Below are 288,358 nucleotides of genomic sequence, written 5' to 3'. Positions count from 1 at the left end.
CAATGCTTGAACGGCACAGTAATATTCTGTCAACACATGCAATATTGTGTCAAAGAAGTGCCAATATATAAAAGGATCAAATAATTCAATGTCAATTATTTCTGTTCGTTATCGAAGAAGGGCTGATAATAATTGGCAACCACAGCTTACTTAAGTAATTCAAGGAATATGCTTACATGTCGTTGCTTTAAGGAAGTTGTTAGGCATAATTTCACATTAACCAAAAGTCTATGGACCCAATATCATTTCTACTCAGGCTGCTGGTTATAGGAAAGAATTCTAAGACTTCTCAGCCAAACATTTACTGGAGTTGCTAATCATTCTCCAGGCCTTAACCCTAACTCTGACATTGTGACCTTCTGGCCTCATTAAGGCCTATTTTATCCATACAAGAACCACTGGAATGATTTTCAGAAAATAATCTGGAAGTTTTGTAAATATGGCTGCAATCCCTTCCTTCCTCCCTCCCTCCTTCCATCCCTCCGGCATGATGAAGATATTAATTATCCACCAAGTTATAAGTTATGACTGGCATTGGATGTAGAAAGCAATCCTTAAGTGTGGATCTGTTGTAGAGCTGAAGTGATTTATTTTGGCCTCTTTTGAGCTTTACCTCTAGCAATAACCCCTGTCAGTGTACATCTCTTCATTTGCATAGGTAATTGGCAGCTTCTTAATGACTCATTAAGATTACTCAGAACTGTGGAATAAAAGCAACCTGAGAAAGAGACAGGAAAAGAAACTAACGATGTGTGTGTGTCATCTTGTAATTTAGCTCAGTTTCAGCCTTGTGGACTGTAACAATACAACTGAACCAAAAAAAAGTTTTGGTTTTTGTTGTTTTCTTTTGTCTTTTAGGAAATGCAGGCCTTAGTTTTATGCTTAGAATAATTCACAATATCTATACTTTCCGCTTGCATGCATGACATTCTTCCTCTTAATTATTGCATAGTTTCTGCTGATTTTGTTATCTGTTTGGTTTATGGCCATTCAGCCACTTAATATATCTATCTATTATCTATCTGGATCAATGTTGTTTCCTAGTTGTATTGCATTTTCCTTAAACACAGAGCAACACACAATTTCTGCCTGAACTATTAATTTTTACCTCCTTCCTGAAATCTATGAGCTTGTGACATGTTATCATAAGTTTTAAATACACCCAGAGAGGAATTTTAGTTATTTAGTGATCCTGTGGCCAGATCTTGTTTTTCATTCTCCGCTCCTCTCTACAACAGCTTGCTTCTATTCATTTTACTCAAGCCAAATAAGACATCAAGAGAACTCCTCCTGTTGAGCTTTTTCAATAGGTGTGTAATAAGATGTGGATGCATAAATGTTCCCAATAATTAATTGGGGGAACTTATTTTTAGTTCACAAATTTGGCCAAGAATTTTAAAAGATGATTTGCACCTCCTGCTCATTTTAATACAGGCTAGCATCATTTTCAAAGAACTACTGACTTGATCTCCCACCCATGGTGCTTCTTGTACTTATATACCAGGGGTAAAATCTTCCTGGTTTGCCCAGGTTCGGTCAAACTGGCAGAGACGATTGGCATCAGTTCTCCAAACCAGTGGCAAAAATCCCCATGCCCGCTTGGTCGCCATGTCGCCACTCACCTCTTCCGACTGCTCAACCTGCCCACACAATCTGAACGTTTCTTCCTCTGTTCATAGCAGAGTTGATGCAGCCTGTCCCTTTAAGGTAGACCTAGGGAGGGAGGGGGCCGGGGAGGGGGGACCATAAAGGAACAGCAGGTCTGCTGTGGATGGACTCATATGCACAATTTTTCCTACCGGGTTCTGTGGGTGTGGCTTGGTGGTAGTGGGGGCATGTGACTGAGTGGGTGTGGCCATGAGTGACATCGAGTTGGCTACACCCACTCAGTCACAGGATCCCATCACCAAGCCACGGCCACAGAACTGGTAGTAAAAAGAAATTGAATTTCACCAGTTATATACCGCTTTATAGTGCTTTACAACCCTCCCTAAGCGGTTTACAGAGTCAGCCTATTGACCCTAACAATATGAATGACAGACCTGGCAGCTATCTTTTGCATTGGGCCTTCCGGCCTGCCACATTTACTGCTGTGGGAAAATGGGGTTATATGGAGTATGGGAGCTATATAGTCAAAATAACATTCCTTTCTCAGAGTGTCAAGGACGTCTTGCCCTGCACCTGGAAGGGTATGACTAGAAGGCATCTCCAGTTGGGATGGTGACTGATTGGGCCATGTGATGGACTTGGGGGTGCTGGGCAGAGACTTGGACTTTTATTGGGGTGGGGAAAACCTGGAAGCTTTCAGATTTGGATTTCCCCAGATGTGCCAATATGACACCTCTAATAAAATGGAACTTTGAGGAACTTCAAGCCTCAGAGTCTTCTTTCGTTGGGGGTGTTACTTGGAAGCCTGACATTGGGTCCTCATTTTACTGACTTCGGAATGATGGAAGGCTGAGTCAACCTGAGCCAGTCAGAATCAAAATGCTGGCAGTTGGCAGAGTTAGCCTGCAATATTGCATTCTAACCATTGTTGCACTATGGCTGTTAAATTACTAGTATCTTAGATGAAGAACAATTATCCAAGGAAATTCAAGGCCTAGTTTCTTTAGTTTAGTAGTTTACTTTATTTTCATTGCACCTTGTACAATGAAATTAAATGTCATCATTAAGGAAGGAAGTCAAGACAGAAGCGTCAGTAATGTCTTTCAACAAATTTCTGCTGCAAACGTACTTGGGGTACTTGCTGTGTTTTATGCTGAGAATATAGCTGCGCAATTGAGTATCAGTTTGTCAGATATGAGAGTAAAGAATCTCTTTGAAATGCTTCCTTGAAGTGAAGCTTTTGTCTATATCCAGCAGAATATATCATAGTTTAAGCAATGTGTCCCTTCAGAGTTCCCCCTAAAGGTGCATGGCATCTTGGCTTTAACAGGTAAGAGTGGCAACAGTCTTTCATTTTGCTCATCAAAAATGGCTCCAGAAAATGCACAGAAGCTGTTTCTATCCCCTTAACAAGTCGCTTCACTGCATGATGACTCCACATGCTTCTAAGTGGCAAAGCAATTGATTAAGAAGAATTGACCACGATCTGTGGAAGCTTATCTTTTAAAACCAGCAAATTTATCTTTAGTATAAAGTGGAACCATGATGGACCAGAACTAATATTCAACTTTGCATTCTCATTTTTATTCCTAGCTTATATCAGCCACTGCTACTGCAAGAACCTGAAATTCCTCCCTCCATCTACCTTTCCTTCCTTACTTTCCTTCTCTCTTTCTTTTTTTTTCTGTCTTTCTTTCTTTTTCTTTTCTCCTTTTTTCTTTTTCTTTCTTTCTGTCTTTTTTCTTCCTTCCTTCCTTCCTTCTTTTCTTTTTCTTCTTTCTCTTTCTTTTTCTTTCATCTTTTTCTTTCTCTTTCTTTCTTCTTTCTTTCTTTTTCTTTCTTCTTTCTGTCTTTCTTTTTCTTTCTTTCTTTTTCTTTTCTTCTTTCTTTCTTCTTTCTGTCTGTCTTTTTTCTTTCTTCTTCTTTCTTTCTTCTTTCTTTCTTTCTTTCTCTTTCTTTCTTCTTTCTTTCTCTCCCTCTAAAAAAGGCCTCTAGATTGATTGATTGACTTGTGCAAATGCTCAGCTTCCTTGTATCAGAAATACATAATGATTCTCTCCAGAGGCAAGGACATGAAATGTAAATTGGCTCTATAAAAGAGGGGAAAATAAAGGCAGTTCTTTTCCAAGACTTGCTTAACTCTGCAGTTTTCTTCCAAAGCCTTTGGCATACACATTTTCTCTGGTCACTGGAGATTGGTGCTCAGTGGGTTAGGCCATTTCTGCAAGGATGCTAGTGGACTGTGTGTGAATGAGCCCTGGGCAGGTGAATAAACCGGGCTTGATATGTCCACCTTTTGCAAGCCTTTTTGATTTTTGGTGGACTGGCCTCTCAATTTTTCAAACCTGAGATTCTATAGCAGAGCAGAGCAAAGATAAGGAAATTTAAATTTAACCATTGGCATGAACTTATGTGATGGATTTTGACTAATATTTTTTCTTGCATTCTCCCCCATCCACATTGTTTGAGATAATATACTTTTGTCCAACATCTTGAGGATGATCCTGGTTCCTCTTGGCTGATTGACAGTGGATGAGCTGCATAGGCTCATGGCATTGTTGCCAGTTTTCAGAAAGAAATATCTCTGAAAACAGTGTGGACAACACACACTGAATTTTTTTAAAAAAATGTGTCTAAGGTTTGATTCACTCACAATCATTCCCCAAGTCTCATTTTCCTCATCTGTGAAACACAAGGACAAGCCATTACAAAAGGCTCTCAACCTTCTTTTCTTTTTAACAATCAGACCCACTTTCTCCTCCGTCATGAGAATGGTTGAACCTTGCCTACAATATTTTATGCTGGGCAACAAATTGATATGCAATTTCTTTTTTTAATACCTGTTACAAAATGCATGATTGAGCAAATGAATGAATGAACAAATGAATGAATAGCTACTTTTTGTGTAGAAGGAATTATAACAATAGCACTTAGACTTATCTACAGCTTTACAGTGCTTTACAGCCTTCTCTAAGCAGTCTACAGAATCAGTCTATTTGCCCCCAACAATCTGGGTCCTCATTTTACCCACCTTGGAAGGAGGAAAGGCTGAGTCAACCTTGAGCCTGGACAGATTCGTACTGCCAAATTGCAGTCAGCCAGCAGTCAGCAGAAGTAGCCTGCAGTACTGCACTCTCACCACTGCGCCACCAAAGCTCAGTGAATTAAATCAGAATTAAACCCAAAACCTTTGACCATTTTATACTATTTTGTTGTTGTTGTTTCTCTGGCATTTGTTTAATTAATTTATATAGTTATTTGCTTCACAGCTGTGACTCTGGTACAAATATAGGATTTAATCTGGGTCAGTCACTGGGACCAAAGGTTTAGTCTTCTGAGTTTTAGACTCATACTGGAGACAATCTTCAGGGTACTTCCCTCTAATGGAATGTGTGCTTTGGGCTATTCTATGCTTAGATTGTTTCTTAATAGCAAGTTGTTTCTTTGTGCTGCAAAGTCCTTGGCTCCCAATTATCTAATAAGCTAGTGGTAAATTAGCTGTCCTGTTAACTGACAAGGGGGGCATTTCCATGCTTCAATCATTTCCCTGGCTGTTTTTGTACATGCTCGGCCAACAATGTTAGTAGCTGCGAAATTGGATGTCCGTCCTTATCCATTGTAATGTGAACAGCACAGATGGGGTTAAACCAAACAAGCATACACAATAAGAAAAATAAAAAAAAAATGTAACAGCATTCAAAAATAAACCCCATCAGAGAAAAAGGCAAACAGATAGTGAAGGTCTCACTTGTTTCCAATTATATGTTCATTTGTTTTCTCTTCTGAGGTTGGGAGCTTGCTTTTAGCATATTTTCTTTCTTCAGCCTTTCCAAAAGACTAAAGTTGTCCAGTTTATTTCTCGTTTAGTAACTAGATTTTAGGTTTTACATTGTTCCAGATGGATGTGCTTTACACTGCTTTTCAAATATGCTTTCTTCTAATATTTCTTTCTTTACTGGTTCTGGCACGCTATCTTATGCCTGACATTTACTACTCAGCTTTTTTGTCTTCTAGTGTTATATTAATATCATGAAAAGATTACAGGTTTCTGTTTTATCTGTCAGATTAGTTCTTCTCCTGTAATTCTACATTATTTAATTTAAATGTTCTCTGTGTGAATCTTTTTTTCCCCCTTTTAATGGTCTGTAAAGCAATAAACCGCAATAATCCTACATAAATCTAGGAGTAGGTCTCACTGATCTGTGTGGGACTGATATATGAATAAGGATATTGAAGTTAGGCTGTCATCTTATTACCTGAACCTGTTCTGGTTCTCCTCTATAGCCATGATGGCGAACCTACGGCAGCGTGCCAGAGGTGGCATGCAGAGCCTTCTCTGTGAACATGTGCGCTGTCGCCACCTGCTCTTCTGGTTTCCAGTGTGCACATGTGGTCCTAGCGGGCGCTGGAGCACTGTAAAACAGCCTGTAAACATCCCCAAAAACTATCATAAAAACAGGCAGTTTTCTGGACCTTTTTTCTGGGCCAAAAAGGCTGGAAAATGGCTTGAAAAATGGCAAGAAAAATGCCCCCAAAACAGGCATGCATGTGCTGGCTAGCTGGTCTTTGAGTTTCCGATTCTCCAGCGTGCACACATGCACACGTTTTCCAGTTTGGGCACCGCATCACTGCCCTATAGTATGTCACATTTCTTCCATACCTGGAAGTGAATCCTACTGAATTATATAGCAATTTCGTAGGCATGAATAGCATTGAAAGAAAATTGCAATCAGGAATAATTTTTTTGGGAGAGTAAGCTTCCTTAAGGTCAATTGGATTTTTAAAAACAACACTGATATAAATAGGACTTTTTTTTTTAGTAAATATCATTTCAGTCTCCCTGCTCATGCTATCCTTTCACCTACGTTTATACTGTATTGCACTGAAAGAAAATGAATTTGTCTCACTTCTAAATTGTAGTATCGCAGCATAGAGCATACTTTTTGATTAAGCTAGTGAAATACTCATTCTGTGAATTTCATAGAATAGAATAGAATAGAATAGAATAGAATAATAGAATAATAGAATAGAATAGAATAGAATAGAATAGAATAGAATAGAAGTCTTTATTGGCCAAGTGTGATTGGACACACAAGGAATGTGTCTTTGTTACCTATGCTCTCAGTGTACATACAAAGAAAAGATACATGAATCATAACGCACAACACTTAATGGTAGTCATAGGGTACAAATAAGCAATCAGGAAGCAATAAGTATCAATATAAATCATAAAGATTCAAGCAACAAAGCTGCAGTCATGCGGTCATAAGTTGGAGGAGATGGGTGATAGGAACGATGAGAAGACTAATAGTAATAGTAATGCAGCCTTAGTGAATGGTTTGACAGTGGTGAGGGAATTATTTGTTTAGAAGAGTGATGGCGTTCAGGAAACATTTTGATGGTAGGAGTTGAAACAATTTATGTCCAGGATGCGAGGGGGTCTGTAAATATTTTCACGGCCCTCTTTTTGACTCATGCATATACAAGTCCTCAATGGAAAGCAGGTTGGTAGTAATTGTTTTTTCTGCAGTTCTAACTATCCTCTGAATTCTGTGTCTGTCTTGTTGGGTTGCAGAACCAAACCAGACAGTTATAGAGGTGCAGGTGTTCAGATCTTACATTTAAGCTACATCTTACGTCTTACATGCCTTACCTTTAAGCTCTAATAAGGTCTACCTAATGATCTTATTAGGTAGTTTTATTTCATTTTCTCAAACGGGTTGTTTTGTAAGGATTTTTTTTTTTCAAAAGAAGAAAAAAACAGTGAAACATTGGCAGGATGTGGTGCTTTTTTCATTTATTTAATCACTAAGTGAGTAAGGAGTATTTATGGATGTGTCAGGTCTACCTTTTTCTACTTTTTATCTAACTTTTTCAACTCTCTGCGATACAGCCTCCATCTCGAATTCTGATGAGTTTCCTAATCTTTGACCTCCATTTATGTTTATGTTCATTGAACCATGTTAATCTTCATTAACCTCAAATGAGTTGAAGCAATACATTTACTGTAACACAACCAAAACCTGCCATCTCTGGATGGTCTGCGAAAGTGCCACTTTTTCCATCTATTCTAAGAAGTTGAATCAAGTTGATTTATAGACTGAAGACCAACTAGAGGGGCAAGAGGTCTCTGAATAAAAAGTTGATTGTGTTGGGCTAGAATTATTGAGCAAACATCTTCCTACTTTGACTTGACAGGTTTAATTATTTACTTATTTAGAAATTTATAAAGGTGCCAAATTCTACCATGACACAATAAAAAGATATAGACACACACACACACACACACACACACGTATGTATGTATGTATGTATGTATGTATACATACATATATACACATACATACATACATACATACATACATGTGTGTGTATATATATATATATATATATATATATATATATATATATATATATATATATATATATATATATATATATATATATATATATATATATATATATATATATATATATATATATATATATATATATATATATATATATATATATATATATATATATATATATATATAATTTGTGTTGTATTTGTGCTGATAAATAGGTGGTTCCTATTTTCTACTTGCATTTTTGCATGTTTTCGAACTGCTAGGTTGGCAAAAGCTGGGACAAGCAATGGGAGCTCACATCGTCCTGCGGCACTAGGGATTCGAACCACCGAACTGCCGACCTTTCTCATCGACAAGCCCAGTGTCTTAGCCATTGAGCCACTCTTCAATCAGCTATGTGTAAAATGCCTTTTCAAAAGCATGCTGTATACATCACTTTCCACCTGATGTTGGCTAGAAGCCCCGCTCAAAATTTGTGCCTAATCTAAAACTGTCTACCCGAGAGCTGCTCAAATGTTTCCTTCTTGTATACGCAGACAGTTCTTAATTAACCAATGCATCAGTTTGTTATAAAACCAGTGTAAAACGCCAAACTTCACCAGCAATGTTGTGTAGGCAGAAGCCAGCCAAGACAGTGAAAAACAGACCTCCTCCCTTAAAAAGAAAATTCCACTTAGCCAAGAAACATGAGCTCCTTCACTAAGCCCACGCTACTTTAGACATTTCTGTTTGATTCTGCAATATTCCTTTGAATTACTGCTTGAAATTCAGTAATCTTCCCCCCTTCTCCTTATCCCCACCCTTCAATATTTCTTGTCTAATGGATCCACCTGGTGCAGAGAAACAACCTAAAGAGCGAAAAACTAGTTGCAAAAAATGTTCCCCTTTTCCAAGCGTCCCCCAGGGTTAGGGATTGATGCAGATGTTTCAAGAGCTGTGTAAGCATTGATGCTTCTGAGGCATACATCAAATCTTTAATCTTGCTGGTTATACTGTCATCACTGCACTGCACATAAAAGCCAACACATTTTCTAAAGGCTGCAGCTGCAAGTCGCTCATCCTTTTGGCAAGAGAGCTTCAAATGAGTTGACCCTGCTTTACCCATTTTACTTTCAGAAAAAAATCTGCCTGAAAAGGGGAAAAAAAGGAAGAGTAAAAATCAAAATATCTTGGATAGAAATGGATTAGCTAATAGAAAAAAAAAATACTCTCTGGAGAAAGTTCTATCTATAGAACCTGCATCAAATGAGACCAACATGACTTAAAAACAATGTGCAACCTATCTTTCTATGTACAGCTAACACAATTTTCTCATTTGGTGGCACAATGGTTAGAATGTGGTACTGCAGACCAATTCTGCCGACTGCCAGGAGTTCTATTCTCCTTGATTCAGGGCTGATCCATCCTTCCGAGGTTGGTAAAATGGAGGCACAGATTGTTGGGGGCAAGATGCTGACTCTGTAAACTGGTTAGAGAGGGCTGTAAAGTGCTGTGAAGAGGTATATAAGTTTAAGTTTTACTGCTTTTGGTATTTGAGTTAGAGATCCCGGAAAGTTCAGAAAACTTTTTCTGGGTGTATTGGTTTTCTACGGGTGCTGGAGATCTCTGGATCAAAAATTCTACTACTGAAATTAGTACTGAAATTAGTAATCCTGGTGGCACAGTGGTTAGAGTGCAGTATTGCAGGCAAACTCTGCCCATTGCTTGGAGTTTGATCCTGATGGGACTCAAGATGGCGCAGTGGTTAGAATGCAGTATTACAGGCTATTTCTGCTGACTGATGGCTGCCAGCAGTTCGGCAGTTCAATTCTGACTGGCTCAAGGATGACTCACTCTTCCATCCTTCCACGGTTGGTGAAAATGAGGACCCAGATTATTGGGTGCAATCTGCTGACACTGTAAATCACCCTGAGAGTGTTGTCAAGCACTATGAAGTGGTATATAAGTCTAAATGCTATTACTATTGCTGGTTCCCTGTTTGTGATAAGTTAGCATTTCATGGTGGAAGTTCCTGGCTCATGCCAGGTTAACTGGAAGGTGCTGGGATTGTATGCACGTGGATTATTTTCTGGATCAACTAAATAGTTTTCCTTTATGTTTGCCAATGCAGGTTGGAGGACACACCATGTTACCAATCCGCTGGATGCCCCCTGAAAGCATTATGTACCGGAAGTTCACCACAGAGAGCGATGTCTGGAGCTTTGGAGTAATTCTCTGGGAGATCTTCACATATGGAAAACAGCCTTGGTTCCAGTTGTCAAATACAGAGGTATCGTGCATAAAGATTTTGACTGAAAGAAACATTAACATGACCAATCCATGCTGTTCCTTTTAGTTGGTCAGCAGTCAAAGGAAGTCTGCATTGCCCAATCTGGTTGCAAACGGTTCTTTGGGATTTAAGGGGAAGTTGCTTCCCCTATGAGCCATGGTGGTGTTGCAGTGGTTAGAATGCAGTAGTGCAAGCTAATTCTGCCGACTGCCAGCAATTCGATCCTAACAGGCTCAAGGTTGACTCAGCCTTCCATCTTTCCAAGGTGGGTAAAATGAGGATCCGGATTGTTGAGGGCAATCACCCGACTCTATCAACTGCTTAAATAGGGCTGTAAAGCACTGTGAAGCAGTATATAAGTCTAAGTGCTATTGCTATTGCTTCAATTCTCCCAAGTGACTAAATTGTTTTGGGAAAAAAAGAGAAATGGGCAATTTGTTGGAAGAATGTTCTCTATCCCTGGGCTCAATTTTTAATTATTTTTTTAGTTGTATTCTTTATTATTTTTACAAATAATTCAAGATGGTGATCAAATATACACACACATTCCTCCTACTATTTTCCCCAGGCTAAGAGAGGGTGACGGGCCCAAGGTCATCCCTCTGGTTTTAAATGACTAGGGTGGGCCGTGAACTCATAACTCTCTCGCTTTGTAGCTGGGTGCCTTACCCACTAGAACAAACTGGACTTCTTGCATTAAATGCATTGTATTTCATGTACTAAATGCATCAAATACATTGCATTAATACAATGCGTTAAATACATTGTATTGTATCTAATGGACGGTTCCCTCCAGTTTTTTGAGACAGCATCACCATTTAAAATACTACATACACACACAAATGTAGAGCATGGTAGAATGCTCATGAATGTGAGGGGAAACAGAATGCAGCCCAAAATTTAAGTATGCAGATTTCAAAGAGATTGTGGAAGTATGTCTTTTGATAGAAGTCGACATGTTGAGTTTGTGCTAATTTCTGAATGGCACAGGAAAGATACAAAAGATTTTAAACCCACAGACCAAGACAGATAAGGCACTTAGAATAAAATGCTTTTAAAACAAATAGAAATTCTAGACTTCTGAAGCAAATTAGTTCCTTGCTATGTTTTTGTTCTCCAACACTCCACAAGAGTAGAAGCGGATCAGCCTCTTGGATTGTGCCTAATTTGGGGGGGGGGGGGAGGCCAAGGGTTTTTAATGAGTGAAAAAAGGATTCAACATATAGGGTTGACATTGAGCATGTGGGAAGGGGCAGGATTCCTTGTTTTCTTTTCTCTATTTTTTATGTTTCAAAAGAGACTATTCTTGATTGAGTTAATAATTACGTCAAGACTATTTTATGTTTACATTAGCTGAGAACCCAGCACTGCCCGGGTATTTATTTATTCCAACTCTCCTTCCATGAAGGTCACCACAATTTCTAATGTTGGGTTTCCCTCCTTACCAGAGGGAGCCCCCTTGTGGAGTACTGTGAAACTGTTACCATGACAACTCCACAGCACTGTACAGTAGAAGCGATTTTATGGCAGTATGGTAGAAGCCATTTTAAGGCACAACAGGCTGTATCTTAACTGAACACACACCCTGAGGGGTATTAGGGGTGTCTTACCCACACAGTATTTGTTTCCGGAGAGTAAGTCATCTGTGTACTAAGTTTGGTTGAAATTGCTCGAGGCATTCCAGAGTTATGCTGGAATATACACATACACAGAGCCATTTTTATCTACTTAGATTGAAAATGGTAGGAAACTGAAGTTCATGGCTTGGTTTAAAGGTTCCAGAAAAGTAATGGTAGCTTTCGACTTATAGATCCCTGGGGCAACTTCTGGGTTTGGTCTGTTATGTGTCAACCCTGAAGCTGATCCAACCAAAGGCATTTCGACAACTTCTGTGTTGCCACGCTGGAGCTGAGGGATAGGGAGGGGGGATTTGAGATAGCTCAGATTCTGTAGCCAAAACAAAATACTTTCTCTTGGGTACCAAAGACATTCTCACACCTGGTCAGAGGAAGGTGGAGTGAGGTCACCAGGCAACCAGACCACACCATGATTGGACCATGTGTCTAATCGTTTTGAGAAAGTGACACACTTTTACTTTTAATTGAATGAAAACAGTGGGAATCTTCAGAGTCGGTTTTCACCACATACGTGCCAATATGCTATAACCAATAAAGCTATTCTTTGAGGAATCTATCTGCCTTGGAGCTTTGCTTCCTATGGGTCTATTACTTTCTATGGGACTTACACCCTGACATGGTGATTAACTTCAAATGTTGGGAGTTGCCATTCTTTGTTTTTAGATTGGAACCAAAAATGAAAACAAGAGAAAGACTGTGCTGCTAACGACATGGTTTGAGTTGTGATATTGTGATAGCTTTAATTAAGGTTTATGGGAGAAGGAACAGCTGGAGTGTAAGACATAAAATCTGGTAACACATACTGTACAGAGCCATAATGCTTATTGTTTTCTTTACCAGTGGTAATTGAGACTTAATGTGATACATGGGTTCTTTGAGGTGCCTTGGAATATTCTTGATTTGATAGTTATCCTAGGATGCTAACCAAGGCATGCATGGGTAAAGACAAGAACACAAGGGCAAATAAGCCAGAAATTAGCCCAGAAAGCCTTGATGATTGCTATCTTCTGCAAAAAAAACAAAAATATTTAAATAAACCATGGCTTCATGTAGAAGTGCTCAGCTTTTTGTCCAGAACCAAAAGGCATTGTGCAATTATGGATTTTCCAAGACTGTTCAAGGAATTGATGGTACAGATCATACTTGACAGAAACCTAGAAATGTATTATTTAGATCCGGGGTCTCCAAACTTGACAATTTTAAGGCTTGTGGACTTCAATTCTGGGAGTTGGAGTCCACAAGTCTTAAAGTGTTAGATCTGCCAACACTTAAACCCCTACATAGAAATAATCCTTGGCACCATTTGTTGAGAAAGATATAATTTTATTAGAAGACAAGTGTACCAAAGTTTATTACAAGACACATTACAAGACAATTGTATTTACAAGTATTAGAAGACAATAATTAATAATAATAATTTATTAAATTTCTAGACTGCCCCCTCTCCCCGGAGGGACTCGGGGCGGTGTACAGGAATAAATTTAAAACATACAGACAATCATACAAATAGATAAAAATCAAATTAAACAGCCCCTGTACAATTTATAAAAATTAAAAAACAGACCCTAAAACCAATCTTAAAAATTTAGAAATAGAACTGAGGTGGGATAGGTGGAATTAGGCCAAGCCGGCTAGCTGGAATAGGTGGGTTTTAAGTTTCTGGCGGAAGGAGCGGAGATCTGTAGTCATTCTAATGTCGGGGGGAAGGTCATTCCAGAGGGTCGGGCCCATCACAGAGAAGGCCCTTCCCATAGGCGTCACCCGCTGGCACAGCCTAGTGGACGGCACCCGGAGGAGTCCCTCTCTGTGTGAGCGAATCGGCCGGAGGGATGGAGCACCAAACCCCCTAAGTTCATCTTTTCACTCCCTTAACTGCCTCCCATCGCTGACCCCCCGCCCTCCCATGACCATTCAGGTTCAGCAAGTTATTTTCAAAATGGTCACTTCAAGCTTGGTTGGTCTGCATCTGCATACTTCTCCCAGCCAGGTGACCTTGAAGCATCATCTTGGGGAAATGCAGAAGTTACTTTCGCTTTCCCCCAAATGAAATTACCCTTCCCATCCACCATCCCTAGAGTTCATGGCAGACTGTCACTACATGGTAGTGAAGCACACAAGCAAGTATAAGGTGGTAGTTGACATTGAAAGTTGCCATGTTTGGACACCTCTGTTTAGCTCGTGCAGAGGGGGGAAGGAGTTTGGTTTTAAAAAGTAACAGATCAATAAATTTATAAATCAGGCAATGCATAAAATTAATCCTCTATGTTTCCTGTTGCAGGTCATTGAGTGCATCACCCAAGGCCGAGTCCTGGAGAGGCCCCGGGTTTGCCCCAAGGAAATGTATGATATCATGCTGGGATGCTGGCAGAGGGAACCTCAGCAGAGGCTGAACATTAAGGAAATCTACAAGCTCCTTCATGCGCTGGGCAAAGCCACTCCAATCTACTTAGACATCCTTGGCTAGCAGCGACCAAGCTTCGAAGTTGTTGCTGTGTCTTTTTTCTCCCCACCCTACCTCTCCCTTGACCTCAAGCCAACATATTCATACAAACTCAAGTGCCTGCTATACATACAACACTGAAACAAACAAAACCGAAAGAGACAAGTTAAAGGGGAAAGTGGAAAGCCTCAATCATATGTAAAGCAGTTGGGGCTATATACAGAGAGAGAAAGAGCGCGAGAGAAAGAGAGCTTTTGCTCCCGTAGCTGCTGCTATTAAAAATATAACATCCCAGAAGCAGAAGGGAAATGTGGGAGAGATTGAAAGATTTCTACAGTATTAAACATAACACAAGGGGTGAGGGGACAATATTTAACTTAAGATATGGAACTGCAAATCCTACAGTGTCCTTTAGATTCTGACTATTGGGTAGAGTTCAATTCATTTGGAAATATAGAATAACACCAACAAAAGAAAAGTTGACGAAAGCATGCCTAATCAGGCACCAAACTGGCAATGGTCCTGTTATTCCAGGGTGATTCTCCCCTGGAGTAGCTTCCTATTAAGAGATCTCATCTACCATCCTAATGCCACCAACTCTGTCTTGCCCTTCTGGCTTTAACCATTCTGGAACCTCTGTTGTCTCCAGCGTATCTCATTCTACTCCAAGGTTTCTGATTCCGTCCTATGTGTAAATGTTTCAGTTTTGGAATATATACCATTCAAGAAAGTTCATTTCGCCTCCTGGTCAAATGAAGCATCAGAGGAACATCCACCTGGCTGCAAAGAAAAAGCAAGAATGGATCGAGTATCGTTTATCTGATCGTTTTCATGTTTCCTTTCCTTGTCAAACGAGAGTCCTGGAAATGATCTCAAGGACCCAAACAAATGTCTGCAACAGCCATACGCAAAGGAAGTTTACAAAGTGGATATCTTGGAGACAAAAATCCCAGAGAATTCTTACTGGAATAATTCTAGATATGCAAAACACAGATACAGCTCTTACAACTGTTCCATTGACAACTATTGACCCAGCTGTCAATTCCAACAAAGTGGCTTGAAAGCCATCATCTCAGTGGAGGTGGTTCAATATATATATATATATATATATATATATATATATATATATATATATATATATATATATATATATATATATATATATATATATATATATATATATATATATATATATATATATAATCTTATAAAGAATATTTTACACTTCTGATCTAATCCAACTTCTCATCAATCCTGCGTCGGGTAGGTAATCTGTCCCCATTCTGGACATGCTGGTGGTATTAAAGGCAAGGAAAGAGAGAGGTATGTCTGAAGGCTCCATGGAGAATTTATGATGAAGCACAAAGTAGAATCCAAATATTCTCTATGTTTACTGCCTCTACTGTGACCTGGGTCAATCTGTATCTCTTAACACTTCAATGAGAAATGGATGTTGTTCTCCATGGTTGTAGCTTAGAATCCAGCTGAAATATTAACTGAAGGGGGCTGGGTCCCCTCTGATCAATCTATGATGATTCCTCCTACCCCACCCTCTCCATGTTTCTCTCCCCCCACCCATCCTTTCTGCCTTGGCTTGCCAACTGATTTTTACCCAATAAACTTACCAAAAAGGAAAAAAAAGAAAACCCAGGGTTGGAATCTGTTCAGCAGCTAAAAAGGCATCAAACAGCTGCATCTCCCCTCTACCTCTTCCTTTCTTGGTCAACATTCCTCTCACATTAGCAATCTCCTGAAAAGACTGGTGCATCTTCTCTCAAGACCCTGTGAAATGGAACTTCATAGTCAGCTTAGCAGGAAAGGTGGGGAAGAAGGTAAGGAAGGGGCTTTAGGAGATGGCAAGCTGTAATGGACCTTCTCGTAGCTCCACAAAAAAGCAAATTTGGGATGAAAGGAGAGAATAATAAAAAGGGCCTCCCTGAATCATGTTTTTGGGGGGGTTGGAAGCTAATGGAGAGTGGGTCAAGTCATTGGTTTATGCAGTTGGAGATACATGAAATATCTTTGGTTTATTTTGCTCATGTCAAATTAGGACGTGAGCATGTCTTCTCAATGCAATTTAGCTGTGGTCAAGCTAACTTCTTAAGACAAGTCCCCCACAAGGACTAAGTGAACAGTGGGAGGTTCAGGGTATCAAGGGGACTTTTTTTCCAGTCCACATTGCTAAGTGAAATGAATACACTTTGCACTTTCTGGATGATGGGGCAGAACAGAACACAATTAATTCTTCTGATTCTGCACTTCTCTGGAATTTGTGATGCTATTCTTAACCCAAAAGGTGCGTGCGAAAGAAAAGGAAAGAAAAAGCATGTGTTGGGGGAAAGTTGTGTACAAAAATATGTATATCAGGGAAATAAAGCATACAAAATGAATATACTAGGGAATTTGCGTATAAAAATGAATTGCCTTTGGGGGGGGGGGAGGTTTACCTGCAGAAATGACATGGACTTCCGATGGAATGGACTTTCAAGGGAGTATGTGAAAAACAGGAAAAAAAAACAATCTCATCTTTACATTCCTGAGTGAAAGATGTCCAAGAGAGAAAAGTACTGCCAGAAGAAACCTCTTCTCCAGCCTCTTGACAGAGTTATCTGGGTAGCTGACCCAATGTTTGTGCCTCAGTGGAGATTTAGATGTGGCCGAAGCTTGCACTCATAGTGATATTGAATGTTTTCTTGCGGAATGAGAGGGTTCAGGGCAAAGAGAGTGGGGGAGACCAATACTGAAGAGAGGTTTGTTGACTTAGAACCGAGGACTGCAAAAATTGCCTTTGGGTGGACTCACCACAAATTGCAGCACCCAATTCACTTGGCTGATCTCCAAAGCGTTAAGCACATTTGGATGAGAATAGTAATTGAATGGGAGATCACCAGGAAATGCTAGGTGTGTGTGTCCATGAAGTCACCAGGAACTGAGTTTGACCCCAGAGAGTCTTTATATCTGCACTGCAGACATACATACATATTTAACAATCTATCCCTTTCTCTAGGGACTCATAATCACTGCATATCTACGAAGTGGGTTGGGGAAGTGAGATTTCTTAATACGTTACTATTGCACTCTCACCAAAACACAGTTCTCAGGATTCTTTAGCAGGAGCTGAAACATTTTTTAAAAAAATTGTATTGAAATATCTGGGTTTGTAGCGAGTCAATGTCCTAAATACGTCTAATAGCTCTCACGGCAACATTGAAGGTTTAGTCTCTCCCATGTTGTGCCCATTGAGAATATATTTGGATATTAGTTGTTCCTGGACCAAAGGGGATCTAAATGATGAACCCCATTATGTAATTATTTTGGAAATGAAAGTTACAAAAGGGTTGTGCACATCTGGGAGGAGACCATGAAATCCTTGAGAGAAACAATGTGCAACCTTCATTTCTCTTCCTTGCAGCTTATTTTGTTTGCAATATCTGTATGTTTGACCAGATTTAATGAATGGAGTCATTGGCTGAATATGTGAAAAGTTTTTAGTTTAAGAAATATTGCAGGTCATCACCATTTTCTTCATTGTCATGATCCTCACCATCATCACCACTACAACCATACTACCAATTTCCATAATATTATGCAGAGCAAGAAATTTAAACAGGCACAAATACCTAAAAATCCTGCCGTCTCAAATTTGAGGAGAAGGAAGGAAGGAAGGAAGGAAGGAAGGAAGGAAGGAGGAGGAGAAGAAGAAGAGGAGGAAGAGGAGAAGGAGAAGAAGAGAAGAAGAAGAAGAAGAAGAAGAAGAAGAAGAAGAAGAAGAAGAAGAAGAAGAAGAAGAAGAAGAAGAAGAAGAAGAAACAACAATGGATAGATGGACGTTGCATTCATTTGGCATTGTTATCAAAAATGTATCAAATTGGGAAAAATCAAGAATATGTTTAGGCTTTACCCTTTGCTATGCTCTCATTTTGTGAATATCCAAAACAAAGATGTCCAATTTATGCAACCTGTTGGACCTCCTTTGTTGAGTCTTCTGTCTGACTTGTCTTGCTCTTTGGGAGATAGGAGGAAATGACACATGGGGAAAGGAACATCTTCATATCTGGGAGGTAATATAGTCTCGGTGTAAGTCATGTCTAGAGGAGTTAGCGGTGGACTGGTGGGAAAGAGAGTTGACAGGCAACACATTAGGACTGAATTCAGCTCTCCACCTTTAAACTAAGGTCTGCATTGGGGGGGGAGGACAACTTGGAGCTGTAAGCCATTCATTTTTCCCATGAACATATTTATACACCTATGAACAGGTGGTTTCTAAGGATCATCGTGGAATACGATGAAGTCGAAGTCCTTCCTTGCCTCTTAAGTTTCCTGATCACCATGTTCTTCCTTGGGTGCTACTAGTAGCGATGAAACTGTAAAATTGATACAAGAGTGACTGATACGAAGGATAAAGTTAGAGCATCTCCCCTGGCACAGCCAGTCATCTTGATTCAAGATTGCTCTTTCTTAGCAGCTAATCGCAGTGGAGAAAGAACAATCTTGATAAGGGTCATTGGGGAAAAGGACTGGGTTAAATGTCTCTTCTCTGCTTGCCTTTCACCAGTCATTTTTCCCAGAAAAGATCTTTCCTTGCCGTTGAACAGTTTTGAGGAAGTTTGCTTGATAGATGATTAGCTGCTTGGCAAGGAAAATGGGTGGGGCTCCCTAGGGTAGGGCTTGTGTGTACATGCGTAGGTGCATGTGCAAACTTCCCTGAAGTCACACCTCTCTCCAAAACTTCTAGACATTCCCCATCTGTTGTCCTCTTCTTTAAAAAAAAAAAACTCAATTCCACCATTACGCCATCTGTCATCACTTGTCTGGAGTTTCATTTCGAATTGGCAGAGTCCATCTTCAAATGCTGCTTGGGATGTAAAGGTTATAATATGTGCAGCGCGTGAAATGGAAATGACAGCAGCATCTTTGGGATGTGTGGGAGGCAAAAGGCAGTGTTTTAAAAGTTTTGTTATTAAAAGAAAGAAAAAAAGCAAAGCCAAATGGGAGGAAGGCCCATTCTGTCTTAGGAGAAAAGGAGCTCCCAAGGTGGACATTTACCTTATCTGGGGCTGATGTGACCACAAATAATAAACGGAAATATAAATCCCAGATGAAACCTTCTTTTAAAGAAAGAATTGTTAAGGATTCCATGACATTTCCCACTAGCCTATGCCTTATGTTTCACATAATTTATAAAATCATAGTTAGAAGACAACTTATGGAAGGTTTTTTTTTTTAGAACACTCCAAAGTGGCTTAATTTATTTTAATCACAGCAAAGTTTCTAACAATCTTCTCACTGCCAGCATCAACCCACAAGCAAGGTGTTTATGCACCGTTTGGTGAAGTTTAGAGCCGCAGTAAAACTTGTATAAATTTCTGGGAAAGCAAACAGTAGGGATCTCGGCAGGAGTATCAAAAGGTGGTCTCTGACTCTCAGAGCTTCCATGATGAGCCAAGTTCTGAGTAAGCAGAAAACTTGCCATCCCCTGAATGAGTTTTACTTGATATTCTGCCATTTGGCAGTGTCGGAAGGCTTGCAACTTTGACTAACCCACCTCTTTCAAGAATAAGTGGATTTCGGCAGATTTCTTGTTCTTGTTCTTAGACACAACCCATGTTTTTGTCATTTCCTCTGCCTTTCCCCTTCACTGTGTGTTGTTGGGAAAAAAACAAAGGAAGAAGAAGGCCAGTGGCTAAAAAATGACTCTTTAGAATTGATATGATTTTACATCATGTACAGAAGTTGTGAATGCTCCATCATTGGAGGCTTTCGAAAAGAGACCGGACACCATTTATCTGAAATGGTATAGGGTAGTGTTGGCGAACCTTCTTGGCACCAAGTGCCCAAACTGGAATGTGCATGCATGCGTGTGCATGCCAGACCACTGGAAACCTGAAGACCAGCTGGCTGTTGTGCGCATGCCTGTTTTTTGGCTATTTTGGGGGGCATTTGGGGGTGCGTTTTCAGGCCATTTTCTGGTGCTCTGGAGCCCACAAAGACCAGTTGGCTGGTATGCATGTGCATGCTGGAAACCAGAAGAGCAGCTGGCCATGGCACATGTGTCCATAGAGTGCCATCATCTCCTGTTTGATCAAGAAGTTGGATTAGAAGACCTTCAGGGTCCCTTACAACTCTATTATTCTATATTCTGTGTTTTAAGGGAGAAAATTGGGATGTAGTCTCAGAGCAAGAATGATCTATAGGTATCCGTTTGGAAACCTCAGTGCCAGCTCCCGTAGGTTCTTCAGGCGCTTCAGAATGATGCAGATTCCCACGGACCTCTTTGCCTATTGAGGGGCAAGCTTGTAAGCATCTCCATTCTTAACATCCCTGATCCAGATGTCTGTTTCCTTTGCAGAAGGGAAAGAATTAAGCATGGAGTTGAGACAAAATTAAATCTAGCTCCACTGGGATCTTGAATGGTTGGACCCTGGTGTACATAGATACATGTACGTATGATGTGCCCCTTCCTTCTTTCAGAGTAAATAAGGCACCAGCCAAAAATTTCATTCATACCAACTGAAGGCCACACTAGCCTTCTGTTCAGATCTACTGAGTCTGCAACTCCATATATTCCCAGCTAGCATTGGGAGAAGACGGGATGGGGATTTATTTTAAATAGGTTGCATGGATAGAGACTTTAACACAGTGCCTCTCAAACCTTTTGGCCACCAGGGACCGGCTCCGTGAAGAGAGTTTTTTTTCCCCCAGGCTGGAGGGGCTGTTGTTTTGCATGCTTCCTGCATCCTGTGGATGGGGCTTTGCTTGTTTGCGTGGCATGCAACTGGCATGCCCATGGCCCTATGCCAGTTCATGGATCAGGGGTTGGAGACCCCTGCTTTAACACATCTATTTTACTCTTTATGGGTTTGGTTTTTTAAAAAAAAACCTATGAAAATGTAATGCAGAAGTTTTGCAATTTTCAACGGTGTGCAACAAAGATCCCAGTTTGCTCCCCACGGCATTTTAGTATTGGTCATGGTGGAGCCACCTTTTGGATGTTCTGCTGGGATGGTGGAATTTCTGCGAAGTTCCATCCTCTCGCACCTGTTGTGTTGCAGCCCAAGGAAGCTTTGCAATGCCCACTTGCTCCATAACGCAGCATCAAGTCTCAGCAGGAAGGCGGAGGGGCAGGAGAGAACCCGTGAGAGCAAAACATGCCATTAGCCTCTGCACAGTGGCATTCAACGGAATTTCTCACAAATCCTGAGTTAACATGAAAGGGAAGAAAGGCTCGAAGTGGAGGCAGCAATCAAAGAGGAGGAGATTTCATTCTGGGAGGAAAACAGAAGAGGAAAGTCAGGGCACAAATGTCAGCTTTTCTGGCACAAAGTACAAACTGCAGTAATACACTCTGAGTGATTTGGATTGTTTAAAAGCGAGATTCTGGACAAGTGTCAGCAGAAAACAAACAAAGCTATTGACACACTCCAACCAATATTTATCCCTCCCTCCTTCCTTTCTTCTTTCCTCCTCCTTCTTTCCCTTCTTTCCTCCTCCTCCTCCTCCTCCTCCTCCTCCTCCTCCTCCTCCTCCTCCTCCTCCTCCTCCTCCTCCTCCTCCTCCTCCTCTTGATACATTTTGATAACAATGCCAAATGAATGCAACGTCCATCTATCCATTGTTGTTTCTTCTTCTTCTTCTTCTTCTTCTTCTTCTTCTTCTTCTTCTTCTTCTTCTTCTTCTTCTTCTTCTTCTTCTTCTTCTTCTTCTTCTTCTTCCTCCTTTCACTTCTTCCCCTTCTTCTTTCCTCCTCCTCCTCCTCTCTTTCTCTCTCTGGTTTCTCTCCCCTTCTCTGTGGTTGGTCTCATCCTATTGCCAGTTGCAGAAAGCAAAGCAAACAAACCACAACTCCTAAATCCCGGGCATGAGAAAAGAGCAGGAGAGGTCCTCAGTATTGAATGAGTGTACTTGCTATTTCTTTATGTTTAGTCTCATCTGCAGTTTAAGGGTAGATTTATTGCAGCTAGTTTTGTGTTTGTTTTGTCTTTAGTAAAAAGGCATTCTGCATCTTGTTCTCTTCTGGGCATGGGGGAGATCTCTTGTGTCTGAAGTAGATTGCCACCTTTGTGCTGATTATTAAAATCTGTTGAATCGGAGACACATTACATGCCACTGCATCCATGATCCTCTGAACCACCAACCAACCAGCCACATAGTTGTGTTTGTGCATGTGTCAGTTAACCTTTTCATTTGCTGTGCAAACCACATGGGATAATCCAGTAAACTAACCGTGGCAAACAAGTCATGCCAGCACAGGGACAAAGCATGAGTTGGTGGCTGAGAACGCCTTGAAGGTAGAGCTTCTGAAATGGGCTTTCCATGATTATTTGATTTCTTGTATCAGATGGACACTGCTCGAATCAGGAATTGCAGCTTATCCACAGGACTTCCCTTGTGGCGCTGCTTTCTGCATGCGTCAGGCAAATTGAAGCTATTCTTCTACAGCGCCCTTGAATTTGTAAATGTTCTTTCAATCTTCTCCACCCAACAGAGATCTGTTTTCCTGACACAAGAAGCAGCAGTCTTGCTGCCTCCTTATGTCTGTAACATCTGAGAAATGCAGGGGCTGGAAAACAACACAGCAGAGAACAATTTCGTGTTACCTCTGGGAGTCAGGCTGGGTTATCTAATAGATCATTCTCATCTCTGCCATCTTCGCCACCCTGTTGGCCCCAATTTCAAAGCCTTCTTTGTCCAATCAGACATTCATTCCACTGTTCTTGATTCATCTCACTTTTTGCCCCCAAGAACCTTTGCCTGGGGAAGGAGACTGAAGAAGCACAAATAGCACCTGGCTCAGAAAGGACCATCCCAGCCTGAGACAAATAAGATTTTCTGATAGAGTCCATTCTGCCAAGCGTAACCGAGCACATGACAGGTAGTCCTCGACTTACGACCACCATGGAACCCCATTTTTGTTGTTGTTAAGCGAGATGTTTGTTAAGTGAATTTTGTCCCGTTGTTAAGTGAATCCCTGCAGTTGATCAGTTAGTAACCCAGTTTGTTAAGCGAATCTGGCTTCCCCGTTGACTTTGCTGGTCAGAAGGTCACAAAAGTGGATCACATAACCCCGGGACACTGTCATAAATATAAATTTTGAATTTTGATCACAGGATTGTGAGGATAGTGCAAGAGCCGTACCTGGGTAAAACGGTAAAAAAATCACGTTTCTTTCAGGGCTGTTGTAACATTGAACCAGTCCCCAAATAAAGTGTTGTAAGTTGATGACTATCTGTCATCTGCGACCTGAGCAGAAAATCTGCTGAAGGATGGAGGTGTGGTTTTATGCGTTTTCACAAACTACTTTCAAGTGATGGAGCTTTGACTGGGCTGTGTGATTAAAGGAAAGTGTGCATGCGTGCATGTATTTAGGGGTGTACTTGAACCCGCACATCCTTTTTCCATTACAAAACTTCTTTTCAGGACATGTATAAAGCCAGGACATCAACGCTTGCGTGACACTACTCCTTCCGTTGCTTTTACTGGCATGTGTGTATATAACTTGCGTCCATGTTGAAGTCGTGAATGCAGCTGTTTGGAGGGTTCACACGATACATGGATGCGTCAACTGATCAGATAGGCTGATTTGCATAAAAAGGGAATGAAAAGAAATCAACAACTGAGGTTTTTGTTTTTTTTTTTAAAAAAAGAAAGAACTGTACTCTAGGCCTTACTGAACTGTGAAGTTGTATGTCATGGCCAAAGCATCTCCATCTGTAAACAGAATAACAGAGTTGGAAGGGACCTTGGACATCTTCTAGTCCAGTGTTCTCAACCTTGGCAACTTGAAGAAGTCCGGACTTCAACTGCCAGAATTCCCCAGCCAGCGAATGCTGGCTGGGGAATTCTGGGAGTTGAAGTCTGGACGTCTTCAAGTTGCCAAGGTTGAGAAACACTGTTCTACTCCAACCCTCTTTAATTAAAGTATGCATTTTGTCAGGGATCTTTGGATCCTAGTGAAATGACTGGGGGACTTGGCGGATTTCCCCTCCTTGTCTCAAGAAATCATGTAATTGGATTATTCTGCAAAAGGTCTGCTTGTTTCCCCTCCTCCCCACCAAATCTGGCATGGCTAAGAATTCAGATTTTCCTCTCTGTATCCATGTACTGTATGTAGGTGCAATCAGAGATATGCATATATAATTGGGATCTGAAAAACAGAAGGCTAGATAGAGCATGCATACAAACCCTTACATTGATGTCTCTATGTCAGAGGTGGCATTCAGCCGGTTTTGTCCATTTCAGGTGAACCGGTAATGGGGAAGCCATCCTGTAGCTTTGTTTTCAATACTGTGCAAGAGCGAAGCGCATGTGTGGAGGGCCGTGAACAAGGCATGGAAGGCCATGCACAGGTGCGGAAGGTGCGCGTACACACATGCTCACATTTGTAAACCGGTGGTACACTTCTGTGAATCCCACCACTGGTCTATGTTCTAACTAAGCAACCAAGGCTAAAGGTATAAGCATAGGACAAGATGCTTATACAGTTAATTTCATTGGTACATTCATGGATTTTGAGTTTTGTTATCATGTTGCAGACATTTTTGGAAAGTTAAGAACTTTTGTGAGTGGGAAGTGTCCATCTCTGCTGTTAATTAAGGCATTGCCCATCTATTGTCAAATAAGTTGCAATGAGTTTGGGATCCTACAGTGGTTCCATCCATGTCTCTATGTTGCATGACAGATTAGTTCCAAACAGATCTCTTCAGCATCCACATTCTTAAATCTAAATTGAATGATTTCTATTCCCTTTTGGGAACATCCCCTTCTGTCATGTTTTCCCCCTCATTGCATCCTAGATCAGTGTGTATTTTTCCATTGGTTTTTTTTTTTTTAATTCAGTGGACCAGTAAATGGAAGTATGTAGAAGATCAAAAAAATGCTGGAATAGTTTTTGACATTTCAGTTGTATTTCCTTGGGTGAAATCCTATCAGTCTACCTGATTATTCAAATACAAAATCATACTTTAGACAACCCACTCTACTTGATTAAGTGCCATCAAATTGATGTCACAATTATATAGACAATGAGCACACAAATAGATCTTCTTCAAGATGATCTGTCCCAAATTTGGCCCTCCAGATTCTTTAATATGAATCCATTATCACAACTGCTGATTGTCTTCTTCCCTTTCCTTCTACCTTCCACAGAATTGTAGAGTTATTGAGATGGCTAGATGTTAACATGATGCATAATTTGAGCTTGATCATTCCAAGTGAAAACTCTGGAATGACTTATTTTATCATTTATTTGTTTGTTTTCTTGGTTGTCTGTGGCCTTCTTAGGAATGTTCTCAAACAGGTCGATTATTTTGATCCTGCTTCCTTGATTTTAATTTAAATTTCTCCAAGTCTAATTTTCACTTCCCTGGAGTGTTATGGGCAACCTGTTGTGTGTAAAGTTTTGATCTTTGTAGGTGTGCACACATCTAAATAGCTTCACCAAGACCTTTGTTGCTATCCTATCATGGGCTAGTCTTTAGCACATTTCTTGTCTGATGATTCCTTTACTGTTGGTGATTGATCTTAAAAGATGGAAGCTATCCACCACTTTAGAATCTTAACTGACATTTCTAAGGCTGGTTTTTTTACCAGTTGTCATGGGTTTAGTCTTCCTTATACTTAAAGATAGTGACACGGTGGCTCAGTGCTAAGACGCTGAGCTTGTCGATCAGAAAGGTCGGCAGTTCGGCGGTTCAAATCCCCAGCGCTGCATAATGGAGTGAGTTCCTGTTACTTGTCTCAGCTTCTGCCAACCTAGCAGTTCGAAAGCATGTAAAAAATGCAAGTAGAAAAATAGAGACCACTTTGGTGGGAAGGGAACAGCGTTCCGTGCGCCTTTGGCATTTAGTCATGCCGGCCACATGACCACGGAGACGTCTTCAGGCAATGCTGGCTCTTTGGCTTTGAAACGGAGATGAGCACTGCCCTCTAGAGTCAGGAATAACTAGCACATATGTGCGAGGAGAATCTTTACCTTTTTATAATTGAAGATAGTCTCATTTTTTTCATGCATTCCGTTGCTAGGAGTTTGAGATCATTTATATTTTGACTTAGCATAGTAGAAGTTATCAGCATAGAACAGGCTATTGACATTCCTTCCTCCAATTTTAAAACCATGTTCATCTTCCAATTTAACCATCCTCAATTTATATTCAGCATATAGGTTAAATAAATACGATGATAATATACAATTTTATTTCATTTCTTTGGGCCAGTCTGTCTGTTGCTGGAAAGCACTGTGTACAGGGTTTCTCATAAGAGAATGCAATGACCTTCATCTCCATGCATATTCCTAATGCATGCATATTCGTCCATGCATACTCCTAAAATATACTGGGCCAGCCCTTCTCTCTCAGCCTAGCCTACCTCACAGGGTTGTTGTTGTGGGAAAAAGAGGAGGAGGAGGAGGAAGTGCTGGCTATGTTGACTGCCTTGACTTATTTGTAAAAATAATAAATGTGAAATACAAATAGATAATATAAAATAATAATAATATACCATAGCTTGACAAGGTTTGTTCAAGCGAAGGTTTTTTGTTTTGTTTTGTCAATTAAACACATAATCAATTTTTTTTTGTACCCACTTTCCTTTCTCATTTATCCACCATGCATCAGCAACAATGTCTCTGGTGTCAACATTCCTGAAAACTCTGACTGCAATGAAATTCCGAGACAGGCATTTTCTGAAAGCTCCTATTTATTAGAGTAGGTAGACAGGTACATCTGGGAAAACCCAAATTTGAGATTTCCGGGCTTTCCCTCAGTAAAAGTCCAAACCAATCCCTTGCACCCATCAGTCCATCACCCCATCCAAACCCCATCCATCCCAACTCAAGACATCACCTCAACCACTCCTTCTCCAGGTGCAGGAATACCATGACCTTGACCGAAAAGAAGAATGCTATTATGTTTAACTACATCCCCTCTACTAAATCCCCCCTCCTATTTTTCCCAGGCACAAGAATGTGGCAGTGTGGAAGCATCCGGTGTTATAAAAAGGCTCCATGGCCTTTTTATAATCCAGCTTGACTATCTGGTATCTCTATTGCATTATCTCAAAGATTGTTTGTTGATGTATGAAATTAAGGATATTGTTCAATAGTTTGGACACTCTGTTATGATTGCTTTATGTCTATGGAGATTCTCAATCATCCAGCTCATAGTTTGTCCCAAAAGGTGCTTTTTCCAAAAGGCAACTGGACTTTCTTGTTTGTTTGTTTGTTTGTTTGTTTGTTTGTTTCTTGGAAAACACAAGTGAAATGTTCTCAAAGAAAAGAAACCAAGAAAGTCCAGTTTCCTTTTTTGTGTCCTTTCTTTGGCTAACCAGAACCTACTTCTCACTCCTAAAAGTGGCAGCCAGCTATACCTTCCATACATACATATATAAACTAACAGGACATGAAATCAACTTTGAAGGAGCCAGGTTAATCTCCAAAACAGAACACCTCCACAAGAGAATAATTATGGAAGCCATCGAAATAGAGAAACACCCCCACAACATGAATAAACGTGATGATACCTCCCGCCTACCAAACATCTGGAAACCAGCCCTAGTCAACAAACGAACACCACCCACCACCCAAGCCGTTACAATACAAAACAACAATGCACACACAGCCAGCACCAATCAGCACCAATCTACCAATCATGATGCAACCACACAACCAATCATTCCACTTACTGAAACAAAGCCAGCACCCCATCCCCTCCCACCAAGATTTACAGAAAGACGGCAGCTCCGTTCCCATTTTAAGCCCAAGCCAGAAGATGGCAGGTGAGATCTTGCCGAAACGTTGCAAAAACAATCTCAATCCTACATGGGAAAAGACCCGAATACAAATATTGTGGGGGGTAAGACACCCCTAAAACTCCTTGGGGTGTATGTACAGCACAACAGGCTGCATCCTAACAGATACAGCCTGTTGTGCTGTAAAATGGCTTCTACTGTACTGCCGTAAAGTGGCTTCTATTGTACTGTCCTAAAACAACTTCTACTGTGCAGCGCAGTGGGGTTGCCTTGGTAACGGCTTTACAGTACTCCACAAGGAGGCTTCCTCTGGTAAGGGGGAAAAGCCAACATTAGAAATTACATTTGGTCGGGACAGTTTCCCCTATAAATAAATACCCGGGCAATGCCGGGTTACCAGCTAGTTTATAGATAAAGCTGTTGCTTGCTTCTTCTTATTCACTGTCTCTTCTTTCACATCTCCGTTTAGGACATCATTGCGCCCCACGATTAAACTTTTCAAACACAGCCCAAGGGCTTCCTAAGAGGTGACTCTTTAGACCACAAAGAGTTTGGATTTGAGAAAATTGCTGCTGAATGAATCCACACACGCAAAGCAGAACTACTTTTGTTTCCTGGAGTCTGGATGGAAGTGGCTGTTCTGTTAAGACTTCAGAAGGCGCACTAGCCTGGAGTAAAATCACAACTGTCAGGCAGCGTTGACATCTAGATTAACCCCTCTGCGCTCAACAATATAACAAAGCTCATGGAGATACTGGGAGAATGTGTGGGGAAATGATCACTTATAAATCCTACCTGGGGCAAGGGCAGCCCCCTCTTTCATCCTCTACAGGATGAAAGGCTGCTGTAAGTCAACTTCTGGACGTGCAGAATGGACCTTATCAACAGAGGTTTTGCTGAGCAAGGCTTTTTGCTTCACCAAAAGCAAGCCTTTCCTCCTCCTTTATTATGTATTTAATTCCCTCTCCTAATCCCCTTAAGGTGTTTTCATGTCGTGGAAATGAAATACTCTTTGCTGATGGCAAAGGCTTCTGCTTGTTTATGTATCGAGAATCCAAATGGCTTCTCCGAAAAAGAGCAAGTCAGCTACCGGATTGGCAATTTAGTCCACTCTCTTGAGTAGCTGTGGATGACTTAGTCTCCGAAACCTCTGAAGCTTGCATAAAACCTGCTAATTTAATTCTGGTGACCTGGTAGCCTACCTCATGTCACATTACATGCTACACACCTGTAGTTTTGGGATGGAGCTTTGTTTTATTTCGTGCATGCACGCTGTCGTACCGGAGTAATGGAACACACAATAGCCTTTCATTCAAAATAACTGTTTATGATTTCTCTCATTTGTTTATAATATAAAATACAAAAGCAAATAATAGGGAAAACAGAGGCGGGAAAGGGGAAGAGAAACCTGTCAAAAAGAAGGGGAAAAGAAAGAAAAGGCATTGACTTCCCATTCTCTTTGGTGCAGTAGAATCAAATAGTAACCTCAGACCTCAACTTTGTACTTTTACATAATAGTATAAACTAGCCATTTCTATAACACATCCATTTACTTAGTAAAATCCACAGTCAAAGTTTCACTCCCTCCCCGTCTCAAGCACAAAGTCCAGAAATGGTTTCCATGTGGAAACAAAAGCTATTTATGATTTGTCTAACCACCTTGATTTTTGAAATGTGTGCTTCCTAAGAGAAAGTTTTGAATTTTCACTCATTTTACCCTTGATACGAAAATGTATCAGCTTTAACCTTCTGAGGTGAAGGTTTCACACCATTTTTCAAAGGTGGGTGTTTTTTTCCTAACCGGAATGATTCCTGATTAATCAGGAACCACATGTTAAATATATTGATGGTACGATGTTGCATAATCAATCAGATGTATCTAGATGCTGTAGGATTTGCTTTCTCAGACAACCAACTGGGGAGCCTAAAAGTGAACAAAATTATTCAGCCCAGTCTCTCCTGAATAATATTGTTTGTCCCTTTTTAAATAGTCCTTGAAAATCTGTCAGCAAAGGAAATCTGTTTTTCTCCTAGTGAAAAGCACCTCTTTCCTTTTCACTTAGTCATCCTTGATACCGCCAGTTGTTAGAACTGGCCAGCATCTAGTGCTTATAGCCACTTCATTTCCTTACACATATAATGCTGATGTTCTCGAGGCTGCAGCTTGTTCAGAAAAATATCTTAAAAGATAATACTTGACGGCTGCATCAGAAATTAATCTTTACCTTGTCACTTGTCAGATTTCTTCCGCTAATCTTTTTTGAATGGCGTGTTTGAGATATTCTGTTAAAACAAGGCATATTATGCCTGCTTCTGTAAGCCATATGCCATGGTTCACCAATCACATATTGAGATCAAGGAGTTGGCCATGGCCAACTCACCACAGCCAACACAGAACAATTCAACACTGCATCAATCTTTCATGCACTTTTTATTATTAGTGACCACATTTTCATTGTAATTATTGTAACCCTTGTATTTCTGGATTAATTGTTATTGGCTACAGTTCCATGAAATTAATCTAACTTTTGTATTTGTTGAGTTGTCCCACAGCAACTTGTCTCATGGTGAGTTGGCCAAGGTGAGTTGTCCTATTTTGAACATATTGAGCTAAGCCATTAAAGCATAGTCTGAATGCAGAATTCTGTATGAACCTAGATGAGTACTCAATCCAAAGGTGATTTCTCAAAACCTTGAAATGTAGTAGGTTGACTCAGCCTTCCATCCGGTTGGTAAAATGCGGACCCAGATTGTTGGGAGCAATATGTTGAGTCTGTAAACCATTTAGAGAGGGCTGTAAAGCACTGCAAAGTGGTATATAAATCTAAGTGCTATTGCTAATAAATATCCACACACAAATATTGAAATCATACCCTTATTATTATACTTTTATACCATTTTTTTAATATGGTCTCCCATTTGTATGTGTGTGTGTGTGGGGGGGTTGGCTTTCCACCAAAGAGAACATTTTTAATCTGTGGTTTCTTTGGGGGAAGGGGGCCACTCATTTCCAGAGTGAGAACCATGGAGAAGTCTGGTAAAAAATATGAAGCTTAAAGTTAAAGAACATCAAGCTGACATGTTTATTAATAATGGATGCTGCTACCAAGCAGAATTCATCCCCTTCTGTCGTTGAAGGATGTGGCAAATTCTGGGTGATGTATAGCACTCTGTTATCTTACAGCTATGATGGGACAATGTGAAGGAATGACTGGTGTGGTGGGCTACCCTTGTTATCTTCTGCAGCATCTGATTCCTGAGATGGTTGCTTCAGCCTGATTTATCCTTTGTTGCAAAGTTGCAATTTTCAAAGTTGGATATGGCAGTTTCTCTTGTCTATGGAGATTCTCAGTCACTCAGATCATGGTTGTCCCAGAGGTGTTTTTCAAGAGGCAACTAGACTTTCTTGTTTTTGTTTGAAGGTATTTCGCTTCCCATCCAAGAAGCTTCTTCAGTTTAGACTGGGTGGCGGGGAATGGAAGGATTTATACTCCTTGCAGACAGCTGGTCATTTGCATTCTTTTAGAGAGTGGTTGAGGCCACTTGAAAGTTTATCTGTTCCTTCAGGGTCACCTGAATAGTTCAAATGGGTGAGGAGCCTTCTTGGAACTGTTGAAAGGACTGTGTTTTAGACTGGAGATAGATGATGCTGTATAGATGGCCTCTTTGACCCCTCTTTCAAACTAGCGGTCCTCTCTGACCAAAATGTGGACTTTGCTGTCTTCAAAAGCATGGCGTTTGTCTTTTAAATGAAGATGGACTGCTGAATCTTGTCCTGATGGGTTTGTTCTCCTATGTTGTGCCATGCGTTTATGAAGTTGTTGTTTTTCCAATGTATAGCTCTGCATATCTCTCACTGCCTTGTACTGCATATACCACATTGTTCAGTTTGTATCTGGGTGTTTTATCCTTGGGGTAGACAAGCTTCTGACTTAGTGTATCCCTGAGTTTAAAAGTTTGTCTTAAGTGCAGGTAATAGGACTTGAAATCATGCATGCTATTACTGAGCAGGGCAAGATGACCCAACTAGCTTAGAAAACTGTTTCCTGATAAAACAAGCCAGATATGTTACTTGATAAAGTCGGATACATGTATTTATTTTTTAATAATGAATACTTGGTTTTTTTCTGTAATCTTTTCCATGAAGTATTTCCCCTATTTCTATTTATTGGGTTTTTTTTTTTTTCATTTTCCATTATCAATGGGAAATTCTGTCAATTCTAGTTCATTTTATTTACTGTATTTTGTTTTGTTTATTGGAAGATATGTGGTATCTTTCCTCCTATATTGAGGTATAATCAGATTACATTGCTTTTATATTGTTTTCATTCCAACATCTGTTGTTGAGATCCAAGGGCTCTGTAATGTATTCTAATTCCTTTGCAGAGTTTTTGCTGCATTTTTAAATCCCCTCTGAATTTTCAGATGCTTGCTTGTACTGAAGTCGATCTAGTTCTCCATAAACTGAATGTTTCTCTCTATCTTCAGCTTTTCTTTCTTCTTAAATAATTCTTTCCCACTTAAGCTGCTGTTTTATTCATTCTTTCCCCTTGCCGTTCTTAGCAGTGACAAGTGTTGGATGTGGTATTTATACATTGGCTTTTCACCTTGTTTCAATGCTTGCCAAGAGCTCTCTCTCTCTCTCTCTCTCTCTCTCTCTCTCTCTGTGTGTGTGTGTGTGTGTGTGTGCTTTTTGTCTTACCCTTTCCATCCTGCTGTGTTACTTTGGTCTCATGCATCTTTCAGTTTCCTTGACATCTTTATATGAAGAATAGTTTAACATCTAAATAAACGAAAGACAGATGTTACAAATTATACGGATTCTTTTCTTGAACTGCTTTTATATAAAAAATTACATTGTATAATATACAAAAATCAACAATGGCATTTACATTTTTTTTTTAAAAAAATCCATATCTTTTTAGGGATTTGCAATTGATCCGAATCAACTACAACTGTCAAATTAATGTCAATATTTGATCTGATTTGACAGTTTCAGTTGATTTAGAAAACTGAATTGATTTGATTCAGTGCTTCAAATCAGAATGTCAACTTGTGTCAGTTTCATCCAACAATTCAATTTGAATCATCTATCAGGTTCTGAAAGTCAATTCAATTCAGAGAATCAAATCAAATTTCTTTTAAAACAAATCAAGTGTTTTCACTGCTCTACTAAATAGTGCAAGCAAACTTTCTAATCTACTCTCCATTGTGGATGCTTAATATCTCCCAGCCAATCTACTTGACAATATTTTTACTAGAGGGAAAACATGGAGTGATATATTGTTTTTCCTGGAGAAAGTTTGGGATATAAAACATAAAAAATAAAAATAAAAGGTAGATAGAAATACAGAAAAGCAAACATTTTCATGTGTTGGAAGTTAATTAGCATTAGAAGCTGAAGTTACTACATAAATGTCTGCATGTCCATTTTCAAGATATCTCCCCTTGATTTTGACAATGCAGCAAATTTAAGAAAATAAATAGAAAACTATTTATTCTAGATGTGAATACAAATGTGCAGGATGCCATGAGCAATGAACTGGAAGTAATCACATCACCTTTAAATAAAAGGAGTATCCAACCACTTCCCTATTTTAATAAAATAATACTACTTGCTTTTTACTCATCTGGATTATACAAACACAGCCATTAATGCCACATTGATGTATCCTTCAGAACACCCCATATTATCTGCCAAAGGTTAATGATGAAATAGCCAATATTTGGTAACACATATTAACTAATATGTTGATGTTTTTAGATGTCATACATGCATACCCATCCAGCTGAACAGTGTTTAAGATAGATATCACTGTAGCATATTCTTCCATGAAGGAAAACCAGCCATTTCTCTGAGATCAAGTAACTTCACTGGGAGTGTCCCTAGATTATTGCGAATCTCCCACATATCAACTCAACAGATGACTAAGGTCAATAAAGGCATTTGTAGGGAAATAAAAATGACAATTCTTGCTTGGATATCCTGTTTGTACCCACCTATACTCAACAAGTGTTGAGGATTTCTGTATTCATAGTGGGTAAATTTCCAGCACCAGAGAGATTTAATTCCAGGCAGCTTTATTTGGGGCATGGAAGTAGGGTAAGTGTCATTGCTTTTGGGGGGGGGGGAGGAAGATTAGTACAATTGAAATAAATACTAATAGAAACAGACTGTTATGCCCCTTCTTGGAGTAATGGTTGAGTCTTTTTGTGTCTATGTCAGATAAGTTCCAATCTAAGCTTCCAAGTAGAGCGTGCTCCTGGTGACATTTTAACTGGGTGTTGGCATTTTCAGCACCACGGAGAGTAGCAAATCTCTTTCAATGGGACTGCAATCCTTCCTTGTATCATGTCTGCCCAGACTTTACCCTTTGTGGTGATTAGCTGCCACATTTTGAAGTCCCTTAGATATGATGGACAACTTTCATTATCTGAGTCTGAATGAAATTGGAGTTCTGGTCTGACACATCTAGATTAGGGGAGTTCTTCAGTTGATTCAAGGTGGGAGACTATTTTGCTTGACATAAAGGAGGAAACACTTTTGACAAAAGAGGACAGTATACATGCTAGCCCCATCCTGCCTGAAAAAGATTATTAGGTTCTTTTCTATTCTCAGACCTAGCTGTCAAACAAGCAGACTTTTCAAGTAAATGCAATCAGATGGTGCTTTGGTTTTTTTTAATATGTGTGTGTGTGTGTGTGTGTGTGTGTGTTGTATTTGTGCTGATAAATAAATATATAAACACAAATATAAAAAAGGCAACATTAAAAATAAAAATATGGGTTTCTGCCTGCATGGTTTTCTGTGATGAGCCGAAGGACAGAAAGAGGGAGGAATGAGCTTCCTCCCATATTTGGGCATACCAGGGGTTGTAACACAAATACACACACACACACACACACACACACACACACACACACACACACACACACACACACACACACACACACACACACACACACACACACACACACACACACACACACACACACACACACACACATATATATATATATATATATATATATATATATATATATATATATATATAAATTTTAATTCAAACATCATCTTCCTTTAAGCAGTGTGTTGTCTGGGTTCATATATTTTGTGCAAATATTTTATGCAATAACAATTACAATTTACAGCCATATTTATTATTGTATCTATTCTTAACTTAATACGAATACCAATATATACCATACTTAATACTATAACAATCCTCTTCTTAACTTATTTAACTTTGTTAAAACATTTTCTCTATTTCACTCTTCTGCTTTTTTTCCCACTTTTCATATTTATTCTCTAGCCATTATAAAATAATTCCCATATATTATAATAATCAGTTTGTTTCTTCTCTTTAATTTCAAGTATTAACCTATTCATTTCTGCACATTCTAATATTTTCCTAATCACATTCTCATCCATAGGGATATCTTCATTTTCCCAATTTTGTGCAAATACAATCCTAGCTGCAGTTATTACGTGAATGATTAAGTATACATTTTCTTTACAATAAGTTTCTGGTAAAATCCCCAACAAAAATAATTCAGGTTTCAGATCAATATGCTGTTGTATCAACTCCTCCAACCATGTACATATTTTAAATCCAATATTGTTTGGCTTTTACGCATGTGGTGGTATTCATTTTGATCAAATAATTCTATTGACAGGATGCTGGGAACAATTTAAATTTAAATTTAGCAATAAAAACAAATTTTTAAAAAAACTACCATAGTTTAAAATCAATACAATGGTATTTTTTCAAGCTGTCTTTTAATCAGAGGTCCAAACAGTTCCGAAAGATTCTGGTGGCAATTGTCATTTATAAACAAAAAGCTAACAATATGTAAAGAGGTTGTTATTGTCGTAAGAATTTCCTGAGTCTAGGAAAAAGCAAAAGTGAAAAGTGATCCCCATTAGAATCCAGAGAGGACTACAGTTTTATTATAACAGTTCTGTATAACCTAATCCCTTCCAGATGTATCGTATGTTATCCAGGAATTCAGAGAGAGATTTCTCACATCTTGTTGAGGAATATCTTATAGTGCAATTGGGCAAGTGGCAATGTAGACATTAAGAATATTATTATGGTTGGTCTCACAGCCAGATGTTTAGAATGGTTTTGGGATTATTGTTCATCTACAAAGTATTTCCCAAGGAATAGGGGTACATCTTGGATACTATGCAGATGTTGTTTAATTATGGTAAAGTATCACTACAGGATGTAAGCTATTCTAAGTAAAGCTGCTTTTTGCAATTGACTAAGGGTGATTTTGCCAATGCTGATAGCGTTCAAGTGATGCTCCAGTTGTTTTGAAATTGCATCCAAGGCAGGAATAGTACCTATTTGTACTATCTTTGCTTTCTTCTGCTACAATTGTTCTGCTTCCATTTGCAGGTCTTTATATGTTCCTTCCCTCCCACCCCATTTTTTTTCTTTTTTATTCTGCTGTCTCTAGGTATTGCAATGTCCACTATTCAGACTGTTTCATGTTATCAGCAATTACAATTACAATAAAACACACATATGAGAGAGGGGGGAGGGAGAAAGAGGGGGAAAGAGAAGGGTGGGGAGAGAGAGGTGGCTTAAGGTGGCTTAAAGTGTCTTATAGTCATCCACAAGGGATAAATATAATGCCTGAAGAGTCTTGTGGGACAAATAAGTCTGGAGAGATTTTCTTGGTTTTCCCAATTTAGGTATTAAAATGTGCACTTGCATTTTAAAAAGTCTGTTTTTATAGTTTGGCCATAGTGCGTCTTTTAGAAAATAATCTGAATCCCAAGATTTAGTCCATTTTTTTGTTGCTGCTGCTGCTATTACTGCTTTGCTTTGTTTTCGTAGAACAAATGTTCTGCTGAGAGAAGTAAACAATGTTTGAGTTCATGAAGGTAAAGTTTCCACCATACATGTGTGCTAGTTGTTTCTGGCTCTAGGGGGAAGTGCTCATCTCTGTTTCTAAGTCAAAGAGCCAGCGCTGTCCGAAGACGTCTCCGTGGTCATGTGGCTGGCATGGCTAAATGCCGAAGATGCACAGAACAGTGTTATCTTCCCACCAAAGGTGGTTCTTATTTTTCTACTTGCATTTTTACATGTTTTCGAACTGCTAGGTTGGCAAAAGCTGGGACAAGTATTGGGAGCTCACTCTGTTATGTGGCGCTAGGGATTCGAACTGCTGAACTGCCAATCTTCTGATCGACAAGCTGAGCGTCTTAGCCTCTGAGCCACCGTGTCCCTTTGTTTGAGTTCATAAATTATACTAATCTTTATATTAGGCTTTCTGGCTTAGATAGTTCTCCCAATTTTTTTTACTGCAGCTGCTTGTAAGCCACGGCTTATAAATGGCTCAGTGGGGGTGTGTGTGTGTCATTTTGAGGGTCTCTGGTGACTTAAAATTAAGAAGGTCGCCTGTGATTTCAAACACTCTGGTTTAGGGTATTGTGTTAATCAAGCCTGTGAGTTGAAACCATGACTGGCCAGTGATCTGCTACATCTTTATAGAGCTCACGCCATCTCCAACCAAGTGAGATGGCGGTCCTCCATCTTTCTCCACATCCTCTTACTTTATTCCCACTTCTCTGACGGGGGCATATCTCTGTGTGATTTCATCCTGCAGTTTTTATTTCATGGCATCCAGAATGTAGGATTCTCATTCTTCCTTGAGAAAAGTCTCTTTGCGAAATTCTTGTTAAAGTGGAGGTAATTTCTTGCATGAGCAAGCCTCCCTCAAGTGCTGCTTTACATATCTTATTTCTCTAAGAGCAAAAAATTGAAGAATTTTCTAGCAGAGTAAATTATGCACATTGATTCTATGGCTTGTGGGCATTGATTGTTCTTCTCCCTGAGCTCAGAAGGAGGCAGCATTTGAAGGGCTGTTCATCCCCCCCCCCAGATAAAAGCACATTGGAAGAAAGTTTAGATAGGATATCTCTCCTTTGTCTTAGAATTTCTGCATTATTATTATATAAGAGAACGAGCATGTTCATAGGTTTTTGTTGTTGTTGTTGGTTTGATTTTAATTTGAGTGGCTATCAACTCACTTCTTTCCTGTGTTGGAAAGCACATAAGGAAGTTGTAAAGACAAAGGATAGCAAAGGGAAATAATCAAAGCCATTAAAAAGCTAAAGTTAGAATATTTTGGACTTGTGATGCGACACCCAGAAAAATATGGCATCCTTCACTTAATCCTCCAGGGAGAAATGAAAGGCCAAAGAGGTCCAGGCAGAAGAAGAACATCATGGCTTCAAAACCAAAGGGAGTGGTTTGGACAAAACTCAGCAGCACTTTTTCATGCACTGTTGACAAAAATAGGATTGCCAACATGATTGTCAACGTCTGATGACAGATGTGGAAGAGGAAGAGAAGGAGGAGGAGGACGAGGAGGAGGAGGAGGAGGAGGAGGAGGAGGAGAAGAAGAAGAAGAAGAAGAAGAAGAAGAAGAAGAAGAAGAAGAAGAAGAAGAAGAAGAAGAAGAAGAAGAAGAAGAAGAAGAAGAAGAAGAAGAAGAAGTAAGACAAAGGGATCTCAACTACTCATTTTAGCATCAGTTGAGAACGGAACAGATTTATCCATCAGAAAACACATATAGTAGATTATATTTTATCAGAAAAAATGGAATGGAAGTTAAATTTTATCCAGTTCTATCATGATGATGGGTGCTGTTTCCAGATAAAAGGTGCATACTGGAACTGTGCTCAGTTGTGTTTTGCTTGATAGCTCTATTGTCCCAGGAAAAACATTTCCGTTTTTTACATAGTCAGCATAACAAGGGACGTTTTGCAATCTTCTGTCATTTTTGGCAATGTCTTAAAACTTATCCCTGTTTTATCTTTTTTTTTTCTGTTCGTCTGGAGCTTTTCTGCATTTTTCTGCATTTTCCAATGTGGATAAATCTACTGGGAGAAATTCCCTTCTGATGCTTTCCCTTGGGATTGCATGGATAAATAAAGCAACAAAAGCTGTAAATTGAAAGATGATTAAAGCATAGAATATTCATACCCACACCTCATGTGCTTGCGCGCGCGCACACACACACACACTTTGGCCACCACATAACTAAGTACAGGAATACTTATGTTCTACTCAAGAGAGTTTCATACAATTCTTCTCCTTTTTTGGGGGGCGGGCGGGCAGGGGGAATCTTGAAAGCACTTTATTTTTTCATGAAATTGAATGAGAACTGATAGGAAAGAAATTTTAGACTCTAGGTTATGCCTGGCACAACAGTATCTTTGCATTTACTAATATTTAGCATATGATGAGAACATTAATCATGTATTAATCTATTAATCTATTCTTCTAATCTATTCTTCTATCCTATTCCATTATTCCCTTCCATGAAGTTAGGAGTGGATTTCTATGGATTCATATTCGCGATTGTATCCTATTCATGGTTGTGACTTTCTAGTTTTCTAGATGTGTTGAGCTTACTCTTTCTTTAGTCCTAGTCAAAATATCTTTCCATCCTCCTCCTACTATTAATCATCCTCATCCTCCTCATGTTATTGATAATATAACAGAAGAGAAGAAAATGTATATACATGGTCTACAGAATTATAAGTAAAACTTCTATGGGGGAATCATAGCGGCCTCATAACTGGATGACCAATTCAGCTATCCACGTGATCACCTCTGGTGTTGCTTTGTGCATTTCTTGTAGGAAACCAGAGCATGCATGTCATGGGCAATCTTGCACAATACATTTAATAGTTTGCATATCAGCATCACAATCACAACAAAGGGAATCTTTCCATCTCCACTGATACAGGGGAGAGGCGCTTCTTCCAGTATCACACATGTTCTTTGGATATCTTATATCTTTGAGTATAGAGACACATTACACATACCTATATGCGATCCAGGTCATTGCTCCATTGGTCAACCAGGAATAAGCATCAAATAGTGCTGTACTCAGCACTTGAATGCAAAATGATGCTGGCCAATTTTTATGCATAGAGCACTGAAGCTAAAAATAGTAAGAAGGTTATGCATTCTTTACTCGGAAAATTTCCAGATTTTGAAATCAAGACTGGCTGACTATTCTTATTTTCTTCTGCAGAGGTTGGTATACTTATGGATTTATTATAAGAAATAGGTTTGTTGCCCATATCAGAGACTGAGGCATTTTACTATCATGACTGTTATATGTCCAACTTCTGTTGTCACTTTGTTTAGGTATCAATAAAGAAAACAAAACAGGTCCTTGGTTGTTGGGGAAAACATCTTAAAATGTGCAGTAGCTGAAATATGTAATGATGATAGCATCTATTAAGGATTCAATGCTTTGCTCAGGGCATCTGTCTTCTTCTAATAAAGAATGACTTGGTGCCATGTTATCACCTGGGAAACAATAGGAACTTTAATTTAATAGATAAGTTTCTGTTTTCAACTATTCCCATTATTGCACTGCACTGCTGTTGTCAGAAATGTGAATCCCCAATAGGAAGAGACAGCCAAAACAATCACCCAATGTACAAACTATAAATTATCCTTTGGATAATAGATGAATTGGGGACCATGGTTTGGTTCAATTCTTATTTCAAAAGGGAGGACCTATGTGAAAATTACAGCCAATGTCTCCTGTTGAAGATTAATTTAGCAGTTGTCTGAATAATAACATTTCTGGGGGTTTTTTTTCTGGGGTTTTTTTTTTTAGACTTATGTTGGGTTCTGTTTCTTGGTTATGCCATAGTATGAAAGAAAGTCATGCTGGCTTTAAACAAAAGACCTGGGGAAGAACTGCTTAACTTTCAGGACAAGAAGATCAACTAAGTGGAATTCCAGCCTGAATGGAGACCATCCCAAGACTCCAATACAGAAAAGGGTTACTTAAACTAAAACCTTGGAGAAGTTAGTGAGACAAAATCATTGTCATTCAATAAAGGTTTTTTTCTAATAATTTCGATAGGATTTTCAGTAGACACAATGAACTCTGGAATGGGACTAGAATAAGCAGTTTTTTAACACTTTTGATACAATATTTTGGGAAGATAACGGAATGGCTTAAGTCTCTCTGATGAAAGAGGTTGCACATCTTTCTAAGACAACTGGTTTGCATACTGGGTTTGTTTGTTTTTTAGTATGGAAAAAATGTTCTGATTCCATCCTGGGGAGAGGGGGGAAACAGTCCAGGTTGCAACATATTTTTCTGCCTTTTATCAAATAAGAAGGATGACTTCAAGGAAAGAGTGTTATGTTAATCTATTTGGTACACCTTTGGGCCAAGCAAATAATCTTCATTTGGATTTTCTTTATGGTCCATGGAAATGCTCACTCTCCTCGGCAAAGCAACTTTTCTTCTAGATTGGGATCTTTTGCCTTTCTTGAACAATGCAAGCCATTGATCTGCGGCTTGAAAAATCTGACAAATGGCAATGACCAGACAGCAAATCCTTAAATGCAGCTAATCGGGAGAAACGGAATTGAAATGGTTGATTCAGTAATTGGATCTATTTTAATGATTCAAATGAATATGGAGAGTTAGTCAAATCTGCACATTCAAATCATGTAATCAAATAAATCCACATTTCTATATGAATTGTTGGGCTGGTGGAGGAGACCCTTCCTGCATGCCCACGGAAACATCTAAATCTAACTGGAGGCATCTTATTAGATTTGACTTTCAGATTTGATTTGGAAAGTCAGTTTGATTTAGAGAGTCAATCAAATTGCCTTTGAATCAAGTCTCTGCACAGCCTTAATATGTGTGTACATGTGTGTTTGTGTGTGGGTGTGTGTGTGTGTGTGAGAGAGAGAGAGAGAGAGAGATGCTGGTTATTCATACTGAGGGTGATGACAATCTTAACATTCCCAGGTGTTTGTCTAGACTTCAGATAAGTTGCGGACAAATTACCAGTTTTGGTGATGGGTTCAATGCCGGAATTTTCCAAGTATGAGAAGTTGCAATAGGTCTTAACAGGCAACAGTTGAGTTAGTCAACAATCCAACATTGTATAAGACAGATACTTAAGAGACAATATGGAGTAGTTAAGGAGATAGAGTAGAACCAGGGGATCTATAGTAGCTTCAGCCATGGAAGCTCTCTGAGCGATTTGGGCCCATTCGTTCTGTCTCCACCCAACCTACCCCACAGGATTGTGCTTGTTGTGGGGAAAATGGGAGGAGGGAGGACTATGTTTGCCACCCTGAGTTCCTTGAAAGATCCAAGAAATACAGAAATAAGAAAGTTTTTTTTAAATTATTAAACTTTCTCCCACCACTTAGCATGGCAATACAGGTGACTAGCTTACTTGGTATATTTACCACTTGTCCTCTGAGTAGACCAAGTCTCTGCTTTGCTGTCAGCTCTCTCCTCCTTGCTCTGCCCTGAGGTATTGGGTTGCCATGTGAGAGGAAAAGTTGTTTATATTGTTAGCCTGTCTCAGAGACGCTTCTTTCTCTTCTAAAGAAGGGGGAACATTATCCTTCAAGTGTTTTGAACGTAATTTTGAAAGCTGACTTTTATTGGTTTCTTTTAACCCTCTGCGCTCCCAACCCTTTCTCCTCCCTCGACAGCCCCTCCCTCGGAGCAAAAAGAGAGAAAAGTATTTTTTAAAACGAATAATAATTTATGTTTAGTATAAAGAACAATTTAATGGCATCACCAAAGGTCATTTCCCCCCACCATTAGCATCATCCCTGGTTTGTGCTCACAGATGACCTCCTTATCCACCTGCATACCTAAGTTCACTGCTAAGGAAAGGCACCACAAACAAGGGAGGATAAGACCTGACTTCAAAGGACAAAGATCTAAGGCTGTCATACTCACTGCTGCCAATACCAAACAAAGATCCCTCCCTCCTTTTAAAAAAAAAGTGACTGCTGCCCTTGTAAGGCAAACTCATTCCGGGACATTTTTTTTAAAGCCTTTTCTACATATATATGTATGTTTTGTACATGGGCCAAAATGTATGTCATTTGATCCTTGTGTTTACTGCCCACATCCACTGATGCACATATATCTCTCTCAAGTATAAATATATTGTATGTTAGCACTGTAAATAATTCTTGGTCATGTGTCTCACGTCTTCTCATGGTATCATATCCTTATTGTTATGTTTAACAGTGTCATCTATTGATTGATAAAGCCTATGTGTAAAACTGTAAGCTCCTGGTGTAGTTTATGTAGGTCCCTATTCTCAAATAAAGTTCAAAAATCGTTGAGTCTTTGTTGACTTTATTCTTGATGTTCATTTGCCAACCTCTGTCTGAAAGCAAATTCAAAAATGGCAAAAGAGCATCAGAGTTCCAAGCAACACCCCCAATGAAAGAAGACTCTGAGGCTTGAAGTTCCTCAAAGCTTCCATTTTATTAGAGATGTCCTATTGGCACACCTGGAAGCTTCCAAGTTTTCCCCACCCAAATGAAAGTCCAAGCCCATACCCAACACCCACATGTCCATTACATAGCCCAGTCAGGCACTGTTTCAACTGGAGATGTCTCTCAGTCATCCCACTCCAGGTCCAGAGCAAGATGTCCTTGACTTTCTCAGAAAGAAATGCTATTATCACTATATCTCTCCCATACTCCATATAATCCCACCTGCCATTTCGCCACAACATTGAAAGTGGCAGGCTGGAAAGCCCAATGCAAAAGATGGCTTCCAGGCTTGAGACATCATGCAAATCTTACAAGCGATGCTATCATGGTGGATTGATATGCCCCAAAAAGTGGCCTTCCCAGATCATTCTTCAAATTGTGTCTCTAATGTTAAAACATGCCCACTTTTGGTAAGCGAACAAAACATTTTGTTATTTTTCTTCGTACAAACACCACCAAGCAGTATTTCTCTTCTTTCTGTGGATTTGAATTGTTACTAATAATAGAGTCATCATCATTTATACTTGAAATAATTCCTCACATCTGAGATCACTTTTTTAAAAAAATTATGGAAGCTCCTTTCTCTCAATTGTGATATTTTAAAAATGTAAGTGTATACAAAATGCACCAAGTATAAATTACTGATGTAATAATCCATGCAAATATGCAGCTTTCTTTCATAGTGGCTAATACAATACATGCAAGGAGGAGAAATATTATAAATGAAACAGTCCAAACACATATGAATATATACCAGGACCCTCTATTTCTATCAAACCTTGTATCACAGATCCAATGACCTCTTCTCTACAACCTTATGATGTAAGAAGGAATACTAAATTGGTTGCCGTTAGTGACATTATGTTGTTCTATTTACAAACAGAGGGACACGGTGGCTCAGTGGCTAAGACACTGAGCTTGTCGATCGGAAAGGTTGACAGTTCGGCAGTTCGAATCCCTAGTGCCACGTAACGGAGTGAGCATGTCCCAGCTTCTGCCAAACTAGCAGTTCGAAAGCATGTTAAAATGCAAGTAGAAAAATAGGAACCACCTTGGGTGGGAAGGTAACAGTGTTCTGTGCGCCTTCGGCACTTAGTTATGCTGGCTACATGACCATGGAGACATTTTCGGACAGCGCTGGCTCTTCAGCTTTGAAACAGAGATGAGCACTGCCCCCTAGAGTCGGGAATGACTAGCACATATGTGCGAGGGGAACTTTTACCTTTACTTTATTTACAAACACTTGCCCAATAATGTAGAACAATTCTGGGATGCAATTATTCCATTAATGAATTAGATTTTATATTTATGGGATGGAGATACATTTCTATGCCCAGGTAAGATTCTTCCACTCAATGTTTCAATTCTGTAGAGAAGTCCATTGTCTCAAATGCTGTATCCTCAATGATGAATCACATTTCTTCAGCCCTTGAAGAACATTCTCAGAATATTTTAACCATCGTACCATTTTTTTTGCTATTTTGCTTTGTGCAAACACCATCAAGTAGTATTTCTCTTCCTTTTGCACAATTGAATTGCTACTAATAATAGAGCCATCCTAATTTGAAAGACAACAAGCCTTACAGAAGAATAAGAAAGCAGAAGAACAGTTCAAGGAGCAATGGACATGGTCTTAAGAGCTGATATATCACCAGAAACCTATTTCTTTTTTCTGCCACCTTGCTTTGGAACATCAGAACATCAAAGAGGTAGCTGTCCCCCTCTGGTGCTGAAATGAACTAATGAAGATAATTACCAAAAAGTCAATAAGAAGTCTGCTGTCTGCATTGTTCTATTCTACGGCATGCGTGGGGGGCACTTCTGATTCCATTCTGTAGAATGTCAAATTATTACTTCACACTGTCAGCTTTCCAAATAGCATCCAAAAGTAAATCAGAGTCCGAGGCAAAGAATTCCTCAAAGTTCTAATTTATTAAGAGAGCCATGTTGGCACATCTAGGAAAACCTGAATCGGAAAGCTTCCAGGTTTTCCCACCCAGTTGAAAGTTCAAGATCCTGCCCCAACACCCACAAGTCCATCACATGGTCCAATCCTCTCCTGCCATGCTGGCAGTTTCCACCCATCCAGTTCCGGCCAAGTGCAGAGACAAAGGATGACCTTGGCTTTCTAGAAAGAATTTTGTTATGGCTACATATCACCCAACTCCATATAATCCCCTCTCCCATTTTCCCACAATAGAAAATGCACAATAGAATAATAGAAAGTGTGGCAGGCCTACAGTCCAAAAAGGAAAAGATGGCTTTCAGGCCTGACACAAATGTTGCAAAGGTGGGAATGAATAAAATGGAAATGGTTCTCCATTCTGCATTGCCTTCCTATTGATTTTACCTTGTCTAATAATATAACAGTAGTGCTAACACTTGTAATAATATTAATTTTAATTGTTCATATCACCATTATATTTACATTCTCTATTTCCTGTTTTGGCTTCTGCTTTCTAGGGTTAAGGTTAGGGTTAGGGCCTAAGATGTAGATCTGAGATGTAAGATGGGAAGATCCACCACCACCCCTTGAAGTGTAACCCACAGATGAGTATTGAATCATTTCTTCTGGATCCTCGTTGTATGAGCCACGGTGGCACAATGGTTAGAGTGCAGTACTGCAGGCTACTTCTGCTGGCTGCCGGCTGCCTGCAATTTGTCAGTTCAAATCTCACCAGGCTCAAGGTTGACTCAGCCTTCCATCCTTCCAAGGTGGGTAAAATGAGGACCCAGATTGTTGGGGGCAATAGGCTGACTCTGTAAACCGCTTAGAGGGGGCTATAAAAGCTCTGTAAAGCAGTGTATAAGTCTAAGTGCTATTGCTATTGCGATTGTTGAAATGCATTGCATGCCTATATTCTAACCTGGGCCAGGAAGGAGGAAGAAGATCAAACTAAGAACTCATAAATAGATAGAAAGTTATAGAAGAGAAGGAAGTAGATTTCAAAGCCAGCTCATGTCAAGAGAGATGAAAAGCTTACTAAAGGCACAATATTGGAATGGTTAAAAAAATGTAAGAGGGGAAAGCTGTTCTGCTAAGTTGGTTCCAGTGACAAATTTCACATTGAGGGGCGGTAACTGAAAATAGTGACAAACCCCCCCTCTTTTTTCCATCTAGAAAGTGTACAGCTAAAAGAATGCTTCACAAGTGGAAATAAGGGTCTTTAGAAACCTTTGGAGATTTGGATAGTTATTTTAAGAGAAGGTTCATCATTTCCTGCAATATTTTCCAACTCTTGTCAGCTGCAGATTGTCACAGTGGAAATGAGAAGGAACAGTCAGTTTCGTTTCTTAGTCATGTTGCTTTTTTTAAAAAAAAAATAAGGCATGAAAAGAACACATGAAAAGGAATTCATTTCCACCAGCTCTTGAGCTGACCTAAATTTTATTTGTATTTTTATTGTGGCTCATCTCATATGACCCAACTATTGCTTTCTAATGGGCTTTTAAAGTCAGAGATAATTATTCCTCCTCCTCCTCCTCTCCACCTCCTCCTCCTCCTCCTCTCCACCTCCTCCTCTCCACCTCCTCCTCTTCCTCTCCACCTCCTCCTCTCCACCTCCTCCTCTCCACCTCCTCCTCTCCACCTCCTCCTCCTCCTCTCCACCTCCTCCTCCTCCTCTCCACCTCCTCCTCACCCAACAGGGACTTTAGAGGAATCTGAAATTATATTCATTTTTGCAATATGATGTAGGAGGAGGTAAATCTAAGATATTTTATGGTTTGACTCATAAAGGACTACACCTTTAAAAATGTTTTGTTTAAAACAAAACATTTTATGTGCTTTCAAGCTGCTAGGTTGGCAGAAGCTGGGACAAGTAACGGGAGCTCACTCTGCTACGTGGCACTGGATTTTTGAACCATAGAACTGCTGACCTTTCTGATCGACAAGCTCAGTGTCTTAGCCACTGAGCCACCATGTCCCCTTTTCAGTGAGCAACAAGGACTCCCCAATTCAACCTTGAGTTCCATATATTACCTCCTATATTTTTTCCCTAATAAAGCAGCTGGAAAAAAACAGTTTAAATCCACCAATCTATTGTTAAACTTTCAAGGGGAACCTTTTCAACTCCAGTCATCTAGATTTTTAAGGAGGAAATCCTTATTTTACAATAGTGGGTGGAAACCTCTCCCAATTTGGCATATCCTGGATTTTAGCAGCTGTTAAATGCGCCTATTCTTGCTGCTATTGAAAATAACGCCTGCTCCTCTTCTTCAAAGTAACAATTGTTCTACTAATCAATATCTATTGCCTAGCATAAATTGAGCAGTAGCACTCTCTTAAAATGGGTTCAGTGGGACCTATCATATTATTTGCCGTGAATTTCTACGGCAACCAGGCGCCATTTTACTTTCCACGCAAAGCTATAAAGGTGATTTGTGAAGTAACATGAATACATTACTCTCAGCGCCAGACTCCAGCTGCCAAGAATTTGACTGACAACCTCCTTCTTATTTATATCAGCCTAGATAAGAGCAGGCTTAATGGTATAAATTCTTTGGATTGGAATTTTACTGCTCCTGCTTGGATATTTATTGATCATAAAATAAGGAGGGCAAACCTCCAGAAGCCAAAAGAAAGAGAACTAGAACCCATGAATGTCCTTAACCGGCCCCTGGTGTGCCATGTTTTGAGTCTGCTGGACCTGAGTGGCCAAAGAGGACAAGTTGATTCTTTCCCCTGGTTAGAAAAGAAAATAGGTTGTATCAGTCAAGGTGTTGAGACCCAGGTTCAAGTCCCTTCTCAGCTCACAGTGACTTTGGACCAGTGTTTCTCATTCAGTCCAAAACTCACTTTGTTGTAGTGACGAAGGTCCTGGATTAGAACTGAAACCCAGGTTTTGGCCTTTGGATGTAATAAAGCATGCATCTGCACCACCAAGAGCTGTGGTGGCACAGTGGTTAGAGTGCAGTACTGCAGGCTGCTTCTGCTGACTGCCAGCTGCCTGCAATTGGGCAGTTCGAATCTCAAGCCTTCCAAGGTGGTTATATGACTTTACTTTACTTTAATTGAATTAAAGTAAAGAGGACCCAGATTGTTAGGGGCAATAGGTAAACTGCTTAGAGAGGGCTGTAAAGCACTGTAAAGTAGTATAAAGGTCTAAGTGCCCTTCCTTCCTTCCTTCCTTCCTTCCTTCCTTCCTTCCTTCCTTCCTTCCTTCCTTCCTTCCTTCTTGTTAGAAGGTAGTACTGCTAGCTAATTCTGCTGACTGCCAGCAGTTTGATTCTGACCATCTCAAGGTTGACTCAGCTTTTTATCCTTCAGTAAAATAGAGACCCAGATTGTTGGGGGCAAGATGCTGACTCTGTAAACCGCATAGCGAGGGCTGCAAAGCACTGCAATGCAGTATATAATTCTAAGTGCTATTGGTATTGCTATGTATACATGCATGCATGTATGTAGAGATGTCATTCCAGTCCTGAGAAGACTCTTGCCAGAAGACTCTTTCGGTGACTGGAAGTGCTGGATGAGGCCTCAGGGTAGTATGCAACGAAGCAATGTAGTCACTTTGCTTCACTTTCAGAAGGAAAGCGTGTTAGTTTGCAAGCCAACTTTGAAGAGACGCTTCAAATGAAACTTCAAAGAGCAGAGACTCTTTGAACGTTTTGCATCGTCTTCATCAGTTCCTCCCTTTGGTTCCTTCTCATTTTTGAATTGCACCGAGTATGGCTCCTCGGTTTAGAAATGAGGAATGATCTGTTTCATTTTTTGGAGGGGGGTGTGCCTGGGTGGGGAGAAAACCTGCATTTGTAAGTTAACCAATTTCCTCGCATTTACTTGCCTAGACCCATGATGGCAAACCTATGACACATGTGCCAGAGATGGCACACAGCCCCCTCTCTGATGGCACGTGAGCTTTCAGCCCAGTTCAGCTCTGCTGCGCATGCACAGATGCCTCTCCCCCGCCAGCTGGCCTTTGGGTCTCTGCCGCACACGTGGGAAGGCGTATGCAGGGGATGCGTGCTTGCGCAGGGGGCAGTGTGGCAGCACGCATGCATGCACCAGGGAAACATGCAGTGGCCATGCATTGGATTTTGTGGGTTCAGGCATGCACGCACACGCTTTGAGCACTTGGTCCAGAAAAGGTTAGCCATCTCTGGCCTAGGCTCATTTGATGATCGGAACACAATTATGCTGTAGACTGCACATTTCTATTGGGTTAAAATGTTCACTTCAAGCAGTGGTTCTCAACCTATGGGTTGGGACCCCTTTGGGGGTTGAATGACCCTTTCACAGGGGTCGCCTAAGACCATTGGAAAACACACATTTTTGAAAAAATACTGAAAACATAAAATAATTTTGTGGTTGGGGGGTCACCATAACATGAGGAACTGTATTAAAGGGTTGCGGCATTAGGAAGGTTGAGACCCACTGACTTAAAGGAACAAATCCTACAACCCCACCCCCACTCCCAAATGTTGCATTATGTGGAAAAATTACATTAAAAGATGCTTACATTAAGAAAAGCAACACCATGATCAATGTTTATTATTGGCAGTCTTACGCATGCACGCATCAGGGAAAGATGTGTAGATTATAGGTGAAAAAATAGCAAACAGTCATGTTTAGAAAAGGATGTTCAAAAATCAGTGGGGATGTTCTATTGTTTTCATGCAAGATCGTAGAAGCTGGGCAACAGGCTATTCTTTCGAACAAAACTTAGACATTACAGAATCCAAACATACTTCCATTCTTCCATGAAGGCATGTGAATTTCTATAAATGAGCACTGTCTCTACTTGTGTGTCAGCAAATGATCATGTGATGGAAAACTTAAAGGCATTTTGTGTACTTGATTGCCTTTGCAGATCAGCATTGGTAACAGGACACCGTTACACAATAAGGCGTAGTTGTTTTTTAAGACATCAGAATGATTAGTTTTATCTTGCGTGGCCTTAGAAATTGGGTAAAACATTGCAAACAATCATTTCCATCCTGGCTCTCTCCAGATATTTTAGACTGCAGCTCAAATCTGCTCCAATATGGCCCACAATGAAGGTTGGTCGGTCTTTCTGTCTATCATCTACCTACCTACCTACCTACCTACCTACCTACCTACCTACCTACCTATCATCCATCCATCCATCCATCCATCCATCCATCCATCCATCCATCCATCTATCATCTATCTATCTATCTATCTATCTATCTATCTATCTATCTATCTATCTATCTATCATCTATCTACCTACCTACCTACCTACCTACCTACCTACCTACCTACCTATCTATCTATCTATCTATCCATCCATCCATCCATCTATCATCTATCTATCTATCTATCTATCTATCTATCTATCTATCTATCTATCTATCTACCTATCATCTATCTATCTATCATCTATCTATCTATCTATCTATCTATCTATCTATCTATCTATCTATCTATCTATCTATCTATCTATCTATCTCTTGTCTTTAATAGTCTTACAAATAACTCAAAAGTGGCAAACATAGCCAACACACTTTCCTCCGTGTATTTTCCCCACAAAAACATACCCCTGTGAGGTGACTGGGTGAAAGTGACAGTGTCAACTCACAAAAGCATTTCTAGTCTGCTCTAGTACCTTGACAGAGAGTTCACTCAGTTGGTTTTCATACCCAAGGTGGAAATAGAACTCACCATCTCCTGGTGATTGGCCCAAAGTCACCCGGCTGGCTTTTGTTGCCTAAAATGGGAGTAGAACTGACAGTCTCCTGTTTTCTAGACTGGTGCCATAACCACTAGACCAACCTGACTTCCAATGTGGGAAGATCCAGCCCAAAATATCTAGACATCAAGAGGCTCCAAAAATCCAAGTAGAACCTGTGTGTAAGAAAATGATTTTATATACAAATGCAGGCGAAATCAACTGGAAGTTATTATATATTGATCTAAATACATAACATTTTTAATCCAATAGTCTAAAGATAGCTATTTTTAACTCCGCCAAAGGACTTTGTGAATAATGAACATTGAGATTGAGAAAAATACAGGCCTGTTACATCTTTTCAGACAAAACTTCTAAGTTTAACTTCAGACAAACATGCACGATGGCATATTTCAATTCTTTTCTATGATGATGATAATGATTATTATTAATGAGAGGTTTTATTTTGCTTCACTCTTTCTCTCTCTCTCTCTTAAAGAGATCATTTTCAATGCTGCGTTTCTTAAAATAATTGCTGTTTGGATCTTATAACCGCGTTGTAAACCCGAAAGCCTTGTTTCAAGTAAAAATAAACAAAGCCCTTTGGATGTGCAACACAGAAAGCACGGTTCTGTTGGACGACTTTCTCATCTGCCTTCAGGCTCGCTTTACATCGCCTTGATACTTCACTTTGCCAGTAACAGATGAGTCAGCAGCTGAAGGAGCATCTAATGAGGCTGGTCCTTGAAGTGCCAAGAAATAAACCACAGCCAGGAGGTTTAGGGGGAACAAAAATGGATCCTCTGAGCCTAAATGATCCAACCATAGCCTGTTAACTTCTGATTGATCCTTTCAAACATGGGTGCGTGCACCTGCATGACCTTATCTGAATTATGGCTTGAAAAATGACTGATATCAACTTCCTGTTGGTTTTTTTTTTTTTTTTTTGTACACTAAGCAAGAGTCCGACTGAATGTATTTTCAAGAAATGTCAACTGAGCATCAATGCAACAAACAGAGTCTGCCAATATAGTTTTGCTCGTTCATCTTTGAATGCAGAGGGATGTTTTTTTAAAAAAATATATACATATAATAGCCATAGCACTCAGACTTGTATACCGCTTCACAGTGCTTCACAGCCCTCTCTAAGTGGTTTTACAGCATCAGTATATTGTCCCCAACAATCTGGGTCCTCATTTTACCAACCTTGGAAGGATGGAAGGCTGAGTCAACTTTGAGCCTGCCAAGATTGAACTGCTGGCAGTCGGCAGAATTAGCCTGCAAGATTGCCTTCTAACCATTGAGCCACCAGGGCTCTATTAAATAAAACCACAATATGGTCGATACATTAGGGTGCAGCATATTATGAGAACCTTGAGCTAGTCAGCAATGAAACCCCTGGCAATGTGAGCAGAGTTAGCCTGCAATACTGCATTGTAACCACTGTGCAGGCAGGCAGGCAGGCAGGCAGGCAGGCAGGCAGGCAGGCAGGCAGGCAGGCAGGCAGGCAGGCAGGAAGGAAGGAAGGAAGGAAGGAAGGAAGGAAGGAAGGAAGGAAGGAATAGCACTTAGGCTTACATACCGCTTCACAAATACTTTACAGCCTTCTGTAAGTGGTTCACAGAGTCAGCCTCTTGCCCCCAACAACCTGGGTCCTCATTTTATCCCCTCGGAAGAATGGAAGGCTGAGTCAACCTTGAGCTGGTGAGATTCGAACTGCCAAATTGTTGGCAGATGGCAGTCAGCAGAAGTAGCCTGCAGTACCTCACTCTAACTACTGAGCCACCATGGCTCTTAATAAAAGAGGAACAGAAATTTAAACTGAAGCCAATGACATAGCTTAACAAAAATCAGCAACAAAGTTCATCTGTGTCATTGGCTATACAAGAACAACAGAGCTGATTACAGTACATCTTGAGTTGTGGAGGTTTCATTGGGAAGCATTATCCCAATTCAACCTACCTACCTCTGTTGTTGAGGAGATAAAATTGGAGGTTGCAGTTCTGTAAAGGTTGCCTTGAGTTCTGGGGGAAATTTTCAACTTAAATCCCCACGGTTAGTATCTGCTGAGAGATTCTGCTTCCACTGAATCAAGGGATCGTGAGTTGAGAGCCACAACTCAGTTTCCCTATTTCTGAAGAATCAGGAGGCCATCCTGGAATGGTGTGAAGAACAGCACAACTGGCTACTCCCAAATTTCCAAAATAGCGGCAAACTTTCAGATCGTAAAATCTGCTGGACCGGTAAACATCAGCCATAGAGAAAACAATGGAATGGAAGTCAGTGATTCCTTAATAAAAGCTTGATTAGAAAAGAGGGAGCCAAGAGAGTATTTTTTTAAATTGGGGCAGCCCAAAATGTCTACATTTGAATTCTATAGTCAAGGGCACTCTATGAATAGATTTGTATGTGAGTGATTATGTGATTATAGGTGTGTACTTTTTCACTTTGTTCATTCTCCGAGTCGAACCTGACTCCATGCAATATGGAAATGGTTTGTTATTCATTTCTGTTTTTTTTCTTCCACCTTCCACCTTGCTCCAACCCTGGGATTTCTTGGTGACGTCCGAATCAAGGACCAGCCAAGTCTGATTCCTCTGTTGTTGTTGTTTCCAAGACCAGTCATGGTCAACTAAGTGCTATAACCTGTGCTACATCGACATCTGTCTGCCATTTCTCTGACTTTTTCTTTCCTGAGAAAGTGGCTTTCTTATTTATAGTATTCCATAGGGTCTTATGAAAACAAGCTGAAACTTCAGCTACCGGAGAAATGGTTCAACCATGAAAGACGGTGCAGGCCTCACACGCAAGCAATACCTCTTGGCCATCAAAAGAGGAGAAAGTGGCATCAGTGAAGAGTTCTGCAAGGCCCCAAGAGGGTGCAAAGGATGACAGATCTTCTTTTCAAGAGATCACTGGAAAGAGAAGTCATCCCTTTAATATATTTCTGCAAATACACTGTACAAATGTTTCCGTCGTGATTCTTGCCATAGTAGGATGGATCGGCCCTTTATCACTGCTCCAAAATCAAGGGAGATGCTTTGGAATTCAATTAGCCAAACAGTTGCCACAGCAACAGGTGCAGCAAAAATGCCAACTTAAATGATTTATACTGGCAGAAACCACTTCAAATAGGAATAAATGTAATACAGCATCCAGGAATGGAAAGCTTGTGCCATACGAAAATTGTATTTCTACTCTCCCCAGTGGTAGACCTCAAGGCTGTAATGCAATATAAATGAAGGGAGAGCAGAACATAGATATTGGAGTAGAAAGACAATGCAATGTAGTAGGCATGAAGCCAGTTCAGATGTTGCAAGATCTAATGAACGTATGCCTCAGATGGGCTTCTTAGGCTTGGTCCATACATAGCTAAATGTCAAAGCCGACTGTAGGTGTCAGACAACTCCATGTTTTAGTTAAAATAACATTATTAAAGATATGGGAAAAGGAAACGAAAACCAAGGAAGCTGGGGTAGAATGAAATATTATGGAGGACCCATGACTTCCTGATGAAAAATGATCATAGATGGAAAGACAGAACACTTGAGATGAAATTAGATTTGATGTAACTCATACTCCATTACAGTGGCAAAATTCATTCCTTTTTACTACCGGTTCTGTGGACGTGGTTTGGTGGGCATGGCAGGGGAAGGATACTGCAAAATCTACATTCCCATCCCACTTCTGGGGGAAAGATACTGCAAAATCTACATTCCATCCCACTCCTGGGGGAAAGATACTGCAAAATCTACATTCCATCCCACTCCTGGGGGAAAGATACTGCAAAATCTACATTCCATCCCACTCCTGGGGGAAAGATACTGCAAAATCTACATTCCATCCCACTCCTGGGGGAAAGATACTGCAAAATCTACACTCCTTCCCTACTTCTGGGGGAAGGATGTTGCAAAATCTACATTCCATCCCACTCTGGGGCCAGCCGGAAGGGGTATTTGCCGGTTCTCCAAATTACTCAAACTTTCCACTACCGGTTCTCCAGAACTTGTCAGAACCTGCTGAATTTCACCCCTGCTCCATTAGAACAGAACAGAATAACAGAGTTGGAAGGCGCCTCTAGTCCAACCCCCTACACAAACAGGAGACTATATTATTCCAGACACGTGTTTGCCCAGTCTCTTCTTAAAAACCTTCATTGTTGGATCACCCACAATCTCTGAAGGCAACTTGTTCCACTGGTTAATTGTTCTAACAGTCAGGGAATTTCTCCTTAGTTCTAAGTTGCTTCTCTCCTTCATTATGTTCCACCTTGTCTTGCCTTCTAGTGCTTTGAAAAAAAGGTTGCCCCCTCTTTGTACAGAAGAGAACCTGTATCTCAGGGTTGAACTCTAAGTTTCTGGTGCTTGCTGAGTTACCCTTCAGATATCATTATCATGACATAGTTGTCATTTCCATTACTGGTTAAGAGACTAGGTCAGCGATGGCGAACCTATGGCACGCGTGCCAGAAGTGACACACACGCGAGCCATTTCCTGATGCTTTTTTGGGCTCCGGTGCACCAGCCGGCTGGTCGTCACATGCGTGGGAGTGCCAGAAACTGGAAGAGCAGCTGCCTGGTGTGCATGCACATGCCGGGAAGATAATCTTCCAGTTTCCAGTACGCGTATGTGCACCGGCCAGCTGTTCTTCGTGTGTGCATGCCTGCCAGAAACTGGAAGACCATGTGGCCGGTGCACATGCCCGCTGGACCAACCGGAAGATCAAACTCTTCTGGTTTCCGGCACGCATGCGCACACACAAACTCCTGTTTCGGCACGCAGTGCCAAACAGGCTCACCAATACTGGACTAGATGATCTTTCAGATGCTTCTAAAGCTTTCCATTCGTTAATTCCACATTGCCTTCTGAATTTCTCTCTCGCATCTAGCAGGCTTCAAACCACCCACAAATCAATCAAGTCCCTCCCAGCCAAGAATGAATTATCAGTGGAAATAGAAATGTAATGCTTTTCTGTGATCTTCATGTCATAATTAAAGTTTTCTTAATGAGACAAATAGTCATTGTCAATTATATTGTTTGGAGCCTTCACTCAGATGCAACACACACACACACACACACACACACAAATGACTTGTTCTCCAACAAATTCATCAGCAGAAGACCTGGGTGAACCATCCTTCCAGCGTACAACAAAACCCTTTAGTCATTTCTCAAAGGTATCGTTTTGCTAAAGGGGACCAGAGCCACCACTTCCAACAATGTCCCCTTGGAAAAGGCCTTTTTTGGAGGTTTCCCCTTGAGACGAGATGGAAACGTGAGAAGCCAGGGAGGCTACAGATTCTTCAGGGAACACAAGAAACACTGCTTGGCCATTTGGTCTTTCAAAAGGGGCAAGGTCTCGATGCACAGACTTTGGTCACCACACTATAAAAAAAGATGTTGAGACTCTAGAAAAAGTGCAGAGAAGAGCAACCAGGATGATGAGGGGACTGGAGACTAAAATATATGAAGAACGATTACAGGAACTGGGCATGGCTAGGCTAGTGAAGAGAAGGACCAGGGGAGACATGAGAGGGAGGGGCGAGTTGAGGTGGGAGGGGCATAGTGGGCAGGGCCAGCCAGTGGTGGGATTTGGAGGTTCTCCGAACTGGCCATAATGTTAGCTATGGGTTCTCCTGAACCCGGGCAAACTCATAGCAGCCCATCTCTGGCCCAGAATATAAATTCCAGGGATTTGCCTGCTGTTCCTCATTTCCAATTTTGAGTCAATAAATGCTGTTGTATCCATGCTGGTCTGTTCTTGCCTACTGAAGCCCACTACACAATATTTTTCACCTAGACCAGAAGCCAGCACCAATGCTTGCGGAGGACTAGAGTTGATGAGCATAAATATGTCCCCAAATACATGCACTTGACGTATTGCCAGTGTTGTGCAGCCAAAGATGCCACTTTAACACTGAAGTACCCCCACAGGAGGAGAAACAGGAAAATATCCAGAAAGGTCAATGGGCAAAACATGGAGCTCAATCAAACGATTATGCAAACAAGACTTGAGTTGTTGGACGTGAGCCAGGAATTTCGCCAGCTGGGAAGGATTGTTACTCCAACCTTGCAAGGGATTTTTTTTCCTGCAAGCTCTCTCACTTGTGTGCTTGCTGATGATCAAGAAGAGGGGGGAATCACTGAATCTGCCCGCTAATCTGGGGCTACTCATGCCAGAAATGTAAGCTCTGAAGATGTGCTATTTCTATTGATAATCCAAGAATATACAGGTAGTCCTCAAATTAACAACAGTCCATTTAGTGGTGGTTCAAAGTTACAATGGCATTAAAATAAGAATAGAATAGGATAGGATAGGATAGGATAGGATAGGATAGGATAGGAGAGGAGAGGAGAGGAGAGGAGAGGAGAGGAGAGGAGAGGAGAGGAGAGTTAGAAGGGACCTTGGAAGGGACTTGGAGAAGAGTTGGAAGGGACCTTGGAGTAAAGCTATTTTCCAAAGCACCTGAAGGCAGACCAAGAAGCAATGGGTTGAAACTAATCAAGGAGAGAAGCAACCTAGAACTAAGGAGAAATTTCCTGACAGTTCGAACAATTAATCATTGGAACGACTTGCCTCCAGAAGTTGTGAATGCTCCAACACTGGAAGTTTTTAAGAAGATGTTGTATGTCCATTTGTCTAAAGTGGTGTAGGGTCTTCTGCCTAAGCAGGGGGTTGGACTAGAAGACCACCAAGGACCCTTCCAACTCTGCTATTCTATTAGTATAGGTTTAGGAAATGAAGCCACCAAGGACATTTTGCTCCGAAACAAATAAGCAGATAAAAAAAATGATAATCTGTACATTTTATTTTACACTCCTGTTCACTCTGTCTAGACATTTCATGCCCAAGCCAGGAAGTCTTTATGCATGCATAACAATCGTTGCATAACAATCAAAACCTAACAACATTTCCCCTTTTTCTTTTTTTAAGGGAAGAATTTATGCAGGCATATAATGTTGCCAAAAATAATTGGGAAGGACAATGATTTGGGGGCAGGATCATCTTCTCTTTTGCAAACAGTGTGTGGTTCCCCCCCCCCCGCCTCCTCTCTCATCTACTCACTGTCCGGATGGTTACAATTCTCCAACACCAACAACTATCCTCTAGACAGAAAGACTTAGAAAGTTAAATGAGCTTGGGGACCTCAAGAGCAGCACTGCATTAATTTGGATGAAGTATGCTCGCTGGTGATCTGGCAGCCTCTGTTAACTGGATGCTGAAGCTTACAAAACTGCAAAGACCCATGAATAAATAAGAACTATGGTGTCTGAAGGAGAGAAAAAAATATGCCTCGTGAAACTTAGGACTTGCTGTATCCTTTTAACTTGAAACGATGCCATGGTTCCATTCACATGAATTCCCCTCTCTCCAGTTCAGAAGTGACTCAGCGTTGGAGCTTGGAAAAGAGGTGGCTTAGATTAAAGGATCCAATTCATTCCTTTCTCTCAGGGACGTCACCTTGGATGCCCTCTGAAGACTTAAGGCAGACTAGAAATCAAATGAATAAAATAAAAGAAACCAGGCTGATTCTTATATAAGCTTCTGACATCTCCTGAATGCTTTTCTGGTGGAGATCCAGCTTGGATCACTGTCTCCTCTGGTTTTCTGACTTTGGGAGAGGTGAATTCTCTCTCCTTTCTTTCCTTCCCCTTCCTTCCTTCCTTCCTTCCTTTCCTTCCTTCCTCCCTCCCTCCCTTTCCTTCCTTTCTTTCCTCCCTCTCTTCCTGTTCTTTTCTTTTTGCTATTTTGTATTAGTTTGTATTACTTTTTATCTTCCTTTTTTAAAAACTTGAAGAAAAAATATATATTAAAAATGAAAAATCATTGTTTGCATAAGTGATTCAAGATTGACCTCTAAATGTCAATGGGGCTATTCAAGTCACATGATTATATCCTCTTCCCCCCAACCCCCAGGATGTAATAGAATCCAGGGAAGCTTCAGACCATGTAGTTTTGACTCCACAATGAAAGATGGGCCACCATGTAAAGCAAGAAGAATATTTCACGCTGACAATTTCTCTGAATTCCTTTTCTCTTCTGCAATAATTTCTAAAACAAATATTCTTTAATCAAACAGAAAGAAAACTGACAGGGGGAAAAATCCAGATAATGTATTTGCTCCATAGCTATAAATGATAGATGATGATAGATGATAGATAGAAAGATAGAAAGATAGAAAGATAGAAAGATAGAAAGATAGAAAGATAGATGATAGATAGATAGATAGATAGATAGATAGATAGATAGATAGATAGATAGATAGACAGAAATAGAAGAGAGAAGATAGATAGGTAGGTAGGTAGAGATAGATGAGACAGAGAGATGATAGGCAGGCAGGCAGGCATGGATAAACAGATCTAGATATGGATAGATTATATATATATATATGTATGTATGTATGTATGTATGTATGTATGTATGTATGTGTGTGTGTTACAACCCCTGGTATGCCTAAATATGGGAGGAAGGTCACTACTCCCTCTTTCTGTCCTTCGGCTCATCACAGAAGACCATGCAGGCAGAAAACCATATTTTTATTTTTAATGTTGCCTTTTTATATTTGTGTTGTATTTGTACTGATAAATAAATAAAGGGAGACTAGTATAGATCTATTTCGAGCTAATTAGCTCTCATCAGCTAGCCATACCCTTACTGGGATTTGAACCTGGGCTGTATTATATATTAGGCAGGAGTCTTAGCCACTAAGCCACAGGCTCTCCTCCTTATCAGTTGAGCCAGGGAAATAGGTATGTATTTGTGTTACAACCCCTGGTATGCCTAAATATGGGAGGAAGGTCACTACTCAGTTTTCATCCATGCTTTCTCTCTCCTTCCTAATCCTGCTTCAAAGCATCTATGTACAGACATAGTTTTTGGATACAGCATCCTGGGGGTGGGAGAAGCAAAAAAAAAACCACACCCTCTTCCTTGTTTCAAGCTTACTATATATATACTCAGTAGTGACCTTCATATATATATATATATATATATATATATATATATATATATATATATATATATATATATATATATATATATATATATATATATATATATATATATATATATATATACATACATACATACATACATACATACATACATACATACATACATACATACATCCGTATCTATGTGTGTTTATGTGTAGATGTGTGTTTGGATGGAGAGAGAGAGAGAGAGAGAGGGAGGGAGGGAGGGAGGGAGTGAGGGATGATAGGCAGGCAGACAGGCATGGATAAACAAATATAGATATAGATAGATTATATATCTATATCTGTCTATCAATATCTGTGTGTGTTTATGTGTGAATGTGTGTGTGGATGGAGAGGGGGGGAGAGATATGATAGGCAGGCAGGCAGGCAGACAGACATGGATAAACAGATATAGATACAGATAGATTATATATATCCATATTTGTGTGTGTTTATGTGTGAATGTGTGTGGATGGAGAGAGACAGACAGACAGACAGACAGACAGACAGACAGACAGACAGACAGAAGACAGACAGACAGATGTTAGATAGAAGGACAGATAGCGATAGTAAGTTAATTATAGCACACCCCCATCTCAACCAGTAACCACGATTGATAAACCTGCTAGCCAAATCTAACTATTATAATTTCCTTTCCCGGCGCCCCCAACTTCCATCCTCTCTGCATTCATTTCCAAATCTGCTCTTGAAAGCCTAGCCATAAAAATGCATATGTAAATCTCCGTGCACATTTTCCCCAATGTATGAAAAAGTCCGGCTCAGTATAAACTTACATTACGTATTCATGTCAGCGAGGGAAGTATGATAAGACAAGGCACTTTTCTACACTACAAAGACCTATTGAAATAATAAAGAATTGCATGCCATAACATCTACGTCTTTAGTAACTCATTCTTAAATGAAGCCTTTGTTCTACTAAAACCTGGGGCACTTCTACCAGAACAGCTGAAACTGCCTTCTTCATAGCAAGGGTGAACCTTTGCAACAAAAGGATGTTAACCTTATTCTACTCTCTGCCCTTGGGCAGGCTTTGGTTTAATTTAAAATAAGTCTTTGGTTTCCAAATCTGCAGCAACACAAAATTGTTTCCCCTTAGCCATTTCACTCAGCTTTATTTATTTTGATTGAGTCTTTTTATGTTGGCCCTGAATTGTTTATGAGATGCTTTCTTCCTCCTTTCATTTACCACCACTTATAACCAGCCTGCGCAAAGCAAAATGAACGGTTCGCTTGGAAAGACATGTGCTGGCCTAGGTAATTAAAAGGGGTGATGTACAGGGATGGAGCAAGCATCTTTTTCTGTTCATCTGCTGCAGGGGTTGGCTTCAAAAATTTTAGCAAAGGCTTCTCTGCCCAGTTGCTTGCTAGGCGTGGCCTACTTGGCCTCCTGCACCATGACAGGGGGCATTTTTGCCCTCGCCAGATTCCAGAGCCTTTCCTTGAGCCTCTGGGAGGGTCAAAATGGCTTCCCCAGGCTCTGGATGCCAGAAATGTGCCTGTTTCTGGTCTTCCTGAACTTCTGGTAGGCCCGTTTCCCCCCCCCCTCCTCGACCCTCTGCGTGTACCTTGCACTTACCTGTCACATGGAGACTCCTGGGAGGGGCAGGGTGGGATGGGCATGGCCAGCCAGGAGCGGGATTTGGGGGTTCTCCAAACTGCACAGAATCTTAGCTAGAGGTTCTCCTGAACCCCTGTGAACCCCCAGCAGCCATGATCTGGTGGCTTGGAAAGAAAAGCAGATCTCCTCTTTGGAGAGCAGAGTCCTCCATTTTGAAATGAGCTGATAGAGGAATAAAGGACTCCTTTATTTATAGTGGACTGCACTATCCAGCTGATGGAGTTTCATTCTTCTTGGCAAATCACAAACTTGAGCTAATGAACATGCAAACAATACATCTTCTTTGAATGCCCCCATAATCCTTTGCAGGTTGGAGTCCGGGCAACTGAATGGAGCTTAATGTTTTACTGACTTGAATGCCCTTCCTGTCACCAATGCAGAGCTTTGTTCAGCAGATATATTGTCCTTGTGCCCAGAGAGAGAAATATCTGCCTGTACCTGGGATCGAAATCACAGCTTCTTGATTGTGAGACGCAAGCTCAATTTCTAGGCCATCGTACCAATGCAGGGCGAATATACATGTCCCAGGATAATGTTGCAGGATGCAATCTGGGTTGTCACTGGGACCAGAGGTTTAGTCTTTTGGTTATGCTGGAGCCCATCCTCAGGAAACTCCTCTCTAGCAGAGTCTGTGCTTTGGGCTGCTCTGTGCGTGGTATTTATATGGTGCCTGGTTTTGTGTGGCTTTTTAGTTGTCAGTTGGGGTGTTTTATATATAATCTATATAAATCTGGCTGCGTATGTACAATAGACCCTTGATTTACAACCACAACTGAACCTGGAATTTTGGTCATCAATCATTGCAGTCATTAAGCAAGGTGCCCATGTGACTGCCTTGCTCAATAACCGCTATCATGGAGCTTCCAACTGTAGTTGTTAAGCAGACTGCAGGATTCTTAAGGTGTGGGGAAGGTCCAGAGACATCTTCAGCTGGCCACAGGGCCTACAGGGTCCCACAGGCCTTGGGTCTCCTCCCCATCTGCCAGGTTCTTCAGAAGCCATTGTGCTCCACTTTGCAAGCAAAAACTGGGAGGAGGGATGGTATGTCCCAGAAAGGATGCTTTAATTTTGTATATGTATGTCTCTCTGTGTATATCCCTATATTGCGAAGACACATACACTTCCTTAAGAGGAACTGGGCATGGCTAATCTAGTGAAGAAAGGAGTAGGGGAGACATGGTAGCAGTCTTCCAATATTTGAGGGGCTGCCACAGAGAGGAGCTTGATTATTTTCCAAAGCATCTGAAGGCAGAAAAGGAATAATGGATGGAAACTGATCAAGGAGAGATTCAACCTGGAAATAAGGAGAAACTTTCTGACAGCAAGAAAAATCAACCAATGGAACAGAAGTTGCCTTCAGAAGTTGTGGGAGCTTCATCATTGGAGGCTTTCAAGGGGAGATTGGACTGCCATTTGTTCGGGATGGTGTAGGGTCTCCTGTGTGGGCAGGGGGGTTGGACTAGATGGCCTACAAGGTCCCTTCCAACTCTGTTAATCTATCTATCTAACATAACCCTAGTGAGAAATGTTAGGTTTCTGACGAAAGAAGAAAAGGCCCTTGAAAAACACGTATTCGGTCTGAAAAGAGAAAAAAAAATCCATGGAAATGTTCTCTAACACTCTTGCATCAATCTCTATCTAGAGCCAAGTTCACCCACAGTTTGTTGATTTGGGGAGATGAAATGAGGGAGAAATTAGATTAAGTTTGGTCTGTCGCTTGCATCTATCTCACAAAGGATGTCACGGCATTGAGAAAATTGCAGAAAAATGCCAAAAAAGAAAACCTATCAGGAGATCAGAGCAATGAAGAAAGGCTAAACATTTTGAGCAATTTTTACCTCAGGAAAGCACAAAGATGCACCCCGGAGAAGCCTATAGTCATAGATTTTTTTTAAAATGTGAGCGCAAACGCAGGATAAATTGCAGTGCCAGATGTTCTCAGGGTAGGGTGCAAGTTAATGTTTCATAAGAAAGAAAGGTCCTAAGTTTCTGTTTTCTAATTTTGAGCAAATCAGTCTAAACTTTACTGCTTTAAACTAGCATCGGCTGCCTGCATTCTCAAATTGCTGACGGAGAAAGATTCCCGCCACTCTCAAATCAAGACTGTAGAAATTATGTAATTTGGGATTGTACCAACTTTATAAACAGCTATATAAATCATGGAAACGGCTATGTAAAGTCAATAGACCCATGTGACACCTGCATATTACCATACAAAACCACAACCATTTGTCTTCTACTGGCAGGAAACACACAAAGATGCAAGCACTTCAGATATTCAAAAGACAACAAGAAAGTCCACTAAAGTCTTGTAACTTTTTAATCAAAAGGCAACTTTCAATTCACGTTTTTTACTTGCACAGCTTTTCTCACAATTAGTGAGCGACTGAGGAGAATATAAGTGGTTAAAAAATCTGCACAGCTCACTAAGAATTAATAAAAACAGTTGGAACAGAATAAGGACAGATAAGGCAAGAAGGAATCATTTATAGTAGTCTAAGCATTTATAGTAGTCTAATTTATTTAATTTATAGTAGTCTAAGCATTTAGTCTAAGTATTTATAAGGGATGCAGTGGCTCAGTGGCTAAGATGCTGAGCTTGTCGATCAGAAGATCGACAGTTCAGCAGTCTGAATCCCTAGTGCCATGTAACGGAGTGAGCTCCTGTTACTTGTCCCAGCTTCTGCCAACCTAGCAGTTGGAAAGCACGTAAAAAATGCAAGTAGAAAAATAAGAACCTTTGATGGGAAGGTAACAGCATTTCATACACCTTTGGCAATTAGTCATGCTGGCCACAAGACCACAGAGACATCTTCGGACAGCGCTGGCTCTTCAGCATACAAACGGAGATGAGCACCGCCCCTTAGAGTCGGGAACAGCTAGCAGATATGTGTGAGGGGAACCTTTACCTTTAAGCATTTCTAGTCCCCATACGATTCACACAATTATAATTGCTCTATAAATGGAGCATGTTTGTCCACAATATTTTGTTTCATTTTGTACTGTGGAGCTAAAATTGCATGTCTTCTACTTTGGGTCAGGCAAACAAATGTCATTATGATGTCAAAGCCAAATAATAGTGGCATTAGTTGAGAGATGTCTATAGAGATTCTCAGTCATGGTTGTCCCAAAGGTGCTTTTTTTCCAAAAGATAACTAGATTTTTGTTTTCTGTTGAAGATGTTTCGCCTCTCATCCGAAGAAGCTTCTTCGGTTTGGAACAATTAAAATCCTAAATAATAAAAGTACATAGAAAGTTGTATTTCTATTTGGCTGAAGGCTATTGGAAATGTCCCTGTGATTAAGAACTCTGATGTATCAATGCACATTTTTGTTTTTGGAGAAGCTTGGTAAGTAAGCTCGGGGTTTTAGGTGCCCTCACCCCATCCTACCCCAACAACCTTTTAATCCCTGGGTGTGCAGGCTGAGTATTAACAGAATATCTTTGAAGGTATCACATGTGGTCTCTGCGAGGATAAAATAGATTAAGTTCAGTGTACGGAACTTGCTACAGCTTTTCTCTGACTTATCAATCATCCAGAATGACTGGTTAACATTGCACAAGCAGGAACTATAGTTTTTAAGGAAACTGGTGGTGTCTCTCCTTGTTTGACTAAGATATCCACAATGCTAGAAAGAAAGCATTGTCTTGTATATCCCCTCCTCCCCCATCAGTTCTCCTTCAATCTGATAAAAGACATTTTGGGTTAAAAAGGTCTTTCACAGAAGGAAAGAATTTCAATGCATGTCTCAGGTTTTGTTCTTGTATGCATCATAGTTAAGAGGTGGCTGAGGTGTAGGTATAAATATCCTACCTTTCGCTTTATTAATCCAATGGCCAGCACTCTATGTTTTACAATCAATAGTTAGCTTTCTCGTTTTCCATTCAATCCTGACAACCTTAGGAGATAAGCCTTCCCAATGTAGTGTGTGTGTGTGCGTGTGTGTGTGTGTGTGTGTGCATTTTGAAGTAACTAAAATCAGTAAATGGAGTTTCATCCAATTTAATCCACGAAACACAACAATTGTTTTCTCAGAAGTGGAATGAAGAATGTCAACATTCATTTCTACCCAATATAAGATGCCAATCAAAACTTGCAAAGCAAGATCGGCTTTTAAAATTGCAATCCTTAGAAATTTGGCCCCAACAGTTTTCTCAACAGTTGTATTCACAAGTAGCCTTAACTTGGTTAGTGAATGAAGCCATGAATTCACATATAAAGCATATAGAGCACACAGTATAAACAAACTTATGGTAAATCGCTCCAAACTTGAGTCCAGAAAATATGACTTCAGTAACAGAGTTGACAATGCCTGGAATGCACTACCTGACTCTGTGGTTTCTTCCCCAAACTGCCAAAATTATAATCTTAGGCTGCCTACCGTCGACCTCAACCCATTCCTAATAGGTCTGTAAGGGGCATGCATAAGTGCACCAGCGTGCCTACCGTCCCTGTCCTATTATTCCCTTGTATTCGTATTCATTTCATGTATATGTTACGGTGAAAGACCGAAATCTGGTGAATGTCGACATTCACCAGATACGCTTGGTGAATGTCCGAAAATACACTTATCCTCTCGACACCCTTACCCTAATCCCCTTACCCTAATACCTCGGCAGATATGCTTCCTTTTCCCGTCTTCTATTCGCGGAGTTTTTTTTTTTTAATGTCGATCGCAGGATCGCAGGTTTTTTTAAAAAAACTCTGCGAACAGAAGACGCTTAAAAGGAAGCATATCTGCCGAGGTATTAGGGTAAGGGGATTAGGGTAAGGGTGTCGAGAGGATAAGGGTATTTTCGGACATACACCCTTACCCTAATCCCCTTACCCTAATACCTCGGCTCCTCGCTTCCTTTTAAGCGTCTTCTATTTGTGGAGTTTTTTTTTTATATCGATCGCAGGATCGCAGGTTTTTTTTAAAAAACTCCGCGAATAGAAGGGTGTCGAGAGGATAAGGGTATTTTCGGACATTCACCAAGCGCATCTGGTGAATGTCGACATTCACCGGTGAATGTTGACATTCACCAATTTCGGTCTTTCACCGTAACATATACATAATCATGTTTATACTTATACATTTAGGCAAGAAAAATGAAATGCACAGGTACAATATAGGTGGTACCTTGCGCAATAGTAGTAACTGTGAGAGGGATCTTGGAGTCCTAGTGGACAACCATTTAAGTATGAGCCAGCAGTGTGCAGTAGCTGCCAAAAAAAGCCAACACAGTTCTAGGCTGCATCAACAGAGATAGAATTAAGATCACGTGAAGTGTTAATACCACTTACAAGGCCTTGGTAAGGCCACACTTGGAATACTGCATCCAGTTTTGGTTGCCACAATGTAGAAAAGATGTGGAGACTCTAGAAAGAGTGCAGAGAAGAGCAACAAAGATGATTAGGGGACTGGGGGCCAAAACATATGAAGAATGGTTGCAGGAACTGGGTATGTCTAGTTTAACGAAAAGAAGGATTAGGGGAGACATGATAGCAATCTTCCAATATCTCAGGGGCTAACACAACAAAGAGGAAGTCAAGCTATTCTCCAAGGCACCTGAATGTAGAACAAGAAGCAATGGGTGGAAACTAATCAAGGAGAGAAGCAACTTAGAACTGAGGAGAAACTTCCTGACAGTGAGAACAATTAATCAGTGGAACAACTTGCCTTCAGAAGTTGTGAATGCCCCAACACTGGAAGTCTTTAAGAAGATGTTGGTTAGCCACTTGTCTGAAATGGTATAGGGTTTCCTGCCTAGGCAGGGGGTTGGACTAGAAGACCTCCAAGGTCCCTTCCAACTCTGCTATTGTATTGTATTGCATTATATCTGTTATCTAATTCATGCTTGATGAAATAGATAAAATAAAATAAAACTCAAGCAGCTTTGTAAAACATGTTACATCACAGGAAGAACACTGAATGCAGACTCAACATCAAGATTTGGAGAGGCATGTTGTATGAATTCAGCCCACCTGTAAATCACATATCTTGGTCTTTCCCCCCTCAATATATTGCATTAGAATGCATACCCCCACCCCAAAAGTGTGCGCACAAGGACACACTCACACATTTTAAAAACTCCACATTCTTTAGAGCTTGACCAATTGCCTGCTGGTATTAAGTAATTAAAAGTTTCCATTCCTTAAAGAAGGTTGTTGAATAGACTTTACTAATAAGCCCAACAAAATGGTTATGTTTAGATTAATAAAGGGTGGAGGTAAAAATTTGCTGTTCAGAAAACTGAACATATCCAAGGAGTTATGCAGTTCTTGGAACATCTGCCCATAAGAACTAGATAATGCCTTGCAGGAAAAAATATGTATCACATTTTCATGGCAATTTATTTCAAAGTAGAAGAAAACGTTGATGAACTTCTCACAATGGCATTCAGAGCGTCCATGTGCATTAGGAGCGCATGAATTGGCTTTGATCAGATTTCACATTGATGTGGTTCAGAAAATCAAATTGATTTGTTTTAGCCCTTCCGATTAGACAATAGACTCGGGTCAATTCCATTTGAAAAGTCATTTCAATTGATTCCTTTAAAAAAACCATCACATCGGTTCAGAAAAGTCAATTGAGTTACCTTCAGATCACCATTCCAAATTGAAGCTTTGCAACGTCATTGGGGGAAGCTCCCATCTTTCATTGCCCAGCCTTCTCTACAGAATCCTCCAGCCACCTTGGCTTTCAACACAGCAATTCAATCTCATGAGGCATCTGCTTCCGTGGGGGTTTTGTAGACTAAGACTTGAGGACAGAGAGGAATCGGGATCAGAAAGGCATGTCGTACAAAGCATCACTGTTGAGTTCGCCAGCAGCCAGTGGAACTGTCAGCCAATTCGGACAGTGAGGAGGTTGGGGAGGAACATGGGCCAGTTCTGGAGTCTGGGGAAGGCTCTGATGAGGTCTCTGTGTCGGAAGCAGAGAGGGAGTCAGGGCCGTCTGACAGTTATCAGCTGCCTTCAGAGTCAGACATCAGTGAGGCAGACAAACAGCTGGAGCCTGATCCCAGTGTGTGCATGTGCAGAGTTGTCAGACAAAGGAAACAGCTAAGGAACAAGGGTTGACTTGGGAGTGAATGGCCCCTCCCAGAGGGAATAAAGAGGAGCGAAAGGGGAGTGGAGTTTGCAGGAGACAATTCGTTCATTCCTGCATTCTTGCCAAGTATTGTGGCGTCTGAAAGATATCAGCCTGGGCACTCTCCAAGCCAGGTAATTGTGAACTATCTTGAAAGACTGTGGGCCGGGACATTGCTCAAGAGGAATTCACTGTAAATTAAATAAAAGGAGTTTATCGGGACGAGGACTAGGCTTCATGCTGCTGGGGAATCCATGCCCCAAGGAGACTTCCAGGCTGTTCCATTGGCTGACTTGGGAGCGGCAGCAGGCCTGACTGCCCAGGCTGCTGCTGCTGAAACAACTGAGATGCTCAGGTCAGGTTGCACCCACCAGCGCCCCGCCTACCTGCGTCTCTACATCATTTAAGTCTCTCTGATTGGATAGCATCTATACCAGAGGGGAGGGGTGTTACATATGTAAATAGAGAGTGAGGTCTTGGGCAGAGGCTTCACTCTGGTTTGGCTTTTAAATAGAAATTACCATACTATGAAACCCATTGGTCAAACTAATCAGCGGGAAAATAAAGAAATCTGAAGCACTGATTAATTGTTCTCATTGTCTGGAAATCCCTCCTTAGTTCTAAGTTGCTTCTTTCCTTGATTAGTTTCCACCCATTGCTTCTTGTTCTACCCTCAGGTGCTTTGGAGAATAGCTTGACTCCCTCTTCTTTGTGGCAACTCCTGAGATATTGGAACACTGCTATCCTGTCTCCCCTAGTCCTTCTTTCTCTTAAGCTAAACAAACCCAGTTCCTGCAACAGTTCTTCATATGTTTTAGTCTCCAGTCCCCTAATCATCTTTGTTGCTCTTCTCTGCACTCTTTCTAGAGTCTCAACATCTATTTTTTTTAACATCATGGCAACCAAAAGTGTTCTAGTTCACAGCATGAACTAAAATATAACTAAATAGTGGGGGGGGGGGTACCAAAGAAACCTGTTTTTAACCAAGTTCCTGTCTAAAGGAATCAGCCATCCTAACCCAAGCAATGGATTGGCTTTGAACAGATCCGTTTCCCTGTGCATTCTAACGACCTTCGAAGTACAAACAGCTTCAAATTAAATCACAACGTTGCTGATAATCAACAGACCGAGAGATTAAACTGGTTGGGGTTCCGCCAGGCCTGCTTGAGTTTTCATTACGTGCTTAACCACCACCTCGTCTTTCCCAAGGATGGAGTCCTTCTCGTCTTCCTCTTCCCCCCTCCCCCTTCCCGCCTTCCTTTCCTGCAACCATCCTCCCTTCCTCCCCCTCCACCCCGGTTAGTCAAAATCAAAGCCATGCATTTCAATGCCGTTCAAAAATGCCAAGGCTTTCAAGGTCCGGAAACACTCAGGGTGGCGTTCCAGCTCTGGCTCTCAAACATCTGCAGTTTTCAAAGGGGGTGGGGGAGGGGGGAGGGGGGGTGAAGAAAAGTGAGCCACTTTTCATGAGAGTTCAGCTTCATGAATGCAAGATTACGGGCTGCCGGAAAAGAGATCCTCCACCCTTCTGGAATGCAGCAAATAGCTTATTCTTCCATGGGCTTAAGAGTCCCCACCCCCATTCATTCATATTCTCTCTCTCTCTTTCTTTCTCTCTCTCTCTTCCTCCCTCCCTCTCTCTTCCCCCCTCTTTCCCTATCTCTCTCTCTGTGTCTTTCTCTAGCTCCCTCTCTTTCCCCCCTCTCTTCCCCCCTCTCCCCTATTTCTCTCTCTCTTTCCCTGCCTCACTTTTCCCCTCCCTCTGTCTCTATCTCCCTCTCTCTCTCTTCCCCGCTCTTTCCCTATCTCTCTTTCCCTCTCTCTCTCTCATTCCCACCCTCTTTCTTTCCCTGCCTCTCTTTCCCCCTCCCTCTGTCTCTATCTCCCTCTCTTTCCCTCTCTCTTTCCCTCTCTCTCCCCCTCTTTCCCTATCTATCTCTCTTCCCCCTCTATTTCGCTCTCTCTCTCTTTCCCTCTCTCTCTCTGTTTCTCTTTCCCTATCTCTCTGTCTCTCTTTCTCTATCCCCCTCTTTCCATTTCTCTTTCCGCATTTCTCTCTTTCCCTCTCTCACTCTCTCTGCCTCACTTTCCCTATCTCTCTCTCTGTGTTTCCCTATCTCTCGCTCTGTGTCTCTCTTTCTCTTTCTTCCTCTCTTTCCTCCCTCTCTCTTTCCCACTCCTCTCTTTTTCTCTCACACACACATAGAGAGAAAGGGAGAAGAAAAGAGAAAGAGGGGGGAGAAGATAAGAGAAAGAGAGTATAGAGAGAGAAAAGGGAGAAGAAAAGAGAAAGAGAGGGGGAGAAGAGAGGAGAGAGAGAGAAGGGGGAAAGAAAGAGAGGGGGAGAAGAGAGGAAAGAAAGAGAGAGAGAGAGAGAGAGAGAGAGAGAGAGAGAGAGAGAGAGAGAGAGAGGGAGGGAGAATGGAAGATTGGGAATGAGAGAGAATTTCCTAACTGCTGACCTAAATGAGCACTTAACACAATCAGATAGCCTAGGACAACAAACTAATCCTACTAATGGGATTAGAGGCCATGCTAAAGACAGCATGCCTTGATGCTCTGCATGGTAATGTCCTCCACTCCATCCTTCATCTTGAATATTATCCTCATGCTACATTTGTCTTTGAAGTACCACACAATTGGTTTCTGCACAAACCACAGAATCACCAGTTGGAAATGAACTGGGAGGACATCTAGTCTAACGTCCTGACCAAGGCACGATCTACAGACAGCTCCCTGACTTAGCTTAAACATCTCCAGCAAGGCAAGAAACTACTAGCTCCTGATCCAATCTGCCCTAGGTGTTGCCTTCCAGATTTTCTTCTTTCATTCCGATTTCATATGCTTGTTCCTCAAACCTGGAACATTTAGATGGAGGCCATGGAAACTTTAGGTTGTATGTCAATCTGTTATATTAAAAAATATGCTTATCACCATGGCATGGAAGTTCATAAACCTTGACCACTTCCTGCAGAGTAAAATGCTTGCTCTGAAGTTATTGTAGGTAAGTGATGGAGAGCCAAATTCCTCTACATTTTCTTTGAACTTGGATTGTTGGGAATGAAATTTTGCTACTTGTAATTTCTTTCAACAGAGAAAAGAATTTCAGGGACGCTTTTCTTGGGCACAGTAGAATGTCCTTGCACATATTTACAAATGAAGTATCTAATAAGAGGTGCTTGTGACTGTAGAGATGCCACGGTCTGCAGAGTCCTTAACTTCTTATGTTTCCATTCAGGACCCAAGAAAAAGCTCAGAAAACAACTTCTCCCACAGAGGTTGTCACGGAATAGGGGGATGACCTTGGAGGACGAGGGGAAGGGATGCTGCCTAGGAAACAATTAGACAAGAGAGGCAGGAAACCCCTCCCCCCATTGGCTTAATAGTTAGAGGAAAAAACTCAGGCAGGATGAGGCTAATGGATTAGATGGTTCAGGGATAAAAGGGACAACCCATCACAGTCAACTCGCCATGCTAACTTGCCACAGAACCATTCAACACGGGGCAATTCAACAATTCAATTATTTAATAGCAAGGGCATTTAGACTTATATACTGCTTTACGGTGCTTTAACCACCCCTCTCTAAGCGGTTTACAGAGTCAGCCTCTTGCCCCCAACAATCTGGGTCCTTATTTTACCCACCTCGGAAGGATGGAAGGCTGAATCAACCTTGTGCCGGGTGAGATTCGATCTGCCAAATTGCAGCCAGCCAGCAGTCAGCAGAAGTAGCCTTTAGTACTGCGCTCTAACCACTGCACCATTGCAGCTCCTTAAAATAATTAAAATCAAATATTAATTTTTATTTTTTCCACATTTTTCTTTGTCCTTCCTTTGGCATCCTTTTATCAATGATTCTGTTTCAAATTTTCTTCTATATTAGCCCAATTCTTGTCCTGGGGAGAGTCCTCCTAAACTCTTCATGCAGGTTTGTACCTTCAGACATGCAAGATTCTCTCAATGCAGCCTTATAATAAAGTACAATTAGCTCATCTGGTTTACCTGGGAAGGTGGACAAAGCTTTTTCAGACAGAGAAACATGAGCAGCCATGGAAGGTATTGAATGATAATAGGATAGGATAGGATAGAATGGGGCAGAATAGAATAGAATAACAGAGTTGGAAGGGACCTTGGGGGTCTTCTAGTCCAACCCCCTGCTTAGGCAGGAAACCCTACACCACTTCAGTCAAATGATTATCCAACATCTTCTTAAAAACTTCCAGTGTTGGAGCATTCACAACTTCTGGAGGCAACTTCTGTTCCACTGATTCATTGTTCTAACTGTCAGGAAATTTCTCCTTATTTCTAAGTTGCTTCTCTCCTTGATTAGTTTCCACCCATGGCTTCTTGTTCTACCCTCAGATGCTTTGGAGAATAGCTTGACTCCCCCTTTTGTGTGGCAACCCCTGAGATACCAAAACACTGCTTTCTTGTCTCTCCTAGTCCTTCTTTTCATTAAACTAGACATACCCAGTTCCTGCAACAGTTCTCATACGTTTGGGCCTCCAGTCCCCTAATCATCTTTGTTGCTCTTCTCTGCACTCTTTCTGATGATAAGAAGCACCCATACTCATCTCTAATTGCCAAGTAAACTCAAAATACCATCAAGGGAAATCCCCAACAATTTCAGAAGCCCAACCACCTCCTGAACATAAGGTAGAAAAACAGAAACCCCTTTCACAGGGAAGGAAATCTGTAGTGAAATTACAAGGCAGGTTTTGGTAAAGCCTTAATTCAAACACCTACGTAATGATGCTCTGAGGAGGTTAGACTGAAACATCCATTCAACCTTGTCTTTATTTAATCTAATGCTCCTGAGGGGAACCAATGTTTTACAAAGGAATGCCTTGCTAATTTTCTATCTGTGAAATTATATACAACACCACTCATTAATCACTGGTATGTTCAATCTCATCCATTTATTTAAGGTTTCTTTTTCCATTGGATCACAGAAATAAACCCGAGGGGCGAAGTGTGTGTGTATGTGTGGAAGGGGGAGAGGGGAAGGCATTTTGATGCAATCTTATAGATTCAACCTTCAACATCTCCAGTTAGGATCTTTGGGCTTTTTGTTTTGTTTGCAAAGTGCTCCCAGTCTGGTAGGGACGTGGTGGCTCAGTGGCTAAGACACCAAACTTGTCGATCAGAAAGGCCAGCAGTTCAGCGGTTCGAATCCCTAGCGCAGCGTAGCGGAGTGAGCTCCCGTTACTTGTCCCACCTTCTGCCAACCTAGCAGTTTGAAAGCATGTAAAAATGCAAGTAGAAAAATAGGAACCATCTTTGGTGGGAAGGTAACAGTGTTCTGTGTGCCTTTGGCATTTAGTCATGCTGGCCACATGAGCAAAGAGACATCTTTGGATAGCACTGACTCTTCAGCTTTGAAATGGAGATGAGCACTGTTAGGGATGTAACCCTAGGCTTGGTTTGACAATGTATATAAGCTATGATTGTAACAAATATATCTGTTACTTTAAATGCTAGAGAGATGTAATTGGCTTGTTACCTCAAGCAGCCATAAGAGGGAGCCAGAATGGCTGTTAGCTCTCTGTTTGTTAGACGCTGATCGGTGTATTGTGAGGTACTGTGGTTTGCTACTGTTAGCTGTTTTGTGTGCTAGACTGACTATTTGATAATAATCAATGACTGAACCGTGTATGACTTGGACTGTTAACTGGACTCTGAATACCTCTATATTTCCACATAGTAAACTATTATATTTTATACTATTCAGTGTCCCTGTATGCTGGTTTGTGCATGTTCTTGCATACCACTCTCATTACACTTCTCTGCACACTCGCTCTCCTAACGGGGACCTTATTTACTTAACAAGCACCACTCCCTAGAGTCGGAAATGACTAGCACATATGTGAGAGGAGAACCTTTAATTTTTACCAGTCTGGATAATAATATTAAACAAGATGAACTATCGGTCAGTCTTGCTGTAAAACAACTTTCTTTATCCTTCCGATAAAACAAATATGAGTGTGCCCACTCCAAATCAATTTTACACATCTTTAGCCTTAAATCCATCCCTTCCCATTTCCGAATTAGACTTTTTATTTGAAAAAAGAAAGAAAGAAATTTACATTTACCTGGGTTTCAAAATGTCCCTTAATATTCATACAGAACCCGCTTATATATTGCTTTTCTGGGCAAAAAACCTATGCAAAAATCCCAACGGCACTAAAAAGTTCTGAAGTCACAATCCAAAGGGTAACTCTGTTCTGATCAGCATATTAATTTGGGAAATACAAATTAGAAGAACTGATTTAAAAAATGAGGCTCGTTCAAGATGCTTGCCCTTTTCTGTGGCAAAGAACTGTTGGGATTTGTAGAACTATTAGCTTCATGGCTCAGTACCAATAAGATTTGAATTGTCCCTTCTTTCTTGGCTTTCCCTGGAGTAGAGGAACTATTCTTCATCATTATTTTCAAGATCAGGGCTCCCACCATCTTTTAACAGGCTGCCTGTGATGGGAAGACTTCTCCACAATGACTGAGACTAGAACAAGAAGATGATTAGGGGACTGGAGGCCCAAACATATGAAGAACGGTTGCAGGAACTGGGTATGTCTAGTTTGATGAAAAGAAGGACTAGGGGAGACATGATAGAAGTGTTCCACTATCTCAGGGGCTGCCCCAAAGAAGAGGGAGTCAAGTTATTCTCTAAAGCATCTGAAGGCAAGACAAGAAGCAATGGATGGAAACTAATCAAGGAGAGAAGCAACTTAGAACTAAGGAGACATTTCCTGACAGTTAGAACAATTAATCAGTGGAACAGTTTGCCTCCAGAAGTTGTGAATGCTCCAACACTGGACGTTTTAAAGAAGATGTTGGATAATCATTTGTCTGAAGTGGTGTAGGGTTTCCTGCCTAAACAGAGGGTCGGACTAGAAGACCTCCAAGGTCCCTTCCAACTCTGTTATTCTATTCTAAATAAAAAAAGAACTGCAACTAATTAGTTGTTAATTAGTTAGTTAGTTAGTTAGTTTAGTTTATTGTCATTCCACCTCGTACAACGAAATTAAATGCCATCTTCAGTGTACATTATACATAAGAAAACTATAAAAAATAAAACAAAAACACTCATCCTTCAAATTCTATACAACTGAATTGAAAACCCCTGATATTACATTAATATTACACTATATAGTAGAATTCAATATAGTTACTGCTCCGGGATAGAAGCTGTTTTTCAGCCTATTTGTCCTTCTTTTTATTGGCCTGTACCATCTGCCAGATGGTAATTGTTCAGAAAAATAAAGGATGCCTAGCAATGGGGGGATTCAAAAACTGTTACTACCTGTTCTGTGGGCGTGGCTTGGTGGGCGTTATCTTAAATGATATATGCAGTTTCCAATTTAGCAAAGTTCCATGTTTTGCTGCGTGTTGAATTCTGATTCATTAGTATGATTCCCCCTCATATTAGTATGATGTCACATTTTAAAACAAACAAGTATTCAAAAAAATATGCAAGAGAGAAATCTATGATCCAGGAGCATCAAATGAAAGAAGAAAAGGACGATCTTAAGAAAGGGTGAAGAGATTTTTAAAAAAGGCATGGCAAGTGAAGATTCAAAATCAACTGCAATAAAAAGAATGTATAGTTAATTTAAAACAAACTAATGGCTTGCTTAATTGGTCTGCTATTTAAGCCTATGTTAGAATAGGCTGGTTGATTGTTTAAAGAAGCCACATTCTGCACTGCACTACACACACCAATATGCTCAAATGCCTGTTGGGTTGTTTCTTTTTCATGAGCCCATCATGGCTTGTAAAATACTTTTACCAGCAATGCATCTAGTAGAAACAAATCCAATCTATTGTTTAACCCTGCTAACAAGAAAGGATAATTATATAGTTATCTCTCACTTAAAAAAAACAGATCTAACTGATCTAACAGATCTATCTCTAACTAACCACACGCTTTATAAAGTTCTCAGCACTTTGTTAGATCTCAAAAAGAAACACAAGCAGATGGGAACATAAAATAATGCATGCAAATAGCATTTTGACAAAAAAAATGTAGCTTTGAAATCAACCTCATGTCTCCACAAACAGTCAGGAACAATTCAAGGACAAAGGTATTGGAACATAAACATTTTCTTTGGATGTTTATGCAATAACACAGCGACAACTGAAAACATCTGTTAAAAGTGAATGGAAAAAAAAGCTCGTCACAAATAGGATGGAAATAATTTAAAATATAAAATATGTGAATCCTAAAGAACATGAGACTGGCAGCAACATTCTTCTATTGAATGAGATATTTCCTGGAAAGGTGAGATATAAATGTGGAACTCTGTTTGAATTGCATCTGTTTACCCTCATAGAATCATTAAATTTCCCTTGGGGAAAGAATGGACTTTGAAGAATGAAAAATCTATGTACTCAAACTAGCCACATTTCAAAAAGTCATCATTAGGATCTATTTCTTTCTCTTTCTTTCTCTCTTTCTTTCTTTCTTTCTTTCTTTCTTTCTTTCTTTCTTTCTTTCTTTCTTTCTTCTTTCCTTCCTTCCTTCCTTTCTTTTTCTTTCCTTCTTTCCTTTCCTTTCTTTTTCTTTCTTTTTCCTTCCTTTTACTCCCTCTCTTCTTCCTTCCTTCCTTCCCTCTGCATCCCCTATCTATCATCTATCTATCTATCTATCTATCTATCTATCTATCTATCTATCTATCTATCATCTATCTATCTATCTATCTATCTATCTATCTATCTATCTATCATCTATCTATCTATCTAATCTAATCTAATCTAATCTAATCTATTGTGTCTGATTCTCAGAGACTGCCTAGGCAAGTCCCTGAGTTTTCTTGGCAAAGTTTTTCAAAAATGGTTTGCCATTGCCTCCTTCCCAGGGCTGAGAGAAAGTGACTGGCCCAAGGTGACCCAGCTGGTTTTTTCCATAACCCTACACTGACTGTCATTCATCAGAAGTATCAAAGCTAAAACTGAAATATACAAGGAACATGGCCAAAAAGATCCTAAACTGCTAATAAAAGATAGTAGGAAATTATGTTTTCTTCATTTAGACTTAGGTCCTCCCTATCAGAAAAGAAATATTACACTACCTATCTTCAGCCAGGAAATAAACAATTTATAAGTATTGTATTAGTTAGGAGAAGAGCCTACAATTCCTAAATACATTGTAAAATGCTCTCTCGCCAGTCTTCTAGAGTATTGTACCAGTAAAGAAGATATCAGCAGGTTCTCTTGTCACAAGATGTCACCTGAATATAAAATTGCAAGTGGCAGATAGTAAACAAAAGTTAAGTTAGTGGAAAAATAGCAGTCCTTAAAAATGATTCATTTCATTTCTGGCATGGAGACATTGTTGACACCCTGCAATAAATCACAAGTCAGATACTGAGATAGCCATATTGTCCATGCTATTTCTTTGGAGGAAAGAAAAAAGAATCTAGAAAGCTTGATTTGGAAAGATAGCTCTCCAAATTATATGGATTATGCTAGTACTTTGAATGGGCTCCAGAAATCAAAACCATCTTGCTTGAACCTTTGGAATACAGTAAGAGATTCGAGCAATTTAAAGACAAACTAGCTTGCAGCTGGTTTCTGGGTCCAGTTCAATGTGCTTGTTTTAACCCTTCATGCCTTATATGATTTGGTTCCAGGTACCTTCAGAACCATCTCTTGCCAAAAGAATTGACCTATCCAGTTTCCTCATGGGAAAAGTGGATAGTTCCTTGGGGAAAGGAGTCCATAAGCATTGTTTCTCCATAATCCTAGGTTGCATTAATAGAGGACTAGGATCAAGGTCGCATGAAGCAGGGGTGAAATGCGAACCGGCCTGAACCAGTATTTAAAAAATGCTTAATTTTTTTTTTAAAAAAAGTTCAGACGATCAACTGTGCAACAATCAGCTATGCCGGGCAATTGTGGGAACTTTAAAAAAAAACTTTTTTTAGCATTTTTTTTACTAGGATCAGCTGTGCGACAATCGCCTGTGCCTGATTGTCTGTGAGGTTCCTGCTTGTTGTGTGAAGTCCAGCTGCTTTTGCATTGTGGGTGAGTCAATTGTGTAGATTTTGTGTTATTTTTGTGTAAAGTGTGATGTCAGTGTGACGTCAGGTTTTTGAGCTCTCTGTGACTCTGGGAGGTTCCTGCTTGTTGCAGGAAAATGGGAACATTTTCTGTGAAGTCCAGCTGTTTTTACACTGTGTGTGAGTCAGTTGTACAGCCATGGCTACCTGGTCACATGGCCACCAAGCCACTCCCACCTGGTCACATGGCCACCAAGCCACTCCCACCTGGTCACATGGCCACCAAGCCACTCCCACCTGGTCACATGGCCACCAAGCCACTCCCACCTGGTCACATGGCCACCAAGCCACTCCCACCTGGTCACATGACCACCAAGCCATGCCCACCCAGTCACATGACCACCAAGCCACACCCACCAAGCCATGTCCACAGAACCGGTAGAGAAAATTTTTGAATTTCACCACTGACATGAAGTATTAATACCACTTTAGTAAGATCACACTTGGAACATTGCATCCAGTTTTGGTTACCACAATATAAAAAAAAGGATGTTGAGATTCTGGGAAGAATGCAGAGAAGAGCAACAAAAACGATTAGGGGACTGGAGACTAAAACATATGAAGAACGATTGCAAGAATTGAGTATGTCTAGTCTACTGAAAAAGGACTACGGGAGACATGAGAGCAGTGTTTCAATATTTGAGGGGATGAGGGGCTGCCCCCAAAAAGAGAGGGTCAACCTAAATAGTATAGTCTTTATTGTCATTGTACAAAATAAATGCAACAAAATTGGTTATTTTTCAACCTATTTTTCAAAGCACCAGAAAGCAAAACAAGAAACAATGGATGGAAATTAAACCAAGAAAGAAGCAATCTAAAACTAAGGATAAATTTCCTAATGATGAGAACAAATAAGCAGGCTTGCCTTCAGAAGTCATAGATGCTCCATCACTGGAGGGTTAAAAATAAAAAGACTGGACAGGCATTCATCTGAAATGATACAGGGTGTCCTGCTCTAATAGGGGGTTGGACTAGAAGACCTCTGGGGTCCCTTCCGACTCTGCTATTCTGTTTTGTATTTATATTTTATGTTCATTGTTGTGCTTCTTTTTATTATTTTATTTTTACATTGACTTTGCTAACTGCCAGGCCTCCTTTCTGAACAAGGCAATATATAGGATGGGGAGATAATGTAGAGTATTACAAAATATTTCAGAAATCAATATGTAAGGACCTCCTCCAAAGAGGAATTCTTTACACCTTATTTCACAACACTCATATTTCAAGCTCTGAGTGTTTCCTTATCTCTTCTGGCAGCTCACTCTATGAATTACATCAGATTTCATTTTTTTCCCCCAGCTGCTACATATACCCAGGTTTCTAGAGCAGATCTGGTAGCGTGAGACCACATCCTTAAAACGGATGGGTGTCTTTATTCCCCCCTCCCCGTGCATCCCAACCCAGTATGTCATTTCCACCACAGATGGGCAATGAAAATCCCTACCTGAAGAGCAGCTCATGCCTAAGACTGATAAAATGTAAGGGGTGCAAGGAAGTGTATTCTGCAATTTATCACGGAGATATCCCTGTGTTTAAACACATGTACTGGCTCACAAGGAAGGGGGAAAAGAAAAATAAAAGGTCTCTTAGAAAATGATTACCCTGTCAACTAAGTCAACAGCAATGATACCGTGATAGAAGCAGCAGTTTTGTCACATTGTTTTATCACTATAATTACATCAGGAACACAGTAACTGTCTGGGAAAGATAAGATTAACCGAAGCTGTTCTTGTAAAGGTGGCTCTTGCTTCTGAAATTTCCTGTTCAGTGTTTTGGGATTTATAGAATGATTCCTTCTTTTGGCCCTCACATCCAGTTATTTTCCTTTCCTTCAGAAGATCTCTCATCCTCTGAAAGAGTCATCAAGAACGTTTTGGCTAGTCTTCTGATCTCAGCTAAGCGGGGACCCAAACGATCCAGAAAACAAAAGGGAGGACAAACACTGCCTTGACTCTTTAAGGGTCTTCAATCTATGGTCTGCATAGGAAAAAGTAAAGGTTCCCTTGCACATATATGCTAGTCGTTCCCGACTCTAGGGGGCAGTGCTCATCTCTGTTTCTAAGCTGAAGAGACAGCGCTGTCCAAAGACATCTCCATGGTCATGTGGCCAGCATGACTAAATGCCAAAGGCACACGGAACGCTGTTACCTTCCCACCAAAGGTGGTCCCTATTTTTCTACTTGCATTTTTTACGTGCTTTCAAACTGCTAGGTTGGCAGAAGCTGGGACAAGTAATGGGAGCTCACTCCGTTACGCAGCGCTAGGGATTCGAACCACTGAACTGCCGACCTTTCTGATCGACAAGCTCAGTGTCTTAGCCACTGAGCCACCGTGACCCTTTATGGCCTGCATATCAATGGGTAACTCAATTCTACTGAAGCAGAATTTCAAAAACATGTATTCTTCAAGCATTCCAGCAATTGGGTATAAATGAATGGGTGTGAAGAAGTCTGAAAACTCTGATGAGAAAAGACATTTGATTAAAGAATGTTGGAATGAATACACAGAAGAAATCCCTAGCTTCTCTGAAGGTGCCAGATAGGAAAATTTGCTCCAGAATACAATTAAAGTCCTTTTCAGAGTAGCTTTCTCAGCTGCCACCCCTGCTTTCCCCATCATCACAGGTCAAACAGCAGAGAGAACAAGACAAAAGTTAACTCAGAAGCAAGAGAACGATGCCCTGGGTTTTACAGACACTTGCAAATAATATTTTTGAAATGGTCAAATGCTCGGGTGAAAGCATTGTTTATTTTCTCCTTTTGGGGAAGTTCCTAGTGGGAAGAGCATAAGAAGTGGGGGCAAAGCAGAGGAAGCAATTAGTCTCTCCATTCCAGATTCTGTTTCTCTCTAAATTGCTCTAAAACTTATTGTGGGCATATTAAAGAGACCCTTAACAGTGGTGGGATTCAGCCAGTTTGCACCTATTCGGGAGAATGGATTGTTAAATTTCTAAGCAGTTCAGAGAACCGTTTTTTGGAAGAAATCTCCTTTTGGGTTTTTTTCCACTTTACAGAGCTAATCCTGTAAGGAAGGCAGGAAGGAAACATTCTGGTGTTGTTTTTAGCCTAATCTTGATTGCCCTGCTTACAGAAACTGCCTCTCCGGTTAACCCTTGTTACATTGTAACAGCTAAGGCAAAGCGCCCATCAACGTGAGTGATGTTGAGTTGGCCATGCCCACCCAGTCACATGACCGAGCCCCACCTACCCAACTGGTCATTAGGGCAGTTGTTAAATTATTTGAATCCCACCACTGCCCTACATGATATAATAGTTACTAGATAGACTCAAGCTCACATCTCTATTCAATCATATTGAATAACAGAATAACAGAGTTAGAAGGGATATTGGAGGTCTTCTAGTCCAACCTTTGCTCAGGTAAGAAACCCTATACAATTTCAGAAAAATAAAAACCTCCAGTGTTGGAGCACAGATAACTTCTGGAGGCAAGTTGGTCCACCAATTAATTGTTCTAACTGTCATGAAATATCTCCTTCGTTCTAGGTTGCTTTTCTCTTTGAATCATTCATATAGGACTCATTGTCCATTCAGATGCTACCACGGATTCAATCATCAGAATATCAGCACAGAGTCACCCAAAACACATTAGCATTCTCCCTTAAGGCCAGCCAGTCAGTATGCAAACCTTGTTATCATTATGCAGAAATGTTTTGTTCAATGCATCCATTCTTCTCTTCCTCCCCAGGTCTTCCTGCTCTCTGCCAAGGAGACTCAGCTGGAGATTAAAAATGGCAAAACCCTTGGAAAAAATATGGCCGCTTGGGAAATTACCAGCCAGGTTTCACAGAATGTCAAACCATTGGTAGAGAAAAAGGCTGCTTTGTATTTGTGCCTGGTCTAGACCCAGTTTCTTGCACAAAATCCTGCAGAATAATCACTCAGCCTATGCATTACACTAATCAGATCAGGAATCTGATTTGGGGAGGTAACAAATAGGGTTTTTTTTCAATTTAAGGGTTTTTTATTTTTTAATACAAATTATACATATTATAGGAACAAAGCATTGCCTGGGTCTTTTCTTTACATCCTCTCATTTACGTAGTCTAGTTTACATCATAGTTTTGTTTTCACTTTTAGCCAAATTCTTCTCTTCCATTTCTTTTCATCTGTATAGTTATTTTTCCTTAATACATAAACAATATCTTCAATTGCCCCTTCAAAGTTACATCAAATGTTCATGTCTTATTTTCTCCATTGGTATATTTTGCTATCAACAGCATATATCCTCTAATTCGATTTAGACATAGAGAGCGTTTCTTTGTGCCCTCTTTTACCCCCTTTTCTCCTATTTCTGGTAACAAATAGTTTTGGATGGATTGATGGAAAGCATTTCAGGCAGGAAAACACAAGTCAGCAGCTGACCTGGGCATTAGAGAAATGCAATTAGTCTTAGCAAAACTCTTTTTTTCTTTTTTCAAGATAAAGCATGTTTAAAATGGGAACTTTGGACCTAGAATTCAGATAAACCTTTGGACGTACTTCTACCAAATATTATGCTTGGATCTATTTGACTCTTAGATTTTATTGAAGAAATGGAAGTTTGTAAGGAGTCAGTGGGTAGGAGGGATTCAATCAATCTAGACCTTAGTATTTCAATCACTCGTTGACATTCAAAATTCCCTCTGAAATACACATTCTTTAATGAAAGAAAAGGGACATAACCTACAATCCCCAGGCTTTATACCAGGAAGGGGAGTCTTTACAGCCCCTCCCTAAACTATCACCATATTACGTATAGAATATAATATAATAATAGAATTGGAAGGGACCTGGGAGGTCTTCTAGTCCAACCCCCTGCTTAGGCAGGAAACCCTATACCATTTCAGACAAATGTTTATCCAATCTCTTCTTAAAATATACATTGCAATATGATCAGAACAAATATTAAATGTTGTAGTGAATAGCTTTTTTGAGTATAATCAGTTAGTTAAAGTAAAAGCTGTAACAAAGAGGCTGTTTGATGCACTGGTTAAGGCACTAGATATAAAACAGCATGCAGAGCCTGGGGGGTGGAGTCAAGCGAGTAATCAGTCTAGAGTTATTGCGTTCCCATAAATGAGCTAAATCCAACCCCTCTTCAATTTGGTTGACTCTTATCTAGCACCAGTTTAGTGCTAACCATCAGTTGACTAGATTCTTGTGAGTAGGCGTGATGAATAAACAATCTTGACTGGAACTTAATGTATGATCCTGATTCTTCACACCTGATACCAAACTAGAAACCAGGAGACTACGAGTTCTAGCCTCACTTTACGCATGAAGCCAATTGGGTGACTTTGGACTAGTCCTTCTCTCTCAGCCCTAGGAAGGAAGCAATAGAAAAACCAGTTCTGAAATATTGCCAAGAAAGCTGCAGGGACATACCCAGGCAGTCATCAGGACTGCAACATTGGACCCTCTCACACAAAAGTCATAAAGTCAAGAAGTGCTTATCTTCCTCTCTCCCTCTCCTCCTTTGATGTCCTGTCTCACACACTGTAGAGCAGCGGTCACCAACTGGTGGTCCGTGAGAAAATTGTGATGGTCTGCAAAAAAATTATTTGCATTTTTTTATATTGCATTAAATCAGGGGTCCTCAAATGATGCCCTCTGGGATGGATACGTGCAATGACCATTCGTGCTGCTGAGAGAGTCTCCCTCTTCACTGTCTTTTTGTGTGGGTCAGAGGGGGGCAGAAACTCTGACTTGGGGTCTGCTTCAACCTCTTGGTGCGGGGATTTGGGCAAAGGCTTAAGGGAAGCACCGTTGGTGGCAAAGAGCCAGAGGACCTCATTCCAGTGGGACTGTATCATGGCTTGGAACTCACTGACCATCTCAGCCCACTGAGCCTCCAGGCATTGGTACCTGGCCTTGCACTCCCACATGTCTTTCCTCTGCTTGGAAAGCCTATGCTCGTAGTCCTCAGTGATGTGCTTCTGCTGAGCCTCCTTCTCGGTCAGATCCAATTTGAACTGAGCTGTTTTGCCAACTCTTTCTCATGGTGGCTGCTTAGCTCCAACAGCTGCTTCCTGTTGGGGCCCTAGGGAGCCCAGGTGAGCAGGTGAGGAGTGGCTGGGAGGGGAGGGGCAAGTAGAGGCCAGTGAGGCACCCCACGATGTGAGTGACATTGAATTGGCCATGCCCACCCAGCCACATGACCACCTAGCCACGCCCACCCAGCCAGTCATTAGGCAGATGGTATTAGTGGTCCACGGGATTTAAAATTATGAATGTAGTGGTCCCTGAAGTCCAAAGGTTTAGGGACCTCTGCTGTACAGCACGGCCCTCTGGCGCATCACTTCAACGAGTCCCTGACTGGGACAAAGTGTGCTTTGCTATAAGGTAGGCGATCCCTGCCCTAAACCTGGATCCTGGATTATCAGTCCTAGAATGCTCAGAAGAACCTTTCTCTAGGAAAAAAGTGGGCTGACCAGCAAGCATAGAATTGGCTTTTGCAAGCCAAAGGGAGGTACAAAAGGAGAATTCATTCATTCATTGTCCCCCCCACCCTCCTCAAATTTTGTTTATTGCTGCCTCCCAGAGAGGCATCGCATGAAACATCCTCTTGTCTCCCATTCGTGGCAACCCGCACGGTTCAGGAAGATCTGTCATGCCATAGAGCTTTGTCATGGTAATTACATCAGGAACAACTTTACTATGTGCAAAAGATGTAGGATTAGGAGAAACAGTGCACTGCAACAGCAGCTGTGATGGTGCCAAGGGAGATGCAGCCAGGAAGATGCTGAATATGTTCTTTTTTTTTGAAGGGGGGGGGAGCACAATTGTAGGCTAGAAACATTTTACAATCTTAGCCAGACTGCAGAAGGAGATGGGGGGGGGGGAACCACTCCCCATTAGTTTCGTCCCGCCAGAGCTTCCGCAGAAGCTAGACATTGTAAGCCTGATTTCACAGAGATGGTTGCTTTCTAAAGGGCAAACTTAATTGAGTGATGACCTCCAGTTAGCCCTGATCCACATGGATTTTGAAAAGCTATCAACTGGAGCCTTCATGTTATTTCTATCACAGTATCTGAGACTCCTCGTAAAACCCTTCCCAGCTGTCTTCGTTCTTCTTGTTTTTTTTAAATAAATAAATAAATAAATAAATAAACAAACAAACAAACAAACAAACAAACAAATAATAAATAAATAAATAAATAAATAAATAAATAAATAAATAAATAAATAAATAAATAAATAAATAAATAAATAAATAAATAAATAAATAAATGCATTCATGGATGCTTGAGGAATTCAGCTTTGACCATTCGGATGCAAATGGAGTTCATCTTCTCTTTGATGAAAATAATGCCGAGAATGGAAATGAACCATTTGTTAACTTACGTGCTTCTCAGATGTTCTCTGATGGAGTACGGTTAGGGTTAAGATGCAGAAGAAGGGATGCGGTGGCTCAGTGGCTAAGATGCTGAGCTTGTCGATCAGAAAGGTCGACAGTTCAGCGGTTCGAATCCCTAGCGTTGCATAACAGAGTGAGCTCCCATTACTTGTCCCAGCTTCTGCCAACCTAGTAGTTCAAAAGCATGTAAAAATGCAAGTAGAAAAATAGGAACTATCTTTGGTGGGAAGGTAACAGCGTTCTATGCGCCTTTGGCATTGAATCATGCCGGCCACATGACCACAGAAATATCTTTGGACATCACTGGCTCTTCGGCTTTGAAACAGAGATTGAGTACTGCCTCCTAGAGTTGGGAACAACTAGCACATATGTGCGAGGGGAACCTCTACCTTTACTTAAGATACAGAAGACAGTGGGATGTGGGTCTTGCTAACCTATTTTCTAGGGTTGTTATGATGATATCAAATGATAACGGAAAAGAGAACTGAATGAATTGCTTCATTTACTGGAGATCAGGCTGTTTTATTCCTAGAGATGCGAATAAAAGATCCACCAGAGAAGCTCATCTCAATTCATTTCTGCAAAAGATGAATGATCATTTAGGACATTGTTCCATCCTACGTTTTGTAGTATAGCGTTTTGTAGTTCTGTATTTTAAAAAATCCATACGTGGAAAGCCAACATAATTGAATTTTATATTATCATTTCACACCTTGCTCTATAACTTACAAAATGCAGAGAATATTGTGGGTTTTTTTAAAAAGACAACAATGCAAAAGACATATAAATCAAGGGAATCCACCACCAACTTCTGTGTGGGAACTCAACTTTCTGAAACTTTACACAACTGTTCAGCAATTTAAGATACTAAGCACCCATTCCTTGGCTCAGTTCAAGATTTGTTTATCTTTTTAAAATGTAAAATCATTTCAGTGCCATTTATTGTACTTTGGACAAAGCTTTTAGCAGAGTGGTTTCCCCCCCCCCCCTAGAACAATCTTATACAAAAAGTGAGTAAATTTCATTTATTAAGCTTTATCTTCCACATGGAAGGGGGGTGGTAGGTTCATATAGCAAATTTGGCCTGGTTTCCTATGGAGAGGAGGGGAGTGAAAACTTTGCAGGATCTTTTCCTGAAAATGGATTTGTCAGGTGGGTTGCTCAGCTTTTTACAAAAACTATGATCAGAAATAATGGGGATAAAGTTGCAGTTCTATAGATTTCATTTAAATCTATTAAATGTGTGGCCTTGGTAAGGCCACACTTGGAATACTGCATTCAGTTCTGGTCGCCACGATGTAAAAAAGATGTGGAGACTCTAGAAAGAGTGCAGAGAAGAGCAACAAAGATGATTAGGGGACTGGAGACTAAAACATATGAAGAACAGTTGCAGGAACTGGGTATGTCTAGTTTGATGAAAAGAAGGACTAGGGGAGACATGATAGCAGTGTTCCAATATCTCAGGGGTTGCCACAAAGAAGAGGGAGTCAAACTATTCTCCAAGGCAACTGAGGGTAGAACAAGAAGCAATGGGTGGAAACTAATCAAGGAGAGAAGAAACTTAGAACTGAGGAGAAATTTCCTGACAGTTAGAACAATTAATCAGTGGAACAGCTTGCCTCCAGGAGTTGTGAATGCCCCAACACTGGAAGTCTTTAAGAAGATGTTGGATAACCATTTGTCTGAAACGGTATAGGGTTTCCTGCCTAGGCAGGGGGTTGGACTAGAAGACCTCCAAGGTCCCTTCCAACTCTACTATTGTATTGTATTGTATTGTATTGTATTGTATTGTAGTATTGTATTATTGTAAATCTATTCATTTGCTTATTTAGTATTCTGTGGATATCATTAAGTGCTCTATCCTATGATTCTTGGCAAATGTATTTTTATGTACACTAAGAGCATATGTACCAAAGACAAATTCTTGGGTGTCCAATCGCATTTGGCCAATAAAGAATTCTATTGTGTCCTGCCCTGCCCTGCCCTGCCCTACCCTACCCTACCCTACCCTACCCTACCCTACCTTACCTTATTCCTATTCCTTTCTATTCTATTCTAAATATCAAGAAAAAGTTTCTCATGGTAAGACCTGTTCAAAGTGAAATAGTCTGACAATAGAAGTTTTCCATCTCTGGAGATTTTGAAGAGGAGCCTAAATAGCCAATGTTCATGAATAGCTGAATTAGTTTTAGCGGTGCCTTGCAAAAGGTTGTGATATATTATCCTTATGGGCTCTCTCAAGTCCACAGTTCTATGGTTGTGGTTGTGCAATTGAGTTCTTTTTAGCATTTGTCTTACTTAATTCAATGGTTGTGGTTGCACAACGCACTTTTCTTATTAGCATGTGTTTACTTGCTTATTAATCTGATTATTCTGCCTTGTGTTTGTCTAATTCTTATAGCAAAAGTTAACCAATAAGACGATGCAAGGAAGATTTGTTTTTGAACCAGTTTGTTGCACAGCCTAATTCTGAGGTAAACTGAGAGGGAGTGATTGGTCCAATGTCATTGAGCTGGCTTATGTCCGTGTGGGAGGACCAGAGGTTGACTCCCTATTCCTCCAACACGTCAATCATTAGACCAAATTGGTTCTTGTTTAGCACAATGCGGTACAATACCATCAAGTAACCAAAGCATCTTAGCATCACAGATTCACACAGCACAATAAGCCAACAAAAAGCCAACAAAGAAACCAACCCTAACCAAGCCAAACATTTTGTGCAAACCCAGCCACTTGCTCATTTTAACCAATCTTGATGAAAACATGTTTTGTGAAGATAATCTCTTCCATTTGCAAGAGGGAACAACCACAATTCCTTCAAAAGCTCACAATCAGAACCGCATTGTGACAGATGAAGAGAAGAATAGAATTGTGATTCATTCAATTCTTCCAACTCAATAATAATAATAATAATAATAATAATAATAATAATAATAATAATAATAATAATAATAATAATAAATTTAAATTTATTAGCCGCTCCCTCTCCAGACAGGACTCGGGGCGGCGTACAATAAAACATATAAAACATAAAACATGTGCAAACACATAGACATCCAAATACACACATATACTAAGACATACATGCACGGACATACATGCACGGAGGAGGTAACAGATTACATCACATTTAGACAATTAAAAGTCACCATTAAAATACCCCATTAGAAATACCACAATTTAAAATTTAAAAGGACTGTCAGGAGGAATAAGAAAAAATTTACGGTTGAGCCAGGCCAGATAATTGAAAGAGGTGGGTCTTCAGCTGTACACGGAAGGAGCGGAGATCGGAAGTAATCCTGATGTCATGGGGGAGGTCATTCCACAGGGCTGGGCCCATCACAGAGAAGGCTCTGCTCCTGGGTGTCGCCCCCCGACACTGTTTAGCGGACGCACCCGAAGAAGTCCCTCTCTGTGTGAGCGGATTGGTCGTAGGGATGTATGGGGCAGGATGCAATCCTGCATGTAACTAGGTCCTGTGCCATGAAGCGCTTTAAAGATCATAATCAAAACCTTGAAACGCACTCGGTAGACTACAGGAAGCCAGTGCAGCTCGCGCAGGAGAGGTGTTACGGGGGAGTATCTAGTCCTCCCCATAATCACCCGCGCGGCCGCGTTCTGGACCAACTGCAGTCTCCGAGTGCATCTCAAGGGAAGCCCCATGTAGAGAGCATTGCAGTAGTCCAGGCGAGACGTCACCAGCGCATGGGTGACTGTGCGTAGGGCATCCCGGTCCAATAAGGGGCGCAATTGGCGCATCAGGCGAACCTGATGGAACGCCCCCCTTGCCACGGCTGTTACATGGTCATCCATGGACAGCCGGGCATCCAGGAGGACGCCCAAATTGTGCACCCGTTCTATGGGGGCCAGTTGCTCGCCCCCAATGGCCAGTGATGGAAGTAACTGGTTGAACCGGGAGGCCGGAAGCCACAGCCACTCCGTCTTGGAAGGGTTGAGTTTTAGTCGGTTGCCATCCATCCAGACCCGTACGGCCTCCAAACACCTCCAAACATCAAAGCACCTATAGGTTTTTCTGCACATTTCCTTATATAAACGCTTCTGAGTTCTATTTTTCTAACCTTTGTTTTTGTTTTTTGTTGTGCTCCCAAAGATATTGTGTAACTTCCTCCACTCCTGTATCATCTATTATCTATCTATCTATCTATCTATCTATCTATCTATCTATCTATCTATCTATCTATCTATCTATCTACCTACCTACCTACCTACCTACCTACCTACCTATCATCTATCTATCTATCTATCTATCTATCTATCTATCTATCTATCTATCTATCATCCATCCATCCATCCATCCATCCATCCATCCATCCATCCATCCATCATATCTCTCTCTCTCATCTCTCTCATCTCTCTCATCTCTCTGTGTATCTATCCATCTATCTATCTATTCATCATCTATCATCTATACATACATACACACACACACACACACACACACACACACACACACACACATATGTATATATTACAGTATCCATCGATCGATCGATCCATTGATCCATCGATCCATCCGTCATCTATCTATCTATCTATCTATCTATCTATCTATCTATCTATCTATCTATCTATCTATCTATCTATCAATGTATTGCTTCCTACCTATCATCTCTCTCTCTCTCCCTCCCTCCCTCCCTATCTATCATCTAATCTATCATTTATCTTACACAAGTACATACATATGTGGGCATATAAGTACATATATTTGGGCAAATTGTACATAAAGTCAGCTAAAATAGAAACAAACACAAAGGAAAAAAGAGGACCAGAACAATCTTCATGGTACATAATAACATAAAAAGCATTATTTGAAATCTTAAGTGGTTTTTGCGAATACGTTATAATCTAGAGTGAAAACATTTTGTTCAAGGCTGAGGTAGGTCTGGGATCAGCCGAGTGTCATTATGGACACATTTTCAATTCATTCGCAGTTCAGCTTGCTATAAAGCAGGGGAAAATATTATACCATTTCAGCAATAAGAAAACATCTTCAAGAGCAGCACAGAACTGTAAGAAATTGGATTAGAAGTATTGAGTGGAAGTTCAAAATCTTCAAAGACATGTTTTTTTCTCCCCATCAGACTCGAAGAATAAGCCTAATAATAAAAGATGTTATCAAATAAAATGGAGACTGATAGAATAAATAGAAAAGAGAACCTAATACAAACACACAGAGACACATGGATTCTTCTTTCAAAGCACTCTCCAGGTGTGCATATGTAGTTGCGTTGGCATGCTATATGCTTAAATACCATATAGAAGAACATTGATCTGCTAATATCTACAAGCATATTGCAATGGTATGTGGAAATGGCTTTGGGAAACAGGAGAAGGAGCAACATACCAAGCAACAGCCAGATAAGAAAGAGCTGAGCTCACAAAAAAGAAGAAAGGTATGGTGAATATGTCAGAAGAGACTCTCCCTGGGTTAAGGGATTGCCACAAAGAAGAGGAGGTCAGCCAGAGGTGGTATTCAGCAGGTTCTGACTAGTTCTGGAGAACCAGTAGCATAAATTTTGAGTAGTCTAGAGAACCAGAAAATACCATCTTTTGACTGTTCACACCTCCATCTATTCTCTGCCTCCCGAGTCCCAGCTGATTGGGAGGAAATGGGGATTTACAGTATCCTTCCCCTGCCATGCCCACCAAGCCATGCCCACAGAACCGGTAGTAAAAAAAAATTGAATCCCACCACTGAGATCATCTTATTATCCAAAGCACCTGAAGGTAGCACAAGTCATCAACATCATCATTTAACGACCCCGTAATCCCTTTCGGGGTGGTGTCTGGGCAAGCAAATGGAGCTAGCAGAGCGTTTAATGGCCAGATGCCTTTCCTATTGACAATGGCAGAGCTTTGTTCAGCGGATATATTCTCACTGTGCCCAGAGAGATAAATAGATCCTAGAGACCTAGGATCGAACTCACACCTCCTGATTGTGAGGCGAGAGCTCCACCTCTTGGCCACCGCACCACCCTGCTGAAGGTAGCACAAGAAGCAATGGATGGAAACTAATCAAGGAGAGAAGCAACCTAGAATTAAGGGGAAACATGCTGACAGTTACAACATTTAATCAGCAGAACAGCTTGCCTCTAGAAATTGTGAATGACAGAACAGAATAACAGAATTGGAAGGGACCTTGGAGGTCTTCTAGTCCAACCTCCTGGTCAGGCAGGAAAACCTACACCACTTCAGACAAATGGTTATCCAATCACTTCTTAAAAACTTGCAGTGTTGGAGCATTCACAACTTCTGGTAGAGGGCTTCCTGCCTGAGCAGAGGGTTGGATTAGAAGACTCCCAATGTCACATCCAATTCTCTTATCCTTTTCTGTTCTTGGATTGTAAAGGTGAGGACTTCTGGGTGTCTTTTTAATTTAATTTTAATTTAATTAGCACTTCTGGACCGCCCCCTCTCCCAAAAGGGACTCGGGGCGGTGTACAGTCCATATCAAAAACATCATACATAATAACAATTAAAAATTATTAAATGGATAAATACATAAATAAGAGGAGGATAAAATAGACAGAACTGTAATTGCTAAATAAATAATTTAAAATATACAAAGTTTTAAACCCCAGTGTCTTATAAAATTAAGTCCCCTAAAAAACCAGTAGGAAATATATATGCCAGGAGGTAGACGTTAAGAATTATGCCAGTCTTCTGCATCCATATTTTTCTATTTCTTCTTGCTTTGATGAGATCTACCAATTCTTGCCCTTGGAGAAATACCCCAAGCAAGAATTCTAATCAGTGACCCAAGTGCCATTTTAGTTTCTTCTGAATGTCGCCACTATAGTTTAGTTTGGGGCATTGAGTCATAAGTGAAGGTAAAGGTTGCCCTCGCACATATGTGCTACTCATTCTCTACTCTAGGGGGCGGTGCTCATCTCCATTTCAAAGCTGAAGACCCAGTGCTGTTCGAAGACGTCTCCATGGTCATGTGCCCGGCATGACTAAACATGGAAGGCGCACGGAACTCTGTTATCTTCCCACCAAAGGTGGTCCCAATTTTTCTATTTGCATTTTTACATGCTTTCGAACTGGTAGGTTGGCAGAAGCTGGGACAAGCAACTGGAGCTCACTCCTTTACATAGCGCTAGGGATTCGAACCGCTGAATTGCTGACCTTTCTGATCGACAAGCTCAGTGTCTTAGTCACTGAGCCACTGCGTATGAGTCATAGTTACATTAAATTTGGGACAGCTGTCATCCAAATTAGAATGGCCTTGATGTTTTTATTTTGGTCACAAAGAGCATTTTCTGTGGTAGGGGGCAGTGATGGATAAAATGATCTCATTACGGAATGGGGTTTAAAACCAATAAAGCTTATCCATAACATGGTCACAGAGCATTTGGGACTTCCTGAACCATTTTCATTACGACAAGGAGCGTCCTTCAAGCACAGAAGAATTCATTTCTTTAACTGTGGATGAATGTTAGATAAAGAGCTACATTCTCAAGTCACCGTCATAAATTACCACATGCGTTTCTCTCGTTCTGTTTTAAAATGTTTCTGTCTCAGGCCAGAGGGAATGTGAGCCATTGATTTGGCTTCAAACTGCCATTTTTACTAAATATGACTTTTGCTTCTTTTAGCAGGTGAGATGTTAGAGCTAAAGACCTATTATCACTGTGTAATCACCGTTTTCCATCAGCTGGTCAAACTGAGGACTGATCAATATTTTCAATAAGGAACAATTGGGTACAGAGCTTTGATCTAAAGAGGCATGCCTCTAACTAATAATAGAAACTCTACCTACCTACCTACCTACCTACCTACCTACCTACCTACCTACCTACCTATCTTCTTTCTTTCTTTCTTTCTTTCTTTTTCTTTCTTTCTATAATCTATCTATCTATCTTTCTATGTCATTTCTCTCTCTCTCTCTCCTACCTTTCTATCTTTCCATCCATCCTCCATCCATCCATCCATCCATCCATCCATTTAACCATTGAGTCAAGCAATGATTTGACTTACCTCTTCTTTGGATTGAAGACCATGGCTGAATTGAAGCAAAGAACAAATCGGGATTGGCAAAGTGGAAGATCGGTAGTTTGTAGAGCCTCATTCCCAAATAATCTTTTCAAGGTCCCGGATTGGTGGAAGTGCACAGCATTCTTCTCCCTACGTTAAACGGCAGTGACAACTTGAGTGACAAGAATGTTTCTCCTTGTTTATTTCATCAAAGTCTTACATCTTGCAGGGTGTTGAAATGTGACTGATATCTTGGTAAAATAGAACGGAAAGCAGCTGAGAACAACCATGAAAAATAAATGGTAACATATATCATACACAGAACTCATGCAACAACTCCACAAAACTTTTTTTTTAAAAAAAAACAGAGATGTTTTCTTCAAGGGGAAAGAAAATGCATCCATATTTTCTTCGTAATGGGAGTGCTCATACACAGGAAAGGCTCTTTTTCTTCTAAATCTGTTTTATGGAGTCTTTATCCCCCCCCTTTTTTATTTTTCCCTATCTTTATCAAATCATTGCTTTCATGGAAATAAAGGTGATGATATTGGAGGAAGAGGACGGGAGGGGGACAGTTTAAATAAAGCTTACAAAATAAATCACAGTGAAGTAGGGTGTTTCTCTCCACAAGGTGGATGACTCAGTAACAATTCATGCTTGGTGAATCTTACAAAGCATTTCATCTTTGAGGACAAGCTAAGTTCTGTGGGGAAGAGCAAACTCCGTCATCCTTCTTTTTGAAAGCATTCTCTCTCTCTCTCTCTCTCTCTCTCTCTCTCTCTCTCTCTCTCTCTCCCTCCCTCCCTCCCTCCCTCCCTCCCTCCCTCCCTCCCTCCCTTCTAAGTTAAAGGTCAGAGAGCAGCTCAGGTAAGCTATTGACATTGCAGGTAGTCTTCAACTTACAACCAGAGTTGGGTCCAGAATTCTATTCATGAATCACTGCAGTCATAAGTCAAAGCACCACATGACCAGACCCAACCTTTTCGACCATTTTTATGGCAGTTGTTAAATGAATCACACGGTCATAAGTCCACATCCACCCTTCCAAACGGGCTTTTTTTTTGCCATTAAACTACCTGTAATAATAGTGTCTTTCCAAGAATTCAGAATAGACTTCCTGTACACTGTTGCCTACATCCTACAAGATTAGTGAGTGTTCATATTTCCACATTACTGTACATCTTTGTGCTGGAAAAATATAGTTGCATGACCTAAGGATCACATAGAGGACATGAACTATGAAATGATGGCACTATGGTTGCTCATTCTCAAACGACCAATGCTGGAGCATGTAGGAGAGAGAAAAACAGGGTGTGGTTTCCTCTATTAAGGACATAATCAATCCATCAAAACTGTTGATTTATGCAGATAATGTTCCATCTTAGAATTCAGTAGTACCACCCTGGTGGGATTTCTTTCTAAATCTGTCATACATTATTTTGTACATGATAGCGACAGCAATAGCACTTAGATTTATATATCACTTTACAATGCTTTTGCAGCCCTCTCTAAGCGGTTTACAGAGTCAGCCTCTTGCCCCCAACCATCTGAGTCCTCATTTTACCCACCTCGGAAGGATGGAAGACTGAGTCAACTTTGAGCCTGGTGAGGTTTGATTTAAAAAATAGATTTGGTATCAATCAATCAATCAAAATAGAGCTGAAAGGGACCTTGGAGGTCTTCTAGTCCAACCCCCTGCTCAAGCAGGAGACTCTATACCATTTCAGCCCAGTCTCTTCTTTTAAAAATCCCAATGATGAAGCACCTACAACATAAGGAGGGAAACTGTTCCACTGATTAGTTATCCTCCCTGTTAGGAAGTTTCTCCTTAATTACATGTTGCTTCTCTTCTTGATTAGTTTCCATCCATTGTTTCTTGTCCTGCCTTTTGGTGTTTTGGAGAATAATATGACCCCCTCATTTTTGTGGCAGCCTCTCAAATACTGGAACACTGCTATCATGTCACCCCTAGTCCTTCTTTTCTCTACACTAGCCCAACCCAATTCCAGGCTAAGAAGAATCAGGCTAAGCTGATTCAAGAAAAATGTCTTCTGGACACAGGTGCACTGCCCAGGTACCAACCTTGTAAAGGCACTGTAGTTCAGTGTGCCTTTTAGAGCAGATGGCTGCATATTCACCCCACAAAATCTTCACTTTACAGACCCCAAGATAGATGGCTGGCAAGCGCCAATCCTACTTATAATGAATGCAACTCTTCTCCAATGATGATATCATTAGAGTAGAAGGCCACTTGATGCATTTTCTGAATTAAAACAAGAAGAAGGGGGAAAAAAACCAAGATGTCACAGCAAAATCTTTTGGCTCAGCCCTTCTAGATTGTTGCCAAAACACACATCATTCACATCTCCCAAGCCTCCACCTAACAGCAGAGCAAAAACACTGAAAATCTGGAGCCTGGAAGTAGAGAATGCTTATATATTCTTCTTTTTCGTCAAGACACACACACACACACACACACACACACACACACACACACCTCCCTGTGCATAGACGTGTGGCTTTTGGCATCTCATGTGCTATAGCAGTGCACAATGTCTTCAACTTGATTCATATCCCATTAGGCTTAATGGAGGCAGACGATGGACTATCTCGCCATAATTAATGGCCGCTTCAATGATAATCTAAACGTGTTCACCATCTGCATCTTTTTTTAAAAAAAATTTGCAAAGGTGATGAAATTTAATCGGCCTCCACAATGATGTAAATAATGCCAAGCAAAGCAAGACCTGTTTCTTTTTTCAGGGGGAGGGAAGGGAGGAAAAAGGGAGGCGGGAGAGGGGGGGAAAAAGCTATCAGCATCTTGCTCAGATTGTTGTCTTCTCATTAAAATACTGCTCAATAAATACAAACAAATCAGCCATAACAGAAAGAGAAAAGCCACTTGGTTTGCCTGAGGCATCACAGAGACCTTGTTTGCATTCCAAAAGTGCGATGTCTTAGCCCAGATTTTGGGTTTGCTTCTTTTCTTGGCAGGGAAATCACACTATTCCTTGCCATTATTCGGGCACCTCGGTTCTAATTCATCAAATCTTGTGTTACAAGGGAGAAGTTAACCCTTGTGGGCAAGATGGAAGCAATGCTTGTCTTGGGTAAAGCTTACCTCTTCGGCAGTCCTGGCTACTCCAAGGTTGCCATGTATGAGAAGACAAACTAATGAGGCTACCAACAGGATGCTCTCATCTACCCCATCTTCCCACTGTCTTTTTCCTTGGATGCTCTTCCAAAGAGTGGCATCCACAGGGCAGGTCAAATTAGAAGAATTAATCAATGGGACAATTTGCCTCCAGAAATTGTGGATGTTCCAACACTGGAGGTTTTTAAGAAGAGATTGGGCAACCATTAGTCTGAAATGGTAAAGGGTTTCCTGCCTGAGCAGGAAGTCCTAGAAGTCCTTCAAGGTCCCTTCCAACTCTTGTTATTCTGTTAAATATATGAATCTGACCAAAGCAGCATCAAATTACAAGTCCAACCCCCTTTTTTTCCATATGCATCATGTTATTGCATGCATGTCAGAAAGAGGTAGAGCATGGTGGTGCTTCCATCATTTTGGTCCAATACTATGGAAGTTCCAGAAGTTCATGTTTCTAAATAAAATCCAGCATTGCAGGCATTTGTATTCCTATTTTCAATTTGGGGGCCTATGATACCTGGATACATTACTGGAAATAATGATGATATTGGAATCTGCTGTACATTTAACTGCTGGTCAGCACCCCATTTTCAGCCTCTCTCAAGTTGAAACCTAGTGGCTACATGGACATATTTGTCTATGGTGTTTTCCTATTAATGATATCAACATGGTACAGTAGGTCACTGCATTCTGGGTTATTAGACAAAGATTCTCAGTCAACCAAGGGAAGTTGTCTGAAAGTTGAGTCATGGCAATGAGACTTATGGTCTTGTTAGTTAGTTAGTTAGTTTGTTAGTTAGAGTTAGTTAGAAGTTAGTGGCTCAGTGGCTAAGACGCTGAGCTTGTCATCCAGAAATGTTGGCAGTTCAGCGGTTCGAATCCCTAGCACTGCGTAACAGAGTGAGCTCCCATTACTTGTCCCAGATTCTGCCAACCTAGCAGTTTGAAAGTATGTAAAAATGCAAGTAGAAAAATAGGGACCACCTTTGGTGGGAAGGGAACAGCGTTCCATGTGCCTTCAACGTTTAATCATGCTAGCCACATGACACGGAGACGTCTTCGGACAGCGCTGGCTCTTCGGCTTTGAAATGGAGATGAGCACTGCCCTCTAGAGTTGGGGATGACTAGCTCATATCTGCGAGGGGAACCTTTACCTTGACCTTATTAGTTTGAGACATTTGGCTACTCATCCAAGCAGCTACATCAGTTAGAGCAAGTTAGTTAGGCACGGAGTATTGGAACGTATCAATCCTTCCCAAACCAACTTCCGGTGTTTCTTCACAATATGTGTTGCAATATGTTGATGAAGATTCTCAACCATCCAGGTAAAGTTGTTGGAAGGCCGCATTCTGGGATATTTTTCCAACTTCTCATTCTAAACCACAACTGTGAGAGCTCCTTTTAAATACTAACTGGACCGGGCACTGCTTAATTGACTGAAGATAAATCCAAAGTTAGCATGCCCTGTGTGAGAAAAACATGGATGTTGAAGGAAGCAAAACACATGCAATTAAATTGGGGGTGGGGGGGGGGAAAGTTAGCACAAGTGAAAATCCCAAGTAGAATAGAAAAGAATAGAATAACAGAGTTGGAAGGGACCTTAAAGGTCTTCTAATACAACCCCCTGCTTGGGCAGGAAACCCTATACCATTTCAGACAAATGGAGGCAAGCTGTTCCACTGATTAATTGTTTTAACTGTCAGGAAATTTCTCCTTAGTTCTAAGTTGCTTCTCTCCTTGATTAGTTTCCACCCATTGCTTCTTCTCTTGCCCTCAGGTGCTTTGAAGAATAGCTTGACTCCTTCTTCTTTGTATGTAGTATGTAGGGCTGGTCAATTGGCCCAATATGTGGAGATCTAGTTGTAGACTGGAAAAAGCAAAAAATAATGGATAAATGAATTTATTTCTAGGGCACCGTATCTCTTCGATCTGTATTCATATTCACATGAAGAGACATAAGCAATTTCCACATCAATCTGCATTTTTTTTTTACAAAATGCACACAAATATTTTTGCATTCCCTAAGACATACTTCATACAGAGTTTCTTCTATTATATTGTTCCCGCATGCAACTTTCTCTTAATATGCAATTTTTACATTGTCAGCTCTATCACAAAGTTACTGGAGTGGGGGGGAGGCCTTCAAAAGATGAATTCTTCTCCCATCTAGGTATTATTCCAGGAAGTTCAAATTAAGCTTTAAAAAAATGAACTCAATTTTTTTAAAAAAACCTCCCTTATGCCTACCTGTGATTTCCTCCTGAACCAGGAAATTAGAAATCCGCACGTCAAGCTCAACATTTCTTCAAGGACTAGCGGGAACAGCTCCTCCTGTATATATTTGCAGAACAATAAAATGTTTTGCCACAGGCGAGCCCCCTCCCACCTCCTCCTCCAAGCTTATGTTCCAGCATTTGACAAGGCAAACTAAGTAGGCTTCTGTTTGGTTAAACAAAGATGAAACATCTCCATGGATGTTGGTGGGGGGGCATACGCATACGCGCAGCACCGTAACCAAACTGTGAAATCAATTTCTGTAATAAGGAACCTGCTGTTACATTGAACAATTAGTTATTCTTGGAACATATGCTGGCAGATGATGCTTCTTGGACTGTCTGGAACCTATGAAGAATGCGCACTGGAGGGAGCTTACCTCGCTACAGTCAATGCTTATCGGAGCAGAACATTGCTGTTCCCCTGCAAATCGGAGCTTTTCTCCAGCCTTGTTTTATGACAGAAGTCTGAAGCAGGATTATAACAGCTCAGGCCCCAAAGATATATCAGGGTGATTGCAAATAAGACAGCTGCACGACTTTATTGGTATTAACCAGTGTGATTACATGCTATGATTTGTCTTCCAGCATTAGTTCATTTCTGCAACGACAATATCAACCTTTAAAACAACTTGGAGCTCATCTTTCATGAAGGAATTTCTATTACTACATTTACATGTTCCAGATCTTAAATGCTTCATGTAAGGACCTTATCCACGTGTGTCTCCAAAAGAAGGCCATGGAGATCTGACAAGGAAAGGGCTTCATCAGTGGTAGCCTTCCCCCAGTTGAGGAATGTCTTTCCTACAGGGACTTATTGCTATATACACCGTAGTCTTCCAACACTAAGTGAAGACCTCTTTGATTTCCCCAAGCATGAATGACCAACCTGTTGTAGGATGTGTGTGAGGAAGAGAGGGAGGGAGGAGGTAAGGAAGGAAGGAAGGAAGGAAGGAAGGAAGGAAGGAAGGAGAGGGAAGGAAAGAAGGAAAGAAGGAAAGGGAAGGAAGGAAGGAGAGGGAAGGAAGGAAGGAAGGAAGGAAGGAAGGAGAGGGAGGGAAGGAAGGAAAGGGGAGGGAGGAAGGAGAGGGAGGGAAGGGAGGGAGGGAGGAAGGAGGGAAGGAGAGGGAAGGGAGGAAGGGAGGAAGGAAGGAGAGGGAAGGAAGGAGAGGGAGAGCAGGAATGAAGGAAGGAGAAGTCAGGAAGGAAGGAGAGGGCAGGAAGAAAAGGAGAGAGGGAGGGAGGAAAGAAGATTTGCTATATACCTTTACTTTTTGAAGAGGTTCAACAAGCTTACACCCCATTGGGGCTTTTAAAAGATTATAGACTTTTTTTTTCTTAGTACTTCCTGAAATGGTTATCTGACCATCCAAGCACATTCAGTCATTCCAAGAAATGTTGGGAAAATAATCCAACCTTTAAAAACCCAGCATGCTCCAAATAACATAAGTGTAATCTATATTGTCATTGTACTTAAATACAACGAAATTGGTTTTAACCTCACTGGTGCAAAATTATAGCAGAAACGAAAAAAGAAAGAAAAAGAAAAAAAACCTAGCGTGTGTGTGGAGTGATTGTGGTTGTATTTAACAATCTGACAGCCCAAGGATAGAGACTATTTTTAAACCTATTTGTTCAGATGGCTATGCTTCGATGTCTTCTGCCCGATGGTAGAAGTGCGAAGAGACACTGACCAAGGTGTGAATCATCTCTGAGTATCTTCCTTACTCTGCTAAAGCAGCGAGATCTGGCGATGTCATCCAGTGGTGTCAGAGGGCAACCAATGGTTTCTTGTGCCAAATTGATCACTCTCTGTAGGGCCTTCCTGTCCGCAGCAGTTAAAGCAACACACCATACTGTTAACGCAATATGTGAGGACCCTTTCTATGGTGGACCGATGTTGTTCCACCTGATTTTTTTGCAGGACTCTAAGGAAATGAAGTCTCTATTGTGCCTTTCCAATCACCAGAGACGTGTTGATTTTCCACATGAGATCTTGACTAATAAGCACTCCCAAGAATTTAAAAGAGGAAACCCTCTCCACACAGCCCCCCTCGATATACAATGGGGCAGGCTCCTCTCTGTGCTTCCAGAAATCTAGCACCATCTCCTTTGTCTTACTAGTATTTAGTTATAGGTTGTTTCTTGAACATCACACAGATACCTTCTGGACTTCTTCCCTGTATGCTGATTCGTCCTCTCAAGTTATGAGACCCAGCACCGTTGTGTCGTCTGCAAACTTTATTATGATATTGGATGGATCAGAGGATATGCAGTCATATGTATACAGGGGGTACAGGTAGGGGCTGAGCACCCATCCCTGAAGGGAGCCTGTGGTGAGCTTCAGCGTGGAAGATGTAAAGGACTCAACCCTTACTTCCTGACTTACCGCCAGGAAGTGTTTGATCTATTCACAAGTGAGGGGAGGGAAATTCAGATCAGTCAACTTTTCAATGAGAATGCCTGGTAAAATGGTGTTAAAGGCCGAGCTATTGTCTATAAAAAGCATTCTGACATATTTCCCAGATTTCTCAAGGTGCCTCAATGCAATATGTAGAGCAGTGGTGATGGTGTCCCCTATCAACCTGTTGTTTCTATAAGCAAACTGGCGTTGATCAAAATTTGGTGGAAGACAGGACCTGAGGTATTGTAGGACCAGCCTCTCAAAGCACTTCATCACTATAGACGTCAGTGCAATGAGTCTACAGTCATTCAGGCTATTTATGGCTGCTTTCTTTGGAACTGGGATAATCGTGGCTGCTTTCAAGCATGATGAGACTCAGCCTGTTGCAGGGAGATGTTAAAAATCCTTGTCAGGACCCCTGTTAATTAGTCAGCACAGGTTTTTACCACTTTCCCCAACACCCCATCTGGACCTGCAGCTTTGTTGGGATTTACAGCCTTCAGCTCAGCTTTCACTTGATGTTCATCCAGGGTGAGTGGCTGGAGGTTAGAGGGCCTTTGGGATAGAGCCACATAGACTGATCTTTTGACCTCAAAGCAGGTGAAGAAGCTATTTAGCTCCTCTACTAGCAAGGCATTAGCATTGGCTATTTTTTTCCATATTGCCCTTATAGTTGGTTAGGTGTTGTAGCCCCTGCCACACCTGACTTGAGCTATTATCTTCCAGATGCTTCTCTACCTTTTGTTTGTATTTCTGTTTAGCTGCCTTAATGCCTCTTCTCAAGTTTGCCCTGGCTTCATTGTATTTGTCTTTGTTTCCTGCCTTGAAGGTGGAGTTTCGGACTCTCAGGAGTGATTGTACCTCTGCTGACATCCAGGGTTTACGATTACTGTAAACTCTGATGGGCTTATTCACTGTTACATTGTCTGTGCATGTTTTAATGTATGAGAGTGCAGTGTCAGTGAATTCTTGCAGCTCCAAATATTCCAACATACTCCACTCGGTACTCTCAAAGCAGCCCTGCAACTGGCAGAGTGCTCCCTCTGGCCAGATTTTGACAGTTTTCAAGACTGGCTGTATCCTTTTCCTAAGGGTGATATACTTTGGGCATAGTAGCAGAGAGATATGGTCAGACGTACCCAGATCTAAACATCTAAAGAAAGATAAAATAAATCAGTTGGCTTTTTGTTTTACAATGTGATGGCTATCTTCCTTTGTTCCCAGCACAAATATCTCCTCATAAACAATAGCTGACCTTAGCTTTCATAGCTACTATGGATTTAACCACAAATATCTCAATTTGTCTTCCAGAAGGATCTGCAGTTCAATTCCCTTAAAAACCAAATTTAACTAATTTTGTCCTGGACTACAGCTTAATTGCAATTTTGTTTATGATAAAAATTGACCAGAAATACAGACCACAATTGAAATATTCCAACAAGAACTGACTAGAAAATGGTGAGAGACGATGAAGTTAAAGGTAAAGGTAAAAGTTCCCCTTGCTGATATGTGCTAGTCATTCCCAACTCTAGGGGGCGGTGCTCATCTCTGTTTCAAAGCCGAAGAGCCAGCGCTGTCCGAAGACATCTCTGTGGTCATGTGGCCGGCATGACTAAATGCCGAAGGTGCATGGAAAACTGTTACCTTCCCACCAAAGGTGGTCCCTATTTTTCTACTTGCATTTTTACGTGCTTTCGAACTGCTAGGTTGGCAGAAGCTGGGACAAGTAATGGGAGCTCACTCCACTACGCGGCGCTAGGGATTTGAACCACCAAACTGCTGACCTTTCTGATCGACAAGCTCAGTGTCTTAGCTACTAAGCCACCACATCCCTACAATGAAGTTACAGACATGCAATAAGGCACTTGTTGAATTCCAGTTTGCTCTAAATTTCATCCTGTATCCTTCTGGTATAAAGATTCATCTTTCCAAAGAATATTCCCTAAGCAGCCAAATCGTTTGACGTATACCTTTAAATGAGCCCAAGAAGTAGTAGCATGTATTTTAGCCAATGACTGTAACGTTGTTTAAATATCGCCTACATGTAGCGAAAAAGCGACATCAGAGAATTAAAAGTTCCCCATGAATGCCCCTTTGCTGAAGGTAGACTTCTTTAAAATTTATTTTGAAAAGAGCAGTAAAATAAAGTTAGCATGGAAATAAAAGAAAATCCTTTCCGCTTGTCTGTTTTGGATTTTATGATCATAGGACAAAACATTTTTTAAATGATCAAGATACCAATAAATTAAACATTTCTCTATAGCGTTTAGTTAAAATGGGAACATCTGGAGCTGAGAATCAATTACCCAGAACTAGCAGCTTTGCTAATGAATATTAACTTTAAATTGTACTTCTTTCAAAGTGCCCCTCCCCTTCTCAAGACCCTTTCTTTGGGGACAGAGGGAAAGAGAGGAAGCTAAACATTTTAAAGTCCCATTAATTTTAAATGTGAGTTAATCAAACATATAAATTTCTTTAAGTGGAAATCCATGCGACTTAACATCTATACCTTTTTGCATTTATATTATCATTTTATGTGTTTTATCACACTAAACTCAAGAAAGCTAATGACTGGGCAAGCCACAGAGAAGGGATGCCAAATTCCATACATTTATAAACAGATTTACAGAAATGTAAGAATTGCATCTCTTAAAAGAGAGAACGATGCATAATGGGCTCAAAAGTAGGATAATTTAAACCTGGTCATTTGCGCCTGGAGTGAAAATTCTGGGTTGATTTGTTCACTGATCCTTTGTTAGTTGTCTGTGGTATTCTCAGGAGTTGTTGTTGCCCGCCAGTGGCCAGCAGAGCTGGTGGCAGATTCAGACAGTGAAGAGGTGGGGGGGGGCATGGAGCAGTCCTGGAGTCTGGGGAAGGCTCTGACAAGGGCTCTGCATCGGAGGCAGAAATGAGGCCAGGACCGTCTGACAGTTATCAGCTGCCTTTGGAGTCAGACATCAGTGAGGCAGATGAACAGCTGGAGCCTGTTCTCATTGTGTGCATGTGCAGAGTTGTCAGACGAAGGAAACAGCTAAGGAACAAGGGTTGACTTGGGAGTAAAGCCACAGGTGAACGATGAATGCCCCCTCCCATAGGGAATATAAGAGGAGCGAAAGGGGAGTGGAGTTTGCAGGAGACAATTAGTTCCTTCCTGCATTCTTGCCAAGTATTGTGGCATCTGAAAGATATCGGCCTGGCCACTCTCCAAGCCAGGTCATTGTGAATTATCTTGAACGACTGTGGGCTGGGACTTTGCTGGAGAGGAATTCACTGTAAATTAAATAAAATGGGTTTACCGGACGAGGGCTCAGTTTTGTGCTGCAGGGGAAGCCTAGGTCAAATCAAGACTCTTCTCCAATCCAGCCACCAGAAGTCAAGACCGCCTTGCAGGCACCTGGTCTGCACACATAGCTAAAGCTGCAAAGGAACATTTTTTCATCAATTTCTAGTTGAAAGTGGATATGGAAGCACCTGGGAGTCAATTAAGTCAGGAAATATAAGTTTTGCTAGCTACCACCGAAGAAGCACTGTGATATTACTACATCTGAGTTGGGGTTTTAGACAGTTCTTTTATATGTCTGTATGGTGCATTCTGGGACAAAAGACTTTTGACATAATGATTTAAGAAAAGGTCTTCCATGTATTTCGAACATTGAATAAGCTATCAGAAATATACTTTTCCCAAGGAAAGCAGAGTACCACCACTCTGATTCAGCCCTGAAGTGCACAATCGAAACCTCTATGGCTACGTTCAACAATTGCAAGCCGTAAGAGGTGGATAGACTCAATTAAAGTGGTGATGAGCACACTATTAGAAGACTTGAAAGACCAGGCTAAGGATAGATCACCACAGAGAAAATCCATGTGGTTGCTACAAGCTGAAAATGAATTGATGGCACATAATCAATGAACCCATCAGTGCAGATCATGAATATTATAAGATCAACTTTCGGTCTTTTGTTACCAAGGTATGGGGGATACTCTATGGCTCTGCAGATGTAGCTGAATGCTGTGATCAGCCCATATGGTCCCTGGCATTGGGAGATCTTAAGATTTGTACTTCAGAACATCCGGTTTGCCATCTTCTGTCAATAATAAACATGTTTGCTCTTAATCGACTGATTTATATTTATGCAAATTATTATTTTATTTATTGATTTTTCCTATTAAATTTATTATGGCTGTCGACTCCAATAGACTGGCTGGTGGGTGGTTTACAATATCCAAATAAACAATTCAAACACTTTAAAACATGAAATCTAAAGTAACCCAGACTAGAATAACTATAACTATAAATACCCGAAGGGCTCCATAAGCAAACGAAGCCCAGGCCTGAAAAGAGAGTCAGATCTGTTAAAATATTCATGACTGGGAGAGACATGGGAACAAGTCAGCCAATGAATAGGCATAGCAACTAAGTCAGCCAATGGGGGCTTAAACAGATCTGAGTGTGCAGAGAATTGAAACAGAAACTTAAGTAGTCTGCTGCTCTGAGAAGTAAACTAGAGTCTGTCTGGGCTTGTCTGTTAAAGTGAAACTAACTGCTTGTGTTTGCCTGTAATGCTCCTGCCTTGTGTTTACTTGGAAGAACCACCTGTTGGTATTGTACATTTATTCATTTATTCTTATATGTATATAAAGAAGTTAATGAATCCAGCTGAATCGGTTATCTGTGTGTGCTTTCTGGAAGTGATTTTCTGCAACAAACTCTGACAAGATCTTATGCCACAAGAATGGTCACCATCCTTATTTTAGAAGTTGACCAGGGTGAGTATAAGGGAGGGGTCAAACACATCATCAGTCTCGAGTCCCTTTGCGCCCACAGGAGATCTAAGTCCAGTCCACCTTGAATTCTGTTGACTCTTATCTACCCCCAATGTCCTTTAAACCTTTGTAGTTCAGATTCTTGTAGAGAACATTAGCATACAATAAACCTCCATTCATTTGTACTACCTGGATTCCTGATTCCCTGATTCCCTCTATTTCTGAGAGGTAGCTGTTCCAGAAGGTGGAGTAGTGACAGAGAAGGCCTGTTCCCTTAGTCCTACAAGATGACAATGTGTAATTTAGGGGGACTGAAGCACACCCATTCTCCCAAATATATCCAGCAGGTTAAAAAAAAAAACAATTGCAGATATGATTTGTTTGTTTTTCTTTATGTGCCTGCTCTTTATTAAACTTTTCAGGCTGCCTAGTTTTATTGTTAATGATGGGGAAGAGAAAAATCTCTCTCCCCCCCCCCGCCCATTCCACATGATTCATAATTTTATTAAGCCTCTATTAAGTGAGGTGTGAAGGCATGGACTAGCCTTACTAACATATTGTTCATCAAGGAAGCAGTCGCTGATATATCTAGGGTGTCATTTGTAATCATTATAAGTCTTTGAAATGAAAATAGCAAGATGAAGAGAGTCGGGTTATTAACTGCTGAGATTTAATACATTCTAATCTATCCCACTGAGCTAATAGACATTATATTTGGTACTTTCCTTTAATAATCAGAATTTCATCTGTTTCAGAATTGCAACATTCTGAAACTTTGCAAGATTTGTGCAGCATGTGCATTTAGTTGCTTTTCTGAAATCTTTGCTTTCTAGTGAAATTTGCTTTTCCATCTCATGAAAAGTAGAGTTTCGGGCATTGACCCTGGATTCTTTCATACCAATTTAAATATTTAAAATATTTATACATGCCTTCCCCCCCCCCCATGTTAAGCAACTCTGAATGGTTCACAAGTTCCACAAACGTACCACCTCCTTCCGTTCAGCTCCCCATCGGTGGTTACTATTGTTGACCAAACAGTTTTATGAATTATCCCAACTGTTTCAATCATGCTCTTTCCTATTTCCAATGAAATAGGGGGGAAAAAAAGAAATGAATAATGGTGGGGAGATATCTGGTGACTATTGTTAAGACTATTGAGTTCTGAAGCAAAAATCACACCACCACTGACATTTTGTCATTACTGACATTTTCCCATTACTTTCAAGCTGTTCTTAAATTCCTAAATTCTAATTGTGATCAGTTGTTATGTCTGCATAAGCTGGAGTGGGGGGGAAGAGTTGCACCCATGGAAATGGTCAAATAAGAGGTAACTTAGCCCACAGCAGGAATATGGGTGTGTCAAAGTTTCAAAAGGGACCCTCCCTATTTTGGGGGGCTGTTAAAAGCAACAGGGGAGAAATGTACTTTCAAACTTGCAAGATTCCGTTAATTTAACATTGCAATAGAATGAGAATTAGATCATCTGGGTGTGTTTCCTATCTGGACCACGTCATATGGCTGAGACTAATATATTAACTGAACAATTTCTGCATGTTTATAGACAAATTAGTCACCCTTGTCAAGCACCAGGAAAATCAGGAGGTTCAGGCAGGTCAAATAAGTATAAAGATTTATTGCAAACGTAAAGCTCTCTACAAAAATCTGAGCTACTAACAATCCAGAGAAATCATAGGTTCTACTTGTATTTCTGTGTCTCCAGGGAGACAATTGTTCTGAGCATAAAGGGAAGACAAGATTTGTTGATCCCAGAAAGAAGAAAAATAAGCAAAGAAAAATAAGCAAAAAAAAAAACAACAACCCTAAAATATAAGTGATGACAGTTATGTCCTCAATCTGCTGTCATCATTGGGTGAAGAATGTTTCGAAAGTAACCTTTTTTTGGCAACTTGAAAAAGATACATATTCATCCACCCACTCCCCATAAAATAAAAAGACAAAGAAAAGTTCCCAGAATAATGGGAAGATTCTTTGGATGGCTGTGGTAATTTATAAAGGTCCATTAAATAACAAATGCTCCTCCACAGTTGCTGAAGAACAGATCCAATATGTTCCAGCAATAGAGAAATGGCCTTTGAGGTCATCTTGACTCTTACATTATAGTACAAAGACACTGTCTAATTAGAGTACCTTGTGTGAATTGAATCTCGGCCATTTACACCAGCTGTGCAAAGACAACAAAGGAGAAGAAGAAGGAGGAGGATAGGATACGAATGCAATCCATGTTGCAAATATCAGATACATCTAGTAATATGATTTTGCTACCAGTTTTACTAGTGCTTTTGTTGATACTGTTGTTAAGATCAATCAATTCACAAATTGCTGGAACACCGTCCAATGTGTTCTTTTAGGATCAACTAGTTTTAAGTCCTTTTTGGAGGATTCTGAGTAGGTTGAGGGTTGGAGTGCTTAAGTGTAAAAACGATATGCTCAAGTGGAGGCTATTAGGGATAACAATATGCTGTGTGAATGTGGATAGACGCAGAGCCCACACCATTTGCTGGTATGTCAACTACTACCATAAACATTTGAATCTTGGCCTTTGAACTCTGGTGCTGGAGAAGACTCCTGTGAGTCCCTGGGACTGCAAGGCGGTCAAACTGGTCAGTCCTAGAGCTCATCAACCCTGACTGCTCTTTAGAAGGCCAGATCCTGAAAGTGAAACTCAAGTATTTTGGCCACCTAATGAGAAGGAAGGACTCCCTGGAGAAGAGCCAGGTGCTGGGAAAGATTAAGAGAAAAAGAAGAAGGGGATGACAGAGAATGAGGTGACTGGATGTCACTGAAGTGGTCAGTGTGGGCTTCAATAGACTGCAGAGGATGGTAGAGGACAGGAAGGCCTGGAGGAAAGTTGTCCATGGGGCTGCGATGGGTTAGACACAACTTTGCAACTAACAATAACCAGAAACATGAATGAAAAATGACTTATTTTTGGTCAACGATAAAGTCAAGAAGATGGTTTCATTCTCAGTCTATATTTTCATCTAGACATGGAAGAAGAAGAATCAGTTAGTTGCCATTTCTTATGGAAACATCTTTTTTCTTCTAATGACTGCCATGCACACCTAGATCCAAGGCTACAAAATGGTAATAGCAATGGCAATAGCCCTTAGGCTTATACACCGCTTCAAAGTGTTTTACAGTCCTCTTTAATCAGTTTACAGAGTCAACATATTGCCCCCAACAATCTGGGGTCTCCCTTTGCTGATGGATGGAACACTGAGTCACTCTTGAGCTGGTCAGGATCAAAGGAATCAAACTTTTGGCAGTAAGCAGAGTTAGCCTGCAATCCTACATTCTAACCACTGTGCCATCACAGCTCTTGGCGGTGGTTGTATGAAAGAGGCAAAACACTAATCAAGGTTGCCAAGAGGGCAAAATGAAACAAGACCCGAAAAGTCCGCTGTATATTTCTTGGCGTGGAATGTATTCTACCAATGGCTAGACAATAGAAACAGAAGTTAGAAAAGAGGAGATATAAAAAAGAAGACATGTTAATGTGGAGAGAATTTGATGATGAAGACGTTATGTACTATTGTAATTGTATTGATACATAGTGATATTATTAATAGTAGTGCGATGAATAATATAACAAATATGTGGATTTTGATTGTTTAAAACCCAGATCTCACACTATTTGGTGGAAGGGGAAAGTAATATAAATAAAATAAATAAAACATGGGGGGAACATTTGCTGTATGCTACCGCTATGGTCCATGAAAAATTTGGAAAAGTGTCTCCTAATCATTTTTCATCTCATTCTTGTTCTATGCCCACTCACCTCTTTTCTTTGTATGCTACACCTTCCTGGCCTAAAAATGGGAACAGTATTGCCTTTTAACACATTCTGGAATTGGCTCTGAGAGTCTTCCTGGCTAAGGACCAAGGCAAAAAATGCAAGCCAAAATTAAATTAATTATGAATTAATTATATTGATTAAATAAACTTTCCTGCCTTCAAGTGGAGGAACAGAACTGTGGGAGTCCATTTCCCAACAGCTTTAGCAAAGGATTAACCCGTACAACATCCTCAACAGCTCAATGTCACAAAATAAAATCTTTTTCTTTTTTTTACTGCCTGAAGTAGTACTGTTTTTCCTTTCCTGCCGGTTCTCATTCATTGTGATGAAACAGAATTGATTTTTGAAAGTTTTTCAGCAGAGAAGAGATTTTCAGAGATTCTTGGAGATTCTCTAGGGTGAAGCATGGCAGTGTGTGTCTCTCTCTCTCTCTCTGTGTGTGTGTGTGTGTGTGTTGGGGTGGGTATATTTCTTGACTTCCTCTACCAACGAGGCCGTCGAAGTGATGTCCCGGTGTGTGGAAGCCGCACGGATCTGGATGGATGACAACCGACTCAGGCTCAACCCTTCCAAGACGGAGTGGCTGTGGGTTCCGGCTCCCCGGTTCAACCAGATAATTCCATCTCTGGCCATTGGGGGCATTCAACTCGCCCCCGTGGAGCAGGCGCGCAATTTGGGCGTCCTCCTAGATGCCAGGCTGTCCATGGATGAACATGTGACAGCCGTGGCCAGGGGGGCGTTCCACCAGGTTCGCCTGGTGCGCCAATTGCGCCCCCTATTGGACCGGGACGCCCTATGCACAGTCACCCATGCGCTGGTGACGTCTCGCCTGGACTACTGTAACGCTCTCTACATGGGGCTTCCCTTGAAATGCACTCGGAGACTGCAGTTGGTCCAGAATGCGGCCGCGCGGGTGATTATGGGGAGTACCAAGTACTCCCATGTGACACCTCTCCTGCGCGAGCTGCACTGGCTTCCTGTGGTCTATCGAGTGCGTTTCAAGGTCTTGATTACGATCTTTAAAGCGCTCCATGGCTCAGGACCTAGTTACCTGCGGGATCGTATTCTGCCCCATACATCCCTACGACCCATCCGCTCGCACAGAGAGGGACTTCTCCAGGTGCCGTCCACCAGACAGTGCCATGGGGCGGTGCCTAGGAGCAGAGCCTTCTCTGTGGCGGGCCCAGCCCTGTGGAATGACCTCCCCCCGGATATTAGGACCACTACTGACCTCCGCTCCTTCCGTGTCAAGCTCAAGACCCACCTTTTCCAAATAGCTGGCCTGGCTCAACCATAACTTCGTATCGCTCCTGATGGGTTTTTTAATTTAGTAATTTTATTTAAGGGGATTTTAAATTGTGTTTTTAATTGTCTTTCACTTATAAGTCAACTCTCCTCCATGCACATATGTATATGTCTCTGTTCTTTTTGTATATATGTTTGTCTTATGTGTATTTTTATTTGTTTTGATTGTACGCCGCCCCGAGTCCTTCGGGAGAGGGTTGCGGCTAATCAAATAATAATAATAATAATAATAATAATAATAATAATAATAATAATAATAATAATAATAATAATAATAATAATTATTATTATTATTATTATTACTTCTATCCAATATCAAAAGGACAATGTCCACTTATAGCATTCTACTCTAAGTGTTTCTTGGTGGTGCTCCTTCTCACGCTGATAAAGAGGTCTTGTCCTGGAGAAATGTATCCATCAAACTTTTATTAGATTATAAGAATATAAAATACAAAGATATATAAAATTAATGGGAAAGCAGAGGAGGAAAAACCAGTTGCAATGTTTGGCTGTGAAAGTTGGACCATAAGAAAGGCCAAGTGTCAAAGAATTGAGGCCTTTGAATTATGGCGCTGGAGAAGACTCCTGCGAGTCCTTTGGACTGCATGGCGATCAAGCCTAGATAAGATCAACCCTGACTGCTCTTTAGAAGGCCAGATTCTGAAGATGAGACCCAAATGCTTTGGACACCTAATGAGAAGGAAGGACTCACTGGAGAAGAGCCGAATGCTGGGAAAGATTGAGGGCAAGAGAAGAAGGGGATGACAGAGAATGAGGTGGCTAGAGGGAGTCACCGAAGCAATCAGCATGAGCTTAAATGGATTCCAGAGGATGTTAGAGGACAGGAAGGCCTGAAGGAATGTTGTCCATGGGGTTATGATGGGTTGGACATGACTTCACAACTAACAACATGAGGAGGAGAAAAGGGGAAAGTAGAGAGGGGTAGAGAGAGAAAAAGAACAAGAAGCATTGACTTCCAACTGTTTTTAGCAAAGTAGAAGACAATAACATTACAACCTCAACTTTTAACTTTCACATAATAACGTGTATTACCGTCCTCAAGAAATTAAGAATTTCTTTTCCTGGCGAAATGTTCTAGCCAATGTTTCTATCTATCAGAGATTAGACCATGTATGCTTAACTCTATTCTGCATGCTATTGGTCAATGGATTAGGTGTGCATATATTTATAGATGAATGAAGGACACATTACCAAAGACACATTACCATCTTCTCTTAATTATCCAAGGATGCTCAAGAATTTCTTTTTTTTTTAAAAAAAAAAAGCATTCTGCTCCCGGGGTGGAGGACAGAGTAAAGCTTTCTGAATCTTTTGTACTTCTATGGTCCCGTGACTGCTCTTTAGAAGAGCAAAGGATGCATAATTATGAGCATAATTAGCCCATCATCAAGAAAACTCTCTATTATGTGCCCATCTGAAGACGTTAAAAATCAAACAATATATTAACTCAGACTTGCACCATCTCAACCTTGCACCAACTGTTCAAAATATTCTCTCTCCATAGAATTTTAGCCAATGCTGATCTCAAGCTAGTATACCAAAGGTCTCTCCCCCCCCCCTCACTCACTCAAACAAACAAGGGGGGAAAATCAGAGAGAAATAATTACTCTGTTTTCTTTTAGTACACAGCTGTTGTTATTACCATGCATGATATATGTGGAATCTGGAGCAATTTTTCTTAAGTCTGTGAACCGTGATTGCTGATTTCCCTTGCTGCCCATAGAGCTTCAGTGTGTAATAAAAAAAAATCATTTTTGAAAAAGGAAAGGCGGAAAGCATTTTGACATTTCTCTGTGGGTGCGATTTCAAATGCTCTGAATGGGTGACAACAGGGACAAAAGAAATTGGAAGACAGTTCTGGTCCTATGCCCAGATCTTCTGCCATCCAAGAGAAGGGAATTGCAGTTGTTTTGGAAAACTGCCTTGCACATGTAACTCAATGCTCAATATTCAAGAGGGCCAACTTTCCCTAGCTTTTAAGTCTAGAAAAAGTGTCCTAAGCAATGCCTACCAAAGGTCCTGGGACCATAAGCAGCCTTCAAATCTTTGTACATGACCGTTTCTATAGGTATCTGAACCACAGTGGTGGAGGTATAGGAAGGCAGTACTGCAGGCTACTTCTGCTGATTGCCGGCTGCCTGCAATTTGGCAGTTCAACTCTCACCAGGCTCAAGGTTGACACAGCATTCCATCCTTCTGAGATGGTAAAATGAACACACAGATTGTGGGGGGCCATAGGCTGACTTGGTAAACCACTTAGAGAGGGCTGTAGAGTACTGTAAAGCGCCATATAACTCTATGGACCAATGCTAATCCTTCCTTCCTTCTTCCTTCCCTCCCTCCGTTCCCTTCCCAGTGTTGCAGGCTAATTCTGCTGACTGCCCACTGCCAGCAGTTCGACTCTCACCAGGCTCAAGGTTGACAGCCTTCCATCTTTCCGAGGTGGGTAAAATGAGGACCCAGATTGTGGGGGGCTGACTCTGTAAACCACTTAGAGAGGGCTGTAAAACACTATAAAGCGATGTATAAGTCTAAATGCTATTGGTATTGCTGACCAGGATAAAATCATCAAATTACTATTTTTACTGTGATTGAAGGCGATGATTATGATATTCACGAAGCACAACAGCCTTAAGTAGCGTTAATCATTGCAATGTGAATTGGTATTGAATTCAAATCAATTAAATTTTTGACACACTCTTTTCTCTCTGGCCATTCATCCCCAAGTGCAACCCTGATTACATAGCTACCCTGCCTAATAATAATAATAATGCCACAGAAGCAAATTTAAACATTGGGGAGAGAAGGGGGGTTTCAGTGCTTCAGAGGGAAAGATGGATCCTCTTGGTAGATGAAACTCACTCTTCCAACGCAACGTAAAAAATGTCTGTGAAATTTTAGAAAACAGCTGAAACAAACCTTCTCGTGTTTCAAAGGAGCCTGAAGTGTTCATTGTCTCTGCATAGCAATACCATCTGCAGTGAGCCACTTAATAACCGTGGCAAGACAGTTCATTAAATGAGGCAAAACTCACTTAACAAAGGTCTCACTTATTAACGTAACGTTTTGGGTCAATTGTGGTTATAAGCCAAGGACTACAGGTAAGATATTTAGATACAAATGTTATAATAAATAAATGGGGAATACAATCTAGATTTGCATAGCTTAAGAGAAATGAAATGAAATGGTTGTTGATTCCCTGGCCTCAAAAGATTTGTCTGGCCTACCTTTATATGGTGATGTTACATTGCTAACAAAACCAGAACATGAAGAATGGAAGGGTAATTTTAGGGTGGAATTTGGATGAAATAGGGTGGTGACAGTGGAATATGAAATATTTACTGAGCTGTGGTAGTACGGTGGTTAGAAGGCAGTACTGCAGGCCAACTCTTCCCACTGCCAGGAGTTTGATCCTAATTGGTTCCAGGTTGATTCAGCCTTCTATCCCTACAAGTAAAATGAGGAGCCAGACTGTTGGGGGAAAGATGCTGACTCTGTAAATCGCTTAGAGAGGGCTGTATAGCACTGTGAAGCGGTATATAAGTCTAAGGGCTATTGCTACTGCCTTTTAAAAGCTGGACAGAGGAAAAACCATACTTTATGTCAACTTTGGCTTTAACTTTATGTTGGAAAACAACAATATTTCACACACAGAGCCGATTGCAGTGACTGTGCGAATGAGCAAAGTGAGGAATGATGGGGGCACATCTGTTTACACACACCTAGCCAGTAAGCCATAAGTAAATGCCAGCAGATTTTTGCATATGCAATAGGCAAGAACAAGCAACTGCAGCACTTTGCTGTGTAACCAAGAAAGAAGATAACTGTGTTTTGAGTTAAAGATGTCCTGGAACAAATTGCCATAAAATACAACTGGACAGTTTAGTTAAATTAATGGTCTTGGAAAGCTATACCTCAGGACGTTCCCCAATTTTAGCCTCATTTTTATCCAAAATTTGCAAATGAGCCATTTTCCAATCTTCAGCCACAGGGGAACCTGGGGATAAAAACAGTATTATTGGATCTACTTCTTGTTGTTAGTGGCGAAGTCATGTCAAACCCATCGTGACCCCCATGGACAACGTTCCTCCAGGCCTTCCTGTCCTCTACCATCCTCTGGAGTGTATTTAAGCTCACGCCTACTGCTTCAGTGACTCCATCCAGCCACCTCCTTCTCTGTCGTCCCCTTCTTCTTTTGCCCTCAGTCTTTCCCAGCATTTGGCTCTTCTCCAGTGAGCTCTTCCTTCTCATTAGGTGGCCAAAGGATTTGAGTTTCCTCTTCAGGATCTGGCCTTCTAAAGAACAGTCAGGGTTGATCTCCTCTAGGACTGACCGGTTTGATTACCTTGCAGTCCAAGGGACTCGCAGGAGTCTTCTCCAGCACCATAGTTCAAGGGCCTCCATTCTTTGGCACTCAGCCTTCCTTGTGGTCCAACTTTCACAGTCATACATTGGATCTACTAGAGGTGTCAAATCGGTCACAAGGAGATGGAGCAGGGCAGGCAGAGAAAATGGTAGCACACATAGAGCAATCTATCCAAGCTCAAAAGATGACCAGGATTGAACCTGGTTAATATTTAGATGGAAAAGCTTCAGAGGGCAAAAACAAAATCTAGGAAACCATCCCCAAAGAAGGCAAAACCAAACTATTTCCACTCTACTGCCAAGGAAATGACATGGACATGTCCTGTGTTTTCCAGCAGTCTTAAAGAAGTCTTTGTTTCTTCTGCTTTTTTTTAGAAATACACACCAAATACATCATGCAATCATCATTGATGACCTGCAAAAGTATTCTAGTGGGGGGCGGGGGGATGGGGAATATAATCCAGTAATGAAATTCCAACTGAGTGTCCCTTCAAAAAGGTTTTATACCGGCTAGCATTCTAACTACATTTCAGAAAGCTTGAAAAACCTGGAAAAGAATGAGTATTTCAGAACCTTAAACCTTAACTCTCTTCTGTTGCAATTCTGTAGTCTTCTTTTTCCCCATCTTTTCCCCCAACAGAATCAATGAGAGTGACTGGGCAGCCATGTGATTTTTTAAAATAAATAAATAATCTATCTATCATCTATCTATCTATCTATCTATCTATCTATCTATCTATCTATCTATCATCTATCTATCTATCTATCTATCTATCTATCTATCTATCATCTATCTGTCTTTCTATCCATCCGTCCATCCATCCATCCATCCACCCACCCACCCATCATCTATCTATATCTATCTATCTATCTATCTATCTATCTATCTATCTATCTATCTATCTATCTATCTATCTATCTATTTATTTATTTATTACTTGAACTTATTAGTCGCCCCCTCTCCCCACAGGGACTCGGGGCGACGTACAAAGGTATTATATAGCGTATAGAGGAGGTAAGAATAAATAAATAAGTTACAATACTTAAAAAGTTAAAACCCCAGTGAAATTAACCCTTAAAAACTAAAATTACAATTAAAAATAGATCTATCTATCTATCTATCTATCTATCTATCTATCTATCTATCATTTGTTCTTGTTGGTTTTTTGCATCAGTTTGGATATGGTTAAGAATTGCTTTCTTTCAGCATGCTCCCTCACCCCCCAATTCCCATTTTCCGAATCAGTTCTAAAACCTGATGATTTCCCATCCCTTTGAGATCAGTTAAGGTTAGCTATATGTTGATGAAGATTCTCAATCATCCAGATAGAATTGCCTAACATTGTGTTAAGTTGAATCATTGCAACCTGACTAATTTTGAGGAAGCTGCCTGGATGGGCAGCAGAACGTCTCTCAACTCACAACAAAACTAGTCCAGTTGCAATGATTCAACCTTCAGATAACTTCAGACAACCTTCAGTTAAGGTTATCTAGCTACTTAGTCCAAATATTTTCACGTCAACTTTTCCCACTGGTTTTATATCACTTCCTTCCTCAAATGTATGCTGCTTTTAATTAACTTTTCCACCAAGAGCAATAGACAGCGACAGATCCCTATCAGCTGCTCTTTATGCCACAGCAGTTTCTGCACGGATGAATCACAACATGTTGAAATATGAAAAAAAAAATCCAGATTTATTTGTGTATATCCCTAAATCACAGCAGAGGAGGGATTCTGATTCTGAAACTGAAAGTTAGTTAACGACTCTAATGAAAACTCAGTAGCAAGCTGAGAGTTAACTCAAACACTTAGGGACTTCAATTTCCATATTAGCCACACCTCAGCAAATCTTATTTCATTACAGGATGGCTCTCTTCCTCCAGAACCACAAGGATAATTTTAGTGATTAACTTTAAATTGGGGATAATGCATTAACATGCATTAACATAATATCAAAACAATTCCTTGCAATTATTATTTAACCTGGGTCATTTCAAAAACCCGCCCTTCCTGATTTCATCTCTCTTCACAACACCCTCCCCCCACAGAGACAACACACACACACACACACACACACACACACACACACACACACACAACTAAGGATAATACTTAAAGAACTGTAAAATGAATACACTTACCAAAAGTGATTCTCTCAAGCCAGCAAGGAGTAAGAGTAGACTTAAAAAGAAATTCCACTTGAATCCTTAATAATCTAACTGGTGCTTGCCTGAAGAGAGATGCAAGATTTTTCTAGGTTCGTTGGAGCTACCATAGGGAGAAAGAGAAAGAGACAGGGAGAGATGAGAAAGCACATTCGTGAACATCTAATTGGAGATGACCAACTAGAGGCTCAAAGGGTCAAATGAAAGCCACATACAGTATATCACTATACTAGCATGCAAGTGGCACCTTCATACATTGTGTCTCCCCATTATGACACTGTCTGTGTTACAACGCCATGTTCTGTATGCTGCAATGTTGACACCTTCCTGGCCACTGAACTCTGCCTTTTTAGCCTTGAAATGAGTGTTGAAAGTTGGTTCTCTCACCATTTTGAGATAAGGAGACGGCTTTGGGATCAACCCCCAAATAGAAGGTCATTGATAGGCTTAGTAGGCAACATGGCCTACTGGCCAAGGATCACTTCCAAGGAGAAGAACTGAAGCCAGGTTAAAAAAGAGGCTATGGTCTAACCAAGGGTTCTGGGATCTACCATTGAAATCTTGTTAGAAACATCTTTCTTCGATGACCTTTTTACACAAACTTTGTTGCAATTGCTCTGCAATCACTTGGGTTGTTCCTTCCAAATCATTTAACAACTACAATTCAGTTTGATCACCAGTTGCTCTATAGGTGGGTAGAGAACAGGAGTTCTGGTGATCTTTGTGGGGAATTTATTCAAACACTGGAATGATCTGATCTTGCTTGTTGACGTCAAGCCTAGGGCAACCTCTCTGGAAAATTTGGCTTTGGACCCAATGTGAGAACTCTTGGCTATTACGGTAATTCTAGCCCTTGTTGTCTTAACACCTGGACTGGGACCGATACCAAGAGTGATTGAATTTCCGTCCATTTTATTCTCTTTAAAGGAGTCGTTTGCTGTGTGATGGAACAGAAGTGCAAAAGTGGGTTTTAAGGCCCAAAATTCCTAGTTTGATAATTAAATGTCTGCAAGAAAACCACCAAATCCAGAGAGCATCAAGGACTCCATAATTGAATCCTGAGCTACAAAACATATAAATAGCAGTAGCACTTAGACTTATATACACTTCACAGGGCTTTACAGCCCTCTGTAAGAGGTTTACAGAATCAGCTTTTTGCCCCCAGCAATCGGGGTCCTCATTTTACCGACCTCAGAAGAATGGAAGCCAAAGGCAACCTTGAATCTGTTGAGGATTGAACTGCTGGCAGTTGGCAGCGTTAGCCAGCAATACAGCATTTTAACCATTGTGCCATCACAGCTCATTCTCTATTCTCTACTGGTTGTAAAAGGTGATAAAAACCGACGTCCCTCCAACTCTAACTGTTCAGGCAATCTGATCCATTTATGTTTATTGGGCAGACAGATTTCGTTTCAAGAAGTTGCAGCTTTAAAGGAGCTGGTGACAGCAATAGAGTTTAAGTGTCCCTTTTAGCCTGTGGGAAAACTATTAGGATCCAAGCCATTTCGGAAGAACGGGTTCTCCCAATACAAAGTACGCAAAACCCTTTATTCTTCTTATTAATAACATATACCTTGTTTTATCTTTATCAAACTAGTTTTATAGCATATCTCACCATGGTATCAATAAGAAAAGGGAGGCAATTATTTTTCAATAAGATTAGCAATAAAATAAAATGAGATTAAAAACCCAATCCCAAGGAACCGCTACGGTTTGTCAAAGAATATTCATTTGTTATTAAGTATCCATGGAATTCCAAAATACAAGAATTAGTTAAAGCTTTCTTTTGAGCAGTATCTATAATCTTTCACTTGCAAAATAGCATCTGTTACTGTGTAATTTTACTACATTTTTGAAAAAAAAAAGAAAATAAAATAAACACTTTGGGAAACAATAAAAAAAATTACTTGAGAGAAAACAGAAAATGCTAAAATACTTTTGGAATAAAATCAGTTCATTTCCTTCTGAAATAACTCTGAAAAGCTTCTTCCCCAAATCTAAATATATTCCATTTCAGATTTTACAGTCTTATCGCAGATGATTTTCCACACCTGAATTCCATGGGTTAGATTTTTTTTTTAAAAGGTTGATGCACATAAAAATACATGCAGTGGAGAAATTTGTATCTACACATACAGACAGCTATTAGAAAATATTTATTATTTAAATGTGCATAATATACAGGTGAACGTAAATATAAATGGTTCCGTAGGCTTTTAAAAATAGCTTGTGCATGAAAAGAGGATGAAACAAATTAACTCTTTGAAAGCAGGCAAAGCAAAAATGGACCAAAATATACAAATTCACCCTTCATCATACAACGTACAAACAAAATAAGATTTTAAGGATGATTGCACACTGGATTTTTGTTTCTTTTGTGCAACATAATGTGACATGTAAAAAAAAATGGATTGCAACACTGAGATGTAAACTCTGGCCTTAAATACGTGGTCTCGTTATTGGAAACAAGCATGTATTTCATATAGTTTGAACTATGACCACAGTATTTCATCATTTGCCCCATCCTTGTCCCCCCAAGACACCTATGGTATTATAAAAAATACATTCCTGATAACTTTCTTCTCTGAGGAACAACACACATAGACAGGGTCTACGAATCTATGACGTCTAGAATCCATGAATGCCTGAAAGATTCTCAGTCACCCAAGTCATAGTTGTCCCAAAGGTGTTTTTTTTTTCAGGAGGCAACTGGATTTTCTTGTTTTTCTTTGAAGATGTTTCACTTCTCATCCAAGACGCAAAATGTCTTCAAAGAAAAAAAAACAAGAAAGTCCAGTTGCCTCCTGAAAAAACACATTTAGGACATGAATGCCTGATTTTTCCAAAAATGTAAACTTCCCATCCTTCTAAATAACAGATACCTCTTTAATGTTGCTACCTGATGAGACTTCAGACACATGCCTTGCTGATGGTTGTCCCACCTCTTTGGAATAGCCTCCTCCTTCAGATCAGAGAGATGCTCTTCCTTTTAGTCTTCTGGAGAGCTATAATGACCTGGTGCATACCCCTCAAGCATTTGGCTGGGATAGGGGTTCATCTTGGAGTATGTTTGGCTGATGTTTGAGGAAGGAAGGATATCTTTGTTTTTAACCATGTTTTTATGAATTGTTGTGAGCCACCTAGTGTTGTTATATGAGATGGGCAGCCATATAGACCCTGAAAACAAACAAGCCCAATATTTGAGACACTGAGACACTGTTACAGAGAATATAGTAGTAACCTATTCTACAAAACATCCGAAGGCAAAGCAAGAAGTAAGCAATAGAAACTTATCAAAGAGAGATCCAACTTAGAATGAAGGAGAAATTTGCTGACTGTAAGAACAATGTATAACCGGAATGAGTTGCCTCCAGAAGTTGTGGGTGCTCCAACATTGGACGTTTTTAAGAAGAGGTTGGACAGCTATTTGTCTGAAATGGCATAGGATCTCCTGATGGAGCAGGGAGTTGGACTAGAAGCCCTCCAGGATACCTCCCAAACAAGGGTGAAATGCTAGCGGTTCGGGCCGGTTCAGCCGAACCGGTAGCGAAAATGCTTTAAAAAGTTTTTCAAAAAGTTCTGATGATTGCGTGGCACAGCTGATTGTAGGACAGCTGATCGTTGGAACTTTTTAAAAAACTTTTTAAAGTATTTTTAACTACCCGTTCACCCAAACCAGTAGCAAAAAAATGCTAAAAAAAGTTTTTTTTAAAGTTCCAACGATCAGCTGTGTGACAATCAGCTGTGCCGCTTGATTTATATTCGCTAGAAAGCAGGAAATCCTGTTTTGGCAAATCTAAATCACACAGCACAGCTCCCCCCCCCCTTGCTGTTCTACTTACATTTGCAGACTCAAAAAAGGCTTCTTAGCGCTTGCGGTGCTCATGAAGTGCGCGCAAAGCAAACCGGTAGCAGACTTCAGAGCATTTCACCCCCTGCTCCCAACTTTACAATACAATAGCAGAGTTGGAAGGGACTTTGGAGGTCTTCTAGTCCAACCCCCTGCCTAGGCAGGAAACCCTATACCGTTTCAGACAAATGGCTATCCAACATCTTCTTAAAGACTTCCAGTGCTGGGGCATTCACAAGCTGTTCAGAAGTTGTGAATGTCCCAACACTGGAAGTTTATGCCCCAACACTTTATTATTCTATATTCTATAAGCGAACAAATTTCACCTCTCACCTCTTATAATGCCAAGCAGCTGAGTCGATCAGTGTCAAAGATCTAACCACAATCAACAGAAACTTGCAATACAATACAGTACCCATATCACAAAAGAAGAAAGAATGAAAAAGCTTCAAAGTCAAGTCCCCCTATGAAATCAGATAAGTATTTGCCAAAGCCTTATCTTCTGGGAGATACAAATTATTCTCCTTATTTTGGGGTTGTGGATAACGTAGATCAATGGTTAGTTATCCCGCTTCCCAATCCACTCGCCCCATATATCCTTTTTATGATATTAAAGGGTAATTCTCCCAGCACAATGGAGCCCGGGAAAATAATCTGATAATGGTTTCCAACATCAAGACAAGCAGATGTTTGCTCGAGGCTGCAAAGATGAAAATTTAACAATTTTGCTTGAAGGGAAGAAAGAATGTCATGAAGAAGAAGCAAGATAAGACAAATCCACTCTGTCCAAAAATTAAATAGGTGATGACTCAAGGAAAAGAACAATAGAAATATATATAAATAGCATCTCTCTCACATAAAATTAGCCAGAGAGAAATTGGAATAAAGCCAAATGGTTGTTCAAGAGGGGGGAAAAAACATTACAATGGTTATTTGGACAATTCCAATGTACAGTAAAAAGAGCCAGCTCTAGAGAATCTAAAAATGTCCCCCCAGAAGCTAATTCTGTGTAAAAAAAATTGTTTTGCAATTTCACATAAGTTTTTTCCCCCTTGTAAAAGAGTCTTTTCTTTTTCTACATAAGAGGCTGAGAAATTATTTTGAATAAGTTTTTTGAACTTCCTTTCTTGGTGTAATTGGTGGAGGGTTGGACTAGAAGACCTCCAAGGTCCCTTCCAACTCTACTATTGTATTGTATTATTGTAAAAAGTATTGTATTCTGTTGCACATTTTGCTATCGTCCTAAAGCTTCTGCTGCTTCCCGTAATTCCCAGTCCAAAAGAAGGGGATATTTGCTGTGTCCTCTTGGTCACTTTGTAACTAAGTAAATGCAAGAACATGGATGGTAAAATTCATGCAGCTTCGTTCTCTAATTTTATTATCCATTTCTTTTCTTTTTCGCTCTTCAAGCTATAGGCTAACCATCTTCCCAGTTTATTAGCGTTTTCAAAAAAGTTTTGCTTTGCTCTTCTTATTTGTTGCACCAATCCATCTTTTTCCATAATATCATTTTATGTTTAATCAGCTGCATTTGAATTTCTTAAGCCTAACTTGTGTGGTTCCTTTTGTAACTCTAATTCAAGTCCTTTATATTTTTTCTTCCAAAGCCTTTTGATCCTGATTCTTTTTCTTGTTTTTCTTCGCTATAGAAGGTGTAGCTAATTACAATACTTTAATGTAAGAAGAAATCTAGCTAAAAGCTTTTTGGTTATATTATTACTATTGTTATTATATCACTATTATTGTTATTAGCTTGTATGTCAATGTTTAACACCACTCTTCATTTTTGGTCTTTGTTAAATGGTATACCCAGACAATGCGCTGTTTTTCAAAAAAAAAATAATGTCTACGAATAAGATTTACTTTTTTTAAAAAAATCATACAGCTTCTTTATGTTCATAGAACAGCATCTCAAAATGAACAAACTGTCCAGAATAGATATAGAAAAGTAGAACATTATCAAGATTTGCAAGATATAAAAACAAGCTCAACTCTTAAATGGAAATATTTTGTTCTTGGCTGCAGTACAGAAATGGCCTACCATCCGCTTCTGGTGGGATATATTTTGACCTTCCCAGTTTAGCCTGAAACATTGGAATTTATTGAAAGTATTTCATCCAAAGATAAACAGGCCTAAACTACTTATCTTCCCTGTCTAGACGCCATCCAAACTGATGTCCATCCTACTATCACAAGGCTATTAGCTTCTACAGGGAAAAGGGTTAGGTGTTGCCTCCCCCTATGGAGGAATTAATTAAAGCTATGAAAAGATGTTTTGTTACACATACCACTGACCGAGGTCATGTTTTCAGTGGCCCAGGAGTGCTTGTAAACATGGTGATAGAAACCCTACACAGTCGCGGCCAGGCCACAGCAATAGTGCAGAACATGAATGTTCTGACTTAGGCTTTCCCCAAAAAGCATGATGCAGAGTCCTGGTCCCAACAAAACCCCTTTTATTAAACAAATGTGAATTCCTCTCATTCACATTCAGCAAAGGCCTGGCAAACAGTCTTTCAAAGGATTATTTATGACCACAGACCTCATCTAGCTTGGAAAGCTGCCATGTAAATATTTTCCAAATGAGATGCTGTGCAAGGAAAAACTGGACACAGGGTCTCTGAGATTCACGGACAAATCTTCACACTCCTGAAACGAATCTAACGACCGAACGAACAAATTGTTGCCTGCAAAAGCCCACTCCCCTTTATCTCCTCTTTTATTTCCTATGGGAGGAGCCAATCACCTCCCATCTGTGACTTTACTCCCAAGTCTACCCTGATTTCTGAGTTGTTCTTTTCTTCCGGCAGTTCTGTACATGGGCACACTGGGAACAGGCTCCAGCTGTTCCTCTGCCTCACTCCTGTCTAGCTCCATAGACACCAGTTCATTGCCAGATGGCTTCCTCCCCGTCTCTGTCTCCAACGCAGAGCCCTCGTCCGAGCCTTCCCCAGCCTCCAGGACTGGCCCATGTTCCTCCCCAACCGTCTCACTGTCCGACTCTGCTGCCAGCTCTGCTGGCCACAGGTGGGCCATAACAATGAATGACTTTCTAGGGATCTCTACACCCTTGTCAGCCAGAAGGAACACAATTTATTGTAAATTACATGTTTTAATAATGCTTGCATATTAGAGTGCAGTACTGCAGGCTACTTCAGCTGACTGCTAGCTGCAGTTCGTCAGTTTGAATCTCACATGCTCAAGATTGACTCAGCCTTCCATCCTTCCGAGGTGGGTAAAACAAGGACCCAGATTGTTGGGGACAATAGGCTGACTCTGTAAACTGCTTAGAGAGGGCTGTAAAAGCACTATGAAGCAGTATATACTGAAAGTCTAAGTGCTATTGCTATTGAATAGTTCATGGAGGGAAGACCCAAGACTATGGGAAAACTATGAAGTTAAACAACAATAACTCAACAACAACAAAAAAGGTGGGGAAAACCTCTATTGTATCACTGCAAAGAAAACTGCATAGATGTAGTCACCTACTCACAGATACCTACATGTCGGTGTGTGTGTGCATGAGCATAGAGATAATGGAAAGAAACTGCTTTCATTCCTGAAAAATCACATGAGTTAATGGTGTAGTATAATTCTGAAATTATGTGGGGAAAAATGTGGAGAAGTAATTGGTGGTTGCTAATAGAATGTCTTCAAGTAAGCTTTCCTACTGCTATGTTCTAAAGACAGCTATAAAGACAGAATTATATTTTAGGGGAAAAAATAAAGAAAAAAAAAGAATCCATCATTTCATCACTGGAGGAAGATACCCACCCAAGTTCAGACAGTTATTCTCATCAGTGAAATTATAACATAGCAAGAGAGAGAAAAATCTTTTCTAAAAGTGGAAGAGCAATTCATTCATCACCCATCCATCATGAATTGTTGGAAGAAACTTGTCTCGTTTGCATTACAAATTGGAGAAGTTTGCATAATATATAGCAGAAACACTACTACTTGGAGAAAAGTAAAGTAAAAAAAGTACTCCAAAAACAGACAAATGAAAGCCCATGAAAATTGTCACATTTTTGAGACCATATCACCCGTCTGTATTGTGCTGAATTTTCTGAAATAGGCTCTGTAGTTTTGAGTGGCAGAGCTGGTAGAGTAGGTAAGTGTTGGATTAGGGCTGAAAGACCCAAGTGAGTGCCCAATTGACCATAAAGATCATTGGGTTGGTTTTAGCCAGTCAGTCTCAGCCGCATAAATCTTTCAGTGTTGTTTGTGGATGAAATTGTTTCCTGAACAATCACTGCAATTTTATAATGACTCTGCAAGCTTTCTCCAAGGAACTTCAATTTGACAAAGATTTGACCTAAGTACCCCTTTGAAGCTAAGTGTGGAATTGAAGTGGTCTTCTCTGAACTAGCCACTTTGCTTCTATCTGGAAGGCTAAAAGTTGATGCTTTGAAGACTGTGGTATATGAACAGAAGCCACACCCCACTGGATCAAAAGAGCCAGCCCACCTTAGTTTGACATCTTGGATATTTTTATTTAAATAGAGTATTTCATTTTTTTTCACCTCAGAGAAGCTGCAGCCAAAGGGGGAAATGTCACATCAGGGTCTTAATATCAATAGTCCTCCTCCTCCTCCTCATCTGAGATGTTCAGCTCAGGATCGCAGACCTTGTACTTTCAGTTCAGGATCGCCAGACCTTGTACTTTAAAAAGTACAGTATAACAGCTATGGTGAGCCAGTAACAGGCCATGCAGGCTTTGCCCGGGATCCAAAACATTTAGTGTCAAGTGTCTTCTCCATCCAGAACTTGAGTACATTACTGCCTCAAACATCAAGAGAACAAGCTACAGGAGCATTCAAAATACTAAACAGGAGTGTTTAGGGCAGGCTACTTGATGAATGTGGTGGGACATGGTTGCTCCATGGCTGAGCTTTTCGATAAGAAAGGTCAGCAGTTTGGCGGTTCAAATCCCTAGTGCTGTGTAATGGAGTGAGCTCCCGTTACTTGTCCCAGCTTCTGCCAACCTTGCAGTTCGAAAGCATGTAAAAATGCATGTAGAAAAAATAGGAACCATCTTTGGTGGGAAGGTAACAGTGTTCCATGCGCCTTTGGCATTTAATCATGCTGGCCACATGACCACAGAGAGGTCTTCTGACAGTGCTGGCTCTTCGGCTTTGAAACAGAAATGAGCACTGCGCCCAAGAATTGGGAACGACTAGCACATATGTGCAAGGGGAACCTTTACCTTACCTTTACCTTACTTGATGAAGGAAAACATGTCTGACTTGGGCACCACACACACTGCTGGAAAAATTGATGTAGAACTCTTGTGTCTCCCAGTTTAATTAGAAGTCTAGCTCAGAAAAACTTCCCTGGTGTTTGTGTTTGCTTTCTGACTTCTCAATTCATTTATTTTTTGGGGTATTGTCCTTCTGGGAAGTTTTTACACTTGTGCTCTGAACCTGGGCTGTGTTTACAGCCACAAGATCATAGTACTACAGAGTTGGAAGGGGACTTTTCAGGTAGTTAGTCAAATCCCCTGCCCGTCGTAGTTTCCATTACAGCATCTCTGACAAATAACTATACAGCCTCCTCTTAAAGATCTCCACTGAAAACTCATCATTTCATATTACAGCTTGTTCCACTGGCTGGCTATTCATGCAGTCAGGAAGTCCTCCCTGAGGTCTAGCCTTAAACTTGCTTGCAGTTTTGACCCATTTGCTCTGGTCCTGCCCTCTGGAGCAATAAGAGGATGAGTGCACTCCCTCTTCTGTGTCATAAACCTTCAGATAAGACTACTCTCTTACCTCCCTTTAGTCATCTCTTCTGTAGGCTAAATTGTTCCTTTAACTGTTTTTCATAGGGCTTGGTTTCCAGATGGATTTATTATGGCAATAATCTAGATAATAAGCTGCTGCTCATGAAGCCAGACATTTCTAGTATATAAACTGGTGCTGGAGAGGTCTTTAATGATGGAGCAACATCTGTGACAATCTAATTTTGAGTGCTCTGGGTCTTAAAACTATGTTTGCTATGAATATGCACATTCTTTGACCTCTGTTAGACCTTTGTCATGCTTTCCTATTCCACTCCTTGAACATGGCTTTAGCCCCTGTGGACTTAGATGGTAGACTGGATTCCAACCACGCTTTTTGCTTCAGTAAGTGTCCTATGCAGAGTTTAACTCTGAATTACTACTTTTGTCCTGTGAATCCTAGGATGGGACAAAACTGTAAGTGCCTGATCTTCTTAGGAATAATCGGGAGTGGAAAATAGCCAAAAAATACTCAAATATTTCTGAGTTCTTAAGAATAAAATGTATGAAGAAAGAAATCAAGAATTCTGAAAATAATTCTGGCAACTGTTTCTAAATGTGGAATATGGGCAGATGAAAGACAATAAAGGTAAAGGTTCCCCTTGCACATATGTGCTAGTCGTTCTTGACTCTCAGGGGGTGGTGCTCATCTCCATTTCAAAGCCGAAGAGCCAGCACTGTCCGAAGACGTCTCTGTGGTCATGTGGCCGGCATGATTAAATGCAGAAGGGACATGGAACACTGTTACCTTCCCACCAAAGGTGGTCCCTATTTTTTCTATATGCATTTTTATGTGCTTTCAAACTGCTAGGTTGGCAGAAGCTGACACAAGTAACGGGAGCTCACTCCATTATGTGACGCTAGGGATTCAAACCACCGAACTGCTGACCTTTTTGATCGATAAGCTCATCATCTTAGCCACTGAGCCACTGTGTCCTATGAGCCACTGCATCCCTCTGAAAGACAATACATACAGGATTTTGGTGCAACAGGAAGGATGCTAATTTCTTTTGAGAAATTGGACAAGTCTACACCTGAGTTATGTTAACATAACATTTACTAGGCATATTATCAGCATGAGAATCTTTTCTTACATTGCGATGAGCCAAGAAAGACTGAATGGCCCAAATTATGTAGTGAATCTCTGATTGAGAAACAAGTTGAACCTTGGGTGTCCCTAATCCCAATCAATCAATATTAGGACCTAGAGTAGCAACTGAAAGAGAGGCTTAAGGTAATACTAATTGCATATTTGAGGGTTCTTTGAGGATCTAAATGTTTTATTTTGAAGTTTGCATACAGATAGAGACCATTTCAACTCCTTAAGTAATCCTTATGTCAGGATTCCAAGAAACGCCCTTAAAGTTCCAACTTATTAGAAATGTCATGTTGACACATCTAGGAAAAGCCGAATCTGAAAGCTTCCAGGTTTTCCCCACCCGGTTGAAAGTCCACAATGATTGCCCCACACCCACAAGTTCCTCACATGGTCCAATCCATTCTTCAAACTTTACTCCAGACAATCCCCAGTCACTCCCATCCAGGTGCAGGCAAATGTCATTGACTCCCAGAGTAAAGAATGTTGTTATGGCTAAGTTTCCACCACTCCAACAACAACAACAACAACAACAACAACAACAACAACAAAACCCTCCCAATTTCCCAGGCTAAAATATGTGGCAGTCAGGAAGCTAAAAAGAAAAAAACATGGCTTCCAAATCTGACATCTTAAATAAGAGCAATTTCTCTGACAGGAATGTTGAAGGTGGAAACATCTAAGAATGTTGGAGAAGTACCAAAAGAATGTTGATAAAGATAACCTTTAACTCCTATCTCAGGATTATTTTTCACTATGGGCTATACACCTGGCAAGAAAGGTTTGAGGTCCATAGTCTCCACTTCCATGAGCATTTATTACTTCCCACCACTTTATTTTGACCTTTGAGGGGTTGTGGTTGGGAGCCTTCCAGCCATTCAATAATTGACATGGCTAGCTCTGTTTTATATACAGTAATGCAAAATCATTGCCTATTGGTTAAGGGTTCAAGCCAAATATGGCTTCTTTCAAGAGGTAATCATTGGGGGCAAACTTAATGCCAGGTTCTGGCATATGAATGATGGGGACCTTTGCACCTTGCAAAGGACTATTTTTGTCCCGTGGATTCTAGAATGGAACAATACCATAAGTGCCAGATCTTCCTAGGAATAATCAGGAGTGGAAAATAGCCAAAAATACTCAAATATCTCTGAGTTCTTAAGAAAAAGAATGTGTTAGACTGAAGTAAGAAATCAAGAATTCCGAAAAGAATTCTGGCAATTGTTTCTAAATGTGGAATATGGGCAGTTGAAAGGCAATACATGCCTTACCTACATGATATAGCCTTACCTGCCAGTTTAGGAGCAATAGCCATAGGCAGAAGAAAACAAGGCTTGCTTATTTGCATAGATCCATGAACGTTACTGTGTATCTTTTAAAATTAAACAAATGTGCAAGATCATATGGCATAGAACCTTTGGCATTTAAAGAGAATCTGATAACTCCAAAGTCCACAGGCATTCTGTAAAAAAAAAAATAACAACCAGGGGTTTGTTTATCAATGAAGAACCACAGTATGTTTAGAATGCCCTTCAGGGAAATTAAACTAAAATTGCTAATAAATCAGGGGAATTGGAATTATACATAAAATGCAATAAACATGAACAAGGAAGAAATGTAGTAAGAGCTGGTGTTTTGATTAGTTGGAAAGTTTGACTAGAAATCAAATCAATAGCATTTCTACCAACATGGATGAGCTCTATTAGTTTTGGGAAAGGGAGGGGCATGCTGGAAGAAATAGAGATCAGAATGCTTATTCTAAACGAAAGAGTTATAGAAAGGAGATGCTTTATATCCTAAATGAAAGACTTTTATTTTATTTATTTATTTAGTTTGTCAAACAAGTACGAGATAACAGGTATGTATAAACATGGGCAGGAAATCAGGAAATGGGTATGAATAAATGGGAACAATAGGACAGGGATGGTGGGCACGCTGGTGCGCTTATGCATGCCCCCTTTACGGACCTCTTAGGAATGGGGTGAGGTCAACAGTAGACAGTTTAAGGTTAAAGTTATGGGGGTTTGGAAATGTAACAATGGAGTCAGGTAGAGCATTCCAGGCATTGTCCACTCTGTTGCTAAAGTCATATTTTCTGCAATTGAATGTGGAATGGTTTACCTTGAGTTTGTATACATATACATATGCATTTGCGGCCAAACTGGCCGCATGGACAAAAGTCAAAACCTATCTAAGTTTGTTTCAATTTGTAGACTGTTTTTGGACTCTGCTCAAGAAACAAAGTTTTGATTTTTATGATTTGATGATTAGAGATGTCATTACAGAAATCTTTGTGCATTTTTATTGTTATCATGTAATCTATACATTCGTTTATGTTTATGTTTAAACTTGGAGCAAGAGGTTATCTTATTACATAGTTTTGATTGTTTAAAATGCAAGACATTTCTGCTTTTTTGTTTTAAATTAGAGTAAGACATTACTTTACATTTGTTTCTTTACTGAAGAAAGTCCCAAGTCAACTTTTTTTGCCCTTGTTAACTTTTTCTCCTTTGCCCTTTATAACTTTTTCCCCCTTTTGGTCCCCAACCCCAAATAATTCCACTATTTTGTATTTCATCTCTTTCTGAATCATAATAGTTTTTTTGTTTTTTTTTTAAAGGAAAAGATCTGAAGTTATTTTGCTAAAGAAACTGTGAGAATCATTCTTGGAAAAGAATCCTTTACAATGTTAGGTAGATGCCAAAAAGCCTGAAGACACACTTAAAAGTAAAATTTGATTTCTTACCTAACCTTCCCTTTTGGCTTAAATTCTGAGGTTAAAAATAGCATAAGCTGTTACTCAGTAAGTATTGCCATAGGTCTTGCTGTAAGCAACATTGTCAATTTTACATTTCTTGGTAGGAGAGGTAGAAGAATCCAAAAGAAACTTCCTGGCCTATGGAAGATCTTACAAACTTTTGCCTATAATTTTGTGCTTAGAAATGTCTGAGTTCCATAATGGAAGGGGCTTTTGGTATATCATGGCAGAACCTCTCTTTAAAACTGCAGGAGGCTTTAGCAAAATTAACAAGGTAAAGGTAAAAGGTTCCCCTTGCATATATGTGCTAGTCGTTCCTGACTCTAGGGGGTGGTGCTCATCTCCGTTTCAAAGCTGAAGAGCCATACACTGTCCAAAGACATCTCCGTGGTCATGTGGCTGGCATGACTAAACATTGAAGGCGCACAAAACACTGTTACCTTCCCACCAAAGGTGGACCCGTTTTTTCTCCTTGCATTTTTTACGTGCTTTCAAACTGTTAGGTTGGCAGAAGCTGGGGCAAGTAACTCTATTACGTGATGCTAGGGATTCAAACCGAACTGCTGATCTTTCTGATTGACAAGCTCAGCATCTTAGCCATTGAGCCACCACGTCCCTCTAGCAAAATTAACATTATATAGCAATTCCATAACAGAAAAGAATAAACATTTCAATTGGCCCCATCAAAATATTATCTTAGTTATTATTGCATTATGTTTTTTTTTAAATCCGATATTAGCCATCCAGAGTCTCTACATTGAGATGCATAGCCATATCAATCAATCACAGAAACAAATACAATTCCAGCAAAATGAAATTGATATAGCAACCTTCTCATTCCATACACAAAATTGCCAATCAGATTATCAATTTCGTTTTTCTTTCAGCCTGTTCTAAAATGAACTGCTTCTTCTGTTTGACTTCATCAAATACTCCCAATTGGCCTCACTGGGTTCTGATAGCATCAGTTTTGATATCATGTCCATTACATTATATCTAATTATCTGGGATCACTCCAAGAAGAATGAAATATAAATGTTCTCTGAAATAGCAGAAACTAATGTACAATCTTATGACTTTTCGGAGGGTCAAACTCATATCAAATTCCCACTGTCATTTCAAAAAGTGAATTATGTTTAAATCAGTTTTGGTTACTTACAGGCATAACTTATATTAGCTCTCACAGTAGAATAATAATAGCAATTATTGATCAATTTACTGTATTGCACGGAGTCTTTCCTCTACCTTGATATGCAATGCTCACTCATTGCATAGATATGATAACTGCTCTTACTGGACAATTACAAAAACACATTTTATGCTTTTAATTACTTCATATCAAGATGTAGGGATATAGGTTTATTTGCCAAGGGCTTTTCCTAAAAGAACTTGGAAACTTAAAACAATACTGAAGAGTACAACAGTGCTTGTAATACAAATCAGTACAAACAGATATGTACTAATAAAGTTGAAAAAAAAAACATGATCATTTGCAGTGGTCACTTGAGAGTCAAAAAAGATCCCAATTCCTTCTATTTAATCAACTGAGATGAGGAATTAATCACCTTAAGATTCTGGAATTGGTTAGGTAGGATAATGTGTTGATTAGAAATTGATAAATTGTTGAATGCAAGAGTGGGCTTGTATAACAACTTTATGAATACATTTGCTAAAGAAGTGATGGTGGAGAGATCTTCGACGTTGAGAAGCATTTTAGTTTCAATACAACAACAGAACCTTGGAGGTCTTCTAGTCCAACCCCCTGCTCAGGCAGGAAACCTTATACCATTTCAAACAAATGGCTATCCAACATCTTCTTAAAGACTTCCAGTGTTGGGGCATTCACAACTTCTGGAGGCAAGTTGTTCCACTGATTAATTGTTCTAACTGTCAGGAAATTTCTCCTTAGTTCTAGGCTGGTTTTTTCCTTGATTAGTTTCCATCCATTGCTTCTTGTTCTACCTTCAGGTGCTTTGCAGAACAGGTTGACTTTTCTCTTCTTTGTGGCAGCCCCTTCGATATTGGAATATTGCTATCTTGTACCTTTCTTACCTAGTCTTACCTTTAATCCTACCTGCTTGTCTTCCAGTCTCTCATCTGAATGGCTATGCATCTACATTGGGTTCCTATCAAGACAGATGATGGACTGATTTGGGGAAAAAATCGGTGACCCTTATGTCCTAATATTACTTTAGCCTGCAATAATCACTTCCACCACATTCAGATTCTAAGAAACCGCCCGATCACGGTTCCTTAAAATCATCCCCTCTGTTATGCATTGGTGTTCCCCATCGTAGAACTATTATTATGGCATATTTCATCACAGTGGGACTCAAACTAAAAAGTCAGAGGCACTTTTAAAAATGAAATATTTTAAAGGAGCACAATTCTATGGCATTGCTCAGGCCTCATTTTCTCATAAAGTTTAAAGGGTTCATTTTCAAAAAGATGTTGTTCCATTTTGGAGGCAGGGGGAAAAAAAGTGGATTTTTGAGGCTTTTCAACGCTAGACCAATGAGATGATGTAACTCCATTTCCCTGGTAGCAGTGGGCTGCATTGTAGGTATAGAAATATCAAAACCAGACAGGGCAGCTTGCAAAAGTCCTTTGACTCTCTCCTTGTATCCATACATGGAATCCTACAATGCAGCCTGCTGATTTTTCCCCCTCCTCCTCCTCCTCCTCCTCCATTTGGCAAGGAAGCAAGGAGTGAATATTTTTCTTAAGAGTGTATATTTTTCTTAAGGTCACCGACTGGAATTGCAAACACAAACTCATTAAAAAAAAATAAAAACAAAGCAAGATGAAATATGGCAGTTGGTGATGGGTTCGTCAGCAGATAATGAAACTCCATCTACTTAAAATTCATTTCAGAACATTCCTTTGCAGAGAAAGGGCGTGGGGGGGGGGGAAGCAGTGAGAGCCTGGAAATAATGTGTATCAATGTTTACTGCAAAGAAAGGGAGGGAAAAGAACATTGCCTAGGTATTTGAAAAGGATTTGTCTTCACTCGTCTGAAGCCAGATCTGTAGCCTGCCAGGTGGCAATAGACTAATCATTTTAGTGGCTGGCTGCATGGCCTTGCCTCCACTCTCCCCCAGGGATGTTTTGCAGTGATTGTTGGAGTATATTTTAAATGGTGGGACACAAAGTTTTCATTACATGGCAAATCAGCCCAGGGGAAAATAGAATGAGATGGGTTATAAGGCAGGAAGATTTCCTCCGAGGTGCATCATTTCCTTTGATGTGTAGGAGAGATAAATGGAAGCTAAATTCACCTTTGGCATGACTAGGGATGTTTATGGACAGCGCCTGGGATAAACTAGCTCAAAATGACTAGGAGGTTTTAAGGAGAGGCTAGTCACCAAGCAGGAAGCTTCCAAGGGCACAATCTGTGGCTATAGGCGTGTGCAGTGATGGGATTCAAATAATTTAACAATAGGTTCTCTGCCCTATTGACCAGCTGGGTAGGCATGGCTCAGTGGTCATGTGACTGGGTGGGTGTGACCAGTGCAATGTCACTCACGTCGATGGGTGCTTTGCCTAAGCTGTTACAATGTAATAAGGGTTTACCGGAGAGGCAGTTTCTGTAAACAGGGCAATAAAGATTAGGCTAGAAACAACACCAGAATGTTTCCTTCCTGCCTTCCTTACAGGATTAGCCCTGTATAGCGGAATAAAAACAAAAGGAGATTTCTTCCAACAACCGGTTGTCCAAACTGCTTAGAAAGTTAACCGTTTTTTCCGAATAGGTGTGAACTGGCTGTTCCTTTCCACTGGGCATGTGCCAAGCAAAACATGTCTGCAAAAACTCAATCAAGGTCAAAGATTTATTAGAAAGCATTGGCGCTGGACCAGGGGGAGAGCTATAAACAGCGCACTAAGCAATTGGGAAGAGAAAGTCTTGAACCCAGATTCCACCACTAGCACTTTATGTTATCTACTTTGGCCAGTTTTAATTGAACTGTTTGGTTAATGAAAAGAAGGACTAGGAATGACATGATAGCAGTGCTCGGATATCTCAGGGGCTGCCACAAAGAAGAGGGAGTCAAGCTATTCTCCAAAGCACCTGAGGGTAGAACAACAAGCAATGGGTGGAAGCTAATCAAGGAGAGAAGCAACTTAGAACTGAGGAGAAATTTCCTGACAGTTAGAACTATCAATCAGTGGAACAGCTTGCCTCCAGAAGTTGTGAATGCTCCAACACTGGAAGTTTTTAAGAAGAGATTGGATAACCATTTGTCTGAAGTGGTGTAGGGTTTCCTGCCTAAGCAGGGGGTTAGACTAGAAGACCTCCAGTGTCCCTTCCTGCTCTATTATTCTATTGTAAACAGTTTGCTAGCATGAAAAGTGTATTTAAGATGTTCCTTAAAAACAAGCTTGAAGAGGACAGGTAGTCCTTATGACCACAACCAGGGGTGGGGGGTGATATTTCCAGTCTTCTTGATACTACAAGTAGCTCTGGACTAGTGGACACATCTGGGTCCAGAATTTCCATTGCTAAGCAAGGCAGTTGTTAAGTGAGATGCATCTGATTTTATGACTACCTTTTACCATGGTTCTTCATCAAGGATTGGTCATAAGTTACTTTTCTCAGCGCTGTTTTATCTTCGTGCAGTCATTAAACAAATGGTTATGAGTCGAGGTTCAGGATCAAGCCTATTTGGACTGCAAAACTCCAGCTAGCCACCAGATGGCGGTAGGACGAGTGCTCCACTCATGTGGGGGTTGGACTAGGAGACCTCCAAGATCCCTTGCAACTCTATTATTCTATTCTTTTCTGAGGGAAAGGATTGAGCATCTTGCATATGCAAAACATTTGTGATGCCAATAAATTCTTCTTCTAAACACCCAAGGTAATCCTGCTCTTTAAAGCTTGTAAACTGAACTGCATTTACAAATGTTGCCACCTACATCTGGCACTACGAACCACTGCAGTTCCGGAAGAATTAACCTTCCTTGCTATTACAGATCCTTTAGGAATTAAACCTCCTGCTTGCCTTCTATTACTCTGCATACGTCTGACCTTTAGTTGCTCTTTATCTTCTTCTGTTCTTCTACACAAGGCAGAGAAACCATTCAAGCATCGCAATGCTCAGAGGGACTTGAATAATGAGAACAAGAGAATGGAGCTGTCCAGATGGTCATTAAATTAAGTGTGACATCACATACCAGAAAAATACTACTTTGCTTTTTTGCTGCCATATCACATGGCTGATTCCAATTCCTGACAAGCTATCAGAACAAGACTCAGTTGTTCTAGCAAGCTAGAACAATTAAATTACTCGTTTCTATAGGCTATGATTTCCACAAATATTCTTGTAATTTATCTAACTTTTTCCTGGATAATCAGTTGATTTTTTTGTTCATTAACTTAAAAAATATTTAATGTAGTCAGTTTTTCTACATTTGATGCCAGATTCATTTCTTCTTGATTATTTTAGTTGACAGTTTAAATCTTCTATATATACATAAAAGCCAAATACCACTCACTCATCATGAAATCTCCAGAACTGTAAAGCCTACAAATTTGAAATTTGGCACATATGTTCCTCTTGACTTCTAGGTGCTCGTTAAGTATTAGTATCATTAGTATTTCTTATACAGTATTATATTCACACTCTCTGCTGCTAAGGAGTTAGATGTTCTACTTCCCCTCCCCACCTGAAAGGAAATCTGTTCCAGCTCCCAGTTGCCTTATATTAACATGCTCTGATGCTAAGGAGTTACACATTCTACATTAAGTTTTAATCTTTAAGTATCAAGCCCGATCACATAGTTTCATAGTGAAGCACTAGTATCCAGCTAGTAGTTATCTATAACACAGAACAATAAAATATGAATATCAATTGACTTGATATTCTTTTTAATGATACTAGAGAGGGAGAGGGGAGGGAGAGAGGGAGGGAGGGAGGGAGAGGTGGAGAGAGGGAGGGAGGGAGGGAGAGGGGGGAGAGAGAGAGAGACACACATGCCACTTTGGTTGAGTAGAAACCAGGAGAATGTGAGTTCTAGTGTTACCTTAGGCACAAAGCCAGCTGGATGACTTTGGGCCAGTTATCTCCTCCCAACCCAAAGAAGATGGCAGTGGCAAACCCTTTGGGAAACCTTGCCAAAAAAAAAATCAGAGACTTCTCCAGGCAGCCTCCAAGAATTATTCCATGTGTTGGGTAGCCACATTGAGTTTTTCCCTTATTCTCTATCTTTTTGATCATTGGAATTGTTTGCAATTGTCCTTTTGGGATCTCCTTTTTTTTTTCTAAACAGGAATACTTCTCATTCATCTTAAATTGCTTTTCCATAAAACGCTGTATCTAAAAAAAAAATCTAGCATAGATGTTCAACCACGTTCAACTTCAGTTTCTCTTAAGACCAATAACTCCAGCATTACACACACCCTTTCCGCCAACATTCCTGCTACTTCTACTTCCTCAGCTAAATCTTAGTCAAGAATCCTCTTATGCCTTCTTCTACCTCTGAAAGGAAAGGATAGCAAAAGGAATCTGGAGTTTCAAGGAAGGACTGTGCCTGGCAGAGTTTGTCTCCCAGCAGTTGCTAAAAGAAATTAAAGCTTCCCATCATGCAACTTTGAACAAGTTTTTTTGGAATTTGTTGCCAATGTAGACATCATTCCTCCACTTAGCTTCACCTGGAGGCTCTCTGTCGTACCATTATTTCCATTCGCTAGTATATACGAGCAGTTAGTATATAGCCCTGATGGCAAACCTATGGCATGCATGCCAGAGGTGGCACACAGAGCCCTCTCTGTGGGCATGTGCGCCGTCACCACTGCTCTTCTGGTTTCCAGTTTGCATGATCTTCACTTGTGCCAACCCCGGAAACCCAAAGACCAGCTGGCTGCTGTGCATGTGTGCACTGGCCACCTGGTTTTCGAGTTTCTGGGCTCCATTGCATGCAAAGACCAGGTGGCCGGCACACATGCGCACCCCGGAAACTGGAAGACCAGGTAGCTGGCGCATGCATGCACACCGACCAGCTGGTCTTTGGGTTTCCAGGGCTTCACATGAAGACTAGGTGGCCGGCACACATGCGCACCCCGGAAACTGGAAGACCAGGTGGTCGGTGCATGCATTCACACCAGCCAGCTGGTCTTTGGGTTTCCAGGGCTTCACATGAAGACTAGGTGGCCGGCACACATGTGCACCCTGGAAATTGGATGACCAGGTGGTCGGCGCATGCATGCACACCAACCAGCTGGTGTTCAGGTTTCCAGGGCTCCACATGAAAACTAGGTGGCCAGCACACATGTGCACCCTGGAAATTGGACAACCAGGTCATCGGTGCATGCATGCACACCAGCCAGCTGGTCTTTGGGTTTCCAGGGCTCCACCACGCGCAGAAGCACATTCCAGTTTGGACACTCGATGCCAAAGAGGTTCACCATCCTTGGTATATACAGTGCAACTTTTTTCCTGCTTCTGTTACAGCATTCGGGTGGCCTTCCTTTAAAGCAGTGTTTCTCAAATTTGGCAACTCTAAGGCATGTGGACTTCAACTCCCAGAATTCCCCAGCCAGCTGGGCTGGCTGGGGAATTCTGGGAGTTGAAGTCCACATGCCTTAGAGTTGCCAAATTTGAGAAACACTGCTTTAAAGCAATCTGACAATTTGGGAGGCTAGCTCTTGCACTGTTGTTATTTTTCTCAACATGATATGTCACTGGGAACATAAGTGTTTGTCCCCTTTTACCCATTGATCAGCCAATGATGTTGCGCCCAAAGGTTGTTCTTTTGAACTCGGCTAATGTTCTAGGAGACACAGAGGTGGTGGGGAGAGAGGCTGTGGCGGAGTCTTTGTGGCTTTCTTTGTACCTAATGACTGTAAAAGAGCAGGATTGCAGCCTTTCCGCGCTCCATCTAGCAAGTGGCTTATTGTGCAAAGCCCAAGGAATATATTGCCACAAACACCCCTCCTGTGGCCTTTAACACAGCCTTAAAATAAAACGATTTGCTCCCTGCAGTTTGGACGAGCTCTTCTAAGATTCCAGCCTGCTGTGTTTCGTACAAGTCTTTCCTGCGGGGCTTCTAGGTACGGATCGCCGTCTCCTTATCTTCCTCTGGAGCTTTCAAGAGCGGTCGTTTTCTCAGCGGGCCCACCGGGGTGATTGCAACTTGCTTATTATGCCCGTATACAGTTCTTCAAATCTTCTTTAAAATGTCCATGATTAAGTCAAGAAGAGAGTTGGGGGGAGGGGTTGGGGACAATTTACCAGCAGGGATGGCATGAAGAGGCAGGACATCGCCCTTGGTATATTTGCAGGCCACCTAGATGGCAGAGCGACTCAAGGCAGTCCAGACCTTTGCAAGCGTATTGCTGGTTTTTTTTTTTCAATCTTCTTTGTCCCACTCCCTTTCTACTATTTTTTTTTTAATTTTCAATTTTATTTGATTTCTAGACCGCCCCCTCTCCCCGAAGGGACTCGGGGCGGTGTACAGGTACCACATTAAAAAACCATATACATAATAAATACCCTTAAAATCAAATTAAACCTTAAACCCTGTACAAATTGATAAAAATTAAAACTCGGCCTAAAACCAACCCATAGAATTTAAAAATGCAGACTTGAGGTGGGTAAGCTGGGATTAGGCCAGGCCGGCTAAATTGAACAGGTGGGTTTTAAGCTTCTTACGGAAGGAGCGGAGGTCCGTGGTTGTTCTAATATCAGGGGGAAGGTCATTCCAGAGGGTCGGGCCCATCACAGAGAAGGCCCTTCCCCTGGGCATCGCCCGCTGGCACAGCCTAGTGCACGGCACCCGGAGAAGTCCCTCTCTGTGTGAGCGGATCGGCCGAAGGGATGTATGGGGAGAGGGGGCGGTCTAGAAATCTAATAAAATGAAATGAATGAATGAATGGGGATGTATGGGACTACTTATGAAGAATCATTTCTTTCTTCAACATGTCTTACTTAAGAGTATTTTAAATCACACTATCCTAACTTTTAAAAGGGTATACACACACATGTAAATACACACATATACATATGGAGCTGCTGGCCACATGTCCGGCCATGTAGGCCGGCATGACCAAACGCCGAAGGCGCACGGAACGCTGTTCCCTTCTCACCAAAGGTGGTTCCTATTTTTCTACTTGCATTTTTACATGCTTTCGAACTGCTAGGTTGGCAGAAGCTGGGACAAGTAATGGGAGCTCACTCTGTTACGCGGCGCTAGGGATTCGAACTGCCGAACTGCCAACCTTTCTGATCAACAAGCTCAGCGTCTTAGCCACTGAGCCACTGCATCCCTGTTAAAAAAGCGTGATAAGGACCTTGCATTCCACCTGTTAGCTTTTTTGAGATATCTGACTGGTTTGGTGGGAAACCATTTGTTGATATCAAACGATCTGCTATAAGCAAAAATCTCAAATGATCTGCTATAAGCGAAAATGCTCTTAAGGGGTCTCTAAATTTATCAACCCATATGAGGTTTCAAAGTCCATCGTTCTAATACTTCATCAGTTCTTGAAAGATCATTATTAGTCTGGAAATCCTAGCTCATAAAATAGAGGGGAAACCTCTTGATAACACTGGAAAGCACGACTCCGGGCATTTCTTCCTCAGAATGAGAAAGCTGCTAGAAACAAGATTTTAATAGCATTGGTGACAGAATTTTCATTTATAGCAACTTCAGCATGAGCAGGGAGGCATATTTCATGGGGAGAAGAAAGGAGACGAGAAGGTAAGACATTTATCACAGAAGTTGCTTCTTCAACAGGACCAGGACTTCTCCTTATCTAATCACAATAGGTGGACTGAATTCAGGGACATTAAAGAAGGAGGAAGAGGTTGTAGGACTTGTGTTGTCCTGCAACTCAAGAGAAGTCACCAGCCTCTCCTACAACAGGAAAAAGTTCAGTTCAGCTTACTTTATTGATTAGCCCTTTGGCCATATCAAAGTGCAGAGTTCCAGACATAAATTATTACTAAAATGTGAAAAAAAAAACAATTTAAAATAGAATTGGAATAAAGTACAATAATTTAAAATAGAGATAAAATATCCCAGCAGGCATGGTACACCCGTACCGGGACATACCGGTCGTATCCCACCTCTCTCTCTCTCTGAAGCCACTTAGCAACCATTAAGAAAAGTGGTATGAGGGCTTCACTTTTAGAAGCAGGATGTGCTGTCTTACAAACCAGTTTTGAAGAACTGCTTTGCTCAAAGCCTTGGTGAAACAAAGAACTCCTTCAACATAAAAGGACTCCTTTAAAAATATATTTTAATAAAACTCCGCAGCTGTGTGCCTTATTTTCAATATATCTTTCAAAAAAGCAACATTCGTATTTTTAATGTGACGTACGCAACTCACCTTTTAGGCTATGCTTTTATAAATGCACAACTTTTTGTGCCTCGGGCAACCTAATTTAATCAATACGCTGATCAAAGTAACTTTCTATGAGAGATGCTTCGTTTTATAGCAGTGCTACATTTTCTTTAGAAGGTACACAATTTCTCCCCCCCCCCACACACACAGCTCCCCCCACCCTCGAATATGCTAAGCCTTATAGTCTCCTCTAATGAGGGCCTAGGAATATCAGCTCTTCGCACTGGCTATGGTTAGTTCTGCTGCCTCTGGGCAGATTGTGGCACTTTCCCATGAAATATATCTGCCATGCATTTCTTTTAAATTTCTACCTGGGACTTCCTGCCTATAATGCAAGCATTACATCAATTTCTGCTCCCACCATGGACAGTTTGTAAGCCAAGGCATTTTGCAAAGAAAATGGTTGGGATCCATTTAGGCTTAAAGTCATCTTTCCTTGCCGGTTTGATCCTACATTGGTTTCGCTGTTTTGTTTCTCTGAATCCGGTCACTGTGTGGTGTCTGGAGATATGAAGAGGATTCTTGGCAAGGTGAGGTTTGTTGTATGCGTACTTGACCCCTGTCCCTTGAGGCTGATTAAATCAGATGGAGGAGGATAACTGACTGGATAATGGAGGTTGAATATGCCTCATTAAGGGACAGTATAGTGCCAACGGTTTTAGAATCTGAAAAGGTAGTTCACTCTACTGCAGAAACTTTCATTAGATCCTCAAAGTTTGGAAAACAGCTATGTACTTGTCAAAACTATCACATTCTTGAAAAAAGACACTAGGTGTAGCATAGGTATAGCATTCCGAAAGGACATAGACTATTTCCTACTTTATTTAGTTTGGGGACAAGTGTAATGAGGATGTCATCAAGTATTAACTTTATGGGTTCTGCTGGGCCCATCACTGGTGTTCCCTATGACATCCTCCTGGACAACCAGGCAAATTCTTGGAGGAACTCTGCTCCTCCTCCTCATTTTACTGAAATGAATGGACATAATGGATAATTGGAGACATGTGGGTCTTTCATCTGCCTCAGTAGATCTTTGATGAGATAGATGGATTTAAAAAGCCACTAGGAATAGAGTAGAGTAGAGTAGAGTAGAGTAGAGTAGAGTAGAGTAGAGTAGAGTAGAATAGAATAGAATAGAATAGAATAGAATAGAATAGAATAGAATAGAATAGAATAGAATAGAACAGAACAGAGTAGCGTAGCATAGAATAGAATAGAATAGAATAGAATAGAATAGAATTCTTTATTGGCCAAGTGTGATTGGACATGCAAGGAATTTGTCTTTGGTGCATATGCTCTCAGTGTACATAAAAAGGCAAGATACATTTGTCAAGAATCATAAGGTAAAACACTTAAGTCACAGGGTACAAATAAGAAAGGAAACAATCAATATCAATGTAAATCATAAGGCTACAAGCAACAAAGTTACAGTCCTGCAGTCATAAATGGGAGGAGATGGGTGATAGGAACAATATGAAGATTAATAGTAATAGTAATGCAGCCTTAGTGAATAGTTTGATAGGGGTGAGGGAATTATTTATTTAGCAGAGTGATGGTGTTCGAGAAAAAACTATTCTTGTTTCTAGTTGTTCTGGTGTGTAGTGTTCTATAGCATTGTTTTGAGGGTAAGAGTTGAAACAATTTATGTCCAGGTTGCGAGGGGTCTATAAATATTTCCATAGGTAGCATAGGTATAGTCAAAAGGAAAACATAACATAAACATAAACTATTTCCTATTTTATTTAGTTTGGGGGCAACTTTAATGAGGACGTGAGGACATCATCAACAATTAACTTTTTGGGTTTTGCTTGGCCCATCAGTAGTATTCGCTGAGATTATCTACAGCATCCTCCAGGCAAGGTCTTGGAGGAACTCTGCTGCTCCTCCCCTCGTTTTATTCTTATTACTGGTCCAAACAAATTAACATAATGGATAATTGGAGACAAGGATGTGGGTCTTTCAGCTGCCTCTGTAGCTCTTTGATGAGATGGATGGATTGATGGATACATGAAAGGATGCATGGAGAGATAAGCAGATGTGCAAATTGAATGACTACAAGAAGTAATTACAAATGTTGATTAAATGATCGGGTAACCAGGGTTATGTGGATAATATTTATTTCATGAATACTGCATATAAAAATATGGAGAACACATTTCATTGAAGCAAGGCAAAAAAGAAAAACATTTGTTTTGCCTAGGAGGAATGTGTCATGCCGGATCCAATCTGGGTCGGCCCACCAAGATCAGAGGTTTAGTCTTCTGAGCTTTGAGGCTCATGCTGGAGCCCATCCTCAGGGGACTTCTCTTTTGCAGGATGTGTTCTTTAGGTTATTCTATGAGTAGTATTTATGTGGTGCCTGGCTGTGTGTGGCCTTTTAGTTGTTGATTGGGGTATTGATGGCCACCTATTGTATCATTGGGTATTGTTTTCTTGTACTGCCAAAACTTTAGTTCCAAATAAGCTGGTTGTCAATAAGCATTCCTGTTGACTGACAAGGGTCCCTTTTCCCAGACTTCAATCCTTTCCCTGGATATTCTTATCCCTGCTCAGCCAACAATCTTAGTAACTGCAAAATTGAATTATGTGTCATCTCTGTGGAATTTGTCATCTCTGCGATAGTAGAGGTCACGTGATGTCGAAGCAAGAGAACATTCAGGAAAGAATTTTAACTAGATAGAAAGACAATGAATTAATTGTAGAAATGTTAAGTCTGTAAGTGACTTTGCAATACCGACATCATTAGTCCTTTTTTCACTGCGTACGCCTAGTCAGAAGATCACTGGTTCATTGAGAATTCCCTACAGATAATGAAGTCAATGGGTTGTAGCCTCTTTCTGCACCCATCAAAACGGAAAAAAAGAATTGCATATGAGTTGAGAGTGACATTGGTTAAATAGCTTTACTTCAGTCCTTGTCTCCTGTCTTCATTGTGCAATTATTAGCATTCATTCTGCCTGAGATTCTTACTACTACACCAGTCCCACTTGATTTCCAATGTGCTCACTTGTATTCTTGTTAGGAAACAAACACAATATATAAAGGTATAATGCAGTCTGATTACCTTATGCTTAGGGGCTTTGAGAAGACTTACAATAGTTGCTTGGAAAGATTTAAAGAAATCCACTCCCTTTTCTATTGGTATCATTATTATGATTATTATCCTTTGTTGTTATTATTACTTTGCTGTTTGTATGTACACTGAGAGTTTATGTACTGGAGACAAATTACTTGCATATTCATAGTTAGCCAATAAAGAATTCTATTATATTCTGTTCTATTCTATTCTATTCTATTCTATTCTATTCTATTCTATTCTATTCCTACCCTCCACCCTCTACTCTATTCTATGTCTTTTCATATGTTGGTCTTTGCAAATGGGATAACGCCACCATGAAATCAACTCTGGTCAAATAAGGGGTACAAATGATCTTGAAAGAGCAGGAGTTTAGATCAGGCCTTGGAACAGGATCATTTCATAATTAATTGATCATCTTAGGATTTGTTCTTTGACTGATGATTATAGTGCTTATGATGATTTATTAGATTATTATAGCCACCCATGCAAAAGACTTTGGATGGCTAATAATGTTCTTGACATAAAGTTATTGGAAGGTACTTCTAAGGCCGGCCAGCATCTTTCTTGTAGTCTGGATATCAAGATCAACAGCAAAATAAAAAATTCTCACAGGAAACTTAGAACTAGAGACCCAGAACTTTCCTTCATTAGATGACTGGCAGGTTCAAGAAGGTATCTGCACAGTGATGTACTAAAGAGAGAAAGAAATGCGGGAAAAAAATGTCTAAAATATATATTTTTTAAAAAACAGAACCACTACAGTGATTGAAATAATAGGAATGAGAATTTATATTTCTCCTGCCTTCCAATGATTCTGAGTTGTTTACAAATTGTTTTAAAACATCAAAACAAGCAAACAGCATCACATGAAGAGTAAAGATGGCAAACTTGACAAAACAGGATGAGGACAAAGACAAACCATCCCCCATAACCTAAAGGGGCTGCCGCAACCCTGACCAAAAGCCTGGGCAAAGAAGGAGGAGGTCTTCAGACCAGTGGTGGGATTCAAATTGTTTTACTACCGGTTCTGTGGGCATGGCTTTGTAGGCATGGTGTGGCTTTGTGAACATGGCTTTGTGGATGTGGCAGGGGAAGAATACTGCAAAATCCCCATTCCCTCTCCACCCACAACTTTTCAAGGCAAGCCATTTCATACATGTTATACGGTACATGGGAAATTGGCTACTGGATTCATTCATTAGGCTGAATGAAAACAGCAAGATGTGTGATGCATTTCATATTCTTCTAGACAATTCAAGAAAACACAATGACAACCATGCAGAGGTTCTACTGTTTGCTTCTACCATTATCTTAATTCATTGTCCATTGGCCTTTAAAATAACTATAGTTTATCAAATGAATTTCCAGTCCCGGTAGAATCTCTACACTTCCCCAGTTAAAAGCATCTGAGCATCCCTTCCGAGTACAACGTAATTAATTTGATATGAATTACACCTGGGATGTATTTAGTATTCTCCTGTTCTCAGCTCTCTAGCTAATGTAATGCTTTCCTTCCAAAATAGAAAATCAATAAAGAAAATCATATACACACACTTCATTTATTCAACAGAGGAACATACAATATTAAAGGAAATCTCTCCTTGTTTTATAACACCCTTGGCAATAGTATCTTGAAATTCTTGGGGGTGGGAAGAAGAAATGATTGTGTCAGAAGCACTGCAACAGTAAACAAAGCTTTGCCTGTGCCTGTAGAAATGGCTCAGTCACATAACAGAAGGCACAAAAGGATAAATAATTAGCAAATAACGTACAATAGCCTTTCAACTGAATCATGGAATTTGGACTCTAGAAAAAATGTGTAGTTAGCAGAGAAAAAAGGAAGTCTATACCAAAAAGTGAAATTTGTAATGTAGTCCTTGGTGGGCCATAATTCGGACCATAAGAAAGGCTGAGCGCCAAAGAGTTGAGGCCTTTGAACTAGGGTGCTGGAGAAGACTCCTGCGAGTCCCTTGGATGCAAGGCAATCAAACCGGTCAGTCCTAGAGGAGATCAACCCTGACTGCTCTTTAGAAAGCCAGATCCTGAACATGAAACTTATATTTTGGCCACCTAATGAGAAGGAAGGACTCCCTGGAGAAGAGCCTAATGCTTGGAAAGATGGAGGGCAAAAGAAGAAGGGGACGACAGAGAATGAGGTGGCTGGATGGAGTCACCGAAGCAGTAGGCATGAGCTTAAATGGACTCCAGAGGATGTTAGAGGACAGGAAGGCCTGGAGGAACATTGTCCATGGGGTCGTGATGGGTGGGACACCACTTCACAATTAACAATTACTTTGGTGGGCTCTGAGCTTGGTTGTTTTCTTGCAGATGTTTCATTACCCAAACTAGACAACATCATAGTGCACTGTTGATGAAATGTAATGAAATGTCTGCAAGAATACCACCAAGTTCGGAGACTAACCAAGAACCTCTCACTTGGACCCTGAGCTACAAATATTCTCCTTTATTGAAATTTGCAAAGTTTTCAAAGATCCCATATAACTGTAAAATCCATGATAGAAGAACAGAGTTTGGAGGGACCTTTCAGATTTTCTAGTCTGACTCAAGCAGGAGATCCAATGCCATTTTAGACAAATGGTTGTCCAATCTCTTCTTAAAAACCTCTAGCGATGGAGTACCTACAGCTTATGAAGGCTGGTTCTCATGGTCAAGAAATGGGTCCTTAGTTCTAGGTTGCTCCTCTCCTTGATTAGTTTCCACTCATTGTTTCTTGTCTTGCCTCCTGGTGCTTTGGAAAATTGGTTGACCCCCCTCTTCCAAAGCACCAGAAGAAATGCAATTGAGAAGAAATAACATTGCTACTATCCCCCGTCTACAGATTCGCAAATCGCATTGCACTGGCCATTTGTAGCAGAGAGATTCTGAGTAGCATTGAACATGTCAGCAGTAATATTATCCCACAGGATAGAATAAGTAAGTAGCTTTTATTACTGTCCCAGGGTAGCAACTTAAATGCCAATACCTAAAATATATAAAGTGCGGGTATAGAATACATAAGCACTCTGTAGATTATGGACCTATCATCAATCATCTATCCTCAAGCTTTATTGCGTATTTCACAGAAGCTTTCTACTTTTTTAGTCACAATAAGTTGTTTTATCTGATAAAAGGCAAGAACCACAAACATCATTTGAACATCATTTGAGCCAATAAAAAGTGGTAAAAATCAAATCTTTGTATCTCTCTATTTCTAAAAAGGAATTTAATCATCTAACACAACATGGCCTATGCAGGAATCCATATATAGATGTTTTAAGAACTAAGCTTTCAAGGTCCCCTCCAAAGGAAAGCCACAGCTTTGTTTTCTCCTGCTTTCTTTTTAAATCTAAAGCTCTTTGTATTTCTTTAATGAATGAATCCGCAAACAACTCATCAGTAAATGAATTCTAAATATAATCCCAAACGGCGATTTTCTGTTTTTAAATCTTTCATCCCAAATATATATTCAGATAGAACTGGGCTACGAATCAGCATGGCGTTTGAAACCAGTAAGATCCTGCCTTTTGAAAATGGAAGGGATTGCTTTCTTTCTCCCTCTTGCTTTCTATCCTAAAAATTCCAAACATTTCCGTGTGTGTGTGTGTGTGTGTGTTTATTCTTGCATAATCTAGGTGGGCGTCTGGATGAGAAGTTGAATGGATGTTATATATTCATTGTTCTTTGAAGTTTCCAATGATTATACACACTTCGTCATCAGTCAAGGTCAGAGTAAGAGCCTGTTCTCTTCTCCTTTTGATGAGTAATTCTCTATGAACTATCCATTCGCTATCATGTCTTTGATTTAGTCAGCAAATAAGATAATATAATAAAATAAAAGAGAGTGATGGTGGCAGCAGGGAATGTTTTATTTATTTATTTAAAGACCAAGTTTATATGGCCAATTAGCTTGCAAAAAAATTACTCTGGGAGGCTGTCAGAGTTTGCAGCAAAAATCCAGAAAGCACACACAGATACGTAACTGATTCAGCAGGATTCATTTGCTTCTTTATATACAGTATGTAATAACACCTGAATAAATGTACAATACCAACAGCAGATTCTTCCAGTGTGGTAGCAGTTACCAGCAAGCACAAGGCAGAGGAGAGCAGATATGAGTTTCAGTTCAAAGTTCAGAGCAGAATACAGCAAAGCTGTGCCCAGACTTCTTACTTAAGTTTTTGTTTCCAAATAAGCCTCATTGGCTGACCTTGTTACCATGTCTCTGCCAGTTCATGAATATTCTGACAGAGGCATACAGCAGTGAAATGAAACAATGTATGTATGTATGTATGTATGTATGTATGTATGTATGTATGTATGTATGTATGTAATGTCCTTATTAAAAATATGAAAAGAATCATAATTGAACATTTAAAAAACCTAAGGCAAGGAGAATGAATATAAGCTGCAACAGAAGAGACATAAGAGTGGAATATCTTTTTCATTTGAAATCTTAATTACTATCACAGACCAACATAGAATAACAGAATAACGGAGCTGGAAGAGACCTTGGAGGTCTTTTGGTCTAATTCCCTGCTGAAGCAAGAGACCCTATACCAATCCAGACAAACGGCTGTCCAGTCTCTTCTTAAAAACCTGCAGTGATGGAGTACCCATCAAAAGAGAGGTGTAATTTATGCACATATTTCCCCAGGTCCATGAATCTTCAGATGGAATTGAAAATTATCTAAAATGAAATCATCTTCAAGTTAAACCTTATATCTCAAGATTACTAACCCAAACCCTGGAACATTCTTGATAACATATTGATTACACTATAGAAGATGAACGACATTGACTTCAGGGATGGTTTTTAACTCTCTGGGACAGATTAAATCTCTAGTAGCCCAAACTCTAACTGGACTTCACCTTAGTTAGCTTCTGAATTCAGAAAAGGTTACCCAGAACTTGCCATCTGCTGAGAAATTATAATTGTTTACAAATAGTACAATATTCGGGGACTGCAATCTTATCAGAAGGGTAGGATGGCCCAGTAGTTAAAGATGCTGAGTTTATCAGTTGGAGAGCTGACAGCCCGGGTTCAAAATCTGAGCTTCGCATAATGAGGTGCTCCCCTTATTACTTGCCCCAGCTCCTGCCCACCTAGAAGTTCAAAAGCATGCAAATGCAACTAGATTAGTAGGTACCACAGTAGGTACCTATTAATACACTAGGTCGGAAGGTAACTGTGTTCCATGCAGCTTAGCATATAATCATGCTAGCCACACGACCATGGAAATATCTTGAGACAATGTTGGCTTCTTCAGCCAAGAAGCAGAGATGAGCACCATTGTTGTGGCCTGCCAGCGGCCAGCAGAGCTGGCAGCAGATTTGAACAGTGAGGAGGTTGCAGAGACGTTGTGGTCTGCTGGTGGCTTGTGGAACTGGCAGCAGAGTTGAACGGCAAGAAGGTTGGGGAGGAACATGGGCCAGTCCTGGAGGCCGGGGAAGGCTCGGACGAGGACTCTGCATTGGAGACAGAGACAGGGATGAAGCCATCTGGCAGTGAACTGATGCCTATGGAGCTAGACAGGAGTGAGGCAGAGGAACAGCTGGAGCCTGTTCCCAGTGTGCACATGTGCAGACTTGCCAGACGAAGGGAACAGCTAAAGAACAGGGGTCAACTTGGGAGTAAGGCCACAGGTGGACGATGAATGGCCCGTCCCAGAGGACATAAAAGAGGAGCGAAAGGGGAGTGGAGTTTGCAGGAGACAATTAGTTTGCTTAATTGGTTCATGACTCTCTGAGACTCCTGGCCAAGTTTTGCAGATATCGGCCTGTCAGCTCTGCAAGCCAGAGAAGGTCTGTGACTGTAAATCCTCCCTTGAAAGACGTTGCTGGATGTGAATGAGCAGAATTCACTGTAAATTAATAAAAGGCATTTTTGTCAGGACAAGGAGTTTGTTTCATGCTCTTGGGAAGCTTAAGTCAAAACAACCATGTCCTAAAGTCAGACACATGGGACATAGAAACATTTACCTTTATTTAATCCAATCAGAAGTTAAGGAAAGGGATTATATTTTTTATATTTTTTCCTACTGAAAATATCTTTGCTTACAGAAATCCGGGAGGGGAGGGGAGGCATCTATCTCATTTGTACAGAGTTTAGAGACTCAAGAAGGTAAAACTTTGGGAAGGGTCTTTATTCACATCAATAGGGGAAACGGAGTTTGTTAATATCACTCATTTCACATATGGGATAAAGACCACAGCTATCACAATCATCTGCTTAAGATGCCCCTTTGAGAGCAGGTACCTAGCATGCATATCTTTCAAAATTGTGAGATGTGTGTAAGAGCCAAGCAGTTATAGACCAATAAACCAGTGGTGTTACCATTTCATACTTGAGTAAGCATATCTTCAGAAAGGCAGACTTGGTGGCAATTGCAGTTTGGTTTCCTAGAGGTATCTGAAATAATGAGTTGTTCCTTTTTAAATAACTTCAAGCGATCTGGGTAACTTTAATGCAATAATTTCATTGGATATGTCTCCAATTAGAACACCCACACACAAACCCAAAAAGATATTGGGGTTCGAGGCAGAGACAAAGCTGTTATAAAATAAGTCAAAGTACTTCAGCATTTCCATCAAGATTTGAGATAGAAAGTTCCCTGGGTGAACAATTTCACTGGTGTATCTCCTCATTTGGAGAATGGGAAGCTGCCATTTTTTCCACTCCATTTAACTCAGCCCAATCATTTCCTTTCCATCACTTGCCATTCAAATCTACGTTAAAAACCCTCCCTGTTTGAGCATTTGGCTGTGAATAAAATACATATTAATCCCCAAGTAATACATTTGTACTGTCAGATAGCATTTCCCTGGAATGCAATTTTCCATCGAGTGAACTTTATTCGCTGCACAGCAAGGTAGATGCACCCACAACAATCTCTTGCCAAATGTATTCATTATCCAAGGCGGTGGGATTTCAGCCACACTGGATGTTTTTGTACTGAGTGTGTCTAATGTATACGTGTGTCCTCCTATGTAATATGGTGCTACATAATGGGACCAGAATGAGAAATAACACAATTGTTTGGATTGTCCCTTGGCTTGTGATGAGAAAAGCAATTATGGCACAGAGGTTTTACAAGAGAAGGAGATAGAACTTCTACATTAAGAGTCATAATAGCTTTAATGCCTCTGATCTTCACAACTTCTTTGTCTGTTCATAGGGGGCTCCTATCTACTCTTGGGAATGGATATAATCCACAAGAACTGGAACTCGTTTGCTATCAGTTTGATTTCCACTGTTTAAGGATATCAAATACACTTTAAGAAATTACATTTGAAAACACATCTTGTGGGAAAAAAAACATATGGCCAGAGAAAGATATTGGGCATACCTAAAGGCAATGTTTCATGCTGATTTCTTTAGTAAGAAAAAAAATGGGATAAACCAGACATATGAATGAACATCTAAGGTTGTGTTTATGGTTTACCGAAGAGATAGCATGGATTACAAGTACACTGTATATATATTTTAGCAGGAAGGTTGTGGATTCTTCATACCCAGCTGGGGAAATTTCTGAAAAGCAGTGTTAACAATCCTGGACTAAATAAACTAATAGTTTATTTGAGTGGTGGGATTCAGCCAGTTTGTACCTATTCGGGAGAACCAGTTGTTAACTTTCTAAGCAGTTCAGAGAACCGGTTGTTGGAAGAAATCTCATTTTGGTTTTCCCCCCCACTTTACAGGGCTAATCCTGTAAGGAAGGCAGGAAGGAAACATTTGGTGTTGTTTCTAGCCTAATCTTTATTGCCCTGCTTACAGAAACTGCCTCTTCACTTAACCCTTATTGTAACAACTAAGGCCAAGTGCCTATCAATGTGAGTGATATTGAGTTGGCCAGTCACATGACCACTGAGCCCCACCTACCCAGCTGGTTATTAGGAAAGAGAATCGGTTGTTAAATTATTTGAATCCCACCACTGAGTCTGACCCATCTATAAGGAAACTTCTACTGTTTACTATCTTCTGTGGTGGTAGAAGTTCTGATGCTAAAAAGAATTCTACTCAAACCACAAGGAGTCATTGACAATCAATGTCATGATAGTGAGTAAGATAAATAACAAAACACCGGATCTAATGTTATATGAGGGGAAGAATTAAGGCTCCTCAATCTGGCACTACAATTTTATATATGTATATATTTCTCATAGAATGCCATTTTTATTTTTCACCAAACTCTTAGCAAGGACCTTGCCCTTCAGCCTCTTGAGCAAAATAACTTGTTATCCCAGGTAGCACCTTCTGATCCTACAGTGTGATCTAGACCAAGGGAGCAATCTCATTCTCCTTCCTTCTGTTCTCCAGCTACTGCTAGAACTCCAGAAGTTGTTTCCCCACCCCCACCCCCAGATTGTTTAAGTCAATTTATAGGCTACAAAGAAAACAGCAACAATGATGAGAAAACAAGCTAGAGGCAATGGTACCACAAGGAACAAGATTGACCAGCTAATAATCTGTGTCCATTTCTCTCCTAAAAACCATCAGCATCAATTATACTGACAGCTGTAATTGTATTGTCTCCTGGCAAGGAAAAGACTGACACCATCATTGTTCTAACAAGTCAAGAGGTACCATCCTTAGATGTGACACCATTCAATATGGAAAAGAGGTGAAGCATCTCCTCCTAGAAATAGCATGTGGAAGGCAGGGGAAAAACTTGTGCCAATGAATACATGTTGTAATTAGTTGTAACTAAATAATTAGCAACAGAAAACACCTTCAGGAAAGAAGTCAGAACTGTTCTTCCTATGCCTACCTAGGTAGATTGACCTCACTTAGCATCTATTATCAGGCATTTTCCAGGTGTCGTATTAAATTCTGTAATGCCAAGATATCCAGGACTTGACATAGCTATATTTTGCTTATTTTTACTGCAGCAATGGCAATGCAATACCAATTGCTTAGGAGATTAATTAACTTGTCAAATAATTAAGCAGACAGCGCTGTAATCAAGGTTTTGGTTTCATAATTGATTTATCACTTTTCTAGGTCTGAAATCCCTCCAACAATTTTGGTGGAGGAATTAAGTACGATGTTATCTCAAATTTAAGTTCTAAGATCTTATCTATTTTCTCTATTAGATCCTTCTTCTTTTCCTCCTTTCCTTCCTTCCTTCTTTTCTTAGTAGGATTGTGGAGAGAAGGTTTTTTCTATAAGGAAACAAAAATAACAATCTACCATTTCTTCGGCATCTAAGCAAAACGGATTCGATAACCCAGTTAAAGATTTGGCTCCTAAACACTCTGGGAAATATATCCTTTTTGTTAAATTAAACAGCAGTGAATCTAATAGATAATTGGTGCTTGACTTAACTTTTATATATGTCAGCAATTAAGACTGAATTGAGATGCCTTCTTGATGATACACAATAGTCAGTCATTCACTATTTTAGCATGCTCCTCAAAGAATATTTTCAATATAGGTATTCCAGTTATGAAATTCCTCCCTGCCCAATTACAACTGGCACTGAATCTAACTAGCTTTTAGTGTTAATTGAAATATTAACAAAGATCCTTGGCAATGAGGTTCACCAAACACAGTGAGGCTTAACTCTGATATACCGTAACAATAGCAATAGCACTAGAACTTAAGACTTATATACTGCTTCACAGTGCTTTACAACACCCTCTAAGCGGCTTACAAAATCAGCATATTGCCCCTCGACAATCTGCGTTCTCTTTTACTGAACTTGGAAGGGAGGCTAAGTCAACCCTAACTCGGGGTTGGGATCGAACTCCTGGCAGTGGGCAGAGCCAGCCTGCAACACTGCATTCTAACCACGGCACCACCAGGGCTCTTAAACGTATATGAGTAACAAAAATTAATCCCAATGGACTCTGGGAAGCAAACCAAAATGAAATGCACTGAAACAAAATATTTGAGAGTACATTTAATACCGTCAATTTCATAGGAAGGCAGCCAATTCATTTATTTGTGAAATGCAAGGAAGGTATCTCCAATAAAAAGGAATCCCAGACCTCTCCGCGAGCACGGAGAAGGCCTGTTGTCTTGTCCATGTCCCAGGTAACTTACAGGAAAGGAGGGTAGATCTCAACAGCCCCTCTATATATATCCAGAGCACGTAGGCAGATTCAATTCCAGCAGATTGAGCCCCTGGTGTCAGGATTCTGACAGATGCCCTAATTAACTAATTGGCCTCCAGCCAAGTTTCAAAAGACATCCAGTTATTTATTTGGAACCACATGCCAGCACACACCTGAGTGAAGTCAGCTCTGCCCTATGTAATTTATGGTCCAACTATGACCCTGTTTTCCTCCTCCTCCCAGGGTGTGTCATAAATCACATTCTGTTGATTACCATCTTCAAAGCGCTCCATGGCACAGGACCTAGCTACTTGCAGGATCGCATGCTGCCCCATACATCCCTGTGGCCGATTCGCTCTCACAGGGAGGGACTCCTCCGGGTGCCGTCCACTAGGCAGTGCCAGCGGGCGATGCCCAGGAGTAGGGCCTTCTCGGTGATGGGCCCGACCCTCTGGAATGACCTCCCCCCCGACATTAGAATAATGACTGATCTCCGCTCCTTCCGTAAAAAACTTAAGACCCACCTGTTTAACTTAGCTGGCCTGGCCTAACTGTAGCTTTGTGTCCCTCTAGCCTATATTTTAAATTTTAAATGTTTAGGGATAGATTTTTTAGGTTATTTTAATTTTTAAGTGTAACTGTACAGCCTATCATATATTTTGTTTTAATGGGTATTTATAATTATCTAAGTTGTATATTGTTTTATTGTGGTCTGTACACTGCCCCGAGTCCCTTTGGGGAGAGGGGGCGGTCTATAAATTTAATAAATATAATATATATATATATATATATATATATATATATATATATATATATATATATATATATATATATATATATATATATATATATATATATATATATATATATATATATATATATATATATATATATATATATATATATATATATATATATATATATATATATATATATATATATATATATATATATATATATATATATATATATATATATATATATATATATATATATATATATATATATATATATATATATTCTCTAACGGAGCACTTTTCACGGGATGTAGAAAAGACGCCTCTCCAGCTGGCTCTGGTAACCTGGGATACAGCCTTGAAAAAGGTATGCTTGGAATGTGCTTCCGGTTGTGGCTGCCAAGCTGCTCCATCAGTTCTCCCCACTCCGTCCTATGGCAACTCGAGAGCAGGCCAGAAATGCTTTACAAGTTGACACCTGGTGTATTGGGCCCAGGAACATACTGGTGAGCAATGAAAGAACGTCACAATTATTGTGTTTAGTGCAGATGGGGTTGTATCATCAGCTGCCATATATTATACCAGCTGCAGGTTCTCACTTATCTCCAAAGAAAGTCCCACACAGGAGAAAACTGTGCATTATTAAATCAGTTTCACTTGATTAGATAAACTGGTTGGGCATGATGGAAATTATACTCCAGTGTTCTTAGTATGGGGAAATCTTTTATAGGAGATTTTGTTTAAGAAAATGAAGGTTACTTGCATAAAAGGCTGACAACAAATGCAGCCCCGGACAAAATCACAAATAAAATAAAATAGCCGGCAACCTGAATCTGTTTTTAAAAGGTCAGCCTCTAAAATAACTTCTGCTTCAATTTCACAGGCATTTCATGTAAACGAAAAATCCAGTGTATCAAGATGGTAAATGTAAGCTATCTAATACGTTGATTTAAAATGTTCACCTCAAAACTGTCAAATAAAACAGAGAGAAACCCCTTAAAAAGCAAATCAAAACTTCTAAAATTCCATTTTCATGAAATCAGCAAGATAAAACTAGCAGCGCTAAGAATAAAAAGCCAGACCAATGGTTAAACAACACAGACTCATACAGACCCCTAATTGCAAATTCCTTGCCTTTTAAAAAGAAGCTAACTTTATATGGCTTCAAATATAACTTAAAATGATGTCTACATGCTATTCCTCAGCTACAGCAATTCATGAACCCTGCTTTGCAGGCAGGCAGAGTAATTGTAGAACAGGATTTATTTTTCTTTTCTTGATCATTCATTCTTTACTGTGCAATTTTTTGCATGTCTTCTCAGAAGACTGTCCCATTGGGTTCAACTTTGGCCCAAGTCAATTGTCTCCTGGGCCACAACCCCTTCGCAACCTGATGTTCTAGAGCCAATATATCCCCCTGCTCCAAAAGTCTTTTGTGTGGCTTTTGTGTGTCATTCAATTCAAATGTGACCCTGGATAATTGACAAGGATTTAATGACGCAAGAGCTGTGGTGGCGCAGCAGTTAGAATGCAGTAAGGTAAAGGTAAAGATTCCCCTAGCACATATGTGCTAGTCATTCCCGACTCTGGGGGGTGGTGGTGGTGCTCATCTCCATTTCAAAGCCAAAGAGCCAGCACTGTCCAAAGACATCTCTGTGCTCATGTGGCCAGCATAACTAAACACCGAAGGTGCACGGAACGTTGTTACCTTCTCACCCAAGGTGGTTCCTACTTTTCTACTTGCATTTTTACATGCTTTCAAACTGCTAGGTTGGCAGAAGCTGGGACAAGTAACAAGAGGTCACTCTGTTATGCGATGCTAGGGATTCGAACCGCTGAACTGCCGACCTTTCTGATCGACAAGCTCAGTGTCTTAGCCACTGAGCCACCGGGTTCCTAGAATGCAGTGTTGCAGGCTAATTCTGCCAACTGCCAGTAGTTCGATCCTGACTGGCTCAAGGTTGACCCAGCCTTCCATCCATCCGAGGTCAGTAAAATGAGGCCCCGGTTGTTTGGGGGGGCAATATGCTGACTCTGTAAACAGCCTTGGTTTGATTTTCTTTGGTATAAAATAGCTTCCCAGATTTTGTGGTTGCAGGCAACCATAATAAAGAACACTCTAGGAAACTCTGCCACACTTCTTTCTTAACCTTGTCTACTTCAAAGCAGCCATGTAATCCTCTGAAGTCTGCTATCAGTTCAGTGAGTCTGCTACTGAGCACACTCTTTGCGCGTATGCGCACCTGATACATGATTGTGCAGCCCTAAAAAAGGAACATTTTGAAGACTTCTGAGTCTGCAAAGGTCAGTAGAACAGCAGCGGGGGAGGGAATCTTCTGTGCGAAGCGATTTTTATTAGCTAGAAAGCAGGAAATCCGATGATTCTAGCTAATATAAATCGCGTGTCACAGCTGATCATCAACCAGCTGATTGTCGGAAAAACCGTTTCGCCCAAACCGGTAGCATTTCACTCCTGCTTCAGAGCCCTGATTCAAGATGTCCCCAGTTGTTATCATGACCAACAATGACACAGCTATGAATTGGGATGTGGACAGGACGAAGGGATTAAAGGCACATCACATTTGCTGAAATCAGCGTTCTAAGTAGGACATCCTTGTTTTTCGTTCCCCAAAAGGTTCCTTTTAATTTAAAAAGCGGATGCTTGGGAAATAAAACGCCCCCCTCTGCCGCTCGTCTATTGCATTCAGCAGGACTGGCATTTACTCATGAACCCCTGCGTCAAAGACAAATGAATCAACTCCATCACTTATAAATAGTCCCCCATTAAATTCTTGACAGCAACAATTTAGGAAGACAATGGGCCCTGGGTGACTCTCTCTCTGCCTACAACAGTCCGTGGGCTTCACTCCAATTATCCCCAAAGATAATTGTAAAGATAACACTGTTTAAAAATATCTAATGTTTTATTCAATATTGTGGTGAGTTTCAATTACTCCCAATTATAATTCAACAGCTTTCTATTTAAAACAATTATTGTTCTTTACAAATGTGTTTGAAGTTAAATAAAATGTCTGATATTATTCATCACAGGGGCTGCGTTGTGTTGCTTCGTTTCACTTCCTTTCTCAGGGTCCCCAATTTATTCCTTTAGAGTTTGCTTTGTATATTAAGTTTGTCCAATTTTTCATTAATATAAAGATATTCCCGAAAAAATTGTGGATGATCAGAATCAATGTAATCCGTTTAAAAATCAACCAGATGCAACAATGGAGATATCAGAAAGCCTTCCCAGTGAGAACCTTCAGCTTCCTGACTTTTTTAAAACCAATTGTTGGCACACTGTGATCAAGAGACCCTGTGTGCTTCCTTTTGGATTGGCCTGCAAGATCTAAGGAGGCTTGAAGAAGGTATCTTCCATATGTACAAATGCTCAGGAATCTCTCTTTCTCTCTCCACTCCCAGCAAAATTTGGACCTCCTATTTTTTCCAAAGGAGAAAGCTCAAGACACAGTAAGCATTACTATAGGACAGTAATGGCTAATCTTTTCCGGACTGAGTGCCCAAAGGGTGCATGTGTGCAAATGTGCGCCCCTAACATGCAATGCGCATGTGGCCACCATATGTGCCTCTCCCCGTGCATGTGCATGCAGCCCCCATGCATGTGCCCTGCCCCCGCATGTGCCCTGCCCCCTGTGCATGCACGCGCATGCCTCCTGCATGGCAGAAACCCAATGACCAGCTGGCTGGCAGGAAGCACATGGGCATGTGTGGTGGAGCTGAACTGGGGCGGTGGCTCATGTGCCCGCAGAGAGGGCATTGTGTACCACCTGTGGCACGTGTGCCATAGGTTCGCCATCCTGGCTACTGATAGGAAAACATAGATCAATGTAGGCAAATAAAAGATGGGCCTGTGATGCTGAGTGGTCCAATCTAAATAGCACCACTGACCATAATCACATAGTGCATCTGACTTTTTTTTTCAAAGGAAGTTAACGAAAAGCTGTTCCAGAGGTGCTTTTTCAAAAGGCAACCGGACTTTGTTTTTTTCTTGAAGATGCTTTGTTTCTTATCCAAGCTGCTTTTTCAATTTTGACTGAATGGTGGAGAATGGAAGGATTTATGTTCCTTGCAGCCATCTGGTCATTAGCACTCTTCCTGATGGTCGTTGAGGCCACTTGGAGGTTAACCTGTGCCCTCAGAGTCACCTGAACAGTGCAAATGGGTGTGGAGCCTTCTTGGAATGGCTGAAAGGACTGTTGTAAACAGGAGATAGGTGCCCTTGTATCCCCCCCCCCCCTCTGCTGAGAGAGGACAGCTCAATCTTAATGTAGATGGCCGCTTTGACCCCTCTTTCAAATCATCATCCATTCTGGATAGAATGTGTGTCAGTTTTGGAAGCCATTTTTCTTTTTAGCTTCCCGACTGCCACATATTTTAGCCTGGAAAATTGGGAGGGATTTTTGGTTGGAGTGGTGGAAACCGAGCCATAACAACATTCTTTACTCTGGGAATCAAGGCCATTTGCCTGCACCTGGATGGGAGTGACTGGGGATTGTCCCCAGTCGAGTCCGAAGAATGGATTGGACCATGTGAGGATCTGTGGGTGTGGGGCAAGGGTTGTGAACTTTGAACTGGGTGGGGAAAACCTGGAAACTTTCAGATTCACGTTTTCTCAGATGTGCCAACATGACATCTCTAATCAATTGGAACTTTGAGGAACTTCAGGCCTTGGAGTTTTATTTCATTGGGGGTGCTTCTTGGAACTCTGACAATGTGGACTTTGCTGCCTTCAAAAGAGACAACAATATGTCCTTCCATCCTCCACCATTCAATCAGAACTGAAGAAGCTTCTTGGATGAAAAGTGAAGCATCTTCAAAGAAAAAGAAAGCCCAAAGTCCAGTTTGAAAAGGCATCTTTGGGATCCCCATGGCCTGAACGAATGAGAATCGCCATAGATAGTAAAGAAAAGCTTTTGGAAAAAGCCATTTTTAAAAAGAGCAATATGAGTAAGTATCCTTGAATTTTTAATCAGTGTAGATAAAGAACAAAAGGCATCGTCTGGAGCATTGTATGGATGTAGAAGAACAAAGGATGATTTTGAAGGAGAGATATGGTGAATGTTGTTGATGTAAGCTTGTTTTAGCTGTGTTCCCTTTTTCTTTATTCTTATCTCAGGTGTCTAATTTCTTTGAATTATCATTTCTTCTCCACGGTCCGCAATCACATTGCTTACCTTGAAAGGAAATGTCGTAATGAGCATTTACATATGCACATAATAATCATAGTGGGTTGCCGTGTATTTGTCAAATATAAATAGAGAGGGTTTAACAGCTTATGCCACTTCCGTAGGGTTGGAGAGTCTGATTTCCATTTGTTATACAAGTTGAGAAGAAGCAAGGGTGGAAAAGAGAAAGGCAAAGAGATTCCAGGGATTAGTCAAGGACTTCCAACGGAGGTTCTTAGTTTTAACAAGTGGTCTGCTAAGCCAAAGTTTGATTCTTAGGGAATTGTTCTTGGGTTTCACAGAGGTCCTTGCCTCCAGATGTTCTGGGAGCTCCAACACTGGAGGTTTTTAAGAAGAGATTGGACAAGCATTTGCCTGAAATGGTATAGGGTCTCCTGCTTGAACAGGGGTTTGGACTAGAAAGCCTCCAAGATCAGTGAGGGATTCGATTTTTATACACTGGTTTTGTGGGTGTGGCTTGGTGGGTGCGGCTTGGTGGGCATGGCAGGGGAAGGAGACAACAAAATCCCCATTCCCACCCCACTCTAGGGGAAGGAGACTGCAAAATCCCCATTCCCACCCCACTCTAGGGGAAGGAGACTGCAAAATCCACATTCCACCCCACTCCAGGGGAAGGAGATTGCAAAATCCCTATTACCTCCCCACTTCAGGGAAGGGATATTGTAAAATCTCCATTTCCACCCCACTCCTGGGGGAAGGATACTGTAGAATCCCCATTCCCACCCCACTCTAGGGGAAGGAGACTGCAAAATCCCCATTCCCACCCCACTCTAGGGGAAGGAGACTGCAAAATCTCCATTCCCACCCCACTCTAGGGGAAGGAGACTGCAAAATCCCTATTACCTCCCCACTTCAGGGGAAGGATATTGTAAAATCTCAATTTCCACCCCATTCCTAGGGGAAGGAGACTGTAGAATCCCCATTCCCTCCCCACCCCACTAACCTGCTTTCCAGCTCCGTTCTCCTGGTGCAGGGCAACAACAACAAAAAAAGACCCAGCCCATCTGCTGGGACTCCAATCAGCTGAGATTCAGGAGGCAGCGAATAGATGGGGGCAGGGCCAGCCAGAGGTGGTATTTGACGGTTCTCTGAACTACTCCAAATTTCCAGTACCGGTTCACCAGAATTGGTCAGAACCAGCTTAATACCACCTCTATCCAAGATCCCTTTCAACTCTGTTATTTTGTTCTATTTTAAAAACAGGGAACTGTGTCCACTTCCATTTTCTTCCCCATGGGCAAACATATGATATAGAGTCTGCAAAGCAATGCCCCAAACCTTATGCTAAAGGGTGAGCAAATCCACCCTTCCAATCACATTAAAACAAAGGCACAATTGAATGAGGAATCTGAACGCAATGTTCTCTTAGCTTTTTCTCATTTAGCCAACCTAGAAATTTAATTCCATGCATGAAATATCAAGGATTAGAAGGAAGTAACAGACTTGATATTGGAGAATTTTTTGTTTCTTTCCTGCAACTTATGTTTAAACTCAGCGATGATTGTGAGCAAAGATGCCATTCAGATTGTTCAAAATCAGGCATGACACCCCCCCCCAAAAAGAAATACTAGGGGGAATTATCTCTCCTTTGGATAAAAAGATTTGTTCCATCATGTAGTAAATTAAAGAGTGATAGACACCCTTGTTACTGCACCTATCCTTGAAGATATTGCCATTCCTGATAGAAACTCTTCTTCACAAAATTCACCAAACTCAACAGCTCACCAAATCCTGCTGAGAAAGAACAGCTTTTCTCCTGTGAAACCACCATCTGAAGGGAAGACAGCCATGCAAGGAGGGGGGGGGGGTAAAAGAGATCCCAGCATAGAGTCTGTTAAAGGGAGAAAATGTCCGAGGTCAAACCCTTAAGTCGATATCTCCCATTTCCCAGGGAAAGGCATATGGTCTGCCAAGATTCCTGTAATATAGATGATCAATAATTCAATGGTGAAAAAAGTAAGGCTCTACATTTAGGCAAGAAAAACAAAATGCACAGGTACAGTATATATGATACCTTGCTCAATAGTGGTGACTGAGAGAGGGACCTTGCCATCCTAGTGGCCAAACATTTAGATATGAGCCAGCAGTGGGCAGCAGCTGCCAGAAAAGCCAACACAGTTCTAGGCTGGATAAACAGAGGGAGAGAATCAAGATCACGTGAAGTGTTAATACCACTTTATAAGACCTTGGTAAGGCCACACTTGGAATATGGCATCCAGTTGTGGTCACCATGATGTAACAAAGATGTGGAGACTCTAGAAAGAGTGCAGAGAAGAGCAACAAAGATGATTAGGGGACTGGAAGCTAAAACCGATGAAGAACGGTTGCAGGAACTGGGTATGTCTAGTTTGATTAAAAGAAGGACTAGGGGTGACATAATAGCAGTCTTCCAATATCTCAGGGACTGCCACAAAGAAGAGGGAGTCAAGCTATTGTCCAAAGCACCTAAGGGCAGGACAAGAAGCAATGGGTGGAAACTAATCAAGGAGAGAAGCAATCTAGAACCAAGGAGGAATTCTCTGACAGTGAGAACAATCAATAAGTACAAAGACTTGCCTCCAGAAGTTGTGAATGCCCCAACATTGGAAGTCTTTAAGAAGATGTTGGATAGCCATTTGGTCTGAAATGGTATAGGGCCTCCTGCTTGAGAGGAGGCTGGATTAGAAGATCTCCAAGGTCCCTCTCAGCTCTGTTATTCTGGGGGAAAAAAATCTGAATTTCTGCTCACACTAACCAAATTGCACTTCATTTCTTCCTTCCTAACTTTAGGCTTGGAGCCAGAGAGGTGGAAAGAGATACAGAGCACAAGGCTTAATCATAATAACACCTTTGAAAAAGAGAATACTTTGGTGATATCCATTTGGAGTTGAAGAATCAAGCCAGAGAAAACATACCTAATATCTTAAACCCTTTTGCCCCAAATATTATTTCAGAAAAGGAAGGAGATGAAGCCACTGCAACTGAGGAAGAGATCATCAACCACGTGGCTGATTTCCTCCCTATTGAGATTAACCTTGCTTTGTTAGCTCATTCCCGTGAGCTCTTGGGGTTCCCCTCCCCAGATCCACTATCTGTCCACACTGGAGCTGTTCTGAGATTGCTTTGCTGCTGTGGTGACATGATTAAAGAATTAACTACTTCACTATTAGTCCATTCAGCTCATTCCCATCAAAAGCAATTAATGTGGATTACATATATTTTGCAGGAAAAATATCTTTCATTTCACATTTGGAATTACTCCAGGGAGGATTAACAAGCCCAACTGAATAAAATAATATGCATAAGTTAGGTCACATATGACCGATAAATTTACATCCAGAAAAAGGGCTCCCAGAATCTTACTGGCATAGCATGTCTTACACGGCACTAGCAAAAACCTAATACCTTTTGATCTACTTACTTAGTTTCATCCCTCAGAACGTACTGATGTTCTGACATATATTTCTTCTTTATTATTGCCTAGGGAAAGGGCATGCGTTATGAAAACAGAGAGACATATTTATATATGAAATCTTTACGCACTGGAATTATTCTGTACTTTCAAAAGGATCGGTGAGAACAAAATTCCTAATTTATTACACCTAGATTTGAATGCATCCTTGGCAACTTCGTTTCCCGTGGGCCTGTCCCAATGAACTGGAATACTAGTCCAGATAGCCTTCAACTTACAAAATTCATTTAGTGACCGTTCAAAATTGCAACGGCACTGAAAAAAGTCACTGCTGACCATTTTTCACACTTAGGACCGTTGCATCATCCTCACGGTCAACGTGATCAAAATTCAGGTGCTTGGCAATTGACTCATATTTATGATGGTTGCCGTGTCTGGGGGGGGGGGGGTCATATGAGCTGCTTGTGCGACCTTCTGACAAGCAAAGTCAATTGGGGAAGCCGGATTCACTTAACAACCATGTGACTAACTTAACAACAGCAATGCTTTACTTAACAAACGTGGCAAGAAAGTCCGTGAAAGGGGGCCTAAAGTCACTTAACAAATGTCTCACTTAACAAAAATGCTGGGATCAATTGTGGCCGTAAGTCGAGGATGGAATTTAATAGTAAAACAATTTAATTTACCAAACAATAGTTTAACAAAGGATTACAATTTCAAGGAATCTGAGGTAGAATCTTGTCTATTATAACATGACATATTCTTCAAAGACAACATCTCACATCATCAGTCTAAATGTATGCATTACAGTATATATACCAGTTTATTCTGTTCCTGGTTAATATCTTGGCTAAGACACTATTATTATAATAATAAAGGTGATGTTGATGATAGAAGCGGTGTGTCATGGGCCACCAGCTGGTGGTGGACATGGACAATGAGGTGATTGGCGAAGAACTTGGGCCAGCTCTGGAGTCTGGAGAAGGCTCTGATGGATGCTCAGCATCAGATACAGAGATAGAGCCAGGGCTGTCTCACATTTCCCAGCCACTGGACAGGCAGGTGCCTTTGGAGGCTGATATGAGTGAGGAGGAAGAATAGCTGGGGCCTCTTCCAGATGCACGCATGCGCAGAGCAGATAGGAGAGGAGAACAACGGAGGAAAAGGAGTTGACTCAGGAAGAAAGGCCCATGTGGACACTGAATCGTCCCTCCCTGGCTGGGGAATAAATAGAAGGAAAGGGGAGCAGTTGTCATAGGAGACAACAGTTCGTATTGCTGAAGATTTTGCTCATTGTATTTTGTGCATCCAAGACTGCTTATGCCAGACTTTAATTTGCAAACTTTTGGCTGGGTGCTCACAGCCTTGCAATTATCGCAAGGGACTGATAAGGTCTGGCGCTGCATTTAACTCCTTACAGGACTCTTGCTTGGACTTTTAGGTGGATGAATGCAATTCATTCACAAGAGTTAATTAAAGAGGGGTTTTTCATGACAAGGAGCCTGCTTCTTGCTTCTGCTAAGGCCGGGTCAGAAGACGGTGATGGCAGTGGTATCTAATGTGTTTGGTGCAGCCCTCCAAAGAATTAGACTGTAGGACACAACTGCGTTCAGCAACTAAACTCTCAAAAGGAATATTATCATGCTGTTAACAGCACATTGATTGAAAATAATACTGAAGCGAGTGGAATGGTTAAGTCATCCTTCAGTAGCTGAGTAAAGTCTTCTGGGAGGGCTGTCAAAATTCTAGGGAGCTGCATTTCCTATATTTATACAGACATTGAATGGTGCATGATGCGTATTGCTGCTGTTGCAGCCGCGATTGCGGTTATTTTAAATGTATTGACTGTTTAACTCCAGTGGCGTGTTCTTAAAAATAGCATTATTATTTTTTTAAAGTCGACGTTTCTATTGGAAGAGACTTTTCGGCTTCATCCATTTCAGACTTTTTCTGAGGTTACCAGTCTACAGGTAGTCCTTGACTTGCGATCACAATTGAGCCCAAAATTTCTGTTGCTAAGTGAAACATTGGTTAAGTGAGTTTTGCCCCCTTTTTTTCCAACCTTTCTTGCCACAAGTGTTAAGTGAACCACTGCAATTGTTCATTTAGCAACCAGGTTGTTACGTGAATTGGGTTCCCCCATTGAGTTGGCTTGTCAGAAGGTCCCAAAGAGGAATCACATGAGCCCGGGACACTGAAACCATCATACATATGAACCAGTTGCCAAGCATCTGAATTTGGATCACCTGATTATGAGGATGCTGCAAAACGGTCATAGGCCCCTTTTTTTCAGTGATGTAGTAATTCAAACGGTCATTAAATGAACTGTTGGAAGTTGGGGACATCAGTGGCTCAGTGGCTAAGATGCTGAGCTTGTCAATCGAAAGGTCAGCAGTTTGGCGGTTAAAATCCTTAGTGCTGCGTAACAGAGTGAGCTCCCGTTACTTGTCCCAGCTTCTGCCAACCTAGCAGTTTGAAAGCATGTAAAAAATGCAAGTAGAAAAATAGGGACCACCTTTGGTGGGAAGGAAACAACGTTTCATGCGCCTTCTGCATTGAGTCATTAAAACAGAGACGTCTTTGGACAGCGCTGGCTCTTCGGCTTTGAAACCCCGTAGAGCCGGAAACAAGGAGCACATATATGCGAGGGGAACCTTTACCTTTACCTTATGTTGAGGATTACCTGTATTTCAGCCAATGCAGGGAAGGAACACATACAGGAAGGTGGACTGCATCTTTCAGATTCCTTCACTGTTAGCAATGCTAGCCTACGCTTCATTGGGGTTATCTGTCAAAGCGCTTGGAACATGGAATTGTTTGATATTCTTTAAAAGTTTTCCTTCAAAGAAAAAACAAATCTACAACTTTGTCCAGACATGCTATTCATTTGTTTAAAAAAAATCTATTCTTTATTATCTAATATATATATATATATATATATATATATATATATATATATATATATATATATATATATATATATATATATATATATATATATATATATATATATATATATATTTGCTCTCATTTTGTTTTGTTGCTTCTTGTTCTAATGACTCTAAGTCATGATGAGGATGAAGATGTGGGTGATGATAATACTATCAACAACAAATTGAATAAAAAGGAACGCAATTACATTGCTTAATCTATTCCCTCTGTGCTCTTTATTCTTGCCTAAGCACAAACACAAACACAAGCGCACAGACACAAATGCATACACGCAGAAAGACACATGCACACACAGACCTACCCGCTCCATGCCATTCACAGGGCGGCGGCGGCGGGGGGGGGGGTTGCCACCTGCAGAAGCCAATTACTACTAGAGTCTGCATGTCTATTCAATAGGCATTACGAGTGTAATTACTTTTGCTTCGTTTCCTGCTCGTTTCACAGGTGATGGAACCGGGGCATTAAAAGGGTAGACATTTGCATGACCAGAACTTCTTAGTGTCTTGCATACAAATTGGACCCCCAAACCAGGTATCTGACTGTTTGGAATTGAGTGGTTCCAGAACAATAGTTAACGGGGCCTGGAAATGAAGAAAGAGGACAAAGTCTGAATGGAACAATTGGCTTGCCCTGATGGCTATGGCGATTCTCAATCATCCAGGACATTGTTGTCCCAAAGGTGCTTTTCAAAAAGTAACTGTAGGTCTAAGAAAATCTTAGAGCCTAAAAAGGGGTCAAAGAAAGACAGAATAACAGAGTCGGAAGTCCCAAAGGTGCTTTTTCAAGAGGCAACTGGACTTTCTGTTTTTTTCTTTGAAGATGTTTCACTTCTAGGTGACCCTGAGGACACAGATAACCCCCCCCCAGTGCTTCAACGACCCTCAAAAATGATGCAAATGACCAGCAAGGAATATAAATCCTTCCATTCCCTACCATTCAAGTCAGCACTGAAGACCATTCACTTGGGTGAGAAGCGAAACGTCTTTAAAGAAAAACCAGAAAGTCCAGTTGCCTTTTGAAAAAGAACCATTGGGCCAACCATGATTTGGATGAGAGAATTGAGTTAGAAGGGACCTTGGAGGTCTTCTACTCCAATCTCCTGCTCAAGGTCCTGTTGCCTATTGAAAAGCACCTTTGGGGCTTGCCCTGATGATTAAAAGCAGACCTCGATACAACTGAAATGGAAATTCTGCATATAAAAAAATAATAAATAAACATGAATGAATCCTTCAACTATCGCTGAATAAAGACGACAATCTCCACAGTTTCTCCAGGGCAGGATTCTATTAGTAGATTCTACTAATGGATCATTCTATTAGTAATGATAATTTCATTTCTACCACCCAAAATCCTCCCTGAAATATACTCCCTCTTGAGATTTACTTCTGGGACTGGATGGTGCTATGAAATACTAAGTTGGTTACAGACTACAGAGCAATGACTGTCCAACAAAAGTGCATTCAAAAATATAGTTCGACTCTAAAGTTAGTGAACAAATATAAGAACACTCTATTCCATGTATGAGAAATTGCACTGAAACTCTAGATTCTAGGTTGAAGAAATCTTAAGTAGAAAATTCCTTTTATTAAATCGAATGAGAATTGGTTAAAAAAGAAATTATTTTCCACTCCACTCAGCATTAATTAATTCAGTTCCATATCTGGAGCTGTCATCTCCAGCAGCCAACACTCCAGAAGATAGGCTTAAGATACAGAAGGATCTTGACAAACTTGAACATTGGGCACTATCTAATAAAATGAAATTCAATGGTGAAAAGAGTAAGGTTCTACATTTAGGCAACAAAAACGGAATGCACAGGTACAGTATAGGTGATACCTTACTCAGTAGTAGTAACTGTGAGAGGGATCTTGGAGTTCTAGTGGACAACCATTTAAATATGAGCCAGCAGTGTGCAGCAGCTGCCAAAAAAGCCAACACAGTTCTAGGCTGCATCAACAGAGGGATAGAATCAAGATCACGTGAAGTGTTAATACCACTTTATAATGCTTTGGTAAGGCCACACTTGGAATACTGCATTCAGTTCTGGTCGCCACGATGTAAAAAAGATGTGGAGACTCTAGAAAGAGTGCAGAGAAGAGCAACAAAGATGATTAGGGGACTGGAGACTAAAACATATGAAGAACGGTTGCAGGAACTGGGTATGTTTAGCTTAAGAGAAAGAAGGACTAGGGGAGACATGATAGCATTATTCCAATATCTCAGAGGTTGCCACAAAGAAGAGGGAGTCAAACTATTCTCCAAAGCACCTGAGGGTAGAACAAGAAGCAATGGGTGGAAACTAATCAAGGAGAGAAGCAACTTAGAACTGAGGAGAAATTTCCTGACAGTGAGAACAATTAATCAGTGGAACAGCTTGCCTCCAGAAGTTGTGAATGCCCCAACACTGGAAGTCTTTAAGAAGATGTTGGATAGCTATTTGTCTGAAACGGTATAGGGTTTCCTGCCTAGGCAGGGGGTTGGACTAGAAGACCTCCAAGGTCCCTTCCAACTCTACTATTGTATTGTATTGTATCTTCCTGGGACAGGTGATAATCGTGAATGTGGTCCCATTAATCAGTGCAATTTTCAATTTATTCCCCTTCAATGAAATTATTGCTCTTTTTTTCTTTTTTCTTTTTCTGTGGCTGCTGTTGCGTTTTGCCATAGTTTGGCAGCTTTTTTTTTCATGAAACAACAACTTCGCCATACAACTGAGCCTCAGTGGCTCAAGCTATCATTATCAGATGCAAGGAATTGTTTTCCAGATGTGATGCCTGCCTTTGTGTACATAGAAGTATAATCTATTTCGTTAGCTTGCAAAAGGATTAAATTCAGATATTGCCTTGGGCTAAAAAAGGAAGATGAGCAGAGAAAGGGAGTGAGAGAAAGATAGATGCAGGAGGTCATCCTACTGTTTCAACACAGTGCTAAAACGTCAAGAAAGTTTTTTTGAAAAGAAAAAAGTGTGCTTCACCTAAAGAGAAAAAATGCAGCCAGGCTGAAGTTTGTCCATTCTAAGATTAAAAATAAAAGACATATTTTCTAAAAAAAAATGGAATGGAATTTCTTAGAAAAGAGAACATTTGTATTGATTCAGAAGCACCAATTAACTGTTGGAATGTCTGGTTCTTTTTTTATTTGGTAAAAATTGGAGAAGCCTCTTCGCTCTTTGAGGATATAGTCCATATGAAGCTTTGATCACTGCTTGGAATCCTTGGTGGCTGAGATGCTGGATCAAATCAGGCCCATGCAAGCTTTTCCCTCTCAGGGATCCTATCATTTGCCATGATTCAAGGGAAGTTGAAGGAAATGAAGCAAGAAAAGAGACATCAAGAGGGTTTCCAGTGCTTAGCAAATAACTGAACATGGGTTACAGATGCTATTAAGACCAACTTTTTGGTGGAAAGAGTAAAGAATCATCAGTACTTCTTTGCAGATAGCTACCCTGTAGGTCTATTTTAGGAGAAATGAGCCATTCTGAGATAAGATAAGAATCTTTTGCCAGCATGTGCAGAGTAGGGGCCAGTGAAATTTTAAGATGGGTATATGGCTGCTGTTAATATTCAGTCTCTCTTCTGTCTTGTTTTCTATTTTAATAATGATTGTCTTATCTTTTTATTAGTAATTATTCCTATCTATTGATTGCCTGAACTCAGTTTACTGCATACCATCCTGAGTTGCTTTTTTTGAGATGGACAATCACAAAAATGATAGGTAGATGATAGGCAGTCAGGCAGATGATAGACAAATGAGATAGACAAATGAGATAGATAGATAGATAGATAGATAGATAGATAGATAGATAGATAGATAGATAGATAGATGATAGATAGATAGATAGATAGATAGATAGATAGATAGATAGATAGATAGATGATAGATAGGATGGATGGACAGATGGACAAACAGACAAGATAGTTTAGATAGATGGATGGATGGAGGGATGGAGGGATAGATAGATAGATAGGTAGGTAGGTAGGTAGGTAGGTAGGTAGGTAGGTAGGTAGATAGATGATAGATAGATAGATAGATAGATAGATAGATAGATAGATAGATAGATAGATAGATAGGTAGGTAGGTAGGATAAAATAGATTAGATGTGATAGATAAGATAGATAAGATGGATGGGTGGGTGGGTGGGTGGGCAGACAAGATAGATAAGAGATAAGATAGATAAAATAGATAAAATAGATTTGATGGATGGATGGATGGATAGATAGATGATAGATGGATAGATGATAGATAGATAGATAGATAGATAGATAGATAGATAGATAGATAGATAAAGGAGAGAGGGTAGGGAGGAGAGGAGAGGAGAGACAAACTGGCAGACAGAGTGAAGAATGTCAGGCACCTTTGAGCCTCACTGAAAAGCTCAGTAGTGGGGATTGATGTCTGCACTGAGAATAATGAGTTCTATGTATAAGTTGCATTTGTCCATGGAATTTTCTACAACACAATGGCCCAATGGTTTTTTTAAGCCCACCTTGCAGATCAGTGGTGTGTGATCCAAACTAAGGTGAACTGATCCAGGACATCATTTGATCTCTTTGGACGAAAGATACCACTTCTCCCACCCCTTTATCACAGCACTTTTTTAAAATCCTCTGAAAGATGGTTTGACTATCCATTTCTTTCACATAACATGTTATTATTTTAATACATTGCCATAGAATAGGGAAGATAGGCTTTTCAAATACAATCACATTAACTGAGTGGGGTTATTTCAATGACATTTCGGTGTCCCGAAGCAGAAGAACAGATGGTGTCCTGCTTGCATCACTCAAGTCAAGGTGCATACATCAGGAGGTCAGTCACAGCCATTTTGGTCCCTGAGGCTTTTAAAAAAAAGAAGAATCTACAAGAATTCTCTTCCCATATCCAGAAGAAAACATTAGCTAATAAGCAACAATTGACATTTCTTTCCTGACCCTCAGAATCTGCTGTCTTGAAGCAACCACATCACACTTCCTAATGCTAGACATGGCCCCGAATGGAGAATGTTCAGAATGAATGTTTGGCAAATGTGTGTTATAATAATAATAATAATAATAATAATAATAATAATAATAATAATAATAATAATAATAATAATAATAATAATAATAATAATAATAATAATAAAAAAAAATATTTATTTCTTAGCCGCACCCTCTCCCGAAGGACTCGGGGCGGCGTACAATAAAACATATGAAATAAATATATAGACAAGACATACATATTACAAAAACATATACCAAGACATGTTGTTCCTGGGGGCTGTGAAAGTTGGACCATAAGAAAGGCTGAGTACCAAAGAACGGAAGCCTTTGAACTATGATGGTGGAGAAGACTCCTGCGAGTCCCTTGGACTGCAAGGCGATCAGAAGGCCAGATCCTGAAGAGGAAACTCAAATCCTTTGGCCACCTAATGAGAAGGAAGGACTCCCTGGAGAAGAGCCTATTGCTGGGAAAGATGGAGAGCAAAAGAAGAAGGGGAAGACAGAGAAGGAGGTGGCTGGATGGATTCACCGAAGCAGTAGGCGTGAACTTAAATGGACTCCAGAGGATGGTAGAGGACAGGAAGGCCTGGAGGCATGTTGTCCATGGCGTTGCAATGGGTCGGACATGACTTCGCAACTAACAACAAGCTGGGGAACTGAAATCATTAAGCTAGTTAGCAAACAACTATTTAAGCCTGTACCAACAGAACCTGAGAGTTCCACAACAACAAGTCGTTCCACCAGGTGCTTTTTCAAGAGGTAACTGGACTCTTGAAAACTGGAAAAAACACTTTGGGACAACCATGAATGACTGAAAATCTACATAGACAAGCTGTTCCACAATTAATCAGTGGAACCACTTGCCTCCAGGAGTTGTGAATGCTCCAACACTGGAAGTTTTTAAGAAGAGATTGGACAACCATTTGTCTGAAATGGTATATAGGGTTTCCTGCCTGATGAGGACTAGGCTGGACTATAGGACCTCCAAGGTCCCTTCCATCTATGTTATTCTGTTACTTAGAGAAGTATTACACACTCGGGATGTTATTGCATGACCCAGATCTCTTTGGTGTGCCTTTTTTCTTCAAAAACCACTATTTCTGCCTCATTCTGGAATCCTTGTGCAGTCAGAGAACCTCCGTGGGCTTTTGAAGTTCATTAATTAGCATCTTTTTTTTCTCCTCCTTAAATGCTTGGATAATATTCGCCTCTTCCAAGCCATTTCCCCAAGCCCTGATTTTATTAAAACTGGTACTTATGAATATTTCAATATTAAAAGCCCTCGGTCACGGGAAGACGAAGAATGCATTTTTAAAAGATGGCAACTCGAAGATGACTAAACTGGAGAGGCCACCTGTTCCCTCTGGGACTGGTAGCATTTCCTAGATAAAATATTGTCTATGAGGCAATTGCTCTCTTTGAAATGTTACTCAGATAGGAATTAGGGGGAATGGGGCTGCCATGCTTAGAAGTCTAGCCTTTGGGGGATTTCCATGAATGCTTGTTGAGAATAGCATTCCCCAAAATGATTCTGACCCAGCAAACCCTAGGACATGAATTCAAAATATTCTTTTATTAGGGATGCTAGCAGGCCCAGCAAAAAGTTTATGTTGCAAGCTAAGAAGTCCATCTGGCCAGAAGATGAATAGCTGTATGCCACACCTATTCATATCTGCCCCCTGCCATTTATCCCCAGAGCTAGGGTGGGATCTCATTAGCAGCAGCGGCTCTTCCTTCCCAAGGATCAGCCCACAGATTTCCACTGCTCTCCTCTCCTCTGTCTTCTGCGCATCCCTGCATCAGGCACTGGGCATCCATGCGTCAGGCACACGCTCCATCTCTCTCTCTCTCTCTCTCTCTCTCTCTCTCTCTCTCTCTCTCTCTCTCTCTCTCTCTCTCTCTCTCTCTCTCTCTCTCAAAAAACATTGAGGACATTTTTTTTATTTAACTTGCATTTAAAAAATAAGTTTGGTCTAAAATTTTGCCTTAAAATTCTGATTTAAAAGCTTGCTTTTAAAAGTTGATTCTATTGTTTAAAAGTTGATTCTACTGTTTCTCTACCTTATTTCTTATTGAGCAAACCAGCAATTTCTGCTATGTTAGGGATAGATATACAGAGTTAGCAAGCAAATAAATTATCATTCTGCTTTAGCTCTTTAAAGTTGACCCAGATGGAGAATCTCCATAGACACGAGAGAATGAGTGTATGTGTGTTTCTCTATGTAAGTAAGTGTGTGTGTGTGTGTGTGTGAGAGAGAGAGAGAGAGGGGGGGGAGGGAGGGAGGGAGGGAGGGAGGGAGGGAGGGAGGGAGGGAGGGAGGGAGAGAGAGAGAGAGAGAGAGAGAGAGAGAGAGAGAGAGAGAGAGAGAGAGAGAGAGAGAGAGAGTTCTGTGCATTGTTGTTGTCTGGTCTCAGAGTTTCTTATAGTAAGTGGGAATGACCTTGGTAGACAGGGAGAGGAGCCACAGTCTGGACAAAACTCAGGTAAAGGCAGCTTAGCTCACAGACACAATGTATGCATGGTAAATGTCTCAAAAGGGACTGTCTCTAGTTTCTTGGGTTGTGTAGATAATGGGAGAAATGGACCTTCAGACTTACAAGACTCTGAACCTTGTAATAAAATAGAACTAGTTCTTCTGGGTGTGTTTCTTGTCTGGACTATCTTGCAAGGCTGACATGCTTTCTGTGTTTGATCTTGGTCCTTCTAGCCCAACACACTTGGAATGTTTTTAATTAGTAGGAAACCTTGTATGAAAAATTCTCTTTCATTGGTGAAGACAAGACCCACTCAGATTTCAGTGTGGAGCCCATTAAGCAGTTCCCCCCAACTTGGCCTCTTCTAAATCAAATTCAGAGCTTTACCTTGTAGATCTGTTGTTGTTGAGAACACCTGTTCTCCTCCTGAACTGATTAAGAATCCCTGTACTGTTTTTATTTCATTAATCTTGTTGTTGGTCCCCATGTTTTCCCTAATGTAATAATCCACTCAGAGAAAGGCAGTTATTATGAGGATTACACCTGCCGATGAATACATTGATTAAAAAGAATTAATAAATTACCCTTTGGTGCCACTTGAGAAAAAGAGTAGAGAAGATTCAAAATTCCAACACTGGGAGCTAATTCAAGAAGAGGGTTACGGGAATTATTATGGGAGTAAATATTTTACTTTTGTTAGTGAGTAGAGTAATGGTATCAGTTAGGAATTTTCAAAACATCCCTGAATACTGAGCAGTATTTGTGTTGAAAAGGAAACCTTTTTCAGTTGTAATAGTTCCTAAGGCACAAGAGAAGCCAAGGCTATGGTGTGTGTAAAATTCTGATGATACAGAAATCTTCACAATGTAATTGATTTTCCCATGCTCGCTCTCTCTCTCTCTCTCTCTCTCTCTCTCTCTCTCTCTCTCTCTCTCTCTCTCTCTCTCTCTCTCTCTCTCTCTCTCTCTCCCTATCTATCTATCTATCTATCTATCTATCTATCTATCTATCATCTATCTATCTATCTATCTATCTACCTACCTACCTACCTACCTACCTACCTACCTACCTATCCATCTATCCATCTATCCATCTATCCATCTATCCATCTATCCATCTATCCATCTATCCATCTATCCATCTATCCATCTATCCATCTATCCATCTATCCATCTATCCATCTATCTCTGTATGTCTGTGTATAAGTACCTTCGCTCTATCATTCTCTCTCAGTCTGAAGAAGACAGGAGCAAAACCATTTCTTTCTCTTTATTAGGGTGCTGGGTAAAAGAAACAGAACTAAATTTGGGATTGCTGTTTAGATTCCTCTTAATGGGGCTGACTTTCCTTTTACTCTGGTTGATGTTCTACTTTCTTATGGCTTTTCTAGTTGCACAATCACAAGCCAACCTATCAAAGAGATGGCCCACTTAATCTCCGGCTGCTACCCTCAAATCGGAATGACCAACTTAGTGAAGCCTGACCGGTTTCATCTTCAAAATAAGCTGATGTAAGAACTAAAACCCATTTGGAGGGCATCAGGAAAAAAAAGGGTAATATAAATGGAACTGTTGCTTCTGCACAAGGCAGCTTGCACAATGACACCTATCTCCTGGCACACCAATACAATTCTCTCTCTGCCTCTGCGTGCTCCTGCACAGGGAAATCACCAGTGAGAAAAGTAATTTTTGATTCTGCAAAGCGTTCCACTTGTGGTGCAAGTGTATCTGTGTCAGGCCCTGTAAATGGAAGCCATAATTTTATGGAGAATAAATATTCTGTGGGGAGGGCAGGACATTTTAAATGCACCATGTAAAATTATTCTCAACCTCCGTATCTTATTTCTCCAATTCCCATGAAGATAACTGCTTAGGAATGGGGAGCCATTCTAGAATAGGCAAGGGAGAATGGCACAAGATTTCTCATCTAGCAATTGCTTAACAGAGGAAAGACATCATTACTGGTTTGAAGAACAGCTTCAACTCTTCCTGGTCTGGGAAGAGTTTTTTTCCTTCCTCTGATTTTAGCAGGTATCTGAAAATATGGTTCTCTCCATCAATCCTCCTCAGAATTGCGCTTTGAACCACACAGGACTGTTTACCTCTGAAAGGTTGGGAAATTGAATGTGATTGTGGAGTTAATGTGGCCACTACCAGCTCAAATGCCTTGACGATAACAACTGCCTGATTGGCAAGACATTACAAGAATCACTTCCCTTCTTCACCCTCTGTCCCTGATCACTGTTCTCAAATAAGACATGGGATGTTGGGAAACAGCAAAGAAAAGAGGGAATTCCTTCAGATTATCAGAGAAAAATCAGAAAATCCTAAAACGTTAATTATGGTTAGCATTAGAACTCCAGAACCCTTTCAAAAAATATGGTGAGTGCTATTCTTAATGGAACAGGCAAGGAAAGAAAATATGCAGGGGGATAAATCCCAATAATTTAATTAGATCGATAGATAGTATTTATGTAAGCCATGCTTTGAAGTGTGATTTCTCACCCAAATAAAGGTGACCATTCCGAGCCCAAAAGATTTAGAGACTTTTGGGTGAAAACCAGAACACTAGATTGCATCTGGAAATGTTCAGGAGGCAAGGCTTCAACATTGGTGAGAGGTTCTTCTATCCAAATCCTAAAGGCAGCGCTACCATCGTATGTGATAATAACCAAGAGTCCAATAACCACGTGCAAATAAACCACCGGAAAGTAAGTCAAGGCACTTGATGACATTCAACAAGCCCTGGTTGAAATGCATGTCAATCTATTCATCCTTGTGGAAAACTTGGTGCTCTCTGACCTTGGTTTTTTTGTTGTTGCTGCAGACATTTCATTACCCAACTAGGTAATATCATCTAGACAGGAGTTGGGTTTATGGGAGGAGGAGGAGGAGGCGGCAGCTGTGGCAAAATTTTGTTGCTTGGTCCTTGGTGCTCTCTGAGCTTGTTCTTGTTTTTGTTGTTGTTGTTGCAGACATTTCATTACCCAACTAGGTAATATAATCTAGAAGGGAGTTGGATTTCTGGGAGGAGGAGGAGGAGGAGGAGGAGGAGGAGGAGGAGGAGGAGGAGGAGGAGAAGAAGAAGAAGAAGAAGAAGAAGAAGAAGAAGAAGAAGAAGAAGAAGAAGAAGAAGAAGAAGAAGAAGAAGAAGAAGAAGAAGAAGAAGAAGAGGAGGCGGCAGAATTTTGATGCTTGGTCCTTGGTGCTCTCTCAGCTTGTTTTTGTTTTTTTCTTGCAAACATTTCATTACCCAACTAGATAATATCATCAGTATTAGAAGGAGTGGGGTTTGCTCTCTGTGATATATAATTGGCTTGCCCAGTCAATTTTGGTGGAAGTGTTGTTTTGTGTGTGTATGTACGTGCATGTGTGTGCGTGTGTGTGTGTGTATTGTTCTTGGGGGGGTGTATTTGTGTGTATACATACATACATACATACATACATACATACATACATACATACATACGTACGTACATATCCATAGATATACACACATACATATATATCCCGTGAACAAACTCCACTCCTTTCTAGCATGGATGATGTTACCTATTGTAGTTGGGTAATGAAGCATTGGCAAGAAAACAACCAAGCTAAGAGAGCACCAAGGACCCACAGCTCTTCCCCCTCCCCCTTTGTTCTGCACTCCTCATTTCTTTCTAGAACTGATGGCATTAACTATTTGGGTAATGAAACATCTGCCAGAAAACAACCAAGCTCAGAGACCACCAAGGACCCCGCAGTTAACCCTGAGCAAATGTTCTATTCTACTGATATTCTTTCCTAAAATATCACTCCCCTACACCAGCCTTCATCTTCCTGACAGTATGAAGTGCAACCCAAATTAACTGCAAGATATAAAATCCAAACAATCTAACTAATAGCCGCCATGCACATTTGTTTGTATTAAATCAGGATAGCGACTCTGAAAAGCTAAGGGATCCCTTGTTTGCTCCAAAGTGCAAACATGCGAAGACACATGTTTTATGCTTTGATGCCAGAAATGCACTCACTAAAAAAGGGGAGATTTTCAAGCCATCATCATCACACAGAATCCTGTCAAGGCTAGAGAGGTGTGATGGGCCTTTTACAGCTCTCGGTACTGGTGTAAACCAAAGCTCATGAATAGATGATAAGGAAGAATATGTTAATCTGCATTTCAACCTGTTTTTTTTTCCTCCCTTCCTTCCCATCCTCTCGCTTTTCCTCTTCCACCTCCCAAAGAGATCACTTCAATTCATGTGAGCCAAGTCACCATGGAGACCACATCCCAGTGATGTCAATGGTGTGACTCCAGCACAGCCCCACAGCTTTTGGAACTTAATTATTTATTAATTGGGAACTGGGCTGCCTGACTCTCTTCTCCCAGATATTTCTGTTCCTCTTGCTAAGCCTTAACAGGCTTCAGAGATCAAACATCTTGTTACCAAGGCTGGGAAAGAAGTAAAAAATAGAAAGCAAGCACACAGGGGGGAAAAGGTTTTGCCTCTGCAATTACAAATAATTAATTAGAAATGCTCCAAACAAGCGAACAAACATGTAACCGGCCGCCACCGCCTTCAATTCAAGTGCCTAGAGGTCAGTGAGTAATGGTAATTGTTACAAAAGAGCAAGTGGAACAGCAGCTATTTCCAGCCTGATTTGGTTGTTGTTGTTTTTAATACCTCGCTCTGAAATAATTAAAAGAGCATTAATGCTGGAAAGAAAGCTAAATGTCTCCAAAAGTAGAAAACTCGAGGAATGCAATCTCTGTAAACTACCAAAGGAATCAAATTGATCTGCATTTACCAGGCTAAACCGGTAAATGAAAGACTTTAGTTACCTAACCTGTCCCTGTGATCTCATCTCAAGAGAAATAACGAAAACATGTGTGACCTGTATTTCATAACTCAAATGTCAAAAGGATATATATTTAGAATGATCTAAATGTTACAACCTATATATATATAATGTGTGTGTGTGTGTGTGTGTGTGTGTGTGTGTATGTATGTATGTATGTATGTATGTATGTATGTATGTATGTATGTATGGGCTGCATCAAATCAACTTTTCAAAACAGATTAACGATTCAGATCGTTTTGTCAAACTGAATTGTTGACTTGAATTGGATGGCTTTTTTAAAAAAAAAAATCTCTCTCAAATAGATTCCAGATCAAATCAAACCAATTCTCCAAACTGGTATTATTCAATTCTGATCACATGATTCTGTTCTACAGAGGAATTATTGAGTCTGTCCACTGCACCTCTATATCTGTCTGGTTTGGCTCTGCAACCCAACAAGACAAACATAGACTTCAATGGACAATTAGAACTGCAGAAAAAAAAAACCAATTGCTACCAACTTGCCTTCCATTGAGGACCTGTACGCTCCAGGAGTCAAAAAGAGGGCTGTGAATATATCTACAGACCCCTCACATCCTGGACATAAATTGTTTCAACTCCTACCCTCAAAACGATACTATAGGGCACTGCACACCAGAACAAGAAGATACAAGGGAAGTTTTTTCCCAAATGCCATCACTCTGCTAAACAATTAATTCCCACAATCCTGTCATATTACCTACTAAGATTGTATTGCCATTATTATTCTTTTCCTTCCTAGTACCTGTCTCTTCCCACTTATGAATATAACCATGTTGCTTGTATCTTTAAAATTTATATTGTTTTGTATAATTTGATTGCTTATTAGTAACCGAAGACTATCACTAAGTGTTGTATCTTATGATTCTTGATGAATGTATTCTATTTCATTTTTCTTTGTGTACACTGAGAGCATATGCACCAAAGACAAATTCTTTGTGTGTCCAATCAAACTTGGCCAATAAAGAATTCTATTTTATTCTATTCTATGCCCCCCTCTCTTTTTTTTCTCCTGAGAGAGATGGGAGATTAACACCGAAATGTAATGAGATGGAACAAACACAAACAGACGACATAATAGTAATGCATACAAGAAATAGACAGATCCATTCATCCACTCCTCTCAAATATTGTATACATGCATTTTAAACTATAGGCTGTCTTTCCCAAATGGATTAGAGTCCAGGGGTGTCAAACTGGTGGCCCGTGGGCCGGATGCGTCATGCATAGGCCACACCAACCCCAGCTCTGTGAAGGGGGAAAATGTCACGAAATGTCATCCTGGAAGAAGACAATGGAAAACCAATTTCCCCCAAACTATTTATTATTTATTTATTTATTTATTCACATTTCTAAACCGCCCCCTCTCCCAAAAAGGGACTCGGGGCGGTGTACAGTCCACAATAAATCACAGATAAAATACAAATATAAATAGGGCTATAAATATATGTATGTATGTGGAGGAGGTTAAAATTAAGAGTCCTGTACAGAGGAATAAATATGAGGCTAAAAGCCCTAAAAACAATTAAAACTAAAACATTACCCTTAAAATAACCAGATGGGAATATAGTACCAGGAGTTCATAGATGTAACATTTATAATCATGCCAGGCCAGCTAGTCGGAACAGGTGAGTCTTCAATTTTTGACGGAAGGAGCGGAAGTCCGAGGTGGTTCTAATGTCGGGGGGGAGGTCATTCCAGAGGGTTGGGCCCATCACAGAGAAGGCTCTACTCCTCGGTGCCGCCCGCTGGCATTGCCTAGTGGACGGCACTTGGAGAAGGCCCTCTCTGTGAGAGCGGATTGGCCGCAGGGATGTATGTGGGAGGATGCGATCCCGCAAGTAACTAGGTCCTGAGCCATGGAGCGCTTTAAAGATAGTAATCAGGACCTTGAAACAAAAAAGTACATGCATTTAACAGATTAACGTACAGATTAACGTAACAGATTAAAGTACATGCATTTAACAGATTAACAGAGTTGGAAGGGACCTTGTAGGTCATCTATCCAACTGCCCGCTCAAGCCGGACATCCTACACTATTTCTGACAAATGGCAGTCCAAACTCTTCTTGAAAGCTTCCAGTGATGAAGCTCCCACAACTTCCGAAGGCAACTTCTATTCCACTGGTTAATTGTTCTCACTGTCAGAAAGTTCCTCCTTATTTCCAGGTTGAATCTCTCCTTGATCAGTTTCCATCCATTATTCCTTGCCTGGCCTTCAGGGGTTTTGGAAAATATCTTGACCCCTTCCTCTCTGTGGAAGCCCCTCAAATATTGGAACACTGCTATCATGCCTCCCCTGGTCCTTCTCTTCACTAGACTAGGCATGTCCAGTTCCTGTAATCATTCTTCATATGCTTTAGTCTTCAGTCCCCTAATTATCCTGGTTGCTCTTCTCTGCACTTTTTCTAGAGTCTCAAGATCTTTTTTTTTTTATTGGACAAAAAGTATCCAGGAGGCAATTTTATCTTCTCTTATTAAATCATATACACTATTGTCTACCCATTTCATTTTCATTCAATTAATTTTAATTAAAGTTGAATTCCCCATCATGCTTGTTCTGTCCAATCCCTTTTCATAGAGCCCTATTGGGCATACCGCTGCAAGAAAGTGTAAGTTTCTCTCTTCCACATCCTCAAAAGTGTTCTGTGAATATTCTCTGAGCAGCTAGACGTTTCAAATTTCTAGTAGTTCAAATAATTTCCATTACTTCATGAACCTCCCGGGTGTGAATTTTCTGTCAACTTAAGTCGCCTCTCAAGGTTGTTTGTGGAGATAAGATTGGGGGAAATGTGCTCTGTCCTTTACATTAAGTTCCTTGGAGAAATGATATCGCAGATAAGAAAGTTCAAGGTTCTTGCGTCATCTTAGCGTAAATAGAGGAGCTTAAATTTCAACCCAGGGATCTCAACAGATCCATCCAGGGAATCCAGAACCTGCTCAGTCTTTAATCCTCTCCTTCTGCAGCTCTCTGACTCTTGATGAGATGTTTTCATCTAGTTGTCCCATTCTAAAGCTGTTTTAAAACATATTATTTTCTGAAACAAGTACAGGTCCTTCCTCCTGCAAGGATCCCCATTTAAATTTGCCGCACCATTCAAAAATATTTGTTTGTTTTGACCTAGGGTTACCAAGAACCTGAAGCAAACTCCTGGTCCCGACAAAAACCCCTTTTATTAATTTACTGTGAATTCTGCTCATTCACATCCAGCAAAGTCTTTCAAGGGAGGATTTACAGTCACAGACCTTGTCTGGCTTGGAGAGCTGCTGGGCCAATATCTGCAAAATTTGGCAAGGAGAGTCACAAACCAATTAAGCGAACAAATTGTCTCCTGCAAACTCCACTCCCTTTTCGCTCCTCTTTTATTTCCTCTGGGAGGGGTCTTTCAATGTCTACCTGTGGCCTGACTCCCAAGTCGACCCCAGTTCTTTAGCTGTTCCCTTCGTCTGGCAACTCTGTGCATGTGTACACTGGGAACAGGCTCCAGTTGTCCATCTGCCTCACTGATGTCTGACTCTGAAGGCAGCTGATAACTGTCAGATGGCCCTGACTCCCTCTCTGCTTCCGACACAGAGCCCTCATCAGAGCCTTCCCCAGACTCCAGGACTGGCCCATGTTCCTCCCCAACCTCCTCACTGTCCGAATCTGCTCCACCGGCCACTGGGGGGTTACAACACTGTTCAACCCTTCTGTCCAACCTTAGCTTGATGCTGGTGATGTCAAGCCATGACTGGGGAGAAGGGGGGAATGACAGTGTCAGCTGCAGGGGATGGCGTCTCGGCTGCTGGAACAGCATGGCCCCAGTGGCTGGTGTCTCACGTGCTCCTTATGGCTGCCATCGGACCAGCTTGCCCCATCTTCAAACAGCTGATTAGCGCTGACAGTGATGCCAGAACAGTTGTATGAAGCTATTCACAGTGCTGGTAGGCAGAAGTTCCTAGTGCTGATTGGTATCTTTTGGAACTCATTCATGCTGGACTGCAGCTTCCTTAAAACCTGCAGCAAGAAACCTTGTTTCTGAGTTTCCTTGGCTGGGATATGAATTCCTGAAAGGTGGCTTCACTCCACTGTATTCCAATCTAGGGGAGACGTTCCTCCCTTAAGTTACGTTGTGTTAGTACTTTGCATGTACTAGTAACAACGCAAACTGTTTTAGATATGATTGTGTTCACTGTGAAAGAGCTGAACCAGGGACTGGGAGTCTCTTTGACCCTCAGTTGTCACTGGAAATCATGCTATGGGTGAAATTATGTGCAATGATGGTCAAGGCACCTGCTGCAATAGTTCCTTGAGCAAGTCAAGTCTGCAATGGCTATCCAAGCCTCGGTTGTTTTTCAGTTTGATGTTTACAATGGGCTCTACGTTTGGGCTACTTTGGAAAGGTACCTGGAAATTGGGATTGGTGCAAAAGTGAAAACTAAAGAAGAAAGGAGCTGTAGCTAGGTTGCAAAGATAAAGGATCTTTGGTGCTCTCTGGGTTTGGATGTTTTCTTGCAGATGTTTCATGACCCAAACTAGATAACACCACTAGTGCTAGAAGTGTGCCAAGAGGATGAGGATGAGGAGGACAATGGGATCCTTGGCACTTTCTGAACTTGGTTGTTTTCTTGCAGATGTTTCATTGCACCAACTAGGTAACACCATCAGTGCTAGAAAACAACCAAGCTCTGAGAGCACCAAAGATCCCTCAGTTTCAACCCTGAGTTAAACAGTAATAAGGTTGGAAGGGACCTTGGAGGTCTTCTAGTCCAACCTCGTGCCCAAGCAGAAGATCCTATACCATTCCAGATGGTTATCCAGTCTCTTCTTTAAAACCTCCAGTGATGGAGCACCCGTATCTTCTAGTGGCAAGCAATTCCACTGGTTGATTGTCCTCACTGTCCTTAATTCCAGGTTGCTTCTCTCCTTGGTTAGTTTCCATCCATTGTTCCTTGTCTTGCCTTCCGGTGCTTTGGGAAATAAGTGGAACCCCCTTGTCTTTGTGGCAGCCTCTCAAGTACTGGAAAACTGCTCTCCAGTCCCTCCTGATCCTTATATCTTCAATAGCAAGATACAAATATTCTCCTTTGTGGGTAAAAAATCAATAGCTGTGCTCAGAACTGCAAAAACAGTAAGTCATTTATGAACTTGTGCACGATAGTTAACACCAAAGATTCAGACTGGTTTGATGGACACATTTAAAGTGGCTGGTGTTACCTTTACAGCCAAAAATCGGTTTATGGTCCAGCTGTCTAAGAGACAGCTTCTAAGCCGTCTAAGAGAACGCTACTCCTATGCAGTTATCCAGGCACTCAGACCTTCTGAAGAGGCTCTTCTGAAGATACCTCTTCTCTCTTAAGACTTAACCAACTGTCATTCAGGACAAACAACACTTCTGTCAGGTTGTTTAATAAATTTCCCTAGAGCCTGTATTTGGCCCAGCACTGTTAGCATTTAGAAAATCTTGTAAAAACACAAGTCTGCTGACAGGCTTTTAATTATGACTTAATTTTCATATCCTGTTACAATTTATGCTTATAAGCATTTTATTCCGTACGTTGTCGTTTAAATCTTGCCTGTCAACCTTGAGTACCAGACAGAGTCGAAATGCAGAAGAGAAAGCAAGCAAAGGAGGAGGGGGGGGGGAGGAATTAAGTTTCCATTTAAATTTGTTCAACGATACCATTTTGATGCTCGTAATTCACTTGAAGCCATGTTCTATCAGGGATACAGTGAGATGATAATATGGTGGCCTCACTAAGCCATCAGGCACCGTTGCGCGCATCAGGCTGCAATAAATACATGAATCTTTCAAGGCTTAGTAGAGATAGTCCTTGACTTACAACCTTTTATTTAATCACCGTTCAAAGTTACAACGACACTGACAAAAATGACCTATTACCGTTTATCACACTTACAACAGGTTGCAGCATCCCTGTGGCCAGATGATCAAAGTTCAGATGCTTGGCAACTGGTTCAGATTTATGAGGGTTGTTGTGTCCCGGGGTGATGTGATAATCTTTTGCAACCTTCTGACAAGCAGAGTCAATAGTGAAGCCATCGATTCCAGATTCACTTAACAACCGTGCTGCTACCATAACAACGGAAGTGATTCGCTTAACAATTGTGGCAAGAAAGGTCATGAAAATGGGTCAAGACTCACTTAGCAACTGTCTCGCATAGCAATTTTGGGCTCAATTGTGGTGATAAGTCAAGGACTAACTATACATTTACCAAGTTACTGATGTTTGCTCAACTAGATGCTGTCCCCTGTCCTACCTACTACATTGTTGTTGTTGCTGGTTGCGAAGTCGTGTCCAATCCATCATGTCCCCATGGACAATGTTCCTCCAGGCCTTCTTGTCCTCTACCATCCTCTGGGGTCCATTTAAGGTCACACCGACTGCTTCAGTGACTCCATCCAGCCACCACATTCTCTATTGTCCCCTTCTTCTTTTGCCCTCAATCCCTCCCAGCATGAGGCTCTTCTCCAGTGAGTGCTTCCTTCTCATTAGGTGGCCAAAGTATTTGAGTTTCCTCTTAAGGATCTGGCCTTCTGAAGGGCAGTCAGGGTTGATTTCCTCTAGGACTGACCGGTTGGATCGCCTTGCAGTCCAAGGGACTCGCAGGAGTCTTCTCTAGCACCATAGTTCAAAGGCCTCCATTCTTTAGTGATCAGCCTTTCTTACAATCTAACTTTCACAGCCATCCATTGCAACTGGGAAAACCATAGCTGTGACTATATACACTTTTGTTGGCAGGGTGATGTCTCTGCTTTTTAATCTGCTGTCTAGATTTGCCATACTTCATACAGATGTCATAAGGTAACTGCAGAACTTCTAAACTTTTATAGCTTATCATAGATTTCTGTCACATATTGGTATACAATTTTTGCTTTGCAAAGGACTCTTAACTCATTAAAGGGCCCAGAAACAAAGATTGAAATTCTCCAGATCAACGTAAGGTTCTCAGTGCTGAAAATACTATTGGGAGCAAGGAGGGAAGAAACAAAAATTATTCTATAATATGACATCTAGCAGGATTATTAAAAAGAAAAAAAAACATCTTCAAAAGAAGAAGCAAACATGGGAGAAGATTGCTTTGACCCCAAACACAATTTCAAGCAAGGCTACAGTGGAATGCAAGGCTCTGAAGTGTCCCCAAAACCCACAACAAAATAAAATATGAAGCGAATCTAACAAGCAATGAAAAGTAACAACTCTGACCTGAAAAACAGCCATTAAATGTTAAATGTTCCATTTCCAACCTACAATAACAGCAACTTCGGAGTCTGTTTTACCAGCATGTGTTCAGATGCGCCAGGAATGACTATGCTCACCAAAAGGATCAGAACAAATGTAGATGTTATTTTCATTTATAGCTCTCTCTCTTTTTTTAATAGCACCTAAAAATGAGAAGTACCCATGGGAAGGGAATTGAAAAAGGATTTGCCCCTAGCTAGACTAAACCAAATGAGTGTCAGGAATTAGAGAGATCTCACAACGCAGATTTTTGTAGGAGCATCTGGGTCAACACCAGAGGTGGTATTCAGCAGGTTCTGACCAGTTCTGGAGAACCGGTAGTGGAAATTTTGAGTAGTTCATAGAACCAGTAAATGCCAACTCTGACTGTCCCTGCCCCCTTCTATTCTCTGCCTCCCAAGTCCCAGCTGAACAGGACGGAATGTGGATTTTGCAGTATCTTTCCTCTGCCATGCCCACCAAGCCACTCCCACCAAGCAATGCCACGCCCACCAAGCCACTCCCACCAAGCCATGCCATGTCCACCACCCACAGAACCGGTAGTAAAAAAAGTTGAATCCCACCACTGGTCCACACCTCAAAATCTTGGACCAGCCAGGAGTACAATAGCTGTAACTGGTTTTTGCAAAGCCCATCATTTTCATATGCTCGCCTAAAAATAGTTTTTACTTGCCGTTATAACTTCAAACGGTCACTAAATGAACTTCTGTAAATCAAGGATTACCTGTATTTCAAAATCTGCCTGAACTCGGTTTGCAAAATTGAAGAACAATTAGATTTTCCTGTTTCATGGTGGATTCTTTATCACTGTCACTATCCCTGATACTTCCAAACTAACACAAATTTTACTCAAATTGCTGTCAGTCTCTGTCAGTTTTCAGTTGGGTCCACCCAAGTCTTGTTATTTGACGTATTATTAAAATAACAAGTGGACCTGTATAAAGGCAAGTGAATTTTGGATAGAAATGCATATGTGGGTTAGAAAAAATGACCAGACAACATACAGAGTTTAAGCCAGAATTATTTTTATTAGGCATTACATCAGATGGTTATCATAAAGGGACAATATATTTAATATTACACATCTGGACCACAGCATGAATTGTGTATGCGCGGCAGTGGAAGAGTGAAAACACCCATTCAGAAGAGGAGATGATAAAGAAGGTAATGTTCTTACCCAGGCTTCCTTAGAAAGCAAGAAGCAAAGTCTTGGTCCCTGCAAAACTTCGTTTATTTACACGACTGTGAATTCCTTTCATTCTAAACAATGCTTAGCAAAAAGTCTTTCAGAGGAATGTTTATCCACACGCACCTTATCTCGCTTGGAGAGCTGCCAGATAACTGGTTTTCAAACACAGGACAAGGCAAACTTGGCACAGAGTCTCTTATAGTCACAAACATAAATTTCCACTCTTGAAATGACTGAATGAACAAATTGTTTCCTGCAAAAGCCCACCCCCCAATTCGCTCCTCTTTTGTTTCCTATGGGAGGGACCAATCACCTCCAAGGTGTGGCTTTGCTCCTAAGTCAACCCTGCTTTCTTAGTTGTTCTTGTCTTCTGGCAGCTCTGCGCATGTGCACACTGGGAACAGGCTCCAACTGTTCCTCTGCCTCACTGCTGTCTAGCTCCCTCTCTGCTTCCGATGCAGAAACATTGTCTGAGTTTTCCTCAGCCCCCAGGATTGGCCCATGTCCCTCCCCAATCTTCTCATTAGTCTATGTGGAAATGAACAGACTAAAGCTAAAAATAAAAGACAAAGGAGATACAGAATACTATGCTACATGGGATAGATTTTACCAATGGTTAGAAACACGAGGTAGAAGTTGGAATGCAAAAGAATCAGATTAGGTTGGCATGGAAAGAGATACTATGTAGGTTTTAGAATGTAGGTATTACAATGATCGTGTCAGGACTGCAGCTATGTTCCTTTTGGATCTTTGGCCTGCCACATTTCTTTCTATTAAGCTGTTTTTATCATGGGGAAATGGGAGTGGGATAGTAAAGAGTAGAATATGATGTAACCAAAAGAAAAAATCCTTTTAGATTGCCAACGTCATCCTTTATCTTGGCACCTGACCGGAACTGGATGGGTGGAACTGCCAGCATGGCAGTGGAAGATTAGACCATGTGATGGATTTGTGGGTATGGTGGCAAGATCATGAACTTTAACTTGGGGGGGGGGGGACTGAAGAAGCATCAGATTCGGGTTTTCGCCCAGATGTGCCAGCATGGTTCTCTTAATAAATTGGAACCTTGAGCAGCCTTGGGCTCTGATTTAATATTGGATGCTATCTGGAATGCTGACAGATAGATAAGTTGACATACAGTAATATGGTGGTCAGAAATTACTCTATAACACTAGTACTGCTTAAAAAGGTAAAGGTTCCCCTCGCACATATGTGCTAGTCACTCCTGACTCCAGGGGGCGGTGCTCATCTCCGTTTCAAAGCCAAAGAGCCAGCATTGTCCGAAGACGTCTCCATGGTCATGTGGCCGGCATGACTCAACACAAAAAGTGCACGGAAACTGTTACCTTCCCACCAAAGGTGATTCCTATTTTTCTACATGCATTTTTGCATGCTTTCGAACTGTTAGGTTGGCAGAAGTTGGGACAATTAACGGGAGCTCACTCCGTTATGCGGCGCTAGGGATTCGAACAGCCGAACTGCCGACCTTTCTGATCGACAGGTTCAGCATCTTAGCCACTGCATATAACACTAGCACTGTTTAAAATAGTGTATATGTTATTTTGTTTTTACCTTTGTTTTATGGCAAGTGGAACACCAGGACAATTACACTGTATTCAATAAAAATATATTTTTTAAAAAATAAATAAATAAAATTACAATTTGTCTTTCATTGCTCACTTGCGTCTTAAACAAAGACTAAGACTCCAAACCCTAGCTAGAAACTTTACTGAAAGCCTCTGGCAAGTTGTCAAAAAGCGGGGAGGAGAAGGAGGAGAGAGCTTATTATTTGCAAAAGAAGCCCTCCTAAATTGGAAAATGTGATGAAGAGAAAATAGCGAATTCTCAGTAATCGCCTTCCAAAATGATAATGCGTGCAGTTTAATGAATATTAATGTACCGTATTTATGAAATGAGGAACTTTTAAACGTGAGGGAAGAAAAGCGTTCTTTACACATGCAGCAGTCAAGCATAGAGTTGTACAGCCGCTGTCAGTCTTCGGCCAGACAAATAAATCCATCCGTTCCTGCTACTTTCTCTCCATTCTTTCACACTCTTAACAGATCCACATTACTGCCGAACCTGGAACTAAACCTCTTGCTTCTCTCAAAACGTACTCTTTCCCTGAGTATTGTCCGATTTTCAGCCATCATCATGGCAAACCAACAACATGTATGGCTAAGAGTTATAGAGCAGTGATGGCTGACCTTTTTGGTGCTGAGTGCCCAAAGCATGTGCGCAAAACCCCCAAAATGCAATGTGAGCACCCCACGCATGCGCGCACATCCCCTGCCCATGCACCCTGCTCTGAATCGCCCTTTTTTTGGCTTCCGGGGTGATGCAGGAGGGTTTCCAGGCCAAAAAAATAGCCCCAGTGCCCTGTTTTGGATTTCAGCTTGGTGCAGGAGGCCTTCCAGGCCCAAAATGGGGTGTGAGGGTGCACATATGTGCAAACCCACCAAATGCAATGCGAGCATCCCTGTGTATGTGCCTTGCCTCCCCCGCGCATGTGTGGCAGAGACCTAAACTGGTGGAAGGTGCACACACATGCACGGTGGAGCTGGACTGGGGCGATGGTTGGCACGGCCACAGAGAGGGCTCTGCATGCCACCTGTGGCATGCATGTCATAGGTTCACCATCATGGTTATAGGGTAGCTGCCATAGGACGGCCATGCTCCAAGTCCCTTCCCTTAAACTTTGTCATTGGATAGGACCTTCTCTGTGGCTCTTCAGTCCTCCAGAATGGTCTCCCGCTTCAGATCTCAGGCAGTGCTCCCTTATCCTCCTGCCATTTGGCCTTCAGAAGACACGGAGGCCTGGTTCTTTCCCTAAGTATTGAGCTAAATTGGGTGTTTTGTTTCTTTGACGCCCATCTCATGCCCAACGGCTCTGGGTGGCTTACAACATAAAGAATACATCCAACATTAAACAGCAGATAAAAACATTAACAGATAAAATCATGGACACAAGATGGCAAAGAAGTGAGCCGGACATACAGGGGAAGGGATAATTATTATTTGATCTGAAGCCTGGAGGGAAATATATTTTTGTTCAGATGTGTTTTCATGGGTTGTTGTAAGCTGCCTTAGGAAAGGAAGGGAGGGAGGGAGGGAGGGGAGGGAGGGAGGGAGGGAGGGAGGAAGGAAGGAAGGAAGGAAGGAAGGAAGGATGGATGGATGGATGGATTGTGTGGGAAAATCTAAAAGCAGTAGCATAAAGAAAATGTAAAGATATTTAAAGACATGTTTATTTCTCTTGCATAAAATTATTGGGGTGCTGCGAATCTTTGATGCAAAGATCTGATGTGAAATTTATCACTGAATTAATCTGATACATTATACCCAAACAGGTGCCATCACATTGGCTAGAACATTTGATTGACATTTACACTTGTCCCCATATACCTTCCAAGCTGAATTGTTGAACTCAAACGACCTCTTTGAAACTTTCAAATAGCACACACGGATTTACTCCATCTCACTTTAAGTCATATCACAAACTGGAACTCTCTTGCAGCCTTCTAATAGTCTGACTTTCAACTATAATTTTGACAGAATCGGATTCTAAATTGTGTACTTATCTATTTGTCCAATATGTATAGCCACCCATCTCACAAACCAAGCAATTTTAGGTGGCATAGAACAAAACTAAAACAATTTTAAAACACCTAAAACCAGTATTATCATTATTGTTAAATGGTTTGAAAACTAAAAAAGCAAACTGAAAACGAAGTAATAGCAGATTGGCTGATAATCAAATGAAGACTATTTATTAATGACAGTTAAAAACAACTAGTCATTTTCATGAACTGAGGCGGTGCAGTGGTTAGAGTGAAGTACTGCAGGCTACAGCTGACTGCTAGCTGCAGTTCAGCAGTTCAAATCTCACTGGTTCAGGATTGACTCAGCCTTCCATCCTTCCGAGGTGGGTAAAATGAGGACTCAGATTGTTGGGGGCAGTAGGCTGACTCTGTAAACTGCTTAGAGAGGACTGTCAAGCACTGAGAAGTGGCATATAAGTCTAAGTGCTATTGCTAGTGCTATTACAGCAACAAGGGTGCTTACAAGAGCTTAAGGTTGCTATTGCCTTGTCTAGCAAGTTAATCTTCTCTTTACTTCTCAACTTACTTTTACCAACTCAAATTTTGAGCTCTAATGTGGTTGTAAGTCGAGGGCTACTTGTGCAAGTTCTCATTGACTCTATAAAACTGCAGATGAGATGGGAGAAGCAAGAAACTTAGACTAAGCTAAGATCTGAAAGAGAATGGGTCCTGCGAATGGGTTTCTATTCAGTTGGGTGGAAATGATTCCCCCCCCCCCTTTGAAATGCTTTTAGAGTAGAAGAAAAGTTGAATAAAATTTATACGGGGAGGGGATGGGGCATACTGAATTGGAAGACATCCTATTTATTGATACATATACATTGATACATGAGTGAATGCCTGGTCTGTGATTATTCAATCCCCCATTCAGAAATCTGCAGCTTGTGTGCTTTCCCATTTTTTTTTTCAACTAAATTCTAAATTTTCTCTCATTTTAATCATCACACGACAAGTCATGGCTATCATACAGCACCCTCCTGCCTATCTGTTTGTGAAAACAAGGGCATAGTTGCATAAAGCAAGCTTAAAGGTAGTAAACAGAGTACAGCTTCTGGGTTCCTGGTGTTCAGTTGTGCAGTTGTGTTAGTTTTGACAAGAATTCGCCTGGAAATACCCTGCCACATCACCTTGAGGTCTAAAGAGGTATTTTACGAAGCGCCTTAGTGAGCAGTAACTACGATGCACAAGGCTTTTGAAGGAAATTACCTCCTTCTTAAGTATAGTCATTACCTATGCCTGCCGATTTCCTGGTAATTTAGTTTCATAGGTTTTTTCTAAAGTTATTTAAAAAAAAAGAAATAATTACTGTGGAATCTGCGCTGAAGCTTTATGTGTGAAGATAATCATGTGTTTACTTTATCTTTATATTGTTAATGCCAGGCTGTCTTGCACTTAACTTGAAATTCAATGGTTAGGAATGGCAACCTCTGGGTAGGCTTTATGTCACTTGTGAAGAATATGAGATAATTTCAGGCATCTCCTTACCCTTTGACAACAAAGAAGGCCTTGCTTTTCCAGTAAGTTTTTCAGGTAGCAGCCTTTGTACCTTGCTGTTGAGAAAAATAGGATTGCCAGGTTCACATAGAGATTTGCTCTGTAGATTTAAGTGTTATGCCCAAATGTGCACCCAAATCATAAAGTGTTAATACCACTTCATAATGCCTTGGTAAGGCCACACTTGGAATACTGCATCCAGTTTTGGTCATTACAATATAAAAAAGATGTTGAGACTCTAGAAAGAGTGCAGAGAAGAACAACAAAGAGCATTAGGGGACTGGAGGATGAAACATATGAAGAACGGTTGCAGGAACTGGGTATGTCTTGTTTAATGAAAAGAAGGACTAGGGGTGACATGATAGCAGTCTTCTAATATCTCAGGGTCATCACAAAGAAGAGGGAGTCAAACTATTCTCTAAAGCATCTGAGGGCAGGACAAGAAGCAATGAGTGGAAACTAATCAAGGAGAGAAGCAACTGCAACCGTCATAAATATGAGTCAGTTGCCAAGCATCTGAATTTTGATCACGTGACTATGAGGATGCTCCAACAGTTGTAACTGTGAAAAATGGTCATAAGTCACTTTATTCATTTTAATTTTAAATAGGCACTAAATGAACTATTGCAAATCAAGGACTACCTTCATTTCCTATGGCTTAGAAGAGCCACTTCATTCCTGAACATGGAAGAAGCACTAAGAGGTTTGCATTATGTTTGCCATTTTCAGTTTTTCTAAGTACCTGGAATAAAATAGAAACAGCACTTAGACTTATATACTGCTTCACAGTGCTTTTATAGCCCTCTCTAAGTGGATTGCAGAGTCAGCCTCTTGCCCCCAATAATCTGGGTCCTCATTTTACCCACCTCGGAAGGATGGAAGGCTGAGACAACCTTGAGCTGGTCAGGATCGAACTGCTGGCAGCCAGCAGAGTTAACCTGCAATTCTGCATTCTAACCACTGTGCCACCTGGGCTCTAGTTAAGTTTTGCATTCAAAAGGTCCTAGATGAAGCTACAGCAGGTGGAGCCAAATAAGCATGAGTAGAAGAAACGGAACCAATTTCATCTTTTGGAACATTTCAAATAATGAAGATGAGTAAAGAGATCATGTACTTACATACATAGACACGCATGCATGTCTGCATACTGTTTCGGGGTGGGAAACCTGCTTTGCATCAACCATTACTCTGGATTTCAAGGGTTGCTGCCTGCAGACCTTTTGAATTAAAACTTTGCATGGATTTTTATGACCCATCATTACAAGCCATCTTGAAGTCCTCCAACCTCACTGTTTCCTTCCCCGGTGCGAGATGAAATGGACTTCATGGCAGGGGGTTAATGGATGCTTGAGAACAAATGGCATAAAGTGTGTGAAGGTAAAAGGAGAAGGAATCTGCTAATTATGAGATTTGTGGGGGGACGGGGACAAGGAGAAGCTGAACGAGCAAATCTTTTACGTTGCCAAGTAAAAAAAAACCACCTGCATTAAGTGTTTTGCAAGAAGCTATACGTTGATATACGTATATACGTTGGAATGAAAGTCGGCTGATATGCCTACTGGTGCCAAATGCATTCCGTCTTCAGTTCCTTCCATTTTCCTCCTCCCCAATTCCTTCAGTAAAAGTATTTTCTCCCCCAAATTTTCCTCTATTGTCTACATCAGGATCTTATTAAAAAGGAAAAGTTCTTTCCATGCCATCCAGAAAAGATAATCAAAGAGGGATTTAGTAGTGATTTACTGATTTAGTATCAGTGTTGGCTGGAGCTCTTCAGAGGTGGGGTGGGTAGGGGTGATGGGACACCTTGAAATATTGGAAGACAATTCTGACCACAGTGGAAAACTAGATTCACTGAGCCACAGGGGTGGACACACTTTTGGGGGTCAGAAGGAACACTTTGGATTTTTTAAATTTGGAGTGCTTCTGAAAGGTGTGGATTATTTTGAACACAGAGAGAAAGTATATAACCCACCCATGCATACACCACCACTGCTAATACAAGTTTAGCTGCCAAATTTTGATGATAGATTGTAGGTCATCTAATCTAATCCCCCTGTTCAAGCAGGGGACCCTACACCATTTCCGACAAATAGCAGTCCAATCTCTTCTTGAAAGTCTCCAGTGATGAAGCTTCTACAACTTCCGAAGGCAACTTCTGTTCCATGGGTTGATTGTTCTCACTGTCAGAAAGTTCCTCCTTATTTCTGAGGTTGAATCTCTCCTTGGTCAGTTTCCATCCACTATTCCTTGTCTGGCCTTCAGGTGCCTTGGAAAATAGCTTGACCCCCTCTTCTCCATGGCAGCCCCTCAAATATTGGAACACTAATATCATGTCTCCCCTGGTCCTTCTCTTCTCTAGACTAGCCATGCCCAGTTCCTGTAACTGTTCTTCATATGTTTTTAGCCTCCAGTTCCCTAATCACCCTGGTTGCTCTTCTCTGCACTTTTTCTAGAGTTTCAATGTCTTTTTAATAGTGTGCTCACCAAAGGTAGCTTAAAGGAGAAAATATTTTTCCTCTTTTCCTCAGAGAAATAAATAACCACTGGGTTGTCAACAAAAGTTACTACAGGCAACTCTTATCAGGAGTTTCAATCACTGGTAGATTGGGTAGTTACAGGCTAATAGTAGTTCCATACATTCTTGGAAATCATTTTCTTGGTAGAAAGGAAAAGAATTGAGATGTTCTGTATTTTCGGCCCAAATAACCTGTCTTTTCTTGGTACTGTGCCTGTTTATTTGGATACTGTGTTCTGAGCAACAGAGTTTAATTTTATTAACTATTATGGCTTCAGAATGTTGCCATTAAATAGGACACTGTGTTTTACTGCCAACCTTAGTCATCTAACTCCAATTGGGGTTCGTACAGATTATGGCTAGAACATCTAATTAATATCAATTACTTAGACTGACCTGTATAATAGAAAACTAATACAAACCAGGCAAACCAGCTTGAGAATCTGGTTATAACAAGCAAAAGAAATCAAACTGTCGCTAAGCAATTTTCAAAATAATTCAAGCTTACTTATACTTTTGCTGGTTTTCAGTTCCTACCTATGCCACTCATGAGCAATACATGTTTGACTTAAGAAAGGGGTGTGAATGTTTTTTTCTAGTTTATAAAACCTTTCTTCCTTTGCAATTATGGGGAATATTTATTATTAAGCACAGAACAGAGCCTTAATAGTAGAGATGCAAAGGCATATATTGGAGAGATTTGCATTCAGAGAGGAATATTTAGTATGGTAAAGCAGGTTTGTATTAGAGGGATCGTGTTAGGCTGGGTCATGCTAGCTCACTCACAAAGTCTTAAAGGAATCAGAGATTGGGATTTTACTCATAAAGATTTGCCTGCCAACTCAGAAAATAGACATGCAAAAAAAGTCACCTTAATGGAACAAAATAAGCCTCCAGATACTGACTGGCTTCAAGCAGACCCTGGCACCTTTACATGCTGATCTCAAAAAATAGAACGCATGGGACTGTAAAGTCATAGAATCAATCATAAATCAATCCATCAATCAATGTGTCTGAATGGCCGCGCAATTGGCAACTCCAAATTTCAACCAACAAATGTTCTGTCCTACACACTGGCAAAAAAAAATCAGAACATCAAATATAAATTGGGGGGGATACGACCTCGTAGATGACCCTCACTCTGTCAAACGATCTAAGAGCCAGAGCTCACTGTAACAACATTGCCAAAAAGGCATTAAGAGTTGTTAACCTAATTTTGCGAAGCTTCTTCTCTGGTAACATTGTATTGCAAACGAGGGCATACAAAACCTTTGCCAGACCAATTCTTGAATACAGCTCATCCGCCTGGAATCCACACTGTATATCAGACATTAATACAATGGAGTAGGTCCAGAGGTATTTCATGGTTTTATATTTCCTAAATTGATTGTGGGCAGTTTTTAATATGCTTGCATATTGGCCTTTTAACTTCCGCTGTATTGGTTTTGCTGCTGTGAGCCTCCCAGAGTTGCTTAGATGAGATGAGTGGCCACATGAATCACAATTAACAACAACAACAATAATCTGGATAGTGGATGCTGCAGTACCCGGAGACAGAATAGAAAAGAAGGAACTGGAGAAAATGACAAAATGCAAAGACCTGCAAATAGAAGAAGAACGACTGGCAAAAAAGAAAAAGGGAAAAAAAAAAAAAACAAAGATAGTACCAATAGTAATAGATGCAACCCCAAAACATTTAGAGTAACACAGGAACACCTTCGGCATTTGTCAGAGTTTTGGCAGCGTGACTAGTATTATGAGATACTAGTCACTAGATACCAGGAGCAAAAACACAGCACACAGAGTGCTTTAACAAACTTACAACCTTACATCAGCTTACAGTTTAACCCTATATCATCTGGCAACTGTTAAATCATCAGTACCTGACAGCATTGACAAAATTAACCTTTCTTCCCCCACCCCCACCCCCACCCCCACCGCCAATACATCATTGTGCATGCAATTTTTGATGATGCGTTGCGTATGTATGATATGTGTTATGGTCATAGAAACTATGCCCTTGCTGGCTTGTTGCAAAAATCCGAATGAAATCAGCAGCAGAATCCCTTGTTAAGACTTTATTTTTATTCTTAAAGATGCAGTGTGTTTCCCAGGCGAGCAGAAAGGACGATTAAAATAAAATTTAAAAAAGCAGAAGCAGCAAAGGTGATAAACTGTTTGCAATAAACTTGTTTCCGAACAGGAGTAGGACAGAATGCTGCATTTAATTGTCATTTCTATTAAAAAAAAACATTCTGAGAAGTCAGAACGTCTGTCTAAAAGCTTATTCTCTTAATGTTTCCATTCTAAGCTGAATGCATAAGGTCCTACGATTTATATGTAACTGGTGTTGATGAGTAACTATACAGGCCTGCAAAACAAACGTAGTAGTCATAGTAGCCATAGTAGTCGGAGGAGGAGGAAGAGTAAAAGTAAAGGTAAAGGTTCCCCGCGCACATGTGTCCTAGTCGTTCCCGACTCTAGGGGGTGCTGCTCATCTCCATTTCAAAGCCAAAGACCCAGCACTGTCCAAAGACGTCTCCGTGGTCATGTGGCCGGCATGACTCAACGCCGAAAGCACACAGAATGTTGTTACAGAACAGTGGTTCCTATTTTTCTATTGCATTTTTGCGTGCTTTTGAACTGCTAGGTTGGCAGAAGCTGGGACAAGTAACGGGAGCTCACTTTGTTACGTGGCGCTAGGGATTCGAACCGCCAAACTGCCAACTTTTCTGATCGACAAGCTCAGTGTCTTAGCCACTGAATCACCAAGTCTACTAACTATACAGGCCTGCAAAACAAACATAGTAGTAGCAGTCATAGTAGTAGTAGTAGTAGTAGTAGTAGTAGTCAGAGGAGTAATAGTAGTAGATGACAAGAACAAAAATAGGCATTGTTCTGGAGGGTTGGAGGAAGAGAAGGAAGACCTTATTTTACGATTGTTCTATTGATGGGCTGTGAAACAAAGGGGTTTTTAAACTTGAGAGCGCCAAAGTAGCTTTTTATTCCTGATGACTTCCTTTTCAGCTGGCTAATAAAGAAACGGCGTTTGCTGAATCTGTCAGCAGAGGAAAAGCAGAATGAAAAATTCAAGAGCCGTTTTCCCAAATTGCCATCTACCCCACAAGATGCATTTGGCTTTGTCTTCTTAATGCGTTTCCAACGAGATGCCTGGGTGTGTGTTTTAAGAAGAGTGTAATCAGCTCTCCGTTGGGAATAGCCTCCACCAATATTTCAATGTCAGGGTTTTATGGAGCTCTTGGAGGCAGCAGGGAAGTGAGTTGGACTGGACTTCTGCGCAAACCACGATGAAGCGGACGACTGAGAAAAGCTACATTCAGATGTCCCAGCGTTTAGCACGGTGCACTGGCCTCATGCTCAGGGACCTCAACCTAACCTCTCAAATGCACTGTTTTCCCAGGCCTCTTTGCAGGGATTAAAAGCTTCATCCAAGACCTTTAGAAGGCAAAGGATATGTTTAAGCTACAACTTAACTAGAGGTCTTGAGGCGCAGTGGTTAGAGTGTGGTATTGCAGGTTAACTCTGCACACTGCCAGCAGTTCGATTCTAACCGGCTCAAGGTTGACTCAGACTTCCATTCTTCCAAAGTCAATAAAATGAGGGCCCAGATTATTGGGGACAATCTATCTGTAAACCGCTTAGAAAGGTTTGTTAAGGACTGTGAAGCGGCATATAAATTTAAGTGCTATTGCTATTGCTAACTTCTTCCACTGCACAATGTTTTATGTTTTGGGATCCTATGTGGTTCAAATCATACTTACAAGTCTAGCATGCTGATGATGCTGAAAGGCACTTTTTTTTGAGCATGCTGAAGAGACATTTAAAGGACATTTCATTAGAATTCATGAGCGGAAGATAAAAAGGAAACAGCCACTCTTGTGCCTTGTTGAGACAGGAGCTATATCAGATTCCTCTTGTTCCTGGTTTGTATACAGCTTATTATTAAACTTTGGTGATTGATGTTGGATGCTGCAGTTTTCTTCATCCCTCGACATCTCCTTTTCCTTATACGATATGCAGTATATCTTGATTATAAGCGATGGTGGCGCAGTGGTTACAGTGAATACTGCAGGCTACATCTGTTGCTTGCCGGCTGCCTGCAGTTTGGCAGTTCGATTCTCACCAGGCTCAAGCTTCACTGAGCTGTCCATCCTTCCAAGGTGAGTAAAATGAGGACCCAGATTGTTGGGAGCAATAGGCTGATTCTGTGAACCACTTACAGAAGGCTGTAAAGCAGTTTGAAGCAGTGTGTAAGTCTAAGTGCTATTGCTATTATATTTAGTATATTTAACTTTTTCAATAATTGTGTTGTGCCATTCTGAGAGATTTGGGGACTGAAATGCAAGATATCAATGCTTTTAAGAAATGTCCTTAAAGCAAAGAGTATTGCCTCCATGCTTCTACTAAGGTAGCATAAGTGGGGGAAATGCACTACATTTTGGAAAACGGAACAGGAACAAATCAATTCTGGAAGTAAGTCCAGAAAATGCATTGCTGGAAAAGAACGCTTGGATTGATATTTTCTCTGGGAACTTGTGGAAGCTTGCTGATTTTTTTTCGGGGAAAACCTGAATTTCAAGAGTCCCCCAGGACTCTATAACAGTCTGTGCTTATAACTCTAAAGCAGAACGACAAGATGATGCAAACAGTGAGGCCAGAAAATAGACTAGAACAGCAATTGGACGCTTACAAGGTTTTATCCTTGTTGAGTTAAAGTCATTTATCTTAGCCGAGCCTGCACTTAGGAACAAACCAGCCATTACCCATAAATATTGAAATTATAATTTGGCCTTTAATGGAAACATTTAACTTCAGGAAGTTCAGCAGAACATTTTAACTACGGCAACAAACAGCCATCGTTCGCACATTCTACTCAGTCTTCTTTGGCTTAATGGCTTGTTGAATAAACAACAACCGGTTGGATTTGCACAGCATGATAAGACATAAATCATACCTGACAAGATCCAAAAGCTGGATCTTATAAACTACTGAGCCCAAAGCTCAAACAAACCAAAAGATGATTGGTAGTGACAAATTAAAAGTAACAAATGGGCTTTTATTATTTTATTCAACCTTCCCAGGAGAACTGAAATAGTCAAATGCTACAATTAATACTTAGATGCTGAACGCTGGCATAGAAATTATTTTCCAGTGGCATTTGTTTCAACTTGAGAAATAAAAGCCTTTGTCGACATTTTTCGTAATGTTGTAAAATGGGACAGATCTCACTTCACAAATGTAATAGCAGAAACTTTTGGACTCAGCAGTGGCTGTAAGTGTTCTGATCCAGGCTTCCTTAGAAAGCAAGAAGCAAAGTCTTGGCCCCTGCAAAACCTCTTTTATTTACAGGACTGTGAATTCCTTTCATTCATATTCAGCAAGGCTTAGCAAACAGTCTTTCAGAGGAATATTTATCAACACAAACCTTATCTCACTTGAAGAGCTGCCAGATAACTAGTTTCCAAATGCAGGGCAAGGCAACACTTGGCACAGAGTCTCTTATAGTCACACACAGAACTTTCTACTCTTGAACCGACCGAAGGGATGGTTTCCTGCAAAATCCGACTCCCTGTTCATTCCTCTTTAGTTTCCTAAGGGAGAGGCCAAACCTTGGAGGTCCAAGGTATGGCTTTACTTTTAGGTCAACCCTGATTTCTTAGTTGTTCTTGTCTTCTGGCAACTCTGCACATGCACACACTGGGAACAGGCTCCAGCTGTTCTTCTGCCTTACTGCAGTCTAAACTCCCTCTCTGCCTCCGATGCGGAGCCCTTGTTTGAGCTCTCCTCAACCCCAGGACGGGCCCATGTTCCTCCCCAATCTCCTCACTGTCCAACTCTGCTACCAGCTCCGCTGACCACTGGCAGGCCACAACAGTAAGTTGAGGACTACCTGCATTTTAGAGAAACCAAATACCCTCCAATAAGTCTAACGTCTCTCCAAAAATAATTCAATATACCCCTCAGTTTGTGGTGCATCTCAGCCACCCTAGTATTCGAAACAATCTCTGGAAAGGGTTTCCTTCAGACTGAAACATTTCAGTGCAACTCAAAGGAAGTCAGACTTTCATAAAAGCAACAGCATTCCCGTGGGAATTTTGTCGGCTGTCGTGTGAAATAACAAAACTCAATTTGTTGATAGTAAATATATCCTCCATTATGAAGAAACCTCGCAACCAAGATTGGTAGCTCTTCAGCTGCCGAGAATCAAAATGATTAAATCAAAATATCAGCTAAGAAGCACGGGGAGGTTAAATTTATCTCTCTCTCACCTTGAACCAGGAACAAAAAAGAGGGAAGCCTTAGAACTATCAAGGAGCCTAGGCCAGAGTCTATTAAGCCTAGGAGAAATATTTTAAATTGTTATGCTGGCAATATATCCCTGAGGTTTTTAAGAAGAGATTGGACACCAACTTGTCTGAAATGGTATAGAGTCTTCTGCTCGGACTAAAAGACCTCCAAGGTGTCCCCCCCCCCCCAACTCTGTTATTCTGTTATGCCTGCAAAATATTAGTTTAAGGGAAGAATGTTGCAGTACTCTTTATTATAATTCATCCAAAGAAGACAAGAGAAAGCATTCTGGTAAGAAGAACGACATGATAGCCTAGGGTAGCCAAAAATCAGGAACCTAATATTGTCTGGTAGCTCACAAAAGCATGTGCTTTTTTCATAGAATATACAGCCTGAAAAGATCTACCAAACTCCTCCCTTCTTCTGGTCAGGTCCTGGAGGTCTTTATATTCCCTTGAGCAGGACTTTCTGATAGGTCCTCACTGCAGGATAGCAATATCAATAGCACTTAAGACTTATATACCGCTTCACAGTGCTTTACAGCCATCTCTAAGTGGTTTACAGAGTTAGCATATTGCCCCCAACAATTTGGGTCTTCAATTTATCCACCTCAGAATGCTGGAAGGCTGAGTCAACCTTGAGCCTGGTTGAGATTCAATCTACCACATTGCAGGCAGCCAGCAGGCAGCAGAAGTAGCTTGCAATACTGCACTCTAACCATTGCGCCACCACAGCTCATAAGGATGCTCAATTTTTGGACCTTTAGAGAGCTGGTTCTAAGGTTCTGAAATCAACTTCCTTCCTCCTTTTATCTGTGGGAAATTGATGCATTTACTTTGGTTTTAAACACCTGTAACTTCATTTATTTCACTAGGGACCACAGACTTTACAAAAGTTTTAATTTCATTAGGGATTCTTTTTATTCCGTTACAGGTCTAGTATAGCATTGTGTTTCACCCTTCTCTTACTTAGCCAAGAGTTCCAGTTTAATAATTATTTTAAATTCTCCTGTTCTTGATTGTTCAAGAGCAATCATTGTGAGGTTTTTTTTTTTTTTTTTGGTTGGTTAGTTAGTTTTATATGACAGTTTACTGTGTGAAGAAACATATGAGGACAATTGCATTAAAACTAATAGATTTATATAGGGGAAAGGAGAGGGAGGGAGGGAGGGGGAGAGAGAGAGAGAGAGAAGGAGAGAGAGAGAGAGAGAGAGAGAGATAGAGATAGAGAGAGAGAGAGAGAGAGAGAGAGAGAGAGAGAGAGAGAGAGAGAGAATATTTTATATTATGACTGTCCTTCTACTTTTTTTTAGGAGAAAAAGAAAGAGGAACTAAGGGAACAGGTTGGGCTACAAACTCCACCATGCCCAAATAGCATCCTTTGATAGGAAAAGATAACCAAGGCTCAGCCAATTTTTCCTTTATTCTTCATCCTGAGGAAGACAAGGCCTGAGATGTCCAACTCTCACTATCTGTCATGGCTTACACTTGTTTAAAATAACCCAGTTTTGAAAATGCTGGTTGATCCACTTTTCTAACCATGCCAAGTTACCTTTCCATCTTTGGCTTCAGTGATGCCTTCAAACCCTTAGATCTCCCGAAAGACATGTCACATCACTTCTGTCTTTTCATGTGAAAAGCATCATCTTCCTCTTTAAGGGGTTTTCTGCCTCACTGACCTTTATATTCAACAAAAAAGCATTTTAATCTTTGCCTCTGCTACTCCATTAAGTGGTTTCTCACTGGACTGGCACTGAATGAGCTTTCTTTGCTTTGGCAGGCTCAGCTAAACTATTGAGACCTCGACTGAAATCCTCATTTTACAGCATATATTTTATTTGTTGCTGTTCATTAATAAGCTCACTTCATTGTTTCTTAAAATCCAAACTCAGACATCCAAGGACACATGTGAAAAAAAAGAAAGAAAACAGTTTGATTTATTGGACTTGCTTCACTCCGCCTTACTCTTAAGAAACTACTCTTAAGAAATCTTAAGATTCTTGACAAATGCATCTTGTCTTTTTATGTACACTGAGAACATATACACCAAAGCCAAATTTCTTGGCCAATAAAGAGTTCTATTCTATTCTATTGCTATATTTGCATGATTGGGACTGGGCTTTGAAGCTAAACAGGACCATACCTAGTTAGTACTTGAATTGGAGATCATCAGAAAATCTCAGAACACCTTGCACCAGCAAGACTGGTAAAAAGATATAAAGATAGATCTGCTAAATGCTGGAAGTATAATCAATCATCTGGTTCATATTACCATATGTGGTGGACATGCCCAAAAGCTAAAAAATATTGGAGGAAATTACATACTAGGTTGGACAAAATGATAAAGCAACACATAGATTTGAAACCAGAAATATTTTTGTTGGGACATTTTGCTGGAAAAAAAATATGATAAAAAGACTATATATCTGGTTTTACATATACTGACCACAATGAGAATTGTATTTGCGCAGCAATGGAAAATGATGAGATTCCGTCAGATGAGAATGTAATTAAGAAAATATTAGAATGTGCAGAAATGGACAGATTAACACTTATTATCAAGGATAAAGAAGAAACTGATTTTTTTTTTGATCTTTGATGTATTTTATCAATGGCTAGACAATAGAAAAAGAAGTTAGAAAGGAGGAGGTATAAAAAGGGGAAATATTAATCTGGAAAGATGTTAAATAAGATGTTAAGTATTATTGCCATTATATTATTATATTATATTAATTATATTATATTATATTATATTATATTATATTATATTATATTATATTATATTATATTATATTATATTATATTATATTATATTATAATATTATATTATATTATATTATATTATATTATAATTATAATTATATTAATTATCTTATCTTATCTTATATTATCATATATTATCATATATTATTATATTATATTATATTATATTATATTATATTATATTATATTATATTATATTATATTATATTATATTATATTATATTATAATTATAATTATATTAATTATCTTATCTTATATTATCTTATATTATATTATATTATATTATTATATATTATTATATTATATTATATTATATTATATTATATTATATTATATTATATTATATTATATTATATTATATTATATTATATTATATTATATTATATTATATTATATTATATTATAATCAATATTATTGTGATGAAAACTACAACAAATATATGGATTATGGTTGTTTAAAAATTCAAACTACCAGGCCTATGTCCCAAAGACGTCTCCAATCTACAACACAGTCCTTTCAACAGTTCCAAGAAGGCTCCACGCCAATTTGAACCACCCAGGTGACTCTGGGGACACACATCCCAAACCTTGAGGTGACCTTAACAACCCACTAACAGTGTTTCTCAACCTTGGCCACTTGAAGATGTCTGGGCTTCAACTCCCAGAATTGAAGTCCAGACATCTTCAAGTGGCCAAGGTTGAAAAACACTGCACTAATAGAATGCAAAGGACCAGTTGTCTGCAAGGATTATATATCCTTCCAATCCCCACCATCCAGCCAGAGCTGAAGAAGCTTCTTGGGTGAGAAGCGAAATGTCTTTGAAGAAAAAAAAAAACACAGAAATTCCAGTTGTCTCTTGAAAAAGCACCTTTGGGACAACCATGTCCTGGATAACTAAGAAGCTCCATAGACACTTTCAGGCCAATGGTAGAGGAGCCAAGATCGAGGAATATTCATTTATAAATAAAAAATATAGCCAACCTCACCTATCCCATGATGTACAAACATCATACCATCTAATAAGATGATGGGAAATTATCTGAAGTATTGGCATTATGTATTGCTGCCTCTTTTAACACAAATTTTAACTAATTAGGCTTCACACAGGAAATCAAATGCAATTGCACAAAGACTCAATTTTCCATACAGCTGAGGATCTGACCTTTCAAGAGTTGGGAAAGAAAATTATTGTTAATTAACATGATTAATCATTTCCTGTTATTTCCAGTTAATTAGGGTTTTGTTTTTCTTTAATATATTTAAAAAAAATAGTCAGATGGATTGATGGATGGGTGGGGAATGGTGGGGAATACAAAATGATATGGTGATGTCACTGGCATTTCAGACCCCCCCCCCTACACTAAGCCATGGATTGCTGAATAAGTCACAATTAGCTGCATTCACATAAGCTACAATCCTTTAAACCAGGTTTCCAAAATGCAACGGTTGAGTTCACACAACACACTAAATCCAAGGCAAACAAACCGCATGTTGAAGCAAGCTAAAGACTTCTTGGTGCTACAGAAGCCCCAAAGGAAAGGAGATCAATCCTTTACATCTTCTATTGGTCTTCTCCTTCTCCCTCCTTCTCCTTCTCCCTCCAATGGATTGATGATAAGGTCATCTAAGTCAACTCCTGGCTCATTGCAGAAATCCAACTGAAAACACTTTTGACAAGCAGCTTTCCATCCCCTGCTTGATTATGCCCAGTGATTAAAGATAAAGGTAAAGGTTCCCCTCGCACATGTGTGCTAATTGTTCTTGACTCTAGGGGGCAGTGCTCATCTTCATTTCAAAGCCGAAGAGCCAGCGCTGTCTGAAGACGTCTCCGTGGTCATGTGACCGGCATGACTAAACTCTGAAGGTGCACGGAACACTGTTACCTTCCCACCGAAGGTGGCTCTTGTTTTTCTACTTGTGTTTTTTACGTCCTCTCCAACTGCTAGGTTGGCAGAAGCTGGGACAAGTAATGGGAGCTCACTCGGGATTCGAACCGCTGAACTGCCGATCTTTCTAATCGACAAGCTCAGTGTTTTAGCCACTGAATTGGTTCCAGTTTCATTCAGATGGTTGATTCAATCGGATTGGACTATCCAAACTGATTTGGGAAAACTGGGTTCCCTCAATGTTTCAATTTTTTTTTAAAAAAAAATGCACATTTCCTTCAAACAGATCAACTTGGAAAAAGAATTTGCAGGTTCAGTCAAATGGCTTTGTAATTATTTACTGAATCATATCTATGCAAACTGCCATTGATGGTCAGAGAAGACTCCCCAAAAAAGTTTATCATCTTTCTGAAACTATTTCAGATTAACTTATTAGAGAAGAAATAAACTCGGTAACTAATTGCAAGGTTCTGTATTTGAGAATAATAACAGTATTATATTAACTATTTTTTTGCAAACCAGCAATGGATGGATGGATGGACGGATAGATTTTGTACTAGTTTTGCAGTGTTTTTTTTTTTTAAATCAACTTGTAACACTATGGATTTTTGCAAGAGACATGAAAATCCAACCTACCCCATTAGTTTTTCTAGAAGACTAACTCCATCAGGGTTTCCCTTTTGTAGTAAGAAAGCAATCAAATACAATCCCAGATACTGAACTACAAAATGCACTTTGTTCATCATTTATTTTAACAAGTGTCATTTACTTTCAATTATTGATGGCCCTACTTAGTACACTCATAAAGGCCCTCCAGCATACAATGTTTAAAATAATGGATTCTAATAATACTTCCCTGGGTTATATTGAGATATTTGAGGACGTCAGGGGTATCTTTGGAAAATATCATTGGATCTATAGATTAGGCAAAGCAAGGCAATTGGGGTCTCTTCACACGTTGCATATTACTTATGCAAAATTATTTTAAAGCATGTAGGCTACAATGGTGCAGATGTTTATTTAGCATCCAATCTCATGAGGCCAACAAAAATGTTCAACCCGGTATAAGATCCAAGGGATCTCTGTATTCCTCTGGACGTGGGGGAAAGGAAAATTCAAAATTAAACACTTTTGTTAATTATGAAATGTTTTTGTACTCTTTGCACTCTTCTCAAAAATCTTACAGCCCCTGTGAATGTATATGAAGTATTAGTGTCAACTCTTCCTGTTCTAACTTCTAATGCCAAGTTATGAGCCACGGTGGCGCAGTTGTTAGAGTGCAGTACTGCAGGCTACTTCTGCTGCCTGCCGGCTGCCTGCAATTTGGCCGTTCAAATCTCACCAGGCTCAAGGTTGACTCAGCCTTCCATCCATTCGAGGTAGGTAAAATGAAGACCCAAATTGTTGGGGGCAAGAGGCTGACTCTGTAAACCACTTAGCGAGGGCTGTAAAGCACTGTGAAGCATTATATAAGTCTAAGTCCTGTTGCTATAGATTATTCCAGTGACTGGAACAAAAAGTGTTGATACAAATAACAGAAGAGTAAAGTTGGAAGGGACCTTGGAGGTCTTCTAATCCAAGCCCCTGCTCAAGCGGGAGACCCTATACCACTTCAAACAAATGGCTGTCCAGATTCTTCTTCAAAACCTCCAGTGATGGAGCATCCACAACATCTGGAGGCAAACTGTTTCATGAGTTACCATATTTTTCAGGGTATAAGACGCACCCTTTTCCCTCCAAAAAAGAGGATGAAAATCTGGCTGCGTCTTATACACGGAATACAGCAATTTGTTGCCTCCCGAAACTCCGCCCCCTTCACCAAAATGGCCATGCATGGCCTTTAGGAGCCGTTTTTTGCTCACTTTTGCCCCCGCAGCCCCCAAGAGCACTCTATAAGCTTCCTAATGCTCTTTATTTTGACAAAAAACAGGCCCATTTTTTGCTCATTTTTGGCCCCTCCACACACACACACCCCGGAACACTCTACAAGTCTCCTAAAGGCTATTCATGCCCTTTTTTGAAAATAAAATGGGCCTTTTTTTGTGAAAAATGGGCCGTTTTTTGGGAGGTTTGCAGAGTGCAAAAACTTTTTTTTATTTGCCTCTTCAAAACCTTGGTGCGTCTTATTCTCCGGTGCATCTTATACTCCGAAAAATGTGGTAATTATTCTCACGGTCAGGAAATTTCTCCTTAATTCTAGATGGGATCTTTCTTTGAACAGCTTCCACCCATTGCTTTTTGTCCTGCCGTCAGTTGCATTGGAGAATAGGTCAAACCCCGCTTTTCTGTGACAACCCCTGAAATATTGGAAGACTCCTATTGCGTCACTCCGAATCCAAAACTACAGTAGTGGCCAAAATGGTGGAAACCTTTTGGGAAAAGTGTATTTGTGAGGTTTGATGGCTAATAACACCCCTTTCTTTTTGGAGTAGTACCATAAAATTATATATCAATGGAAAGGAAATTTAATCAAGAATGTAATGCAATACGGTTTGGTCAACTATCTGCATTCCATGAAAAGTTATAGCCAAATATAGCCAGCAATAAAACCCAGTTAATCATTCAATCTTGGTTTCACATTATAACAGCTGCAGAACTAAAAGACTTGGTTCACTCCATGGGAAGACATTGTAAGGCCGTAATTCATGCTAAAGGTCATCCTGATATGGTGATAATTTTTGTATATCTCATTTTCCCCCCTATGTTGATAATTTTGGTTTATATCATTTTTTTCTACGTGTTTCACTTCTTCTTTATAACTGCTATTCTAATAGCAAATCCTTGATGAAAGGTGTTGCGTTACATTCTTAATTAAATTATTTTTCCATTGATATAAACTTTTATGGTACTACTTCAAAAAAAATGGTGTTATTAGCCATCAAACCTCAAAAATACTGTACACTTTTCCCAAAAGGTTTCCACAATTTGGGCCACTACTGTATTGCCAAGAAAACTGATTGACATTTTATCCGAGTATCAGCATACATTGCTTCTATCCAACTCATCGTTCTCCTCAATTTATAAAGAGTGACCATGTTTCTCTTATAATGTTGAATTCCATCTTTTTTTTTTCCTTCGTGGCTCTTCATTTCCTGATTTTCCATCGCTCTCTTTTGCATTCTTTATGAGCACTTACAACACACAGCATTGCATCATATTCGGCCAGAGAGACAATTTAAAATAGAATCATAAAACGAAACTTACTTCTCTTGCAATATCGTTTTACTGAAAAAATAATAATAATAATAAAAAATAAAAGTGTTGCTCTTAACGTTCAGCTTTGCCCTTGGTTTCACACCATTGGACCTGTCACTGGAATTAAACAGAAGACGGTTAAAACTGATAGCTGCAAGGAGAGCGGGAAAGAACTGAACACAGCACTTTTGAGATAAAATATCCTAATAAAAACAGAATCTCATTTAAATTTTTATTTCTCATGAACTTGCAAAATAAAGAAAGTCCAAGGGTAAGAAGAGGGGGGGGGGGAGGGTGACCTTAATTTTGAATGATCTGTCTTCAGAGATAATGCTGAAGATAGCAAAAAAAAAAAATCTAAAGAAAAAAATTAAAAATGGGGGGAAATCCAGCAGTGAACACAAAATCCAACTTGTGATATTGAAGGAAAGAGACAAAGTCAGAACTTCCAAAGAGCCACAGAATGTTCATCATCACTGCCATCTGGTGGACAAAATCATAAGTACTCTAAAGAAGACTTGATTTTTTTGGGTGCGGGGCAGAAAGCAAGTCCCCCCTTCTAAATGGGTAATCTGACCAATGCTGCAATATCCCCATTTTTAATTCTGCTTTCCCCCCTCCCCCATTTAGGGGCATACCTTGCTAAATATGATGCAGCGGCCAAAAAAGCCAACGCAGGCTGCATCAACCGAGGGATAGAATCAAGATCACATGAAGTGTTAATACCAATTTATAATGCCTTGGTAAGGCGACACTTGGAATGCGGCATTCAGTTTTGGTCACCACGATGTAAAAAAGACGTGGAGACTCTAGAAAGAGTGCAGAGAAGAGCAACAAAGATGATTAGGGGACTGGAGGCGAAAACATATGAAGAACGGTTGCAGGAACTGGGTATGTCTAGTTTAATGAAAAGAAGGACCAGGGGTGACATGATAGCAGTCTTCCAATATCTCAGGGGTTGCCAGAAAGAAGAGGGAGTCAAGCTATTCTCCAAAGCACCAGAGGGCAGGACAAGAAGCAATGGGTGGAAACTCATGAAGGAGAGAAGCAGGAGAAATTTCTCTAAGGATAAATTTCCTGACAGTTAGATCAATTAATCAGTGGAATAACTCCACTCCAGAAATTGTATGTGGTTCAACACTGGAAGTTTTTAAGAAGATGTTGGATAACCAGTTGTCTGAAGTGGTTTCCTGCCTAAGCAGGGGGTTGGACTAGAAGACCTCCAAATCGCCTTCCAACTCTGTTATTCTATTCTATTCTATTCTATTCTATTCTATTCTTTATCAATTCAAGCAAATTATGCATTACTCTATGCTAGTCAAATTCAAGAGAGACTGCTATTCTTGAGACATGGATATATGTTATTTTCTGCTTCCAGGAAATGACAAGGGATTAAGAGCTTATTAGGAGAGCAAAATAACGACAACGTTAAATCAGCACCACAAAAAAATGATTGACTACATAAAGCTTCAAGCCGGTGAAATATTAGAAACTCAGTCAATGTTCTCTGACAGCGCACAATCACTCTAACTGCATCAAAAGTAGCTGTTTTTAAGAATCTCAGGTTCTCCTACGCTCTTTCTGGGAAGTGCCTGCTATTCCATTAGTCTCCATTTCATCATCCCAGGACATTAGCAATCAGTGTTATTTGGCCTTCCTAGCCACTAAAAAAAAATTCTTAAAAAATGTGTTGTTCATTTGAACAGATTATATAGCTATCCATCTCACAACTGGGAACAAAACAGATGGGTTCTATTCAGCCAGGGTTTGACAGAGACTCTAGAAAAAGTGCAGAGAAGAGCAACAAAGATGATTAGAGGACTGGAGACTAAAACACGTGAAGAACGGTTACAGGAACTGGACATGGCTAGCCTAGTGAAGAGAAAGACCAGGGGAGACAGGATAGCAGTCTTCCAATATTTGAGGGGTTGCCACAGAGAGGAGAGGGTCAAGCTATTTTCCAAAGCACCCGAAGGCCAAACAAGGAATAATGGATGGAAATTGACCATGGAGAGATTCAATCTAGAAAAAAGGAGGAACTTTCTGACAGTGAGAACAGTCAACCAATGAAACAGAAGTTGCTTCCGAAGTTGTGGGAGCTTCATCGCTTGAGACTTTCAAGAAGAGATTGGACTGCCATTTGTCAGAAATGATGTAGGGTCTCCTGCTTGAGCAGGGGTTGGACTAGATGACCTATAATGTCCCTTCCAACTCCATTAATCTGTTTTTATCTGAGAATTACTTTAAAACAAACATACAAACCCAAAACCCGGCTCTTTCTCACCAGCTCTTTTCCTTGGAGGTCTAGAAAGACAAATGATGCGCAAGGACTGTTTTGCCTTAGTTTTCTGGATCGAATCAATTTATGCCTGCATTTGATTGCCTCCGTTTGGAGCTAAATCTAACCCTCAATTAGCCATTTTCTATTTGTTCCTGCAGTTAACTAGTTCCACGCTTAATGATCGCTTAATAATTATGTGAGTTGGGGGAACAGAACTACCAATTGTACGTAGTAAGTATTTAGCTGAAATCTGCTTCTTGGCTGTTTTCAACCATGAAGGCTCCCAAAGGCCAAATAGTCCTGGCCATATGCACGAGCTAGCTACTCTCTTTGCAACAGCCTTATAAGACAGAATTTGAAGTCTTCAGGTACCCAGATTATTTTGGGAATTCTTCTTAATTAACAACAGCTAGCAGGGTTGTTGACATTCTAGGTTGATGATGAACAACATCTGCTATACTTCTTGTGGTTGGTGTAATAGTTTTTTTTAAAATTAAACACACATATGATTAATGATTATAACTATAATTTTGACCCATGATCTAATACTTGTAGTTTATATGTGCACTGTGAGCTTATGCACCAGAGACAATTCCTGGTGTGTCACAATTGGCTAATAAAGAATTCTACTCTACTCTACTCTACTCTACTCTACTCTACTCTACTCTACTCTACTCATATTTTAGACTAGCTGAATATCCGTGCTCTGCTATGAAACTATGTGATCGGGCTTGATAAATCGACATTTACAACTTGAAAATAAATGAGTAGTTTCAATAAGCCTCTCCTCTCCCCTTCTCTCCCTCAGACTTGCGCCAGAGAGGTGTCTTCTATCTTTTCCCCTTCTCTCCCTCAGGCTGTCCTATTGATCCTCTCCTATCCTCTTCTCTCCCTCAGGCCTCTCCTTTATTATCCCCTTCTCTTCTTCAGGCAGGCCAGATGAGTGATGTGCTGGCCACGCCCACGTCCAAGTGGTAGTTGGAACAGAGTTCTTTTCAGGTAGGAAGGGGAAGTATAGTGTCTATGCATGTTCATAATAGTATAAGAAATGCTAATGAACTGATGGTCATTTCAAGCACCTAGAAGCCAAGAAGAACATATGTGCCAAATTTCAAGTTTGCAGGCTTTACGATTCTGGAGATTTCATGATGATGCATGAGTGGTATTTTGCTTTTCTAGAGAGAGAGAAGGAGATTTGAAGCAGTGAGAGAATGTATATGTATACATCCTGGTTACTCAACAACCATGGATTTCCTGATCAGTGATCTTTTTTTGTGTTAGAAATCTTACTCATTTATCAATATATCAAATACAAGATAAATGAAAACAATGGAAAAGTAGAGGAGAAAAGGGAAACAAGAACAAAGTTAGAGATAAAAGGGAAGAAGGAAAGCATTGACCTCTGACTCTTTTTTTTTAGTGCAGAAGAATAAGGTAATGATATACAACCTCAACTTTTTACTTTTACATAGTAATAAGTAGTAGCCATTTCTATAACAGCAAGCCTATCTAATCAGCAAAAAGTCAAAGTCTCATTTTATTCACCTCAAGAACAAAGTCCAGGAGTGGTTTCCAAGCAAAAACAAAGTTACTTGTATTTTTTCTTTAATTAAAACAGTAAATTTAGCCATCTCCGCTAATTCCATCATGTTTTGCAGACAGCCATCCATTGTGGGAATCAAAGTAACTTTCCAAGATTTCCCAATCAATGGTATGACCACCTTCTTACATCCTTCCTAAACACCACAAAGAAAGTTAGCAGGTGGGGGGCCAGGGGTGGGAAAAGTCATTTTCACTTTCTTGAACACTTTATTTCAGCAGTGAAAATAAAAAAAAAATGTCATAGTGGTCCAACTAATTTCTTTCCTCAATTCATTTCTGTTTTGTTTTGTTTTTTTACTGGCCATGCAGGATGTCAACAGTGAACAGTTGTAAACAAACCTGTGAAGAGGATTGACCAAATGGAATGGAATGTGTGGAATGACCTTGAGGAATGAGAAGAGATGCTCTCTCTAGGAAAGAATCAGAGAAAAAGAGGCAGGAGCCCTCCGTGGTTTAACTGGCAGAGAAAAGTGTCGCTGCATTCGTTTGTTTGTCAACTTGAGCTTATATTCTGAGTTATACAGTAGAAAGAATCGTGTCTTATCTGACAGTGATTACTGCGCATGTCTCATAATACGTCACATCCTTCTTTACTTCCTTCTGATCTTCCGTTCGCCTGCCGAAGGAGGTGGGCAACATAGCTCTTGCCAAAATGTAAGATATAGAGAGTAAGATTTGTATTTTGTTTTATTTCATATTAAAGTTGTTCATTAGAATATGTTCTCGGGTTTCATTTTCTGCTTATCTGGAAATATGCTGCTTGGAAGGCCGACGGTCCATACCTCATTAATGAAAGGGGGGGGGGAAACTCCCTCCTTCACAAAAAGAAACTTAGGAAGGGCTCACCATAATGGATCAAGCAATCGGCAGCCAGAAATTTGTGCCTTCAGACCGGCAATATTCTGTCAATGTAGCCTTACATCAGGGGTGTCCAAACTTGGGAACTTTAAGACTTGTGGACTTCAACTCCCAGAATTCTGGGAGTTGAAGTCCACAAGTCTTAAAGTTCCCAAGTTTGGACACCCCTGCCTTACATAGAAGTAAAATGTGTTCCTCTAGTGCAGGGGTCAGCAACCCGTGATTCCAGAGCCGCATGTGGCTCTTTCATCCCACTGCTGTGGCTCCCTGACGCCGGTCAGCTCCACAATTGATAGGGTTTTTGGTTAGGACAGGTAGAGGAAAGAATATGCCACACTAGGAGGAGACTCTATGGTGGGGGAACCGGACTTCCGGTTGGCTCCAGAATTGAACAAGGGGTTTCCGGTTAGGACATTTGTGGCTCTTTGAATGTTTAAAGTTGCCTACCCCTGCAGGCATTGGCACTAAGACACCCAAATTCGCTTTTCACGGCTAAGGCGAGATTTGGAACTCACAATCTTCCTGGTTTCTAGCCAGGTGCCTTCAACCGCTAGCCCAAACTGGCTGATGCTTGACAAATGCAAAGAAACAACAACCCTCCCCCCCAAAAAAAAACCTCCAACATAAAACAGATGCTTGATAAAAGAATAAGAAGGAAGCCACGGATAGACTTGTCCCATTAAAATATATATTCCTGTGATTTGCATTTTATAATTGTTTCTGTAAAGGATGGTGTGAACTGAAATGCAGAACAGCTGTCTCTTTTATGCTCCCCCATCGCCACCCCCGCGGAGTGGCAGAATGCTAAATAGCTTCAATCCCACCAGGCAGGAAAAAGATAGGAATGTGTTCTTTTGATCATTTCTTCAATTTCAACCCCAGAATAGGAATCATTCCCCCCTTCTCATTTGCCTGTTTCAGTCTGCTCAGGAAGCAAGCAATGGTACCCCCAAAATGACCAGCTCCTTGGCTTTGGCTCATGGCCAAGGCATAGGAGAGTTCCAGTGTTCACCCCGAGGTCCTATCTCTTCTAAACAAGGCAGGGGGGAAATGATGGGACACGGCTCCCAATTATTAAACCTACTGAGATTTCTAAACACTGGGCTATTACAGAGTGAACAAAGATACTTGAAGGTTTTCTGATTTCAATTAAGATTATTATCTCCTCTGAGGAACAGGCTGTAGCTGCTGGGAAATCTCTTTAACTAATCTGTTTTCAAATGATAGCAGTTAAATAGTAAATTGTAGGCCTGTTTGTATTATATTTGAGCTCTAGCTGGTCTCTGTGTGTGTGTGTGTGTGTGTGTGTGTGTGTGCCTTTTCTGTCCAGTCCTGTCCTGTTTGTGTGTCTCTATGTGTGTGTGTGTGTGTGTGTGTGTTTGTGTTTTGCAGAAATGGCATAGGATGTCTGTCTGTCTGTCTGTCTGTCTGTCTGTCTGTCTATCTATCTATCTATCTATCTATCTATCTATCTATCTATCTACTCTGTCTGTCTATCTGTCCGTCCGTCCGTCCGTCCACCCGCCCATCCATCCATCCATCCATCCATCCATCCATCCATCCATCCATCCATCTATCCATCTATCCATCTATCCATCTATCCATCTATCCATCTATTGTGTCTGCCTGCCTTCCTGCCTGCCTGCCTGCCTATCTATCTATATCCATCCATCCATCCATCCATCCATCCATCCATCCATCCATCCATCCATCAATCCATCCATCCATCTCTCTCATCTGTCTACCATCTGTCTGCCTGCCTACCTGCCTATCATCTGCCTATTATTTATGTGATTGCCTATCTCAAAAAAAAGCTACTCCAAGTGGTATACAACAAGCTAAGTTCAGGCAAAAAATAGATAGGAATAATCACCAACAAAAATATAAGACAGTCATTAAAAAAAAAAAAACCAAAACTACAAGGCAGAAGGGAGACCTAATATTAACAGCAGTCATAGACCCATCTTAAAATTTCACTGATATCATATTCAAGTGGCTATTGGATTGAATTTTAATCTCCCTGTTTTGCAAAACGCTTGCACACATGGTCCCAGGGCTGTTTTGCAAACAATAATGCCTGATTTTGTACATAAATTCCAACGGACAGCTTTGGCAACTCTGTCTGGTTATTGTTTATACTCTGTGTGAATGACTTTTACTACAGCCACTAATGAGATGATCTACAATTTCATCCTTCACTTTTACATAACCATTATTTGGCCTTGTCAGAAATAAGATCGGTTTTGGCTGGAATGGTATGAGTTTGCTCTTGAGTTGCATGATTGTTCCCTTAATTTCTTTTTAAGGGATTCCAGACACCATCAGACGGGATGAACAGATTAGACTTTAATCTGTTTTTTTCCCCCTTTAATATCATGCATGTGGTTTGTTTTTCCAGGTATTAATAAAACTTTGAATTACTTCCTTTTAATATTCTGATTTAGTTTTCTTGAGAAGCCCCCCCCCCTTTTTAATAAACATCCATAAATAAATTTCATTTTTCTGACTTTGTGTTTCAGATTCTGTCTTTCTCTACATTTTGTACTATTTGCAATCATCTTCTATCACTTCTGCTTCGGTGAGAAAGACATTGTTACACTATTATTAAGCTAGTATTATTTTTAAATATTGTTCGGTTTAATGCCACGTATTTTCTCAGGAGCTGTAGTTGTCTGTACTGCCTAGGTAGACCAGATCAAGAAATCAACCACCCAAGACTAAAAGAAAGGAAGGCTAAAAAAAATAAAATCTATTTGCTGAGATTGACTAAGATAACAAAATGTTGCACAGGTAACATTTACAACAATTCATTTAGTGACTATTCAAAGTTACAACGGCACTGAAAAAGTGACTGATGACTGTGTTTTACACTTATGACCCTTGCAGCATTCCCATGATCATCCAATGCTTGGAAACTGACTCATATTTATGATTGCAGTGTCCTGGAGTCACGTGATACCCATTTGCGACCTTCTGATGAGCAAAATCAATCTATCTATGTACTCTGTCTATCTGTCTGTCCGCCCGTCCGCCCATCCATCCATCCATCCATCCATCCATCTATCTAATGTGTCTGCCTGCCTGCCTGCCTGCCTGCCTGCCTGCCTGCCTGCCTGCCTGCCTATCTATCTCTATCCATCCATCCATCCGTCCGTCCGTCCATCCGTCCATCCATCCATCCATCTCTCTCATCTGTCGACCATCTGTCTGCCTGCCTACCTGCCTATCATCTGATGAGCAAAATCAATGGGCGAAGCCGGATTCGTTTAACAATATCGTGTTACAACAGCATTTGCTTTGAGAGGTTTGGAACAGGAGCTATTGTAACCTTTGCTGTCCTAATTCTAGCTCAGCACCCTTAACTAGTGCAGTGATTCAGAATCAAGGAAGGTCTAGTTCTCAACAACTCAAGGAACCAATCGAAAGAATATTTGTAGCTCGGGATTAAACTCTGCAGCTCCTTTGTGCTTTCCGAGTTTGGTTGTTTGCTTGCAGACACTTCATTATCCAACAAGGTAACATTACCCACATCATGTTGCCTAGTTGGGTAGTGAAATGTGGGCAATCAAACAACCAAACTCAGAGAGCACCGAGGACTACACAATTCCATGAAACTTCAACACCTTAGACACCATCCAGAAAGTTTTCTTCAATAAAGTAATATTTATTCGTTTACAGCTCAGCAGGTTGCTTCAGCAAAGGTTTATACCCACTTCTTGCCTTAAGATGGTCTATGATTGCAGCATCTCCAATTTTGTGGAATGTTGGGGCTTAAAAAGTCCTAGATGTGTTTTCTTAGGCTCGCAAATTACTAATAGGTTCACAATAAAATATGAAAAAATATGAAAAGTCATCCTTCGCATGTACCGTCCAGTTAATTAGTTGCCCAGCCTCACCAGGCCTGTAAGATTAGTTAGAAGTATAAGGGGAGCACCTCACAGTTTATTCAACGTTGAGTTGTCAAATACTGCTAAGTCGCTGACCCAGGAGACATGACATTTTTCTGATAGATTATGATATCTCCCTGGATCTTTGCTTCCTGTTTCGGAAGAAAAAATGCCCGTTTTGATAAGTTCTTAACAAAACATGAAGGCAACAAAAACCATACTGCTGCTGTTGCTGAGGTTTGTTGCAAACAATTAATTTGTAACGACCTGTGCAAGATTGCAAGACACCCATGGCAAAAATGAATGATCTCCATGAATTACTAGCTCCAGTTTTCCATCTTTAGTGTATTCTCTTCTCTCACTTTCTCCCCAAAATAACTCTCGGTGACTTGCTTTGTGTTGCAATGAAAGTGCTAGTGAGATTCCTGTTTACTAGTCTGTCTAGAATCAGACTATTTGTGGAAAGAACTGAGACTAACTGACCAATGCCCTATGGCAGTGGTCACCAACTGGCGGTCCACAAGAAAATTTTGGTGGTCCACAGGAAAATCTTTGCACTTTTAATATATTTTTTTATATTGCACTAAATCTGGGATCCTCAAACTATGGCCCCTGGGCTGGATATGGCCCATTGAAGCAAATACTCCTGCTCACTGATGGGATGGGGTCCTCCAGGCACTTAGCTTGGCTGCCTGTTTAGTAGCTCCAGCCCTTCCCTCCCTCCCTCCCTCCCTGGGAATCCAGGCACTTCAACACTGGAAGTCTTTAAGAAGATGTTGGATAGCCATTTGTCTGAAACGGTATAGGGTTTCCTGCCTAGGCAGTGGGTTGGACTAGAAGACCTCCAAGGTCCCTTCCAACTCTACTATTGTATTGTATTGTATTGTATTATTGTATTATTGTATTGTATTATTGTATTGTATTGTATTGTATTATTGTATTGTATTGTATTGTATTATTGTATTGTATTGTATTATTGTATTATTGTATTGTATTGTATTATTGTATTGTATTGTATTGTATTGTATTGTATTGTATTGTATTGTATTATTGTATTGTATTGTATTGTATTGTATTGTATTGTATTGTATTGTATTGTATTATTGTATTGTATTATTGTATTGTATTATTGTATTGTATTGTATTATTGTATTGTATTATTGTATTGTATTGTATTGTATTGTATTGTATTGTATTGTATTATTGTATTGTATTGTATTGTATTGTATTATTGTATTGTATTGTATTATTGTATTGTATTATTGTATTGTATTGTATTGTATTGTATTGTATTGTATTGTATTATTGTATTGTATTGTATTGTACTGTATTGCATTGCATTGTATTGTATTGTATTATTCAGTGAATGGTACACGAAACTTCAGCCGGGCTCCTCAAAAGACAGAGTTTGCAGGGGGCCGATCTAGCCCCTCGGCTGGCTACAAGACAACATTCATTCTTGGCCATATTTGAGATTCCTAGCTGCAATGGACAGCAAGCTAGGGTTCACCCCAGGCGCTTCTCTCCGCTAACAGGCAGCCAAGCTAAGTGCCTGAAGGACCCCATTCCCATCACTAATTCATATTAGTGGTCCACGGGATTTAAAATTATGAATTAAGTGGTGCCTGAGATCTAAAAGCTTGGTGACTCCTGCCCTATGGGACTTTACAGCACTTTTACAAAGTGGTCCTCAATGTATGACCACAATTGAGGCCAAACCTTCTGTCTTTAAATCAGGGGTGTCAAACTCAATTCCACTGAGGGCGGCATCAGGGTTCTATTTGACCTCGGGAGGCCAGGGGGGTGGGCGTGACCTGGGGGCCATGGCTAGCTTGATGTCACTCATGGTAGGGGCGCCTGTGATGGCCTGAGAGCTCTGCCAGTGAAAACGGACTCCCGAGCTCCGTTTTTTGGCTGGGACAGCCTCCGGCAACCTTCTGTCAGTAAAAACGGAGCACACGCCCCTCCTGAGCTCCAGTTTCCTTCGCTGTTTCCAGTACGGCTCCACAGGCCAGATCTAAACCCCCTCTGGGCCTTGAGCTTTTATATCCCTGCACTAAATGAAACAGCTATTGGGTTTTGCTCCATTTTACGACCTTTCTTGCTGCACCTGCCAAATGAATCGCTGCCGTAGTTAAGTCAGTAACACGGTTAAAACTTAAGTGACGGACTACTGCACTGTCTTTTCCCAATTAATTATGGAAACAGAATATGGCATTCCTTGATTTCTTCCTTGGGGAGTTGACACTCCATTTTATACCCTTAAGCCTCTCCTAGACTTCCCACTCCGCAGACTTCTTGGAAGGTTTCAAAGGGGCTTTTGATCCAAAGGTTTTCTGGTTTTTACTTCTTGATGATGAGAGAGGACGGAAATCTAACACCGGAGTTTCAAAACTGATGCTTCTCTGAAGTATTTCTACTGCAAGGAAGCACTAGAAAGTGGTACCCATGGAAAGTACCCACGGTACAGGTAATCTTCGACTCAAAACAGTTCATTTACTGACCACTTGAAGTTACAATGGCACTGAAAAAGCGACTTACGGCCATTTTTCACATCTATGACCATCTCAGCATCCCCAGGGTCACATGATCAAAATTCAGGTGCTTGGCAGCTGACTCATATTTATGACGGTTGCAACGGGATCCCCTTTTGCAACCTGCTGATAAGCAAAGTCAGTGGGGGAGAAGCCAGATTCACTTCATAACTGTGTGACTAAACAATTGCAGTGATTCGCTTAACCACTGTAGCAAGGGAGGTTGTAAAATGGGGCAGAAATCTTGGGCTCAGTTGTAGCCATTAGTCATAAATCAAGGACAACCTGTACCAGGGATGGCGAACCTTTGTGGCACCGAGTGCCCAAATCGGAACGTCCGTGCTTGTGCACCAGAAACCTGAATACCAGCTGGCCAGTGCTTGCATGCTTGTTTCTCGGGCCATTTTCAGGCTGTTTTTCAGTCATTTTGGGGGCCTGAAAAATGGCATGAAAACAGCCGAAGAAAGTCCCCCAAAACATCCTGGAAAACAGCCATTTTTGAGGCTGTTTTCAGGCTTTGAAGACTAGCTGGTCGGCACGCATGAAGAGCAGCTGGCGACGGCGCCCATGCCCACAGAGAGGGCTCTGTGTTCTACCTCTGGCATGCGTGCCATGGGTTTGCCATCACGGACCTATACGTTCAAGGATGCATTGATGATAATGCATTCATTGATCAATGCATCCTTGAAGATACCTGATACTTCCACAACCTGGACACATTTTTCCCCCCTTCAGCACTGGCAAATTAAAATGATTACATCATAAATAAAACCACAAATTGCCAGCCCAATGTACTACACAATGCACTGCTAATAACAACAGCATAATGTAAGTTGTCGTAAGTCTTTTTATGTTGATGCAATATGTAATTTGACTCAATCAATACTTTCATGTTGCATAAAATATAATTTATTCTTGTTTAAATCCCCTTTGCTAAAATCTCTTTATACGTGCTATGATCTTTTAATATATTTGTTTAAAGATTAAATAATTCTCATCGGCGTTGTTATTCCCGCCTTATCTTTTGTCTGTTTTGTTTGTTTGTGTCTTGGATATTGAATAGAAAGTGGCTGAATAATTTTCAAAGGGTACCATACAAAGAAGAGATAGAGTGGTGAAGTCTGAAAGTTACAACAATATGCATTTTGCTTGTTTAAAATATATAACATTCTTCTACAGATCCCGATAATTAAAGTGAGTAAAGTTGATTTTATAATTAATAATTCTTGCTTTTATCAGTATTTAAAAGAGATTGCAGATAAAAGAGATCACAATTTCAGTCCGCCATGCAAGTTTCCAGAATAAACAATGTAAATTCAACCTTGGATTGCTTTCCTTATTTCAATTATGTCACCATGTCAAATTAAAAAATGAGGAAGCGTATACTCAGAATTGTGGGCTAAATTCCTCTACTGTGTGAATGGCTGGGGTTGTTTTCTCAGTTTACCTTGAAGATCTAAGCTGTCAAAGCTGTCAGATTATTTTCAGTGCACTTCCTACATAGAAGGCATCATATGTAAGATTCTCATGTGATCTCAATGCAGCTACTGACCCATTCTAGATCTACCCAGCTATTGGGGCATACAGATCTACCAGCTACTATGTCAGGACAGAGAAATCACCATAGTAATAACCCTATATTTTTAATATTTGCCTTGAAATGTACCCCAGAATATGCCTAAACCACATACCTTTTTAGCAATAGCAATAGCACTTAGACTTATATACCGCTTCACAGTGCTTCACAGCCTTCTCTTAGCAGTTTACAGATCAGCAGAAGTAACCTGTACTCTAACCACTGCCCCACCACGGCTCTTATTTATTTATTTATTTATTAAAAATAAATCAGCCTAAGCATTCTTTTTTCATTTGTCATAATATCCATGCAGTCCTAATATTTAACTGAATTGTCCATATGCACATTATGGGGGGAAAAATAGCTTTTGAAATCTACTCACTGAAGGTATTCAATGAATAGGGAATTAGATTGGCTAAGTCATGCCGGAGCTGAATTCTTAACATTGATATCATCTCCAGCAAATGGGCTACTTGGTTTAATGCATGAATTTATTAAATGCATGAAAGATTGGTAAATGGAATTCTTGTCCTACCCAAACTGTATTAGCCTCGTCCTAACCTAACATTTGTTTTCTTGAGATGTGGCAATGTTTATGAAATCTCCAAGATGTCTTGGACTAAAAATGGTCACTGTTGATTTGATCAGGTTTTTAATATGACATTTTGTAATTTACAAGCCCTATCTCTTTGCTTAATACACACACACACACACCCCTCACAAGCCTGACAGAAGACACCATAGTAACTGTTAAGTCTCTAGTAAACTTGAAAACACAGAGTGGAAATCTATATAATATTAAATAAATCTCACCCAAGGTTTGTTTAAATCTATTTAACCTCTGCTTTATAATGAAAAAAAAGAACCTTTTGTTTCTCTCTCTCTCTCTCTCTCTCTCTCTCTCTCTCTCTCTCTCTCTCTCTCTCTCTCTCTCTCTCTCTCTCTCTCTCTCTCTCTCTCTCTCTCTCTGAATGTTCTTTGACAGGATGCCTAAAACATGGGAAGACTTATCAGATGCAGTAAAAACTGATTAAACTGTCATGAGAGCTTTTGTATTTCATTTGCCTTCCTTGCTGATTAATAACATATTTTTGCATAAATAGCTGCTTTTGACACTCCATCTGTAGGGTGGAATTGCTTTTTCAAGTTGCTGTTAATTCATCTGTTTGACCATCCAGTGCTAGAGCTGGTCTGATTGTGGATATATTCCCGCTGTTCCTTCTACTCCCCCCATTCCTCTTTAACCTTTTTAAAAATAAGATCTTATTTTATTTTATAGTATACTAGCTGTTAAAAAGGTGTTGCCTGGGCATTTGTTTACCTGAATCCTGTATTAGACATTCACAAATGATAATTTCTAATGTTGGATTTCCCTCCTTACCGGAGGGAGCCCCCTTGTGGAGTACTGTGAAGCCATTACCATGGCAACTCCACTGTACTGTACAATAGAAGCCATTTTATGGCAATACAGTAGAAGCCATTTTAAGGCACAACAGGCTGTATCTTAACAGAACACACACCCTGGAGGTTGTTAGGGATGTCTTACCAACACAGTATTTGTTTCCAGAGAGTAAGTCATCTGTGTACCAAGTTTGGTTGACATTGCTCAAGGCATTCCAGAGTTATGCGGAAACACACACAAACACACACCTCTCTCCCTCTCTCTCCCTCCCCCCCCTCTGTGTGTGTGTGTGTGTGTTTATAGCCATTGATAAAATAAGTCCCAAGTCAAGTCCTGTGGCAGGAAAGGTCGTAAAATGGGACAAAACTCATTTAACAACGGCCTCAACTTAGCAGTGGAAATTTTGAGTTCCATTGTGGAGGCAAGTCAAGGGGTATCTGTAATCAATTTTTTTTTTAAAAAAATGAATGAATCAAGCATCGATTTATCATTGTCACATGATTTTTACAAACGATTCCTTTACTGCATCAGTTTGAAAAAAAAATGATAAGGGAATCTTTAAGGTGAATGTAGATAAACACAGCCATTTAGAAATCAAAGGCCTAAGTAGTTCAATTAATACTGAAAACTTGCAAATTCTTCATACCAGTATAACTCCGCTTGATGCCTGTCTTAAATAATGCAAAAACTTCAACATAGATATTCTTTTTGCACACAACTTTCTAAAATATATACCCAGGGGAGGAATAATCTTTTTCAAAGCATAGTTTTTAAAGCACATTACAGTACAGCCCATTGCCTGCTCTCTATATGGGGTGCAGTCAAGTTCATTTTGTCAATCGACACAATTAACGCTCACCGAAAGCTTTGACGAATTTATTTTACCCTATTGTATAGGTATGGGGACGCGGTGGCTCAGTGGCTAAGACACTGAGCTTGTCAATCAGAAAGGTTGGCAGTTTGGCAGTTTGAATCCCTAGCGCCGTGTAACAGAGTGAGCTCACATTACTTGTCCCAGTTTCTGCCAACCTAGCAGTTCGAAAGCACGTAAAAATGCAAGTAGAAAAATAGGGACCACCTTTGGTGGGAAGGTAACAGCGTTCCATGCACCTTCAGCATTTAGCCGGCCACATGACCCCGGAGACATCTTGGGACAGTGCTGGCTCTTTGGCTTTGAAAAGGAGATGAGCACTGCCCCCTAGAATCAGGAACGACTAGCACATATATGCAAGGGGAACCTTTACCTTTATTCTATAGGTCAGAGATGGTGAACCTTTTTTGGCTCGCATGCCATAAGCAGGGGGAGCGCAGGGGGGTCATGTGTGGGCGTGCCGCACTCATAATGCAATGAGCGACACCCCCCTAGCATGCATCCGCACATGACAGGTGCTCCCCCACATTTTTTGCATGCTTTTTTCGCCCTCCCCAAGCTCCAGAGGCTTTATAGGAGCTTGGGGAGGGAGAAAACAGCCCCCCGCTCCCGGAAGCCCTCTGGAGCACAAAAAAACAGCCCTACGGGCAAACCGGAAATTTGGGGATGGACCTCCAATTTGCTCGTAGGGCCAGTTTAAGCCTCCGGAGCCTTCAGGGACCTTCAGGAGGCTTCCCTGAAGGCTCCGGAGGACTAAAAACAGCCTACGAGCAAACCAGAAGAGACTTGGGTCGTTTTTCGCATTTCCCATTTTCAGCTGGGACAGCCTCCTGCAACCCTCTGCCAATGAAAACAGATGTTGGGAGGGCCACACGCAGCCCTCGCAAGCTGCATTTCAGCTGGCAGTGGCACTGTGGGCCGCTCCTGCACTGTTTCTAGGGCAGCACCGTGGGCCAGATCTGGCCCCCGGGCCTTGACACCCCTGTCCTAATGTTTAGCTCAAACCTACGTCTTTTTAGCGGGTTAAAATTATTCTCTCTGGGACAACAGAACTTCAAGGTAGTTATTTTTCTTTTTTCACACAACTTTCCGAGTAAGTCCATTCCCTTTTATATTTGATGTCCTATCCAAGTTTAGAATTTGCCATTGTATCCACCTTCCGTCCTCTCTTGCATAGGGCTAAACTTCCCCAGATTCTTTTAACCTCTCCCAACAGCCTTATTTCCAAGCCTCTCGCCATCTTAACAGCCTTCTCCTGAACCAGCTCCAATTTATTGCTGTCTTTTTTGAACGTTGATGTTGCAAAGACTCTGGGAACTAGCTAGTGATGGAGGAATTCATTGACTGTGAAAAGGGGTACTGAGGCCCAGATGTTCAGGGCCGTGGGAAGGGAAAGTTTTTAAGTGATAGCTTTGCGCAATTCCTTTTTTCTCGTATTCTCATGATTTTTATTAAATGAATCTGAAGGGAATAAAAACAATACCAATTTTGAAAGAAAATGATAAAGTAGTAAGTGAAAAAGGTATTAAGGGGAAAGGAGGGGGAGGGGAGGGGAGGGGAGGCCAACAATTTTGACAAACAATCTACTCTTCCACACTCTTTTTGAAAAAGGAGTGATGCTTTGCATTAGCCAACAGATGAATGGAGGCGACACTGAGCTAATCAAAAACATCTTTTATTAATTTCTAACTAGCAACAGATCTGAACCGTAACAACTTCAGCACCATGCTTTGATTGACAGATATTTAGACTTGAGCTGTCAAGCATAGCAACCAATCAGTGGGCTGTAAAACTCCCGGTTAAGGCAGGCGCATCTTAGCCAATGGGAGCTGTCCTCCAGTTACCAGGCAGACAGGTCATAAGTTGAGGACCTGGCGCTGGTCGTAGGTCGAGGACTTTGGGCTGGTCATAAGTTGAGGACTCAGCAAGTGACATTTGCTCTGCTCCAGCCTTTATACGATATTACCTCTAGGAGCTTTCAGAAAATACCGAGATTCTATTGTCACCTGTGCCCTAAAATATAATCCATCTAACCTCAAAGATCTGTTTTTTTAATGTATCTTTTTAAAGGTATCTTTATTTTTTTAAAATGCATCTAATAAATTGGTTAAAGGTAATGTGTGCTAGTCATTTCCAGCTCTAGGGGGCGGTGCTTATCTCCGTTTTAAAGCTGAAGAGCCAGCACTTCCAAAGACGTCTTCGTGGTCATCTGGCCGGCATGACTAAACAGCAAAGGCCCACGGAACGCTGTTCCCTTCCCACCAAAGGTGGTCCCCATTTTTCTACTTGCATTTTTACGTGCTTTTGAACTGCTAGGTTGGCAGAAGCTGGGACAAGTAAGGGGAGCTCACACCGTTACGCGGTGCTAGGGATTCAAACCGCTGAACTGCCAACCTTTCTGATCGACAAGCTCAGCATCTTAGCCACTGAGCCACTCTTTTAATAAATTGGTTAAACCTAACCTTAAAAAGGAAATTCCTAAACGGAAGCTCTCTCCTTCCACAGTGTCATGTGAACTATGATGAATGGTGCAACAATGCTTTAACCAATAGATGTATTTCTTTAGTTTCAGTTTGTCTGGGTCTTCCCTACTGTGTGTTGGCTAGGCTATTTACTTTACTTTACTTTTATTTAGATTTTTATACCGCCCCCTCTCCCCCAAAGGGACTTGGAAACCTGCCAACTCCGGGTAATATCGGCCATTTGCAATTAAAAAGCTGGAAATGTACACATTTCCTCCAATCTTTTTTTCCAGGTTACTTTTCATTCATTCAGCTTCAATATCGTTTGGGGATGATGATTTGGTCGAGAAAACACAGCAAAACAAAAGGAAATCAATTTCATCAGGCTTTTGAAACTAATTCTGGCTGAAATTCTAGGAGAAGCTGATTGTAGAACATAGAAAGCATGCAGAAAGCATGTTATCTGATCCTATTAGCGCACAAAAAGTAACTCCAATAAAGAGAAACTATATGTAGCTCAGGACTGAATTATGGAGTCCTTGGTGCTCTCTGAATTTGGCTGTTTGCTTGCAGACATTTCAATACCTGATTAAGTAACATCATCCATGTAAGTGAGTGTGGGGTTTTCTCATTGTTTCAGTTCTTCCCATGGAGTTTTGAGGAAGATGTTAAACATTCAAATTAAGGAAGAGGTGTAGAACCCAGCTATTTTTTTTCCTTGACTTTAAAATAATGCTGGCGTAACACTAAAAGAGGGATGTGGTGGCTCAGTGATTAAGACCCTGAGCTTGTCAATCAGAAAGATCGGCAGTTCGGCGGTTCGAATCCCTACCTAAGGTATCCTCAGGCTGTATTATTCCAAAAAACTTCCCCAAATCACATACAACTGGAAACTTGAAAAACCTGTTGGTTTATGGAGATTTACTGGGCACAATTTCTGAAGGCAAGTCGCTCCACTGGTTGATTGTTCTCACTGTTAGGAAGTTTTTCCTTAATTCTAGGTTGCTTCTCTCTTTGATTAGTTTCCATCCGTTGATTCTTGTCTTGCCTTCTGGTGTTGTGGAGAATCGGTTGCCGGCTTAAAGTTGCCAACTTTGGAGACCGCCGTCTAAAATTGTTTGATTCTGTGCAGCATATGGGGAGGGGGGATCTAAATAGCTTGACCTGCCATTTTTCCACCACTTATTAAATTCTAGATATGTCCCTCAGTATCAGGGGTTAGATGAGACAGGGAAGGGGGAAAAAAAGTTTTCTCAGAATTTGGAACGGCAAAATAGCCAGTAGGTAAATAAGTTTAAAAATAAAAACTTGATCCAATAAAGAAAACAGAAGGAATACTAGGGTGGAAATGGATTTCATTGTGAGCAGGGTTAGTCAAATCTGCAACTTTAAGATGGATGGACTTCAACTCCCAGAAGACAACTTTAGGATGGATAGACTTCAACTCCCAGAAGTCAACTTTAAGATGGGTGGACTTCAGCTCCCAGAAATCAACTTTAAGATGGGTGGACTTCAACTCCCAGAAATCAACTTTAAGATAGATGGACTTCAACTCCCAGAAATCAACTTTAAGATGGATGGACTTCAACTCCCAGAAATCAACTTTAAGATGGGTGGACTTCAGCTCCCAGAAATCAACTTTAAGGCTAGTTCAGTGGTGGCCTGAGACTATCCCCAGAAGGTTTTCAAGGAAGCCCAAAGTGACCCAACAGTCCAAAGGCCCTGTCTCCCAAAAGCTCTTTCAGTCAAGCCAGCAGTCACAAAACATGACTGCCGACCATTGTGAAAAGATTTCAAACGCACTTGACTTTGCTATTTTGTCATAATTAATAATACAGTTGTAATAAGAAAATCTGTATTTCAAATCCCAGTATATTACATTAATGTCAAATTCTATGATTTCAATCCTTTCCATTTTCAAAGTAGCTCTTTAAAAAAAAAAAAGATGAAGGAGAAGAGGGGGAAGGGCAGTGGATAAATGTTGAAAGCAAGCTCAATGATTGAAAATATTTGGCGGGTAGGATAAAGATACCAGCACACAAATAGGATTAGCTTGTGTGAAAAATTATTGATGGCCGTGCAATTTACACAGGGTTCATAAGCTTAGCAGCTGCGCTCTCGTGATCAGGATTTCTTTGCTTATATCTTCAACCACAAGGAAGTCATGCTCTCTTTCCTACCCTGGACTAGCTTTCATCACTTTTAAGGAATCGTGTCTCTGAAATTCATAATTACTTAGTTCCTAATATATGCATATATATAGATATAGATATTTCTAGCTCATACTGCTTCTCCTGCTTACTGCATTGAGAGTAACTCTCAATGAGTCTATCCCTATGCTAAGAATTTAGGTATCCCGAGTAAACAAGGTCCCTATCACCTAGAATGGTGTCATTTTAGAATTCTAGGCATGACAAAGGAAAAAAAATAGGATGATCTACCAGCAAAAACACTACTGCCGTCATCTTATCACTAAGTGAGAAGAGGGAAGGCTGTGGTATTAGAAGTATTGGGGGGGGGGGAGAGAAATCAGATCTGAATATCCCAAAGGTGTTTTTTTCAAGAAGCAACTGTACTTTGTGGTTTTTCTTTGAAGACATTTTGCTTCTCATCCAAGAAGCTTCTTCAGCTCTGACTGGATGGTGGGGAAATTAGGTGATTAGGATAAACAAAGCCCTGCAAAATTAAAAATCAACTATCCTAGGCCAAGCTCAAACACCTTAGCTGGACAAATTTGCTTACCTGCTGTATCCCAAATCTTTCTAACTCATTAATTGAATGCTCAGAATCAAAAGAAGGGGATCAGGGGAAAACTACCATATTTTTCAGAGTATAAGACGCACCTTCCCCCCCCCCCCCACCTCCAAAAGAGCGTGAAATGTTGGTGCGTCCTATACACTGAATACAATCATTTTTTGGGCTCCCGAAGCCCCGTCCCTGCATTCCATTTTTGCAAATAAATGGGCTGTTTTTCACAAAAACAGGTGTTTTTGCCTCCCCCCAGCCCCCAGACGCTTCAGCAGGGCTGGGGGAAGGCAAAAATGCCCCCATTTTTGTAATAAACAGGTGAAAAACAGGTGGGGGGGAAGACAAAAACTTTTTTTCTTACTTACTTCTTCGAAATCTTGGTGTGTCTTATACACCGGTGCATCTTATAGTCCTAAAAATACGGTAGTCAAAGAGATACCTGCATTTATGGACTTGTGGTTTCCTTGTGCCTCCCCCAAAGAGTTAGCAAGTGATGTGTGTGTTGTTGGTGTTTTTTTTTTTTTGAAAGGTGGAGATTGTGGTCTCTCTGTCTCTCTCTCTGTTTCTCCTCTACATTTCTGCTATTGAATGAAGATCTTTATCATGAGTAATTACAAGTGGGCCAGGTAATCCTCCCCGTCATGGTACATTGAGCTCATCTGTGTGAAACTGAGACATCCTTCATTTTCCTCCCTTTATCATAGATGTTGTTAAAACACCTCCACAGCACACAGTGAATAATTCAGATGTGTTTATTACAACCTCTGGCAGAGGACTAGTGAGAGCAGAGGTAGAAATGTGATACCATTTATCTTCCCGTGGCCTCTTTCATATATGATATCATTCTGAACATCAGTGGGAAGGTCAGAATGACTTCAGGCAGTCTTTTTTCCCCTAGATGAAACCCCCGGGTGTAAGTAGCCTACGGCCTCCGTTATGCATAGAAAGTTGAGCACAAACGTCTAGGTTAAACTATCTCAATGCAGCTGGAAGGAATGGAACAGTTTTCAGTGTCCTTTCTAAATTCTCAGGATTCTCCCACGCTCAAGGGCACGAAGAGTACGGCTAGATATTAGTTGATTTGAAAGAGTAAGAGGAACAGCATCTCAACACTGGAATGTTGACACATACATAATTGAGTTTTCACGAATGAATATATACGGCCCAGGATAATGATGCAGGGTCCAATCTGGGCCAGTCACAGGGACTAGAGGTTTAGCTTTTCGAGTTCTCGGACTCATGCTGGAGCCCATCCTCAGGGAACTTCTCTCCTAGCAGACTGGGGCAGGGGTAGGCTTCAAAAATGTCAGCAATGGGTTCTCTGCCTGGTTGCTGGGTGGGTGTGCCCATGGTGCCCTAGTTGGCCTCATGCAACATGGCAGGGGGGACATTTTTGCTTTCCTCAGGCTTTGGAGTCCCTCTGGAGGCTGGAGATGGGACTGTTTTTGGCCTTCCTATTTCCGGTGTTCCAGAACTTCCAGGAGGCCCATTGTCCCCCTCCCCGAGCCTCCATGTGAGCCCTGCACTTACCTCGCATCCAAAACGGGCTACATGGGGACACCTGGGAGGGGAAAAGTGGGCAGGGCCGCCAGGGGTGGGATTTATGGCTGGTTTTCCGAACCAGCCATAACATTAGCTACAGGTTCTCCTGAACCTGGGCAAATTCGTAGCAGCCCACGCATGGACTGGGGGCTAGAGAGAAGTTCCCTGTAGATGGGCTCCAGCACTAGGCCAAAACCTCGGAAGACTAAACCTCTGGTCCCAATGACTGACTCAGATTGGATCCTGCAATATGTGAGTTTTGATTGCTGGGGAATACAGTAAATAGAAATCCCAGGTGTATATGGTTTCATGGTTGTTTGTCATAAACACGCTTATCTAGGGGAGAACTACAGCCTGGGCAAAGCCTGACACTTCTTGGAACACACCTGCTCCATTAAACAAAAATGGGAGGAGGTTTATGGCAGTGCCATAAGTGAGCCTGCTGGAATCCTGAAGTCTTACCAGGCTCCCTGAGAATGCTACCCAGAGATACCAGATCTAAATCATTTCTTCATTTTTAGCAGTGCATTTACCTGTAATCAGAAGACTACCTGTTGCAGAACAGGTCTCACTTTCTTTCATGACAATGAATCTCTAGACTAGATATGTTGATGGGGAGCCTCAATGGTAGAGGTCATGGTTGTCCCAAAGGTGCTTTTTCCCAAAGGAAAAGTTGGACAGTTATGGAAAGTCCAATTGAACTGGACTGGGCTGAAAAACCCAGTTGCCTTCTGGGGGAAAAAAAACACCTTTGGGACATCCAAAATAGGTAGGTTACATGAAATGGGTTTCTGGCATTCTACCTTCCTCCCCTAAGCAATAAATAATACTTTTTGGAACCCAACAAACAATTTGATCTACCAAGCCACATCCTTCCTTCAAAGGGCCAGTGGGAGAGCTTGCCCTTTTATCCTAGAAAGACTTTCCTAGCCGTTGGGAAAAATAAGAAATTGTGCCATTCCATCTGGAGAGAAATCTTTTGACAGATCATTCCCAGGGAGGGTTGATTTGCAGGAGGGATTGTCAGTTGCTTAGAAACCTGTCTCTGATCATGAATGCATTCATGCCTTCCTCCTGTTTACTCTTCTGAACTTTAGTGAAGCTAGTTTGCCTGTCATCTGTCTTAATTAACACATTCCTACCAAAAATAAACGTACGAGCCCCGTAAAGGGCAGAGGCCACTTATATGCCTTCTTTGTGTACCTCTTCATTCACCATCTCACAGACCGTCTGCTTCACTTTTATTCTAGCCCTTCAGCCACATGCTCCTTCTACCTCTAGGAGATAAAGTTTTTTCAAAGCTGGGGAGAAAACTTTCCTCATGCCTCTAGAGCCTTCAGAATGACAATAGGTACCTTTGCTAGACTGAGCTTTGGGTAGAGATGAATTCCAACTTGCTGTTCTGAGAAGATCCCTCTCGTTCTTTTCTAAGGGACCCACTAAGTGTTGACATGATGCTTTCTTCTCCCACCAAATCCATGGCAGGATGAACAATAGATAGAAATCCAGTTCAAGCGTGTTGAGCCCATTTCCCTTTTGGAAACATACAATATGATTAGACCCGGGATGGCCAACCGATGGCATGCAGAGCTCTCTCTGTGGGCACGCCAGCCGTCGCCCCAGTCCACCTCCACCATGCACGCACATGTGCATCTCACCGACCAGCTGGTCTTTGGGTCTCTGCCATGCATGCGCAGGGGGTGAGGCACATGCAGGGGATGTACATGTGTATGCATGTGGGTAGAGCGTATGCACAGGGGGGTGCTCGCTTTGCATTTTGGAGCCTCACACAGCACTCCCATGCCCCATTTGGGCTTCCAGGTTGGTGCAGGAGGCCTTCCAGGCCCAAAACAGGGCACAGGGCACTGCATGAGGCCCCCCATGCCCCATTTTGGGCCTGGAAATCCTCCTGCACCTGCACCAACCTGGAAACCAAAAATGGGTGGGGGGACGCATGCGTGGGGGAGTATGGGGGGTCACACACATGTAAAGGGGACATGGGAGGGTTCGCACATGCATTGCATTATGGGTACGGGCGCTTTCAGCACGCAACAACAAAAAGTTTAGCCCCCACTGATTGTGGCTTTTTCCACAATACAAAAATAACTCCTACAGAAGCAAACTCTGTTTCCCTGGAATTCCCCAGAGTTCCCTATCATATGAATCATGCAACATTGTCTGGTCATGGGAGGCAACCTCCCCTTGCATCCACTCTTCCTATGCTTAAAAAGCTCTTGATCAGGTGAGGAATAAGAGGATCATGAAATATGAATGGAAAGCAATAGGCCACTTTCACCACTTGCTATCCCCCATGTGCAATTCTGGGCGGTTGAGAATACATTTTGCAAAAGACTAACTGTTTTGTGTGGGAATTGATTCTTCGCTAGGGAATATTTGTCCAATTTGGGGAACGTGGACAAAACAAGCGCAAAGGTAAAACATCCATAGATTAAATAAACCCACCAAGCATGTTTCCCCCTGAAATGCAACAATCTACCAAACTGGACTCCACCATAACCTAAGTGGCACAATTAAGAACCATTCATTGCTGCCTGTCGTTCAGTGGTGGGATTCAAATAATTTTACAACCGGTTCTCTGCCCTAATGACCAGCTGGGTAGGCATGGTCATGTGACTGTGTGGGTGTGGCCAACTCAACGTCACTCAGGTCAATGGGTGCTTGGCCTTAGCTGTTGCAATGGAATAAGGGTTAACCAGAGAGGCAGTTTCTGTAAGCAGGGCAATCAAGATGAGGCTAGAAACAACACCAGGATGTTTCCTTCCTGCCTTCCTTACAGGATTAGGCCGGAAAAGGGGGAAAAAAAACAAAAGGAGATTTCTGCCAACGACTGGTTCTCCGAACTGCTTAAAAAGTTAATAACCGGTTCTCCGAATAGGTGCAAACCGGCTGAATCCCACCACTGCTGTCATCCCTAGCTAGCATGTGAGCTTGCAAAAATTAGCATATATTCTGCAAGAGCACATGGAAACCACGAGGCATGCTGAGATTTTTAAAAGTTCTATTTAAATGAAATACTGAATAGAAGAAGTAGAGCAATACTTGTATTGGGTAGTCTGGTTCATTGCACTGGAAAATATGTACATTATGAGGAAAAGGTTCCCAGGCTACAGGCTAGCAATTGTAAATACAGATAGCATTTTTAAAAGGAAATTTGCAGAGAAATTCACTGTGATAGCATTGGAATATGTGTGTCATAGATTTTTTTTAAAAAAATTGATTCTTACCCAAGGACAAACTGGTATTAGGGATAATAGAATTTCCCCATCTCGGATCAAACTCAAGTTTCACCCCACAATATTTTCCTCTTTTTTTGAAACTAAATCTGATTCTGTCAGAAATGCTATCCCAAGCCCAGAGTTTCTCTATTGTTCCCTTTCTGTTTTCTACAAACAGGTACAGTTCTAATAACCATGATGTAAAACAATAGAGAAAACCAACTTGTATTCAATACAATACAATACAATACAGTACAGTACAGTACAGTACAGTACAGTACAGTACAATACAATACAATACAACACAACACAATAGCAGAGTTGGAAGGGACCTTGGAGGTCTTCTAGTCCAACCCCCTGCCTAGGCAGGAAACCCTATACTGTTCCAGACAAATGGCTATCCAACATCTTCTTAAAGACTTCCAGTGTTGGGGCATTCACAACTTCTGGAGGCAAGCTGTTCCACTGATTAATTGTTCTAACTGTCAGGAAATTTCTCCTTAGTTCTAAGTTGCTTCTCTCCTTGATTTCTTTCCACCCATTGCTTCTTGTTCTACCCTCAGGTGCTTTGGAGAATAGCTTGACTCTCTCTTCTTTGTGGCAGCCCCTGAGATATTGGAAGATTGCTATCATGTCTCCCCTAGTCCTTCTTTTCATTAAACTAGACATACCCAGTTCCTGCAACCGTTCTTCATCTGAGAACAGCAAAGAAGTGTTCGAAAAAATGGGGGCATTAAAAGAGGACGGTGTCAGGGTTCCAAGCAATAGATCCATTGCAAGCAAAACTCCACCAGACCAGCGGGCGCTGCCTTGATTGGGTCATGTGACTGATGAACCTTCTAATATTTCTAGTTTAATGCAAAAGTGGTGCAAGAAAATAAAACCAGTTCATTGGGTGCCCTCACCCCAGACTTTTGGAGCAAGTACCAGCCTGAATTTCAGCTTCAAAGATCATTTATTATGTCTTCTTATATTTCTGTTCAAGCATCATCCTCACAACAAACTAGCCCAGTTGTTTTCTTGATGCAGCAGAAAAGTTGTGTGTGTGTGTGTGTGTGTGTGTCTGTGTGTGTGTTGTATTTGTGCTGATAAATAAATAAAGGGAGACTAGTATAGATTTATTTCAAGCTATTTAGCTATCATCAGCTAGCCATACCCTTACTGGGATTTGAACCTGGCTAGCTGATGAGAGCTAAATAGCTTGAAATAGATCTATACTAGTCTCCCTTTATTTATTTATCAGCACAAATGCAACACAAACATAGCAAAGGCAACATTAAAAATAAAAATATGGTTTTCTGCCTGGGTGGTCTTCTGTTATGAGCCGAAGGACAGAAAGAGGGAGTAGTGAGCTCCCTCCCATATTTGGGCATACCAGGGGTTGTAACACACATACATACATACATACATACATACATACATACATACATACATACATACATAAATGTGTCTGTCTGTCTGTCTGTCTGTCTGTGTGTATGTTCCAGCATAACTCTGAAATGCCTCAAACAATTTCAACCAAACTTGGTACATAGATGACTTACTCTCTGGAAACAAATGCTGTGGAAGGTAAGACACCCCTAACAACCCTCAGGGTGTGTGTTCTGTTAAGATACAGACTGTTATGTCTACTTTATTGCCATAAAGTGGCTTCTACTGTACAGCGCAATGGAGTTGTCATGGTAATGGCTTCACAGTATTTCACAAGGGGGCTCCCTCTGGTAAGGAGGAAAATCCAACACTAGAACTTACATTTCATCCATACATTTTCAATACAGATTTGATTATTTTTGAGGACAAATGTCTGGCCATGATCAATAAAACATTACTGCAACTTGGCCTGCCTGCACCACTACAAGACTGACATGGCGTACTTCACGCAGATTACATACGAGAAAAGAAGTACAATGACGGACAGCTTAGTGCAGATGTCGCGGACAAGAAGCCACTTCTAAATCAAGATCAGAAAAAAGCATACCAAATGATCATGGATCAGCTAGCAAAACAAGGTGATATCACTTTTCTTGATGCTTCTGGGGGCATAGAGAAAACATTTGTAACTAATTTAATTGTTGGCGAAATCAGGGCTTTTCCTGTCTTATACAGGATTAGGATAAATAAATACTTGGGCAACATTGGGTTATCAGCTAGTTGCTTATAATTTCTAAATCCTGCTCTTCCCAGGAACCAATCACGAGTAACAAGGTTTGTTTCAGAGATTCAGCATATGTTTTGAAAGCAAAGAGGTCTGACTTGCTCTTTCATTAAAGATGCGGTGTACATTTTCTATTCATAGGAGGAGGAGGAGAAGAGGACATCTCTGTGGTTGCCTCGTTTATAAATAGGATTAATTAATGGTTCAGTGTGTCCCTATCAGCTTATTGGAGTTTTAAAATAAAACACTAAATTGAGGGACTCAGCAGGAGATTATGCCAACAAACATGGAAAAATCAAAGCGAGCAAGAGAGAATGGTCTCAGCCCATTCATTGACAATTAAAGCTGCCTAGATAGATGAATTTCTGAAAAAAAATATACCTCACTGCATACACTAATCTATTGAGTTGCTAATATGTGCTTCATCGATTAAAGAAAAGCCCTTGATTGTGTTGATGAAGTCAAGCTGTGGAATGTGCTCAGAAAAAATGGGAATCCCACAACATCTCATTATCTTCATGAAAAACTTATATAGTGTATGTATTTGGAAGCCTGTTGTGGTCCGCTCCAGCCAGCAGAGCTGGCAGCAGAGTCGGACAGTCAGGAGCTTGGGGAGGGACATGGGCCAGTCCTGGGGGCTGAGGAAAGCTCAGACAAGGGCTTGTTGTTGGAGGCAGAAAAAGAGCTAGACAGCAGTGAGGCAGAGGAACAGCTGGAGCCTGTTCCCTGTGTGCACATGTGCAGAGCTGCCAGAAGATAAGAAAAACTAGGAAAGCAGGGTCAACTTAGGAGTAAAACCACACCTTGGAAGTGATTGGCCCCTCCCATAGGAAACAAATAGAAATTAATGGGGAGGGGGCTTGTGCAGGAAACAATTTTTTTCATTCAGTCTTTCAAGATTGGAAAGTTCTGTTTGTGACTATAAGAGACTCTGTGCCAGGTTTTGCCTTGCCCTGCAAAGTTTTGAAACTAGTTATCTGGCAGCTCTCCAAACGAGATAAGGTTCGTGTTAATAAATATTCCTGGTAAAGACTGTTTGCTAAGCCTTGCTGTCTGTGAATGAAAGGAATTCACAGTCATGTAAATAAAAGGGGTTTTGCCCTGACCAAAATTTTGCTTCTGGCTTTTTAAGGAAGCTTGGGTCAGAAAAAAACCAGAATGATGGTGAAAAGTCTGGTTGCAGGTTGGCAAAGGAATGAGATCAGTATATTCTCCCCTTATTTATTCAACCTTTATGGAGAATATGTATTCAGGAAAACAAAATTGGAAGATGGTGAGAGTGGTTTTAAAATACGATCCTATCCATTCAATCACATCCAATTCTCAGCAATTCTTTGGACCAGCTCTTTCCCCATTTTCCAATCTTGTATGAATTATTTCCGTTGTTTTATGCTCTGGCTGGTGTCAAATTTGATGGTGTCCAGTCACCATATTTTTTTCCCCCTTGCTTCATTTCCTTTTATCACTGATCATTCAATTAATGATAACAGGTAGAACAAGCAGCCTTAGAATTGACAAGGCAGATATCACAGTGGTGGATAGCATCTGTCTTTTGGGATCAACCATCAACAATAAAGGAACAAGCGGTCATGTGATGCACTGCAGACTGCCACTCAACAGAGCAGCCGTGAAGGCTCTGAGAAAGATATTCAAAGATTGTGCACTGAGGAATTCACACCTCAGTCAAAACAAAACACATCCTAGCTGCCCGAAGTCAAGGCCATCTCCACGGAGACCTGCAATGGCCAGAGGAAGAGACTTCTATGATCCACAAACTTGCTTTGTTGAAGAATGTGACTGGTAACATTTCAGGTAGTGAGGATTTAATAGCTGCCAGCTGATGTAAGGTTGTAAGCTGTAAACCAGAAGCTGATGCAATGACTATAAACTGATGCAATGAGATGTCTCTATATATAGGTGGCCATTTCTCTCTCGTTGTGTCTCTCATTTTTCTCCATGTGTCCATAGCTGTGTGGTAAGGGGTTTATCTCCATGTGCATGTCTGTATATATTTGTATATAAACACTATTAATTGTATAAAAGCTTTGTGTGCTGTGTGCTGTGTGCTGTTTTGCTCCTGGGTTTATCTCATAATACTAGTCATGTTGCCAAAACTCTGACATGACACACCTTGTGGGGAGGGGGCATCAGGGTCAGTGGCAAGGTGAGAATTGGGTGAAGTCACAGTTTGCTTTCCTTAGTTTGTACCGACATGGCGCTCGTAATAACTTGGGAACTTTAAGACTTGTGGACTTCAACTCTGGCTGGGGAATTCTGGGAGTTGAAGTCCACAAGTCTTAAAGTTCCCAAGTTTGGACACCCCTGCCCTAATGAAAGCAAGAGCCCCTAGCCATTTAGCAAGAAAAATCCAGTTGTTTATTACGAGCGCCATGTCGGTACGAACTAAGGAAAGCAAACCGTGACTTCACCCAATTCTCACCTTGCCATTGACCCTGATGCCCCTTCCCCACAAGGTGTGTCATGTCAGAGTTTTAGGGCATCAGTAGGAACCTTGACACAAGGTGTTAAAGGCATAAGCTTACCTTTCTGTTCTTTTCTGAACAAACTTCCAGCTTCAGCTACCCATCATTTTACCTTTCTAAGAATGCCTATGGGGAAACTTTCATTTAGATTTATGTGGAGCTCTGAAGCTTCAGTTCTGAAGGGAATTAATTGAAGCACGCCTCTGCATCCAAATCTTCAAATTGCATCCTCCAACAGATTTGTTGGATTCAGTCAAACTGGATGCCTACGGACTGAGCCAAAGATGGGATAGATCTGTGCATGTGGGTGGATGCTTTTATGCACATGTGTGTGCTGTCATGTCGATTGTCAAAGAGATTCATTTGGATGATTCAAACTGCAACTACCAAATACATTGACCAATTCACTTATGACTGAATAGGTGATAAGATTCAGTTGCTTTCTCACTAATTATTTTACAAGCTAACATCTACACATTTTTCTTGGGCTATGTAATTGCCTATCAAATAGGGAACCTTGTTTGTTTGTTTGTTTGTTTGTTTGTTTGTTTGTTTGTTTGTTGGATTTATATGCCACCCTTCTCCCAACGGACTCAGGGCGGCATACAACATTAAAAAGAAACACACATATCACAAAAGATAAAAGGAAAATAAATAAAGTGTTGAAAACCAAACCCAATTAATATAAACAATAAAATTTTAAAATTAGATTAAAATTAACAATTAAATTGATCATTTATTTTATTCTGTTCAGGCCAGGGCGGCTTGCTGGAAAACCCAACTTTTTAGGGTGTGTCGGAAGGACCAGGGGTCGGGGATTATGCAAAGCTCCGGGGCCAGCTCATTCCAGAAGGAAGGCGCTCCCACAGAGAAGGCTCTCCCCCTGAGGGTCGCTAGCCAACATTGTCTGGCCGATGGCCTGATAAGGCCAACAACCTCCCCCCCCCCTTCATTCTTCTCTGACTTTTAGCAGTTCTAATGTCTCACATGAGTAAGGAATGCCTCGAAAATATCAGATTGACTTAGCAGATCCTGAAGCTTAAAACAACAAAAGAGTAGATGAATTTTCCATCAAAATGAACTTTGTTCTTACAGAAAACAAAATGATGAAACAAACCAACTTTGAAGAATAACAACAAAAGGATTAATATCCCGGGGAAAATGTACACATCAGCCATCAGACTGAACAAGTTGTACTGTTACAAAGTTAGGCTCTTGCTGCTAAATACATTTAACTTTAGCATCCATCTTCAGAATTGGTTTCCAAATATTTGCTGGACCTAAAAGTATCAAAAGTACCCTTTGAAGTATTTGCTTTGATCTCCCACCTGTTTGGCTGCCCATTTGTGTTTTCATTTACATTTGTTTCCATTTTAGACTCTTGCAGGATTTTAAGCAAACTAAATGGGAAATGATGCTTTGAATTTCCTTTTGTTATCATTCTCCTAAAAACATCTCATGAGCTACAAACAGCCAATTTGGTCAGATAGTGTGAAAAGAAAACACACAAAAACTGTTCAATTCTGGTTCAGATGAATAGCGACAACCTTGTTCATTGAAAATGGTCTTTGGGCTGTATTGTAGGACATAAATAATATTTCCCTTACATGCCTGATACTGAACTACAAAGCAGACAAAGCAAACTGAAGCTATCTGGTGACCCTGAAAGGGGAAGAGGCAGATAACAAAAACCCGGGTACAGTGAAGGATATTCTTTATGTTAGAAGGTGCTTGTGTCACTTGTTGTTGACTCTTCTCAACCCCATGGACCATAGCACACCAGGCTCCTGTGTCCTCCACTGTCTCATAGAGTTTGCCCAAATTCATGCTTACTGTGTCATTCACACTATCTAACCATATCATCCTCTTACGTCCCCTTCTCCTTTTGCCTTCCATCTTTCCCAACATCAGCATCTTTTCCAAAGAGTCCTCCCTTCTCATGAGGTGGCCAAAGTATTTGAGCTTCAGCTTCAGGATCTGCCCTTTCAAAGAACAGTCAGTGTTAATTTCCTTTAGAATTGATTGATTTGATCTCCTTCCAGTCCAAAGGACTCTCAAGAGTTTTCTCCAACCCCATAGTTCAAAAGCATTAATTCTTCGGTCCTCAGCCTTCCTTATGGTCCAACTCTCACAAACAGACATTACTATTGGGAAAACCATAGCTTTGATTGTATGGACCTTGGTCGGCAAGATGATGTCTCTGCTTTTAATATGATGTCTAGAGTTGTCATAGCTTTCCTCCCAAGGATTCACTACTGTGTTTCCCTGAAAATAAGACAGGGTCTTATTTCCTTTTGACCCCCGAAATAAGCACTTGGCCTAATTTTCATGGAGGTCTTATTATTTTTGAGGTGCAGGAGGCGGCGATCATAGTCACCTCATGGCTGCTGCTGTGTTGCAATATTTTTGGGGAGGGCTTATTTTTAGGGGAGGGCTTATTTTAGCACATGTGCTCAAAAGCCCGATTGGGTTTATTATCTGGGGAGGTTTTATTTTCAGGGAAACATGGTATCTATAGAACCATACATATAATCTATCTAGCATCCTATCTATCTACCTCCCTATCTTATCTATCTATCTATCTATCTATCTATCTATCTATCTATCTATCTATCTATCTATCATCTATCTATCTATCATCTATCTCCCTCCCTCCCTCCCTCCCTCCCTATCTATCTATTTATCATTTCTCTATCCATTTATCTATTTATCCATCCATCTTCTATCATCCTATCTACCTCCCTAACTTACCTACCTACCACCCTACCTACCTACCTACCTACCTATCTATCTATCTATCTATCTATCTATCTATCTATCTATCTATCTATCTATCTATCATCTATCTATCATCTATCTATCATCTATCATCTATCATCTATCAATCATCTATCATCTATCATCTATCATCTATCATCTATCATCTATCATCTATCATCTATCATCTATCCATCCAGCCATCCAGCCATCCAGCCATCTAGCCATCTAGCCATCCAGCTATCCAGTTATCCAGTTATCCAGCTATGCAGCTATCCAGCTATGCAGCTATGCAAAGCCACTTAGGAGATGGAGGCATATACATTTATAAAAATTATTGAAGAGTTTGGGTATCCCAATCCAGGAGGCAAAGAAAATGGTTAACTAGAAGCAAAGCAAAACAAGATGGTAATCCAAAAGAAGAATCATTTCAGACAAGCAGGGGAACTTCTCAAATGTTGATTAAGAGGCAAACACTGGGCATCCAACCCAAAGGTAAACACATACTAATACATATTCAAACATATGTTTCTGCAAACCAATAAACAATTTGGAGAAATCATACCGTGGGTTGTTTTTTTGTGGGGGGGGGGGTTGAGCCTTCTCATGATAGCCAGAGGACTCTATTTTTTTTGAAAGAAAAGAAAAGAAAATGGGTGATGTTTCATTTACTTATTTTCACAGCATGCTGCTATGTATCATAAATCAAATGTGCCATTAAGGGTATCATTAAACCAAGGCAGAAGCTCATTTAACATTAGGAATTTGATCAAGATTTTAAATTGCAAAGCAGACCAATACACAGAAAGGTCTGAATCATGAATTTGGAAGTTGTTATTAAATTGGCATTGCTATTTATTTGTTTATATAGGGCTATCTCCATCCACATTGGTTTACCGAGTAATATAAGCACAAAGAATAATTGGGTTCCGTCTTGACAATGAAGAAAGTTACTGGAGCATAAACAAGCAATTGGGACAATATAGTTGTCATGTTTTTTTTTTCCAATTTCACAATTCAAATTTAAGAAAAAGATTAGCAGCATCACTAAAGCCTGTATATTCCGGCTTGAAACACCGAAACCTTTGGAGACCATATGCTTCCTTCAAATATAAATTTTATCACCCTATCATTATATTTCAGCATGATTGAAAATCTGCTATGCATGTATTAATAAAAGATTCCCTTCCCCCAGCAGATTGTATGTGTGATTGCCTTAATTTGTTCCCTTCTTTTTCAATGGCATTGCCACATTAATAAAAACCATGTGCTACTGTGCACAGGGAAAACACCCCGTAAAAATAAAAGAAGCTCAGTGTTTGCCGTACATCTCATTCTATCACAAAGGCTTTTCTGCAGTTATTTATTTATTTAGTGTGTCAAACATGTATGAAATAACAGGTATAAGTATAAACATGGACATGAATACAGGAAATAAGTATGAATAAATGGGGACAGTAGGACAGGGATGTTAGGCACGCTGGTGCACTTATGCCCCGCCCTACAAACCTCTTAGGAAAGGGGTGAGGTCCATCCTAAACAGTTTAAGGTTGAAGCTGTGGGGGTTTGAGGATGTAACAACAGAGTCAGGTAGAGCATTCCAGGCGTTGACCACTCTGTTGCTGAAGTTGTATTTTCTGCAATCGAGTTTGGAGCGTTTACCTTGAGTTTGTACCTATTGTTTGCCTGTGTATTATTGCGGTTGAAGCTGAAGTAGTCATTGACAGGTAGGAGGTTGTTATGTTGTGTTAATGGTGCACACCAGCTTTACTCCTCTGTGAGGAGGGAGAATAAACCAGTGAAGGAAATAAAGAGATGAAAAGAGATATACAGGTATGACAGCAGCAAGATTACTGTACCGACACAAAAATGGAAGGACACTTTGATTCCCACTATGGACAAATGGCTGCAGAAGCTGATGGGTTTGGCCGAAATGGCTAAATTGACCGTTGGGATGAAAGAAAAGAATATAAGTACCTTTGTGGCCACATGGAGACCACTTCTAAAGTTTGTGCTTGACGTGGGAAAGAGTGAAACTTTGATTGTGGGTTTTACCGATTAGATTGATAGGTGTTTAAAGAAAGGGGTTGGCTTATATTACTAGGGGAAAGCATTTTTAATTGTTAATTTTAATTTTTAAATTTTAACTGTCATTGGGGTTTTAATTGTCTTAAAGTACTGTAATTTATTTATTTATTTTCTACCTCCTCCATATTATATTGTTGTGATTGTCGCTATTGTACGTCGCCCCGAGTCCCTGGGGGGAGAGGGGGTGACTAAGAAATCAAATCAAATCAAATAAATAAATAAATAAAAAGTTGTGGTTTGAGGTTAATGCTTTATTTTACTGTAACAGAAGAAGTCGGAAGTCAGTGCTTTTTTCTTTCTTTTTCCCAACCCTTTCTCACTTCTCCCCCTCCTCCCCCTCCCACCACTGTCTTCCTATTTACTTTTGTATTTTGTATCATATTTTATAACCTAATGAAATGTTGAGAGAGAGACAGAGAGAGACACAGAGACACACACACACACACAGAGACAGAGACAGAGAGAGACACAGACAGACAGACAGACATGTAGTCCGCAACTTACAACCATTTGTTTAGTGATTGTTTGAAGTTATAACAGCACTAAAAAAAGGGACTTATGACTGTCTATGGAGATTCTCAGTCCTCCAGATCATGGTTGTTCCAAAGATACTGGTAATTTTTTTCAAGAGGTAACTGGACTTTTTTTTTCTTTGAAGATGTCTCACTTCTCATCCAAGAAGCTTCTTCAGAGCAGAATTTTTCAGGCACTGAACTGGTAGTAATGTGGGCAGGAACCTGCCCCTTTGGGAAGTGGTATATAAGTCTAAGTGCTATTGGTATTGCTAAGCCATGAATATGAGTTCAGATAGGAACTAGGTTAAGAGTATGGCATGTTTGCAGCCAGTAAATACTTACTCCTATTCTCCAGAGGAACAGAGAACAAATCTCCCCCTTCCTTTAGAGGTTTTGTAAATGCTTTGCCTCATTTGTATTCCCTTCTAAATTATATTCTCAATCTGTTGCCTGTTTGTTATGATCAAAGGGGAAGGAAATGGGAGCTCTGAGGAACTGACCCCCTCCTCTCTTCCAACCTTCTTCCTAGCTCCTTTCACATGGTCAGGCTTGCATTGCAATTTCTATTTTGCCCCGACTGTTCGCTCCATCTCCACATCTGTGGATAGCTATTCTTCCATCTGCTCTTTTCCTTTTTATCTTTCTTTTTTTTTTCTTGTTTGTTTATTTCCATAATAAGCTCACACAAAGTTCTCTGCCACCTCTCTGGTTTGAATAAATTGGAATGCTTACATTGATGCAGCCAGGGTGCCTTCCGTGTTCATCGTCTCTTTCTGACACTCTTCAGGTGAGCTGATCCAAAGTGAAGCAAACCAAATACCAACCAACTCTCTTTTGACAACTACAGTTGGATTAGAGCTTATAAAACAGAGCTCTGTTTTTCTACCGTATCCTCAGAAAACTACCAAACAATTCCCTTCCTATTGTTGTCAGTTTATACCAGTGATGGCAAACCTTTCTGCCTAAACCAGAATGTGTGTGCACACATGCAGGAGCCCCAGAAACCTGAACCCCAGCTGTCTGGTGTGCATGCATGCACCGGCCACCTGGTATTCAAGTTTCCAGGGTGCACATGTGCGCTGGCCATCTGGTCTGCGCATGCGCCGGGCCCCTGGAAACTGGAAGACCAGTTGGCTGGTGCGTGCATGCGCACCACCCAGCTGGTCTTCCAGTTTCCAGGGTTCTGGCACACGTGAAGATCAGCATGCACGCTGCATACCAGAAGAGCAGCTGGCAATGGCACACATGCCCACAGAGAGGGCTCAGCATGCCACCTCTGGCATGCGTGCCTTAGGTTCACCATCATGGATTTATACAATATTGTTGGAAGGGTTAGAGTTTGCAGCGATCTAACCAGAACAGAAGTAAATAATTTAGCAGGATTTATTGATAGAAGAAAATTGTTTATGTGCAATAATATAAAACATGATGCCTGTATACAATACCGATGCAGCTCTTGCAATGTGATAGCAAGTACCAGGACAACAAGTAGAAGCCGGAACAACCAGAACCCCGAATTCAGTAGCTATAATTCAAGGACAAACAAACTGATGATAGATAGATAGATACATACATTGATAGATAGATAGATAGATAGATAGATAGATAGATAGATAGATAGATAGATAGATAGATAGATAGATAGAGCGAGCAGGAGGTTGAACTAGAAGATCTCCAAGGACTCTTCTAATCCTTTTTATTCCATGTTCTATATTCTATTGATGATTTTTTTTTCTCTAGCCTACGGTATTTCTTTATCCCTTTAATGGCACACTGGCTGCTAACATTTCCCAAATTAATAGAGCCTAGAAGAAAAATGCCCTATCGATGTCTTGCTTGGGGACAGAAAGAAGCCAACAAAGCATCAGAGCACTGGAAATTCTGTGATGAAAGATAGAAAATTCATACCTTTGGTCACCTAGTCATCAAATTAATGCAAGATCTTCACCCAAAAACTTTGCACTAAGAACAGTTTTTTAAAAAAACAAATGCAAGGGAAATTCTCTTCTTGTCCAAGAGATCGGTAAACTGAAGGGACTTTAGTCTCTGAGAACTGGACATGTCTGAACATGACTCACTCTCTCTCTCTCTCTCTCTCTCTCTCTCTCTCTCTCTCTCTCTCTCTCTCTCTCTCTCTCTCCCTCCCTCCCTCCCTCCCTCCCTCCCTCCCCCTCCCTCCCTCCCTCCCTCCCTCCATCCATCCATCTATCTCCACCAACATCTATCTATCAATAAAATGACTGTGTGTGTGTGTATATGTGTGTGTGTTTGTTCCAGCATAACTCTAGAATGTCTCGACCAATTTCAACCAAATTTGGTACACAGATGACTTACTCTCTGGAAACAAATACTGTGGGGGTAAGGCACCCCTAACACCCCTCAGGGTGTGTTTTCTGTTATGATGCAGCCTGATGCCTTAAAATGGCTTCTATTGTACTGCCGTAAAATGGCTTCTACTGTACAGCACAGTGGAGTTGCCATGGTAATGGCTTCACAGTACTCCGCAATGGGCCTCCCTCTGGTAAGGGGGGAAATCCAACATTAGAAATTATGTTTGGTCTTTGGACATTTTCCCCCTATAAATAAATACCCAGGCAATGCCAGGTTATCAGCACTAGTAGTAACATAAAATCACTGATATTTTTAGAAGTGTTCCTATTTTTTTCCTAGTGCTCTCCTCACCCTGACGACCAGAAAGAATGATTTGATCCTACAGCAGTAAGCCAGTGAAGATGTTCATGTCCCCTCAATGTCAGTCCTTCTGAATAGAACTGAGTAGATATTCTACCTTCTGTCTGTCAGATCTTATTACAGTGATGAAATAATCTGATTAGGGAAACTGGGAATTATCAAGGTTCATTCCCCATCCTTATTTTCATATCATAGCTAGAACAAACTACACCAGTGATCATGAAAGCATGTGTCAAGTGGCCAATTCAAATCTCTACATTCCTCCCCCCTTGGAAAAAAAAAATCATGCCAAAATATCTCACTTTTCAGTCCTTTATAATTTCAGCGGATGGCTGCCTTCCATGTCCCTCTGGTCTTGAAGACAAACTCAAGGAAATTTGCTGACATACATGCCAGACCATCAGTGATTACTAAGGAGGTATCCGTTTCTGGTAACACTTGGATATTCCCTTTGTTCTGAATACAATGGAAAAAGCCAAGAATTTTTTTGGTAGACATTTAAATAAGACTACCAATGCCAAAGCTGCCAACCATGGCTGCCAACACTACCATGGTTCATAGTAGATCGGATACCTCTCTAATGCACCTATTTATCAAATTTATATGCCACTCATCTCATGGTGCAAGGTGGCCTTTCCTGCTTCTATGCTGGTGTGCAACCTTTAAAGGGTAGAACATATCCAGTGGTGGGATTCAAACAATTTAACAACCGGTTCTCTGCCCTAATGGTTTTTTCCAACAACCAGTTCACCAAACTGCTCAGAAAGTTAACAACCAGTTCTCCCGAAATAGTGCGAACTGGCTGAATCCCACCTCTGAACAGATCTAAATAAGCTCTTATGATAGTTGCTCTGATGCCTCCTAAAGATTAAAGTCAGATTAAAGTCAGATTTATCATGCAGAATAGATCACCAGGAGGCATTGCATGACCAGTTTCATCCTTTATTGGGACTCTTCAGACACAGGTAGCCTGATGTTATTCCAAGGAGTTCAAACCCAGGAATTGAGTTCATGAATGTTTACATCCAGGTCCTAGCATTGAGTGAGCAGGAATTGCCATCCAGAAGTTCACTGAATTGGTATAATGAGTCCACCTTGTCTTAAGCTCTCAGACCACATGGATACAGATGTTATGTTATATCATAGCATGACTTCCACTCTTGGGCATGTAATATATTACAAGAGTCTAAATAACAGAATAACAGAGTTGGAAGGGACCTTGGAGGTCTTCTAGTCCAATCTCCTGCTCAGACAGAAACTCTTGCCCCATCTTCAGGTGCTCTGGAGAATAAGTTGATCCCCTCTTCTTTGTGACAGGCAATTTCTTGTTTTCCTCTATAACAGAGGTGTCAGACTCAAGACCTAGGGGCCAGATCCAGAATACAGGATGCTTAGATTTGGCCTGTGAGGCCACCCTGAAAACAGCAAAGGATCGGCCGGTGGTGCCTCTTCCAGCAAAAATGGAGCTCATGAGGGCCGTGCGCACCAAGCTCCATTTTTGCTGGCAGGGGGTTGCAGGAAGCCGTTGCAGCCGAAAACAGAACTCAGGAGCCTGTTTTTGCTAGCAGAGTGCTTTGGCCACCACGGGTATCCCTGACACAAGTGATATCAGGCTGGCCATGCCCCCTGGCCACCACTACCCCCTGAGGCCAAACATAATCCTGATGCGACGCTCAAAGAAATCGAGTTTAACATCCCTGTTCTATAAAGAGAAAAATCTGCACCGGGAAAAAACAACAACACATTCCTGTTCAAAAATCTATACCAATGCAATTGTGTATATATGATATCCTCAAGATTCTTTTTGTGTGGCATTTCACCTGTGTTCATGACACACTCCATGGGCATCAGCAAAGAACCATGCAAAAGGATCTTTACGGGGGGAAGAAGCCTGCACTGTTGCATCAAAGCACATCTATGCATCAGTAAAAAGGTCAAATGATCAAAGACACAGAAAGGTGGGAATGATCCCCCCTGTCTCCCCCTCTCAAATTAACGCTAAAAATCCCCCTAAGACTCTTTATATTATTCAGCATGGTTTAAGTCAGAACAGCTCCAGTTATCTGATAATTCAGAGTGAGTAGAGGAAGGGCAGAGAAGACGCATGAAAAAACAATGGATGAGAACAAAGGAAATCCTTGTATATTGCAGAGTACCCATTAATCACTGAATTAAAAAAAAATCTTAAGACTGACCGCCGTCTAATGGGGCTTGCTAGTCGTCTGCACAAACACGTGAGACCAACACAGAGCCTGCCTCTGTGATCGATCGATCCTTGATTGGGTGGGATCAACTTGAAGAAAAACAGTGCAAGACAGGATATTTTTCCCCTTCCCAGATAGAGGCTTGCTTTGAATATTCTCAAAGCAGCTTTCAGTGCAGCACTTCCAAAATCTTCTTAGCATTGACAGGATTGTCATTGTTTGCATACATAAGCATTAAAAAAAAACCCTCAGAAATCTTGAAATATGAGACTCTGCTCTTACTCTGGGTCATTTGTTCTAAAACCTTCATGTTCCTGATAAGTGTTTGCTATTAGCATCTCAAGAAGAGGAAGAAAGACAAGATTAGGGAGCATGGATGGGATAAGGAATTTGCCCAGAGCATTTCAACACAGATTAGATTAGATTAGATTTACAGAGTTGGAAGGGACCGTGTAGGTCATCTAGTCCTACCCCCCCAAGCAGGGGACCCTACACCATTCCTGACAGATGGCAGTCCAGTCTCTTCTTGAAAGCCTCCAGCTCCCACAACTTCCGAAGGCAACTTCTGTTCCATGGGTTGATTGTTCTCAGTGTCAGAAAATTCCTCCTTATTTCCCGGTTGAATCTCTCCTTGATCAGTTTCCATCCATTATTCCTTGCCTGGCCTTCAGGTGCCTGGAAAATAGCTTGACCCCTTCCTCTCTGTGGCAGCCCCTCAAATATTGGAACACTGCTCTCATGTCTCCCCTGGTCCTTCTCTTCACTAGACTAGATTTCTCTCCATGATCCCCTAGCCCAGTGACAGCTAACATTTTCGGTACTAAGTGCCGAAACTGGAGTTCATGCATGCCGGAGCATCAGAACCCAGAAGAGGGCCACTGTCCAGTGTGGATCCACACGACGGAACCTGGAAGAGCAGATGGTGATGGCAAGTATGCCCACAGATAGAGCTCTGCATGCCATCTCTGGCATGTGTGCCATAGGTTTGCCATCATGGCCCTAGCCTTTGCCCTCGGCCTTTTCTCCCCTACAGTGAAATACAGGTAGTCTTCAACTTGCAACATTTCATTTAGTGACCGTTCAAAATTGCAACAGCACTGATGGCTTACAAAACCTCAGTGGTCAATGCTATGAATTCGCATTTTAAACCACAGGTGTGGAAAGCCTGCTGTGATAAGTTGCAATGCAGGAAGTGATGGATGAAGTATTTGCTTTGTGGATGAGGGAAAGGAGAGGGGGGGGAAGGAGTGCCGAAGACTTATTCAAGTAGTTGTATCACAGACAAAACACCTTTGGGCTTGTGATTGCTTTGAGTTGTAAATCACATGGGGCGCTCTTCCAGTTACAGTGAGTTATCCAGGAAGTTGCGATAGAAGAAAGCTTTCTGATGATATGTCCTGGCTCAGATTCACCTTTGAGGCTGAGCAAACAGGTTGCAGTTCTTCTACTGACAACTTGAGTATTCTTCTCTTGAATGTTTGGAATCCTACATCTCTTACAGTTGAGCAAGTCACTTGATAAAAGACTGAGAATCTAGCACGCTTGCGTTTTCATATTAGAATAAAATTCTTTATTGGCCAAAGTGTGATTGGACACACAAGGAATTTGTCTTTGCTGCATAGGCTCTCAGTGTACATAAGGAGAATAAGATACATACATCAAGAATAAAAAGATACAACACTTAGTGATAGTCAAGGTTACTAATAGGCTAACACATTGTACTAGGAAACAAATAAAAACAATATAAATTGAAAGATACAAGCAACATGGTTATAGTCATAAGTGGGGAGAGATAGATACTAGTAAGGAAGAGAAGAATCATAGTAATACATTCTTAGTAAATTATTGACAGTTTTGTGGGAATTAGTTGTTAAGCAGAGTGATGGCATTTGGGAAAAAACTGTCCTTGTCTCTAGTTGTTCTGGTGTGCAGTGCTCTATAGCATCGTTTTGAGGGTAGAAGTTGAAACAGGTTATGTCCAGGATGTGAGGAATCTGTAGATATTTTCACAGCCCCCTTTTTGACTCGTGCATTGTACAGGTACTCAATGAAAGGCAGGTTGGTAGCCATTGTTTTTTCTGCAGTTCTAATTATCCGTTGAAGTCTACGTTTGTCTTGTTGGGTTGCAGAACCAAACCAGACAGTTATAGAGGTGCAGATGACAGACTCAATAATTCCTCTGCAGAACTGAATTGGCAGCTCCTTGGGCAGTTTGAGCTTCCTGAGTTGGCGCAGAAAGAACAATCTTTGTTGTGCTTTTCTGATGATGTTTTTGATATTAGGTGTCCATTTTAGGTCTTGAGATATAATAGAACCTAGAAACCTGAAGGTCTCTACTGTTGATACTATGTTGTCTAGTATTGTAATACATATTGCACATGTAATTAAATAAATGAACATAAAATAAACATTCAGTTCTGGTCGCCATGATTAAAAAAGATGTGGAGACTCTAGAAAGAGTGCAGAGAAGAGCAATAAAGATGATTAGGGGACTGGAGACTAAAACATATGAAGAACAGCTGCAGGAACTGGGTATGTTTAGCTTAAGAGAAAGAAGAACCAGGGGAGACATTATAGCAGTGTTCCAATATCTCAGGGGTTGCCACAAAGAAGAGGGAGTCAAGCTATTCTCCAATGCACCTGAGGGTAGAACAAGAAGCAATGGGTGGAAACTAATCAAGGAGAGAAGCAACTTAGAAGTGAGGAGAAACTTCCTGACAGTTAGAACAATTAATCAGTGGAACAGAAGTTGCCTCCAGAAGTTGTGAATGCCCCAACACTGGAAGTCTTTAAGAAGAAGTTGGATAGCCATTTGTCTGAACCGGTATAGGGTTTCCTGCCTAGGCAGGGGGTTGGACTAGAAGACCTCCAAGGTCCCTTCTAACTCTACTATTGTATTGTATAAATGTGCAAGGGGAAAACCACAGTCTTTCTAGTCTATGTCATTTTAATATGTATTCACACACACACACACATTCTGCTCTCCCTGGCCCTGCATGAATCTATTTAAAAATGGGTCTTGAAATTATATTTATATAAACTTTTCTAAACTTATTGTGGTGATATAGTTTGCAGTTTCCAGTAGCAGAAAATGAGATCTGGCAATTTACAGTACAATAAAATTATCCTCCTGCCATATGAGATTTATTCAAATGTTTAAAGGAACAAGGAAACACACACAGATCCCAGCCCTCTACTCTTAAAAGTATTCAATCTGCTTGATGTAATGCAAGCCATCCTTATATTTTGTGTATAATTAGGAATTACAGTTTGATTAAGGCAATATGGATCAATTAATCATGATTGAGCTGTAATCTGAACATTGATTAATAAATTGATTAATTTGGCAAAAACTCCTTATGGAGAATTGCTATTTCTAGAGGAAGGAATGCCCAATTATTTTGAGGGGTTTTTTTTAGCAGCAGGTGTAGATTTCATCATTTGTGAAAAGACATTTCTTAATTACTTAAGAGACATACATTAATTATATTTAATACTGAACCTGATTAAGCACAGGAAGCTCCACTGAGTAAGCACTACTGGTCTAATTCAGAATTGTCTGCTCCAGAGGTGGAATGCTCTGAAGTCTGCTACCGGTTTGCTTCGCACACGCATGCAGGGGCTAAGAAGCCCTTTCTGAGTCTGCAAAGGTGAACAGAACAGTGAGGAGGGGGAAACAGCTGTGTCGTGCGATTTAGATTAGCTAGAAAGCAGGATTTCCTGCTTTCTAGTGAATATAAATCACGAGGCAGAGCTGATTGTCACACAGCTGATCATTGGAACTTTTTTTTTACTTTTTTAAAGCATTTTGTTTACTAAAAAAAATGCTTTTAAAAAGTTTTTTTTAAAGTTCCGATGATACAGCTGTGCCACCTGATCGATGGAATCTTTTTTTTACCTTTTTTATTTAGTATATTTTTACTCCCTATTTGCCCGAACTGATAGTTTAAAAATGCTTTAAAAAAGTTTTTTAAAAAAAGTTCCGATGGTTAGCTGGGCATCGGAACTTAAAAAAAAAACTTTTTAAAAGCATTTTTTTTTTTACTACCGGTTTGGGCGAACCGGTAGCATTTCGCCGCTTTGTGTGCTCTCTCTGGGACTTCCCCAGTTTTATTTTTTGTTTTTACAACATTGTCCTAATGAAGCTTGAACTGTGAACCTTTCGCATAAATAAGAGGTGATTCTACCGTTGTTAGAATGAAGTCACTGCCTCAGATATCAGCTACAGGAACTGGGATAATGCAGCAAACAGATAAAAGTGTTCCCCTGTGAGTTGTGTCTGACTTCAGGGCATGATGCTCAACTCCATTTGTTAGCAGAGGGAGTCAGTGTTGTCTGAAAACAATTTCCTTGGTCATGTGGTCAACCTGGCTACATACCAAGGCATGCACAATGCTGTTATCATCCCATTGAAATGGTACCTAATATCTACTTGCATTTGTATTCTTTTGAATTACTAGGTGGGCAGGAGTTAGGTAAAGGGTCAATATTATCATGCCTTAATCCCATCCCCCTGGAGCTGAAGGGGAGAACTCTTTATTATGTAAAGGGACTGGCTTGGCCACCTTAATGGCCCACTGACAAAGTGAGAGGAGGCAGGAAGCTACAGGGAACTACTCTCAATTTAAAACATGTTTCTTCCTTTTCACATCCAGGGAAATTTAATATAATGGGAACTCAACTCGTTGCACAGAGCTCAGGTCTCAAACCCAAGCTGTAAGATCTGCAGCTGAACAAGCTCAACATCTTTAGCCACTGATCCATTGTGGCCCTGAATACAGCCCAGGGAACCAAATCAGATAATAGAGCTTCTGCACTAGAGTTCTTTTAAAACTTTCTATCCCCTTTTTATATAATCAAATATGCTGCTTGCCACAGTACTAGCCCTAGTAGTAAGACCTATATACCATTTCACAGTGCTCCCAGCACTCTTTAAGAGGTTTACAGAGTCAGCCTATTGCCCCCAACAATCCAGGTCCTCATTTTACCGACCTCGGAAGGATGGAAAGTTGAGTCAACTTTGAGCCAGTCGGGATCGAATTCCTGGCAGTGGGCAGAGTTAGCTTTCAATACTGCCTTCTAACCACTGTGCACCATGGATGGATGGATGGATGGATGGATGGATGGATGGATGGATGGATGGATGGATGGAAGAAAGGAAGGAAGGAAGGAAGGAAGGACAGTAACACTTAAGAGTTATATACTGCTTCATATTGCTTTACAGCCCTCTCTAAGCAGTTTACAGTCAGTTTATTGCCCACAACAGTCTGGGTACTCATTTTACCGACCTCGGAGGGATGAATCAACCTTGAGCCAGATGGGATTGAACTCCTGGCAATTGGCAGAGTTAGCTTTCAATACTGCCTTCTAACCACTGTGCACTATGGATGGATAGATGGATGGATGAATGGATGGATGGATGTATATATATGCAACGAGGGGATATCTGCGGTTATACTGAAATTTATATCTGGTTTAAAATCCAGGAGGGAGGATTTGTGATGAATACAATGGGAGATGGAATTTTCTATAGTAGCTTAAATATTAACAGATGCTGCCCTGGTGTATTTTTTTGTGGGCTAAGCTATGGATTATTTAACCAAAATGTCTGCTCTGAGCTGCAATGGGCTTCACTTAGATATGCCACCAAGCCATATGCCCGAGTTTCAAACCAATGACTGCATTCACCCATCACATTAAATCTTGATTTGTTTAATGATCGTGGTGCATTGACTGGTACCACAATTAGGCAAATTTACCCAATTAAATAAAATTTACACAATTTGTACATTGAGCCATAACCCAAGAGGCATAAATCACAATGTCCATGTATATTCATTGTGTGGCGCCCAGATCAAATTCAACACATGTACAATAAATGTATGGCATAATATTTTAATTTATGTGGTACTGCAAATGACTTGGAGTCTTTCTGGAAGCAAGACTGCCGCAGATCAAATCAAACCAATCAATTTACGATACACAATTAGGGGTTTACGTGAGACTTTCACCGGGAAGCTTGGATTTAATTTCAACTTAGCCACAACTCTCACTGGATGACTTTAGGTTTTCTTTCACAATAATACGCAATTAATGTACACTCCTTGAGTCTGTTGAGAGTAGTATAAGGTATTTAAGAAGTCCAAAAATAGTTACCCCAGGCAGAAGCAGCCTGGATGGCAGGAATGATCAACATTTTCCTTCACTATGAGAATGCTTTTATTTGGTTTGGTTTGCACAAATAGTATTCCTAAATTTTCTTATGAATAAAAATAAAATAACTGGGATTTCTGACATTCAGAGTTGGGTTAAAGCAATCCTAAAGCATTCATCCACAGATAATCAGACCTTTGGTGGCCATATCTAGTTCACGGGATATTTTCTTTGAAACGTGTCCTATCGTGGGACCAAGGTTTATTATCCAGAAGGAAAAGGCTGGGATATATTTTTGCTGCTCTTTTCTATCCTTGGCCTGTCTTATTCTATTTGAAATCAGTTGTGACCCATTTTGAGAACTTTGCTTTGCCAGCTGGGGAGGAACGGTCTCAAAGAAATAGTAAAATAGTAAAAACCAAAAACCAGAAAAATCATCCTTGACAGCAAAGTCTAGAAATGTGCTACGCACCCGCCTGCTTCAGAGCAACAGATCCTCTCATTCTCAACAGACCTTTAAATAAGATTTTAAAAATTGATCTTTCTAAATGCTATGCCCTATAAAGTCATGGCTCTTATAAAAAAAAAAGGCATTTTAACCGGGACATCTTATCAATTCATAATGACTATCTTTTTCCAGAAATAGCATAAATGAATCTCACAACTGTTGGTGGTGTTTTTATTTATCGTCTTCTCTCATTTTCCAGTTGTTAAATTTGGAGCATTAAACACACACTCTCTGATGTTAAATTAGGCCTGGAAAAATAGCCAACTCTTTTTTTTTTCCCCTGAACCAGCAGAGAGTTTCAAGTGTAAACATATGTTTTGCAGATTGGAGAAATAAAGACCCAGTTCACATTCAGATAGCAACAGATGTGGGCCACAAAATCATTATTGAGCCAAAAAGCATGGAGGAAGATACAAATGCTCATTTTAAATAAGAGCTTATATGTAATTATAGTTAAGTTCATACTTAATTATAGTTCAACCACAACAAAACAAACACTGGGGGCCTTGAAATTCTGCCTATAGCACACTGTTGCTTAATCTTCCTCACTGAGGCTTACATTTCCTAGGCTAAATGTTAACCCCTTGGAATAAATCTATCCCACCTTCCCCACCCACAACTCAGGGGCAGACATTTACAATGCAAAACAACATCTACATAGCATTCAAAAGAGACAACCAAAAAGCCAAAAAAAGAAACAGAAGGACCAACCGGATGTTTCTTCACCAGACATCAACAACCAGATAAATTGGGATTAATACCAAGATTAATACTAGACCAACAATCAAGAAATAGCAATAGCAACAGCACTTAGATGTATATACCGCTTCACAGCCCTCTCTAAGCGGTTTACAGAGTTCGCCTCTTGCCCTCAATAATCTGGGTCCTCATTTTACTGACCTCAGAAGGATGGAAGGATGAGTCAACCATGACAAGTAAAAAATAATCCCAATCCAGGAACTATCAACTCAGACAAACAATCAAACCATAAACAACAGCCTAATCAAGGATCCATCATAACATTGATGGGACCACTAAAAGCTAGTATAAGAACAAATCCTACTACCTACTGACACTGATGACATTACCTAGTTTGGTAATGAAACATCTGCAACAAAACAAGCAAGCTCAGAGGGCACCACAATACAAAATCTAAAATAATTTACCCAACCACAATATACACACATATGATTGGTGCAGTCGTCTTCCTTCTTTCAGCACAGGAGTATCTAATGCCATTCTCCCGATGAGAAAGATTCCAAGATAAAGAAAGGAAAATTGGCAAAGAAAAAGCAATAATCCCTAAAATAGGTCTCTGCTCCTGCTGGATTTGTACGGTTCTTAATACACATTTCATTAATCACATAAACCATTTCCAAGGTGTCAATCAAAACATAGAAGAAACATCTATTCCACAAACAAATAGCCAGTCATGAAAGAAGAAAAATAAATTTGGCACCTTGAAATCCTATGATCCATCAGAATAGACTCTGCTAAGAAAGCAATCTCTGGAGGGAACTGAGTCCATCGCTCTCTGTGTTGGTATCATCTGGAAGAGAGAGTAAATAAACACGGTTACGTATATCTAGGAACATTAAAATAATCTCTTCGTTAGGACTAAATTGTGCTTAAATTTAGTGAGTGGACCTACTTGGACTTTTATTTTCTAGATAGGGTGAATAACAGAATAAGAGTTGGAAGGGACCTTGAAGGTCTTCTACTCCAACTCCCAGGTGATCCTATACCCGTGATGGCGAACCTATAACATGCGTGCCAGAAGTGGCACACAGAGCCATCTCTCCAGGCAGGTGAGCCATTGCCCGTTGCTCTTCCAGGTTTCAGCGCACCAGCCAGCATGTCTTCACGTGTGCAGGAGCACCGGAAGTTGGAAGAGCAGCTACCCGGTGCACATGTGTGCGCTTGGCGGCTGCTCTTCTGATTTCAGCAGGAGTGTGCGCACCGGCCACCTGGTCTTCCAGTTTCGAGCATGCATGCATGCACTAAAACCAGCTAGCCAGTGTGCATACACATGCCGGAAACTGGAAGAGCAGCTGCCTGGCATGCACACCGGGCAGGTGCTCTTCCGGTTTCCAGCATGCATGCCCATGCGCATGCTCCTGTTTTGGCACTTGGTACTGAAAAGGTTCACCAATACTGCCCTATTTCAGACAAATGGTTATCCAATCTCTTCTTGCAAACCTCCAGTGATTCTGGAGGGAAGCCATTCCACTGATTACGGTCATTGTTCCTTAGTTCTGGGTTGATTCTCTCTTTCAATAGTTTTCATCCATTGCTTCTTGTCCTGCCTTCACGTGCTTTGGAAAATGGGCTGACCCCCTTCTTCTTTCTTGTAGCCCCTCAAATATTGGAAAACCACTATGCCACCCCTACTCCTTTTTTTCCCACTAGAACAGACTTACCCAACTGTTCTTTGTGTGTTTCCACCTCCAGCCTCCTAAAGGGCCAAGTTAAAAACCATTGAACAGGAATAGAAGTTGCTGTGTCCCACCCTAATGGAGACTTTTATCCTGTTGTGGCCATAGAAATCTTATCTGCACAGCTCCCTTTATCAGCTCAGTTCCTGGATGAATATATTAATTAGTCAACTTTTGGTATTTCTACACGGCTATATGAAAGAAGAGAGAAGAAAACAGGAGGACCTGTGGAAGGAGAAGTGCTGCTCTGAATTCAAAAACAACCCAAATATCGACTACAGCTGCCAATACTGTCAAAAATGGGGGGAAAGGTCCACAGACCACATAATGTCAGATCTTTTCAGCCTACAAGGATGCTAATTCTACCTTATTCAAATTGTTTTTGGAAATGTGTTTGTGTGTGCGTATGTATGTCTGCCTATGTATGCTTGTGTGTGTATACAGATAGATGGATGGATGGATGGATGGATGGATGGATGGATAGATGATAGATAGATAGATAGATAGATAGATAGATAGATAGATAGATAGATAGATAGATAGATAGAGCTATTTAGCTAGTATAGACAGGCAGAGAAAGAAAGAAAGAAAGAAAGAAAGAAAGAAAGAAAGAAAGAAAGAAAGAAAGAAAGAAAGAAAGAAAGAAAGAAAGAGGGGGGAGGGAGGGAGGGAAGGAAGGAAGGAAGGAAGGAAGGAAGGAAGGAAGGAAGGAAGGGGAAGGGAAGGGAAGGGAAGGAGAAGAAGAACAGGAATTAAGCCTAGAACATTTAGGAATAAATGAACCATAATAGCCTTCTCCACCCCTTGCTTATGTTATTCCTTGCATTGGTTTATTGATTACAGAGGGTTACCTTTGGAAGGTGACTGTTTTTCCAATTTTGTAATCACATTTTCAAATTGCAACACACAGGGAGAACCTTGGAGCAACCAAGGAAATTAAAAACATTCATCCATTCAAAAATGTGCATTCATCATTAGCACAAATGCGTAAGAAGTCAACATTAACAGAACCCCCGGCATGTAAATAAGGATTCTTTAATCTTATTTCTATTTTTTTTTCTTTGGAAAAAAAAAAACACTTTCCAGTCCAGCTTACAATCCAAGTGATCTCTCATCATGGTACGCACTAACTAAATCAAGCCTCTTTATACTTTTTGAGAGCAGCCAAGCTTCACAAGTGCTTCCACTTATTGGGGGCAAATACCCAAAAAATAATGGGAAGATGACACCAAGTTTTGCTCTGTCCTCATGTGGGTTTACTGGACTTGGGAGAGACACACAGATTTTACACCAAGCCTACATACTTACATTTGTGCATCCACTGCTATAGACTTGCAGTCATTCATTTAGTGACCGTTCGAAATTACAACGGCACTGAAGAAAGTGACATGGCTGTTTTTCGCACAACTGTTGCAAAATCCCCATGGTCAAATTGATCAACATTCAAACCCTTGGCAACTGGCTTGTATTTATGACCAGTGTTCTGGGGTCATGCAATCTCCTTCTGACAAGCAAAGTCAATGAGGAAGCCAGATTCACTTAACAATCGTCTTTACCATTGCAGTGACTCACTTAACAACTGTGCCAAGGAAGATCATCAAACGGGAGGTCATCCTTCCATTCCCCACTTGAAGGGATGAGAGGTAACCTTACGTAAAGACACACGTACGAAGCTACCATGATCTCAGTAGCTGGTTATCTTGGATACCTACAAGCTCACCTAATTAGCAGAACCAGACGTGGGAAAAGAGGAAAGGTTACGTACAGACATGCGCATTATAGCCATGATCTCAAGTAGCCAGTTATCTTTGTGCCCATTATCTCCCTGAGCAGAGACAGGCCGTATCAGGGAGTTATGTGAGATTCAACCTTGACTGGGATCGCCTTCTAGATTCACAAGGGAAAAATGAGGGAGTAAACCAAAAACAATGCTGTTGCTACCCCTGCTTTGCTTTGCTTGTTAAAACCGTATAAAAGCCAAATAAACTCTGCATTAGGCAGACAGACGTTTTGGACACCACTGCTTGATGGATTTTTGAAAACCTATACCCACTATCCTGTCAGAGATGAAGAAGCTTCTTGGATGAGAAGCGAAATGTCTTCAAAGAAGAAAAAAACCACAAAAGTCCTGCAAAAAGAATCTTTGGGACAACCCTGACCTGGATGACTGAGAATCTCTACAGACTTTTAGCTACACAATTTGGGATGGACAGCCTTGGAATGGTGTGGGAGTAGGGATGGCTTTCCAGAGGAAAAGAAATTGCAGACCACAGGAACCATTTGCGCCACTCAGGCGACCTTGAGGACACAGAGAAACCTCCAAGTGGCCTCAATGACCCTCTAAAACAGGGGTGTCCAAACTTGGGAACTTTAAGACTTGTGGACTTCAACTCCTGCTGGCTGGGGAATTCTGGGAGTTGAAGTCCACAAATCTTAAAGTTCGCAAGTTTGGACACCCCTGCTCTAAAAGGATGCAAATGACCAGCTGTCTACAGGGAATATAAATCCTTCCATTTCCCACCACCCTGTCAGAACTGAAGAAGCTTCTTGGATGAGAAGCAAATGTCTTCAAAGAAGAAAAAAACCACGAAAGTCCAGTTGCCTCCTGAAAAAGCACCTTTGAGACAACCATGATGGCTGGAGGACTGTGAATCCCTAGAGACTATCGTCAAATGGGGCATAAGTCTTATAACAACTGTATCACTTGGCAACAGAAATTTTGGGCTTAAATGGGGGACTAATTTGTATGCCATTCTATACCGTGTTTCTCCTAAAATAAGACTTATTTTCTTTTGACACCCGAAATAAGCACTTGGCCTTATTTTTGGGGAGGTCTTATTGTTTTTGAGGTGCAGGAGGCGGCGAGCGTGGTCACCTCCTGGCTACTGCTGTGTTGCAATATTTTCAGGGAGGGCTTATTTTAGCACATGTGCTCAAAAACCCACTTGGGCTTATTATCCAGGGAGGTCTTATTGTTTAGGAAAACAGGATAGGTGGAGTTTCACCTTGGGCTAGCCTGTATTCTTCCAGTTTTTTCTCCATTCTCTGGATATTTTATTTCCCTGAAGAAAACCGTAGATCAAACAACTTACATTCATTTTATTTATTGCTGTGCTCACTTTGTTTCCACATCAGCTTGATGGAAGCAGATTTTCAAAACACATCTCAGGTTCTTCATTTCATTTCCAGCCTATTTGGCATTCTACAAAAAAAAATTATGAAAGTTGTGAATTCTGCTTAGGGAAACTGTCACGGAACAAAATTTGGTTTGGGCATTATGTTTAGGTTGTACCTTTTGTTTAAATAAATCATGTACCACAGTAACATCATAGGCCTCTGGTGTTTTTCTTCCAAGGAAACGAAATCCTGACCAAAGCTGGCAAAAGTTCTCACAGAGTGGAAAGAGGGGAGGATTTTATTCTGCTAGTCGTTGCCAACTTTAGAGGACAGTAGTCATCTCCTTTTCAAGGCCATTGAGCCAGCACTGTCCGAAGAGATTTCTGTGGTCATGTGGCCAGTATGATGTCACAAATGGACAGCTGTTACTTTTCCACTGAAGTGGTACCTATTTATCTACTTGCATTTGCATGTTTTCGAACTGCTAGGTTGGCAGGAGCTAGGATGGAAGCTCACCCAGTCACGTGAAACTTGGGTCTTGAACCCTGGCTGCTGGCTTTTCCAGCCAATAAAACCAGCATCTTAACTACTGAACTACCACATCACTCTGTTTTTTTTTCCCATACTGATGTTTTAATTAAAAGTTACCAAGGTTTAACCTTGTTTTAAACTCAGAATACACAAAGACGTCTGCTCAGCTCAGTTTGGAAATGCTTGAGAAGCACCAATGAAAAACAGCAATGACATCAAAACAGAACAGGATAATGGAAGGAAAGAGAGGAGGAAAAGGAAGAGACAAATATTAGAGTTGGGCAGATCAACTAATCATCATTTACCCAACAACCATAAGATAGCCAAGGTTGAGTTTCCTCACCATGGCCTTCTGTGTTACAGGATTTAAAAAAAAAAATCTTGAATGAGTGGTGTTTGAGGGAAAATAGATTCCAGATCAAAGGGGCTTGATTAAAAAAAAAAAGTACATATGCCAGCTCCAGGGGGTTTCAAATATTTATACTTTGCTACATTTTTAAGAGGTTCTTTGAAGCAGTGTGTTTGGAATCTGATAACACAGGCACTGTTCTAAACAGCTCTTGGTCTTATCCAATTAATACCATAAGAAAATGAGCATCTGCAGATATCCACAATGAGAAAGAAAGGATATGCACAATGATGTCACTCTTACAAAGGGATGCCAACACTTTCCACTTGTATCTCAACATTGGCTGGGGAAAGTCACGGGATTTGCATGATGCTGTGATACATGTTCTATCACTTCTATTCCTTCCACAAACACATCTGCCAACACCAAAAGAGAGGAAGGACAGGACTTGAGAAGAAAGCATTTGTAACATTCAGCCAGAGCAGGTTAGCAAGCTTTTAATTTGGAGGGATGCGGTGGCTCAGTGGCGAAAATGCTGAGCTTGTCGATCGGAATGGTCGGTTTGAATCCCTATCGCTGCATGGCGGAGTGAGCTCCGGTTACTTGTCCCAGTTTCTGCCAACCTATCAGTTCGAAAGCATGTAAAAAAAAAATGCAAGTAGAAAAATAGGAACCACCTTTGGTGGGAAAGTAACAGTATTCCATGCGCCTTTGGCGTTGAGTCATGCTGGTCACATGACCATGGAGACATCTTCGGACAGCGCTGGCTCTTTGCTTTGAAACGGAGATGAGCACCACCCCCTAGAGTCGGGAACGACTAGCACATATGTGCGAGGGGAACCTTTACCTTAATTTGGAGAAAGGGGGGAAATTACCCAAATTATCTTCAGACCGGAAACGATCCATTAAAATCGGCCCTACCTATCAATGCTTCTGGAGAAGCAGTATAACACTTGTGCTTATTTTCAGAGCATATCATCTCCCCACTACATTATAGCCATTCTCAATGTTGCTCTGATGCTAGGGCTAAATTTGCGGGATCGTATCCTGCCCCATACATCCCTTCGGCCGATTCGCTCTCACAGAGAGGGACTTCTCCGGGTGCCGTCCACTAGGCAATGCCAGCGGGCGACTCCCAGGAGTAGGGCCTTCTCTGTGATGGGCCCGACCCTTTGGAATGACCTCCCCCCAGATATCAGGACTATCACCGACCTCCGCTCCTTCTGTAAGAAACTAAAGACCCACCTGTTCAATCTAGCTGGCCTGGCCTAATTCCTAATTCCCAATTTTAGTTCCTCAAGCCTGTATTTTTTAAATTTTCTAGGGGTATAGTTTTAGTTGTTTTTAATTTAATTTTTAATTTTTATGTTTTGTACAGTTGTATGAGGTTTAATTCGTTTTTAAGGATATAGGATATTCGTCTTTTGTATTCGTTTTAATGACACACCTGTACACCGCCCCGAGTCCCTTTGGGGAGAGGGGGAGGTCTAGAAATACTGAAAATAAATAAATAAATAAATAAATAAATAAATAAATAAATAAATAAATAATAGTAAAATGCCATGATAATTATCTTGGGTTAAATGCCATGATATTTATCCTCAGGTGGACTTTGGGTAACTAATCGTGTTTAGTAAATGCAATGGTATATGGGAAAGACCTTGAGAGACTGAACAAAGAAGCTGACAAGGGAGTGGTCAGATAAGAGACAGCATAGCCCACAGCTGGCTGGCAGGCAAGGAAAGAAGCTCAGAAGAGACACTCCCAAGTTTCTTGGGCTGTATAGGAGGCAGGGGGAGGATTGTACTTTGTGACCTGAATTATTAATGTTGACCAGGTAAATCATATAAGAATGACAACCAGATGAGCTAATACTATTTTATTGTAAAGCTACATTGAGAAGAGGATGACAGAGAATGAGGTGGCTGGATGGAGTCACTGAAGCAGTTGGCATGAGCCTAAGTAGACTCCAGAGGATGGTAGAGGACAAGAAGGCCTGGAGGAACATTGTCCATGGGGTCGCGATGGGTCAGACACGACTTCACAACTAACAACAACATCGACAGAATCTTCCAAGTCTGAAAATACAATTCCAGACACCCCCACACCCCCAACCCTAGGACTTTAGAGGTCTCTAGTTGGACATTCTCGGTTAGGCATTGGTGAGGATTTTTTTTTTCCACACACATTTCCTTATTTCACCTACTCATGATTATTTGCAGCCATTGACAACGACTGCACAGACTTATTTCCTCATCTGTTTTTGCTCCAGCAACTGCTTTCTCAGCATTTTAAGTGATTCAAGCCAAGAATGGCACAGCAGGAAGCGATGAAGTCATAAGAGATTTTAGCCACTCATCTTTGTTTATTGATTAACATCAGTATAATTAAAGGCATCTATTTAGAGTAAGAAACTTGAGCCCTGGCTCGGAGATGTCTGTATCAGAGGAATGATTATTCAGCACACTGGAAATGGAGGAGGAGGAGGAGGAGGGACTCTAATGCACAAACATAAAAACTGCTTTCTCTTTGCTTTCAACTCCAGTTGAAAGAAAGACAGAAAGACAGAAAGACAGACAGACAGACAGAAAGAAAGAAAGAAAGAAAGAAAGAAAGAAAGAAAGAAAGAAAGAAAGAAAGAAAGAAAGAAAGAAAGAAAGAAACTTTCTTTGACCTATGACGAAAGCAATGGCAAGCTAGATCTGTTGCCAAGAAAACTGGAAGGAAGTCTGATTTTTTTTAGAGAAAATAACAGAGATGGCAAAAAAAAATGCATCTGAAAATAAGATTATTTATAATTTTGGATAACGTATTATATTTTCAAACTCAAAAGAAATCAAAAGATATATCCTATTGCTGTTAGTACAATCTTGCCTGCTTCTATCAACTTAAGAGTTCACTATGAAAAGATTACCGAGAAGCAATTTCCTACAATTAATAACTTTATTTTGGATTTGCTATCGTATTCAATGAGAAAGAAAGAGGGAAAGAGGAAAGAAAGAAAGAAAGAAAGGAAGGAAGGAAGGAAGGAAGGAAGGAAGGAAGGAAGGAAGGAAGGAAGGAGAGAAAGGGAGAGGAAAAAATAGAGAAAAACAGAAATGAGAGGGAGGGGGAGAGAAGAGAGAGAGAGAGACCCTATTCCCACAGAATACACTGAGCCTTGAAACCTGGGTAGGCATGCCTGGGGGGGGGATGTCATGTGACTGGGTGGGAGTGATGTTGAGTTGGCCACACACCACAGGTTTCATGGCTCCTGGTGTTTTCTTTTCTGTGGGAAACGGATCCAAATGGTCCTTTGAGTGTTTAAGATTGCCGACCCCTCTTCTAGAGCATACTGTATACATCAGCTGTTTTGCTTTCCTGATGATTAAAAGAATCTGAAGTAGATTAATATGCATATAATCAATAGAGAGCCATATATGAGGAGATATTAATTTTTTTTAAAAAAATGATTTCAGTGAAGTACAGCCTTAGTATTGCATATCTTAAGAGATCCCGAATTATATGCAAAGATGAACAAATAAATAGATGGTTTGTCACCTTTAATGACTCCAGTTGGGTCAGCCATCATTAAATCTCCTTTGGGACAATCTTTTGACTTGTTTCTGTGTTTTACCCCAAAGAAGCAACTCAACTCAATCTGATGTTTCCTCTCCCTTCACCATAAGTAATGATACACAAAGGTTCATTAGTGCCCAGTACTTTGTTGAATTAATTGACAATGCCTTTTTCATGATTCAGGACCATATTATTCAAATAAATACTTTCCCCTGTAATACAATATTGATCTTAAGAAACCTCTGCCAAGCAATGATTTATGCTTCATCAACTAACTGAGTAAATTGACTGGTTTTTTTTTTAACAATGGATATATGTAACTAGCAGGGTTCATTCCTGGGACAGGTTATTTTTAACGTATTTAGGAATGGATCTGAAATTGGGTAGGACTAGTGGAGTAGCCACATTTGCCGATGATACAAAGTAATTCAGAGTATTATAAAACAACCAGGGTCTGTGAAGAGGTCCAAAGGGATCTTTGCATCAACATGGCAGATGTCATTCAATGTGAGGGACAGTGAGGCACACAGATTTCAAACATGCTAGCTACTCATCAGTGGTGGGATACGACCAGTACGCCCCGGTACGGGCATACCGGTGCCTGCTGGGAGCACTAGGTACCATTCCGGTACGGTGCTCTGGAGGATCCACCCACCTGCCCGACCTGCATTTGAGCAGATCGGGCTTACGCACAAGCCCATGAAGTGTACAGCACCTGCGTGATGATCCGCCGAGCAGCTGGAGCATCGCAGGCAGTAAGTACGCCTGTACGGGTTGCAATGGGATCTGGAACCCACCACTGCTACTCATACAATTTAACGGAATCAAAGCTGCTAGTAACAAACAAGGAAAGAGATCTTGGAGCAAAAGTAATAGCAATAGCAGTTAGACTTATATACCATATTGCCCGTAACAATCTGGATCCTTATTTTACCCACCTTGGGAGGATGGAAGGCTGAGCCAGTGAGACTGGTGGATTAGCCTGTTTTCTAACCACTGTACCACCGTAGCTCGCAATGGTAATGATAAAGAGTTTAATGTAAGTGTTGACAATGCATCCATTGTTTTTTTAAAGGGGGGAGGGGCAGGAAGCTAGCAGAAAATTAGGTATGACAAGAGTGCATTGAAAAATGAGATGCTAATATAATAATGCCCATATATGAATCAATAATAATGCAATCACGTCTCACATATTGTGTGTAGTTCTGATGACCACACCCCACAAAGGAAAAAGTGGAGCTAGAGAAAGTTCAGGGGAGGGCAACTAAAATGTTGAAGCAGCTAAGCACCTTCCTTATTAGGAAAGTTATGATCCTTAGGGGTTTTTAGTCTAGAAAGGAAGTGAACAAGGAGGAACATGATTGTGTTGTACAAAATTATGCATGGTATGGATAAAGTAGGCAAGAAGTAGCTACGTTCTCATTCCCCAAATACTAGAACCAGAGGTCACCAAATAGCATTGAATGCTGGAAGAAATCAGCACAGACAAAATAAAAGTAATTTTTTACACATCTAAACAAACTTTGGAGTTCATTACCAAGCAGTCTGGTCCTAGTCATCAACAGCAATAGAAGTCTTAGACTTATATATTGCTTCATAGAGCTTTATAGCCCTCTCTAAGCAATTTACAGAGTCAGCCTATTGCCCCCAACAATCTGGGTCTTCATTTTACTGACCTCGAAAAGATGGAAGGCTGAGTCAGTCTTGAGCCAGTCAGGATCAAACTGCTGGCAGTCGGCAGTTAGCTTGCAATACTGTATTCTAACCATTGCAACACCAGGCCATCAGCTTTGCTAGATTCCAAAAAGGGTCAGACCAGTTCACGGAGGTCATGGAGATCAATGGCTATTAGCCTTGATAGCCATGTGACTACCTATGAAGGCCATCTCCTGGGAGGCAAGTGGACTTTGTTGTGTGGTTGGCTTACCGCTGTCATAACAGACTGCTGAACTGGATGGGTCCGAGGTCTGATTGGGTTGGGCACTACTTATTATTTATTTTATTTATTAATTCTCAATGCTGCCCATCTCCTCTACACAGCAACTCTGGACTTACGTTCTTAACTCCAGTTGATGTATATTGGATAAGATTGGTTGGGCACCAGGACCTTTCAACTCCTAACCACCACAAATATGACAATCTTGGTATTAGAGGTTCTGTATGTATTGTATTAAATACTTGTTTGACTTTCAGCATGGCAGCTGGAAACTAAACAAATGAGACTTGTGCATTCTCGCAACTTGCCATTCGTGTTTCACCTGAGGGAAGAAATATTGTAGCAGGTGCCACCGATATACGGTATGTACACAGATCTCGCTTTCTCTCTTCCCCACCTCCAGTTTTTTTTTTCTTTTGTCATATTCTGCACACTGTAAGGATTTCAAACATCAGAAAGTGCTTGAAAGTCGGCAGGTTTTAAAGTATAATACCAAATTGTTATACGCTGTTATTTTAAAAGGGAAACGGCACCAGGGGGAATCTACGGTAGACTTTGAGGGTTTTTTTTCCTTTGAAAATACAACAAAATGATAAATTAACAAGGGGTAAGATCTTAAAATCCATAGGTGCACATGAATCAGATACTTCCATTGAAGTAAGTGGGATATAGAGTCCTTGTTGATCTTTAAGAAAAATTAAGCAGGGTCAGGACTGATCAATACTTAAAGGGGCAGCACTAAGAATTCCTTGACCTGCAGAAGACACATCTATGGCAATTCTCAGTCATCCAGATCATGGTTGCCCCAAAGGTGTTTTTTCAAGAGGCAACTGGACTTTTTTTTCTTGAAGATGTTTTGCTTATCATCCAATAAGTTTCTTCTGAAAGAGGACTGAAGAGGCTTCTTGGATACAAAGTGAAATGTCTTCAAGGAAAAACAAAGAAAGTCCAGTTACCTGTTTAAAAAAGCACCTTTGAGACATTTCAAAAAACAAAGGCAAATCTACTGACGAAGGAGAATATTTGTAGCTCAGGATTGAAATGAGAGGTCCTTGGTGTTTTCTGAGCTTGGCTGGTTTCTTGCAAATGTTTCATTAATGAAACTAGGTAGTGCCACGAATGCTGGTGGTAACGCTGATGATGGGTTTTGGTAATGAAACATCTGCTAGAACAAACAAGCTCAGAAGGCACCAAGGACCCCTCAAAGGCAAATATCTGAGCATGAGATGGATGATACCTAAATTTGATAACATAAAAAACCACTTCTATATTGTTGCCAAGAAGACAAACGGCTCACCTCAAAGAGGACTCAACCTTAATTTTATTTATCCTGCAATTCTCACTGGCATTTATTCAAGAGCGATAGAGGCATTCCATGCTTGGATACACTGAAACGCAAGAACTTCTTTCATAAACTTAACAACCTTCCGTTGTGGTGTTTGATACATTAAAATTGTGCTTGCAAATCCTAGTCTACTGCAATATAGGAAAGTATCTCTATATTTATCCACATCTCTGTATAAAATCCTAAGCTATTTTAAGGATAAGCACATCAGTAAAAACCAATCCACACATTTAGAACTTTGCAAAGTTATTGTAGATGCTCTCCAAAATACAATATATTGCAAACAACCATTTAACTATCTATTTAACTATTAATAAACAGAAGTTGCTGATGCTCCAACACTGGGAGGTTTTAAGAAGACAATGAACAGCAATTTGCCAGAATGGTATAGTAAGAGGTTGGACTAGAAGATCTCTAAGGTCCCTTTTAGCTCTGTTATTCTGTAGTTGCCCTGTCTTGCAGAATGATTACTACTATGTCAGCCATAGCATTATCTCTGGGGGGTGGGGAGAGAATGAATATTCCTGATTTTATACAAAGCCGCAGCTTTCCATCATTTTTGTCCTCTTAAAAAATTCTATGTAGGCTCAGAGCTTTCTTAGAAAATGGAGATGAGGCTGGTGATAGATGTTTTGTACTGAGCCCAAGGAAAAAAATATCTAAATTAAAATACTGGAGCAATAATATTTGATGAAACCAAGTTATACATTTGAAAGAAAAATGTTGTCCTGATCTGATAATCTTTGAAGAAATTCCAATTGGCTTGGATTTTTTTGCCTCAGGGGAGAAAACCCACATTCATCAATTGCTGCAGCCCACCTACTGGTTATTTATAAATATCAATTGCCATTATGAACATATAGATCTATTTCTTAGAATGAGATAATGGAAGTTGAGAACAGATCAATAAGTGTATTAGCACCAATGGTCTCCCTACGTACTTTTATTTGTCAAATATGACATCATCAGGCTGCAGAGAAGACAAGATAATAGCACTCATTTAGGTTTACACACAGGTTATTACAGTAAATATAGGTCCAGCTACCATCTTAAGAACCTTTAAGCCATGTGCCTCTTGGCTATAACTATCAAACAGTGATTAGGAAAGCCAACTAAGAGAATCAGTTCACACTCAAGTATTAGGCCAATAAATGAAAAATGTAAGGACATGCTGAGAAGAGATAGTGCTAAAGTTATGAATCTGTAATATCACTTTAAATATAGAATAAAATATCTGGCTCATGTTTCTTACCCTAGTCTAATCCAAATATAGAGGATCGCTTATATATCAGTGAGAGAGGCATGTGGGTTTATTTATTTTTAAGAAAGCAAAAGTGAGTTTATTGGTATTCATATTTGCGTGCTTACAAATTTACAGAATAACAAGCGTTGGAAGGGATCTCGGAGGTCTTCTAGTCCATCCCCCTGCTCATGCAGGAGATCCTATACAGACAGGTGTCTGTCCAGTCTTTTCTTAAAAAACCTCCAGTGATGGAACACCCATAACTTCTTGAAGACAAAGCTGTTCCATGGGTTAATTGTTCTCACTTTTAGAATATTTCTCGTTAATTCCAGGTTGCTTCTCTCCTTTGGTTAGTTTCCATCCTTTGCTTCTTCTCCTGCCCTCTGGTGCTTTGGAGAAGGGGTTGACCCCCTCTTCTTTCTGGCAGACCCTCAACTACTGGACTAGTGCTATTAGTAATGCTTTTCTCCTTGGTTAGTTTCCATCCATTGTTTCTTGTCTAGCCTTTTGGTCCTTTAGTAAACAGCTTTATCTTTCCCCTCTTATCCTGGTGCCAAGAAAGCTCAGAATATCCCAAAAACAAATTCTAAAGTACATTGAAAATGTGGTTTTAAAAAACCAAAGCAGAAGTCTCTTCTGTAGGAGAGAAGAAGAAGAAGAAGGAGAAGGAGAAGGAGAAGGAGAAGGAGAAGGAGGAGAAGAAGAAGAAGAAGAAGAAGAAGAAGAAGAAGAAGAAGAAGAAGAAGAAGAAGAAGAAGAAGAAGAAGAAGAAGAAGAAGAAGAAGAAGCAGTAGCAGTAGTAGTAGTAGTAGCAGCAGCAGCAGCAGCAGCAGCAGCAGCAGCAGCAGCAGCAGCAGCAGCAGCAGTAGTAGTAGTAGTATCAGCAGCCGCAGCTTGTTCCAGGAGATGAGAAAAGAATATACAGTATGTCTGAAATCCCTATCAGCCTGACAATAAATTCCCTGCTTTCTCCCACTGCTGATCTTATGAAGCAATGGAAACTACAGCCTCTCCCTCTTTTCATACCAGCTGCCACTCTTAATGACAGGCATTTAGCTGGTGCCATATAGGGCCGCTCAACATTACATGGAAAACAGATTTAAGGTGGCAAGAGAAATTATCTTTCAAAACCATTTTGTCTGAAGGTACGATGGGTCAGTGGATGGCAAAAATCCATCTTCCTTTAAAATAAGCCATGTTGTAATCCTGTCCATAAACTCAGCAGACTGGAAAAATGAAAGGTTGCATATCTATCTCTCTATTTGTCTTCAACCGCACCAAGTTATCATCTGCTTTCATAAGAAAGAGAGAGAGAGATACAGCCCCTCCCCCCAGGAGATTATGCACCACTTGTAAAGGCTGACAGCAGGTGAAATACCAGATGGGGTGAAAATACTGAATAATAAATAAACCTCTTTTTAGAAACGGTAGTAGGGAAATATTAAATGTTGATATGGATAACAAGGTGGTTCTCCAATCCACCCCCTACTCCAGACTTTTCCAAATGCATCCCAGCTTCCCCAAAGGAACACGTTAGACTTCAGTTTTCAGAAAATCAAGTTTGTGAAGAAAGCGGCATTTCTAAAAATGTTTTCTTTGCTTGCTTGGTGACAAAGGCAAAAGCTTGCCACAATGCTCAGATATGGGAGATTCCATTCCATACCCTACAATAGTGATGGGTTGCAGGCGGTACACCCCAGTACGGGTGTACCGGTGCCTACCAGGAGCACCGGGTACCATTCCGGTAGGGTGCTCCAGAGGGCCCACCCGCCTGCCCACCATCCCTACCTGTATTTGAGCTCTTTGGTGCTTCTGCACACACGCAGGGAGCGTACGGCGCCTGCACGATGCTCCGCCAAGCAGCTGGAGCATCACGGAGGCATTGTGGAGCATTGCAGGAAGTAAGGACACATGCATGCACCGTGCATGTGTGTGTACATGCTGCATGCGTTCATGTGGTGGACGCCGGGCCCCATTGCACCGTACCGGTTGCACCGAGATCCGGAACCCACCACTGCCCTACAATGATCATCTCTGCATTTGCGGAACAGCAGAGGTAGAAGCCCTAGCTCACATCCTATTGGATTGTTGCTTGTATAAGGGGGTGAGAGACAAGTACCTTGGTCCATACATCAAACGAAGGACCCATTGGGATCCCCGTATCAAAACAACTCACCTTATGTGCATCCAGAACTGGAAAATAACATTTAACACAGCACACTATTTAAGCAAAATGGTTCAGTTGAGATCGGCATATGTGGGACTGATTAGGGTAGATCGCAGGGGAGACACCAAAATATAATTTTATGTCAATTGAATCTATTTTACATATTCATGTATTAAATTATATTGCATCTTATCCTACAACTATTGCATTTGACCTTACTCTTATTTTAAATTGCTTGTAGAAGATTTTATTGGCAATATGTCACCGAAGAGCTCTGATTTTTAAAAAAATAAAAAATGCCCAGTTAAAAACCATCAGGTGCTCTGCCCTATATACTATGGAAGTTCCTAAGGTACCAAGAAAGAATCAATTGATGCCCTGTTAAATGCTTCGGCCAAGGTGAAAAGTTTGCAGCTTGTAATATCCCAAAGAAAACACTGATTTTACATATAGATGTCTGTCATGAGGAAATACAATCTGACGTCATTGCAGATTGCACTTCCTTCCAGAGCACAGCTTCTTCTTGCAAAGATGAAGTTGTCTGCCATTGAAACATTACCAGTCAAGGACATTAATTGCAGGGAGATACATTAAATTAAAGAACTAACATTGAAGGCCAGGAAGAGAAGAAGGGGTGGGGGTGGGTGGTATGTGGTGGTATGCAGGGAATAAACAATTTTATCCCATAAATAATGAGTTTTGAAAAGAGCCCGGTTGGAAAGATTAATTTGCAAAGAACCACTTTCTAACGAGATTCAAGCTCCAAGCATGTAGCATGAAACTGGTGCTTGAAAGACAAATTCACCCCCAGGGCTCAGTTGAGCTGATGCCACTAGAGCATTTCTCAAAGGAAAGCAGAAATGCAGATGGCAGAGCAATCTTACTGTTTTCTTGGAGCTGCTTGATTTTAAAGGTTCTTCCCAAAATCCCCAATATCTTCATGACAAGAGGTGCAGATATATTTTTGGCATTCAAACCTCTTCCAAATTTTTATTCAAATATATTTAAACCCTTTCTTTTAGAAGTTAAGTCTTATGTTTTTGTTGTTGTTGGTTGTGAAGTTGTGTCCAACCCATCATAACCCCATGGACAACGTTCCTCCAGGCCTTCCTGTCCTCTACCATCCTCTGGAGTCCATCTAAGCTCACACCGATTGCTTCGGTGACTCCATCCATCCACCTCATTCTCTGTCGTCCCCTTCTTCTTTTGCCCTCAATCTTTCCCAGCATGAGGCTCTTCTCCAGGGAGTCCTTTCTTCTCATTCGGTGGCCAAAGTATTTCAGTTTCAAGCTAAGAAACCTTCTAATTATTAGCATGTCTCATCAGGAGACTGAAATCAAGATTCTCCCACCCCCACCCCCATCTCACAAAGTCCTAATGGTTGCAGGATCTGGATATGGCCAGTCTAGAGGAAAGGAGGACTAGGGGTGACTGACAGGATACCAGTGTTTCAATCCTTGAGGGGCTGATACAAATAAGAGCGGATCAACCTATTTTCCAAAGCACCAGAAGGAAAGACAAGAAGCAATGAATGGAAACTAACCAGGGAGAGAAGCAACTTAGAACAAAGGAGAAATTTCCTGACAGTGAGAACAATTAACCAGTGGAACAGCTTGCCTCCAGAAGTTGTAGGTGGATGCTTTTATGAAGAGAATGGACAGCTACTTGGCATAGGTTCTCCTGCTTGAGCAGGGGTTGGACTATAAGACCTCTAAGGCCCCTTCTAACTCTGCTATTTCGTTTAAGAAGAGACTGGACAGCCACTTGTCTGTTATTCTATTAAATACTCTGAATTTTTCTTCACAACTTTTGAGTGAAGAGCCACACTGAAGAAACCTATAGTTTGAAGAATAATCATGGCCTAATTTATGTATTAGTCCAAGGAAAAGGAATAATGCTACTGTCTTAATAAATACAATCAAACACAATTCTTTTCTATTTCAAGCAAAAGGTACTTTTGTTAGAGATTATTACTAAGGGGACTTTTTTTCATTTATGGGAAAAAAATCATTTTTCACAGCACTGAGAGTTCAGGAATTAAATCCCTGATAATAAAATATACCAGAAGCAGGATAGAAATGGATGTGAAAATAAAATGCCAGCAATTTTGGCTCCATATTTCTCAAGGTAAACTGTCTGCTGTCTTGTAGATACCTTATTGGAAAACTCACTAAAATCTTCAGAAAAAAACCCTGAGTTATTTGGCATTAACTTGTCATACAATAATTGTCCTATTAAATCTAAATTAAACCATTGACTTGCACACTTCATTTAAAATATGAACACAGCAATTAAAGAGGACAGGGGAAAATATCCTATCAGTAAGAGCATCCTATCAAAATCAGTTTTATTGTTATGAGAAATCAATCGGTACGCTTAGAAGCAATCACTGGCATATTTAACAGGTAAGTTGTTCACTGGTTTAACATTTAATTGTTAAATATATTTCAGGGTGTTTTAATAGCACCCGAAGATGAATCCACTCAAAGAGCATCTGAAGATGAGTCACAAGGTGAGTCTTTCATAGTCATGAAAGAGGCAGCATAAACATAATTTGAATACATAAGATTTATATAATATGTATATAACAATGTTAAGTGTAATGAGGAAATCGCAGTTCAAAGAGAATTGTTTTTTCAGTATCTAATGTCTTTTTCAGAGCAGAGGGCTAAAGATGTATAAACTTTTATGCATCCATTCCATGCCTTTTTCATTTATGTTTGATCATATATCTCCATTCTGTCTAATTTCTGCTATTAAAAATTTTGCGCAAAGATTTTCAATACAGATTCCTTGGACAAAATGCTCTCTATCCCACTTGACCTTGTATGCAATTCAGTTTCAATTATACAAAGTATGTCCTCATACATTTGTTTCTGAATGAGACTGCTGAATATATACCTTTATCTATCGTATCTATCATCTATCTTATCTATCTTTTCTAGCCATCCATCCCTTTTAGGTGATGGAGGGATATACATTTGTAAAATACATAATACATAGCAAATACATTGCCAGTAACAGTACTAATTGCTGATTATTGAATCAGCATTATTTAAGTAAATTATTTATTTATTAAGGATTTAAGAAAGCTACAGAAATAAGGAGGATCTTTCCTGAAAAGATAAATATTTTCTTTTTCTCTCTCTTACTTCGCATTAGTCTGTGTAAGTTATTATCTTCTGATTTAAATCATTTAATTGTAGATAAAGATATAGATACAACAGAGAAATATTTCAGATAAAGGAATGAAAAAGGGATGGAATATAGGGGAAAACTGTAAAAAAAAAAAACCTGCCAATTCCAAATTCAACAAATTGAAGGCACGCACCAAGGTTTGATCAATAAGTTATAGCCAGAAATTCTGGAACTGAAGTTAAATGGACCCTGGAAAATATTGCTAACAAGAAAGCTGCAGGAGTTGATGGAATACCAGCAGAAGTGGCACAAGGACAGTTTTCTTCAGCACATGAATGCACAATGTTGTCCTCAGCCCAGCATCAACCCACTGTGAAGGTGACATAATCTTTTCTTGCTGTACATCAAAAGTAATATTTTTCTGGTTTCTACTGTGCAGTGAGATCTGCCTGCTGTCTTTCATTCCATTGCAGGTCATTGGTCTTTATTCTCTACAACCATGTTATCAAGATCTCTTTGGCCTCCTCCAAAGAGACCTTCTGATGGGGGACCAGCGAACCAAGGTGCATTTTTTTTACAAGTTTGCCAGTAGTCTAGTGGAATGGAGTATTAGTCCCCTAATTCCATGGATCAGTGAAAAGAGGGACTTTTCTTAATAGCGCTTAGCAATAGCACTTAGACTTATATACTGCTTCACAGTACTTTACAGCCCTCTTTAAGGGGTTTACAGAGTCAGCCTATTGCCCCCAAAAGGCTGAGTCCTCATTTTACCCACCTTGGAAGGGTGGAAAGCTGAGTCAACCTTGAGCCTGGTGAGATTTGAACTGTCAAATTGCAGGCAGCTGGCAGTCAGGAGAAATAGCCTGCAGTGCTGCACTCTAACCACTGCGTCACTGTGGCTCACATTTTAGCTAAGTCAATTTGATAGGAATATTGCCCGTTGCTTCCTTCTAACTCAGGTGACAGAAAATTAACATGTTTTCTTCTCATAGGTATATCAGTCAAGTGCTCCATTTTAAGAAGAGAGTGAACAGCTACTTGTCTGAAATGGTATAAGGTCTCCTGCCTGAGCAGTGGATTGGACCAAGTCTGTAATTCTATTCTGTCCTAAGAATGAGGGAAAGTCAAAGAAAGAAGTTCCTACTCAAGATCTATTGATGGTAGCCACGTCTCTTCAAAGACCTACCCAAGCAAAGAAAAGTGATTGGCACTTGCTTTCCCAGCATGGATGGAAACAGCAAAGAAGCAGAGACACCACCAATGGAGAGCCATTGTAAATGCTGTCCAGGATACTTGTCTATCATCTTTGCCAGTACGGAAAAAAAAAAGAATTTACTTTAAAAACATTTCTCTAAGCTGGACCCATTTCCAATGAGATTCAGCACCGTAGATCAAAAGTTTCACGCAATTGCACAAAAGAATCCCACGTTCTGTGTTAAAATATTAAAGAACAGATCCATCACAGAGACACAAAGATTTTTTTTTGTTGTTCGTTGCGAAGTCATGCCTTACCCATCACAACATAGAGTCAAAATCATAGTTTTCCCAGCCACAAAGTAAGTCTATAAAAGATAGACCATTTATAAGGTAAATAAAATAAAAGTGATGTCTTTGAATTATGATGAAATAACTGAAAATGCCTTGGACTGACAAATAATTGAATACTGTATGTGCATTTTTAAGTATCCTGGACTCCCGGTTACTGCCTGGACAAATCCAGGCACTTTTCATGGCAACATTTTTGGAAGGGGTTAGCCATTACATTCTTCCTTGGGCTGAAAAAGACAGACAGGCTTTAAGTCACCGACCTAGGAGGATGGAAGACAGGACTTAAATTTAATTTCCTGTGTCTATGGAGATTCTCAGTGATCCAGATCATGGTTATCCCAAAGTCCTTTTTTTTCCAAAAGGTTTTTAAGAAGCTTCTTGGCTGAGAAGTAAAATGATTTCAAAGAAAAATAAATCCAAGAAAGTCCAGTTGCCTTTTGTTAAAAAGAACCTTTGGGATAAGAGCCTCCTGGCTTCTCTCTTTATGCATTTAACCACGCCTTCAAAATAGCTCTCTCATTCAATACTAGATGAAGTACACCACGTTACTAATTGGAAACACTAATCATAAAGCTGAAACTGGGATATTTTGGACACACAATCTGATGCTTGGAAAAATAAATGGGAATAAGGAAGGGAGGGAGGAAGGGAGGAAGGAAGGAAGGAAGGAAGGAAGGAAGGAAGGAAGGAAGGAAGGAAGGAAGGAATAGAGAGAGAGAAAGAGAGAGAGAGAGAGAGAGAGGAAAGAGAGAAAAAGGGAGAGAGGGAAAGAAAGAAAGAAAGAAAGAGAGAGAGGAAGATAGGAAGAGAGAGAGGGAGAGAAGGAGGAAGAGAGAGAAAAGGGGAGAGAGGGAAAGAAAGAAAGAAAGAAAGAGAGAGAGAGAAAAAGAAGAAAGAGAGAGAGAGAGAGAGATTGTTATGGATAACACAAGGAAGAGACTTAAATTCAGAGAAACAGAGCCATAGAATTTTGCAGAAATGTTGCCTGTTGAATCACAAAGAGTTGGAAGTGACAGAATTACCGAACAACGTAATAGCAAGAGAGGAAGCATGCCGGGAACACATGTCCTGCTTTTGAGCCTTCCAGTGACATATGGTTGCCCACGGTGGGAAGCAGGACAAGTTAGGACTTTGGTCTAATGTAGCATGCCTCTTAAGAGGAACTTGCTCCTCCCTTCCTCTCTCCCTCCCTCCTTCCAACAATTGCTTTACACATACATCCAATTCTAGCTATGAGACTAGAGAAGCATTTGTATCCAAACACTTAACTTGTATATTTCTTTCATTAAAAAAAAAAAATCCCACACAATTCTGTGCACACACACACACACACATAAAAGTGTAAATGTCAGAAGTTCTCACATTTTTTTTTAAAAAAAGAAAAGAATGAAAGCAACAATTCTCATGAATGGTTTCCTCATTCCTCTATCAGCATTGTGGGAGTGAGGGCCTCAATTAAACAGGCTGGCAATCCAGGCTTTCAGACTTGCAAGATTGGCATCAACCCCCCCCCCCCAGTTTTATATTTGAGGTGGGTAACCAGATAAATGGAAATAATACACAATAACGTCAACAGATACAAGTAGAAGTCTTCTTGGATTATTCTTGATTTGCTGAGATTGCAAAGTTAAGAGGAACAGTTCTTCATTTGCATTAACGTTAAGAGGGGAAAAGTGAGCAGGAATAGAGAAAAAAAAGGGGAGGAATATTATAAATTCTATTTATATAATAAAGCACTACACAGAGCAAACAAAGAGTACAGTCACCATGTATTTTAATGCTCAACTAGACAGATAGTCCTCAATTTACAACCACCATTGAGCCCAAAATTTATGTTAAGTGAGAAATTTATTAAGTGAGAAATTTGTTCAGTTTTGCCCCATTATATGACTTTTATGACTTTTCTTGCGACCTTTGTTAAACGAATCACTGCAGTTGTTAAATTAGTAACACGGTTGTTAAGTGAATCTGGTTTCCTCATTGATTTTGCTTCTCAGAGGGTCACAAAAGGGGATCACATGACTCTGGGACACTGCACCTGTCATAAGTGTGAGTCAGTTGTCAAGCCAAATGCTTAGTTTAATGACCAAAATTAAAGCAGCCTTGAAAAAAAAATATGACAGGATTATTTTTTCACACTTATGACAATTGCAGCATCACCATGGTTATACGATCAAAATGTGAATCCTTGGCAACTGACTCATATCTGTGATGGTTGTAACAGTGGCCTCAAAGGACATAAAATGGGACAAAACTCACTTGATAGTCTCTCTTAGCAATGAAAATTTTGGATTTAATTGTAGTTGTATATTGAGCACTACCTTTATCCTTAATCATCTAGGTCATGAACTGAAGAAGCTTCTTGGATGAGAAGCAGGAGGTTTTCATGGAAGGACACTTTTGATTCCTAGCAATGGAAGAATTGGTTGCAGAAGTTGGTGGAGTTGGGGGAAATGGCAAAACCGACAACTTTGATTAAAAAACACAAGTACTTTTGTTTCCACATGGAAACTGCTTCTGAACTTCATGTCTGATGTGGAAAAGAACATTAACTTTGACTTTGGGTTTTACAGATTAGACTGATAGGTCTTCACAGAAATGGCTTGTTCATATTATTATGAAAAAAGCTGTGATCTGATGTTAATGCCTTATTTTACCGTAACGGAGTTAGAAGTCAATGCTTCTTTTTCTCCCCCCCCCCCTTATCTTTCCTCACTTCACTGCCCCATCCCCCCAATTGTTCTTCTATTTACCTTTGTATTTTATAATATTCTAGGTAAAGGTTCCTCTTGCACATATGTGCTAGCTAGTCATTCCTGAACAGGAAGAGCCAGCACTGTCTGAAAATGTCTCCATGGTCATGTGCCCAGCATGAAGTAGCACGGAACACTGCTACCCTCCCACCAAAGGTGATCCCTATTTTTCTACTTGCATTTTTTACGTGCTTTCGAACTCCTAGGTTGGCAGAAGTTGGGACAAGTAATGGGAACTCACTCCATTATGTGGCACAAGGGATTTGAACCGCCGAACTGCCAACCTTTCTGATTGACAAGCTCAGTGTCTTAGCCACTGAGCCGCTATCATACTCTATATCCTAATTAAAATGTTCAAGGCCAAAGAGAAGCAAAAGGCTTTCAAAGGAAAAAAAAGCCCAAGAAAGTCCAGTTGCCTTTTTGGAAAAGCACTTTTGGGATGACAACATGTCATCCAGTTTTGTTCCATTTTCCCACAAAGCCCTTGCAAGCTACATCTAGCATACCGTCTAGCAAACCTTGTAAAGATTGGACTCAGGATTACTTGAAGTACAGAGAAAGGAAAATCCCTGTACAATCCTACCTGAAAAATGATTGCAAACACAATTTGGTAGAGAATAATATGAAGTATAGTAAGACCACACCTAGAGTACTGCATCCAGTTTTGGTCACCACACTACAAAAAAGATGTTGAGACTCTAGAAAGAGTGCATAGGAGAGCAACCAGGAATATTTGGGGACTGGAGATTAAAACATATGAAGAACGGTTGCAAGAACTGGGCATGGTTAGTCAAGTGAAGGACCAGGGGAGACATGTTAGCAGTCTTCCAATATTTGAGGGGCTTCCACAGAGAGGAGGGGGTCAAGATATTTTCCAAGGCACTTGAAGGCCATGCAAGGGACTTTCTGACAGTGAGAACAATCAACCAATGGAGCCAAAGTTACCTTCCGAAGTTGCCTTCGGAAGTTGTGGGAGCTTTATCACTGGAGACTTTCAAAAAGAGATTGGACTGCCATTTATCAGAAATGGGGTAGGGTCTCCTGCTTGAGCAGTGGGGGGTTGGACTACATGACCTACAAGGTCCCTTCCAACTCTGTTAATCAGATATTTGTCTCGCTACAAGGGTTGATAAGGAGAAAATAGATGGGAAGTTTAAAAAAAAATCCTTTGACCACAGGAGACTGCCACAGCAAGGAGAGAAGTAGGATTAAAAATTGAAATAAGACTAATTTAGAGATCTAATTATTAGCAAATAAGTTTTGTATCCAACCCCCAAAGCAACTGGTGTTCTATTAGAAGTGCACCCTGTGGTTCACTCAAAAAATAAAATAAAAAAGGGATTAACCATCTTAGTTTGGAATATGGAGGCAACTGCAGTAAAGAATTACGATATTCTTTACTGCTAATGATCTCCCTCCGAGCCAGATAACTTTCTATTTCCCTTTCTCAGTTCTTTTGTATAGCTTTTAACCATAATTAGAAAAAGATTGCAGTTTTCTTGAAAATATTATTTCCAATTCAAAACAGGGCTAGGATTCCTCCTCCATTAAGATTCTCAAGAATTTGCTACCTTGAATGTGCTTTATTACTCAGAGAGCTTTTATTTTCAATACAGAATTGTAACTCAGTAATATTACAGATAACATATTACAGAACAGGGTTCCCTACCTTGAGAAGAGTTCACCAACAATTGTCTTCTTCTAAAGCGTAGTAGCAAGAGCAGTAAGACTTATATACCACTTCAAAGTGCTTTACAGCCCTCTCTAAGCGGTTTACAGAGTCAGCCCTATTGCCCCCAACTATCTGGGTCCTCATTTTACTCAAGGTTTGAGTCAACCTTCCATCTTGGAAAGATGGAAGGCCTAGTCAAACCTTGAGCCCAGTGAGATTTGAACTGCAAAAATGCAGGCAGCCAGCAGTCAGTTGAAGTAGCCTGCAGTAATTAGCACCTCTAACCACTCTACCACTTAGCTCTTTGTAGACTTTGACTACAGCAACATTGGAAAAATATCCTTACCAAGGAAGGATTCGCCAATGTATCACTTCACTAGAATTATCCCAGGAACTCAGCATGGGCAACAGTGAGAGATTCTGATAATTAAAATCAGCAACACCTGGCAAGCTGCAGGCATTAAAATTTAAAGGAACCTCCTTTCATTTAAAAAAAAATCTAAGCAAAATAGGACCAGCACACCAGAAATTTGCTTCCAATGACTTGTGCTCCTTCTGGAAAACTTTATCCCCAACCTAAATTAGCTATTTAGTTTATAACCCTCAACATTTAACAATGAGCCCTTGTTAGAGAGCTTATGGTAGAAAGATAATTCACAACTTCTGGAGGCAAGCTGTTCCACTGATTAATTGTTCTAACTGTCAGGAAATTTCTCCTCAGTTCTAAGGAGAGAAGCAACTTAGAACTGAGGAGAAATTTCCTGACAGTTAGAACAATTGTAATTACAAGTAATACTCGCTACTGACCTTCCTGGATGGCTTTTTAAATTTTAAATTTTGGGGTTTTAAATTGGTTTTAGAATTGTTTTAATTATTTAATTAGTTTGGGTTATATATATAGACTGTATGTTTGTGTTGTTTTGTCTGGTGTTTTATGTCATGTTTTGTTGTTTTTATATATGAACGGTCTGTACACCGCCCCGAGTCCCTGCGGGGAGAGAGGGCGGTCTATAAATTTAATAAACCTAAACCTAAACCTAATTAATCAGTGGAACAGAAGTTGCCTCCAGAAGTTGTGAATACCCCAACACTGGAAGTCTTTAAGAAGATGTTGGATAGCCATTTGCCTGAAACAGTATAGGGTTTCCTGCCTAGGCAGGGGGTTGGACTAGAAGACCTCCAAGGTCCCTTCCAACTCTACTATTGCATTGTATTGATAAAACAGGTGAATAAATGCATTCCAAGCAATACTGAAGGCAAGTACTCCATCTGAAGAAACCATAATAAAGATCAAACAAAGCCAGGTAGGAATATATATATATATATATATATATATATATATATATATATATATATATATATATATATATATATATATATATATATATATATATATATATATATATATATATATATATATATATATATATATATATATATATATATATATATATATATATATATATATATATATATATATATATATATATATATATATATATATATATATATATATATATATATATATATGTTTTCGTAGATTTTCACGGGTGTAGGTATGCTGGTTTTGTTGTATTCGGGTCTTTTCTCAACCTTACAATATATATATATATATATATATATATATATATATATATATATATATATATATATATATATATATATATATATATATATATATATATATATATATATATAGAGAGAGAGAGAGAGAGAGAGAGAGAGAGAGAGAGAGAGAGAGAGAGAGAGAGAGAGAGAGAGAGAGAGAGAGAGAGAGAGAGAGAGAGAGAGACAGAGGTGTCCAACCTTGGCAGCTTTAAGACTTGTGGATTTCAACTCCCAGAACTTCACAAATCATAAAGTTGCCAAGGTTGGATACCCCTGCACCGCAGTAGGCTGCAGAGTTTATCAGGGCTCAGTCCAAAATGGAGCTCAACCAGAGTCCATTTGAATTTCATTCTTTGAAGAATGTAGTTTTAAAATGGCCTTTGCAAAGACTTACAGGTACCTCTTTGGCTCCATACCAAATGCCAGACCAAATGCTGGTTTAGAGAGCTGAAACTTTGCATGCACCTTCCATGGGGAAAATGTACAAGTTTTACTTGGCAAGGAGGGTTGGAGACCACCAAAGGGATGCTGGCGAGCCACTTGTTTTGCCCTGCTCCTCTTTTAAGATAAGATCCACCAAATAGGAAGTCATCTCCTTCATGCTCATTAAGTAACTAATTAAAGGGGTAAAGTAAAGGACTATCTGTCCTTACTTTAAGGACATCTGAAATCTAATGTTGGGATCAGAATAAGATCGTATGGGAACAGAAACCCTGACTTCAGAATGATTAGAACCAGGTAAAGCTAAAGCTAAAGATTCCCCTTGCACATATATCCAAAGACATCTCTGTGGTCATGTGGCCAGCATGACATTAAAGCCGAAAGCTCATGGAACACTGTTGCCTTCCCACCACAGGTGGTTCCTATTTTTCTACTTACATGCTTTTGAACTGCTAGGTTGACAAAAGCTGGGACAAGTAATTGGGAGCTCACTCCGTTACACAGCACTAAGGATTCGAACTGCTGAACTGCCAACCTTTCTGATCGACAAGGTCAGTGTCTTAGTCACTGAGCCACCGCTCTGTCAGAACCAGGTAGACCTTGCCTATAAATTGAATCCAAAATGTAATGCAAGCAAAATAGGGGCAAAAAGTACTTACAGTAGACTCATAAGTATAGAGGTATGTGTTAGGGTTCTAAATACCATGCAGAAATAAATCATTGTCCAAGGCAAAACATCCTTAATGGTGCAATTTATTCCACAGGCATGTTAGTACAGCTATGGAAATTTCAACTCTGAATTACATCCTGTAAGTTCACCCAGTTTAAAGTTCATGATCTCTCCCCACACCCACAAATCCATCACATGTTCCAATCATCATCTTCCACGCTGGCATGTACACCCATCTTCTTCCGGCCAGGTGTCGATGTGCGGAGACAAAAGATGACCTTGGCTTCTACAAAAGAATGTCAACAATCCATTCTACAATCCTACTCCTTTCTATTCCCCCCTCCCAACTACTACACTATTGAAACAGCATAGAAAATTATTAAAAAGTGTGGCAGGCCAAAGATCCTAAAAAGAATATAATTACAGGCCTGACAGTATGTCTATTTGGTATCAAGGAAATCTCTGTGCTGCCTTTAAAGGGAAACCTATGTAAATATTGACATATAAACAGGATGGCATACAAGTTATTGTTATTTCTAGGTATAAAGAATAACGCAGGTAGTTCTCAAACTACAACAGTTCATTTAGTGACTGTTTTAAGTTATGATGACACTGGAAAAGATAACATGGGCATTTTTCACACTTGTGAAACGTTGCAGCATCGGTTGAGACAAGATATCTGGGCAAAACCTGTTTTTGCATATCTTGTGAAAAGTCGACAAGATATCCCTCCCCATATAAAACCACTGTACTTTCCATCTAAAGAAGGGCAGAGTATAAATAATAAATATCTTAAGACATTTTTAAAGGACATTGTTAAAAAAAATGCTCGTTAATGTCAGAAAGACTCTAAACTGCATTAATGTCACAATAGACATAAATGCAAATCTGATTTGAAACCCGTATGTTGTTATTCTAGCCCATATCTTTTTGAGCTGGTTAACAAGCTATAAGCATGAAAAAGAAGAGGGTGTTTTTTTTAAAGATTCTTCCTAGTATCCTCCTGAGATTTCAAGCTTCTTCACCATACTTATTTGGAACTTGCTACAAGATATAATTTATTTTACAGCTTATTCTTTTCCTTTTTGCTAAGGGTTATGTATCCTAATCACTTTGCTCCTTCCTTTACTTTACTTTTTCATATCATTTACATTCACAATTTGCTGTGGCCCAGCAGCGGCCAGCTGAGCTGTTGGTGGACTCTGACAGCTCAGGCCATTATGGGACTGCTCTGGAGGATGAGGAAGACTCTGGAGGGTGTTTGGAGTCAGAGCAGGGACTAGAGAGGCCTGTTGGCCACCAGGTGGCATCTGAGTCAGGGAGCAGTGAGGAGGAACAGAGGGAGGTTGTCCTTGATATGCGTATGCATAGAGCTGAGAAGAGAAAGTAACAGCTGTGGAGAAGACATCATAGAAGGAAGTAGGGACAGCTGGCTAAGGTTGTGGCCCCTCTCAAAGAGTTTATAGGTGGAGCGACAAGAGGGGAATCTTTGCAGGAAACAACAGTCCACTTTACTAGCCTTTGAGAAAGCATTCCGTAAGTCTAATCTTGGTTTCTTGAAGATAGCATTCTATGCTCCTAGCCAAGGGGTGGCTTTAACTCCGTAGTAAGTTGTGGCAGATAGCCAAGCCTGTGTCTGCATATTCATTAGAATCACAGGAAAGAGCACAATTGGCCTATAAACTTGCAAATCAAGGGCAGGTCAGATGCTGCTGAAGATAGTATGAACAGATGTGACTTAGCCAGGTTTGGGATCAACAGATGGTTTGGGGATATATTGGACTAAAGTGCCTTAATTTGTCTGGAGTATTGCTATCCTCTGTCTGCTAGAAAACAGAAATAGCAAACTGTTGTTATTCCTTGGCTTGTTCCTATCTGTGGCCTTCTGTCATGTTCCCTACAGATAGTCCTCGATGTACAACTTTTCCTTTAGTGACCAGTCAGAGTTACAAAGGCACTAAAAAAAGTGACTTATGACCATTTTTTCACAATTAGGACCACTGTAACATCCCCTTAGCAATGCAGTGGCTCAGTGGCTAAGACGCTGAGCTTATCGATCAGAAAGATCAGCAGTTCGGCGGTTCAAATCCCGTTACTTGTCCCAGCTTCTGCCAACCTAGCAGTTTGAAAGCACATGAAAATGCAAGTAGAAAATAGGAACCACCTTTGGTGGGAAAGCAACAGCATTCCGTGCACCTTCGGTGTTCGGCCACATGACCACGGAGACGTCTTTGGGCAGCGCTGGCTCTTCGGCTTTGAAACAAAGATGAGCACTGCCCCCTAGAGTCGGGAACGACTAGCACATATGTGCAAGGGGAACCTTTATCTTTAACATCCCCTTGGCCACATGATCAAAATTTGGACACTTAGCAACTGGTTCATATTTATGGCTGTTGCAGTGTCCCAGGGTTATGTGATAATCTTTTGTGGCATTCTGACAAGCAAAATCAGTGGGGAAGTCAGATTCAGTGCAGGAGAGGACTAGGCAGAGCCCAAGGGAGGGGTCAAACGTGTCATAAGTCATGAGTCTTGGCGTGACCACAAGAGAGCTATGCCCAGCCAACCTTGATTGTCTTTCTTATCTCCCGCATATTTCCCTTGACTGTTAGTTGGCCAGATTCTTGTCGAGAGCTTAAACTTGTAATAAATCTTTATACACATTTGAACTGCCTGAATCTCCTGATTTCCCGCACATTTGATATTCACTTCACAACTGTGTTACTAACTTAACAACTGTCGTGGTTCACTTAACAATTGCGGCAAGAAAGGCTGTAGAATGGGGCAAAACACATTTAACCACTGTCTCACTTAACAACATAAATTTTGGGCTTCAGTGGTGGTCGTAACTCAAGGAATATTCAGTCTCATGGGAGCGGTTACTTTCAGAAATGGAAAAAGGTCAGGGAAACTCTTCAGTCCTTGGACATTTGGTGCATTTGTGAGCTAGATAGATTGCAAATATTTACCCAAGATTGTCTGAATCCTTTTTGCATGCATTATTTATTTAATTTCTGTAAGTTTACCCTGCTTATGAATGAATCATGGAAGGAATTGAACTCTCTCACACTAGGCTGGTCTATAAACAGAGCAGTTTCCTATCATGTTATGGCTAGGTTTACAACCTAAGGAATGCGGCACTTAAGGGAAATGTTTTTGTGAA

General features: G+C 40.6%; 1 protein-coding gene and 2 long non-coding RNA genes across 16 annotated transcripts in view; 1 reads left to right on the top strand and 2 right to left on the bottom strand.

Moving 5' to 3' along the window:
• The window catches only part of NTRK3 (neurotrophic receptor tyrosine kinase 3), a 589,676-nt gene extending 574,289 nt beyond the window's left edge, over nt 1–15,387 (top strand). For all 11 annotated transcript variants that reach the window (XM_081964827.1, XM_081964824.1, XM_081964825.1 and 8 more), the window contains 2 exons: nt 10,069–10,227; nt 14,143–15,387. In XM_081964827.1, coding sequence (XP_081820953.1) covers nt 10,069–10,227; nt 14,143–14,328 — 345 coding nt within the window. In that variant the 3' untranslated portion in view covers nt 14,329–15,387. The remainder of the gene's footprint in view (nt 1–10,068; nt 10,228–14,142) is intronic.
• A 5,791-nt stretch (nt 15,388–21,178) lies between these two features.
• LOC309398194 lies at nt 21,179–32,816 on the bottom strand. Its single transcript, XR_014176369.1, has 2 exons — nt 32,750–32,816; nt 21,179–21,569 (listed from the first exon to the last, which is right to left on the bottom strand). It is a non-coding gene; the product is annotated as an uncharacterized lncRNA (long non-coding RNA).
• A 61,302-nt stretch (nt 32,817–94,118) lies between these two features.
• LOC309398191 lies at nt 94,119–282,931 on the bottom strand. Of its 4 annotated transcripts, XR_014176364.1 has the most exons (6): nt 282,826–282,859; nt 269,911–270,001; nt 262,215–262,324; nt 258,147–258,236; nt 156,369–156,573; nt 155,193–155,610 (listed from the first exon to the last, which is right to left on the bottom strand). It is a non-coding gene; the product is annotated as an uncharacterized lncRNA (long non-coding RNA). The 4 variants fall into 4 exon arrangements; XR_014176365.1 differs by lacking the exons at nt 155,193–155,610; nt 156,369–156,573; nt 269,911–270,001; nt 282,826–282,859 and adding exons at nt 94,119–94,260; nt 118,353–118,479; nt 282,477–282,817; XR_014176363.1 differs by lacking the exon at nt 269,911–270,001 and having other exon boundaries at nt 282,826–282,931.
• Nucleotides 282,932–288,358: the final 5,427 nt, after the last annotated feature.

This window comes from Natrix helvetica (genome assembly GCF_964273705.1).
Source record: "Natrix helvetica genome assembly, chromosome: 12".
Classification (NCBI taxonomy): Eukaryota; Metazoa; Chordata; class Lepidosauria; order Squamata; family Natricidae; genus Natrix; species Natrix helvetica.
The sequence above is the reverse complement of the archived record's forward strand: the minus strand, read 5'-3'. Positions and strand labels throughout refer to the sequence as shown.